General features: G+C 42.1%; 10 protein-coding genes, 2 long non-coding RNA genes and 1 other non-coding gene across 15 annotated transcripts; 7 read left to right on the forward strand and 6 right to left on the reverse strand.

Annotated features, from left to right (window-relative positions):
* Positions 1-35,141: 35,141 nt before the first annotated feature.
* On the reverse strand, positions 35,142-46,316 carry spata18 (spermatogenesis associated 18). Its single transcript, XM_072682670.1, has 12 exons — positions 46,203-46,316; positions 44,832-44,937; positions 43,856-43,971; positions 43,310-43,428; positions 43,090-43,185; positions 42,663-42,779; positions 41,362-41,596; positions 40,360-40,518; positions 39,789-39,964; positions 37,924-38,047; positions 37,678-37,743; positions 35,142-36,601 (listed from the first exon to the last, which is right to left on the reverse strand). Exons 1-12 carry the CDS (start codon positions 46,287-46,289, stop codon positions 36,545-36,547), a joined length of 1,458 nt encoding a protein of 485 aa, XP_072538771.1. The 5' UTR covers positions 46,290-46,316; the 3' UTR covers positions 35,142-36,544.
* A 1,221-nt stretch (positions 46,317-47,537) lies between these two features.
* On the forward strand, positions 47,538-54,025 carry sgcb (sarcoglycan, beta (dystrophin-associated glycoprotein)). Its single transcript, XM_072696244.1, has 6 exons — positions 47,538-47,578; positions 49,209-49,418; positions 49,585-49,770; positions 49,941-50,132; positions 50,961-51,092; positions 51,609-54,025. The coding sequence occupies exons 1-6, from the start codon at positions 47,564-47,566 to the stop codon at positions 51,813-51,815; spliced, it is 942 nt and encodes a 313-aa protein (XP_072552345.1). The 5' UTR covers positions 47,538-47,563; the 3' UTR covers positions 51,816-54,025.
* A 1,033-nt stretch (positions 54,026-55,058) lies between these two features.
* lrrc66 (leucine rich repeat containing 66) lies at positions 55,059-68,183 on the forward strand. Its single transcript, XM_072682672.1, has 5 exons — positions 55,059-55,204; positions 56,535-56,960; positions 58,816-58,985; positions 59,650-59,992; positions 60,142-68,183. The coding sequence occupies exons 2-5, from the start codon at positions 56,546-56,548 to the stop codon at positions 67,848-67,850; spliced, it is 8,637 nt and encodes a 2,878-aa protein (XP_072538773.1). The 5' UTR covers positions 55,059-55,204; positions 56,535-56,545; the 3' UTR covers positions 67,851-68,183.
* Positions 68,184-68,277: 94 nt separating this feature from the next.
* On the reverse strand, positions 68,278-82,672 carry dcun1d4 (DCN1, defective in cullin neddylation 1, domain containing 4 (S. cerevisiae)). 3 transcript variants are annotated; one of them, XM_072682676.1, is made up of 11 exons: positions 82,663-82,672; positions 79,376-79,446; positions 78,018-78,057; positions 77,824-77,911; positions 76,838-76,986; positions 76,284-76,354; positions 75,966-76,057; positions 75,610-75,718; positions 74,721-74,825; positions 73,908-74,010; positions 68,278-73,304 (listed from the first exon to the last, which is right to left on the reverse strand). In XM_072682676.1, the coding sequence occupies exons 4-11, from the start codon at positions 77,892-77,894 to the stop codon at positions 73,249-73,251; spliced, it is 756 nt and encodes a 251-aa protein (XP_072538777.1). In that variant the 5' UTR covers positions 77,895-77,911; positions 78,018-78,057; positions 79,376-79,446; positions 82,663-82,672; the 3' UTR covers positions 68,278-73,248. The 3 variants fall into 3 exon arrangements, with proteins under 3 accessions (XP_072538777.1, XP_072538775.1, XP_072538776.1); XM_072682674.1 differs by lacking the exon at positions 82,663-82,672 and adding an exon at positions 81,964-82,057 and having other exon boundaries at positions 76,838-76,926; XM_072682675.1 differs by lacking the exon at positions 82,663-82,672 and adding an exon at positions 81,964-82,052.
* A 2,341-nt stretch (positions 82,673-85,013) lies between these two features.
* On the reverse strand, positions 85,014-90,921 carry ociad2 (OCIA domain containing 2). The gene is made up of 7 exons (XM_072696256.1): positions 90,782-90,921; positions 89,791-89,875; positions 88,545-88,598; positions 87,306-87,353; positions 86,073-86,226; positions 85,255-85,340; positions 85,014-85,166 (listed from the first exon to the last, which is right to left on the reverse strand). Exons 1-6 carry the CDS (start codon positions 90,842-90,844, stop codon positions 85,262-85,264), a joined length of 483 nt encoding a protein of 160 aa, XP_072552357.1. The 5' UTR covers positions 90,845-90,921; the 3' UTR covers positions 85,014-85,166; positions 85,255-85,261.
* A 2,572-nt stretch (positions 90,922-93,493) lies between these two features.
* Positions 93,494-93,609, forward strand: LOC140538262 (U5 spliceosomal RNA). Its single transcript, XR_011977726.1, has one exon. It is a non-coding gene; the product is annotated as a U5 spliceosomal RNA (small nuclear RNA).
* Positions 93,610-96,569: 2,960 nt separating this feature from the next.
* ociad1 (OCIA domain containing 1) lies at positions 96,570-100,725 on the reverse strand. Its single transcript, XM_072696264.1, has 8 exons — positions 100,545-100,725; positions 99,380-99,464; positions 99,221-99,274; positions 99,075-99,122; positions 98,519-98,666; positions 98,120-98,343; positions 97,517-97,672; positions 96,570-97,283 (listed from the first exon to the last, which is right to left on the reverse strand). Exons 1-8 carry the CDS (start codon positions 100,599-100,601, stop codon positions 97,246-97,248), a joined length of 810 nt encoding a protein of 269 aa, XP_072552365.1. The 5' UTR covers positions 100,602-100,725; the 3' UTR covers positions 96,570-97,245.
* Positions 100,726-121,159: 20,434 nt separating this feature from the next.
* On the forward strand, positions 121,160-202,993 carry fryl (furry homolog, like). Its single transcript, XM_072682677.1, has 62 exons — positions 121,160-121,850; positions 148,062-148,276; positions 149,006-149,059; positions 151,429-151,568; positions 151,775-151,871; positions 152,057-152,136; positions 153,583-153,663; positions 155,468-155,636; positions 156,169-156,261; positions 157,698-157,796; positions 158,014-158,115; positions 161,100-161,144; positions 162,186-162,289; positions 162,517-162,625; positions 162,749-162,835; positions 163,398-163,569; positions 164,710-164,842; positions 165,830-165,937; positions 167,491-167,728; positions 168,083-168,259; positions 168,369-168,455; positions 168,590-168,858; positions 169,575-169,782; positions 170,281-170,405; positions 170,595-170,652; positions 170,831-170,922; positions 171,030-171,202; positions 171,359-171,519; positions 171,612-171,722; positions 171,919-172,073; positions 172,163-172,262; positions 172,444-172,612; positions 172,705-172,958; positions 173,149-173,289; positions 173,709-173,874; positions 174,506-174,590; positions 175,389-175,501; positions 175,635-175,785; positions 176,135-176,238; positions 176,467-176,649; positions 177,259-177,454; positions 178,302-178,423; positions 178,523-178,710; positions 178,874-178,968; positions 179,091-179,755; positions 180,626-180,894; positions 181,015-181,155; positions 181,826-182,026; positions 182,659-182,820; positions 182,939-183,013; positions 183,224-183,400; positions 184,442-184,642; positions 185,748-185,930; positions 189,275-189,612; positions 192,144-192,351; positions 193,341-193,490; positions 193,690-193,788; positions 195,521-195,589; positions 198,410-198,427; positions 199,214-199,324; positions 200,805-200,998; positions 201,520-202,993. The coding sequence occupies exons 1-62, from the start codon at positions 121,637-121,639 to the stop codon at positions 201,803-201,805; spliced, it is 9,570 nt and encodes a 3,189-aa protein (XP_072538778.1). The 5' UTR covers positions 121,160-121,636; the 3' UTR covers positions 201,806-202,993.
* Positions 202,994-204,983: 1,990 nt separating this feature from the next.
* On the reverse strand, positions 204,984-206,547 carry zar1 (zygote arrest 1). The gene is made up of 4 exons (XM_072682679.1): positions 205,822-206,547; positions 205,346-205,438; positions 205,203-205,277; positions 204,984-205,127 (listed from the first exon to the last, which is right to left on the reverse strand). Exons 1-4 carry the CDS (start codon positions 206,545-206,547, stop codon positions 204,984-204,986), a joined length of 1,038 nt encoding a protein of 345 aa, XP_072538780.1.
* A 2,660-nt stretch (positions 206,548-209,207) lies between these two features.
* slc10a4 (solute carrier family 10 member 4) lies at positions 209,208-214,290 on the reverse strand. The gene is made up of 3 exons (XM_072682678.1): positions 213,890-214,290; positions 212,944-213,154; positions 209,208-210,851 (listed from the first exon to the last, which is right to left on the reverse strand). The coding sequence occupies exons 1-3, from the start codon at positions 214,288-214,290 to the stop codon at positions 210,306-210,308; spliced, it is 1,158 nt and encodes a 385-aa protein (XP_072538779.1). The 3' UTR covers positions 209,208-210,305.
* A 6,904-nt stretch (positions 214,291-221,194) lies between these two features.
* On the forward strand, positions 221,195-223,196 carry LOC140549803 (cation channel sperm-associated targeting subunit tau-like). Its single transcript, XM_072673577.1, has 10 exons — positions 221,195-221,270; positions 221,438-221,489; positions 221,628-221,752; positions 221,935-222,066; positions 222,180-222,224; positions 222,316-222,384; positions 222,490-222,581; positions 222,707-222,817; positions 222,982-223,084; positions 223,182-223,196. Exons 3-10 carry the CDS (start codon positions 221,717-221,719, stop codon positions 223,194-223,196), a joined length of 603 nt encoding a protein of 200 aa, XP_072529678.1. The 5' UTR covers positions 221,195-221,270; positions 221,438-221,489; positions 221,628-221,716.
* A 20-nt stretch (positions 223,197-223,216) lies between these two features.
* Positions 223,217-224,740, forward strand: LOC140576726 (uncharacterized). Its single transcript, XR_011981752.1, has 3 exons — positions 223,217-223,604; positions 223,702-224,098; positions 224,192-224,740. It is a non-coding gene; the product is annotated as an uncharacterized lncRNA (long non-coding RNA).
* A 25,017-nt stretch (positions 224,741-249,757) lies between these two features.
* On the forward strand, positions 249,758-253,260 carry LOC140558346 (uncharacterized). Its single transcript, XR_011979871.1, has 2 exons — positions 249,758-250,024; positions 251,178-253,260. It is a non-coding gene; the product is annotated as an uncharacterized lncRNA (long non-coding RNA).
* Positions 253,261-288,358: the final 35,098 nt, after the last annotated feature.

Genomic DNA, 288,358 nt, shown 5'->3' on the forward strand with positions numbered 1-288,358 from the left:
AGCGGGGTCACCGAGTGCTGAGTTCAGAGCATAGTGCTTAGAAGTTTGACTCAACAACTGCAGAATTCAGAACCTGCTGTTAGAGCTGCAGAGGGGAACCATCTCTATATTAATGCTTATGGATTTAGAACGGGATGTCATTGAAGTGCCTGTAATTATAGCGTGTAGGTGTCCCAATACTTATATATACATAAATATCCCAATACCTTTGTTTGTGCGACTGGCCAAATAATAATCCCAAATAATAAAACAAATGATAATAATAATAATAATAATAATAATATAACATATAATGTAGAAATGAACATAGTCCACGTATTGTCCTCCTAAAATTGAGGAATTTTGCAGCAGTGCCATACTGATAGCAGGCTTCATCCAGAGCGAGTGGTTTGCGCACGAACACAAGGTCATTCCAGTAAAGAACTTGGCTCCGCCGCTGCTGTTTCCCAGAACTGTGCCGATGATGAGGACCCATTTGGCCTTGAGCATGAAAGCGCTGCTGTGTTGGGAGGCTCCAGCACTACATCACCTGATGCTGCCTTTAAAAGAAGCTTCGCTTGAAAGAAAACTCTTAATTAACATTCATTCATACAATCCGGCTTACTGGCTTCCTGTAAAACAGTGGTAAAGAGGGTGTTAAGGGTGTAGCATATCAGCCCTCAGTTTCCTCTCTTCTGTTATCCTATGTAGAAACACTACGCTGTGCTTTACATTGTGTGAACACTTGACCACGAGCGGACCAATAGAAATGGATTGCAGTAAAACCTATCTGAATTAACATACATTATAGTAATTACTGAGACAAATCCTTCTACTGCAATACACACTTCAAGACTGCTCATCCTGAAGTCCTTCTGGAGTTTGCCCCCTACTTTCCTGCAGGAACATCCTCTGATCTTCTGAATTGTACTGGATGTTGGAACACTGCTGTGAGGACCTGACTGTATTCAGCTATAGAAGTGGGGTGTTAGTGGGTTGAGGTACTGATGTTGGATGTAGCTCCATCACTCCAGAGAGTGCAGTTTCATCACTCTCTGGAGTGGGGGGGGGGCTTATACTTCTGCAGCTTACCCTTGGCACTGAGCATGATGACCTTAGGCTCATGTGTAGCTGCTCCAGAGCATCCCATTCTATGTGGAGATGTGTGGAGATTATGCAAACTGTCTATACCAGCAGTGAGGGTTCCTTAAAGTAGCTCCAGACTATCCAGATGGCAGAGTATCTTGCTGTCTTCAAACACAGACTGAAGACTCAGCTGTTTCAAGATGCAAGTGTAGTGTATGTTGAGAATGGTGTATCTAGGTCCACACTGAGTTGTGTATTTGGCAGCATCTAGCTTGACGTATCTTTTGGATTCTAGCCTATACAGACTTGCTGAGGATCATTTCTGAGTAAACAGCAAAGCTCTGGATAAGAGCATCTGCTAAATGCTTTAAAAGTAAATGTAAATCTAGCTGAATTGGTGAATTTTACATTGAAATTGACAATTGGAGAAATAAATACTCCAGGCTAAATTGTAGATTCTGCTACAGAGAAAAAGGCTACCTTTGTGCCCGTTGCAGACACTTTCTTTTCACAGTGTATCATTATTATTATGCAACTTCGTGCTGGACCTCAGATCACGTCTGTTGTGTTGTCGGTTTAGTACAAAAGGCTGATAATTACTGGACAGAGGAGAATGCAGAGACCCAGACTGTGTACCATTTTATATAATGTTGAATAATTTCATAACCAGCATCTTCTCCTTTTCTCTCTGGTTTATGGTGAACTTAGTATTCTGCACTAATTAGTTTGTAGTGTTTGTACAGTCACTCCCTATTTACAAGAAACTGGCCTCACGAAATCCTGAACATCTACCATAATTTTTTATAAAAGCCATTTAGCCAAATTAGGGTCACTTTGTCTGAAATCTGACCCCCAGCAGGGTAACTGCTGTATCCGGTATGTCTAGGGTGTAGTGGTCGTAATTAGTGTAGGGCATCTGTGCAGTCATCAGTGATCATTATGCTTTTCCGTTCTGAGGCATTACGTCTACTGAGGTAGTAGCTGTGTCTGGAAGGAATGTCTGGGAGGTTTTGTTCTGTTGTTCCTATAGAAAAACCAGTTGCGTAGCTATTTCTGTTGTAACGCATACACCCACCTGGGTGGGTGTGAATGCACTATGGGAGCGAGCGGTCTCCAGGTTTCTAGCAGTAAAAAAGCCATTAGTGTTGTCTGCTGTGTTGGAATGCCTGCTAGTCTGCATTATGGTTAGGGCGAAATGAATGCGTATGACTTCAAAAGCAAGATAAATATATGCATTTGATGTCTATCACCTTTTTGTTCCTTGTTGCTATTGGAACAAAACCACTTTTTGTGCATAATTACACTGGGCAAAAGTCAGGAATACCCCCTGGACAGGTCACCAGTCCATTGCAGGGTACCACATACATCTACTGACTCACCAGGAGGCTGCTTGTTACAATAGTGTATTCATCAACCCATCAATTCAGCATAGCCAATTTCCGTTAACCTGCCATGTGTGTTTATGGGAGGTGGGAGGAAAACAATTAGAGCAATCAGAGGAAACCCATGAGAATACACCATACTCCTCACAAAACAGAATGAGTATCGAATTTACAATGGCAGGCCCCTATATCTATGCTGCATTCAGCTAGAGATACACAGAGGGACATACAAGCTTTTGTGTTTACAAATGGGATAGTGTTTGTTTTAAGTCACTTGTGATATATTGCTTCTAATTTAGTTTGAACAGACATTAACCCAAAAGCTTATGAGGTCTGTTACCTTGCTATCCCCAAACCTCCGTCACTGCTGTCTGTCGTCCATTAGCCCTTAAGTTAGATTGACGTAATATCGGCATGAATTTCAATCTGGCGTTTTAGACTGAGTGGCATTACTGCGGGTCCAGTATGTATCTAGTAAGAACTGAAAGTGTCACCTGAAACTAATGTGCTGGAGCGTCATCCCTCCAGAGCACACAGTTCCACTACTCTACTGCTCAATGTGGAGGGCCTTTATACCCCTCTAGCCAATAAGATCATTGGTAAACTTAAGCTTATGTGCAGCTAGTCCAGAGCATCCCTATTAGCAATGCTTTTCTATGGAGATTACTCAAGCTGTCTATGCCAGCAATGAGGGTACCCTAAAGTAAGTGGACGTCTATCTAATGCTAAATGCTATGTGCTTCAGAGCATCTCAATCTACAATGGGCAAAGTAGCTCAAAGCACTACTTAGAAGGGGCACTTGAGCATGCGCATAATGGATGTTTTCCAAGCATTTATGTAAAATATTTTTAAATATGAGGAAGCAAAACTCTAACGGCTTATAATAGCTATATTAAAACTGCTTTTCACATTTTACAAATATCATTTTGCGTGTTTTTCGGAGTGCTTTAGAATGTAAGTGCAGCTCTGGCTTGAACTTCGTAACCCTGAAATAGTAATAGCCATTATAACTGAAGTCTTTTTTGGAAAGGATCTACAAAGTTTATAAAACGCTGTCTAGCCAAAATAAAAGCCATTTAGTCTGTCAGAGCTATTTTAAGGCATTTCTCCCTACTTTGTTGCATCCTGAGGGAGTGCTACATCATGGCTATCACTGTCGTAGGCGCTTATCTCCCCCTCTTCTTCTGGAATGCTTAGTCGGGAGCACTGAGGTACTGAATCATTGCTATTTCTGTGATATCTACTTGCATTTCCATACTTAGAGTTCAAGCAAGGCAGCGGTGGGTAAAAATAGCACATCTGTAACTACAAACTCCTTCAGACTTCCTCCGAATGCACCCAAATGCTACAGGCTGTTTACACGTAGGCCTCATTATTTCCAAAAGGTTAGAGCTGTGTGCAAATGCGAACATTTGCTGCTTTGATTTTGTTTGCAAGCAGACAGCCTCTGTAAGACACACACAGGGAGTCTGCCGAATCAACATCAACCACGTCTGGACATTCCCCATCTGATTTATAGAGGGAGAAATGCTCAAGAGAGCTTAATGCGCCAAGGTCTCAGCGCAGGGACAGACATTGTGACCCTGCAGCCGAGAAGGTTAAAGACCTTGCTCAGGTGAGCAATCGTGGCAGCTTAACAGATGTGGGTATCAAACCCACAACCCTGTGATCGATGACCCACTGCTCTGTAATGTAATGTCTGAAGAAAAACAAACAATTCTAAACTGTCTTTACAGGCCAAAATGGCAACAGGAGAAGGATTGGAGCATTTCTATTAGTAACCATGACATTTTGATATAACAGCCAAATTTACATTATGTAAAAAAAAATGGATACAAGGTTTTTGTCCAACAGCAATGATGTTCAACCTACAGCAGTTTTGGCTAAAACCGGAACTTTGTAAATAATGGACCCCTCGAGAATTTCATCAGTCCAAATGCTTATGAGGTCTGTTACCATGCTATCCCCAAACCTCCGTCACTGCTGTCTGTCGTCCATTAGCCCTTAAGTTAGATTGACGTAATACTGCGGGTCCAGTATGTATCCAGTAAGAAGTGTCACCTGAAGCTAACGTCATCCCTCCAGAGCACACAGTTCCACTACTCTACTGCTCAATGTGGAGGGCCTTTGTACCCCTCTAGCCAATAAGATCATTGGTAAACTTAAGCTTATGTGCAGCTAGTCCAGAGCATCCCTATTAGCAATGCTTTTCTATGGAGATTACTCAAGCTGTCTATGCCAGCAATGAGGGTACCCTAAAGTAAGTGGACGTCTATCTAATGCTAAAGTGACTATGTGCTTCAGAGCATCTCAATCTACAATGGGCAAAGTAGCTCAAAGCACTACTTAGAAGGGGCACTTGAGCATGCGCATAATGGATATGTTTTCCAAGCATTTATCGAGAATTTCATCAGTCTTACTGTGTGTGTTGTAGTTCACGTTGTTCCCGTGCTCAACAGCATTTAGCCCCACACAGTTTAGCCCCTCAACCCATTTATGCCGAAGTTATAAGGAGTGTTTCAGCCCCCAAGCTGCTTTTGAAATGAGATACAACACCAGGCAGCCAATCAGAACATATATCAGTCTTAAAAATATACAGTAACAACACAGATACAGATACAGTGTTTAGCCTGTATAAATGTAAAGGATTAAGAGAGGCTGGGAAACCGAAATCTTCCAACAGTGCAACTAATTCAAAGAGAGACACAAAAAGAAAGCAGAATGCAGTAGCTTAAGTGCATGTAGTGGAGATAAGTTCTGAGCATCAGGAGCAGAGAGTGGTAGAACAAGGGCTTTTATGTAAGTAAAGCTGTGCTCATCTGTACACTAGGTACAGACCACCCCCCCACCCCTCTCTGAACTGTGCATCCAATATTTCATCCCTGTTGCACAAAAACCTTGTATCTCCATTTTTGCTATTTTTTTCACTTTATGACATAATGTGCATCTGGGAGTTGTTCTTCACATTGTGTCCACGTTTCATGATGAACAGACCAATAGAAATGCTCCAAAGTGACTTGGAATAAAATCTTTTTTTTTACATGAGATTTGAAGTTTTTGCAGCACAGTGGCGAGCTGCTGTGTCTTGTACTTCCGTCCACTGCTGTCTGCCTCATTGTTATATTCCTGTTCTGTGTCCCCTCAGCAGTCCATGGTTTGTGCTTTTGGCTTTCTCTTACTCATTCTCCCTTTTATTCATTTCCTCTGCTCTCATTCATTCATTCTTTCATTCTTTCATTCTTTCTCTGACACACTGTCTCTCACTGTGCAGCTCTCCTCCTGCTCGGAGTTATTGAATGTGTATATGTGTGTGTGTGTGTGTGTATGTCTGACCTTGTACGTGAATGTATGTGAATGTAGAGTGTGTTGTGTAAGCAGGGACATTGTACATGTGAACTTGCTAACTGTGATGCGCACACACTCACACTGACCTCTAACCTCAGATCTGCCTCGCCTACACTGCCTCTCTCTCTCTATCTATCTCTCTCATTTGACAGGGCATCATCCCATCACAGGGTCATGTCAATCCCTTACTATTTTCACTTTCACTACATTACTTTGTTAATAAAAAGTTAGTAATTTGTGAATCATTTTTAGTAGTTACTGGATCATTGGTAGTAGTTACTGGATCATTTATAGTAGTTACTGGATCACTGGTAGTAGTTACTGGATCATTTATAGCACTTACTGAATCATTTATAGTAGCTCCTGGATCATTTATAACACTTACTGAATCATTTGTAGTAGTTACTGGATCATTTATAGCACTTACTGAATCATTTATAGTAGTTCCTGGATCATTTATAACACTTACTGAATCATTTGTAGTAGCTACTGGATCATTTATAGCACTTACTGAATCATTTGTAGTAGTTACTGGATCATTTATAGCACTTACTGAATCATTTATAGTAGTTCCTGGATCATTTATAACACTTACTGAATCATTTGTAGTAGCTACTGGATCATTTATAGCACTTACTGAATCATTTGTAGTAGTTACTGGATCATTTATAGCACTTACTGAATCATTTATAGTAGCTCCTGGATCACTTATAACACTTACTGAATCATTTGTAGTAGCTACTGGATCATTTATAACACTTACTGAATCATTTGTAGTAGTTACTGGATCATTTATAGCACTTACTGAATCATTTGTAGTAGTTACTGGATCATTTGTAGCACTTACTGAATCATTTGTAGTAGTTACTGGATCATTTATAGAGATTACTGAATAGTTTTAGAAGTTACTGAATCATTTAGAAAAGTTACTGAATCTTTTATGGAGATAAACGATTCATTTAATAGTTACTGAATCATTTCTAGAAGTTGTTAAAACATTTATAGAAGGTGTAAACTAATAATAATTGAATATTAAGTAACTTCACTGTTCAACCTTATATTTTCTCTTCTCTCTGTGCCGGATTCGTTACACCTCTCAGAAGCTGTGGCAGATCTTTTAGGTGAACCATAAATGAGCTGTCTGTCACAACGCTGGAGAACCATTCCTGGTTTTATTATCAACCTGTACTGCCCTCTGTTGGTTGTGAACAGTCATTGCAGTGCCTGCTTTTATACTTACTTGATGACGCTGATCCGTTTGAGATACAGTGCACTGTTTGCTCAAAAGTATGTAAACACTTGACCTTGGTATTTGACCTTAGTACATAATGCTCTTGTGGCAGAATTTGGATCTGCAAGGCTATTAGTAGGGAGTTTGTTGCAGTAACAGAATCTACTCTTCTGGAAAGGCTTGAGACTAGATGTTAGAACAACACTGTGATTGTGTTTGGCCGCAACAGCATAAGTGAGGGCAAGTACTGATGTTGAATGACTAGTTTTGGATCACAAACATATCCTCCAATATGTGAGCCTTGTGCCTGCTTTGTACATTCTGTTGGCAAAGCCTCTCTAAGCAAATGATACAAGCTGTGTGTGATTGGTAATGGATGCACCTTAAAGCAGCTGATTTTATATTATTTTAATATGATTTTATTTCATACACATAACAATTAACACTATTGCAAAACAAAAGAGTCATGGGTATCCAAAGCTCAATAATACAATCTATGAAGACCCCACTTTACAATTTACAGGACCTGCAGGATCTGATGCTAACGTCTTGGTGCCAGATATCACAGGTCTCTCTCTGTCCTCCTTTGTTAAGTATGTTTTTTTAGACATTATGATATCAATCCAGAGGTGCAATGTTGTTGAAATACTGCAGTAAGTAAGAGAGTGCAGTAACACAGTCTATTCCAGCACTGTTTTTACACAGATGCAGGGTTTGTAAATTGAATCAATTTTCGAGGCTTCATTTACTTGCTCGTCTTACAAACCTCATGAGACAGGGTGATTTCAGGGTGTCAATCCTGGAGTTGTCTAAGCTGGCAGCAAATCTGATGCGAAGTTGGGAGTCACAGAGACTGTGAAGAAGCACTCCTTAGTGAAGGGTGCTAATGGGCGTTGTGGAGTGTAAAATGGAGGAAATGGATATCCTCTCTCTGAGGCAGTCAAGCAGAGAAGGCTCTTGGCTGAATCCTCCTCATCTCTCAGCAACAGGAAATAGATGAAGTCCCAGGGCTGGCCTGACAAATTCGCTGGGAGCAATAAAACAGTATTAGGGATTGAAAGAAGGGGATTCGTATCTTATGAATGCCGTCATCTCTAACAGTGAGCCTGTGTGTGTGTGTGTGTGTGTGTGTGTGTGTTTGATATGAGAGTGTTTAAGAACAAAGACTCTACAAAAAGAAGATCAGTATCAGTGAAAGTTAGCCACCAGGCATTATACCGAACTCTGCACGAATGGCAGACATTTCTTTCGGCAGTTGCTATGCTGTCGCCGGGTTCTGCAGCTGCACAGATCTTCCTTACTAAAGCTCTTTCTACAGTACCTCTTACAGCGCCAGAGAAAGCAGCACCCCACCCTTCAGTGTCTTTGTTCAGGCACTGTGCCGGTCACTGCTCTGAGCGGCGGAAAGACGCCTTTCCACTCCAGAGATCTTTAAAGCAATACTCAGTCGGTTTTTCAGTCTAATCTGTGTCAGCTGTATCTGCAGCACAGGGTCAAAACACCTGCCCACTGACCTCTACTCCCAGTGTTTTGAGTAAAAGGGTTTTCTGTTCTTCTACTAATGGCGGGGAACTTACTGACTGTGGTAATGAGCAGTATAGTACAGATGCAGCAGATAGTGGTAGTAGGTTTGGAAAGTGTAAGATATTCACTCTCCATCCATCATCACAAGTATGCAGGTAAGTGTAGCTCAAATTCAGGCGGAGCGACTCCTTTTTCACTCAAATTCCTGATTCAACTCCCAGTAGATTTGGGAAGCAATGCTGAACAGATCGTTGTTTCTATAAAAACTACATAGAGTTATGTAGAAACCATATGCTCAGTTACAGACATGACCTCTGTTCAGTGTCTTATAAATGCCACATTTCAATATCGTAATGCATGTAATAAGACATCATATATATCAATTTACACTATATGGACAAAAGTACTGGGACACACCTCTTAATCATTGCATTCAGGTGGTTCGTTCAGCCCCATTGCCACATGAGTATAAAGTCAAGCACCTAGTCATGCAGTCTGCCTTTACACACATTCGTAAAAGAATGGGTGGAATTCTTGAGAGCTCACTGAATTCCAGCAACAGGATGCCAGCATAGCAACAACACGTCAGCTGGTGAAATTTCTTCCCTCCTAGATATTCCACCATCAACTGTGAGTGGTATTATTGAAAAGCAGGAGCGTTTAGGAACCACAGCCACTCAGCCACCAAGTGACAGACCATAGCGGGGTCACCGAGTGCTGAGCTCAGAGCAGAGTGCATAAAAGTCCCCAATGTTCTGCTGACTCAAAAACTGCAGAGCTCCAGACCTGCTGCTAGAACTGCATAGAATCATGCTGCATCTCCATATTAATGCTGAGATGGCTTTCTTATGGGTTTAGAATGGGATGTCATAAAAGCTCCAGCAGGTGTACTGTGTACATGTCCCGATACTCATATATGTTTATATATATATAAGTATATATAATATATAAGTACACTACACAGCATCTAGAGAAACCAAATGAGTTTTGAGAACAAGTGTTGTACAGGTATGTCTGGAGAAAACACCAACTGCATTTCATGTGATCAACATGGTTCCGTATTTAGGTTTTAGGGCACTAATGAGTATATAATGGCTATTTGTCTCTTAGTGTCCGAATCCTAAAGCGGAATTCGCACATGGTTTTGAGGGCACTACAATCTCCCACAATGCACTTGTAATTTTTAGTAAACATCATAGCTCACTACATGTGCTGAATGTGGACCAAAATGCACTGTGGGTCTTGTTGCTAAGCAACAGACAGTGGTATGAAATAGTTATTAACTTTATCAAATTATTAGTTAAGTGATAGTTAAGACCCACCGGACACTGTGAACGTCAGGTGTAGTTAGTTAATGGGAGGCTTAAGTTTACATTAACATTTACAATCAAGACATTCACTGTTTAATCAGAAAATTACCCCTAGCTAGAATCCAAGGCTAGAATCTGAAAGATACCTCAAGCTAGATGCTACCAAATACAAACGTCAGTATGGATACCTAGCTACTCAATACTATGTTGCTTAGTGTATTTCTAAGCAACATAGCAGTCAAAGATTATTCCATGAACAGCCCAATGCTTTCACTGCTTCAGAATTCAGGTGGTATGTGTGTATGGAGCTTTAAACTTGGTGAACTAAACAGCCTCTCTCTATTTAGCACAATACTAATGAGGGAGTAGGGATCCTTTTCGGTCACAGCTCTTGTGTTGTCCAAGTCTGGCTTTTGTTTTAGGGTCGGTCGCTAACAAGTTGCCTTGGCTTTGATTGAAGCGCGTGACTCTCTGTAACACAGCCACCATGCTGAGCGTTCCCATTCATCATTTCATTTATCCAGTGAATTTCATTTATAATGTCTCTGAGAGAGAGAGAGAGAGAGAGAGAGAGAGAGAGAGAGAGAGAGAGAGATTGAATTTAAATGAATTAATATCCATTTTATTCATGTGGAACTAATAAGCATGTTTGTTCACTGTTTGCATCATGTTTTGCTTATTGCAGGAGACTCGAAGAAAACGATTACTGATGCCTACAGATTTACACATATTTTTGCAGCTAGACATTCATGCAGATATGACATACATCCTGAAATACACAGGCTTTAAAAAAAGCCACATGTTGTTGCCCCTATGGATATCAGCACACACACACACACACACACACACACACACACACATACAGGCAAACACACATGGACCCATGCACAAAACAGCCATGGAAACATTTTACACAGCTGAACATATATTCCTGCTGGACAAGTCATTCATCTTAATGACACACATACACACAAACACACACGTCTCTCCAGCAGCTATGCAAACACAGGCAACATGTCTCTGTCTGTCTGTCTTTGTCAACGTTTCTTAGTGTTTTCACATGTGTGCATTCTTTATGGTGAATGAATTTAATACAACTGGCTTAAGAAGCTCCGCTTGGACACCAAGTTCAGACATAGGCACCAACCCAGACAGCCCTAACAATCCCAGGCAAATAATCTAGAGCTGAACTACCGACCCAGCTGTATACAAACATATAAACACACACTGTAGGTCTGCTATATTTTTATGTAGTCCGTCTGGACTTACTGAACCCTAACATATATTTACTTTAACAAATTTGTCCTCACAATGCTCCACCCATCACCTATACTCAACTTTTAAAACACTCCAGTGTTTGTATAGATTCATCATATAACATTGCATTCTAACATACAAGTCCAACTGAGCTACAATGTTGCTAATCCAAACTAGGTAGGTTGGTGGGGTTTTTCTCTTCTCTCATCTCCAGCAACATTTCTGAAAATCACTCCGACCACCAGAAAACACAAAAACGCTCTTGTGAGCATGCCAGCCTGATACCTGTCAGAAAATCCTTAAGAAGCAAGCATAATGACCAAAATAGACCTAAGATATAAGCAGATTTCTAAAATTGGCTAATCTTTTTTTTTTTACTGTGTACAGTATCCTTAATCCAGTCTCCTACACAGATGTAAAACTCACTTGCCCTCTCTGCTTCTTTCAGATGCTGACTTTTTATTTGTCCTTCCTCCCCACCCCCACCAGTTTAGTCCCACCCTGTTACTGGAGGGTACTGCCACCAAACAATGTCAGAATCTGCATAATCCAGATAATGCCAAACCTGAGCCAACCTAGACATTAGTTGACAACAACCATGCACAACCTGTGTCCAGTCACCTGAATGTCGTTTGTGTGTAGGCGGGAAGCCGTAATGAAGAAAAAAGCTACATTTTAAAAATATCTAGATTCATGTTGATGGAGCCGTAGTTATGGTGACTTCCACTATAACTATCAGAGTTGGCGCTTGCTTCCTCCAGGTCCCATGAGATGCCACAGCGTATTTTCTGCCAATGTCACATCATGGAACAGCTCAACACACTTGGAGGAGATGGCTACCTGCTAATGTTGACATATCAGCTAACAGAAGCCCATGTTGGCCCATGCTAGCATTGTGTGAACTAATGTAGGAGAAGGATGACCATCCTACCCTCTCAGAGAGTGAGGCTGTGGACTCCCAGCCATGGATTGTTGTAGCATCACCCGGGAACAAACAGACAATTTACCACCACTAGCATAAGCACTTAGACAATTGTGCCACTCGGACACCCACCCACACATTAGAAAATTTGCCTCTGTGCAAAATTGACAAAAAACATGTAAAATGCTGTCCACAGTTAGTTTTTATGTTGATTGGGATCCAAACCTTGTAACAGTAACTATGAAAGTAGGTGGAGCATAACAGGATCAAGTCCATCCTCACTGAACACTGACACCTGTGCACAAACACAGGCAACATTCTGTAGTTTCACACAGCTTTTATTCCAACCCACCTGGACACACAACGCCGCCAAGACCTTAAACCTAATCCTTCTTCATGGGTATAACTACCAAGGTAGCCCCAGGCTACCAGTGAGAAGGTTCAATGATATGTACACAAGGCTGTGACCACTGACCTTGTCTACTGGCCGTGACTGTTGAATGCTGGGGCTGTCTGAGTCAGAGGATGTCAAGCAGAAGCCCCCCCCCCCACACACACACACACACCGGCCGAGAGAGCTGCTGGCGGCCCTGTAGGGGAGTGCACTGATATGCTACACTGAGCGGATACTTGCAGTTTGCATGTGTCCTTTCAGGCTCCTCATTTGTTTTTGTGACAAGTGCCAGTGTGTATTCATTTCTGCTTGTGTCCATGTCCATGATGATTATTGACAGAGAATTTTTTAATAGAATAGAATAGAATTGTATCGCCCAAAACTTCTGGAAATTTGCCTTACAACAAACAAATGTAAAGCATCAATTCTGACCAGCTTTAAGAAGTTAAGAATGGTTTTAATTGCTGGTTCTTCATTTTTCTTATTTATTTAAGGATTACAGTGCCGTCAGGTTACAGCACAAAGTCATTGTGAAGAGGATGGCTTGGGTCTATATTGGGTTACACTATTGCAAGAGTTAATGGCAGCCCTATACTCTATACCTATTCTTGTCCTATTTTCTACTGCCCACTAATAAGCTTGACAGTCATTCCAATGACCCAGACAAGCTTGTCTGTATCTCTACAGTGTCAGGTCAATGAGGTGGTTTACATATAAAAATAAGAATAACAAATTGGTATAGGCCTTGTGTAGTAGATTTGTACTGGTTCCAAAATTAATCTAAACCATTGAATTCTGATTAGCTCACTGAATATTGTTTAAGATAAAAATAAACTGATCTTGGGCTCCTAAACTGTCTCAGGTTGTCTGTCTGCTCTGTCTTTGGACTCATTCCTCCTGATATCAAAACTAAGGCTGATTGTCTCCGTTCCTGTTGCCCCAGCTGCTGCTGCCTCCATTGAATCCATCCATTTGGCCAGCATACTATCTGGCTGCCTGCTTTGCTTTGCTGCTCTTGGACAGTCCCCTGAGCTTTCTAGCTCACACTCTCATCCTGCTAATCTCTAGTTTACTCCATATGTTTCAAGAAAGCTTTAGAAAGCTGTTAAAAAGCATGGACATTTGTTAATTTGGGAGCATTGCCAAAACACACTATGATAAAGCCCTGGGAGAAGGTTGATCCAGAAAGAGATTCGCGCAGAGGTGGAAGAGAAATGCAGGGGGCTTGGGACCAAGAAGTTTTGTCACATGATCACTTGGTCAGACCTTTGGAAGTCACAAACAACAAGACTCAAGTTCCTGATTCATTCGGTGTACGCTGTACTGTAAAAGCCCAGCTAACCTGCATTGCTGGGGTCTAGTCAACATCCCATCATGATGACATTGGCTAACACCATTTGCAGAGTTAGAAGCAATCACCAGCAAGGCACAACATCCCAATTGTTGCGGCGTGAGAAAAAACACGACCAGAGCTCAGAGCCCCCATGGACTGCTGGCCACAGCTTGTGACTGGAAGCTGAAGGTGTGACCTAGGGAAGCAAAGCACACTGTAACATCAAGCCCACTGAGCCATATTTTGGTCTTAACATCTGAGTCATCTAAACAAGTGGATGTGCAGGAGCTCCCAGCCCAGCTTAATGAATAAAGAAGGCCCATGAACGCAAGAAAGCGAAAGATCTTGTACTGGTAACTGAGTGCAAAGGCAAGGGATGGAAGGCCCACTGTGAGAACATTGAGGTGGGTTTCAGAGGCCAATCGCTCCCTCAGGCACTGAGGCTTCTAGGAATTCTAGAAACAGAGTAACAGCACAGAAAAAGCCCCAAAGACATCAGAGAAGTTGCAGAAAGAGCATTGAGTGGCTGTGGATTAAAAGGGGTCGATTTATGGGGTAACATGTTGCTTGGACACTTAAGTACTGACCAACCCTGGCTGAGTTGTTCGGGTAAGGGGGGGTTTGATGATTTAAGACCAACTACATCACATGACCCAGAATTCAGTACTGATGATGTGTGATGTTATTGTGATGTTATTGTGATGATTATATATATTATTTGCAATCTCTGTATGCTAACAACCTTGTGTTAGCTTAAGACATTCAACATATCATGTGCCAGACATGGCTTCCTACCATGACATACTGCTCCAGTAAACAGACACTACCCATTCCTAAACACAGAATATTCATTAAACTGTCAGGGAAATGGTCGAGGTTGCAAAAAAAAACTGTTCTGCTTTGACAGTGCCAATATAATCGTATATATTCAGCCATATAGTAGATTTGTTGAGCCATGGGCTATATTTATGGCTGTGGTCTGGTACAATGCTGTATGGGAAACCTGCTGACTGTCTGGGAGAAGAGGTGCAGAAACCTAGCTGATCTATGACCAGTTTTCCATTTTCCCAAAATCCTAGCTGTAGCCACGGAGCTGACCACAAAGACCTGATCTCGGATCCGTGGATGAAAGTCGTTCAGGCCGAACGCAGAGATCTGCAGAGTGTGTGGAGATCAAAGGGACAGGTTTATGAGTGTGGTCGGGAGGGGTTAGAGGTGCTAGCCTCTGCAGACATTAATATTTCTGGAGTTTGATGGCAGCTGTGCTCAGCGTCCTGCTAGCAGCCCAAGCACTGAAATTAATTTAGCAGAGGGAGGGGAACCAACGTGTGCTCCAGAGCAATGTTCCCCAGTGCATTCTGAAAAAGAGCATACACCAGGCAAGGATTTATAGTCCCTGTCCTGCTGGACTCAGACCCCCAGATGTGAAGTGTGTACGTGTCTATAGGAGTGTATAGGCATGCGTAGTCTATCAGTGTGCTTCAGCAAACTTTTCATCTATTTCATTTATTTTACCAACCTGTCTCTTAATACATAATATAACCAGCATGAGTTGAAATTACTGCAGTTATTGTTAATAAAATGCACTATATGTCCAAAAGTAGGGTATTCATAAGGACTTTGCCCTCCCATTTGCTGCAGTAACAGCCTCTACTCTTCTAGGAATGGTTTACACCAGATGTTGGAACATTGCAGTGGGATATTTTTCCACTGGCTCCCTTTTACAACAACAAAACAGTGATAAAAAGGGCTCTGAGTGGCTCAGCGGTCTACTGTGCCACCACTATGGCCCGGGGGTCATGAGTATGAATCTCGAGCCATGCTGCTGTGCCATCAGCATCCAGAGTCTGAATAAGCACAATTGGTTATGCTCTTATCGGATGGTTAGATGGTGATATCTCCCCTTATCGCTCTTAAGTGGCCAGTACAGGTGTCTGTCAGCTAGAGAGGTGGAGCAGGGGACGCACTGGCGATGGCTGGATTTGCATGTATCTGAGGAGACATGTGCTAAGTCTTTACTCTCCTAGTGTCTGAAGCATTGCTGGGGTGTGGGGGGGGGGGTGAACAAGATTAACAAAGAGGACAGCATTGAGGTCAGTGTTGCATCTGATTGGTTCCAGGCACAGAACATAGACGTCTTTACACTACAAGATGCGACACACTCTAAGGCCTGCACAGATGGTGTAAGAGTAAAATCCAGTGTTTACACCCAGACGTCAGGAAGACTTCATCGTCACTGGCTATGATAAGACCAAGCAGCTAATAAAGTAAACACTCTCTGTAATCAATTTAAGCCTTCAGTTCAGGAAGCCACACAGCTCTCCAGTTTAGTCAGGTGCTGTTATTGTGCTTGCCAGGAAATGACATCAGGAAAGTGCTCCTCAGGCACTGCTCGCTGAGACATTAGCAGCATTTAATATGTCAATAGGTGGAAGGCTGAATGCTTGAATGTGTTTCAGAGCCCTTTTCTCATCAAAAGACATGATAAACATCCGGTTGCCTGCTGCAAATGGTGTGCTTGCGCCATGCTCTTGTGTGTGTGTTTGGATATATATAATTGAATATGAGAGTTTGGGGGATAGGGTAATGAAGTGCTGCTGCAGTTAGTTGGAGTGGAGTGCAAGAGTGGTGAGGGGAGTAGCAAGGACATGAGAGGAAGCGGGGGAATCGTTAAATTAATATTTTAAGAGGTGTGTCAATGTGTTTGGAACTCTTTATGAGAGCCAAATATGACATGATATTTTTAATGATATGGGGAAGTTTGAACTCAACTCAATTTTACTCAAGTTTTACTTTACTTTTACTCTGGTTTTTCTTAGTTTTATTGTGCCATTTCTTGTGTAATTATGTCATCTAAACCACCAGTTACATGTATATCATTGTGATGGTACAATCAATCAGTCATTACATCACTATGAACTACAAGAAATAACAGAAAGCTCTCTTTGCTCTGTGCCTTCAACATATAGAATCTACTGACTCATTTATAGCAGTTACTGACTCATTTATATAAGTTACTGACTCATTTATAGTAGTTACTGACTCATTTATAGAAGTTACTGACTCATTTATAGTAGTTATTGACTCATGTATGTAAGTTACTGACTCATTTATAGTAGTTACTGACTCATTTATAGAAGTTACTGACTCATTTATAGAAGTTACTGACTCATTTATAGTAGTTACTGACTCATTTATATAAGTTACTGACTCATTTATAGAAGTTACTGACTCATGTATGTAAGTTACTGACTCATTTATAGTAGTTACTGACTCATTTATAGAAGTTACTGACTCATTTATAGTAGTAACTGACTCATTTATAGAAGTTACTGACTCATTTATAGTAGTTACTGACTCATTTATAGTAGTAACTGACTCATTTATAGAAGTTACTGACTCATTTATAGTAGTTATTGACTCATGTATATAAGTTACTGACTCATTTATAGAAGTTACTGACTCATTTATAGAAATTAGCGATTCATTTATAGCAGTTACTGACTCATTTATAGTAGTTACTGACTCATTTATAGAAGTTACTGAGTTTTTTGTAGAAATTACCATTACTGACTCATTTCTAGAGGTTACAGACTCATTTATAGAAGTTACTGACTCATTTAAAGTAGCTACTGACTCATTTATAGATGTTACGAACTCTTTTGTTAAATTAGTGACTGACTCATTTATAGTGCCGACAACCGACTTTAAAGTCTTCATTTGAGTTGAGAGACATTTGAGTCACTTTATATGCTCACATACGGCAGCACTCAGTATGTGTGTGTCTGTGAACACATGTGTACTCTGACTACACCTGCTTTCTACCAGTTCTGGGAGAATCTTCTGAGGTGTGAAATAAATACAGACAGCGTCATGGAGTAAGACTGCCATCAAGAGGCAGTGTGTGGAACGACATCTACAACCTTGAGAGAGCCTTCAACGTGCAACAGATGACCAGTGTATTCTCCAGACCCGGAGAGAGGAAGCGTATCCATAACGTCCTGCTTGTGCTCCCCAAACGCACCCCAACACTCCACTGTGGAACATAAATAACCTTGCAGATGGGCTCCCAGCTCCGCTGTGAGGAAATGCCTTTAGCATCAGAAAACTGTGTGTATCTGTGTCTCTTTGCGGACGGCCCTTATCCAACAAACAACAAATGCAGATCCAGCACAATGGGTTTTATTCTCACACATCGGGATGGAGCAGTGGGAAAAGCCGGAGCCGGGACAGTCGACCCAACCACAGGCCCTAAAATTAGCCTCCTCCACCACAACATGGAGCTCACAGCTCAGCTCATTGTTTAGCCATAAAGCTTTCAAGTGTTTGGATCTGTCATTTCCAACAGCAAATTAAACAGATCCATGTGAGCTTTGTCGAGATTGCTGCAATAACGTTATCATGGAGGGTTTCATGTGGACATCAAAACAAAACCAAGGGTTAGAAGTGGAGATGCCGCAGAACGAGTTCTTTTTTTCACCAAAGCAACCACTTAACAGCATTCTTTTTCTGAGCCTTTTATGAGAGCTGATTAAGTGCTGGTTGCACTGTGTGCTTTTTCAATGACTTTTCCGCTTTCCCTTTGTTATTTCTGCAGTTCTTTGTCTCCAGCTAGCTTGTCATTTGATCTCTTTGCTCTTTTATTGAATCATGTTGCAACTGCTTCAGCTTTGGCTCCCATGCTCACTTTCTAAAAGTGCAGCTTTGCAGGACTCCAATACTGTGGCAACTGCTAAGATTGATTAGTTCAACTTTATTGGTGGGATTTCTGACCTGCGAGGTTCAGCAAGGCATAAACTACGCATGTACTGTCAGCGTGTTGCCAGAACACTGTAAGTCTGTTCTGATGAACTGAGCACCCTTGTCATCTTTCGCTCCAGATATCTCCCTCTGTTTGATGTACGTGCTGCAGAATGGAGGATTTTATAAACCCTGCAGCATGCACCCATGTTTGCAGCAGCTAAGGAATTCGAAGATGTGCTCTCGTGCTTTTAAACGCCAGACGTGCTGCCCTAGGTCAGCGGTCAAGCAGTATGACATATTCTGAAGTATACACACATGGGAAGCAGAGAGGCTTCCAAGTTTGAGGAAGAGCTGGATCCTATAAAGGCATGTTTAACATGGAGATGAGGAGGAGTCTATGATGTTTTGGAGTGGTTTTGTGCAGAATAGAGGCAAGGAAAATGCAGTTATATATATATATATATATATGTGTGTGTGTGTATGTGTGTGTGTGTGTGTGTGTGTGCACTTTTGTTTTTTCAGCACTTTGTGAGGACCACATATCTTCACTTCTAGGAAAACATGACAGGTTTGTAGGAGTAATAAAAATAGTATGTGTGTTTAACACTTTTAGGGCCAAATGACAATCCTCATGATACAAAAACATGGCATTTCATACATGTGAGGCCCATGTTGCAGGCCCTAACAAGAAAACATGCTGTTTTTATCACAAAAGAAACTTGTTTGGAAGTTAGAGAGTGGAGCATGGCTATCCCGAGGAGGCTCAGAGTAGAATCGCTGCTGAGGTGGTTCAGGCATTTGATAAGAATGCCCCCAGGTCGCCTCCCACTGGAGATGTACCGGGCATACCAAACTGGAAGGAGACACAGGTGAAGGCCCAGGAACCACTGTAGGGATTATATCTCTTGGCTGGCCTGGGAGTGCTTGTGGATCCCCTAGCAAGAGCTGGTAGAAATTGCTGGGGACAGGGAAGCCTGGGCCTCTATTGCCACCGCAACCAAAGATGATTGGAAGTCACAGTCACATTTTGGGGAAAATATGCTATATTTTTCTATAGAAGGATATACAAGGTGTTCCTTGTGTTATGTTTACTCTTGATAGTAAAAGTGCTACAAATGAGTTATTCGAGTGATGAGAATCATATTTGGAACTTAAATGGCTTAATTATCTTTTGATGTAAAGGATATTTACCTGTTTAAATATTCCTCACAGTCTTAAGATCTCAAGTGTGGCACCTTATTGAATAGACAGTGGTTCTTCTATGATATCGCCCACAGAATCATCTGAAGTACCTTTATTTTTATTAGTGTGTTTTATATTGTGGATCCAAAAAAATTTATCTGTGGATCTATGAAAGTAATAATAATAATAATAATAATAATAATAATAATAATAAATAAATAAAAAAAAAAAATAAATAAATAAATAAATAAATAAATAAATAAATAATGGGAATAAAAATGACAACAGATTTTTTAGCTTAGGGGTAAGTATAAGCAAAGCACTGCTTAGCTACACAAATCAATGGCAGTACTCACTAACAGCAAAACCAGCAAGTGTGTGTGCGCCTGAGTGCTTTTGCAGCTGCTCTGTAAACTCCTGCTGTTGGAAGTCTCGCTGTGGACCCTGGGAGGGCAGGATTAGGGCACAGCTTTGGGAAAGGGTGTATTTATTAAATGTGACAAGGCCCATATTTCCATCTCCCCATCTATTCTCCTCTATTCCCCTCCCTTGGCCAAACTCAGAGGCCTAATGGTGTTCTAATCTGAGCAACGCTTTGGTTTCCAGTCACCGCTTTCCGTGCGAGGATCAAATCAGGCCGTTTAATAGCAGGTCTCAGGGGCGTTGTGAGGCAGAGAGAGACTCACACCTGGACAGCCAACCCTCTCCTATTCTTAAAGCTAGACTCGTACACTAATGCTGTGCTGCTTTTCCCATTACTCTTAATTGGCCATGTGTTTCTTATAAGAGGCTCATTTATATATATCAGCAGCCATGCTGAACACTTTTGGCTTACATGGTTTTGGATTGGCCAATATTAGGAATTCAAGTCTATGCTCGATTTCTGTTTTCTGTAGAGAACTTTTGAAAAATCCCATTTCCCCATTCCTATAAAGGCCCAATTCCCCATTACTAGACTAACAAGGGGGCGTGGCTACAGAAGAGGCACAGGTGGAGACACTAATGAACAGGATGGGCTGTTGTGATACTATTCCATTGAAATATGTATTCAGTTGAAGCATCTTTGGCAGTGATTACAACCTCCAGTATAATGCCACAAGGACTGCACACCTGAATTTGGGATTTTCTACCATTATTTTCTGCAGATCCTCTCAAGCTCTGTCAGGTTGGATGGGGACTGTCAATTGACAGCTGTTTTCAGGCCTGTTCAGAGTTGTCCGATTGTCAAGTCAGGGCTCTGGCTGGGCAACTGGGATATTCACAGGCCTGTCCCTAAGCTAGTCCTGTGCTTATCTTGGCTGTGTGCTTAGGGTCATTGTCTTGTTGGAAGGAGTACCCTTGGCCCAGTCTGAGGTCCTCATTGCTCTGGATCAGGTTTTCATTAAGAATATCTCTGTACTCCATTAAGTTTTCCCCTCAACCCTGACCAGTCTCCCTTTCCCAGTCACTGAAAAACACCCCCACAGCATGATGCTGTTCCCACCATGCTTCACTGTAGAGTAGATGTTGGGCAGATTTCCTCCACCAATAATGTTTAGAATTGAGACCAAAAAATTAAATCTTGGTTTCATTGGACCAGTGAATCTTGCTTCTCACAGAGAAACTCTTTAGGGGCTGACCACTCTGCCATGAAGCCCATGTTGGTGGAGCGCTGCCGTGATTGTTGAGCTTCTGGAAGTTTCTCCTATCTGCACACAGGATCTTTGGAGCTCAGCCAGAGTGGCCAGTGGGTTCTTGGTCACCTCCCTTACCAATGCCATTCTTTTTCGATTACCTAGTTTGGTTGGGTGGCCAGACTTAGAAATATGGAGGCCACTGTGCTCTTGGGAAACTTTCAGTGCAGCAGATTTTTTTTCTCCAGATCTCAAGGTATGTGCCTCCACGTAATCCTGTCTCTGAGCTCTACAGGCAGTTCTTTCCTCTACAGGTAGACTCCAGACAAGGAGTACCTATATATATATACCCCACCCTTTGTCTTCACCTCTTTGAGCTCAAATGTTCTTCTGCATTTGCTATTTCTATTTGTAGTCCTCTCTGCCTTCAATCACCTTCACTCTACTTTTCATTCTTTTTAAACCATACAGCTTTTTTCCCTCCCTGAAACAAAGCAGCATGGCTGTAATGTTTTCCAGGGTCCTGAGGGTAATTAAAACTGAAAGCAAACCAAATGACCTTCATCACTGACTGAAAATAAATAAAACACTCCATTCAGCTCACCTCAGCTTACTCAGTGAACCATGAATATGCAATATCAGATTTCTTACCTAGCAGTGTTTTACCATTTTGTCGTTCTTTCTTCCCTTTTTCATTTTTTACGAGGTGCAAACGGCAGCCTATGAACTAAGCCATCATTCCCTGATGCCTCATGCTGCCATTAGCGTGAGCTCATTTTTTACACGCAAATGTTTATTTTAGTCTTCGTCACTTTTCTGTAGAGAAAAAAAGATTTCCTGTAGTGTTCTAAAGGACTTTTTTATTGCAGCACTGGCAGTTTGGTAAATGACCAGTCATTTGTCCAGCTCGTTACAGGCTAATGTCTAGGTCAGTCTTGTCACCCCTAACATCTCCATTGGGGAGAAACTGGCCATGCTGAGGCCTGACACATGGAAAGTGGAAATGTTCCTGTGAACATCGTGTCTGAGTGACTTCTCAAGCGGCTCAGTTCAGTTTTACAGAGATTGGTCAAAAACTATATATAGTTGCTCTGCCAAAAATGACAAAAGGCTCTAAATTTGGGTAAGCTAGACATATAAAACTATAAAATTCCCTGAAGAAAATTTTCAGGACAGTAATCTCAAATCTCAGTTGAAGAAATTAAACAGATGAATAATTAATTTAATGATGGAATCTGACAATCTGTCAATCAAACCATAGTATTTCATCCAGAGTCATATTTTAGCATAAGTGGTAGCAGACATCCAGACAGAGACATTTTAAATGAGGAGGCCAGACACTGGTTGAATTTGAAATGGAAGTTCATGTAACACTCAACATTGACCTTCAGTTAAGAATATTTGGGTCTCTCCCCATTTATAGATATGGAAGCCTGGTCTTGTATGACTGGAAATGCCCAGCGGTGTTGCAAAGATGGCCGCCAAGTGAACAGACTTGGCTGTAATGACCTTGAGCCACCAGGGTTCCCTGTGAGTGCGTAGTTTAATATTTGTTTGCTTGTTTGGATCACTCCCTAAACACATGGTTGCACTATAAGATATCGTAGGATGGGAGAGAGCTCAGAAAAAAATATTTAGAGATCTGGATGCTATCTGATTTCACCTAGAAGGTTAGCCCCCAGTTGTCAGTTGTATTATAAACTACATAAAACAGCAGCTAACCAGCTACTTTAAGTTAAACCCATTGCTGACACAGATGTGCAAATGCACACACACAGCTTGTCTAGTCTACTGCCAATAGAAAAGGACTCTCTGCAGCAGATAAACATGATGCTATAGGCACCATAACTGGTACCAGGTGTGTGCTAGAGGGGGGAAAGGATGATGCTCCACCCAATACTTTTGGGATAAGTTGGGGAGCTATATTTATTTAATATCCTTGGAATCGAGTAGGGGCCCCAGATGAGATGACAGTTATGGCCCAAATATGTTCAGAAGCAGGACTGAATTCACCACAAGCCAGGAGGCAGAAACAGGGTAAAATGTGAGAGAGCTAGTGAAACTAAAGTACTGAAATGATGCTTAATTACACTGAAAAATCCATGTCTGTTTCTCTTTTTTTTTCTTTTTCATGGTTCCAAACCATAACTTGCTCTCTTCCTCTCTCTCTCGCTCGGCCAGTCTCAGTCTCCTAGGCATTGTAAAATCTAACTGAACGGTCACTCTACAACTTTCTGCTCCAGATGTGTTTCATTAGCCCCCAGAGAGGCAGACGGCCATGTATGTGTGTATGAGTAGCCTATGTGTGAGACAGAGTCAGAATCTCAAATGACTCCCTGCTCCCTATATAGTGCTTTACATAGGTCATGAAATAATAGCCTCTGCATCCAAATAACGCATTGTATGTCCAGTAGGGAGCCATTTGGCACTGTCAGGAGTCCAGTTAGGCATTACCTCAGTAAAGATTAGTGTGGGCCCGGACACACTCACCACACCCAGGAGCCTCTATCCACCCATAAACACCAGCCTCAGCGCTGTTCCATGAATCAGTGATCATGTTACATTGTGAGACTGTGTATTTGCGTGTCTGCCAGCGAGAAAGGGGAACGCACGCTGGGAACTCGTCAACAGTAGTGTGGCTACCTGTTTGCCTTGAGCTTGTTAAAAGTAATTCACCTTTAGATTAGTCGCTGTCAGCACTGTCATATACAATTTACATGTGCTTCCTCACTAATCTACCAGCAGAATCCCAACAATCAAGTGCAGCTGAGTAGTTTAAATGCTGTAGGCCTAATGTGGAATATGGGCCTAAAGTGTATTACAGTTATGGCTCTAACTAATAAACAAGTGCCAACCAGGCCTACAGGGTACTTGGCCACTAACCAGCACCCTCAAACAGCACAGATGTATATTAGTCTAGCCATTACACTTTCTTGGCAAGCTAATAAAAATACATGTAAATGCATTCATGCAAATGGCTTAGAAGGGTTGTCTGGATATCTTTGACATAAAGTCTAACTGTCCATGGCTGGTCAGTCCCACTGGACTTTGAACATCTATTACACATTTCTATTATTGTAGATGATAGTGTGCCTAAAAGTGCTAACAGGGAAAACCACAGGGCATGAAAGTGAGCTGTGCTTGATCTCCTTTGCATAATAGCTGACCTTGTTAGTATTCATTCACTGTTAGCCACACTGTTTTTTTCCTTGATATCCTTCCACTTCTGGCGTCTTCCCTTCCTCTGAACGTATAATGCTTCACAGTTGAAAGTCTATTGACTATTCTTCTAATTAGGAGCACCAACAGTATTTCTTGCTTTCTTCATCCCTTTCCAGTTCTCCTGTTTTTTCTTCCTTGGTGTCTTCCTATTTTTTCCTCCCTTCTACCCTCCCATCGTTTTCATATGGTGGTTGATTTATGTGGTGCACTACAGTCACCCGTAACCATGTCATCGGGGTGGGTGATTTAGTAGAATGCTGAGGCTGGACCGCAGGATTTGGGCCAGGTCTCTGGGCCTCGTCTGGAGGGGGAAACCGCTAAGAGCAAGCCAGAAGAAACTCACTCAGAAACAGCTCCTCCACAATATGGGGACACATCAAAGAGCGAGGGAGGGAGAGAGAGAGAGAGGGAGAGCATGAATATTCATTTATAGCCAATATGGTTCTACACTGCATTGAAAAAGTGTTATTTGACTCGTAACAGTCCTTTAAAAGGATGATCATCAAGGGTTCTTTAGTAAAGGCAATGATTCTAAATAGAACAATGAAAACCCAAACAACCATTCAATGCTTATATGGATTGTCTCTATGCTGGAAATCTTGTATATGAATCTTTTGCCAAATGGTACTCAGGTAAAAAGGTTTTTTCTAACCCTTTTGGTTAGAGCATATAAAACCATATACAGAAGTTTGTCCATGACAGGAAATGACCCCCCTTGAAGAACCCACTTATTTAAGGGTGTACTTAAGTGAAAATCAAAAATGACCTACAATGGGGTCCAAAGGTCTGAGACTACTTTCAAAATGTGTATTTTTTTTCTTTTGGATAGAAGTACAAATAAAATGTAAGTATTTTTTGCCTAGGGCAGAATGCTGGAGGAACACAGAGGGAGAGATGGCCAAGGAAGAACATGCTATGCCCCAAGTGTGCCCAAAGTGATCTCCAAGATCGTTCACTCATGAGGTTTCTCATGCAGTCCAGTGAATCTGGTCTCATTAGCAAGTTGAGGCTGGTTTCTCACTCTGAAACAGGGTCAGCAAAGTTCTCTTGATCCCCTTACAATTACACTGCACCTGACGGCACCATTAAGGCCTGGTCGCTAAGACTGAGTATGTTCTGGTGACACAGAGACCACTTTAAAGGCAGGAAGTGTGACTATTTCGTCCATTAGGCTGGATTTGAGGAGCCATAAAGAACTCTTGTAGATTTCTGACACTTTGATGGGCCTAATGCTAAAGCAGGCCTCGGCCATGAATGGGTTTATCACATGCTGAATCACTAGAGAGCTGAAAAAAGAACTCTTGACCTCAGAGCTTCAGTCTTCAACCAGTTTTCATGGTACTCCCCTGCAACTGAGACAATACATCACTGGTCACCTGAGATTAAGAGCAATAGATCGTAGCGACCTCTTACTGTGACAACAGATCAAACCCATGTCTGTTACCAAGTAAATGCTGTAGATCTTCGATGACCCATTGTAACCATTTTTGCTGGTCCACTCTCTGAGCTGTTGGTTTTTTTTTTTATATAAAACTATTTCTTGTCAAAGCTCACCACTGACGTTTAAGCCTTTTACAGAACAGAAAGCCAAAGAGAGGGCATAAAAATATCTCACTTTTCACCCATCATTTATCCAATAATCATTCTCTTTTCAACCATCTCCTATTTTTCATTCTCTCTCTCTTTCCCCTCTATTCCTTTAAAACAGCTGGTCCTACATGAGCAAAGCATAGTGTTTCAGTGCCTTAACAAACAGTGGCTGGTACATTACTTTAAAGGCTGGGATGGCGGCGTTCCTCTGAGCTGTCACAGGAAAACCCAAGAGCAAAGAGGATCAGTGGAATTAGTATGCCATAACGGAAGGAATGGCAAAGTGAAGGGCCCCTCGTTTACATAATAGTCAAAAGACATCCTTCATTCATTTCATTTGTCAAGAATTTTTTTTTGCATAATTCAGCTACTGAGATGTATTTTTTATGTATTTACTTTTCTTTTTGATTCTTTTGGCAGTGATAGGAACCAGACGTTCAGATGTCTACAGCTAATTTAGTAATTTTATTTACTATCCAAAACCAGAAAGCCTACATGTGAGTTTTATATGTTTCTATGTTTAATGTCGATAATAGGAAAATCTTTTTTTTTTTTTTAACAACTTTATAGTAATTTTAGTAATTTTATATTATATTTTTTATTATTTAAAAAAAAATATATATATATAGTAATTTTATAGTAATTGAATATAGTAATTTTATTTACTATCCAAAACCAGAGAGCCTATATGTGAGTTTTATGTTTCTATGTTTAATGTCGATAATAGGAAAATCTTCTTTTTTTTTTAAACAACTTTATAGTAATTTTAGTAATTTTATATAATATTTTTTATATTTTTTATTATTAAAAAAAAAAAAAATATATATATATATATATATATATATATATATATATATATATATATATATATATATATATATATATATATAGTAATTTTTATATGGTAATTTTATAGTAATTGAATATAGTAATTTTATTTACTATCCAAAACCAGAGAGCCTATATGTGAGTTTTATATGTTTCTATGTTTAATGTTGATAATAGGAAAATCTTTTTTTTTTAAATCGTAAATATAAAAAAAAGGCGGAGAGGTACTTTACTTTGTGTTACTGTTTTGTTGACTGACCTCAACAGTCCAGACCTCAACATTATTGAGTCTGTCTGGGATTACTTGGATGGTGAGTAGCTGAAAACTGAAGGAGTGGAAAGATCTCCAGGCAGATTTGTTTAAAAAAAAAAATAATAATAATAATGGAAGCTGTAGTACAAAAGAATAGTTGACAAACCCCCGATTCCAAAACAGCTGCCATTACATTTCGTTGTTGAGGCTCCTATGTAATTGTCTGTGTCCTGACTCTGAAAAATGAACTTGTCCTCAATGACAGTCTTAACTGGAAATTCTACAAAAATGAAGGGTGGTCTCTGACTTCGTCCCCTTGCACTACACTCCTTCAGGACCAAGTGTGTGGTGAGTTTGGAGTTTTCATGGAGATGTTCTTCAGAGAACTGGAAGGAGGTCCATGTAGGAGTGCCCTCCCCCAGCTCCAACCACACAACACCTGTGTAAACATTTCTCTGTTGGGGCTGAAAGCCACAGCCTCTGTTGGACCTGGTCAGCTCTGGCCGGGCCCCACTGACCCAAACTGTGCCTCACCAAGCTGTAGCGCCTGACCCCAGGGCCTGGGATCTCACTCTGCCCAGACCAGAGCCACACTCGGGTGTGGGAAGGCTATGGGAATATTCCATCCTGCTGTTTCCATCACTAGAAGCACAGAAAGCTCTTCTTGGCCAAATGCTTTTTTTCCATATGTGCCCCCAAGGAGTTAGCAGGAGCACAAGCAGAAGGCTTACAAAGGAATGTTTTGACCAGTCTGCTAATGAGGTGGAAAGCAGCTCCCTGCATGTAAGGGACACCACTTACCTGAGCAGCAAACAGATTGAAGGGATAAATCTGATGAGAGAAGAGTGGTTTTCATGTGGATTCTTTTCATATATACCATAGGTGAACCATGACCATTAGAGCTAGACCTTCAGCTGGTCAACAACGTGCGGCCAGGTTTTCACAACGTAGAGAGAGAGAGCCTTACAACCCAGAGTTCAAAATCCATGTAGCAGGAGGGACATATTTCAGTTAGATTCACCATAAAACGCCAGTAAAGGATTGTCAAACCATTTGTGGTAAACCACCTCTGACTTCCAAGGTAAATGGAGCGCAGCATAAGTACAGAGTAATTGGTTTATTCCACTGTGGATTCCCTAATTTTGTTGGAAGGCCCTCAGTTGGTTGTGAAGGCCTAACCAATGGGAGAGCTCATTTTCAACCAAAATCTATTAATGTAATTAGAATATTAGATAACACTGTGTTCCAATACAACAAGCATGATGATACTATTCAAAAAATATAGTACAAATAATCAAAAAATGAATAAAATTGTATTCATCCATTTATCCTCTGAATATCCCATATTTTATAGCTAATGCTAGTATCAGTATGATGAGCTGACCTGCAGTCCTTTAGTTAAAATAGACCTACTGATTAAACAGAAAACCTTACACAAAACACTGTGACTTTGGTACATAGGCAGACCATACCTTTATTGCCCAGACATACCTTCTTTACTACACAAATTGAGCTAGTATTTTTAATTAGCACATATTTTTGGATTTGACTATGTCCACTCATCCCTGCATTTCCTGTATCTACGTATCTATGTTCTCTTGTGTGCATACAGGCCCAGACAGTCTTCTTAATTGGATGCACATAACATATAACATAACTCTCTCTCTCTCTCTCTCTCTCTCTCTCTCTCTGTTATTTCTCCACTGGTCACTCGTCCTGCTGTGTCCTTTTCCCCCTCTGTCCACCTCTCTCTTTCTGTCCCTCTTGCGCCCGCTCTCGCTCTGTGAAGAGGCTTGCTAAGGGCCAAGGTTTGGGTCATTATACTGAGCAGAGCTAATTAGTGCATTTTTAATTAGTCAGTTTTAACAATTCTCTGCTCATTAATGTGTCTCAATGAGCTGGTGTTGATTAGCAGTAGCAAGCACAGCAGCGTGACCGGCGCTGGCATAACCAGGGGTTTTAATGAGTTCAGGGAAGTGTGTAAACAATGATCGTCTGCCGAATACATATGCACCCTCAATAGCAAGCTAACAAGCTCATTTGGTTATTGTCCACACAGGGTTATTAAATACATTTGGCTGAATGTTATGTATTTTCTTTATATAGCCCCTCTCTCTCGGACTGAGGATGAGCCTCAAACTTAAATTACACGGCTCACAAACTCTGCTGTAGGAAACCGATGCTCACTAACGCTCAACAGCTGACAAACAAACCTCAAACTTCCTGTCCGTGTCCTCACTCTCCCTTTCTATCCAACTACACACCCTGTTATTTCTAACAGCTAAGCTCAAAGGCTTATTTTCAGCATAAACAAACTCCCCTACTCTGTCCTGACCTTCTGCCACCCTCTGGCCAGTAGAGCAAGAGCGCCACCCAATGGCCGTGTCTGATTTGCCAAGGAGAAATGTGGGAACCCTACCAAACCAGAAACCAGAAACCCAAACCTGCCAAAACCAAAATTGACCCTAACTGCTGCACTGCAGTCAACATCAAAAGAGGCCAGTGACACTTTTCTCCACTCTCATTTAATGCCAGGTCCCTTCTTCTCTCTCAGCAAGCTCTTTTTTATTTTGAGGTTTAACCGTGTGTGTTTCTTCTGTCGCCCATTTTTTGGATCCAAGGGCCAGTGGCCTGATCTCAATGAGTATCCAGCCTCCTGCAGAGTGACTCAACTCTCAAAAATAAAGCGTCCTAAATGGTTTTTCACTTGGATGGACGATAAAGGAAAACAAAAACCTTCAGCACAGTCTGCTGAACACTCAATTCAGTCCATGAGTTTGGTGTCCAAATGTTGCTTCTTTAGTTGTGCAACTGAGCTAACATTGCTAACAAGGCCGATGTTGCTACTAGAGGTCAGTTGTCACCCAAATGTTTTTGGTAAATATATGCCCACATCTTTCTCTTAGTCTGCTTTAACCACATCCAGGTCTTAATAAAGGTTCCACAGACTTGCAAATGTGGTTTTTGGACTATGAGCTATTTAATAAAAATATAAAGAAAAATTGCTAGCCAAAATGGCTAGCAAACAGGATTTCACAGTAATTCACCTTCAGTACTACACCCTAAACCATATCAGCAAGTTTGTGCAATCCTAATGGAGACCTGCATGCAATCTGATCAGGTTCAGATATGTTTTAGGCTAGTATTTACAGAAACCACTTGGGTGACTATTGACTTCTCGTGTTTGTCAGCTATATTAGCCTCATATCTCAGGCGCAAAACTAAAGAACCTAACATGTCTTGTCTAATGGACTACATCTAGGACAAGTGGAATTGTCTAAATTAGATTTTTGACCATTTCTTCAAATGTTACAAATGTTCTTCACACTCGCACACCTTATTTACAAAGAAGGTTATTCGGGCAATCAAAGGCGGGTCTTCTGTAGCACTGCTTCATAGAGCACTTTTATATTTAAGACTGAATGGTTCCTCCATCCTTTCCTAAACGGCCCAATGCGGATGTAGCTAAACAAGCGTTTTATGAGGCTGAGTGACTAGTTTAGCTCTCTGTTGGATTAAGGTTAGGATTTGCACAGTGAGCATTATCATATCCAGTATCAGAACAAAAGCAGAACTTCTAAACTAAGAGTTTCTCAGAATGCATTGCACTGATTACTAATAGCTGGTAGATTCAATATCACTAAGTAGGTACAGCAGTCCCTAAAAGCTACAGTGCTTTTGGGACATCCCCTGATTAATAGCCTAGGTTACACCAGGCTTCAGAGGCCTAAACCACTTGGAGGACTTGGAGTTCTTCCTCAGTCACTAAGGCTGGAGAGAACACAAATAGCCAGTTGAGTTCAGACAGCAACAGCACTAAAAATATCCTTCAGCCAGGGTATTTCAAGGGCTCTGGACAAAATATAGCTGCCTATTCAGTTCAGAAAATGATTTGTTTAAAAAAAGAGAGGGCTCTGTGTGAGCTTGTGCTGTGTCCGCTGTATTACTGGCCTGTGCTTTATAATTTGCCGCTCTGATTCGGCCTTGAGCTGTTCTGCAATTACATCGCAGCAGCCTCCCTTCTGGCTTTCTGTTTGGCAGCAGGAGGTTATGTGATGCTGCGGCAACCATTAAGTGATGGTTTTATTTGCTTCCTCTTTGAAAGGGATGTTTCTGGCCATGTGTGTCTGCCTCAGCGGCCACTGTTTGGTTCAGTGTTTGTGAGTGCTCTGGAAACGAAGTGATTATATGATAACACCAAAGGCCCTCACTTGTAATTATGTGCGGGCCCTGAATAGCCTAGGCTGCTTGATTTACTCCACAGTGGAACATGTTACTCGTGTTTCTCATGAGTTTGTATTTGACTCATATCTGGTGCTGTTTCCATCCATGTTGTGTCTGGGGCTATTTGCATGGCCGTTGCATTTAGCAAGCAAATCAGCATTACAAACAAGTTGCTCTCCAATTCCATGTGGAAATGTAGGCTTGAAGGGCACCAAACAGTTCTGATATTATGTATTATATAAACAAACAGACTTACCCAGACAACCTGTTGATTTCTACAGGACTAACAGAAAAGCATTGCATTGCCAAATTTGGGTTTTTCTTACAATTGTTACAGTTGCAGAATAAACACACTATAAAATAAACACTCTATAAGTAAGAGAAAAAATAAAAATAAAAATTGAGAAACTTGAAATGTAAATTTATATGAAGTATATGCATTTAGTACAGTGGCATATTGGTAATAACTGTGATAATAAGTATGAAAAGTTATTGCACACATATTAAATTAAGGTACAGTACTATTATTATTATTGCACATATGAACAGTATAACTTGAGTATTGCACAGATGAACATTAGTGCACACACTGAGGGAGGAGTTATAGAGTTTAATGGCCACAGGTAGGAATGACCTCCTGTGGCGCTCTGTGGTGCATTTCGGTGAAATGAGTCTTGCACTGAATGTGAAGAAAAAAAAATGTTGAAGAGCAGGTGGGAGCCATTATCCATAATGGCATGCAGCTTAGACAGCATCCTTCTCTCCGACACTGCCATCAGATAATTGCAGTTGCAGAACTTTCTAAACCTTTTCTGAACCCACTGCTTGTGTTGTTCATGAGGAGCTATGAATAGCTGAGAATTCTACAGGAGTGTCGTGGGGTGTGAGTGACCCCTAGTGGAGAATGCTGGATTCTTCTGTAAGGAGTCAGTCAAACTAGATACAGTTAGAGCAACTCAGGTTTAAACTCCAGCCACTTCACATCTGATCAGTTCCTCCAGCAGCTCACGAGAATGAATTTACTGATGGATTGAATGTAATGAGGCATTTACATACTTCAACCCTGCTATAAGAACCCCTCTGTGAAGGGTATCTAACTGTAGAAAGACTGTCATTGTTAAAAGTCTGATCATATTCACCTCTGTAGACTTTTTTAGGCCTCAAGTCAGGACTTTGACTAGGCCGCTCCAAAACCTTCATTTTGTTGTATTTTCAGGCATTCAGAGTGGGTGTCATATAATTGTCTTCCTGTCTAATCCAATTGTGCCTGAGCTTCAGATCACAGACTGCTGATCAGATAATCACATTCATATTATCTACTATAAAGCAGTATTCATGGATTTGTCAATTATGGTGAGCTGCCCAAGTCCTAAAGCAGCAAAGAACACCATCACAGTACCACCGCCATGTTTGACTGTTAACACAATGTTCTTAATGTGGAATGCTGTGATTTAATTTCAGATTTAACAGGACTTCTAATTTCCAAAAGGAACTCAACAGAACATTGTTCCAAAAGGCTTCAGGCTCATCAGGGTGTGTATTGACCCTCTAGTGGTGGAATATGGGTTCTGAGTCCAGGAAAAGTGCTCTTGGAGGAGTTCTGGTAGGCCAGCAACTTCCGGGAAGATTCGATTTTTTCCATTTAAAAATAAATGGCTCTCGTTGTGGTTCATTGCGGTTCTGATCTGCACACCTCTTCAGACCAAAACATTTCATTAACTTTCTTTATTTTGATCGTGGCATACTGTTTTGCTGTCTAGGCCATTTAGCCTACTACAGTATTCACTATTTGTAAGGCTCCATCTAGATTCCTTTTGCGATTATTTCTCATAAGGTTCCTAGTGGACATTTTCAACAAGACACAGCTACCCTTTGATGTGCAGGAGTTTGTTCAGAAAGAAAAAGAATGGGGACAGCTAGGTGTTTAGTGTTTGGTGCTGAAGAGAGCTCACCTAGTGGCTATTAACAATGTCTATGTTACAATTAGCATGAGCCAAGACTAAAAACATGTGATAATATTAAACATGGTTGATTTTATTGTAGGGTCAAGAATAGAAAAAAATTAGTACACACAACTATCTTGACCACCTTACACCAAATGATTGGGATGATGGGAGCATGCTGGAACTCTAGCAAAACTCTGATGTGTAAAATTTGTCTGCGAAATTTTTAGGAAAGTCATTTGGAGTAAAGCCAACATTAAATGTTAAAAGATCTGGAACTAATATGTGTGAGAAATATCTAAATGGAATCAAACTTTTATTAAGATCAGTGCAATACAACTTCAAAGCAAAAGATATCATCTGCTATTTTGAAAACACCAAAAGTTGTTTGTTTGCATTTATTCTGAGCTAATTTCCAAAAGAATGTTTGTTTAGGTGTATTTGCTTAGATCTGTGCACTGGGCATGTCTCAGAATTATGAAAATAATCTTTCCTCAAAAAGTACTTTATACTCCCAGGGTTCTCTGATATTATTTATTCTGAACAGACTTACCTAGACAACCTGATGATTTCCACAGGACTGACAGAAAGGCATTGCATTGCCAAATGTGGGTTCTTCTTACAGTTGCAACCGTTTGTGTAAGAATAAACACACTATAAAATAAACACTCTATAAATAAACACTCTATAAAATACGTTAAATAAAGGTAGAACAAAGAGAGAAAAAAAATAATTAAAATTGAGAAACTTCAAAAGTAAATATATATAAATTATATGAATTTAGTACAGTGGCATAGTGGTAATAACTGTGATAATAAATATTGCACACATATTAAATTAAGGTACAGTACTATTATTATTATTGCACATATGAACAGTATAACTTGAGTATTGTACAGATGAACATCAGTGCACACACTGAGGGAGGAGTTATAGAGTTTAATGGCCACAGGTAGGAATGACCTCCTGTGGCGCTCTGTGGTGCATTTCGGTGAAATGAGTCTTGCACTGAATGTGCTCCTGTGTCTCATCACCGTGTTGAAGAGCGGGTGGGAGCCATTATCCATAATGAAATGCAGCTTAGACAGCATCCTTCTCTCCGACACTGCCATCAGATAATTGCAGTTGCTTTCTGAACCTTTTCTGAACCCACTGCTTGTGTTGTTCATGAGGAGCTATAGGCGAGAAGCAGACTAGGACAGTGGCCCTTCATCCTTCATCCATTTGTTCTGGTACTGTTCTGATGTACAGCAATTCTAGGGCCAGGTGACTGAGGTCACCTCTAATCTTATTTACACCCAGATTGCTCTGGATCCAGTCATAATTTTATTAAATGCTAATCCTGGTTGTCAGATAACAGTAAAGACTTTTTTTTAAACTATTGTTTTATAGTTTATAAGACAGCAGCTAAAAAACTACTAGTCCAAAAATGACTCCCACCACACAGTCTCTCGGTCAAACAGTGGCTGCTGTGCCTTCTAGATATTGTTTATTTGGAACGATCTTCTGCCAGAGTAAACAGAGCCAAGGCCTCCACCCTGCAGATGTGGTCGAAGGCCATCTCAGTGATTAAAGACCTAATGAAATAAGCAATCACCTGATTTTGGATATTGTATGAGAAGCTTGTGAATGAGGGTGGGGGTAAAGGAGTTTTCAAAAGCCTGCATTACTCAACCTCTTTTTGTTTTATACAATTGCAATAAAAGCAAAAGTAAATTACAAATAAAGAATGTCACATTTTTAGTTTTCAGAAAAAAAAACAATAATATTACACTCAGGTTTGATTTATTAGTCATTGGTTAACTTACATCATTTGAAAGTAATACTATTGTATTTTGTTTTACCTTAATAATAATAATAATCTTGTAATTACCTTGTTAAAGACTGTGTTAATAAACTCTACAGTGTCTTACAAAATCATTTTCTTTTCATCACAGAGTAAACAAACAGAAATACAAAGCTGAGCACCTTGCTGATGTAAAAACTAGACAACGTGATTGTCTGTTTTGACCACAATGATGGTGTTTCTGAGAAGAAGTAAACTCATTACTTTAGCACCAGTGGAAAGTGTGATCTTCACATTGCCAACATAATCGTCTGGCAAAAGTATAAAGTGTCAAAGCACACAGAAAATACAGTAATGTATTAACCATACACATTCCACTCCACTCATGCAAACACCGTGGGGAGACTCTATTATTAAGCTTGTTAAGTACCTCTGGGCTTTAAACAGTCATACTGAGGCTTGAGAAACAGCGAAGATCATGAAATGTAATATCTGCCAAGCTTGTGTTGTATATGTCATAGTGTTGACTGCACCTTATCAATAAAGTATAAAAATATTAAAATAATCCAATGAATGCATGGTTTCTATATTTCAATCAACTAGATTTAACCCACAGTTGTTTGTTTGTAGTTTGAGTGGTTTAACTGGAAGAAAACTAGCAGTGATACTATAAAACAATATATATGAGATTAAGAGTTCTACAGATCACACTCATTTACATTATAATCAGAAAGAGGTCTTCCACCTGAAAGTCAGAAAAGTGCTACTGTGCAGGCATTAAGATTGGTAGGCTACAGAGCAGCTACCCTACTGTAAAACACAATGACTAGTCCAACTGATTTGAAAACTGACATTTTTAAAAACACAGCACACATAGCACACCCACACAGTTAGAAAAGGCTGAAACTGTAGCACCTTTTATAGGTTTGTCCAGCTCTTTACCAGACAGCAAAAGCACCTTATCCATAGTGGCAGGCCACAGATTGGGGAGCTTTTCCCTCTAAAAGAGGCAAAGCAGTGAGGCTCCTTTGTAATCTACTAGCACCCAGGCTCTCCAAATGCTCCTGATTTATTTCATGCATTTTCCTGGTACTCATCGGAAGCCCTGGCCTTTGGCTTTGTGCAATGAGAGGTGTTCCAAATGTAATACGAGCTTCAGTTCATATCCTAAAGGTTGGTAAACTTGTCCCCATCTTTTAAGAAATAAGACGTTATATTTATACAACTACAAGCTAACAAGACATTTGTATAAAATTATATATTCACTCTAAAACAGATGTAAAAGGAGATGATTATTAAAAGGAGATGATTATTAGAGGTAATGATGATTCTACTGAAATGACAAAAGTTTTAGAATAATAGCCAAAGCCAAAAGGGTGGATTACAAAGGCTAAATTTACAGTCGGCTGGTTGAGAGACGTCCAGGGGATGGACTTCGACTACGACTGGACATCTGACAGAGAGAGAAAGAGAGAGAGAGAGAGAGAGAGAGAGAGAGAGAGAGAGAGAGAGAGAGCGCGAGAGAGAGAGAGAGAGAGAGAGAGAGAGAGAGAGAGAGAGAGAGAGAATGAGAAATGCATCATGGGAGGATGTCTACAATGCTTAGATTTTCATCTAATCACTAAATGTATATATAGAGAACCCAATTAAACAAATTATACCAAAACATTGTATTTATACATTATTTATGTAGAAATGTATTTAATGAAGGAACTAAAATTGGTGTTTTGGTCAAGAAGATGGCAATCAGCTGTGAGTTTAGCAGGCTTTCCCACTTCATCATCATTATCATTGTCTGCTCTTCATTACACATTTGTCTACACATAAACTGTTGTCTGTCTGAAGTTAGCTCAATAGCACATAGATAGACCAGAAGCCTATTTAAAGAATGTTCTGTGAACAGATAATTCCAAAATATAAGTTTGCTAGTTCAGATCATCCCTTCAGCTTATGATGATTTACAAGAAGACTTTAAAGGTTGGGGGCCTCAGAGGACTCTGGGCTAAAGTTCTGGTGGCTTCTGCTTTGTGGTAGAAGTCAGTCCCCCCCTCCTCTGATAAGTGGAACTAGGAATGATAGATGACAGGGCTAAAAGGGGGGTGATGGGGTGATGGAGGCTTGGGAAGACTTGTCGTAGACACTTGAACAAGGTAGAGGAGGAATTTATAGAACGTTCAGTTTTGGGGGAGAGGTTTTAGATGTTCCTCCTCTCAAAATTCAGTTCTTTTATAACTCGAAGCGAGTAACAAAGCAAGAACTGGGTTCCCTTTATCTAGTTTTAGGTCAAATGTAAATGGTTTATGAACTTTGTAGCACTGTATAGCATCAGTTTTAATCTGGAGTATAGTTATGTACTCACCCTCAGACTAAGAATGCTTGTGCATAAGAAATACAAAACTTAACATAGAGACTAACAAACATCTTCACAAAATGCATCAGAAGATCACCAGTCCAGAAAAGAATGTGAATGCACCATCAACTCTGACTGGCAGAAGCATCTGTGGGTCATCAGTCATCACAGAAACTTACAAGAGTGCGGGTTGGGCTTCCTGAGCGAGAGCGAATGGGACTGGAGCTGCGGCTTCTGCTTCTCCACTGAAACACAGAAAGCAGAAATTACTACACTTTAACTATGCTTAGTGGCCACTTTATTGGAAACATTTCTAGTGTATTCTGTTCACTGACCACTGTATGACTTACTCTTCCTTATATGCCACTATTAAAGTGTACAGTTAGAGTATGCATCTTAAACTGTGTGTGTGAGTGTGTTCATACCAGAGCCCCTCTCCTGGTCACAGCCTCTCCCTTCACTATTACACTGTCTCCCTCCATCAGTGCAGGCCACACATGGTACGCCACCAGTGGAGCAGTAAACTCAGAGTCATAGCTCCGCCTGTACCTGAGAGAAAACAAAGAGGTGGAGAAAGTAAGCTTTTTGGAATAGACAAATGGATGAATGGACAACTGGATATACGGATGGAAAGAAGCTGATTAATGTCAGAAGCTCTGGCAAGAGTGAAGGGTCTAATAGCTCCTGTCAGGAATGACCATCTTGTATAGCTCCTTTACAAACCAGAGTTGAATAAATGTGTTGCTTAAGGTACTCTCTTTAGCTTTTGTACCATGTTGTGCAGGGGGTGGGAGGTATTGCCCAGAATCACACTTTTACCACTTCCTTATAAGGTGGACATCTGCCACTTACAAAATCTGTGTTTGTAATGTTAGTTTGGTCCAAATTAAATGTATTGTTGCTTCAGGACAGGAGTTGAGTTCAGATTTTAATTTTGTATTAATGTGTGTGTGTGTCACATGAGGCACTCATCCTGCCTCCAGAGGTCACCATAACAAAGTCAGTGAAACTATGGCTGACTTTGGCCACCTGTTTCTGTTTGTTTACTGAATGTCTAGTCTATGCACATGTCTGAAGTCATTCCTTATTCACTATTCAGTGCACGTTTGGGAGTCTATGTGTGTAGAATATCAAGTATGAATATGAAATAAATGGTGCTCCATCCAATACATTTGAGATAAGTTGGAGAGTTGAGACTTGATGAGGTGCGGTGTTGATCAGCCAACCGGCCCCGGCCTCACTAATGCTCTTGGACATGAATGCAGTCAAATCCTCACAGCAATGGGACGGTAGACACAGTAACATCAACAAAAACAAGATAAACTCTTTTTAATTCCCTTGATTTCAGAAGAAATAATGATTGAGCAGGTGTCTCAATACTTTTGTCCATGTAGTGTATATATGTATACACAATCTTTAGCAAGTATTCGGTTCTGTGTAAGATGTATTAAACATGAGAGGGCATGTGATAATCCCATGACCTTGAGGGTTCTATTGCTTATATACTAATATAATGTAAAGAATAACGAAATTAAGTCCTGACTTTGGATAAAATGTTTTAATATCAGCAATTAATATTGCTAAATTGTAGCTCCTTAACAAGTAGCTTGTTGCAATATTGCCGTATATACTGCAGTTACTGTACAGTATGCAGATTTTCTGCTTTGCTTTAACATCCAGCTAAGCTGTTGCTTAGCAATTAAGTTTAGAGGAGTGTTGATTATGCAAAGACAATCATTATGCAAAGCCAATCTGCCAATCAAAGTCACAAATTCTCACACATTTATTAATTATATGCAAAATTACTTAAAGCTTCAAAATTTCTCATCATCTGTTTTCCTTTTTTCTTGTTTTTTTAAAGTAGAAGAATGTATTACAATCAAAAAAATCAATTAACTAATAAATCAATGAATTAGGGCAGAATGATGCTGGACGCAGTGATAGAAGGTCCCATAGCTGGAGCATGCTGACAGTGTAGAGATGTTTAATGCTGTTAGAAAACGAGTGCAGTTGTCTGCATGTCAACCACATATATAACTGTGTGACTCAGTTTGCGACATGAGCCATATTTCTGTATTTTGAGCATTTTTTTTGCTAAGGTTTATTTACAATTTGGACAACAATAGGCATCTGCTATTTGGATGGTTCTTATGCCTGTGTGTTTGGTGCGCACATATGTGAAAATGCAGAATAGAGAACAGTCCTGGAATCTACCCAAGAGCCCTTGGGTTACATCCTCTGAGTGTGTTTGTTTGCAAAAAAACATGAATGAGATTGTGTATCCTCTCACTTTATGTCACTGTAGAGTTCTCCGTCTGAGCTGAAGGCGAGGTCTAGAGAGGGATCCAGTGTCTGCATGGCGAAGGCGATTCTACACATCTCTCTGATGAAGCTACTGATGAGCACAAAGTCCACTTCTGGAGGAAAGGAGATACGCGGGTTCACGTTCATTGAATTGATCACGTCCTGCAACAAGGTAAAAGTACCAGTGTTACTGTCACTGTTACGTTCCTTTACAGACTTGGTAACCTACTAAGTCTACAGTGTGAGCATACAGTGGTTTAATAATGTTTCAGATGACCATGATATTCATCTACGTTATTCATGTTTTTTGCATGGCTGGTTTTAATCCGCAGATTAGGCAGAATTTTGACCTGATGTGTTTCATTTTTGTAATTTTTTTTCCTATATGCAGCACAGTAATACAGATGGCTATGGACAACAATAAACATGTATTTAGAAAAAAGCAAGAATACATTTTTAAACCACCACTAGACTGATGGATTGATCACATCTTCCCCCAACATGCCTGAAAATATCTTTATACACAAGCTGTATAGACTCCATGGCAGAAAACATACATTAACACTTGTTTGGACATCATAGAGGTCAAGATTTCGGACGATGTAATCCACTACTGCGTCCTCCAGGCTCTCTGGACCCACATGTGTAGGGGACAGGGTCTTCCTTACACGTAGCTTAAACTGCCGATAGGCCAGTTTAGCAGCCTGGAATGACTCCTGTTGGGCAAGTTAGAATTTAAAGTGAAAGAGTAATTAAGGTGAAAATTTCATGTACCACTCAATGCAGCACTTTACTATAGTAAAAAGAATAATTTCTTTCATATTGTATCAAAGGGGAAACAATTGGACAGATATACTTATATAGATATATGCTAATACAGTTCATACAGTTTATAATAGAATGTGAAACTACATTCATATGCAAAAGGCTGGTTAAAATAATTGTCATTTTTGAATTGAAAAGTAGTAAACACACCTACTGTCACCTAATCAAACATAACACTCACAAAATACCAGCGAAACCTGGATACAAGTGTCAAACCATCTGTTAAATCTGAAGAGGATGGCTTCTGTAACAGGGGAAATGATCCAAAATATACCTCAAAACCTTTAATTACTATATGAAGAGACACAAACTGAATTTCTTGGAATGACCTTTAGGTTTCCTGACATAAATATCATAGAAAAGTTGTGAATAGACATTTAACAAGTTGTGTCTGCAATACAATCTAGCAATATCTCAGAACTTGATGCCTTCTGTTTATAAAAGTAAAGAAAGAACTACAAAAAAACTACAATAACAGAAATACCTTTAGCTACAACAAGCATTTAAGGCTGTGATTTCTAACTGACTCTGTAAGGCGCTCAATCTATTGCAAAGGCCACACTGACGATTTTACTATATAGATTTTTCTTATGAAAGACAGCCTACAAAGGCTGTGTTAACTACTTTCCGGTTAAAAACAACAAAATATGTCAGTTGGCCTTTTAAACGTTTAAACTTGATAATGTCACATAATGCCCTAGTAGCCATCATAAACATTCATAGGCACTTCATACCACAGCAGCGATGAAAATTATCCTCTGCACTGTCTCCAAGTCATCGATGTAGCGGCGGAGAAGGCTCTGAGCCTCCAGCCTCTCAGTTGCATAGAGATCAGAGAAGCGGGACACAAGCCGTGCATGGCGGGATGAGTTGGTCAGTTGGGCACGAGTGGGAGACTCACTTCTCACAGGGCTGCTATTTCGACTCCTTCGAGGCGGAAGAGGACTGGGTGAGCGACTCCTCACCAGCCTTCAGAGACAGAGGAAGAGGTTCATCAACAACTGCCCTGGGCCTAGTTTCTGGTAGAGAGAGTGTTCAGTGAACACACAATGCAGCTTTCAAATGATCATTTATAAATGATTTATTCAAAACGTGTTCCAAAAGTCCCATCTTGGACTCATCAGTGCACAGAATATTATCCCAAACGTCTTTGGGCTCATCAAGATGTTTTTTTCTGGTGATGCAGTGGTTTGCACCCTGCAACTCTCCCATGAATGCCATTTTTGCCCTCTGTTTACCCAGTGTTCTTCTTACTGTGGAATTGTGTACATTAGGCTTTACTGAGGCACTTGAGGCCTGTAGTTGACAATGTGGTCTTGGTGGAATTTCGAAAGAATTTTCAGCCACTCCTGAGAAGGTTCACCACTGATCCAAGTTTTCTCCATATGTGGGTAATGGCTCTCACTGCGGGTCACTGAAGTCTTATAGCCTTAGCCATGACTTTGTAACCCTTTCCTAACCTAATTTCAATGATGTTGGTTCGTATCTGTATTTAAATCTTTACAATATGGCACTAGGTGCTGCTTTTTGAGACCTTCTGGCATGCAGCACATTGCCAGACAAGAACTCTTTTAGTGATGTTTAGATTCAGCAGGTCTGACAGTAATCATGTCTGGATGTGGGTAGTAAAACTAAACCCAGTTGTCAACTAAAATGGTTAAACAGTAGATCTAGTATCTAAGGGGCTTATTAGTTTTTCACGTGTGAGATCAATGTTTTGAATAAATTATTGAGGAATAATAATTTAAAAGGCACACTGGTTGTTTACCCATGTTGTCTTTACCTCATATTAAAATTAGTTGGATGATCTGAAACATTTAAATGTGACAAATACACAAAAAGTAAAGCAAATACTATTTCACAGCTCTGCATATTCTCAGCAGTGTGTGATTCTGGAAACAAATAGCCTGTTTGCCTGTGTATATTTAAGGTTGGAGTTTCATGGTGCGAAGTGTTAAATCTCCAAGGACAAGGATGGCACCCTGGTCTAATGTGTATGTGTGTGTGTGTGTGCATGCGCATGTTTGTAACCCACCTTTCCTGTAACATGGTTTTCTCTGCATCTCTCAGTAACCTGACCTGCCTCTCGTAGTCCTCCAGCACGTCCAGCTTCCTCTTGTACACGTCCATCTGTTCATAGGCTGCCCGCAACCTGCACCAAGACACATCACTTTAATCATGCATCTCAGCTCTGGCAGCAGTAAACACAGGCTGGATAGCATCCAGAGTTATCAGGAGAAGGAGTTTCTGTATATGTGTAAGTAAAATTACTGAAGAAACTTTGAGGATAATATAGCTGCATTTGTATCAAATAAGCTAACTAAACACTGGGTGTAGAAAGTACACTAAGTAGTCTTATAATACTATATAATATTCTATATCTATCTGCCTTTACTGGGGTTTGTACAGTCACTGTGCACAGTATTTTGCATAGCCAGTTTGGAAAAAGGCTTCTAACTCACTCTGCTTTGAGGTGCAGTATTTCATCCTCTGTGGCAAGTAGAGTAGTGGCTGATTTATTTTTGGTGGAGTCCAGTTCAATCTTAGCTTCAGTTAACCTGAAAACACCGACCCAACAGTATTACACAACATTACACAGTACAACTGGCACCACCATTTAGGGATGAGTACTGATCGCTGAAGTGCAGTCCTTTCTGCTGTGTAAACGGAACTGGTACTGACTCCTGTTTGATGGAGCTCAGCTCTATACGTGTGGAGCTCAGCTGGTCCTCAATCTTCTGCATGTCACTCTCATGAGACAATGACAGCTCTCGGATCTTTCGCTCCTTTTCCACATTGTCCTAATCAACACACAAATACAATGAGACTGTGTTTAAACCAGCCACCAATGTCAGTCAAGACGGTGCATCTACATCTTTAGTTGTTTGCAAGCTCCAATTTGAGCAAACCTTCTAACGTCCAATAAACAGTACAGGTGTAAATCTACAACATCACAGTTGATCCAAAACATAAAATCTCAGATTCAAGCTTGATTTCAGTTGATCATTTTGGTCAAATTTAGAATTGAAAAACTGAGTTCTGTCTATATTTAAAAAAAATCACATTCAAAATAATTATTTTGCACATTTTGAGAATAATGGGAATAGTTCAACATTTATTGCCTTTGTCTGACACTCTTATCCAGAGTGATTTACATTTGGATCATGTTACACATCTAGGCCAATAAAGCTTAGGGCTTGACCAAGGACTCTTTTTGGTGTGATTGACCTGAATGAGGTTGAGGCTGGTGTCTGGGGAAACCGAGGAGGATGCCATGGTGAAGCAAGTACCAAGCCATGGCAATAGGCGAGATTTAAGAGTGTCCACACCTGCATAGTGACCACCTGAGGAAGAGAGAAGTCTCAGAGCCAGACACTCACTCAAAACAATACAGTCAGTGGATCATTGAAGTAGTCACACAAGTGTCAGACTAAGTGGAAATTTTTGTCTGTCACTGGTTTAAGAAGAAAGGGTAAGTATCGAGGAATAGAAAACACATCAGTAATTTCCTCCCATATACTTTTGAAAAGCAAAGCCTGGGACATTTGCCCCTGCTTTATGCCTAAATAGCTTTGGAAGGTAAAACAGAGGTAGAATAAGAAAGAGAAGGTGGAATATACACTATATTATTTATTCTTCCCATATTAAAGAGTTCATCCTGCTTTTGTTGGAGTAGCTGTCTCTCTACTAGGAAGGCTTTCTACTAGATTTTGGAGCATTGCTGTGATATAGTGAGAATGTTAGTGGGGTCGGGATATTGGATGATCACCAGCCCACCTCATTTCCACCCCATCCCAAAAGTATTGGTTGGAGCACCATCCATCATTCGAGAGAACACAGTTCCACAGCTCCACAGCTCAATGCTGGGGGGCTTTATACCCCTCTAGCTCATGCCTGACATTAGACATGGGGACAAAATGTTCAAATATATCTGCTCTAGAGAGACCTAGATCTATTGGTGATACCTCTCTACAATGACTAGACAAGCTGTGTGTGTGTGTGTGTGCATTTGCAGATGCATTTTTGTCAATTTAAAGTAGCTGAACACATTCATTAAAAGGGGTGTCCACAAACATTTGGACATATAGTGTAGACAGAGTGGCAGACATGGTACAAAGGGAAAGGGATGAAGAAATCAAATCAAATATGGATGAGAGACATCTTATTGTGGCAGACAGAATGTGTTTCACTTCAGCATTTGTACCTTCTTGTGCAGTGAGGTTGAGTATCGAGAACAGCTGCCCTTGGATCTTAGAGGTGAGCTCCACCAACTCACAGCAGCGGTTCAGGTTCTGGTCACATGAGATGACCTGCGGTCACATGAGATCAATGATATGACCCAGAGTTCATCTGAGATGTTTACCACTTTTCAGTCAGTTAAGATCATTAGAGGCTAAAAAAAAAGCTGTGCTGTTCCAGAATACTGAAGATGTGCTGGTAGTAACAACAAAACATGTCGATACAGCGTCAGCTAACGTGGTGTCAGCTGACCTAGTGAGAAACGGTGTTCGTCTATTGTATGTTTCACCTTGATTTTCTGATTTACAAGGCTGTCCATTGTCCAGTCTGGGTGTGACTGCAGGTTTTCACTCGAAACAAGCAGGAGCCCACCTAATCAACTGCATGAAGACTGAGACTATCCGATAAAACATCCAGATTTAGCTTGTTACTCTGTAGGTCAAGGCTCTTCTCTGGTCCAGCACAACTAGATGGTTCCCCTTCAAGGGTTTGTAGATGCATTTAAGCAGGGCAATCACCAAACTGTGCTTGACACTGACATTATCTTGCAGCAGTAAAACGCTGGGGACTGTGCATGCACAGCAGAGATTTTACAAGTCCAGGGACGGTATTCACAGAGCAGCACGGAGTCTCAGGTTGGAGGACAGATCTCAGATCAGATTACTGCAGGTTTATGATGAAGGTCACTGTAAGAGAAACTGGTTCTCGATCAGTGCTACTGCTCCGGAGGTGCTTTGTGAATACGGGCCCGGCAAGACCATTCAGACTGTATGGGGGCGAGCACGGTCGCGAGCACGGTCGCTCTGACGCCACGAGGAAGCTCAGGAATGGGTCCATCGTTGTCATGGCAACTGGCGTCCATAGCAACCAAACTCTGCCGGAGAATCATGGCAGCGAAAACAAACATTCCGTTGAACACAGCGGCCTTCCCGGAGAGCTGCCTCCCAGCTGCTAGGTTCAGGGTTATTCACCGGGGTGGAGAGATAAAATCTAGAGAGTGAAAATCTACAAGCTATTATAAATATAAATGGTGGTGGAATTTTGTTTTGAGTATCTGCAAGGATAAATAACCCAAATGGCGAGGCCTGTTAATCTCTCTCTGTGAGCCAGTTTAATTAAGAAACTTCCCTTTTCACTATTATTATAACTTACACACTTTTCAAAAAAATAAAACAAATAAATAAACCAGTCGTGTCAGTCAGGTAGGGACCTGAAACCAGCACACCCCCCCCCCCTACAGTAGACCAGGTTTACACGTGCTGAACTAGCCACCGCCACAGTGATTAGCTAGCTACCCTCCCTCGGCAGGGTCAGTTGTGAAAGCCGGGGGACTTACATGATAGTCTTTGTACCAGGCCTCCAGTTTCTGCTGCAGGACGCTGTATGATGATGTGTTGACCAGCCTCCGCAGCGTGTCTGCCATGTCTGCAGTTTAGCCTGCACCCTTAATCCTGCTAGGACGTCCCAGTGCAACCGCGGGACTTAATCTGGAGTGAGGGCGCTCCCTATTTATACCCCCTTTGTGAAGAAGACCGACACACACACACACACACAGTTCGTGTCCGTGACGTTGGATACTACGGACGCGCTTTAGTTGTAGCAACGGTGCTGCTGTGCTTCATGCCTCCAGACCCCGAGTAAATGTTCTTGAGTAAACCTGTCCTCCTCCTCCTCCTCCTCTCAGAGTTTTACTCTCCATTGAAAACACCAGGCAGGGCGCGTGCCCGCGTGCTCCCTGTGCGCGAGTGAACCGTTCCGGTGTTTTGTGATGTAATGAGATGCTGAAATGGCACACTGTCATCACACACACACACACACACACACACACACACACGTCGGGTGTTAGATGTCAAACGGAGATTATTTACACAGATTCAGTAAAGTCTGTTGATGGATTGCAGAGAATAGGCCACATGAAGAAGGACATTATTAACATGCAGTCCTGTACAAAATTATTTCAAGTCATTGAAAATTATTTTTTTTCAAGTCATTACGGCAATTAACACGGAATTTAACTACAGTCGAGTGTTTAGGGGAATAAAAAAAACGCTTTAGAAAATAACACATGTAGCTAATATTCTCATTGGCCAATGAATGTGTTAAATACAAATCGTCCTATACATTTACTACATTTTAACGTTAAAATAAACTTATAACAAAAGCAATGTAGTAATGGCCTGTTAACTAATAATCAATATTCGGTATATCATTGTATACAAAAGTAAAAAAAAAAAAAAATTAAAAATTGTTTTTTAAAAATCCTCTAATTGTCCTCAATAAAGAGAACATTTCAGTGATTGGTATTTTTATCAGTAATAAATCATGTCCTGAGAGGTCTGGGACAGCAGCCTGTGGGACCCTCTGGCTGTGTGTCTGTCTGAATGGCTGCGCTTTATTTGGGTTTGCCTTTTCGGGAGCGCGCTTCATCACCATTGGCCTCCACAGACAGGGAGCAGACCATCTGCGGCTGGCCGGGGTTTATAGCTACATATTTACCAGACTGTCCAGTGACTCTCTTTTATTATGTGGCACCGCTGGCTTATTTTCGAGCAGTGCTGAGCTCCAGGGTCGGTACAGTTCCTGGTGAATGTGTGTAAGTGTGTGTGAGATGGGTTCACGTCACCCGGGTGTGTGAGTGGTACTGTCCCGTGGGCGCTCGGTGCTGCTCCAAACGCAGCACAGGGAGGGAGGGTCAACATGGCGTCCGAGCAGGTCTGTTTTCAAACCCAAAGACATTACTGCCTTATTACATATCTGCCTTTCGGTACGGCGTCAGTGGTGGGAATATAGCAGGCGTCTACTCGAGGTCTCTCAGAGGATGAACTGTTTAGTGTGTGCGGCTCCTGTCTGCGTGCCACGCGCGCCTTTCTGCTCGGGTCGTGTCTAACACGTTTATGGAAAAAATGACTTCATGTTGAAGTGTTTCAGCTTTGTTGTCGTTTTGATTCGGCTAGTGTTGCTGAAGCTAATTCTGGTGAGCGTAAGCGGTTACGGCTTTAATGCGATGCGTTATACAGTCTACGACTGAAAATCTGGGAGTGTTCTTTATTTTTAGTCCGTTACTCCTGCTTGTGGAAAGACATTACTGGGAGAGAGAGAGAGCGAGAGAGCGAGCGAGCGCCCCCCGGTGTCCTCTTTTAAAGCATTGCGCGTTCTTCACATTCACAGCACGCTTCTCACCGAAGCGGGGGTCCTGGAGTGCCCCCTGTCCTGCACAGTTTAGTGTTCTACCTCTTTCCAACACACTTGATCCTTAACTAATAGGATCTGTTACAGTAAAAGCTGGTAAATCAGAGCTGAAAAACACTAAAATGTGGAGGACAAGTGGTGTAAACAACAGGCATATATATATATATATTTACTTATTTATTTTTGTATATATATATATATTTTTTGGGGGGGGGTATTTATTTATTTATTTTTATATAATAGTTTCCGTATGTCTTTTTGGTACCGCTTGTAAAAATATTTCTTATAGGGTATTTTAGATCTCGTACTTTTAAGTATTTTCCACCTATCCGCCTCTTAATAAATTAAAATGTGAATGGCAAGTATTTGTTGTTTCAATTCTTCAACATATATGTGTATAGCAAGTCTAGCTCTAGCCTCCAGTCAGGCCTATTCACTCATTTCTAATTGCAATGTGTTGGAAGTTGAACATGGAGGATGGCACTGTTCTCGTCATTCATTTTTTGGAATCCTCTTTTCTGCTGTCTTTATGGGTATCACATCTTTGGTTTCCTCTAGATTTTGTTCTAGTACTCTACATAGCATATTTAGTACTGCAGACTTTATCATTTATTCAATATAAGCGTGTATGATACATATAGTACAACACCTGTAAGAACATATGTTACATATGTTGAAAAAGGAATAAAGGAATAGCTTTTTTTTTTTTTTACTTTGTTGTTATTATACTTATAGGCATGCAATATATCTACCCTATACTGGGTAGACATGCAAACTATTATGCAAATGTATTAAACCTCCATTATCATGATATTATGATATTCCGTGGTCTCATTAGGATAGAGGATTGTGGAAAAAGCACATAACATTTTAGGTGTTTAATTGTTGACATAAGTGTAGCAACAGTCCCAGAGAGGTGTGGGCTATAGAGGCAAAGGTAAATTGGATTTAAAGTTTTAACAAGTATTGTTTTAGTCTACTTCTTACAAAAACTGTACATTTTTATCAAGACTAGCAATGTAACTTTAGATGCCCAAGGATAATATTTAACATGGCACATCCATCTGCTGTACCAAAATTCAGAAATCCAGTGATGACAGAGAATGTTTTATTGGTCTTGCCATAATTAACTTTTAATATGTCCTACCTGCAGGAAAGCTCAAATGGGCCAGTGAAGAGGTCAATGCGGGAGAAGGCCATTGAGCGGAGGACTGCTAATAAAGAGCACAACAGTAACTTCAAGGCTGGATATGTTCCCATAGAAGAGGAAAGACTGCACAAGACAGGACTGAGGGGTCGCAAGGGCAACATTGCTGTGTGTGTCATCGTCCTGCTCTTCCTGCTCGCTCTCATCAACCTCATTGTGAGTGAAGCTGCAGTGCATTAAGCATGAGACTTGTATCCAGTCATTTTTGGTAAAAGTCATGTTATTATCCTCAGGTGTCACTGTACGTGACATGTGGATGCACCTATATAGACGAACCTCAATGTCTCCCTTCATACTCTCTGTCTTTCTAACTCTGTGTCAGATTACTCTGGTGATCTGGACAGTGATTCGAATAGGCCCCAATGGCTGCGACAGCATGGAGTTCCATGAGAGTGGTCTGCTGCGCTTCAAACAGAAGGCTGATATGGGGGTGGTCCACCCACTACACAAGAGTACTGTGGGAGGGAGGAAGGACCAGGACCTTGTCATTACTGGCAACAACAATCCAGTGAGTCTGGAAGAAGCGTACACATGTGTAGTCTTTTGGCTTTACACTTTAGTCAGTGGTGGATTCACCTAGAAATGGAATAATAGTCATACTCAAACGTGAATGTTACTTGGTATTGTGTTACTCAATTGTGTGTTTTGTGTGTGTGTGTGTGTGTGTGTATTATGTAGGTAGTGTTCCAGCAGGGCAACACCAAGCTCAGTGTTGAGAAAGACAAGACATCCATCACCAGTGATTTAGGCGTTTCATTCACAGACCCGCGCACCCAAACTACATTCTTTAGCACAGACTTTGACAACCACGAGTTCCATCTGCCCAAACAGGTCAAGGTTCTCAACGTGAAGAAAGCCTCCACAGAAAGGGTGAGCACCTGCACAGCATAAACATAGTGGGAAAATGCAAACACACCTGCAGCTTTTTTATTGTTGCAAACCTAATGGCCTACTTTTAGATTCTCATGTTAAGCAGCTTGTTTTAAAGCTTAGTAGTTTTAAAGATTAATTATGGAGTGTGGTTTTCAGATGATACTTAAGAGCTCAGTATTAGTTTTTGTAAAGAAAAAAATGTATTTCATTCGAACTTGTTGTAACACATCATATTAAGCAATTGTACCAAGGTTTGTTTGTTTTTTTTAATCTAACTAAACCTGCTAAGTGTGAACACACCCAAATATGGACCCCAAAAAAGGAACTGCTGGCCTAGACAGGCACACATGCTAATGGATAATTTCTTACATCTTAGAAAAACTGTTGAATGAGCAGTGTCTACAAACATTAGGACATTGAGGTCCGGCTTCCCAGACTTTCTTAAGCCTAACCTTGGACTATTCTGAATAGAGATTCTTTGTTGAAAGGACTTGTAATTCCCATCTGGGAGACCAATCCATTTTATAAACAAAAGTTAAGAAAGAAATAATTGATTTAGGGTGTGCATTCCATGGGGTGTGTCATAAAAACTGTCCATAAATCTAACCTGGGCATAGTTTCCCAAAAGCATCTTCATGTTAATATATCTTAGCTGGGAGAGAGAGTGCTCAGTGAGATGCTTGTTTCACCATTTAAGCAGCATCTTTGTGCTACCAAATATGTGTTTGGGACTCAGACTCAGTCCTGATGGACAGAAGTATTGCATTTCAACTCCTCAAGTTTCTCAAGTTCAAGTTTCAACACATACATTTTGTGCTTTTATAGATCACAAGCAACGCATCCTCTGACCTCACGATCAAAGGAGACGGCAAGGCCATCATCAGAGGCAATGAGGGCGTCTTCATCATGGGCAAGACAGTAGAGTTCAGGATGGGTGGTGATATTGAGCTCAAAGCTGTGAGTACTTAACTTATTTACAGTGAAGCTTCTCTGGAGACAGATTATGTTGAGAAAGGCACACATTCGTTTGACTGATTTTCAAAAAGAACGGAAATGCATCATTGTGTATTATCAGCATAGCTGTGAAAAATATATTATATAATAATATATAATATGTATCCTAATGACATTACATAGGGGTACATAGAGGTACAAAGAGAACAGCAAAGGGCCTAACATCAAATTTTGAGGGACTCCACAAGAAATCTGAATTACAACTAAAATCTGGATAGGAATAACTTAGATAATTAATGTTAATGCAAGTTTAATGCAAGACAGCCTTTTCTACAGTTTTGCTTATAAAGAGAAGGGTTGAAATAGAACTAAAATTGCTTAGTACAGCGGGATGTATGCTACTCTTCACCAGTCTATAAAACAGTAGATAAAACTTCACAGTGCACACAGTCAAAAAACTAGTTAATTCGAAGATGCTGAGAGATTTAACATTGGTCCACGTTACCCCTTCATTTACAGGAGAACAATATTATCCTGAACGGCTCTGTGATGTTCAGTCCATCCCGTATTCCAAACACCTCTCTGGGGAGTGAGCTGTACTTCGACGAGGGCCTGGAGAGATACAAGCTGTGTATGTGTGCAGACGGGACCCTGTTCAGAGTTCAGGTCAAATACTCCAACATGGGCTGCCAAACCTCAAACAACCCCTGTGGAGCAGCACACTGAGAGATGTGATGGGGAATACCACTGGAAATTTACATACACTCACTCACACACACTCCTGTCAATGCTGTAGAAAATATGAAGACAGTGCAGGAGATTTGGGCTGTCAGTGTCAGTTATGTCTTGAATTAATGAGCCAAAACATTATGACTATATATATTACTGAGATTTGTCCCACAGTAAAACTTTTGTCGGTTTGGCCAAAATGGAAGAGCCTTGGGTGGCTTGGTGTTTGTCTAACCTCAGTCTGACCATACCAATTTGGTCTTAGATCTTCATGCCTGCCCATTTATCCCACATTCAACTCGTCAACTATGAGAACCGACTTTTCAGTTAGTATGTAACATACATCCCAGATCTGGACATGTGCCATTGTTACAAGACGGACAGCATTATTTGCTTACTTTGCGTGGGGTTGTAATGTTTTGGCTTAGAATAAATGGACTAAACTGAACAATATTAAAGTATGCATTGCTCTACAAAAAATCCAGAACACTTGAATTGGAAAAAGGCAAATGTAACAATTGAACAATTAATTCTGTAAAAAACATAAAACACTAGGTGCCAAAATATGAGTATAAATGGGTGTGTCCTGTTGACTGTTATTGTAAAAGTGAGCAGGAGGAGGTTTTAACATCTTAATTATCATGAAAAGTGCTGTGTTTACTGAGAAGGTACATTTTAATCAGTGATTTCTGATAATTGTGTAATCAAATTTAATCAGAGTAATCATGAACACCCTACAGGATGCAGTTGTGTATCCCACCACATACTCTCTCACATACTCAGCCTTGCTTTCATAGAGTTCCATCCACAGACAGAATTCTATAAAAACACACATGCATACTGACAGACTTTTGCGCCTTATGGTGTTGTGTTTTATTCACACACCCAGTTATGCTGTTTCTCAAACTGGCACATACACATGTTCATTTTATAATCACTCATAACCATAAACCTCGTCATACACAAACACTCCTCTTTTTATTATGTAATAATTTGGCCAAAGAGCTCTTTGTGTTTTATCATTTAAAGTTATCGTTGCTGGTGCAAAAGTCAGAAGACATTTTAGAGGTGGACTACATTGCCACAAAGCCACTACATTGTGATGGGAGAAGACATGAATTTGATCTTTTTTTAAATAATAACTTGCTATATCATGCTTAATATGACCAGCTAACATTGTCGTTATAAAGGTCAACATGTTTTTACAGATTTTGAGTGTCTTGTCCTTTAGCCTTCACTCTGTAACTACATGCAGAATGTTGTTATTGTTGTTTTTAAATGAAGGATACATGATATTTATAAGCAGCTTGGGCAGTATTATAGTGGTTTTAACTGAGCAGTTTATTTTTTCACACTTTATTTTAGTTTATTTTCTCAAGGACCCTCTTAAAAACCTGAAATCTGAAAACTTGTGGGATGCCGGATTTGCAATATCGCTTAAATCTGCACTGTTTTCTACAATATGCAAGAATGAAAGTGTGGAAGCTGTAATGGATGTATTCTAGACTGGATTATAGTATTCTAAATGGTCTTGTTACCACTTTGGAGATTTTTAACGCATTTATTGCAACATCCTTCACAAACCTGTTTGTGTCGTCATCCTTTGCTACATGTGCCAAATATGTTTTTCAATTTTTCCACAGTGAACTGTCAGAAGTATAGCTAAGCATCTTCGGCCTAAACCTGTTGGAGATTTGCACCAGATCTAAGGTCAATGGCCAATGGCTCTTTCATTTATATCAATAGTGTCTTGAGTTAAAAGTGCCCAGTTGACTTGAAGTGTTTCAGATCGCCATATATGGTTTTCAATGATCTTTTGGTGCTGCAAAATCGAGCGTGAATGCTCTTCAGCTTAATGATGAAGTGGTTTTTGTCAGCTGATATGAAGGTGTGTTGTGATTTTGAGTTGTTTGTTCTTGCGTGCAATATAATGTCTAACCATTCATATGAGTTTCAGTGTTCATGTGTGGTATTTATTTCATTCTTTTTTTTTTATCTTGTTTTGAAGTCCAGAGTGTTCAAATGATGACCATACTGCATTTTAACTAACGGTCATTAAATCTGCATCATCTTTGAATCTTTTGCTTCATCTTCTTCTGAAATGGATACGTGTGGTCTGGTGGACGAGGTAGTGTTTGTCTGATCTTGTATATGTACAGACAGGCAGTTTGAAAGGGAAATTAAATAAAAATACAAAATTAAAGGCATGGAAGGCCCTTGAGTGTTTTGTTTTTCACTGCATCAGGAAGATTTGCTCTTTATGTTTAATTTGTTTATTTAAAGACTTCATATAGTGTCACTGTGCAATGTGAATATGTCTCCAACATATTCAGACGTAATTTTGTACCGTTATTACTGGTCTATTTTTTTTTTACCTACTTTTATTTTTTCCACAGTACAGATCCAAGAAGCAGCCAATCCACATAAAGTCATGTATTAACGTCATACTAATGTACTTCTCATTATAGTTATATATAAATGCAAACTTGCTTGGTAAAGAATTACTGTTTTGAGTGGTAAACACACCATTCATGTGAACCATGTAGTTTTTAATTTTGGAAATGTAAATTTTGCCCTTAGAGATTTCTGAGGCAGAATCACAGTTCACATTGTTATTCAGTGAACCCATAGATACAGCATTTCTTTTTTTAGGCAGATCAGAACATAAATTATGATATTTTCACATATTTTGATATTTGATATATTAGTAATTTTCTAATGATAGTCAAGGCAGGGTTTGTGTAAAGGATTCTTGTTAGCAACCAAAACAAGCAGCTGATATTTAGTTTTCTTCTGAAATAGATGCACAATATATTGGTTTCTATGAACTATTGTAACCTATGTGAAAATGAACTGGTCTTTACATTGCAAGTGGCAACCATCGGGGACCAAGCACCAATCTCCATTAAAGAACCTGTAGAGCACTAATGATTGACAATGTTTTAGACTATTCTTATTCATAATAGAGGTGGATTTTCTTGCATTTGTGTTGTAATTTGTAGGTTTCTGAACGTCTTGCCTTTTTCGCTGTGAGTTTACATGAGTTTACATGTCTGTAAAGCTGAAAGAATCATTTTCACATTACTTTTACTCTCCCATGTGATGCCTGTTTTTATGAAAGTGCTGAGGAGGAGGAACACCAGAGTAAGATATTAACTTAGATTTGTGAATGATTGTTCTAAGGCATTCACAATTGTGTGTGTGTCTATGTGTGTGTGTGTCATCATGTGTGTCTCAGCTGCAGCAATACTGTGCAGACTTTGATCGTTGGCGAGTTCGAGTCAAAGTCAAAGATTTCTCCAGTTGCCCCTCAGTGTTTTGATGAGAATTACTGAGTAAGGAGCGCAGAATTCCCTCTGATCTGACAGCTGTGAACACTGAGAGAGGTAAGCATAAATGTTTCCCTTCAAACTCTGATGAACCTAAATGGAAAATCTCAGTTTCATGATGGGAGTTTTTTAATGGTGTTAGATCTTAGTGACTGTGTACAACCGTTCCTGTTGGTGTAAACAGATCTACAGATCTTTTTACATTGTAATGATTTAAAGTTTTTTAAAGAGTACATTCAGCGATTTATTCCTGCGTCTAAGGGGGGTGGTATATCAACACTGATGGTGTCGCTATGGGCCTGATATTGGCAGAGGGTGAAAAGTAATGAAGCTAATCCAGCTCTATAACAAAAACTCTAGCCTGGAACAGCACACACTTACTCTGTGTAATGTTAGTTTTGTTTTACTTCCTGTCATTGTTTAAGTAGTTTTTTTGTGGTTTTTAAAGAAGAAATATTGTTTCAATGTCAGTACCCGTATCAGTACCAGTATTACAGAACATAGTGTGGCACTTTTAATATGTCCATTTTTGACATTATAGTATGTGAAGTGTTAACATGTTTCTACGTCTTCAAAGCATTCCTTTATTAAAGTTAAACCTACAGAAAAGTCACATTTAGAAATTCAAAATGCCCTTTAAAAATTTTAATGTTCCATAAATGGAAAAGCTTTTTTAAATCATAGAAAAGCATTCTGTTAAAATGTATAGACAAGATTTGTCAAAAAAAAAAAGGAAAAGTGTTTGGATATACAAACAACAATGTCTGATTTAGTAATTACATATCATTTAAATTGCTTAATCCTCTCACAAGTACAGTCCCACCCCTGGGATTCAAAAGTTCAGCTTTCAATGTGACACAACAATCAGATTCCTCAAGTCCATCCACTCATTAGTCTTTCCACAACATACAGCGCATCCCAAAAATTCAGGAATTTTCTGTTTCAGCTTCAAGGGTGCAAAAGTTACAAAAAGTTACAGAACTGCAGCAGTGATCATGTGAAAGGAACTGTTAAAAAAGTCACCCTGGGTGGAGTGTTACAGGTATCTAGAACTTACTTGTGAAATGGCAGTTGATTTTAATTGATATGTAATGTTTTTCATCCTAAATGATCAAATTCTCATTCCTTTTTTCAGTTGATTTTTATCTGTAAGATTTTTTTTTTTACTTGTGATTAATTCTAAAATTAACTCTAATTCTATATATATATATATATATAGAATTAGATATATATATATAATATAACACTCGAGTGATGATTATAATACTTCAAGTAACGTATGGTTTCGTGGCAGGTTTGTGGTAATATTAAAAAGTCTGAATTATGTGTTTATTCTGTATTGTTTATTACATCTTCATTGTTTACCCCATGTCTTTACATTGCATAGGGCCTGCTGTGATGTCAGCGTCCAGCTTAGTGCCCTTTATCGCCATCCTGCTCCTCCAGCTGTGGGGAGCACAAACATTCTCCCATACAGTCTTCTGTCCAACTCCCTGTCTATGTCAAAAGACTCTCCTAAACTGCTCCTCATCTGGCCTCTCTGAGGTCCCGTCACATATCCCAGCAACTGCCACGGCCCTGGACCTGTCCCATAATGCCTTACACTCTCTGGTCCCTCTTGGTCACATACGTTTGAAAGGGCTTCAGCATTTCTGGGTGGGAGATAATGCTCTGGAGAGTCTGTCGATGTGTTTGGGGAAAGGTGCAGAGAGGACTAAAATCCTTCGCAGAAGAAAAGAGTGGTGTGTTTCCTGGGCACCTGATCTTCAGCTGCTGTCTGCTGAGAGAAACCAGCTAAAACGTCTACCAAGTGGTGAGAACATCAGTTATTCACACACACATAAGTCCACAACAGCATAGAGGGAAATTCACAGTGATAGTCATTGTATCGGTGGACGAAACACACTGGCCAGCAATGATGATATCAGTGCATACAGTGTGTGCATTTATCACAGTTTCTACGCTGTAGTAAATCACCCTTTAACATGGCAATCACTAGACCTTTGCTCTATATCACTATGGACACTCCTGAATCACTAGTGTCCTTTAGCCAATCCGATGGCCCACTCTAGAGTAAAAGGGCTGGGCACAGGCATTCCAGTGCATCATTAGGGGTTATAAAAGAAGGCACGGCTGTGTCTAAAGATCTCAACACATTCCAAAGTTATCATGCTTATTGTAATGCTCTAAGTATGATGGCATGTTTTAGATTGGGCTATTTTTAAGTTTTAATGCTTTAAAAAAATCACAGTATTTCCATTGAAACACACATCTAAAAATGATCAAAATGAAAAATCAGGATATTTGTAAAGTGGGTAGCAATCCTGCCTTCCTGCACTGGGGTGCAATTCCCCAGCAGGGGTAACCACCACCCTGTAACATGGTTCATATTTTCTAATGAAAATCATCTGTCTCCAAAATGGGGACTGTACAGGAGAGGGCAGAACTATTCTTAACTCTGAATGGAAGTTGTGTTAATTAAAGTCAAGGGGCTTTGGTTCCTCTCCGTCCGTACTGGCATGACCAGCATTAGCTTTCACAGCCCACTTCGATCCTCTACAACCTCGAGGTCCAGGCATTGTTTCCTCAAAAGCAGCATCAACAATTATCACAGGACATTGAAGTGAATATCTGAAAACTGTCAGCCTCCCTGTGCTGGCCCTCAATAAGACATCAGGGACATAACGTCTCTGTTCTCAGAGGCAGTGTGATGAAGCTATGAGAGTGTGCAGATTATATTGTATGTTTATTACAACTGAAGAGACACTGTTTTATCACAGTGTCGCACAGCCATTGCTTTGGAAGTGGATATAATCAGAGGAAGCCGACCCCTGAGTCTGTGTGAGTTAGTGAAATGTGGGCTATTAAGGTAGGCTCGGACACCACACAGATGACAGCGTCTCTCAGCTGTTTGTGAGTCAGTGCACAGCCTCTCTTCCCCAACGAATGCCTGACCAGCAGGCCGTCAATTCTGCTCAGCAGTCAATACAGCACTCAGAATAGAAGAAGCAGGCATCTTGATTTCTCTCCTTCTTTCTCCTGCTCCATCAGATCATTAATATTAAGGTCTGAATACTGCAGTATCAGCAACCAGCTCATAATGTAAATATATACAGTGCTGAGGGGGCAGCTGTGGCCCACAGTATGTCCTATGATCTGAAAAGGTCTTTTCCATGAATGTCTGCTTTTTCGCGTAACATAATGATTAGGTCCCTGTAGCTGTTTAATCTATTGTAACTGTAAATTGAATCATTAAAATAATTTTAAATATTAATGTTACTTTCATTCAATAAAGAAAACCATATATTTTTGCCACTACTGCTCCATTTTACAGCACTTTGAAATCCCTCTTAAGCAAAAGCTTTTGAGGACCATTTCAATGCTACATTCAATCATTGTCACTGATTGCTGAACTAATCACCTAATTAAAAACCTTTCAGAGGTTTCAGAACAATGTACAGGGCAGGAGGTACTCCAGTATCGGGGTGAACCTGTGAGCTAGATTAAGGACACAGTGATAACAGCCATCAAGTCAAATACATGATTAAAAAAAACTGAAACAGTGGGAAGGTGTTGGTATGAGGTAACCATAGCAAACAAGACATCTATTGATCTCTACGTATTACACCCTTTTCTAATGTAACAGCGGTTATCTCCTTCCTCCACAGGACTCGGCAGTATAAAACCCCTGCAGGTGCTTCACTTTGCTCATAACAAGATCTCTGCGCTTGGTTCTGCTGACCTGGTTGGGTGTATGAACCTGAGAGAAGTGCACCTCCAGCATAACCTCATAAACACTATCCATCCACAGGCCTTTAAAGACCTGCCAAATCTCCAGGTAACGGACCTCAAAGTGTAAACATTGGAAAAGAAAAACTGGTGGTGCTTTACATTTACTCGACTCCAATAGGTACATCAAAACCACACGTATTACTTCCGAGTACATTCAAAGCAACGTGTGGTTTGGTTAAACCTGGTTAACCCTTTCGTGAGTGAGTTCTGGCCACACGCCCAGACAGAAGCCAACTCTTTAGCCTCCATGAGATAATTAAGAAGCATGGCAGGCAAAGTGGAACATTAAAAATAGTTTTTAGCAAGTTATGTCACTGAGGGAAAGACCTTAAGAGTGCATTTTAAATGCAGTTCTTTAAAACACATGCTCAAACATGCATGGCAGCCACACACTGCCGGTATGAGTGGCTAACGTACATGAATTAACACAGACTGCAGGTTTTAGCAGTGTATTAGGATGCGCTGTATGTTGTGGGAAACCTGTATGTTGTGATTAACCAGTAAAAATTAAGAAAACCAAGAATCGGGCATAGCAAATCCTACCAGTGGGCTGAAATTAATAATACCAGAAATTAATAATAATAAAAACATGTTAACCCCATAACCTATTTATCATTCCAGTGTACTATGTATAACTTATTAATTGCTAACTAATTGTACACATGTTGTCATTGTAGTTTAACAGTTTATTTATGCATCATACCATTTAGGTCCTTGACCTAAGCAATAACCTGCTGACCATCATACCACTGCCAGCCTACCTGTCTCTGCGGAACTTGAACGCTTTGGTGCCCATTTCTGGAAATAGGTGGAGGTGTGATTGTAACTTGAAGACAATAAGAAGATGGCTCAACTTTGACAATGAACTGGGCAATCCAACATGGAAAGTAGACTGTTTTTCTCCTTCTCATCACGCTGGAAAGGATCTGGCGTATCTGGGGGAGTCTGATCTTACATGTCCACCACCTGTTGATAGCACACCAGGGTTCCATAAGGAGCTTACTGTAGATGAGGGGACTGAATTATTGCTTTCCTGTGGAGCGGCCAGCAAAGGTACATATTATAGAGTTTCAGTCTTTTATCTCAGCAGAAAGAATCATTTTTGTATGCATGTTTTTATATATATATATATATATATATATATATATAACCCTCAAAATGTGTGTGTTAGAACATAAAATCCTGTTGTCCTTCTTTTTCAGGACTCCTGCAGACCCGCTGGTGGACACCTCAAGGCCATGTCTCTGAGAATCAACAGGTCCTTCTTCTCAGCAACATCACAGAGCAGCATGCCGGACATTATGTCTGTATCTCAGGAGTCCAGTATGCCCATGTATCAATATTCAATCTACATGTTCGTAAAAAAGTTTATGACACAAGGCAGCGGCGAGAAGCCCGAAGTGCTTTGGATGAGCTAACTGGGGAAGAAAACATGAACATGGAGAGGAATGTGCGAGCTGTAGGCCAACCTGATTTTGTGTTAGCTGTCTGCCTTTCCGTCTTCATTACTTTCATTGTGGCCTTTGTCCTTGGAGTTCTTTTAAGGCCGCTTCTGGACAAATTATGCCAAAAGATTCGAACTAAGAGAGATTCCGCATCATCATCATCTACAAATTCTAGGACTTCCTCAGCTCGACCAAGGGCATATGAGAACGAAGGATTTTCAGAATCAGAAGAACAAGTGCAAGAGGTGCGAGTGGGATCAAGAGTGACGTTTGGTGGGGTAACGGAAGTTAAAGACTATGGGGGAAACGTTCCTTACTATGTCACAGTTGAAGATGCCAAATCAGACGGCTCATCTGAGAGCAATACAGATGTTGAAGTGACAGATGAGAATGCCCAGGGCCAAGAATCCCTGACCAATAATGTTACAACTCATGTTGAGATGGAGGAATTAAGGAGCAAGGAAAGCAGCAATCCTACAAGCTCAAAACAAGTGAGCAAAGAAGTACCTTTGCGAGAAGAGAACCCAAAAGTAAGTGTGGAGGTTGTGGAGTATGAACCCATTCCAGACCCAGAGGACACCCCAGAGTTAGAGGAGAGGAGGATTTCAACTGTCTCCTTTCAATCCGAAGTGCCTCAAGAACAGCAGTCCGTTTATGAAGTAAATGAGTCAGCTGAGCAGAGTGTAGATTCCTTTATAGTCATCACACATGGCGATGAGGAAGGTAACACAGGTCATGAGGCAACAAGTTTGACTGACCCATTTTCAGAGAGCCTGTCTGGTCTAAAGGAAGAGAATGTGGACGATCTGGATAAAGATTCATGGAATGACAGCGGGGAGAGTTTTTCTTTCCCTGACGACTCAAGATCAAGCAGCCGAATTACACAAAGTGCCGTTCTTGATTATCCACTTTTTGAGGAGGAACTGTCTGTGGATAAACAATCTGATCATCTAAGTTCGTGCAACTCAAGTGAAAGTGGTCTTACTGAGGGAGAACAAACAGAATACACTGTAAACCCAGAGGAAGATGAAGAATCAGAGACCGCTAACGATCCACACTCAAGATTCTCCACTCCGGAACAAGATGCTTTAACTGATGAGCCGATCACAGGTGCTCGTTTCAGACAAGACACTATTACACTGGACCCATCAGATGTACATATAGCTCGAGTGGACAGTTTTGATGATGAGCCATTTACAGTCCAGAGCGAGTTCTCTGATAATAATTTCAATGGCTATTTTAATGCGGAACAACTTCCACAATACCATGTGCACCCTGTTTATAGGATCGGGCAAAAAACTACCAGTGTTGTTGGGATAGATGAAGCAGGCGCCAGTGTCTCCAGTGAAGATGAAGAGACAGAAGCAGAAAATGAGTGCTTTCCTCAAAAACTTGAGATAAAAATACAACCTGAGGTTAATAGTGAGTGTGTTATTCCGGTTAAAGAACCAAGCAGCACTGTTGATATTAACTTTGACAACTCTTCAAGCAGCACAGATATGGATGAAAAGTTTAACAGAACTGGTGCTGAAACAGTTAAGGAGGCTGTTCAACCTTCATCCAAAACATCCTTCTCTGATGAAAGTTTCTTTGGGAAATTTGATGTGACTTTGGATTTAGTACCAAAAGTTAAGAGATATCTTCACTTCTCTCACTCTGAGCCTCAACATTCAGTGCAGTCTCCATCCACATCTTTAAAGACAGAAACTCTTACACCAGTGTTAGGGACTGATTCTTCATCTGAGGATGGAGATGGTTTCTTTACGCAAACAGGTACATCTTTTGAGAGAGTGCCTAAAGTAAAGAGATACATTCAGTTCACACCATCGCAGCTCCAATCATCAACTCTGTCTCCATCCACATCTTTAAAGACAGAAACAATCACACCAACACTGGCACCAAAAGCACAGTCTGGGAAACAGGATTCACTGTTTAAGGATAACCACAGCCCGACCACAAATGAGGAGAATTTCTTTGAGCAAATAGGTGCATCTCTTGATGAAGTACCAAAGGTACAGAGATACATTCAGTTTACACCATCTGAAGTTCAACCATCAACACTGTCCCCATCAACATCTTTAAAGACAGACCAGCTCACACCAGTGTTAGGGACTAAAACACAGTCGATTAAATCTGATTGTCCATCTGAGGATGGAGACGGTTTCTTTGGACAAATAGATGTGTCTACTGAAGGAGTGCCTAAAGTGAAGAGATACATTCAGTTTACACCATTGGAGCCCCAATCATCAACTCTGTCTCCATCCACATCTTTAAAGACAGAAACAATCACACCAACACTGGCACCAAAAGCACAGTCTGGGAAACAGGATTCACTGTTTAAGGATAACCACAGTCCGACCACAAAGGAACAGAATTTCTTTGAGCAAATAGGTGCATCTCTTGATGAAGTACCAAAGGTACAAAGATACATTCAGTTTACATCATCTGAAGTTCAACCATCAACACTGTCCCCATCAACATCTTTAAAGACAGAAACACTCACACCAGTGTTAGGGACTAAAACACAACCTGTGGGATCTGATTCTGAGGATGGAGACGGTTTCTTTGGGCAAATAGATGTGTCTACTGAAGGAGTGCCTAAAGTGAAGAGATACATTCAGTTTACACCATCGGAGCCTCAATCTTCAACTCAGTCCCCATCCACATCTTTAAGGACAGAAAAGCTCACACCAGTGTTAGGGGCTACAACACAATCTATAAAGTCATATTTTTCATCTGAGGATGGAGACGGTTTCTTTAAGCAAACAGGTACACCTTTTGAAGGAGTGCCTAAAGTGAAGAGATACATTCAGTTCACACCAACAGAGCCCCAACCATCAACTCAGTCTCCATCCACATCTTTAAACACAGAAACAATCACACCAACACTGGCGCCAAAAGCACAGTCTAAGGATAACCACAGCCCGACCACAAATGAGGAGAATTTCTTTGAGCAAATAGGTGCATCTCTTGATGAAGTACCAAAGGTACAGAGATACATTCAGTTTACACCATCTGAAGTTCAACCATCAACACTGTCCCCATCAACATCTTTAAAGACAGACCAGCTCACACCAGTGTTAGGGACTAAAACACAGTCGATTAAATCTGATTGTCCATCTGAGGATGGAGACGGTTTCTTTGGACAAATAGATGTGTCTACTGAAGGAGTGCCTAAAGTGAAGAGATACATTCAGTTTACACCATTGGAGCCCCAACCATCAACTCAGTCCCCATCCACATCATTAAGGTCAGAAAAGCTCACACCAGTGTTAGGGACAACACCACCACCTGTGGGATCTGATTCTTTATCTGAGGATGGAGACGGTTTCTTTACGCAAGTAGGTACATCTTTTGATGGAGTGCCTAAAGTGAAGAGATATATTCAGTTCACATCATCAGAGCCCCAACCATTGTCTCCATCCACATCTTTAAAGACAGAAACAATCACACCAACACTGGCGCCAAAAGCACAGTCTGGGAAACAGGATTCACTGTTTAAGGATAACCACAGCCCGACCACAAATGAGAAGAATTTCTTTGAGCAAATAGGTGCATCTCTTGATGAAGTACCAAAGGTACAGAGATACATTCAGTTTACACCATCTGAAGTTCAACCATCAACACTGTCCCCATCAACATCTGAAAAGATTCCACCAACGTTTATTACAACACAGTCTGGGAGATCTGATCCTCCATCCGAAGACAGACTCAGTCCAACCACTGAGGGAGACGGTTTCTTTGAGCAAGTTTGTAAATCTATTGATGGAGTGCCAAAAGTGAAGAGATACATTCAGTTCTCACAATCTGAGCCTCAACCATCAACTCAGTCCCCATCCACATCTTTCAGGTCAGAACTGCTCACACCAGTGTTAGGGACAACACCACAACCTGTGGGATCTGATTCTTTATCTGAGGATGGAGACGGTTTCTTTAGACAAACAGGTACATCTTTTGAAGGAGTGCCTAAAGTGAAGAGATACATTCAGTTCACACCATCGGAGCTTCAACCATCAACTCTGTCTCCATCCACATCTTTAAACACAGAAACAATCACACCAACACTGGCACCAAAAGCACAGTCTGGGAAACAGGATTCACTGTTTAAGGATAACCACAGTCCGACCACAAAGGAACAGAATTTCTTTGAGCAAATAGGTGCATCTCTTGATGAAGTACCAAAGGTACAAAGATACATTCAGTTTACATCATCTGAAGTTCAACCATCAACACTGTCCCCATCAACATCTTTAAAGACAGAAACACTCACACCAGTGTTAGGGACTAAAACACAACCTGTGGGATCTGATTCTGAGGATGGAGACGGTTTCTTTGGGCAAATAGATGTGTCTACTGAAGGAGTGCCTAAAGTGAAGAGATACATTCAGTTTACACCATCGGAGCCTCAATCTTCAACTCAGTCCCCATCCACATCTTTAAGGACAGAAAAGCTCACACCAGTGTTAGGGGCTACAACACAATCTATAAAGTCATATTTTTCATCTGAGGATGGAGACGGTTTCTTTAAGCAAACAGGTACACCTTTTGAAGGAGTGCCTAAAGTGAAGAGATACATTCAGTTCACACCAACAGAGCCCCAACCATCAACTCAGTCTCCATCCACATCTTTAAACACAGAAACAATCACACCAACACTGGCGCCAAAAGCACAGTCTAAGGATAACCACAGCCCGACCACAAATGAGGAGAATTTCTTTGAGCAAATAGGTGCATCTCTTGATGAAGTACCAAAGGTACAGAGATACATTCAGTTTACACCATCTGAAGTTCAACCATCAACACTGTCCCCATCAACATCTTTAAAGACAGACCAGCTCACACCAGTGTTAGGGACTAAAACACAGTCGATTAAATCTGATTGTCCATCTGAGGATGGAGACGGTTTCTTTGGACAAATAGATGTGTCTACTGAAGGAGTGCCTAAAGTGAAGAGATACATTCAGTTTACACCATTGGAGCCCCAACCATCAACTCAGTCCCCATCCACATCATTAAGGTCAGAAAAGCTCACACCAGTGTTAGGGACAACACCACCACCTGTGGGATCTGATTCTTTATCTGAGGATGGAGACGGTTTCTTTACGCAAGTAGGTACATCTTTTGATGGAGTGCCTAAAGTGAAGAGATATATTCAGTTCACATCATCAGAGCCCCAACCATTGTCTCCATCCACATCTTTAAAGACAGAAACAATCACACCAACACTGGCGCCAAAAGCACAGTCTGGGAAACAGGATTCACTGTTTAAGGATAACCACAGCCCGACCACAAATGAGAAGAATTTCTTTGAGCAAATAGGTGCATCTCTTGATGAAGTACCAAAGGTACAGAGATACATTCAGTTTACACCATCTGAAGTTCAACCATCAACACTGTCCCCATCAACATCTTTAAGGTCAGAACAGCTTGCACCAGTGTTAGGGACAACACCACCACCTGTGGGATCTGATTCTTTATCTGAGGATGGAGATGGTTTCTTTACGCAAACAGGTACATCTTTTGAAGGAGTGCCTAAAGTAAAGAGATACATTCAGTTCACACCATCGCAGCTCCAACCATCAACTCTGTCTCCATCCACATCTTTAAACACAGAAACAATCACACCAACACTGGCACCAAAAGCACAGTCTGGGAAACAGGATTCATTGTTTAAGGATAACCACAGCCCGACCACAAATGAGGAGAATTTCTTTGAGCAAATAGGTGCATCTTTTGATGAAGTACCAAAGGTACAGGGATACATTCAGTTTACACCATCTGAAGTTCAACCATCAACATCTGAAAAGATCCCACCAACATTTATTACAACACAGTCTGGGAGATCTGATCCTCCATCCGAAGACAGACTCAGTCCAACCACTGAGGGGGACAGTTTCTTTGAGCAAGTTTGTAAATCTATTGATGGAGTGCCAAAAGTGAAGAGATACATTCAGTTCTCACAATCTGAGCCTCAACCATCAACTCAGTCCCCATCCACATCTTTCAGGTCAGAACAGCTCGCACCAGTGTTAGGGACAACACCACAACCTGTGGGATCTGATTCTGAGGATGGAGACGGTTTCTTTGGACAAATAAGTATGTCTGTTGATGAAGTGCCAAAAGTGAACAGATACATTCAGTTCACACCATCTGAGCCTCTTTCTCAAACTCTGCCAACACGTACATCCATAAAGGGCACAGGAGCAATAATACATACAGGCACAGAAGATGGTGTTGAACCAGCTGCCGAAGAACACAGTTTTTTTGGGCCAATTGAAGGAATACCAAAAGTTAAGAAATACATTCAATTTACATATCCTGAATCTCAACATTCAGCTCAGTCTCCAACCCAGTTTCTGACAGAAACAGAATTAAAGAAATCCTTTTCTTCGCCTGAGAATGTCAAACCAAATGAGGAGAATTTCTTTGCGGAAACAGACACTTCTCTTTATGACATCCCAAAGTTAAAAAGGTACATTCAGTTCACAGCTGAATCTCCTCCTTCAGGCATCTTACCTGATGATAAAACAAAGCCAAGCAGCAACAAAGACAATTTCATGGGAGGAATATGTTTAACTACTGATAATATACCAACAATAAAGAGATCTCTTCAGTTCACACAATCTGAACCTCAACACGCAATGCCGTTACTATCCCCACCCTTGAACAAAGACGAGCTCATTACTGAGTTAGTGACAAAAAGGGAATCAACTAGTTCCAGTTATTCACCTGACAAAAATGTCAAACCCAACAACCATGACAACCTGTTTGGGCAACTGAATTCATCTCTTGATGGAGTGCCAAAGATCAACAGATACATTCAATTTTCCCAAACTGAATCAAGTAGATCTGAGGATGATAGCAAACCAGGCTCACGACAACAAAACCAGATACAGAGTCTTTCATCAACAAAAGATTCAGCATTTGACATGAAAGTGGCCACAGAAACAAGTATGCTAGACCAAATGTCCAGGCCTAAGAGGACTCTCTTCTTCTCCTCAAATTCGGATCCTTATGGGCAGTCTGACCAATCATTCACTTCACCACAAGCTCGATTAAGGCAGAGAATCTCACATTCCCAATTTGTTGATGAGGAAGATTCAAATGCACAAGATTCATCCCCAGCATCCTCCGAAACGGAAGCTGCCAGAGAGTACCTTAGAGACAGCTCTCAAGCCCGTCAAAAGCAGGAACGGAGAAGATTACTGTTCCAGCAGAAAAGGAGAGCCATGGATGGGTTCAATTTGACCTCCCACTCCTCCATATTACAAGAAAGGGATAAGCAGGGAAGCTCGTCAGACCGTAATGAAGAGACGATCCCATTCTACTCAAGGCACATTTTCCGCAGTGTTTCTACAGGAACAGCAGCCACTGCAAGCCACGAGCATGTAAATGTTGCAGGATCTGAAGGCTTAAGTGCCAAGAGTATCTCCTCCCTCAGATACAAATCTCGCAGTGATGTTTGAAAGTAGTTTGATTTTGCTTTTTTAACCTTTGATATGTATATGTATGCACATTTGTAAAATTTGTATAATTACCATATATTTAAGAAATGAATTCTGCTTAAAAATACTGCTATTCCAGGACTTAATTTAAAAGCTTAAATGGTCTCATTTTATTTACTTAATGTGCTACACTTTCTTAATGGTGTAAATTATCTTACGCATTTATTTATCCAATACTTTTTCTGAAATGTTTAACTTGTTCACAAGACCTACGCAAGAAATGACTGTAGAGTTACCAATGAAACCCTACATGAGTAGAACAGCCATCATTAAAATCCAAAAACCCATTTAAAAGTGCTCTTGTTTACTTAACAGCGTTCAGATTGTTTGAGACGGCTGCAGTGTAAAACGTTACTGAAACGTATGACGAGTAAAGTGTCACAACAGCTCGTTAATAAACCCCTTTATATACTGAACGTAGAGATAGGTTACAGTGAAAACAAACACATATACACACATCCATACATATATACAGTCAGATGAGATTGTTCAGCCCCCTGCATTAGCCAACGTTCCCACCAAAAACAGTCATGACAAAGAGATCTGCTTCTTTTCAGATCGCCATGCTTTCAAAGCAGACCCTTCTTCATTCAGAGGCACAGACAGCTATATGAAAGAACCTACAAAAAGTGTCTATGGCAATGTTAGACTGTATGGTCTCTAACTAGCATGCACATCACAGTGGGTTTGTTGCCATATCACGTCAAATTTGGTAATATATTGTACCTAACTCTAGTATAAACATTGAACTCTTCCTTAACAGGTCACAAATTTGGGGTCGCCACCTGATATCCTATCCCTCAGTTGACTTAAGTCCCTGTCAAAGAAATAGTTTGGCCAAAAAAATAAAAAATAAATAAAAGAAAAGAATCAAACGAACATGATTGATCACTGAACCTAGATGCAGTCGAGGAGCCAAAACACGTTTGGTATCTGAAGTTTGCTTCTTTAGCTCTGAGCGGCGGACGCTAGGCCAATACTGCTAACAAAACACTGGACTCAGACGGTCACCAGTCTCAGTAGAAAACTCTACTGCAAAAATGCTACATACAGTGGAAAACAAAATGACATAGCACAGCAAGTGAAATAGCTGCCAAGCTAATTCAGCTATACGGAAAAGCTTGCGTTTTTATAGTCTACGAAAATCCGTATACTAAAATACATGGACACGTCTGTTCCAAACAAATTCATTTCTGGACATTTTGGGTGTGTATTTACAGAGAAGAAATTGACAACAGTCTTTTTTAGCAACATTAGCCTAGTAGCTCCCAAAACTAAAGAACTACAGATGCAAACGTCAGCCATCAAACATGTCTTGAATAATCCACTGGCTCTAGGGGCAAGTAGGAAGTTAATATAAAAATTTCACCAAACTATTCCTTTAACTCAAATGTTGCAAGCATCAACAACCATAAAACACCATAAACCCAAATAGGTTATACCTCTAGAGGTGTACAGAGGTCATACATGTTGTTCAGCATTTTTATACATGTACAATTTAATACATGAAAAGAAAAACATTGAATGGTGAAGTTATTCCAGGCATAAAATGTTGAAGACACCTCAGCATTACCACAATTAATAGCATAGCAGAAAACTTTAATCATCGCATCACATCACATTTTCCCCCAGTCTGATTATCCAATAGTCTACTGTGCACTTGTCATTACAATTCCAAAAAACAGCAGACAACAGACCTTTGTTTCTCAGATTTTGAAGTACAATAATGTTCTCAAGTCACTACACTGCGAGGAAGGCTCGTAATCATCAGCCATTTCTGTAACACGTTCTAACTGACATTTGAACTGTTGTCCATTTATTTGCATTGTATTTGTATTTGTCTTTATTGCCTTTATGTATTTCAGACTGACACGGCCATCATAGAGAATGAGATTTTGGTCTCAACAGAATTTGTGCAACTTAGTTTTAAACTAAATAAAGAAAAATAAAATAAATATAAAAAATATATATTTAGGAACCAAGGAGGGGATAGTATATAATCTAAAAAAAAACATTTTAAATGGGACATAATGGAGAGCAAACAGCCATTGGGCATTCCCATTGGTCATTATTAGGTGTTTTGAGCAGAACTTGAACGTGACATAAGCTGTAGATAGACTTGAATGACTTCTTGCAGTTGGAGTTCAGCACTTGGTGAAAATGGTGGGCCAGTAAAGTAATGCAAAGAGGAACATCTCAGCAGATGAGGTTACAAGTGTGTTTAAGCTCTAAATACCATCACACAACCATGTTTTTTTTTATAAAGCATTAAGACTGCATGACTGGAAACAAAAATAAGCACAAGTTCACAAATAGCTGTACAAAAAAAAAAAAATGAAATTTACAAAAAAAAAATAATAATAATAATAAAATAAGTAATTCATTCACAGACAGCTCTGATGGGAGTGGAGCATGCATGCACACTTTTTTCCACTCCAATGACAAGTTAGCTTCACATCACAGCCAGAGACAAAAGTGAACATTTTAACAAATGTAACTAGAGTGTTAAGTGGTTGCTATGCAACAGTCACTATGGGTTTAAGGTCTTTGCTGTGGAAGCTTATTTCACTTTAAGAGACTGTCTCCATACGCTGTTTTACCTCCAAAGAACACTTGTTTGGAATAACAGGAAGAGAAAGTGGAATGGCCTCATACACTTGCAACTGTAAGATTTTGTGGGAGATCTAGCAAATTGAGTTGGCCAACTGGAGTCTGCGCCCTCACAGACTCCAACTGGATGGCATAAACTCAAGTCTAAGGGCACAGCAGCGTCTACAATCTACAGTCCATTCAAAGCTCAATAAAACGGTCATACACACCTGGGCCTAGAAAAAAATAAAAAATAAAACTCCCCGTAGTGAAAGCAGCATGAGGACTAAGTGATAAAAAGAAACTAGAGAGCCCCAGGATGGCCAGAGAAGGATCCTTACTTTTGGCAAATCTTTTTTTTGCCTTTAAATGTCAGCAATTCATTTACCTCCATCGCACTCGCGTCTCCAAACACTAGCTGCAGTAAAAAGAACGATAAGTGCAGAGTTTTCCAAAACAATCTTAGCATGAAGATATCTCTTACAAGCTTACACACTCACTCTCTACCAGTTAAGATGATCTTACCACTAAGAAGTGTTGGAGCCAAGAATGATAATTTACTGAAGGGTAGCATTCATGAGGCTACCTTAAGCCTTTCATGACACATTCATAAAAGCATGTTCCTTCAAGCATCAATTGTAATAACATTTCGAGGTAATTTCACCTCAGAAAGTGTTACGATGACAGACAACTCATTGGAATAAGCCTTTACAAACATTTATACAGGTTGACTTCAGTGGCCATGAAACACTTACTATAGGTCGTGTAGCCTTGCGGATGCAGCCCTTATGGAAAGTGTTACCAGAAGTACTGGGTTTTAACATGCTGTTTAAGGAATGGAGTCATTTGCTAGAGTATTTCTCTAATGGGAAATGCAAACATTCCCCATGTGAATACTGAATACAACATAAAGTAGGCCTTAAATCCGAAGAAGAATGGCAACTTAATTATTACTTATTATAAACAATCATTACTTCTTATAGTTGGCACTTCTAAGTCTCCGTCACACAGCTCAGCTGAAATTCACTTTGCCTCATGCCTACTAATCCTTGCAAGTCAACTGAATTCAGATCCTGGTATGATTAACAGCATCAACAGACCCAATTAATTTAATCAGCTATCAAAAACGAAGGAAGAACATAAAACGTCTTTAAAGTGTTCAACAGGCATTTTTAGGCATGCCTACTGCCAGGTGCTAACAAGGTACAGAAGCAATCTGGTGTATAGAGAGAGACTCAAGACTCAGGATCGTCCCTGCACGTGGTGCGTCCTGAACACAGTGACACACTGTATACCAGGGGTGGGGAACTCCAGTCCTGGAGGGCTGGATCTGTGCTCAAGCACACCTGATTCGACTCACCTGTTAATTGCCAGGTTTGGTAGGTGTGCTGGAGCAGGGAAATCAGCAAACTGTGCTGGACTCCGGCCCTCGGTTCCCCACCCCCGCTGCATGTAATGGTAATTTGTTGTGGCATTGTTCCTCCAGTGTGGAGACCACCATAAGCAATGTTGGAAGCATGACAGCCAGTGATAACACACATAGGTAAATGTGCTATGTGCTATTCATAACTGAAGAAAAGGAAGAATGCAAGAAAACCTCAAACCAGCTGAATGCACAGATACCTGTGATCTGTTCTTTCCAGAGCATGGGCCTCATTTATCAAATTTGTGCAAAACAAATGATTCTATATAACAAATCTATTAGGTTCCATTTATATTAACTATATATATATAACTCTTAATTACCCTGTAGAAGTGATGGGCTTAAAGTCATATGTACAAACTTACAAAATATAAAAAGCTCCTCTTTTTAGGAACTCCTAACTCCCAATTTAGTAAACGTTGTAATCCAGTGTAACTGGGTTTAAAAGGACATATTCCTACAAGCAAAGGCAGCAATTTGATGTGGTTTCACCTCAGAAAGTGTTATGATAACAGACAACTCGTTGGAATAAGCCTTTATAACATTTATAAAGGTTTATTTGAGGGGTCATAACAGACTTACTAGGTATTGTGTTGCCTTGTGGACGCAGCCCTTATAAGAAGTGTTACCACAATACGTACATCTGGACTTTAACATGCTGTTAAAGGGGTGGAGGCATTTACTTTACTGTACAAGCAGTTTTCCCATGTGAATAGGGGACCATGCTTTGTTTTGGCTACTGTAATCCCTTACAGTACTGAAAATCATCAGCAACAGTGGACTCTTTTTTGTATTTGATAAATGAGGCCCTGTGCGCTCATGCCACCACATCATGTAAAATCACTAAAGATAAAAGAAAAGGGGTGGGGCATGTTTTCAGTTACCCTGCCATGTGGAGTATCTGACCCCTCTTAAACACCCATCGAAACATTCACAGTAAAATGACACGTCACAGTAGGGTGGGAGGGAGCGGCACTGAGGTTGGCTGTGTGCTTTCCCAATGATGCACTGCATGTTGGGGAGGACATCAGGTGGGGATTTAGGGCTGAGGTGCTGTTTGTCCTACATTTCACCAGTGGTGGCCCTCACATAAGAATGGTGAGAAGGGCAACGTGTGAACTGGTGTGTTACAGAACACTCACTCACTCTCTCATTTGCAAACACACACACACACACACTCGTTACTCGTCACTGGCAGGACACCTACAGTTTGCCCCAGCCGGTTCAGGTTTATGCTTTGATTCTTTGTGGACCTTTGTTTCTATGCCATTTCTGTCATTGTCGCCATGGTGCTTGTTGCCGATTGATTTCTAGTTTTCGGTGGTGTCAGAGGCAAGGAAACTGTTGCTATGACATCTCTCTGTCTTTGTACCATTCCACAAATTCATCCAGCAACACTGGCCCTACAGAAAAATGAAAAAAGGAGTAAATTTGTGTTGTTAAACAGTGGTATGCAATTGTTTAGGCAACCCAGACAATTTCTGTTACTGTAAATAGTGAGTAGAAGATGAACTGATCTCCAAAGTTATGAACTGATTAAAGATAAAACATTCTTTTCAACATTTTGAGCAAGACTAGAGTTTTAGTTTTGTTTTGACCACTTTACAGTAAAAAAAAAAGAAAAGGAACACTATGCAAAGGTTTGGGCACTCCAATTGCCTTGAGCTTGTCCTAAAACCTTAATTAGCTTATCAGCACTATGGCTTGTTCATAATCATTATAAGGGAAGTCCAGGAAATGTGAATTTCTAAAATTGACAAATACTCTATGCAAACCCAACAATCAGTAGCCACTAGAACATCTAAGCAGCTGCCTAGCACTCTAAAAATTTAAATAATTGATGCTCACAATACAGGAAAATGATGCATGAAGATAGCAATGTAAACTAGGAACAACTTACAGGGAACAGCGCTTAGGACTGCAAAAAAAGTATTCATTTGTTGTACCCAGACTTTTGCATATCGCTGTACACAAATACATCAGGGTGATATATGAGATTTACTTACAGGCCCCATCCTCATCGTAGTTGCTGAGATCTAAGTTGATGGTCCTACTGAATTCTAGAACATTGCACCACTGGTCTTTATTTACTACTTTGTACTTGGATTGCTGAAAAAGAAAGAGACAAATGCAGATTGTGGACACACAAGGAACCACTGATGAGTGCGAAACAATGTACCAGTGTAATTCTGGACTAGGAAAAACAAATCAAACTAAAACACTTAACCAAAACATTTAAACAGCAATAAGCAGCTAACTTTTTTCCATCATTAAGTAAATGGGATACAACTGAGCTTAGTTGTGAACCTATAATAGCAAAAATATCTTAATTGTTGTATTTGATCATATTCATTACATACTAAATAATAGAAACTGTAGAATAGAAAACAGTAGCCATGATGGCAAAAATAGCTTTGATTTAACTCATATTAGTTCATATTAGGACATTTAAATCTTGACTATTGGTCAGATCAAATATTTGATGTCAATATATTTGTGTCTAAACTAGAGACACACTGATACAGGAATTGCAGGAAAGCCAATGCATAGACATTTATAAAAACAAAATAGGTCTAGGTCAACTTTAATTTTTTTAATTAGCATACAATGAAAATGTATTTATTTATTTATGTTACAAATGCAGTGAAAATAATTAAATGCATACATTTTTAGCACAGTAGGTCACTGTTACCTGAACATTATGCTCTTCTGGAGTTCAATAAATGCATCATCACAAATACACATCTTTTGAAATGTCAATCAAATCTAATCATCTGTCTGATTCTCTGTGCATCAACTCTGACGGTCAAAAGCTGTACCTCTAGAAACTGGTTAAACACAGGAAACAGTGGCCAGGTCTTCCCCAACAGAAGCCCCAGCATGCACTTGGCGGTATTTAAATCTAAACTCCTCTGATCCTTCTCCTGCAAATTAACACAGACCAAGAGATCACAAGTTAGAGGTCATATATTACTTGCTCAAAACAAGTGAAGGCCTGTGAGGATTTGACTGCATTCAGCCAAAAGAGCATTAGTGAAGTCAGGTACTGACACTGGATGATTGTTCTGGACCACAAACACCACTGTAACTCATTCCAAAGGTAACTAATGAAGCTCCATTTGAGGAACTCTGGCTGCTCCATAGCATCCCATTCTATTAGCAGTGCTTTTCTATGGAGATTATACAAGCTGTGTGCACGCACAGTTAAACACTTGCATACAGTGAATACCTTTAAATAGCTGAGCTCAAATGAAACATGGTTGTAAATAAAAATGCTTATCATTACTGTCTATGTCCTTCAAAGCTGTTCTATCGAAACAAGGAATTCCTGAACAGAGCTGAAACTGCACTGTTTTCAGTGACATAGCTAACACTCAATACGGCTCATTCACAGGCACATTTTTCCAAGGCCTCAAACTGTTCATTTGGCATTTTTCATGTTTTGTCTGGTTGCTCAGATCTGTCTGGTGTGCTGCTGTGAAGCTGTTTTTAGTAGGTTTCAGGCTGGATAACAAGATTTTACCTGTAGGAGAGCCATTACAGGCAAAACAGACAAAGCACCACAGTCTTCCACAGTGTTGTTTTGTGGTCTGCCTATGACAAGTTCTTGGACAGCTGCAATGATCCTTTTTGCTGCATTATGAAATAACTAGACAGGAAACGGTGATTCAAAGATGAAGATACTGAGATGGATCTGCATTCACTCACCCGGGCAAAGTCAAAGGCGTATCGGTAAATGAGCTTGAAACTGGTGGCATCGTTGAGGATAGACCTCAGGTAGTCTAGAGAGTTCCTGAGTTTTTCCGTTGAGTCACATCTGGAGGAGGACAGAGAGAGAGAAAAATGGGCATAAATCAAGCTCTGTAGGATGCTTAAGTAGCAGTATTCTCTATTCCTGGGTCAGTATGATGTTTGCATAGACAGCAACACCTCAATAAAATTCCCTTCTAATAAATTATAGTCATAGATATCAGATAAGGTGGGATTTGCTGCTTAATTTTTGATGCAAAAAAGAAGTGGTATAGGATATACAATAAACAGTCAAAAGTATCAGTTTGTCTTACTGCAAGGAGCCCATCCCCTTGAGCCACTCCTGAAGGGTGAAGTAGCCCATACTCTGGGCATTCAGCTTCCAGGCCAACACCAGCATCACCACCTGTATATACACACACGTATTCACACACACACACACACACACAGACGAACACTCTCAGTCTAACCATGTTGTAATTACAAGCCACATAGATATTACAGATACTGAATAATGGCAATGGTAACCTTTACACTCTGAGTGAGCTTAGTAATTCTACTTGTGACTAGCTACAGCTAATACAGTGGAGCAAATATGCATATAATATTTAGTATGATCAATAGTGTCATACGTTCTCCGGTTCCACTCCGATATCTTCACAGAATTTCTCCATTCCTTCTGGTCCAACCACCTCATCACAACCTGACAAACAAATGCGCACACGCACATACAAACTTACACAACTAAACTACACTGTTTTTCCTTATGTTATAGAGATAAGAGCAGATATCAAACATACACCCAAATAATGTGCCTTTCCAAACTAGAGTCGGCTCATAGTAGGAATACACAATCAGTTTTGTGTCAAGATGTTTTTAGGAAACCCAGCCAAGAGGACTACATTTACTCATTCTGCTGCACATCTGCTCTCTCACTCTCTTCAGAGTTGCATATGTATTAGTAATTTTATTTCCTAAACCACAAACCTGCAACACTCTTTGTTTGTGTGTGAGTGTGTGTGTGTGTGTGTGTGTGTGTTAAACTTTAATGTGAGCTAGCTGTAGCCCATTATCAGGACATGATCACGTGCCATGTTCTGACTGGCATTTGAAAAAGCGCCGTATGTTTCCATGGAAACAGACTGTACACACAGCCATGGCTTCTTCTCTACTAAGCAGAACGTACCTGCGTACTCATAAAACCACTCCAGACATCTCTTATTGGAGAAAGCCTCTGTCTCCTGAATGTGTGACGGCTCCTGTTTTCTGTAAACACTGAAACCCACAGACAGGTCTAATGAAATCAGCACACACACAGAGGCACACATACACACCCTTACAGAGAGATCAATGGTTTATAAATATATGCATCCTAAACATAGAGCAATTATATTATTTCATTTGTGGCATTTAGCTGACGCTCTTATCCAGAGTGACTTACAAGGTAACTCGTATTACAGAGGTAGGCCAGTGTAGTGTTAGGAGTCTTATTGGTGTAGCGCAGCATAGTCACCCAGACTGGGAATCGAACCCCAGTCCCCCACATGGTGTGGTAGCTCAGTGGCAGGTAGTGGTGTTATCTGTTGCGCCACACCAATTACCTGCTTACTAACAGGGTCAACATGAAACATCACAGTTACCAATTTTAAGGAGATCACCACAGAGATAATAAACAATTCCACTGATCTCATTGTAACTTGTCAACTGATTGTGTTTTTAACACAATGCTAAAGTTAAAAGAATGAATTTACACCTGGCATTAACAGCGTTTCTGTTGATTGGATCATATTCGCATTTCACATGTCCACATGAAAAGCCAGGTGTTCACACCCCAAGACACATTGTGACCCCATCCACATTTAATACAAGGGTAAACTAAATAAATTGTTCACAATCCCCCGAAGCAGGACAGTTTGGATGAGAAACGTTGTTTACAGTAGGTAAAATGGGAACGATGTATAGGTTGGCCTGGTTTTTGCACAAGAAAGTAAAACTGGAGCCGCATTTTAATGACAGGTGTAAACAGAATCCGCTCAAAGTAGATGCAGTACAAAGCGCGAGTTAATGGCAGGTGTAAAGAGAGTCCTGAAGAGTCCTAAGAGTGAGTAAATTAACAAATGAGTAAACAGGTGAAACATGGACAACTGAAAAGGTTTGAAGGCTGAGGTTTACTTGTCCTGGCGGCTCTTCTTGGCGGACAGGTCATCTCCTGCTGTGGGCCTCCTCTTTTTCCTGGGGGGCATGGCTCTGGAGCAGCAGGCTAGGGAAGAGAATGGCAGAGAGAGAGAGACAAATGACAGATTCAGTCAATGGGAACTCTCTGCCTGTGGAAAGATGAGATTTGGTCAAAGAGATGACATCATTACCTGTGGCGTGAGTGTCTGGCCCAACGTCCTCGGTCAGATTCTAAACGGGTAAAGAAACACCGTCATACACTCACACTCTCTTCCGCGCTCTCTCTCTCTCTCTCTCACACACACACACACACACACACACACACACACACACACACACACACACACACACAGATACAGTGCAGCAAAGCCTGTCAACTGCATTAGCATACTGCCGTGCAAGGAAAGTGTGTGTGTGTGTGTGTGTGTGTGAGGAAAGTAGGAGGCAGCCTCTCTCTTTTTCTCAAATCTCTAACCTTTACAGATGCTTCTTGCTTTCTCCCTTCAAACAGAGTCTCAAGGGCAGGAAATAAAAATAACACAATAGCCCATGAGCCGACCGCAAATCATGCAACAAATAATGTCCTTAAGAGCTGAAATATCTCATCTTCTGTCACTGAGCCACAGCAGGAGTGGCATATCTGACTAAACTGAACCTTCTAACGTGCTTTCAGTGGAATTTGAAAGCTCATCACATTACGCAGCAATAATGCATGAAATAACTCCACTCCACTAGTCATAGGCTCCCTTACAGTCGTCTACATCCTTGATAACTGTCGCTTTATGCTCTTCCAGAATAGTCAGTCACAAGCATGCAAACCCATATATACCAAAGATCTTTCACATCCTCTGATATCATTAAAAAGTTAGCAGACCCACACCACTCCATTATAATAACTGAAGGAAAAAAAAAATCACAAAAATAGGACAAAAATATGTGCTTTTGAAACAGCTTTTAATTTTCCTAGGTAAATATAAAACCATTGGTCTGCTAAAACAACTCATTTATTTCATGCTTTTTACAATAAACAATATACATCATATGTAATTCTGACTGAGCTCAATGGGTCTCATTCACTAATATCTTCCTATGACTTTTCTTAAATTTGTTTCTTAAATCTCATAATACATTTTTGTGCCAAAATGCTTTTGGGGAAACCCAGCCCAGTTTGTCAGTCTTATGTTACCTAAGTATTGACAACATGCACAATATGCTCAGAATAACATACTGTGATGTAATTTATCACAATAACCATTAATATATTAATATACTGCCCACTCCTTACTCTGCTGGTTGGTTGGCTTGACTTTATATCGTGTTGCAAAACAAAGAAATCACCTAGTTCAGTTCAGTGGCGTGGCTTCTAAGCCGAAGCAGAGACTGGCTGGTCTGGAAATCACCTTACTACTACAGAGAATGCCTCTTATGCCATGACAACCTGGAGTGAAGTGCAGCTTAGGCCTGTGTTCACACAAAGTGCGCCCTATAGCTCAGTACAATAACCTTTGAGACAACACTCATGTAGAAGTCAAGGAGGATGGGTATTTACCAGCCTGTGCAGTGTGTGGTAGATCTTGTGGATGCTGGCCAGTGTGGACAAGTGGGAGTTCAGCTGAAAATCTGCGAGGGAGAAGTGGAGGATCAGGCATAGTGCAAATGTCAGTCACCTTTTGCTCACCTGCACACACTCATCTAATGAACCGATATGGACGGCAACTTATGTAGGTCATGGCTTGTGCATGCTCGCTGGCCTGGGTCCGCACACGCGTGTGTGCGTGCCTTCAACACAGCATACATAGTGTGGAAGCAAGCCATCTGCTCCAGTGCAGTTGCCTTAAACCGCCCCTGCCAGCCAATAGGGAATCATCCATGAGTCAGAAATGAGCTCTATCTATATATATATATATATAAATAAAGGAGCAGTTCATGGGCATGCAACGCATTGTTGGTTTAATTATAGGTGACATGTCAGCATTGAGTGGTATTGACATGGGGCAGATATCAGCAGTGAATGCTGGATAGGATGTTGCTGGAACTCGCATTGTGTATTGTCTCATTGCTAGATGTGTGTGTTTCTTCCTGTGGAGTAGTTGAGTGCTTGAGTAGTCTGAGCATGGCGGCCTACTTTAGAAACAGCTCATTTCAAAGCTTAGTTAGTTTTAAAAGACCCTTATCTGCTTTTTCCTGGCTCGGGTCACAGTGGGTCCTGGAAAGCAGGAACACCCCCTGGCCAGGGCTTCAGGGAAACCACACACACACACACACACACAGCCAGCATGTGTTTTTAGGAGGTGGGAGCAAACTGAAGAACCCAGAGACAGTAAGAACACACCAAACTCCAGAGCGACAGAGACAGCAAATGAAGCGAGGATCAAACCCACAACCCCAGTCCCCTGGAGCAGTGTGGTGAAATGCTGAAGTAAACCTTGCACTCACACTCACACTCACACACACACACACATTCACACCGCATTAAGAAGATACACACAATACACGTGTAAGGCCAGATTTCCACGCAGTGGTAATAGGCCTAGTCCTGGACTACACAGCATCCAGAAAATGTAGTCCAGGTAATCCCTGTCTGGAAAACTGGCCCATAGTCTGGAAATGTTTGATCATGGAGGTGTTCCGCAAAAAGAGATGCCAATAACTTTCAAAACAAAGCAAGGACAAAGGTGTAGGAGGTCCTTTGCGTCTCCTTATTGAACAGCCTTGACATTTCACTTAGTTATCTGGCTAACTGTGCACTCCTGTTTAGGGAAACCGTTCCCATGTCAGGTTTAATTTGAGGCAGGGAAACACCAAGACAATGATGGCCGCCCGTCTAACACACACTGAACTCAGGCTTGATGTGGTATTGCACATGAGAATGGGATCCTTGTGCCTCACTGTTTATACCACAGGACAGGCTTTTTTTTCTTTCAAATTTTGGAAGAGACAAGATGCCAGACAGCGCATCAAACGGTGTGTATCCGTAACGTTTCACAGTGACGTGCAAACTACACACATTTAGTCTGCGACCCTGTGACGCAGTCGCGAGAAACAGAGGTAGATAAATATATACTGCTCCACGTATGTGTCCGTTTCCAGACCCTTGGCTCGTGCGCGCGCACGCACACACACACACACAGTAAATCACTGATGCCGTAACGGAGCACTACACACACTAATGCACAAACTAAGCCCAGCACACACTCGGCCCGAATGCCACCGAACTGACCACATACCTAGCATAACAGCACACACGCGCGCGCACAACTTGCAACGAGTTTACAAAGTATCTCTGCGCGAAAGGGCTTCTGGGGGATGTAGTTCCAATGACGTAGCCCGACTCTCTTTCCTCAACGCTCCAGGCCGGCTAAGCGAACAACACTTCCCAGAGTGCCCGAGTGAAATCATTTTATTCGGCACCCCTCTCCTGACACTCACCCCAACTGATGAATGCAATCCAAATGCCACATAAAAACGTCTCGTTTTCTAACCGAAAAAGTCCCTTATCGGTGCGTTTAGTCACTCTGCGAGGGGCTTTGGAAGACCGTGCTCGCGCTTGTGCAGCAGACGCGCGCAGGCGCTGCAACATTTTTACACAACTGCGTCACAATTTTCACCCCCTGTAATTTTCCGCAGTTTTCCCCAAAAACTGACCTATTTACCGTTAATACAGCGGTGTTACACCATTTTCCTGCAGCGTGCTCGCCGCGACCGAGTGAGCTGAGGCGAAGCGGAGCTCGAAGATCCCTGAGGTATTACGGGTAATTAGACTTACAAGTGCATTGTCTAAATAGGCTCTGATACAGTCGTGCCCAGATTGCTTTCTCAGAGTAAACACTTGAGCACGAAAAAGGGACGAACGCGATGCTTACGAGGTTAGCCGAGGCAGTGCCTTTGTCGCTGCCAGCCCCCACGACAGCGCAGGCAGAGAAATACAAAGAGGCTTGCGAGCTTTAGTCTCTCCCTGATTTGCAGGCTATTATTGCTCGGGTATCGGCTAGTTTAACATCACAAAATGCGTCAAACGCCACCGGAGCGGCTCCGTGAAAACAAGTCGAAACGCTTCGTCGTGCAACAAGTTTGCACTTGGCAGCCCGTGTCGGCAACGATGGAAAAAGCACACTATTAAGACACTATTGTACTTACTTGTCGCATCTGAGTGCATTTTTATGAAACGCTCAACTGTATTTGTGTGAAGCTGCAGACCGGCCAGTGGGCGGGATATGTCACCGTTCCCCATGCCCACGGATGATTTAGGTGGACGACGGATTTTGTGGACACGCCCACGCCTTGCATCGATTGGCTACGAGAGGTGCCGATCTCTGGCGGTACACACAAAGACGTGAGGCCCTCCCAGGACGCAATGTGATATGCTAAAGCTTCACTAAAGCCCAGCCTCTCGAAGCAGCCCATTGGCTGAAGGTCATCTCCGGACAAATCAGCTACGACTGTTTCCTCGTGCAGATGAGAAAACCGCCCCACGGTGACAGCTCATAGGCTACTGTGCGCTCGAGTCCCGCCTTCAGCTCTACCGCCAGTGGTCGGAGCTCACGTCAATCAACCCAGATTCGACTTGTCGCACACGCTGATTGGTCGGTGCGCCCAGTTTTGTTTACTGTAGGGCGTGAGCGTCCATTTCCTCACAGATATTTTTGTAGAAAGTTGCCACACAGCGTGTTACTCCCTACGGGATTCACAATAAAAGCTAAACTGCGTTGAAATGCATCCAGCACTGACTAGAGACTATTCTGGGGGAAGCTGACGGGCTGCTGTAACGCTGCACGCTTTTCACGACTGCTCCTGAGGTGTCCACGGCGCGCATAAATATTCATTTCCTTTGTTTACCATCGTCTCGTAGTGTGTTCTTGGACTTTTGCAGTTCACACAAGCGCCTTCTTCGTCGACCCAGGCCCCCCCAAAACGTCCTGGCTTAAGACACTGACGGAATAGGCTGTTTTCCCCTCAAACTGTAACTGTATTCCTCAACTACACAGTGGGAGGGGACTCTACAGGGCTAGACCTGCCACGCATGAAGATGTACCCCACTGATGGAAGTGGTGTCTTATCAGCATGCAGCCTCGAATATAGCTATAGCTCTGCTGGCAAGTGAGACGAGAGCTAACGTGCCATATTGATTGACTGATTAGGCTCCAGCAAAACATCAGTGACCCCAACACGACAGCACAGCAGCTTCACACACCAGCTTAACCTTCACATGCTCTGGATTTCCCTTTGGCCAGCCATACCCAGGCCCAAGCTGGCTGTCAAGCTTGTTGTTCATATTGGTTGACTAAGTCTGTTCAAGCTGGGCATGCTGGTGGACCAGCTTGGTCATGTTGGGCTACAAGTTCATGCTCATTCTGTTTGACTTGGTCAGTTGGTCATTACAGCAGCTAAACCATCAAACTCAGACAAAACCATATGGGAATGATGCTGGTCAGTTGATAAACAGATCAACCAGCTTGACCAGTTTGAGTTGGCTAGGGTTATTAAATAATTAAATAATCAGGATCCATTTAGTTCTGACTGGGCTCTTTGTCAACAAGTCTATCTGAAATGGCTGTCATTGTTATGGCTTCTTCTAAAGTCACCCAACGCCTAGATATTATTATAGCTTGTATAGCTTTATTCAACATATATGCAGTTTGGATATACAGTATACAAATCCACAGTTCGGGACCCGAATAACTGAAGGCAGGCACTGTTTCTTGCTCAAACACAGCATATAAACCTGCTTATTAATCAGTTTGAGCAGTAAAATCACCAAACTGCAAACTTTAGGTCTAAAGAAGCAGAATTAATCAAATCTGTTGTTCTTTAAGCTGTTCAATACCTTCCCAATTGACAATCTTCACAATAAATAACATGCATCTGTCTTTTGTTGTTTTTGTGTCAGCTAAGGTGAGATTTGGGTAAGAGTTGGCAGAAGAGTACAACTCTAGCAGTCTGCTGAACAGGTTAGGCCCCATGAGAAACCACCAGTATACAAGGATCTCGTTAATTAGTTGTATACTTGAGTCAAATCTGCTTTGTGGAAGAATTTGTAAAAATGGGCAGAATGTGGGGTCCCCAAGACTGACTTTGGGAACCTCTAAACTCAGCACTGTTGACTGTAGCAATCCTGAGGGAGAGGCTTAGTGTGCTTTGTGTCTTGTGTAAGGGAATAGTCCACTGTTTTATTGTTCTAGACCAGCCTAACTAGTTCATCTTATTGAAATGGCTAATGTCGTTGTTAATGTAGTTAATGTACCACCCTAGAGAGTTTAGATCCCCCGGCAGGCCTTCTATACCTGAATCCCATGTGTTAAATCAGGGTCAGGGCTAAATTTTACCAGGTGGTGGATTAACAGGACAAGGATTGGGCACCCCCTGAAGTAGTTATTACTGTGTTGTTCATATGCTGCTTAATATGTAATATTTTACATATAGGCCTACCATCCTGTTATGCTACATTCGCCTGGGTCTGTACGTGAACCCCATTACAACATAACCCATTCTTAATGCATATTTTAATGAAGTCATTAGACATGATGCCAATAGGCCCATGTTTATCTGAGTCCTATTGGCAGAACTTGTACTTGTACATTTGCACATCTATATCAGTAATGGTTGCAGCGTAAAGTAGCTGCCAGCGTTAATTAGAAGGGATGTCCACAAACATTTGGACATGACATGTATGCTGCAGAAAAAAATGTCCACATCCTTTAGGTTTCAGGTCTGTGTTTTGTTTTGTTTTTGCTGCAAGGTATAACAGTTTGAATGGGATAAGACTTTGGACTTCTTCTGGAGATCACACAGCGGGTGGGGAGAGACATAGAAGGTAGTGCATTCAACAGTTTCAGGGGCCCAGTCATGTCTGTGGGGGTCTGGTTATAACACTTTTTTTTATTTTTGTGTTGTTTATTATCAAATACATGTATACAGATACTTTATTAGATCCCAGGTGCAGCTTGTTTGTATTTATATCATATCATATTTTTTTTAAAACATGGAGACTTTGTGCTGAGAAAATGATTTGATATGATGAGGGACCTACCCTCATGGTAAATGCTACTCAGAGTGTGTTTGCTCAATGAATGGGTCTGGAGTAAAATAGTGTGTATACAGGATATAGCTGATAAGCATGTAGTGTCAAGACTTCTATTTTTGCATTTTATAGTACTGAACAATCATACAAATGACACCATATATTTATTGTTGTTTTTAATGGCATTTTAATGTTTTTTTCTTACAAAATATTAGCTATTGGATAATTATTATAAGTTCCTCTTTCACTTTGGCTCCCTCTTGTGGTGAGGCTTACTTTGGTGATAGAAGACACATAACATTCTGCGTAGCTGCCTGGTGCCCTGTAATTGAAAACATACAAGTATTATGGCATGAGTACAGTAGCAAGCTCCTAGCGAGAGTATGTGTGTGAGATGACTGCACATGTACCTCAGCTTTAACTGGGTGTTGCTGGAGCTTCTCCTGCTACTTGTTTTTCTCCTTTCTGACACTCTTGACATACATGAGTGCAGTGTCTGCAGAATGAGAAACAATGGAAAGAGAGACTCAGGCTTCAGTGTTAGCTATGCTTTTTTTATGACATACTGTTGCTCATTGTATGAGTAAGAGTACAGTACACTTGACGACATGGTTGATGCCTTGAATTTAGGCATGTAATTTGGTATGAGCGTCTACCATTTGTTACACTGTGAAAAATGTACCTGTAAAACTACAGTGATTAGCAGTGTCAATGAGCAATCAACATAGTAGCGGTACTTAAGAGTATACTTAGAGACCACATTAATAGACACACCTATCTTGTTGGTACACCTTGCACACTGTAGCTCATGTGCACAATCGTCTGTGCACAGTTTGTATTATTAGTGCTCAACTCTGGTCATGAGAGATGCCTGCACATTTTGTGCTTTTCCTGTCAAAATTACAGGTGTAAAAATGCCACCACTTTGTTGGTATCATTGTTATACTGGGAATGATCCCCCACCTAAATAATTTCTGTGGAAATATGTTTTTATGGTGGTATTCTTCCAGTGTTTGACAGGACAGATATGGCTGATACAGCTAGATTACAATCAACGCCTACATAGTGCACCTATGGCCAGTGTGTAGGTGTACCTAATAAAGGGTACACACAATGGTCAAACTGCGGGTGCTTACAGAAAACTGACGTCTTTCAAGCAGTAGAAAAAGTGAAATGGGAAAGAATGGTTCAAAAATAAATATATTTTGGACTCCACATTTTTGCTCACCTATGGCCTGGGCCTCTAAAGCCAGGAGGGCCAAAGCCTGGACCCCAGCCTGGGCCAAAGCCTTTACTGAACTCCGGTCCCAGCTTCTGAAACTTTGCTCGACATGTTCCGATGTAAGAAGCTTTCCCAACGGCATAACCGAGAACACCAGCCACTAAAGTAAAACAGAGATAGGTCATTTATGCTTCAGTGCTGGTCAAAGTGCAATAATCATTAAGCCATATCACCACTGCTCCACAACCACAGCCTGCTATTCACTAATAACCGTCTAAGAATGAAAGAGCCCATGTCATGGATAACTTAATTCTCCTTGCTGTTTTAAATAAAAAAACATCTGCTGTAGTAAACAAACACTACAATTATAAACACACGATTATCCACCTAGTACTTACAGTCAATATATATGAAAACTATATATAACTATAACTAACTGTTTTAACTCATTTACATCTATCAGTTGTAGTAAAAGCTCAGTGACAATACAGCCTGTACACACAACACACAAACATTATCGATGGACCTCAGGACAAGAAAAATGAAGTGTTTAAAAACACAACTAGTTGTTTTGATGTTAAAAGTGGATTTCACCTGTTTCTGCATAATTAAAAGTAGACCGGTTTGTATGAAATGAGCCATTCTAACAAAAACAGCATTGTCAGGACTGTTCACAGTGGTGGTGAAAACAACCACACATCCAAAATCTTTAGTGCCTCTAAAGGCTACATCTTGCATTTTGTAATACACTACAAGGACAAAAGTCTTGGGACACCTGCTCCTTCATTGTTCTTGCTGAAATCAAGGGAAACATTATTAATCTCTTGTGCCTTTGTTAATATTAGATATCAAATCAGAAGATGTTTGTAGCTATAATGGTGGCCCTAGATAGTAAATAAAATTACTATATGTTGGTAATTTTCTTTGTATTAAACCATTTTACATCATTCAGTCATTTATAACTTAACAACCGAATTTTTGTCCAAAACCTTGTGTGTCCATTTTTTGCAGACATTTTCCATGATGAACAGACAACATAAGCCAAACTTACTTGAAAATAAATCTTGATACATTGGCTTCAAGGGATTTTTTTTTTGCTTCTCTGTACAGTTACTATTGTGGAGACACAAGGTTTTGTTCCAACAGCATAAACATATATTCAAACTGCACACATGAAATTAAGGTAATAATGACTAGAATCATAACAATTACAGCTCCGTGGTTTATTAAGGGACTTACGTGCTAGCTTAGGGATTGGTCCCAGACGCTTTGATTGTTTCCAAACACCTGTTGTGAACAAATATACAGCGCAGATAAGAGTCAGTATCATAAGATACCAAAATTCCCCTGTGAAATACGTGATAGGTGTGTGTGTGTTTTTTCCTTTTATGTCCTGCTCTTATTGCTGTGTTCTATGAGCTGCTGGTATTTCTTTGCCCGCATTTCTTGCATGGTCATCCCTATAGTCAAAGCTGGTGGCTCATGTCAGAACCTTCTGCCACAGCAAACTTGTTTAATTGTGCAGATTAAAAAGTATAAAATGAAGACTTTGTTGGAAGTCTTTGTTCAGATGAGTTCCAATAGCAATTCTGTGCTCAGAAACTGACTGAGCTAGAGGATGGATGGTTAATGCAAATTGTGCATCAACAGATGAGCTATAGTCTTTACCTGTACACTCAATAGGTGGATATATCTATTCTACGGTGAGTGTGCATAAAAGGTTCCTATAAGGTTCTAATAGCTTCTATGTTCAGTCAGAGAGTGAGTATATTTATTTTTCTAACCCATGGACTTACGTTAAGAACTGATAAATGATGAAAGAGTGAAGCACCAGCACTGTGGCAATAGTGACAGTTGCTACTATAGCAATGCTACTATTGATCAACAGAGGTCAAGGTGGGGTGGGGTGGGGGGGGTTACGATCTACTGTACTGTGCAAAAGTTTATGTATAAACCCTTTACTCTATACAATGTGTGTTTTTGCTAGTAAATACCAAAAGTACTACAATAATGCTTTAAATAAAATGAATTTTAGTGGGAAACGTGTGGGCGCTCCTGGTCAAATGGCTCATTTTATTGATTGTCTAAGCGTTTAAAATAATCCTGCATTTTTTCCCCCTGCATTTCTGCAATTTATATATATTTTCTGATTTTAACTGGTTGGAAATGAATGTGCCATTTATTTATTGTGCCATAACTTTTGCACATGCCACATTTGATGTTTTTCTGGAACATGTGAAATTAAGATAAACAGTACCAAACAGTAAACAAACCTTAGAATGTGCAGAACTGTGTCTCAGGAGAGGATGTGGACGTATTTACACATGGAAATCAAATACACAAAAAAAAAAAACATGGAATTTGACCAGGGGTGCCCAAACTTTTGAATAAGACTTCTCTTTGACCTCGTCAGCCACTGAATGAATGTGCATGAAAGTCAGATGTGCAATAGCTCTGAAACTGCAGAGCAGTATTTACCATTATAGATTAGCCCCCCAGTGACAGCCATGCTTCCAAGAGCAAGAGGAAGAGCTGTGGAGAAAAACATTTTTTTTGTTAGATTTATGAAGTGTATTGTAATTTTAGATGGCAATCTTGAAAATAATTAATACTAAAATAATAGATAATAGTTAAAAGCAGGTTGTCGTTATTGTAGAAATACAATGTTGGTTTTGCTACATTGTTATAAGCTATTACTGACCCTTTTTACATTTCTGTACATTCTGTCCAAGTCCAACAACAAGAGCTTTTGCTGAGTAGGCCTACTCAAGTATTTAATCTTAAAACACCCTTACTTTAGTTTCTTAATTTTCCCAGCTGACAATGAGCATAGAAAAATGGCCAAAGGAAAAAAAACATGCATATCTTAAGGTGGCAAGTTTACCAGTCCTACATTAAAGCAGCTTTATGCAAGAATTGGCTTTTTTGGCACAGGTCTCCCCTTACTGTTGTAACTTACCTTTACACCACTGCTGTGGTGTAACTGCTCACACATTGAGCTTGTCCTCATGGACGGCTGTAAGGAGGAAGCATGTGGACTGAGGCGGTAATATAACAGATTTTACACAAATATGACTCGGATTACACCGCGTTACTCTGTTCTCGCGAGAGGTCAGCTCCACCAGAGGTGCATAGTGCAGTAGCAGATGTTTCAGGCCCAGAATCGTAATGATAGAGACTCCATTCTTCCTATAACCAGTCAGCGTACCATCAACATGAGTTGGTTGGATGGTGTTATGTTAAGGTACAGTTGCTACATGATGTTGCTTTAAAGTGTCCATGGTTTGGCAGAGTTAAATAATGCACATCTATTCTCCTACAAACCAAACAACATGTCTGTGCAGCTGCCTGCCAGGGGGTGTGACTCAAATGTGCGTGCACACAAACACACACACACACACACACACACACACACACACAAAAGGAAAGGGCTAATGTGAAAATAATTCCACCCGAAAGCCAAATGTAAACACAGGACAGATTAGTGACTGATTAGGCCAAGTTTACGTTTTTAGCAAGAGGCCACTTTGCACAAAAAGCCTACTAACTAATTCACCACATATACTGGATTATGTGTTTACACTATTATAATGATAGCATTTACAATATATCTACACATGAAACTAGAATACAGCCCAGCAGACTGAAGAAATAATTAACCGATGCCTATTTTAATTGTCATTGTGCAGAGATTAGAAGTTGTGTAAATGTGTGGTTTTTGTACCTCTGTACCAGAAGCTCTCCTCTTGGCATTCTTTCCAGATCTGCCTCACCTCTTCCCTGTGAATGTGCTTGTCTGCCACTGGACACTGTAGGTAATGGGACAACAGGTTAGCAGAGAGCTCTAATATGTCCCATCATTTGCTCATGAAGAATCACCTATCATCACAGCGGTCTGTATATTAAAGTATAGAGTATGTTACTATAGTGTTCTGTTAAGCTGGCTATAATATATCATATTCTACTGGATCAAGCCTGCCCATTACCCTTTCCTGCAATTTACCTGGAATTACCTGATTTTATGATGCTTAAAGTATTTTTATTGTTTTAAAAATGACAGAAAAAAACTAAAGAACACTGTTTTCTATGATGCTGACATTGAGTATTAGACCCTTTTAATCTTTACAATATATGTGACAGATAATGAGCAGAAATTGATACAATTGTGAAATAATACATTGTTTTTAGGTTAAGTTCACTTGAATGAATGAGAGAAAATAAGCACTTTGAATCCCAGAAATATAGTATTGTTTCTTTCTGGAAATCACATGCCATGTTTATTAAAAATATAAATGAAAAAAATAATAATAAATAAAAAAAATAAATTATATATATATATATAGACAAAAGAACTCAGAGTCAAAGTGGCTCTCTTGTGAAGTCTCATTCATGCAAAACAGAAATACCTAGTGACATCAAATCCTTCAAATAGAATTGTGGAACTTATTTTTGATGTTATGCATTATTGACCATTTTTTTGTTTATGTTATTCCTTATTACAATGTATAGTTTAAAGCTTTATAGTCACTCTGACCAATCGTATTCCTTACTGTACATTTCAGAATAAAAACAAACATACAAAAATTAAGACCTCTGTAAGAAATTCCATCACTGCCCAACACTATGAGAGTCACTGAACAAGCTAAAGCGCTCAGCAACCAGTTGCTTATCTTCCTCAGACATAGTCTGAGCCCTCATTTTCTCACAGCACTCACCGCCCAGCCTGCTTTTGGTTTTGCCTGCGCTCCTTCTGTATTCTCCGTGGCTTCAGTGCTCATGTTTTCTCCGGGTCTCGCAGGACATGCAGTTGATTAAGTCTCTCTCTTAGCCACTTCCTCTGGTGGTCCTCCCCTTTCTCAACCTGTGTTTGGGGCCCTTTTTTAAACCTCTGCCTGAAAAACATGTCAGACTCCTCCCTCCTTCAGTAAACAGGCCCCTCCCAGAAAGGGAGCCATGCAATCTCTTGAAATGCTGAATTGCTGACACAATACCCCCTGTACTGAATGTAACATCCGCCTTCAGGCCGATTGTATGAACCCCTCCTGTAGCTATACACATTTACCACCCTTCATACTATGCAGAAAGGTTGTTCTGCTTTTTTCCTGGTCTGGAGTCTGCCTGGAATCATTGGGCACAAGGCATGAATACCCCACTGAAGAGGGCGCCAGTCCGGCACAGGGTATCACGCGCACTCATATACTCACACTTAGGGGACAGCCACCTTGCTAGCCACCTTGCTACCCCAATAAGTGAATAGTTGCCTTTTTCTACTGAGGTTATTATCTCTTCTTCGCGATCCACATTATTCCTCTTCACTATTCCAGTTCTGCTGCTATTATGCCGTGCAAATTTGGGAAAGTCATTGCTGAAAGCTACCACCAGGCTACTACAGATATTAGTATAATCATAAATATCACACTTCTCGTAACATCTTTAGCCAGTCAGGGTCTTAAATAAACACATTTATCACAATGCATGCACGTCTGAAACATTCTGCTCTCTTTTCTGCTGCACTTTTACCCCCATTCCTGACAAACCACTCCCTATTACAGAGGTGTGGGAGAGTCCACAGCTCCATTCTAACTGAAGCTAAGATCGCAACTGTGATCAGAGGTCACACTGCTTTTCACTGAATTCATTTTGGCATCACACCACCAAGTAATGTTATCACCTGTGCATGTACAACATTTATTCAAACCTGCTTAAAAACATTGTCAACTTCATAAATTTGAAATTAATGTAAATGAAATTATCTGAAAAGAAAAAGTCCTAAAAATGACATGTCTTTATTTTAATGTAGAAAATTTAGTGAAACTTACTTTAAGACTTGTGAAGTCTCATTCAAGCAAAACAGAAATACCTAGTGACATTAAGTCCTTCAAATAGAATTGTGGAACTTATTTTTGATGTTATGCATTATTGACCATTTTTTTGTTTATGTTATTCCTTATTACAATGTATAGTTTAAACTTTATAGTCACTCTGACCAATCGTATTTCTTACTGTACATTTCAGAATAAAAACAAACTGAAATTCCATCATTTATTCAAACCTGCTTAAAAACATTGTCAACTTCATAAATTTGAAATTAATGTAAATGAAATTATCTGAAAAGAAAAAGTCCTAAAAATGACAGTTTATTTTAATGTAGAAAATTTAGTGAAACTTACTTTAAGACTTTGTCAGTTTTATACATTTGAAACTTACTTACAAACTTTTCCACTTTATAAATTTGAAATGTACTCAAAAACATTGACATTTGTTTTATCTGAAATGTGATCAGATTTGTATCACAAGGCCTAAAACTAGATAACAAGAGCCCATCTGAACAAAAAGTATTTACATAATAAAAAGATGGTGAACAAATTTGGTAAATAATAAAAAATAAACATTGTCTGTTCAATTGGTTTCTTGTTGTCTAGTTTTAGGGCCTTGTGACATAAATCTGATCACGATTCAGATAACAAAGTTAGATGTTTTTGAGTAAATTTCAAATGTATAAAGTGTAAAAGCTTTTGATTACGTTTCAAATGTAAAAAGTCTTTTGACAAAGTTTCTTTAAATGTTTCTAAATTTGAGTAAATTTACCTCCTAGGAGTGTGACTGATGCAAACCATAGCTAAACATGAGTGAGTGAGTGAGTGAGTGAGTATGTCACCATATATAGTGTAAAATAGATTACACAGTATATCCCCACATATTTCATTTGCACAGTCCATGTATTCACTAATGTATGAAAAGTACTGAATAATCATTATACTGTAAAGTGTATCTGCAATACATATGTAAATATGTAGCTCACTGTTTCTTACTCAGTGGCCAAGACAGAGAGAGGGCAACCATTTGATGCTGCACCTAAAACATCAGCCTACTAGTAGGGGGATTCTGTCAGTGCTTTGCTCGGTGTAGATGACATTGTAATAGCATTGGACACATCCTGCATACTGAGGCTTACATGGTAACCAACACTGTTAGGGCACTGGGCTTTTTTAACCTCAGTAAACGTGTGGAGTCATGGTGCATCAGAGGACAGGGGTGTACTGACTGTGTGTAGGACAAACTGCGATTACAGCATTAAGCTCTGTATTAACAATAAACTCAGCTCATCCTGCGCAGGTGCTATTTTGTAGACAGTGCCCTGAAGGGCAGCGTGATATTATGGCTACTGAAACCACGTAGCCCAACCGGGAAGTAGAAATCGCAGGATGATTATGCGTCCCATAATGCATCGCGCGAGACCGTTTCGGCTTTTAAATCCGTTTTATCTCCGTTTCGGTCGTAGATCAAACTGACATAATGACATATGTGTGATCAATATATTTTTCTGGGTGATCTGACGTGTTTTATGGTGTTCACGTTTTAGCTCCCATGGACGAGAGTGTTATTCCTGTCGGTGTGGTAATGAGGCGCGAGCTCTGCTCCTCAGTACACTCTTGTTTCTCTTCAGATCGTATAAATCTTTCGCCTTTTACTAAAGATTTCCGTGGGGAGGAACATTATGAGTATCAACTAATTTTTTGATGCCCTGCCTCACGGCGGGGCTCCTATACTGGTCAAAGTCAGAACGCTCGAGCGCTGCGGCGCAATGCTTCAGCTCTTAGGGGAGAGCTCGCTCACTCACTCCCTCTGCTGGTGTCCATAGTGCACGAGCAGCTTGAGGACGATGAACCGAACAGACTGAGTCGACACTTCAGTTCATATGATGTCAGTCCAGGGACCCTGTACCGCTAGCTGGTGATACCAGTCCAGTCCGACATATCAAAAAAACATCGTCGCTGTCACGCAAACAGCTTGTATCTCCCAAAGGTCAGCTTTACAGGAGAAGACAATGCAGAAAGATGGCATTTCAAATCATTTTGAAGCGTTTCTATTGATCAAATATCGACACAACGTGACAGAAAGTAAAAAATAAATAAATAAAAAAATGGAGATGCAGGGTTTCTGCGTGAGAGTAAAGATATATCTTAGAAATCCAATAATTTTTTTTTTTTAATTGAACCGACTTGGAAACAGCAGGTATGGCGGAGATGTAAAGGTGAGGTGAGGCCGGGAGCGCGGTGATTCTGCACTGAGCGCCGCTGAGGTTTACGCTTTCTGTCTGCACGCCTGTCCGCTGCTGGTCTAACGCTACTACGTAAAAAGCGCAAGTTGCGCAGCTTTTGCCGAGCGAGGGCGCAGAGAGCGGTTAGCAGGTGTTCAGTGGGCAGGGCAGGGTCTGAGAGCGTGTCTGAGAGGGAAGGGGTTTCACACGACTACAGGGAGGTAAAGGGACACGGCTCGTGATTGTTTGACTGGTGGAGCTTTAGTTTTAGACAGGGGTCACTATAACAGCCTCGCCTCTAGGGGGCGCTACCCAAACTAGGTCAAATGAGCTGTAGCTGTGGAGAAAATAATGCTTTTATTGACAGGGTTTCTCAGGGCTTTTAAATGTATGCAGAAGCCCATATAGAGAGGGGGTACAGATTGAAAGGGGGGCAGCATTACTACCCCTTTACGGATACTGTGTGTGCACCTCTATCTGAAAGTCAGCATGGGTGGAAAATCAGGCATTTCAGTCCACAACCTTTTAATTTGAGGTGGCAGGAGGGGAAGACGACAGTATTATTATTATTATTATTATTATTATTATGTAAAGTACATGTATAGTGGAGGGTAATGTGTATATATTCAGTATTTCTATTTGTGAATATATTGTTTATTAATATTTATTGTTTTTTAACTACCGTGAGGGACTATACCTAAGTTTATAACTCATCTTCACACCTCTGATTAATAATAATAATAATAATAATAATAATAATAATAATAATAATATCTGCTTGTTTTAGAGTCTGCTGAAAATGCTTAGTGACCAGGCACATGAACTAACACGATAAAGGTGAAATTTAGTCTGAGCCAAATCTTAGGCCTAAAATCTAAGGCATAAAAAAGATTTAATCAAATAAATAAAAAATGTCGTTTCACACTTCAACCTCCTCCTAAAATTGATGCTTTTCAGTTGAAGAGAAACCCAGGATCATTGAACCGCCGCGGCAATGATGCAGTACCGGTTTATGGCCACTAGATGTCCCTCGTGTTGCACAGCTAACAGTGACCACGCGCACGCTGTATATTAACAGATGACTCCTGGAGCCGCTGCTGACCAGCCGCAGATCACCACAAGATCATCAGATCGACCCAGTTGTAGGAAGGTTTTACTGTAGAATTCACAAAGGGGGTGAAATAGTGAAGAAGAAGGCTACCATGCACACAACTGGTGGTTTGAACCGGACAGGACAGTGACCCAGGACAGGCACTCATGAAAGGTGTTTGTGGAAGGGATAATAAAAGATCAAAGGGATAATAAGTCTTCCTAAAGTCCTGACCTCAGGCCTATCAATAGTCTAAGTGGACTGTGCGTAAAAGTTGGGTCTGTGCCAGGAAACCAGCAGATTGAATTAAAGTTACAGTGGTCTGCCTGATGCTTGCTGATGGTCTCCCACCCCCCCCTTCACATACACACACCCATCCACTCCCACACCAAATTAAGGAAGTGTCTTGTATAATCATTCAGCTCTAGAGAAAGAACAGTTCAGAGTAATCACTGAAAGCTTAATATTGCTGTGATCTTCATGTGTCTACAGCAGGGGTTAGCAGTCCCACCCGCAAAGGGTCAGTGTGGTTTTCCGCTGCAGGTTTTCAGTTTAACCAAGCAGGGGCTTTAACTAATTCTTTTTTTTTTCTTTCTTTTGGCTGTGCACTGAAAACATGGCCTTTTTTTGTGGCATTTTGAGGTAAGCAAAAAAGAAAAGAAAAGAAAAGAAACATCATGTTAATGTAGATTAAATGACACTTCATATTTGGTTACATATATGAAGTGTCTCCTCTTTGAGGTGAAATGCATGGTCAACTGGTCGGGCCTTTTTCCCTGATGAAGGACAGAATGTTACTGTAGACGCCTAAAATCATTCCGCTTTTACCATCATAATTTACATCACTGTAAAAGATCAGAGAGCCTATTCTAGAAGCAGCCACGCAAGCCCAAGACATGACACTACCTCCACCATGTTTGACTGATGATTTTGATAAATGCTAATCTGAGCCTAATCAGTCTCCACAATTTTTGGTACAGCTTTCACAGTGTTTCAGTCATGAAGCGCTGTTGTTTTCCCTGGCCGGCCTGTTCGATGTCTGTTTTTTCATACACCAGCGGTTTCTGTCTCTTTTCAGGACAAAGTTGTTGAACACATCTAATAAGCAATAAGTATATAAAAGCTGAGTCATCTTAAAAGTCTCCTTAATCTTAAACCTAGAAGGCATCAGTGTATAGAAAGTAAACAAAAGAATTGATCTAGCAACTTCATTTCTTTCAGATGAGATGAGGCCCAATTGGGATTTTAAGAGGCCTTATACGCTACGGGCATTAGTGTGACACCCCCCCCCTCCCTCCAGTAGTTATGACCATGTAATGGTCAGAAAGACATTACTGTACCCAGTCAGTGCAGGAATAAGTTGGAATGCAGATTTAGTTTCTTTGCAAATATAGAATTTAATCTGTATTGATCACAAGGCATAGAAAGCAAACCACCCATGTATCTTTAAGAAACCAATTTACTTTAAGTGTGTTGGTTGCTTAAGTAACCAATGTATGATTATTATACAAGCAATATTTTTAACTGTTGTTAAAACACTCAATTCTCAGTTTTTACATTCAGCACTGCACACAGAGCTGAACACACTTAATACTGCCCCCTTTCAGTAAAAACAGGTCATCTGTTTGTCAGAACACTCTACAAATAAACTGTACTGTAAATTATAGTTTGGGGGAAAAAAACTTTTTTATAGCTTATTCCCCAGGTAAGCAAATCATGACTTTTTTGAGACATTTTTCCGTTTTATTTCCATGAATAGGAAAAAGAAATTAGATCACACACACAGGTCTGACAAAAATAAAGGACATTACATTCAAATGTTATTACTATTAAATGAAGCACACATATCTGTGCTCACTGTTCACTGCAAAAAGCAAAAAAGTCCATCAATATTGATATTTATTTTTCTGTCAGAAATGCTTCGGCTTTAGTGAGATTAAAGTGGCGTAGGGATCTTCTACAATGGCTGCACTGCACCACACTCGGTAAATCGCTGACTTCACACGCAACGGATCTGTAGGGCAGTTGGTCGGAGCTCCAGCGCTGTCTTAATCATCCACAACATCCCCATACTTGTTCCTATGAACTGATGAGACAAAAGAAAAAGATCTTAAAACAATGCTAAAACACTTATAATGTGGGTCTGGGTCTAAAGGGCTGTCTCTTCATACTTACGTTCTACAAAAACACAGCAATCCAGTGCATCCAACTGACATCACTATGATATGTATTTGCAAACGCTGCCCCTGACACAAAGGTGTTTTTTTTTTTGGTAGCTAAAACATTTGCCTATCATTGACTATAAATAACCAAGCTCACCTGGTTGCTTTGGTGCCACCACCTTAGCCTGTGGTTTCAGAAGACTTTCAGTCTTCTGTGCGAGAAGGACCTCATAGTTCTCCCGGTTTTTATTACGCAGCTCCTCATACAGTACCGTCTTTTTCTTTGGAACGTCCTCATCCTCATCCTGTGGAGCTGCAGGGTTATAAAGGTAGTAAAACATTAGCTGGAACATATAACTGTAAGAGAGCTCAGGATTCTCTAAAGAATATTAGAAATTGTTTTTTTATTTATTTATTAGCATCACTGAGGCTATTGTAGAATTTCAGTTTAGGTGATAACAGTGGACAGGTCTTTTCCCTTTGTCCTGAGTGCCTTGGTTTATCATCAACTACATGGGGGCAGAAGGAACCATCACTTTAAGGCAGGGGTGGAGAATTGAGGGCCAGAGTCCACTACAGTTTGTTGATTTCTCTGCTCTAGCACTCCAAGTACATCCAGTATTTAGCTACTTAGCTAGAAGTTGAATCAGGTGTGCTTAAGCAAGAAAACCCCCCAAACCGTACAGTATTCCAGTCCTTCCCGGCCCCCCTGCTTTAAGGGCAATTAATCACAACAAACCAAATGATTTAGCCGTTTTACCTTGAGGTGCATAATCATCTCTCGGACTAAACACTGCAGATTCACTTTGTACTGAGTTGAATGAAGTCGAATCGTATGAGGATGAAGGACTGTGATGAGGATAGTCACTGGTACTGCTGTTGGGATATAACTGAGAGTCCTCTACAGGCTGGAATGCAACATCAGCCTCCAACTCTGACTCCGACTCCTGAGAAACTGCTGAATGTGGACGGAAATATTCCAGCCTGATTCACCAGAAGAATAAGCACATATTACCATGTCAGCTTTAGTTCTATACAGTAAAGCTCAACATTAAATGAATGCTTGGCTTTCTTAAATAGACATGATCACAGATATGAACCGTCGACTCTATAATTAAATGAATAAATATGAAAGGCTGAGTGTTAGCCCGGTCCTTACTCATGTAACAGCAAACGGTGGTGTATATAGCCAATGTTTCCTTGCTGGATCGCCTGCTGGAGGGCGGAGTTCTTCAAGTTTTCAAATTTTTTCCCACATTTCCTGACATAGGATAGCTTTCCTGTGATGTATCCTAACAAACCAGCAGCTGCACACAAATACATCAACTGAAAATGCTGCAATGAACTGTATTAAAAGCAGTGGTTACTAATCCTTGTCTGTGAGTACTCTAGATATTCTGGACCACAGCATCCGTAAAAAGCTAGAAACCATCTAATTTACCCTGTTTCTGACCAAGCATGTACAATGTTTGGTTGGGAATATCAGATTTTTATCCTCTGACATTTTCTAATTTATCTAGTTCATCAGGAGCTTTAAAATATGGCAGCACAAATGGCCAATCAGTTTACCATGACAAAAGTACAGACTCGTTTTATTTTATTCTTCTTGTTGTTCGGTAAGTTGTTAATGCTAGTTATGAAGATAAGAGCAGCCTTCAGACACCGTTAGTCCAGTGCTACTTCAGAACCAGAGCCACTGTAAAAGATCTACTTACAAGCAAGTTTCCGTAGGGAGTCAAACCCTGAGGATGGCATTATTACTTCTGAAAAAAAGGAGACCAAAACTACATTAATAAAACATCCAGCAAGACGACGTACAGCAACACAGTAATGAGAACTGGAGAAAACGGCCGCTGCTCACTTTTAGTTATCAGTGCCCGGGTGACTGCAATTGCTAAAACAGACAATGGCAGGGCTGGGAAAGAAACAGAAGAAAAATACAGAGTGTGATTCACACAGAGCAGCAACACACACAGCTGTATAACACCATGTAACATCACAGGAGCTGCGAACCACTCACATCGGTACCAGAAGCACTCGTGATAACATTCTTGAAGAACACACGTCTCAGCTTCAGTGGGAACGTAGTCCGATTTTACAGGATTCTGGATGCAAGACAGGGGACACATCAAACAAGTAAGCAAGAAACAGATATCTATATCTACTTCTTAATTTACACCCTGTAACTTGATTACAATGACATGGAAAGCAGTAGAATGAATGAATGAATGAATGAATACATAAATAAATACAAATTGTAAGCAAGTAAGTAAAAGTATGCTAGTTCTAAAGGTTTTATATTTACATTTTTACCCAGCTCATCAAATGAAAGGGGGGGGGGGGGGGGGGGGCAATGACTTATCAATTGTTTTATGCAATAACAAGATTGCAAGTATACAACTTTATGTACTTGTTTATTTCAATGATTTTGTTGTAAATGTTGTAACTGAGACTTGGAGGTCTCTGAATCCTGTTGCCGTCTATAGGAGACCACCGGATGTTTCCTTTGTCTGTCGTTGATTGTGTCTTGACTGATGACTGTATAATAGTCAATATTCATTTATCAACACTACAGCTAGGTTCTCGGTACGAAACAAGACCATGGCATTGCCATGGGCAGAGTTATTTAGCTAGGTGTTTTCTGGAGACAGAGATTGAGGAGTCTCATTAGAGGAGTCTGGATTGCTCTCTGACAGGACAGATTAAACTCAGGCCAGTCTAAAATCCTCCTGTAGACTGGATGGACTGGTGGTCTGGTAGTCTAGACAGACTAATACAGACCACACTGAGTGTGTCAGTTAGTACAGGTAGAGCTACAGTTACAGTAACACTGCAGGAGTTTCCCCAGTACTGGAGCTAATGGATGCTGCCTTGTTCGTTTTGAAGCTTTTTTTTTTTTTTTTGCAATAATAATAATAATAATAATAATAATAATAATAATAAAAACAGTCTAATACTAAAAAAAAATCAAAAATCAAAATCAAATTTTATTTGTCACATACATAGTCATACACAGTATAACTTGCAGTGAAATGTTTTTATGACAGTCTGCCCACATCAAGCTATACAGTAAAGATCTACATTTAAACTTAATTAAACCTTAACTTAATGAAGTAAAGTGCAAAAGTGCAAAATAAAAAAAAATAAAAAAAATACTATTGCTTATAGTGTTGTCAGTCACTTGCCTTAGGTTCCCGCTCTGAGTATGCAACCAGTTCAATTCCCGACATGGCTACACTCATAAGACAGCCACTACATCCACACACCAGGCCACCGTTTCAGAGAGTCCTGCGGCTCTCACTGATTATCCACATTCACACACTCAGACTCAGACACAGCACTGCATAACACGACCTCCACAGACCAGCCAGCTACAGGAAGTGAACGCTGCCTCTCGTTCGTCAGGGTTTCCAGCCCGATCATCAACACAGGGCGTGTTTACCGCCACCTACCTCCTCCAACCGCCACTGCAGAGGAAACCCCACTGCTGAGTGTGTCTGCAGACCCCCCTGCTCCAGCTTCACCCCAAACAGCACGACCACCAGCTCCACAAGTGTGGACATATTTTAAATACGTCTGCAGCATTTAGATTTTATAGTATGTTTATCATTACATTTATGTCAAAGAGAAAGATTTGAGAGAAAGATTCCAGGGCTTTACAGTGTAATCTTGCCTTCGGGGGCAGTGGTGGCTCAGGGGCTAGAGCACCAGGCCATTGCTCACAAGGTTGTGGGTTCGATACCCAGGCTCAGCTATCGAGCAAGGCCCTTCTTCCTGGGTGCCCTGCAGCAACGGCTGCCCATCACCTGCTGTGACTGTGTGTGTTTGCTCACTAGTGTGTGTGTGTGTGTGTGTTCACTGCATGAATGGGTTAAAGGGGGAGGCCAAATTCCCAAAATTCCTAAACCTGTGTCCAACACTAATGGTGAATACGGGTGCCCTGTCTCGTCTCTAGTGTTCTTCAGCCCAATCAGTGCACATTATACATAGAAAATATGAAGTGTTTTAAATGGTTTAGTGTTTAATAGTTTATCTTTGATATTTAATCATCATGAACACATTACAGATGTATCAGAGGTTTCAATCCACAGGTTCCACCCAGCCAAGACCTTTTCTCACAAGATATCATAACCTGGATGTCCAGTCTGACTCTGACTGCTCTTTTGTAGACTTTTTTATTTTGTAGTGCTTCAGCTTCACCCAGTCACCCAGTCTCATTTCACTGCCCCATGTGGAGTCTCACAATACAGCGAACAGCCTGCAGTGCACTTACTCAGAGAGCCCCAGTGCTCTTCATCCTAATCTCTGTAGCTGTTGTCTCCATTAGGTCATTTGAGTTGTTCTCTACTTCGTCTGCACTGTCAAGACACCAGACCCCCTTCTGGAGCTACCAGCCCCCCCCCCCCCCCAAAGTTTTGTGTGCTAACAACCAATGGGGGTCCGGCTCCTGAGCTGCGGGCTTTGATTTACGCACCGTTGAACAAATGGGGAGCCAATGGCGAGGCGTAGAGGGCGGGTGTGAGCGCCGCGCTCCTGACAGCGCTCTTCTCCTATCAGAGAGGAGCACTGCTGATGCCGTTAGCTCGAGCTGCTCCAATCTGACGGACAGGGAGGTGGGCACGCTCGTCGTCCGTCGAGTTTTTTTTTTTTAGCTCTTTTAAACGACGGGAACATTACGATATAGCAGCAGCAAAACCAATCAACATGGATCGGAAATCACTGAAGATAGAGATGGCGTTCGCAGTCGCATAACAGTTGGGAAACAGCCCGGGGTTAGAGCTAGTCGACCAGCAGGCGAGTAGGCTAAGCTAAAGTGGCCAGGAAAAAGCACAGCGACTCAAAAAAAAAAAACAACAAAAAAAAAAGGTAAGGACGGCCGATTTTGGAGAACCTCTCGCGCACGGTTGGCTCTAAACACTGAGCAGACACCTTCTGAGACGGGCACATTCACTTGCTTTCGGCCTCGGTGTTGGCTGTATAGGTGTGAGGTGAGGCTACTAGATAAATCTGATTTGATGGACCCGTGTGTCTTTTTTTCTCCAAGTCGACCAGCCTGTCTCTCTGTCTCCCTTTCTGATCAGTGAGGCTGCTGCGCTCCTATCGCCCCCTCCAGAGTCTCCGCTGCTGTCGCCAAAGTCTAGTCTCCAGTTGGGTAGCTAGCTAGCTAGCAAGCTAGCTGCATTCAGCACCGACCTCGGGATATTGGCCGTGCCGGTGTGAGAATCAGCTGTGGAGGCTTGTGTGCTTTCATTTAGCTACTTTCTCACACTTAACGTCAGTTGGACGGATAGATAGATAGCTAGCTAGCTAACGTTGGCTGTGTGTTATAGCCAGCCAGCCAGCCAGCCAGCCAGCTAGCTAGCTAGCCTAACCAGTGCTATTAACAAATGAGAAGCTATCTAGCTAACTGTATCTACAGTTATTTAGCTAGGTGAAGTTAGCTAGCTATGCTAGTTATCTAATTACCAAGCCTTTTCTCTAGCCTGGAAGTCAGTTAGCTAACTAGCATAGCTAGCTAGCTAGCTAATCATCTAGGCTAGTCAGAGAGCCCTCGTTGCTGTTTATCAGTTGCTTTAGGGAGCGATGCTACACTAACCGGACCTGCTCGCTGGACGTTAGGATATATTTAGCTAGCTGGGCTCTAGCAACTTGTGCTTTGGCTGCACTGCTGCTGTGATTATGCTCACTGAGCTCATTGCCGCAGTCTTGCTCTTCAATAGCTGCTATATTACAGAGTCTCTGAGAGTCGACCGACCACAACCTTCCTGCTTGGTGTGCATCAGAAAAAAGAAAGGAAAAAAAAAGAAGTGCATGCGCTCATGTGGTGCCTTAGGTTGTCATCGTTGGCTTTTTTTTTTTTTGTTGTTGTTGTTGCTGTTTATGTTTCGTGCAGCCAAGCTGAAATCTGACAAGCAGTCCGAAACGTAGCATAGCTCGCTCGCTTGCTGCTGTGACAGTTAGCAGCAGCAGCAGCAGCAGCAGCTAAAGCAGCCATAAACTGGGCAGTGCGGCGCGAGAAGCCACGCACCTTTTTAAGAAAAGCCCCGAGGCTTGTTTAAGTAGACCCATTAGACTCGTGGCAGTGAATGAGCTGGAGCGATGCAAACACGACGTGCCGGCTGCATCGCTGGAGTTATATCTGTAGGTGTTTGCATTTGGCCTAAGTGTGTTTATACACGCCCCGGGGCTAAATGTGCAATCTAGGTCGTAACCGCTGGCTTTAGCTGAGCTGATTTCCTCCACTCACGGCTGCTCAGGCCAGAGCCTCTCTCTCTCTCTCTCTCTCTCTCTCTCTCTCTCTCTCATTTATTTATGTATCTATTTCATGCTTGTGTGATTAAACTACTGAACTGAACTGACCAGCCCTACCTCCTCTCAGAAAGAGCATCAAGCAGCCCTGCCTCCCTTATTGGTCACTAAGGATAAAGGATAAAGGTGCACGTATTCGTCACTGTACAGTGTGGACTGTACAGCGAAATGTGTCCTCTGCATTTAACCCATCTGGTAGTGAACACACACTCACACACACACACACGTGTTAGGGGCAGTGAGTACACACACACACCCAGAGCGGTGGGCAGCCAACTCCAGCGCCCGGGGAGCAGAGAGGGTAAAGGGCCTTGCTCAAGGGCCCAACAGTGGCAGCTTGCCGAGCCCGGGAATCGAACCCACAACCCTGTTATCGATATCCCGGCGCTCTAACCGCTGAGCCACCACTGCCCCAGAAGTTTGAGACCACTAAAAGTGGAGCAACCAGGTGGATCGTGATTGCTGAATGCACGTGTGTGTGTGTGTGTGTTTTACCTTGGCTTTCTAAACACTTGCTTTCTTAAGGAAATCATCATCATCATCATCATCAGTGTGGTGCAAAAAGTCACAGACGCTTTCTTGCAAGCTGAACGTCGTGACCTGACCTCCACGCTTACGTGGTTATCGCCCCTTTGAACTCTAATGCCTTTAGAGTGTCGCTCACTTTGCATACTTATCTGCTAGTACAGATGAATGACTCCTGCCCGTCCCCACCCAGCTCCCTAAATAAAGCCCAGCACAACACAACGCACTGTACCCTGTAATTGCTCCATTTAGACAAATGTTGTTTCACAGTAGGTAATTTCCCCCATGTCAGCGAGCCCAACACCTGCAGGTGATTCCTCACGAATGAACGAAGGATCCAGTGCAGTATGGTAATCGTCTCGTGGGAACATTGTCATTAAGGAGTGCAGGAGAGAGAGAGAGAGAGAGAGAGAGAGAGAGAGAGAGAGAGAGGGTGCGCGAGAGAGGGGGGTTGGCCCCTTTTCTAATGTATTTCACTGCATGTCTGACTGGATCTCCTCCCACCCTTTTATTTTCAGTAATCGTACATAGTTATCTTATAAGCTGAGCTTTAGGGCTGTCTCCGTTGATTATATTAGGCACGTTATGTGCTTATTATTTTAATCAACTTATTAGGCTTATAAAAAAAGTCAAGCAGTAAGAATGGACTTGACTGACCAATAGCTTTTCATGTCTTTTCTTGAGCACATCATGTAAACATCCACAGTGCAGGCTAGAAAAAGTAAGTGAAGTTGAAGCTTCCCCGATACCAGCGGTCACCTCCACCAAATGCTTCCTGTAGCTGCAAATACGATTTCCACTCCTCCTCGCCAATGTGTTTCAGTGTATCAGTAAGTCTGGGATGCCTTGCATGTACAGCCCTCTTCAGCCATGCCATTGCATCTCAGTAAGACCATTCTTTAGTTGAGTTACTTGTGTGCGCTTCTGGCCTCTGTCTTGTTGCATCACATTATGTTGCTTCAGCAAGGCTTTCAAACCCTGAGGCAGCAAGGTAGCCCCAAACCATGATGCTCCCTCCACCGTGCTTTACAGTTAGTATGAGGTATTGGTGTGCAGTGTTGATTTCTTTTCCCTCTAAACACAGCAACATGCATTAGTGTATAGAGCATTTTCACAGAAGCACTATAAAAACATCTAGGTGATCTTGGGTAAACTTTGCACAGCAGCGCCTTCCTTTGCTGCATGGTTTGGTCATACAGTACAAGGCTGATGTAAGGAAGTAAGTTAAGCTTCTGATACTACATTTCATCAGTCTGATTACATCACTCCGGGTCTGTGCTCGTATTGTAATTGAACATGGTCTGTTAACGATGTGTTTTTCATTGGAACTCGTATTGCAGAATCAAGAACAGTGCAACTTTCATTGGTGTTCTATTAATTGCTATGTGCTGATTAGTTTGGAAAGGTATATCTCAAAGTAATCAAGTGGAAATGATTAGTCTGATCTGTTGAGTATTTAATGCATTTTTGCCGTCCATCTGTGCACGTTCCCTGCTGTTCAGAACGGGCCGCCCATGGGAGTGGAACTGACCACGTGCTTAACCCAACACGCTAGACTGTACAGGCGAAACAGTCTCTCTGTCTCCCTCTCTGTCTCCCTCTCTGTCTCCCTCTCTGTCTCCCTCTCGCTCAGCTTCTTGTGAAAGGATTTCTTCATTTCTTCCTCTCAAGTCCACAGAGAATCTCGTCTTTGCCTGGGTGTGAGGGGACGAAAAAGGAGGGGGGGGGGTGTGTGTGCTGGAAGAGGCTCATACAACGAGGGCTTTTTGTTTTTGTGTCGTCTGGTGTCTGGTGTTGGGCAAAAGACACTTGGAGCCATGAAGCTAGTGTAGGTGCACATGTGGGCCTAATGGAACTCAGCCTTACAAAGCCTTTTTTTATACCAGTGAACACAGTTGTGTGCAGCTCTTTTCTAAAACCTGAATAATCGGGTGCTGTTCAGCCCTTCTGCGAGTTGTCTAATTTCACATTTGTTTAGTGACGTAAGACAAGTCTGAGTGTGAATGAGAGGCTATGCACATCAGCCTATTTTCATATGTCATCTTTGATGGAAGTTGGCTACTGAGCCAGGAGCCGTTGAGGCCCAGCTTCTGTATGTTCTGCTTGCTTGGCTTGCCAAAGAAACAAAAACAACAACAACAACAAAACACAAACATATTGTAGCGTCAGCTTGTGCATCAGCAGCTCTGGAGAGGAGATGATTATGCTTTGAAATGGTGATTATAATGCCTGTCCCTTTCAGAAAATCAGTATAATTTAACCAGCAAATCCTTGCTACTAATGGCTGGGATAAGCTGCTAATGGCTGCTACTGTACAGATGTGTGTTTGTGATCGCATGTGGACATTGTGGATCTGTATATTTCATCAAATGGGGTTGTAAAGTGAATCCCCTTCCATTTTTGGCCCCTATATTTAGTGATGTGATGGGTAGCGCTATACAGGGGTCATGATTTGATATAATGTAATTATACTGCCTTGCTTACAGTATCACCATATGCTGTTTTTTTTTATTTTTTATTTCATAATACTTCGATAAGTCAATACACTCATGATCTATAGATGCTTATCTTAGTGAAGTGAGTGAATAAAAACAAACAAAACTAGAAAAAAAAACTAGACTAAAAATGAATGGGCCCCCGGGTGTCCAGCGGACTAAGGCGCTGTCACTATGATCAGAGGATTGCTGGTTCGAATCCCGATCATGCTGCTAGCCATCGGCAGCTGAGGCCCGGACAGAGCACACCGTGGGTAAAAAAAACAAACAAAAAACAACAGCAGCAGACTGGTCCATTGGAGCCGGGTATGTGGTGTTTTCCTCCAGGCGTGTTGGTTGCATGGCAATGTTGCTTTGGTAGCAGTTTGACAAATGAGCGGCTTGACTGCACACGCGTCGGAGGGAGCATGTGCTAGTCCGCCTTCACTGGTGTCGGGGGCATCACCTTCTAAGGGGGCGGAGATTGGCAGTCCAAATTGGGGAGGAAAAGGATGAACTGGAGGGAGTTGAACCATCTCTACTGACATTTAGGCCTACTAGCACATGCATGTTTACAAGTTTGATATGGGATCAGAATGGTAGTGGAAGGTTACTGAGCTTCCCCATGCAATGTTTTGTCAGTTTGAGGTACAAGGAGACCTAACCTATCTCTTTCTTAGGTTGTTCAGTTCTCTCCAAAGCTCTCCAACCAACACGACAGTGTCGCAATGCTGTGCGCTCATTTTCCAAAATAGGCTCCAAGTTATGCCCACTGTTGTGTATGTGTATGTGCATGTGTGTGTCTCTCTCTCTCTCTCTCTCTCTCTCTCTCTCTCTCTCTCTCTCTCTCTCTCTCTCTCTCTCTCTCTCTCTCTCTCTGCGGTGTGTAATCAGACCTGATGCTGAATGCATTCTCCCTGGGGTCTCTCCCGAGCAGGACGAGCACTGCAGTGCTGCCTCCAAGTCCACTCAGCTCTAAACTGAAATTCTATCAATCTGCACTGGAACACAGTGCATTATTAATGCGGTGGCGGGTAGGTGGGGAGGGGGCATGGCTCATCCTCACTGGTGGCTCAGTTCAGGTCACTACCTCTTTGGCCTCAGCTTCTCATTGGCCAACTAGTGAAAACGCATATTTAGAATGGCCTGGTTGTCCTTTATTTCTGTGTGATTTAACTTTGTAAAGTTTTTCATATCAAGAATGCAAATGGATGAGCACAGGAACTTGGCAACGAGGTCACGTTAGGTCGCATTGAGTGCACAGTTGAGCACACCTGAAATTGTCGCTCTAGTTTGAGTGAATAATTTTTGTACCACAGCACATTTGTGATGTTTAACAAAGGCTGATTGGGGCTTGACATGGTTTGATGGACCTGTTTTTTTGTGTTGAGCCTGGCTGTTGCGTAGAGCATTAGGAACATTTCTTTTGAGGAACGGCTTTTGCGTACCATTCGGACATTGTGGTCGCATTCTACAGTATTATGCAAAATTTGGCACACTTGCCTAAATGGCACAGTTTGTCCTTTATCTTATTCAAAAACTAGTACACAGTGTGGCCTGTGTGTTTAGGGGCCTCCGTAACTGTCAGATGAATCAAATATCCAATATCTATCCAAATATCCATCTTCTTTGACTCTTCAGTGACTGTGTACCAATGCTCATCAACCACAGGGGTCTTTATTCAACTGTGTATAAAATGTCTGACTGTCTGAAAAAGGACGTAATTGATGCCCACAAGTCAAAGGAAGGCTGTACGCAGAACGCCTTATCATTTTCAGCTTGCGAGTTTCAACATTGCAGACTTTTTTATGAAGAAATTATAGTTCAGGGAAACTGTGAAGGTCGCGATGAGGTTGTATGCTGGATAGTGAAAATGAAAGTTATCTGAATGAAGAGGGTGGTGCACTGTTTCACTGTGCAGTGTTGCTTGCACAAACCTAATCTTCATGGAAGAGTCATAAGAAGGAAACCTGCCACTATCCGTGAAGGTAAAACCAAAAAACTGCTTATCGTGAAATAATGACCTTGCCAACTGTGAAGCATAGGGGTGGTTCAGTCATGCTTTGGGGTTGCCAGCAACATTGGCACTGTTGCACAGGTGGCAGGAAGGATGAAAAACACACAAGTCCTGGAGGAAAATGCTTGGAGGCTGAAAACAGGATGGCTTCAATAACAAGTTCATCATCCGAAACTCACAACCTAAATCTCATAGACTGTGGATCTAAGACAAAGAAGGGAAGTCTTAGACCCCGTTTACACCTGGTCACTTCGTCGATCTTGAGTATTAAACACACCCAAGCCTCATTTAAACCAGATACAAATCCCATCACTCAAACAACTTCAGATGGTGGCATGAGCCACATCTGAGCCACGTTCTAGCAGTGTAAACGCACCACTTTCTCAAAAACACATTGGACGACCAAAACACACTGGAAAACATCAGTGTAAATGCATGTGGCTAAATCTCATCAGGATACAATCCAGATACTAGTCTCATGAAGTGACCAGATGTAAACGGGGTCTTAGAACTAAAGGCCTTCTGCAAAGTAGAGTGGGAAGAATCCCACCTAGACGAACTGAAAGACTTTTAGCGATTAAAAAAAAAACGTTTTTCCAAGTACTGACTCTGTAAGGTTCCCAAACTTTTGCACAGGCCGCAATGCTGGCTTAATTTTTTAAAATAGTTTTTGTTATGAAAGACTGTATACTGAGTAGCTGTGTGTTTTTAATGTCTGCTATTTAACTACTTCTAAAATAAATGAAGTATGGTCAACCTTATTCAGAAGACTGTAGGCCAACGTTTACTGCTGTCTGACCACTCTTGGTTTTGACTTCCTGCCATCTGCAACATTTAATTTCACCCACTCGTGGGAAACACTTGCTCAGTCTTGTATTTCCTCTTCTGTTTCTGTTACGCCACACTCTTTCGACTTCGTTCTTGTCGGTTTGGACGGCAGGTGCTTTGTGTTTGATCTTTGAAACCCCCCACCCCCCCGCCAGTTTTACGGGTCCGGGAGTCCATTACTGCTGGTTAAATATCAAACCAAATTCTGATCCGTTTCAGTTTGCATAGATGGTGTTTAGAGAAAGCCAGCTGTTGATTGGGAAAGGCTAGACTGTTAAAGCATCACTCAGCTTCCTTCAGCCTTACCTGACCTGCTGGGGGTGTGCACAGTTTGTTTACTGTTTTGCAATCAGTTAGGTGGGATCTGATATTTGTATTTTCATGGATAAAACATGACCCTCCTTGTGAATTGAGTAGGGATGCCCAAGAAATCCCGCACATGTGGGAGCACTGTAAATTGTGTGACTATTACTGAGGAGGCACAGCTATGTTTGTAGAGCTTGCAGGCTGCATGTCTTGCATGTCCTGCATGTTTTGTTAGACCGGTGAGAATCAGGCAGAAAGTGTTTATGTTCACGGCTAATTTCAGTTCATTCTTGCTATCACTGGTATGCGCAGTTAATACGCTGTCGCTGGATGTATTCTGAGCTGCAGTAACGAACGGATTTAAAATGATGGTTATTTCTTAGTGTTCTTGGGTTGGTTTTGAGAGTGATTGAGTATTTGGGGTCAGCTCTGCACATCCACTTGCCCATCTGACCTGTCTTTGTTGTTGCATTAACGCAGGGCTGGGCGAAAGGGTGAAAGTATTAGCACGATATTTAAAGATTTTTTTTCCAATCCACAGTATTTATCATATAAAAACTACTATTCAAATACTCCCCCATACTGAGTACGGTCACTTTTATTTCAAATTTTCAGCACTTCATCCAGTTAAACAGGGCATGACATGCAGAGACATGCAGCTGACCAGTGTTCTTCAAGCACTGACGATATCGTCAATTTGCTTAGAATCATGGTACGATAAAATATCGTCATATTACCCACCCCTACCTAAATACATGTCATTGTATGCCATTGATTTGCTACCAGCTTCCAGTATAGATTCTTTTGGCTTTAATCAGCACCCAAACAAACAGCAAATATGCATTTTCTTTCCTACCATACAGGATTATCCTGGGTTCTAGTGGAATACTAAGGTGAACGCTCTGCCCTAAACCTCACAGTCCCTTAAAATCTCTGTTTTAGGTCACGGCAGGTGTGCAGGCGAACACAGTGGAGGAAAGACTGTATTGTGTAGGCCTTAGTAGGCCTGTATTCTGTGGGACACCTCAGCAGCCCAAAAACCTGGGCTGTTTCACCAAATCATTGGTATGATGAGACTGATAAACAGAAAAACGCATGCATACACACATCCTTTAACCTTTTAAAGAAGGCAGACATGGGTGATTTTGGTGGTCAGAACGATATCATACATGAGTCATGGTTTTCAGTGCATGCCATGCACCCACTAATAACGGAGGTGGGAAATGTGGATTGATGATCAGCGTTCATCAGACAGATTTATACCAATAAATGGAAGAACTTGATTACTGAATTACTGATGTTATATTCATGCTGTCTTTATATATAATAGTAGGGAGGCACAACAATATCAGGGTCGAGTTTTGACCCCCCCGTTCAACAGGAGCCCCACTGCTGTTACAATAAGACTCCCTGAGAGTCCCTGACATTTCTTCATGTTCCACTCCCCTGCCATAGTACAGTTTACCACTGCGAAAGACGCTGACCAAGCACCAACAATAAAGGACCTCTTCAGCCAAACCAAAGCTGGAGCACTGATCAAGTTCCTGTCATTTACAGGACTAAATGCACGGATCTGCCAGGGAAATGGCCTATGAGCTGTCCTGGCATTAAACCCCCATTAACTAACTAACCATTGCTCTCAAGTCTCTCTGGATCTGAATGCCTGCTAAATGTGTCAGTGTTTACAACAGCAGTCGTGACCTGTTGGAAATAGCTGTGTCGTGCTTATGTAAATTGAATCAGTGGTTCATCTTTAATCTCTCAGTTGTAGCCTGTTTGCGCTGATTATTGGTTATTGCACGATGTTTTAATCAAGATCAGCCAAATCAAGTTTTTACTTGAGTTAGCCTAGGACTCCCATACTGGTTTAGCTATGATCTAAACTTTTTAAAATCCGTGTGTTCTTCCCTCACTCCTTACAGTAAGAGTAAGAGTATGAGCGAGCATGTGAGAATTAGCCACAGCCAGGGCAACTTTAAATAGTCTTATTTAACTTGGCCTTGACTGATTACCCTTGGCCCAGGCAAAGTCAGTCTTTGGTCCCTGATTTCTACAAATAATAATAATAATAATAAGCAGAATAATAAGAAAATTAAAAACACTCTTCCCTTCTTGTTAAGAAAGTGCTCAGTGTCTGGTGTGTTTGCACTAATCTTACATTGGAAGAGAGCTGAATTCCACACCTGAGGTTTTCTTTTTTTCCTCTCATAGCAGGATTTCTCAGTTAGCCGAGAGGTGAGGACTTTCCAGTAGAAATGTCCCTCAGCTTTTTTGCTCTTGAGAAGGCTTGACTCAGGGCTCAAGTTATCTGGCTGACTGAGAAATCTTGCTTTGGAAACCACCCCTGGCTTTCTGTGTGTGTCTGTGTGTGTGTCTGTGTGTGTGTCTGTGTGTGTGTCTGTGTGTGTGTCTGTGTGTGTGTCTGTGTGTGTGTCTGTGCCGATTGTACATGTGATTGGACAGGATGGTTATCGCAGCTTGTCGTTGGAGCTCTGCACTTCAGTCATAGATGATAGCTGCACAACTGATTGATACTGCTGTGTGTTCCTCCTCACTTTGTTCAGCATAGATCTTAATCTGGCCTGATATTTTGGCCCAATCCTGAATATTAGTGTAAGAGAATTCTGTCTAAATCAGACCTCAGTCTGGCTTGACCTGGCCTCACCTGACTCTCAGTACCAAATTGAGTCAGAACATGAACACCATTAACCCTTGGCTGAATGATGCATTCGTTCTAAACGAGTTGAGAAACTCAAAAAGTATCTAAAAAGAAACCCCCCCCCAAAGCACCTTACTGTTCAGATCGTCTTAAGTGGTAAGCAGAAAAACTGGATCGGGACATTCCTACTCACAGGTACTCGGCTCTGCTTTGAATGAGGCAAATGACCCTGACCTGATTTTTTTTTTTTTTTATATATCTTTTTTTTATTATTTTTTTATTGGTAGCGGTCTGATACTGTCTACCGATTGTGTAACAAAAAACCCCTGAAGCTTTCTAAAATCGTGCAGTCCGTCACTTGTCTTCTAAAATATGACCTCCTGATAGTGTTGAGCTGTTTCTCCGTGTGTCTTACCGTTTGTGTGGTTTCTGCGCATGAGAGAAACCGAAAGACTTGCGTGTGTGATGGTGTGCTAGATGTGGAGAATGTGAAACGCATCCATGTCTCTCGTTGGTTTGATTTTTTTTCTTAGTGCGTCAGTTGATTTATTTCTTTCTTTTTTTTTAGGTGATTAGTTTCAGACTCTTCTCTGAGCTGCGGAGCTGTAACAGGAAGTCAGATGTGTTGCTTTGTATGTCCCCGGTGTTTTGGGGAGGCAGACTGTGGTTGTGAATGTGGCGGTGCCTATTCAGCTAAAGGCGTACTGGTGAATGTTATCAGTGTCTTTTTTTTTTTTAAACTGCTGGTCTGTGTGTAAGCTCAGTAAATTACAGCCTGAGAGGGGAAATTCTGTCGTGAACATTGTTTTGGGTGATTGATGTGACTGTTAGTCCCACGAGTGTGCGTCGGTGTGAGCTACAGCCGCCGTGTAGCGCGTGCTGGGACTTTCCCAAGGGCCGTAAAATCCTTTTTCTGCTGCTTCTCTCAAAGGTCTCAAAAGGCCTCAGTTGGTTGATTTGGTTCACAACCCCCCCCTGTTGAACATTGTGGAAAAAAAGGTTGTATGAGACAAGTTGATCTCAGAAACTCAGTCTAACTGTTGTCTTTTGCCACTAGAATTTCATGTGTCATTACATAATATGAACAAACACACGCTAGTTAGCTGGGTGTATGTCAGGGTTAATATTGTAGGGATATAAATATATTGACACAACAGTTTTTGTGTTTCCAGGGTTTTGGAACTGGCCCGTTCTATAGTTGTACAATTTTGGTTATGACTGATTTATTTTTTTTCTTTTCTGTGAAGAGACCACAGTGTTTTGAGGTTCGCTATGTGTTCACTTCCATTTACTGCACTCCTGTTATTAAACTACACCAAGATGAATGCAGTTTTCCATCCTAGGGCCCATTAAAAAAAACCTGCGGTATTTAAATGCTCGCAGAAGAAGCATTAGTAGTGGCAAATGTTAGAAACTGCTGGCTAAATGCATGCTGACGATATCCACAGTTCTCAGTGTATCATGTGTGGGGATAAAAATATGATGCGATCTAAACATTGCATTTTGAGTAGTGACTCAAAACCCAATGCTGTAGTGCGTCTGTAATGATGATGGCAGACAGCACAGGATAGAGCTGCTGCAATGCTGGTTAGTTCTGGTTAATATACGGGTCTTTCAAATCTGATATTTGATTTCTCCCTCAAGTGTGTTTTATTGAGATTATGCCACAGTTCTGTTTTCACTGCTTATAAGAACAAAATTAGTTTAGCAAGCTTCCGCCAGGTAAATTAGTGCCTTTCTGTCATTCACCCCTCACTGCTCAAACAACATGGTCAGACCACATCCTTCAGCTGAGGAACAGCTCATCATTTCCCGATGATCAGGGTTGCAAGCATTAGGCCAATGCCTTAGGCACTGTTTACAGGTTGTATTAACCCCATGGGTACACACACTGCCACACACACACACTGCCAAATCTGTTAAATATTAAGAGCTTACTTTTATACGAAGCTGAACTTTGTGTTGTGCTCTGTACTTGAATTATCCGTTCTACCTCGAACGATTCAGCAGATTATACTCCCTCTGATTGGCTGATCTCATTCCGTGTCTCAAACCACACCATGTACCCTACCTTTTTTTTTTTTTTTTTTTTTTTTTATGTATCTTTTTGTTCGAACATTATGTGGCTTTACCTAAACTTGACCAGCCTATATGTTTGTGCGCTAGCTGCGGGTATTTGCTCTTATTCGCTTTCCACTAATTCTCAGGATCCGTGTGTTTTACGGCCTGGCGGAATATAGTCCACCATAGAGTTCACACAGGATGTTGTGGTACTTGAATATGACAACGAGTAACGTTTGAAGAGCTAATTTGCATTTAATCAATGAATCATAATAAATGTTTTTGTTGTTTTTTTACTTTTGGGATTTGTTATGAATATTTGAATACTCCGACCCCTCCCTACCAGTAGACGTTTTAGTAAAAGGTTTCACAAGGAACTGGATGTTGACTGTAATGAACAGGCTCGTCTCTGTTTCTCTTTCCATCCCTTTCCTATCTTTATCCCTAACCTCTTCTGACCCCTGGTTTGCTCATCAGCGTCACCGGCTTTGTGCCTCTGTGTTGGCTCAGTTGATGATGATGTTGTTGTTGTTGGGCATGTTGTGCATGGGAGCTGTGAGGATAAACACACGCACCATTAGCTGACCCTGGAACAGTGCTGCAATGTCACAGAGCTCTGTGGGTGTGGGCAGAAGTAATTACAGCTAATGAGATGTAGAGATACTGCCTAATGCTTGCTGTTGCTATAAATAAGGCTCTGGCGGCGACGGCTGTGCTGTTTTTGGAGGCCTGTTTTGCGCGCACGCATGTGTATGCAGACTTATGTAACCGGGACTGCTTTTGGACCGTGGGCTGGTTGTCTGGGTGGAGGCAGGGTGTAATCTGCAGATTAACGCCCGGCAAGATCACTCTAATCCCAACCATTGTGGCTCTTCCTCCCCAGCTGCAGTGATGTCTTCAAAAAAAAAATAATTGACCCAGTGCCTGCACCTGAACTAAACCCCTAATTACTGGCTACTCACATTTTGCCATAATATTTAAGTGTGCCAAGGTTATTGTTTACCGAACGGTTGTGGTGAGAAAATGAAAGGGAAACAAAAGGGAGACAATCGTGGGGTCAGCATTGGCAAAAGTGCAGGGAGATGTGTGTTGCTAATTAGTTAGGATTCTGAGTAAGTGGGCAGTTGGTAGACCTGCAGGTCAATTATGTGATGTATTGAGGTTTGATTATTTGGAGAAGGCCCTATGCATCATGCAATCCAATCGGTCAATATCAAGACTCTTGTTACTCTGTAATTTTTGAAGTCAGATACTGTATTGGTTCTTAAAAACATTGGCATTGAGATTAGTGGGAGACAGTAGTTCCCATTGAGTTGTGTTTAAGCCCAGACTACAGTGTTGTACCCCCACTGTTAATATTTGATGATAATATGCAATCGCCTTGCTTACAGTATCACAATACATGACCTCCGTACCAAAAGTATATAACCGAAACCATAGCATGCTTCTCCTCTCTCTCCCACCCCACCGGTTATTGAGGAAAACCCCCCCCTATTATCACCACCTTCCCGGTTGCAGCTCCTCGCACAGTGATAATAGTAGTGCAAACCTACAAAATCTGAATATGCGCCGCCAACCAGCTAGTGGTGTGGATCCCCGTCCTTCAGTCGGCGCATTAAGCATATTGTTACAGTAAAACAAGCTATAATTCAATACGTTTTGATATAGTTCAATTCAAGCTGCACTCGACTCTGTAAGGAGCAGCAATTTCAGAGCTTTTCTTCACGACCTGTGTTTTGGCTGAGATTAGTGTTAATTGGACTGGCATATTTAGAAGCCCTGAAGACCTTCATTAGCTGTGCTAAATTGGGGTTGGTGGATTTACATTTGTGGCATCTGTCTGACTCTCATTCACGCTGACCTACATTTGAATCAAGCTTCCCAGCTAGGTGAATGTAGTGTTAGGAGTTGTGGCAAAGGACTCTTCTTGGTGTGCTTGAGTCCCCAGTCTGATACAGGGGAGGTGATGGTGGTGGTGGTGGTGGTGGTGGTGGCGGTGTTACCCGCTGTTACCCGCTAAGCTACATCAACCACCTTTCCAGGGCTGGACGCCTCTGTTTTAAATGACTGAGCATGTCCAGGGTTACTTTTTCTCAGATGCCTTCATCGTTGTCCTTTTGTTTTCATTTCCCCCAGGTTTAGAAGAACCAAGACTGCTGGACTGCTGGTCTGACCCACCTTCTCCACTGCTGCTCTATGGCCCACAGGTACATTTGTCATGCCTCTTGCAGTTGCAGTGTGGGTGAGTTTTGGTGAAGCTGTGTGAGTGAAGTGCTTGCAAGGCCCTGTGGGAGTGAAACTTGTGTTAATCTGGGCCTTCATCTTTCTCTGGTCTAACACGGAAGTGGTGGTGAGATCACACCTGCAGAGACTCATCAGACTGCAGGCTAATTAATTTAGAGTGGATGAAGTGAAGGGAGTTTACGGCTCCGTGACCCAGAAGCTCTCAGATGGAGAGTCGACAGTTGACCACATCAAAGCTGGGCTTAGCTGGTTAATGGCTGCTCAGGCTTGTTTACTGTGTGTGTATGTGTATGTGTGTGTGTGTGTGTGTGCTTTATAAGTGTCAGGGTGAATAAATCACATGCCCTCTCTGTGGGAGTCCGGAGGTCTTGTGCTCTAACAGCCATGTGTCGCTCCGGCCAGCCCTGTTATCAGTCAAGTTCGCTTCATTGTCTGGGTGCTGAGTAGTTTTCCTGTTTTCCCCATGTGGAGCTGTGTGTGTGTGTTGGTGTGAGTGCTATGTTGTGGGAGGGTGCACTGCTGAGTATTGTTCCTGCTGCTTCCTCCCTGACATTCCTGGTCAGATTGGGATCGCAGGGGAGAGGGGTGTCCGTCTTGCCTCCACAGAGCTATTGTTCGCCACTGTCAGCGTGCCTGGCCAGGCCACGCTTGCCCAGCAGAGCCCAAACACACAGGTGCTAGCACTTCATCCACCGCACCACTCACCTTGTACTACTCTAGCATAGACTTTGATCACAGCCTCCCTGTTCCAAAGGCAGGAAATGCCCCCATCATTAACATTTAACCAATCCGTCCTTGAAGAATTTTTAGAACTGTGAAGTCGATATCAGGCCCGCTGGATCTGCTGGACGCTAAGTGAGGGTTCCTCATTCGTGAAATTGATCGAGTGTGTACTGATGGAGTCCTGTTTGACTTGGAATTCATTTGAAGAGTCATAGATGATCAGATACTGTTGGGCAAGCCTATAACTTTGTTTCCTCCTTTTTGTTTTTGAGTTTGATAAAGTTGTTCCTCTTTTTTTTTTTTTTCTCAAGCGCACTGCTATTCGCCGGCCTTATCAGCCGTGCCTTTCTGTCTCGCAGCTGCTTCTCTGCATTGCCTTCTCGTCTTGATGAGAGGGTTGAACACAGTCCCACACAATCTGAACCTAACTGTAGAGAGTGCTGGTAAATAGCAGCCTCGTCTGTTTTGACGCATGATTCTCTTATCAGTGACTGGAGAAACGGCTGTTCCCATCATGACGCTGCTTTTCTGAAATCCCTAAAAAATGGCTCTGCACTGCTCTCCCAGAACCAGCTGCTGTGTTTGCGCTCCCAAGAGGTAAGGTGGACATTGTTGGGAGGGTAGCGTGGAGATTTCAGCCCTCATTAGGTGGGTTATGGCCTCTGGTCTCTCTGAACTGCCACCAGCAGCCATAAAGAGATTTGCAAATGACTGTAAAGGTGATTTTGCTAAAGGCAAAGGCCTGAGTTCAGTCTCTCCCTTCTGATTGTTTAGATGCCCAGTCCAGCTGTAGTGGACTGCACACTCTGCCTGGAATCCCTCGGCCTCTACCTTTTGTTCCCTCTTGTTCTCTCTGCCTCCCTTTGTCCCTCTCTTGTGCTTTCTGCCTCTTGTGCTCTCTGCCTCTTTCTCTGCCTCTCTAATGCGCTTATACTCTCTGCCTCCCTTTTGTTCTGTCTTTGTCCCTCTCTTGTACTTTCTGCCTCTTGCTCTCTGCCTCTTTTCTTTCTCTGCCTCTTTCTCTGCCTCTCTTATGCGCTTTGCCTGCCCTTTTTTGTCTCTCTGACTCATACTCTCTGCCTCTCTCTCTCTCTCTCTCTCTCTCTCTCTCTCTCTCTCTCTCTTTCTCTTTCTCTTTCTCTTTCTCTCTCTCTCTCTCTCTCTCTCTCTCTCTCTCTCTCTCTCTCTCTCTCTGCCTCCCCTTCTTTTCACCCTTTCTTGAAATACCCTTTAAGCAGTCTGGCTTTTCTGAAAGGGGAGGGAGAAGACTTATAGATTTTGGCCTGAAGCCCATGTGGGGCAGTGCCCTTAGCTGTTGCTAGAGGGCAGACTTGTTCGGAGATCAGTGACACATACTTTGTCTGCTCCTTCATGTTGTGCTTCTTAAGGCTTATGTAACATTGTTACTTTTGGGGACTCTTAAGATATTGTTATACAAAAAAAATGCAGAACAGAGCTTAGAGTTTAAGGTTTTACAGACCACTCAAAGAGTGCTGTGTGTGTGTGTGTGTGTTGTCACACATTGAAGGATGGAACTGAAGCCGTTACATCATCGGACTGACATTTTCACACGCTACAGAGGGTGTGAGCGTTTCCTGTGAGAGCCTTCTTACACACATACGGACACAGTCTCCGTCTCTCTCTCTCTCTCTCTCTCTCTCTCTCTCTCTCTCTCTCTCTCGCTCTCTCTCTCTCACACATACACAGTCATTCACTCCCCGCATTGTTTCAGCTGCTCCCTGCATCACCCCGTTCCCGAGTCACTGCGTTTACTGTATGTTGCTCAAGTAGACTGTTTGTATAGATGCAGACGCGGTCACAGGCTCATACTGCTTCACTCTGTCCTGCAGGTGGCGATGTAGCACACAAGTATTTTGCTGTGTCAGGTATTCCCAACTCTGTACTGCAGCTGTACTCTGCATCTTCTGACTTGGCAGACTGTAGACTGTGCCTTAATAAAGGCACGTTCACTGCCTTCAAATCCAGAGAATAAAGGCTGCTTTAATGAAGAATGCTTCAAAGCGCTTGGGCTAATGTTTCAGTTTTCAGAGGGAAAGTTTCCCGGGCTGCTCACCAATGTCCCACCTGCTACTGTACGGGTGTAAATCCCTAACTATTCAGAGGAGTTTGTGCGTGCGGCATTGTGTAGCCAGCCGGTGCTGTATTGTTTTGAATGGGGGGGCTGGTGCAGACAGAGTGTTGGTGGCATTATAGCGATGTACATTGTCAGCGAAAGCAGAGACTCATTTGAATGTGTAGCAGTGAGTCAGCACATTCGGCCCCCTGCCTTTATGTAAAGTGGCTCCCAGGACGGACCCTGTCATTGATTTAACTAAAATGGAACTTTTCCTGCATTACCTAAACACTTTCCAGCAGCACCCGAGCTGAGCTGCGTCTGCTTTCGCCTGCAGAAGTTTAGAGACCTCAGTCACGGTGGCGTGGGGCTGACGTCACAATAATGATTTTGAAGTCTGGCTCTGCTTTGCTTGCAGAATGAATTGGGACCTGTACATATTTCTTGCGCACTCTGTGTGTCCTTGTAAGTTTGCAGAGACCTCCTCTAGAGTTACTTCTGAAGTCAAAGGGTTCCCTCTCAAAGGCCTCCTAAATGTTTGAAGTGTTGCGGTCAGAATTCGTCAGCGTTCGGCCATGGGAGCATTAGTGAGGTCAGGTACTGATGATGGATGTTGAGTTAGTAGATCAAAAAAAGCCACTCCGGCTTAGCCCAGAGGTTTTGGCTGTAGCGCCAGCACTCTACAGAAGTAGTGAGGGCAGAAAGTGGATGAGAAGTGGCTCAAACACAGTCAAAGCTGTAGAATCACTGATAGTAGATTTTTCTAAGATATAAACTCACTGCTGCGGCCTCTGACTAGTGTCCATCAGAGGCACCTAGGGTTGCTGCTGTTTACCATTTATGGTATGTTTACCAAGTATGTTATACTTGTTTCTTACTATTTTCAGAGATTAAAACCCAAACAATCAACTGATTCATGGAGAAAATGATCAACAGATTAATCAATACTGAAAATAATCATTAGCTGGAAAAAGAGATGCACCTCAACTGCAGCATTTATTTGTAGTGATAATAATAATGATAATAATAATAATAATATTATTATTATTATGGGAACCTAGAGGATGTCTTGTTCGACTATGGCTACAAAATCGAAACTAGATCGGAGGTCAAACAAGACGAGTCGGTTTGTGTACAATGTGTGTGCTCTGTATTGTATACACTTCTAATCCTCTGGGTTATCAGTGTATGTGCAGGCACACTGAAGAGGCCACGCCCTCCTGCTTTGCACTGATGAGTGTGCTCTTTCTTTGGCTCTCCCTCGCTTTCTTTCTTTTCTCTCTCTCTCTCTCTCTCTCTCTCTCTCTCTCTCTCTCTCTCTCTCTCTCTCTCTCTCTCTCTCTCTTTCGCTCCTCATCCCCCTAGAGAAGGCAGGACTGGGGCGGGGCTGGTAGCTTGTGCACTTTTATTGGCTATGGGCCCAGACATGCGTTATCTTCTGTTGAACATGTTCTGACCCCGCCCAGATAGTGCCTGGCACCCGACCTTGTGCCACTCCGCCCACCACCACCACTACATCATCGCTGAAGAGAAAGAGGAAGACCTGCCGATCTCTTCCCACTTGTTTTATTTATTGTCTTGTCCTCAGGTAGTAAGGCTGGGCTCTAGAGCAAGGCTGCACAGGTGAGTGTGACTCACTCTATAGGGGCTGGCACCTCTGGATAGCAGGATGTGTGACTCGTCAAGTGTCCCAGTGCCGACAGAACTGCCTTACCTGCCTGCACTTGAGGTTCCTGTGGATATGAGTGCTCATGGATTCTGCTTTCCGATCTTCTGGCTTTATGGATGTCACTGAACGAACTCAAATCACCAATGCTAGAAGGAAAGCGGTGAACTTTTCCTATCTGTTTGTGTAAAAAGATTTTTACTGCCTTCTCTGGACGGAGCGCGAAGTCTCTCGGAAAGGTTTTGACCTGGATCGAGTTCTGTGGTAGAGCGGCGGTCATCTGTCTGTCTGTCTGTCCGGTTACAGACGGTTCACTTCCTGACAGAACATGGTGGGTCGTGGCACAGAGGCCGTGCATCTGGAGTGAAAGTGCACACACTTGCGCACACCCATGGAGTTTCTCAAGAGCCTAGTCCCCACTGTCATCTCCGGGGACGGTGGCGGGCTGGTGGAGCCCGGGGGGCTGTTGCCACGGGAGACGGGCCCTCGCTTGCTGAGGATAAAGCGCCTGAGCCTGATGTCAATGGGACAAACCATAGAGGAAGACTCGGAGGGGTCGGGCCAACCTACCCGACCGCCCCGTCTGACCCGACATTACGCCAAAGGTACAGATAAGCGGGCAGAGAGTTTAGAGCTCAAAAACAAAACCTTGAACCTCCCTTTTCCTTTTTTTTAGTGTTGGTGTGAGTAATGTTCCAAGCTATTACCTGAAACTAATGGGGGGGGCTCTTTTAGTCCTGGCCTAAAAGAGCAGTTCCACACAATCCACAGTAAACGTCTTTGCAGCGTATTGGTCGGTGGCTCGAGATGAAAGGTTGAGGCTTTACTGTTTGCGTTAGATAACACTAATCTTTCAGTTCTGCGTTGATAAAGAAAGCACACATTACCTCATATTGGACAGATCTGCGTTAGTAGTTGTCTTTTGTTGCTTTCTGTCTTTAGTTTTTCCTGTTCGTCTGATTAATGCTGAAGGCGATTCTAAATCCAATAGCTCTGGGTAGTGGGAGTTACCAGTTGCATGAGTTTACACTCAACACTAATGGCAGGAGCTCTCTGCTTGAGTTGGCTTTGAACCAGATAGGGGTTGTTGTGTAATGGGGCCATGTTATTGTGACTTGATCTGCAGTCGTTAGCATCACCGCTAACTGCTTCCCATTCGGAAACTGAATTCAGACCCAGTGTGTGTCTGGCTTTCAGCCTCGTTTCTGAGGAAACGCTACATACAAGGGCTGCGTTCGCCGCGTAGATGTTAAGTGCTGCGATTTTGCTATTTTGCTAGCTGCATGTTAGCATAGAGGTTGGGGATGTTGTAAGGAGGGGTGCTTTATGCAACAGGCAGCTAGCCCTGTAGAGAGTTTGGTCAGAGCCACATGCAGCATAGCTGAAAGACTATCTATATGACTGTCTTATATGCATGCAGGCGCATAGAGGACAAGTGCTGAGGGCTGAGCTCACACTGTTTGTTTACCAATCCAGAGACTTTCCCATAACAGCGGATGATGTTAGTGCTGGTGTAGGTGACAGAGTGTACAACACAAGTATGGCCTTCTTATTTACTGTCCAAACTGAGCTGGGAACCTACATTAGCCAGACATGTATTTGTATTCGTGTCCATTTCCTGTAGTAACTGTACCCTGGGGTGATGCCCTCGAGGGTATGTCTTCTGTACTCTTTAGTTTAGGGAACATAACTGTGTCACAGCTTTAGTGTATTCCTCTACAATAGTGTTTTTTATTTTTGTTTTTTTGTTTTTTTAAGTTGCACTGCCCTCAAATCACACAGTCTGACCCCCAGGCTTTTTGTTTCATATGTCTTTATTTAAATATAAATCCTAAAAAGGTACAAATGTGCTTCTTTCTCCTGGGAAAGTGAATGTAGTGAACCTGTCAGGAGCATAATTGGACCTTAAGGACCATGTTGTACCTCAGTGGGTACATTTGTAGTGTTTGTACCTGCAGTACCTTTTTTTCTGAAACTGTAGCTGTTTGGACATCTGGTACCTATCGGCATCAGCGTAAACAAGTCTGACTTATTTGTGGAGTTTCTTTAGAGCAGGCATTAGAGCCTAAACCATTTTATTTTGCAGAGAATTTTGGAAAAAAAATTGTGGAACCTTTAACTTCCAAGAGTTTGCACCACTTAAGACTAAATGAATGCCAGTTCTGTAGTTTTAGGGAGTAACGACAAGAGTAGCTTGAAATTATAGAGTGTATATTTGGCTTCGACCGTGTAATTAAATTGGCTAATGCAGGTGCTTCCAGCTCTTGTAAACAGGTCTCAACCCATAAATAGGTCAAATGTATTGGGATTGCATGACAAGTGCACACTTGCGTTCAGTGCACAGAACATCGGCTTGTAATTTATCAGCTGAGTGTGCAAGAAAAAGAATATTACGAGTCTGAGCAGCCTAAAATATGAATTTCAATTATTTCTACCAGTAAAAATAAGACTGTTCTCTTTTATACATTAGACGGGCAACATTTGGGCAGCACTGGTCAGAATTTGTTGCTGTGAATGGTCTATCCATACACTCTTGATGATATTTATAGTCATAGGACTGTCAAAACCTTTAGCTTGCAACTTTACCAGAATATGATGGGAGTCCATTCTTGCCACTATTACTGGCTGCAACACAAGCACAAAGCATGATCGGTCCACTCCATACTTAACAGTACTAGAGGTTACTCCCTGTGGCCAAAGCGTTATATCGGTCCAGTCCACAGTGCCTGCTTCCAAAATGCAACAGGCTTTTTTTAGATGTTCCTTTAAAAACCTCTGATTTCTTGCAGATCCTAACCTGCAGTTCTCTCTAGATAAGTTCTTGGTCTTCCAGACCTCAACTTTTGCTCACTCAAATGTTCACAGTAATAGAATCTTTTGGTCAGGGGTGTCCAAACTTTTGCACTCCAGTGTATGTAAGCCATTCTGGATGCATTGTTGTTTTAAAAGGTAAGTGCAAGCCTTTGAACAGGACTCTGACCAGGTGAGCTGTCTAAGTGCGTGCAGGCCTGAGTGGGTGAAAATTGATGAGTCGCCATTGTGTGATAGTCTTCGTGTGTTCGCGTGCCTGCCGGGGCATGCAAACGGCTCTGGCTGCGTCTTTGTGCGTGCGCTCATCTCTAAAGCATTACTCCACTCCCTCTCCACTCCCAGAACTGTGGCTGTACCCCACCTTTCCTCCGTGCGACCTGCAGAAGTAGACGGAACGGATCCTGATCTACAGGCTTCTTAAAGCCGCCTGGCATCTTTCATATAACCAGGCTTGCTCTGGGGCTTGTGTTCAGTTGAGTCCTGAAACAATTACTTACTGTTTCGAGGTAGTTCCTGAAGGTGATGTTACGTGATTGAACCGCAAACTGAAGTCTCCTCACCCTCACGATGTGCGGCCTATTCAAACATTCATTACCAGTATTTAGGGCTATCTTGACCGTTGCACTGTCATCTGTTCTTGGCTGTCACTCTAACGGTTCAGATGTGGTGGACCAGCAGCCCATTTAATGACCACAGCAAATAGTCCTGATGGGCTGTAATGCAAAATGCACTCCAGCTAGGTCATCACTTATTAATGACGTCTGTGTCCATCACCATGTTCTTTCCCTTTGGCCAATACCCACCTACCCACCTAATCCAAGTGTAAAAACCTTGCATTGACAACACAGCTTATGTGTAACAGGCAGTTGCGGCCTGTTTTTAGCCTTAAAATTTTGCCTGCAGTGTGAATAAGGCTAGAGAAGCTATATAGGACTATATTATCATGTAGTGCTTATTGAGTAGTAAGCTTTCATCATTTTGTAAACATGAAAGCTCGCCTATTAGCACGTGAGCGTCTGCGGCTATAGATATAACAGTGACCAGCAACATATTCATGGACACGTGATTCAGATCACATGCATCTGGGTAACCTCATCTCCTTGGCATTTAACAGCTTTACAACACAAAGCAGTGCTGGATGTTGTAAATATCACACTCTTAAGACATGAATGCAAACGGCTCTGGCTGCGTCTTTGTGCGTGCGCTCATCTCTAAAGCATTACTCCACTCCCTCTCCACTCCCAGAACTGTGGCTGTACCCCACCTTTCCTCCGTGCGACCTGCAGAAGTAGACGGAACGGATCCTGATCTACAGGCTTCTTAAAGCCGCCTGGCATCTTTCATATAACCAGGCTTGCTCTGGGGCTTGTGTTCAGTTGAGTCCTGAAACAATTACTTACTGTTTCGAGGTAGTTCCTGAAGGTGATGTTACGTGATTGAACCGCAAACTGAAGTCTCCTCACCCTCACGATGTGCGGCCTATTCAAACATTCATTACCAGTATTTAGGGCTATCTTGACCGTTGCACTGTCATCTGTTCTTGGCTGTCACTCTAACGGTTCAGATGTGGTGGACCAGCAGCCCATTTAATGACCACAGCAAATAGTCCTGATGGGCTGTAATGCAAAATGCACTCCAGCTAGGTCATCACTTATTAATGACGTCTGTGTCCATCACCATGTTCTTTCCCTTTGGCCAATACCCACCTACCCACCTAATCCAAGTGTAAAAACCTTGCATTGACAACACAGCTTATGTGTAACAGGCAGTTGCGGCCTGTTTTTAGCCTTAAAATTTTGCCTGCAGTGTGAATAAGGCTAGAGAAGCTATATAGGACTATATTATCATGTAGTGCTTATTGAGTAGTAAGCTTTCATCATTTTGTAAACATGAAAGCTCGCCTATTAGCACGTGAGCGTCTGCGGCTATAGATATAACAGTGACCAGCAACATATTCATGGACACGTGATTCAGATCACATGCATCTGGGTAACCTCATCTCCTTGGCATTTAACAGCTTTACAACACAAAGCAGTGCTGGATGTTGTAAATATCACACTCTTAAGACATGAATGCAGGGCATACACACCCTGCATAAGCCTAGATGTATACATTTGCTTAGAACAGCCAGAGCTCCTTAATTGCATTCCTGGAAGTTTAGTATCCATCACAGTTTGGCGATTTCATGGGATATAGAGCTGATATATGAATCATTATGGTATCAATCATTGCTAAGAATTGCTTTACAACTCGCACAGCGCTTAAATGTGGTCATTAACAGCTGGGTTGCGCCACTTATTCTTGAGCAGGGAAATTCCCAAACTGGGCCAGACCCCAGCCTCCAGGACCAGAATAGATGAAGCATGGTCTGGTTGTTCCTTTTCTCTCTGATGGTGACTGGCCCTCTCTAAACACTGTCATCTGAGAGGAACCTGGGTGTTTGGAGAGTTTGGGGTCTTACAGTTCACACCACGGCTTGGATGCATAGTGCTAGATTTCTTTTCATTGACTTTAAGCAGGTAGCGGCTGCATATAAAATGTAAGCAGTCTGTAGGTCATAATTTTATGTAGGGTCGATTAAAAAGGCAGCTGATCACAACTGAAAAGCACACTATTAAAGTGTTAAAAGAATTAAAAGAAACAAGAAAAAGCAAGCAGGTCTTCTAGCTTCAGTCTCATCTGCACTCGCCATAGTCGGACGCCAATCAGCTTGGAATCCTTGCACACAGGTTCTCTGTATGGCTTCATGCACCGAACTGTAATAGTTCGGAATGAATATACATACTGTTACATCCTTAGCAAGAGTTGCATGTAAGTCCAGTTGCCATGGTACATGGTATAAGTACATTGTCCAGATTGAAACAGTGGCTTATATGCGGTGTGATGCAATGCCAGTCAACATATGCATGGAAAAACGCAGATACTGGAATCTGAATTTATCAGTGTGATTAAACCATAGGTTCTTGAGTCTCTAATGTTCTCAGAGGAGAAGGGAGAAAAACACCGGCATGGCTGATCCAGACTGAAGTATAATCAGAGGAGACGTTTCGATGGGTTCTTTAATAAAGCACATGGTTCTTTGTAGAACCACAACAGTTGTGATTGGTTTCTTTGTAAGGTTTGTTTGTTATAAACATAAAAAGCTTCTATATAGCCTCAAAAAGGGTTCCACTCGAACTTTTTTTTTCAGTACTAGAACCATTTTTGCTTATAGTGTATGTCTATGGGTAGTCTGTAAATGCTAGCTGTGCTAGTATAAATGGATCACGTGAGTTTGACTAATTAGAAGAGTGACGTTCCTCTCGCTGTTCTGCGACTGAGCATTTGTTGCGAGCTGCAGTTCTGCTGTTCTTTGCTGAAAGTGTGAAAAACTTCCACACTGCTGACGTTTTAACTCCGCCGGGTCAGAGCATGGCTATAACTGTCAGTGCAAACGTGGAGTGCCTAGTTAGTGGTAGTAATTATGGGCTGAAATTCTGATAACACACCAGAGCGGTGAGAGTGTGTGTGTGTGTGTTTTAATGTTATTTATTTATTTATTTATTTTTGTAAGCGAATAATGCCTCAGTCCATATCCCATATCCATGATTCTGCGGTTTAGAGAATGTATGAAAGATTATTTGGAAATGGTGAATGTGCTCATATAGCTGCTGAAACCCCACTATAAAAGACTGCAGATCAGTAGTCTGTATGACAGGACTGCACTAGTAACATGTAAATTCCTAATGGCTTTTTTTTTTTCCTGCTGATGAAAGGGAGAACACACACACCCCTTTCCAAATAATTCCCCACCACACCTAAAACTGCTGCCTGGTGAGCTACAGTAGTTTTGTTTTTGTTCCCTCTCTCTCTCTCTCTCCCTCTTTTCCTTTCATTCGGTCTTTGTGTCCTTGCACTCTCGTTCTCTCGTTAGATTCTGTGTGTGTGTGTGTTTATGAACATTGTGATTCGTTGTGTGTATAAACAGCATGCAGCTCTTTCCTGTACCAATGACATGACTTAATGCATCATTTGCATAGAAAGCTTTGGAGGTTTCATTTCTATTAAAAATGAATGTTGACGTAAGGTGTGTGTGTGTGTGTGTGTGTGTGTGTGTGTGTGTGTGTGTGTGTGTGTGTGTGTGTGTGTGTTTGCATGTCTGCAAGCGTACTGGAACGCTTTTGCATAGGTGCATGTTTGAGTTTGGTTGCAGGTATGGACTCTTTAGTATCTGTGAGCATCCGTGCAGCATGGGGCCTGCTAAAGGAAGCCCAAATTAGTGTTTCAGGGCCAGAATGAGTGACCACTCGCATCTTTAATAGAGGCCAAAAATGTACATGCAGTTATTATTAATGTAGTGGACACAGTCTCTTAACTTCCTGTTAGTGATCATGATTGACTACTGCAGGTATCTATTGTGTCCGCATAAAAAAGGGGTTGTTTAACAGAACTGGATTAACCAACACACAGTACTGCAGATCTAATAAAGGAGAAACCTAGATTTACCATAGATTAACACTCTGTCTGACATTTCTAATCTGTAACAATGGACATAAACAAACACCTTCAAGCTCAACTACAGTTTGCAGCTGTAAAACGCCTTCCTTTTCTTGTGTGGTCAGATGAGAGAATGATTGAGCTGTTTGGCCATAAATACCAGGGGAATATGTGGGAGAGGAAGGGTCAGGGATTTATTCCCAGGATCACTGTGGCAGCTGTTAAGCTTGGTGGCGGTAGCATCATGCTCTGGGGCTGTTGAATGGAATAATGAAGAAGCAGGACTACCTCAGAATTCTTCAGTATGACCTCAAACCTTCAGCTAGAAACTTGGTTGGAACTTGAACCAATTTGGTGTTTAACTAGGACAGACCTCCACCTCAGCGAAAATATGTGGGCTGTGCTAACCAGAACGTCAGGTCCATGCCATTGAACCAGGAAAAAAAAGTGCTATTGGAGCTGGGCAGTAAGACTATGCTTAATCATATTACAATGATTTTTTAATTGTGATACACATTATGATTTTCAGAGCATATTGAGGATGCTATAAAGGATAGGATACTATAAACACTGAACGGCTGGGGGTTTCAGTGCTAACATTGTAATTAGACTGGTTTAATTAAATGAAGTGCAGCAGATGTTGAATATAAAGCCCTGTATTCAGTACAGGAGAGAATCTGAATAGTAGAATCTGTCGCTACTGATGTTTTTTGTACTGATATGTATTGGAAAAAAAAAGTCTAAATATTGTGATGTTGTATTTTTACCATATCGCCCACCTCTAGGTGTGTATGTACATCACAAGACTTTTGGCCCTGTGTTGATTTCAGGTTTCTTGTGTAGTTCATGTCTGTGATGAATGTGTAAACGCCCGACCACAACTGTGCCCCCCCCCACTTTCCTTCCTTGTTCCTCAGTACTCCCATCCCTCTTCCTCTCTTCAGAATGACTATCTGACGTTCAAAGTCGTGGAGAAGGAACTGGAGCACAAACGGTTGGAGCTTGAGAGCACTAGTGAGCGAGAACGTCAGGCGCTGTGTAGGAAGTGGTAGCAAATAATGGGTGTGTCTTCACTGTGTAGATGCTGACATTACCAGCGCTTCCTCTACGAGATGTAGCTGTACCCATTGCACAGGGTTTGTTTCTTTCTCACACGCCCCAAACTGCTACCAGCTACTTTCCTCCTCACTCTTGTCTCAGCGTTTGTCCTGTCGCACATGCACATGCACATGCGAGGGAAGAGGAGGTCGTTTTCACTCGTTACACCATGACGATGACTGCGGCCTTTCTGTAGCTCTGAAGCCAACCAGGATCATGAAGGGAAGGAGCGGCATGACTGGGACATGGTGTACATACCTGTTATTGTGAGTAGTCATTGTACTGTTATTGTACTTTGTCTCCCAAAGTACTGAAGAAAAAGTATTTATTTCATACTATTATGGTAACTTTCTACAAATTACTGTGCATACTGCCGAAGCAGATATGTACGTGGAAGGTATCGGCCCACAGCTGCAATACAACTGCAAGCTTAGTAATTGTGAAAAATGGAAAATGGAACCCTTTGGCAAGCCTGGGAGGAAGACCACATAATTGACATGTCTCTGACTGTTTGGTGTCGGACGTGTGTGTCTGTGTGTGTCTGTGTGTGTCTGTGTGTGTCTGTGTGTGTCTGTGTGTGTCTGTGTGTGTCTGTGTGTGTGTGTGTGCTCCTGCGCTGCTGACAGGTGCGCTTGTTTCCTGCAAGGTGTGCAGTGTCTTGCAGCCCATGGTTTGCTCAGCTCAGGCTGCTGAGATCATCACAGCTCCTGTGCAGCTGAGCACCACTATGTGAATTTTGTTTAGTTGTATTCTCAATGGCTGTTCGTTTGTCTGCCTGTTTTTTTTTTTTTTTTTTTTTTTTTTTTTTTCCTTCCAGATTTATTTATTTATTTTTTGCCCGTTTTCTACCAAATTTAGACCGCCAGTTACCAAACCCGTACGTATTCTCTTCCCACCCCCCCCCCTCCCCATCCCACGCAACACCCCCCACACCAGAGAGGGCGACACCAACACGCCCCCTCCGACACCAGCGCAGTCAGCCACACCCCTTTTTCGACCTGCCGTCGATGCGATGTCATCAGGCATCCAACGCGCCTAGAGGGAAGCACCATATACCCAGCTCTGGCGCACCGGCCAGCAGACGCCAATCACGGCCAGCGCCGCACTACAGTGATGTGGGGGTGGGGGAGGGGGGAGGGAGGATGCCATCTACCCAGCTTAGAGAGAGCAAGGCCAATTGCGCTCTCTCGAGGCCCCGACTGCCGATGGCTAGCAGCGAACTGTTCTTAACATACTGTGAACCTGTTGACGTGAGATCTGAATGTGATTGTTTGAAAAGTTGAGGCATTCAATAAGAGCAAGTAGATGTGGTTTCTGACCTTTCTGACCTTAGGCAAACGTCTGGATTGAGAGTCTGTATGTAGCTCATAGAGGTAGACAGAGGTTAAACAAGGTTAGACGAGAGCACAGACTGTTAAAGGGCGTCTTTGCTGTGTAGTAGGGGAGTGGTGTCTTAGATTTGCATTATCATTTTGGTGCTGCTCTGTCCTCTGTAAATCTAAAAAGGGACTTGGGGATAGAATTACCATTCGTATTGAATATTGCTCATATTGATCCTTGCTGTGCTAGACTTTTAGGTGGCTGCTCTCTCGCCCTCTCTCTGTCTATGGCTCTCTTTCTCTCTCCCTCTGCGAGTGCAGAAATGCTCTGTCCAGGAAATGCACTCTTGCTATGGCCTCATGGGGAGAAGGGAAAAAACCTTTTCACAGACGGTTTGGAGGCCGGAGAGTCAGCTGTCAATAGATGCTTTCGCCCACCACACAAACTTGTTAGATTGCTGCATGGCCTTTGCCAATGGAGGTACAAGCAAAAACTACTGCAGTGTGACTGTCATTTTTATAGCACAATGGAGGTCAGTAAACACTCTGTTGTCATTTGCCTGTTAATTGTGGGAAAAGGGGGGGGGAGGAGTCCCAACAATAATGTGCATCGCCACATCAGAAAAGCGTCTGATCCCCGGCTCTGTTGCACCAGCGAACAGACGCTTGTCCCAGCCAAAATCGCTTAAGAGTAATGAGAGGCGAGCACTGCCAATTGTGCTCCCTCTGACTCTGGCCGCTGATGGCGAAGTGCAGTGGCTCAGGATTCTAACTTGTGACCCTTGGGCCATAGTGATAACGTGTTAGACTGCTGAGCCCCTCTAAGTCCCAGTCTGTAGGTTTTTGTGTTGGATAAGTAACGAATGCTGCCTCTACAGTTGAGGTCATAACCTAAGATTACTGTCCAATACAGTACTGAATGCTGATGAGGACTTGCTGTCTTCACACAAGATGTTTTCCGCTCGGTGAATGATGTGCCAACATTGTTCGCTTGTCGGAAAATATATATTTTGAGTGATTCTGAACCCATATTGCATCAGCTAGAGTAGTTACACCTCGATCACATCCTTAGCAAAACGTCTTTGGCAGTTTGCTTAAGGCCCTAGTGTTTTGGATTTTGACTTATGAGCAAATATGAGCAAGCTTTTCAAATTCTACAGGGATGTTTGCCCTGTATTTTACTATAGTCGGTCCATGACCAAACATAATGAAAACCCATCCTAGTGGTTTCAGTACTGTACTACTGCTACCACTTTTGTTGGAGTACTCGTTGAGGACTCCTGCACATCCCTAGTGCACATTCAAGTGAAAAGAAAGCCGCGTTCAGAATGTGGAAAATGTATATTCAGATGTTGAAAGCTGCCTTTGCAGTTGCCACATAAATTCAAAGGCTTATTTTAGTCTTAATCTGAATTTGGTATTTAAATATGTAGGAATGCTTTCAAACATTCTTTTTCATGCGAGCCAACACTCCGAAATGCACTGATCTGTAGCTTAATAAGCTAATAATTGCACAGTGTTTATACACACACAAGCTGCAAGTTCAGAAATGTTCAGAAAATCCTATTGTACTGGATAGTTTGGCTAAGCAGAACTTCAGGGCTTCAGTATGCAGTATTGTGCACCAGCCGTTCACGGTTTCCTATGAAAAAATGAAAAAATGACCTAATGCCATCTCACGGCCGTAGACGTTGTGCACCCCCACACAGCAAACCCTGCGATTGGTCAGTGCTGTATAGGCAGTTATTTACAGGGTGTAATTTACTGATCCTTTATCAGTAGTCAACGAAATTACCATAAAATGTCATAGCATGACAGCTAAAAATAGACCACTGAGAGAGAGTACGTGTGCTTTTGTGGATGTGGAAGTGGATGTGGATGTTCAGCTTATTGCAACCTTTAAAGAAGTCCCTTTCGCTGAAGGTATACAGGCGCCTACAGACTGCTACCACCTTTGCTACTTTCAGATGTCCTATGGCTTGACCTGTGCACACTCGTGCTTTCATTTCCACAACTCCTCATTTTGTCACAGAGTTGGACAGCAACATCACTGAACATGACATTTCTTTAAATGGCTGAATCTCACTCGCTGCCCATTTTATCAGCTTCACTTTCCATATAGGAGCACTCTGTAGTTCTATAGTTACACTTCAGTCCACCCGATTCTCTGCATTCTTCGCTAGCCTCCGTTCACCCTGTTCTTTAATGGTCAGGAGCCCACAGGACCACCACAGAGCAGGTGTTATTTGGGTGATGAGTCATTCTCAGCACTGCAGGGACCCTGACAGACATGGTACGTGTGTTTTGCGTGTGTTGGATCAGAGACTGCAGTGCTTCGGGAGTTTTTGAACACCTCAGCGTGAGAACAGTCTACCAACCCCTGTGGGCAGCGTCCTGGGGGCTGCGTCCTGTGGGCAGCGTCCTGTGACCTCTGATAAAGGTCTAGAGGATGACAAACACAAGCTGGGCAGCAAAAGATGAGCTTCTGTCTCTGACTTTCATCTACAAGGTGGACCAACAGCTAGGTAGGAGTGGCCAGTGAGTGGACACAGTTGTTTAAACACTCCAGCAGCCCTGCTGTGTCTGATCCGCTCAAGCCAGCGCAACACACACACTAACATGCCCACTACCACCATGTCAGTCAGGGTCCCTGCAGTGCTGAGAATGACCCACTACTGACCCATTTACTACCTGCTTCGTGGGGTCCTGAGCATTGAAGAACAGGGTGAAAGGAGGCTAACATGGTATGCAGAGAAACCGATGGACTCCAGTCTGTAATTATAGAACTACACAGTGCTCCTATATGGAGAGTGAAGCAGATCTAGTGGACAGTGAGTCTAGAAACAAGGAGGTGGTGTTAATGCTATGCATTAGTGTGAGCTTGCTGTTGATCTCTGGCAGTTCATTCAATGGTGTCTGTGTTAAAGCTATCTTTTAATCATGGCTTTTTACAGCGTCTCTTAATGCACAGCGTCCTTTGTTTAATCCTTTACTATGCAAAAACGGATGTACAGATCAGGGCTTGGTTCTTTAAAAGCCTTTGCACGGAAAGGTTTCGATTATTCTAATGAAATCAACTTATTTGATTTCATGTGCCGGGTGTATCGTATCATAAGTCATAAGCCTCGCATGCTCTTAAATACAAATGTCTCTCTATCTCCTGCTGTGCCCTCTTAATAGTCTAAGCCTATTGACAGAAGAGCACCATTTCAGGATCTGTGAGCAGGATCTTGGTGTTTACTCCAAGCACTGAGAAGAACTGCAGAGGTGTGTGTGTGTGTGTGTGTGTGTGTGTGTGTGTGTGTGTGTGTGTGTGTGTGTGTGTGTGTGTGTGTGCCAGCGTTTTTGTGTAAGAGAGCTGTGGATGATGGACAGCAGGTGTGACCTTAGCAATATTACTTAGATTACATAAAAGGGTGAGGCCACCTGCACCTGCTGAGGCCCATATCTCACGTAGCTCTGCTCTGGATACAGTGTCACCAAGGGCATGCAGTTTAAGCTAGGAGACTTTAAAAGAGCTCTGATTAATCGGGGCCTTTTTTTTTCTCTCACTCCAGACGTTTTTATTTTTATTATTTTTTTTTTTTTAAGCAATTAAATATTTATTTATTTATCATGCTTCCACAATTTGCCCTCGCCAGTATTTTTGTTTCCGGTTCGCTAGGACAGCAGAGACGGGCGACACTGACATTTTACAGGCAGTGTTTACCATAGACACAAGCTAAGCATTTCCCTTAAGTGCACTGTTTGATTTGTGAACGGAGCTACTTTTGTAATCTGTTTAGGACACTATATAGGGAGTGGATGGGCCATTTGGGACATGATCTGATCAAACACAGCAACAAGTTAGAAAGCAGGAGAAAGCAGGTGTTTAAAGCAGGGCAGTATGCCTCCACGACCAGGGTTTGTTGGGGGGGTGGGGGGGCTCATGGCAGTTTGGTGATTTTTCTCATAACATGACTGCTAAACATGTGAAACCACCAAATCGTGCATGACTTAAGCCCTCCATGACTGTGAGCGAAAGTGTCGTTGCATCGTAACCCCAGTACCTGCAGCACTATGTTCAGTAGCACGTATCGATTGGTAGCACAATTCTGCAGAACACTGCTCCCGCTCAACCTTGGAGAAAAAATGAAACCTCTCTACTGAATTATATATACTCTTCATGCCTCAGGGGGAAAAAGAAAAATCACAGAGAATAAACAGACATTCAAATTCAGTGCCCACTAAACTCTTTACAGATGCTGTTAAAATAGCAGCTAAAAACCTAGGCAGCGAGTACTGGTGCCAGTATAACTCAAAACGAACATGCGTCACAGCTTCTCATGCACAGAGCCAATTCCCACCGACTGCTTGCAATTAGAGTTGGGCAATATGACGATATTTTATCGTATCGCCAAAAAAAAGTCTTTAAATGTGGTGATGTAGTATTTTTGCCATATCGCCCAGCCCTACTTGCAATGCTACCAGTGCTGCTAAGGCTGCTGAGGCGCTTGTGCTTCTGCCTCATCACAGGCTGCTTTTCATCTTTTCAAACGGCTGCTAACTAAACTGTAATTGTAATTTTTATTTATTTATTTACTTACTTACTTACTTTGTGTGAGTATGTGTGGACCAGTCCTTTAGTAACTTCTTCAGCCACTTCAGGTCATTCTGAATAACCGTATTGAGTCAGGACTCCACGTCTTGACCCATTTCTGTGTTGTGTGTATGTGTATGTGAGAGTGTTCGGTGAAGGCCCAGTTCCTCTGTGTCGCTGTGCTGCAGCACTCGGCCACAATGCAGGCCTTTGTGCAGCATGTTTGTTTACAATGCTGCCCTCCTGCTTTGCATAACTCCAGCAGGGAGGGACGATCATGTGATGGAGAGAATGTTAGGAGAGAGAGAGAGAGAGACGGAGAGAAAGAGGAGAAAGAAAACCACGTTATTTAATCGGCTCGTGGGCTATCAGTGCGATCTGTGTTGGGACCATTTTATCTTGTCCCGGGCCTCAAGTCAGATGATGTCATGTGCTAATGTCTTTGGCATTAGAGAAGGGCACCAGAGACACTGGAAAACCATCCCAGTGTTGTCTAAGGCTGCTCTGAACGTTCTCTAGATGGTTGAGCAGTCTGCCATTAGCCTGCCAGTCTGCAATAATGTAATTCAGGTACACAGTGGTGGTGATGAATGGATTCTTACCGGTCCGTCCTTGCTCCGCCCACAAATCTATTAGTTCTAAGTAACTGCTGTGAAGTTGGGCAAGCTTTATAGAAAGTTAGAACAAATAAATTCATTAATTATATATATCTGTGTATGTTTGTATGTGTGTTTTTAGTTTTTCCCATGGTTTGAACCCTGTAGCTGCTTGGTCCACTGTTTGAATAATTCTGAATGAACAGACCAATGGAAAAGCCCTAAATTACTTTCAATAAACTCGTATTTACATTGACTTGTATTCAAAATTAAGGACATTTTTGCCTTCTCCTATAAAATCGAAATTTTGAAGCCTGGTTTTCATTGAACAGCGGCGATATATGAATTTCTTACTGCATATGCTGGCATTTCGCTGGTAATTACAAAACACCAGGGCCGTGAGATGCCAGTGGAGCCAGAGACGCTATAAACGATCAGACCGGCCACTGTTTGAAATATGTGTGTGTGTGTATGTATGTATGTATATATGTGTGTGTGTGTGTGTGTATGTATGTAATATATATATATATGTGCAAAGAAAATCAGAACAGGAAACATTAAAACAGTTGCTGTGAAAGATTACATTTGTGGGTCACGCATGACTAGGTCAGTTGCTTTTTGACTATTATCTTAGCAGGTCATTGTGTCATGTGGGGTGGGGGTTAAGTGTGTGTTTATATACTTTCTTCATTGATAAACAGTTCGTCAGGTCATAAAACCGAGGGATCATAAAACTTCACTCCAACTTTTCACTCTGTCATTGTTCAACTGGCTGTTTGTGCCACACCTTCTGCCTCACACACGCCACTTAGATCATAGGTCAGGCAGGTGTGTGCATCTAACACATCTAACACTCAGACGTATTACACCTGTTGTACTGTATGTGTGTGTGTGTGTGTGTCTGTGTGCGCCAGTTTCCGTAAGTGTGCAAAAAGTGTGCTGCTTGGTTTTATGGTGTGGGAAAATGTGTATTTTTAGACAACTGACATCCTGTTTGGAGTGGAAAAACCGTATAATGGTGTGTGTGTGTGTGTGTGTGTGTGTGTGTGTGTGTGTGTGTGTGTGTGTGTGTGTGTGTGTGTGTGAGAGAGCAAGTGAGTGTGTAGGTGTTATTGAGAGGGGAGCGTTTTGGTTTGGGTGCTGAACTGTAGTATCTTGGTGTGCGCAGGGGCATACACTAGTGCTGTTTGATGCCTTCTGCACCAAGATGCAGAAAAACCTTGTCCTCGGAGAACAGCTCCTTATTTGCGCTGTTCTTTGTATTCAAGGAAAATAAGGAAAATGAATAAACTGATGAACCGATGTGCAAAACTGCGCACAGAAAAAAAGTGATATTTAAAATTGATATTTAAAGAGTCCCTCCTTCAAACGAGCCCAGAATCTGCCTGTGTATTCCGTACAAGTGTGAAAACACTTAAAAAGTATTATGATAATACTTATTTCTGCCTAACCCGCTCCTATTAAACATGGTCCTATTTTACAACCCCTGCTGATTCCCACAGTCTTGATAGCTGACTGACCCATGAGCCATTACTGACGCTCAGAGGCTGGTCAGAGGCTGATCTCCTGATACACCCGATCATGACTCCCATTCGTTAAAACCACAGCAGACTGTGTGTGTGTGTGTGTGTGTGTGTGTGTGTGTGTGTGTGTGTGTGTGTGTGTGTGTGTGTATTTCTGGATATTTCCGTGTCTCTATGTGAAATCTGTGTATCTTCATTCTCACCTTTCTGTTCATGCTCTCTGCCTCACAGAGCTCGTACGTTTCTAGAGAAGTGGGAGTTTATTCATTTTAATAGTGTGTGTGTGTGTGTGTGTGTGTGTGTGTGTGTGGCTTTCTTGCGTCATTCTTTTTCATTCTCTCTCTCTCTCTCTCTCTCTCTCTCTCAGCCCATCGCACTGCAGTCAGGGATGACACATCAGCATCACCGTTGCGAGTACAGGATGTGGGGCTAGTGTGGAGTGAGGGAGAGGTAGAGCGAGGGCGAGAGAGAGAGTGGAAAGAATAGCCAGCCGAGCGGGAGAAGGGCAGTAGCAGTTGTGTTTGAAAGGCTGGAAGTGAGCCAGGGAGCGTTCGCAGCACGCTGATGACATCATCCTCCCACCCCTCCCCAACCCCTCCCCTCCTCTCTGCCATTGAAACAAACGCTTCTCTTTACAGGCCCAGAGAGCAAGTGCTAGCAAGCATCACTATGGGGAGGGGCTGGCTTTGAGCGATTGGACAGGGAGGGAGAGCACTGTGTGTGTGTGTGTGTGTGTGTGTGTATGGGAGTGTGTGAGCGCGCCAGTGCTTTTGCGCACACAGGAAGAGGAGGAGAGGAAAGGGGGAACATCGCGGCTCTCTGCTGGGATTCTATTCTCACCATTCCCTTTTCTCTCTCTCGCTCGCACACACTCGCTCTGTCTCAAACACACACACACGCACTCAGGCACGCGGGCGGGCGAACGGGTGGGTGCGTGCGCTCCCCTAACAAACTTTCCCCGCACCGCTCTTCCCTGATCAAGCATGCCAGCTGCAGAGGGTCGAGCAGCATTCGGAATTGGACGGGCCGGCTTTGGAATTCCTCTCTGAGGACTGCGGTGGCTCCTGTTTCCTGCGCTCAGCATCCCTCGTGGGTTCCCTTTCTTGCTTTCTTTCCCGTTTTTTTTGCTCTTCGTTGAACGAACGTCGCTTCGTCATGGGCCTCTCTCAGCCCTGCAGCTGAACTGTGTGTTTGTGTGTGTTTGTTTAGAAGCATGCACTCCCTCATGGTCGCCAGCGGAGGCTGAAACTTTACCCAGGTGTTGGAGTGTGTATGTGTGGGTGTGACGGTGGAAAAAGGACTGCCAGCAGGACTGGCCAGTGATTTTTGAGCATTTTGGATTTTTTGCTGTTTTTTTTGTTGTTGATTTTGAATCCTCAACACCGTGGTTGCGTCATGCTGAGTCTGCAAGATTCTGTCTTCTTTGAGATCAGCATCAAGTCTCTGCTCAAGTCATGGAGTGGGAACTGTGAGTACCTGAGAAGATGTCAGCATGCGCACACACAGACACACACACTCTCTCTCTTACACTGATTGCACTTCATTCTTCTTCCTAGACTCTGTAGTCGAGGCATGGTGCTATAGAACCTGGTGATTAAAAAAAAACTAAAATTTGAATGTTTACATGGTTCTTCAGATTGCACTTAGAAATTGGTTGTAGATGTAGGTAGTACACTTTTAGCAGCGTAAAGGCATCCTCTGTTATTGCTGGTCCTTTTTCAGGATTACGTAGAACTGTCTCAGTACTTCTAGAAGTAGTTTGTGTTTGGAGGGTTGTACCCCTCTTTACGTGAAGGAGTGGGTTCAGGACTGTGGTCGGTCAGATGACCAGCCTCACAAACGGAACACACGCTGACCAAACACACATTAGGAAGTGTGTGGATAGCAGTACACCATGTGTAAGAAGTAGTGTACGTTTAGAGAACACTGACGTACATGACTGAGCAATTACCAACTACAGAGACACCCTTTGCTGTCTTGTTGGCTTTTTGACACGGTGTTCACACACTTCTCTTGTCAGTCAAGGTTCCTTATCCAGTGTAACTTGTCATACACGCCAATAATGCTCTGACACCTGGCACACAAGGGACCAGCCTGCTACAATTGCAAATACACATTCCACAATAGCACTGCCCTGTACGTTACACAGCCTACACCTTCATAAGATAACGTTGCGTTTGCCTGATAAACGGCACACGGCCTGTGCATGCACAGGTTTGTGAAAGGCGGAACCTGTAGTCTTAACTTTCCCAACTCTCGAAGAGCAGTATTATAAAGGAAAAGCAGCGTTTCATCGGCGTCCTAAAAAAAAAAAATGACTTAACCATAATATAGTTACGCTGCCAACGGTTATCTGAAAAATAATTCCGTTTATACACATTGTGGCTCCTGTCAGTACTTGACACAAGGCAGGTTGGGTCCATGGGTTCATGCTGTTGGCACCAGATTGGCCACCTATCATCGGTTTGCCTCAGCTGAAGTCCAGACTCCTAAGGCCAGGCTGTGTGTGTTGTTTTTGGGAAGCCTGTATTCACCTGCAGCCTCAGCTTTCTGTTCTTGACTGACAGAAGTGGAGCCTCAGTTCTACAGAACACCACAACTGTACAGAGTGGTTATCTGACTTACTGTAGCTTTCAGGCTAGGGTTAGGACCTGAAATTCTAGAGCCTTTCAGCTCCAACCAGTTAGGCCATTCTCCATCGACCTCGATCAGTAAGACTGTTCTGTCCGCAGTATTGAAAATATAATTATTTCAGAAGAAGTGTTATTAAAATGAAATGTGTAACTTTTACTTAATTATATTTTAAAGAGAAGAAAATGCACGTAAAAGTTCATCCACCATCTTTTCCTACAGTTTTTCTCTGTACCAGTCAGAGTTCCATTGAAACATCCATCCAAATTCACATCAATATAAAATAAACCTGCCCGCAAATATGCAAATTTATCTTTGTGTGAGGATCAGTTCTGCCCATTAGTCACTGCATCACACACCACCACATTAGCATGGAAACATGTATTTTGACACACTACCTGTACTTTTGTACACAGTTTCTGTGTAGCTTTGGACTGCTGCCAAATAAGCTTATATATATGTTTGCTCCAGCTGTAGGTTCGTTCTTCCAGCGAGTCATGCAGCTAAACCGACGTGACTCAGATAGATGGACAGAGGAGTGCCACGCTGCCCAGAACAGATTTCTCCTTGCTCTGCTCCTTGGTCAAATTGCAACAGAGAGACGTCATTGTGTGTGTGTGTGTGTGTGTGTGTGTGTGTGTGTGTGTGTGTGTGTGTGTGTGTGTGTGTGTGTGTGTGTGTGTGTGTGTTATAATGGGGGACCGATCAATGAAGGGAAACATTAGCAATCCCAGTGGATCTTTTAGAAATACACTCTCGGATGCACTCTTGCTCACTTCCGTTGCCTGAGTGCTGAGTGGAAGGAGAGGGATTTGTGGAACAGGGGGCCAGAGGTGACCTGGCTGTCTTGTAGGTCAGACGTCGTCCGTCTGAGATTTGATCCTCTGGGCGGTCAGTTTCACTCAAGGCATTGACACACTCTTGATACTAATCGTCTCAGAATACATATCACAAGAAGGACATAAGACAATATATATGTTATTGGGTGGGGGAGTGTGGTCCTCTCCAAATCGTGGCTATGATTGCGTCGGCAGGCAAGCAAGTGCCTGGCTTCTAGCTTTTGTGTTTTTAAATGGAGAGGTTTGGCTGCAGTTGATAACTGCCTTGGTGCTGTACCCTGTTTAGACCCTTGGCATAAACACTGGTTACAAGTAGCTAAACGGCCCTTTTTGGAAACTGTGCTGAAGTTTTGAAAGGCTGGTACCTTCACTGTTGGTGAAACTTCACCTGCCCATGGTTTTTGAACACATGAGGTTTTAGTCTCTATGGATAATATTCATTACTATTAATGTTTGGGCACTTTCTGTAGGGCTGTTAAGTCACTTGTGCCTTTGGTGTTGCTTGATGGTTGCTATGGAGTTGCTTGGAGGTTGCTATGTTATTCCAGGTGGGTACAATGGTTTTGCTATAGTGATTCCATGGAGTTGCTTAGAGGTTGGGAAGATGCTTAGTGGTTTGGTAGAATGTTGCTAAGTGGTTGCCATGGTATCCCAGGTGGTTGCTGTGGTATTTCTTGGTTCCTCCTAAGGTTTCTTCTTGCAGCTCTGATGGAGTTTTCCTTGCTGCTGTGGCCTTTGGCTGCTCACTAGGGGTGTTTATGTTGTTGATTTCTTGCCTTTTTACAGTTGACTGATTCTGTAAAGCTGCTTTGTGACACCAGTTGTAAACACCAGTTGCTATGGCATTGCAAGGCAGTTGATATGGTATCCCAAGATATTGCTGTTGTGTTGCGAGGAAGTTGCAATGGTGTATCACGTGGTTGATGAGGGGTTGCTGTGGTATCCCAGGTGGTTGGTCAGGTGTTACTAGTGTATATGTGCAAGCCATTCATTCCTGTAGGATGGGGGTGCAAAATCTGCTGCTACGCAGAACTGTCCAATCAAAACCCAGCTATAAAATTGACCATATTCTAACAGTTCTCTTGATCACTGGGGAACTGTTACCCAGTCGTAGTTGCTAACGTTTGCCTGTAAGATCTCCTCCTTGTATGCTGGATGTTGCAGACCAACGCTCTGAGCAGTGTAACCAAGATGCTGATCAGCTTTGAGGGAGGATTCTGGCACAGTCATCCAACAACACTTTCATTTCAAGCTTGATTTTCCAGCAGCCTCTGCTGACTCCGCAGTGATGTGCATTAAACAGCTGCTCAACAACGTGAGGAACGAGATGCGGACCGCTCTGTAAGGAAAGGTTTCCCGGGTTTGGAGAGAACTCCCATCTCGTCCTGAGCCGAGTTCAGTTATGCAACAGTAAACAGCCGTACGAGCAGCCAGTACAGTCAGGCCAGCGGTCACTTCTTCAGGCCGGCTTGCCAGCATGTCTCAGACACACAACTCCCGCTCTTTCTCCCTCCTTTCCTCTCCTGCTGTTTGTTGTTGCCAGCTCTTTTCTTTGGGCTGCTCTATTCGAACAATGAGGAGTGAGGCCTAATTTCAGTGGCTGTAAACACGTGACACTGCCCGGTAACTCGGTCTGAGTACACATACATGAGTTTACTCATGCATTTATAAAAATGGAAAGCTTTTTTGTTGTTGTTGTTGTTGATGTTTTTTTTTTCTTTCCAAATATATGGACATACAAATTCTCCATACTCGCATTGTCCAGAACATGCAAACTTCAGACACCTCTGGTTTAATTTTTTTTTTAATTTTTTTTTTTTACAAATTTCAGTAAAAATATGGTCAGTATTTAGTAATGCCCCCTTTGGCAAGGAGCAGCTAAGAGTCTTTCAGTTCTTGTTTGGGGGATTTTCACCCATTGAGGTCAATCCACCAGGTGTTTGATGATGTTTAGGTCAGGGGACTGTGAAGGCTGTAGCAAAGCCTTTAGCTTGTACCTCTTGTGAAAGTCCTTTGTGGATTTTAAGCTGTGTGTGTGTGTGTAGGATCATTATTCTGCTGTAGAAGACCTCCTCTTTCCATCGTTGGCATTTTTACAGACAGTGTGATGTTTGCTTTCAGAACTTGCTGATACCTAATTGATTCCACAATCCAAAGCACAATCTCTACCCGCCCTCCCTTTTTTTTTTTTTCCTTAAATTCTGCACGTTTTTCCCTCAGTGCGGCCAAAACGTTCTATTTTGACGGCATCAGGCCACAGGGCTTCTTTCCATAATTCATCAGGCTTGTTTAAATGTTCCTCTGGAAATGGCTGGAGCTGAGATTGGGATGAGAGAATTCCGGAGGTTTGCACAGGAGTGAAGGTCAAATCTGTGAAGGTATCGCTGCACAGTAGAACAGTGCACCACCTCTCCAGAGTCTGTAAATGTTCCTGAACATCTTTTGCAGTCAAGCAGGGATTTTTATGTGCCTTTCTAGCAGTCCTATGAGCAGTCCCCTTAAAGCTTTCTTGGTCTTCCAGGTTTTAACCTGGACTTCCGTCATTGCTTTAAACTACGTACTTTACGTACTGGGAAATCTACCTGAAAATGCTTTGCCTGTGGACATGAAAGATGCCTAGAGGAGCCCATGGCTGATTGGTTGAGGAGGCAGAGTATTTAATTTTGTGTTCAGGGGTGCTCAAACCAAAAATGGTACTTTTACTGCCAGCTTTTTACACAAAAATACAAAGAGCAAGACCAGAAACATTGGAATCTGTGCATGAGGAGACGCTATATTCATAGTGTTGACACTTTACTCATTTACATCTTTAATTTCTATCTCTCCCAGTCCTACACCGTAGACCTGATGTCAGCCTATTTAGTCTGAAGCGGGTGGTAGATGAATCTGACTTCAGTAAATCTGAATCGAAACTACAGCCAGTAGGGTTTTGTTATTGTCCATGCCCTATCCTGAAATTGTTTTTCTTCCTCCTTCATAGCTGGAGCATGTCTTCACAGGTTCTGCAAGTGTGTACATAACGATCTAGCAATTTGTAGTTCATGTAGATCAACCTTCATGGACCTTGATGACACTCCTAGAGCTTTTGTTACATCTCAAATACACTCCATAACAATAAGATCATTTGGTTACTGGTAATGCTAACTTGAGCATCACAGCGATTATGCTTCTTGTGTCCCGCTTGATCTTTCAGCAGAAACAAACTCTGCATCATCAAGCACAAGCGAAGTTCTCCGTAACACACTGTCCTAAGCCAGGCGAATGCTATTGGCGGTGAATATAACAAGATCACATTTCTTACTCTTAGAGTTTGCCTTTGTGTGCATGTATGCTCTACTTTCCTAAACCTCTTGTTGTATTCCTTTGTAGGTGGTGAAGCTTGAAGTAATGCACCCAGCCCCCCCCCCCATCCCACTGCTTTGTCAGCAGCTGCACTGAAGCCACTTCACACAAGCAGAGAGACGCTATAATGCTGTGCTTAAGTCGCTTTTTTTCATATAGAGATCAGCTAGCGATTGCACTGCCTCCTCCTATCCAGTATCTGTCTCGGAGTCGGTCTTTAAATAGACGAGTGTAATGAGAGATGATAATGGGACTGGTGTGTTTTGATCTCGCCGCACGCCCAGTCTGAACGAAGGCCTGTACCTTTCCGCTGTTCCATACAGGACTGCAGCTCTGCTAAAGACGTAGAGTAGTGGGTTCAGTGACCTTTTCATTTGCAGTTTTTACCTTTTTTTGTTGGTTTCTTTACCCTTGAAAAGGATGCAGTGAATTGCGCTTTGATTTGAAAAACAAACAGATGTAAAACTGGACTGTTTCTGCAGATGAAAATTTTTATTACAATTAAGCAAGAAACAGCCATAGGTCTGTTTGTATGGGAGCTGCAGCTAGACTGTCTATAAGCTGAAGCTCTGTTGTCTGTGAGCTGAAGCTCTGTCAGAGGCCGCGAGTGTCTATAAGCTGAAGCTCTGTCAGAGGCCGAGAGTGTCTATAAGCTGAAGCTCTGTTGTCTGTGAGCTGAAGCTCTGTCAGAGGCCGAGAGTGTCTATGAGCTGAAGCTCTGTCAGAGGCCGAGAGTGTCTATAAGCTGAAGCTCTGTTGTCTGTGAGCTGAAGCTCTGTCAGAGGCCGAGAGTGTCTATAAGCTGAAGCTCTGTCAGAGGCCGAGAGTGTCTATAAGCTGAAGCTCTGTTGTCTGTGAGCTGAAGCTCTGTCAGAGGCCGCGAGTGTCTATAAGCTGAAGCTCGGTCAGAGGCAGAGAGTGTCTATAAGCTGAAGCTCTGTTGTCGGTGTGCTGCAGCTCTGTCAGAGACCTAGACTGTCTATAAGCTGAAGCTCTGTTGTCGGTGAGGTAAAGCTTGGGTTGTAGCTCTCTCATCGGTGTCGAGTAGTGGTTGCGGCTCTGGATGACTCTCTCTCTTTTTTTTATTTATTTATTTATTATTCTTTTTTTTCTGTTATATTTTCTCTCTCTCTCTCTCTGTCTTGAGTGGAAAAGTACAATGTGAGTTTTTCTCCACAGCATGTCAGCCAGCTGTGCCAGTAGACAGCCGATGAAGGGCAAGAGGGCTCATTCGATTGGCCGCCCTGGGCTGGCTATGTGACATCATATGGGTGGGGGAGGCTGCTGGTGCTCAGTAAACAAAGAATGAGTGTTCTTCTGACCAGCTGATAAACACGCTCAGTCACCAGGGTTACACAATTAATAGTCTATTAACCGTCCCGATTTCACCCTCTGCAAGGTGCTAATAGCAGACGGCTGCGCTTGATGCGACCCTGTTTGTAGCGCATCAGAGGGGGTTGGGGGGGGGTTAGCGTTCACGGTTAAAATAGGAACGGTTCTGCAGATGGACGCACTTGCGTGACAAACACATTAGCACAGAGCATGCTCAGTGTGCCGGCTGCTGGAGGCCTGACCAGCCGCGGGTGTGTTTGTGTTCTGGAGTTTGCGTGTGTGATGTTATTATGCGCGAGTTGCTGGGCGTGATTCCTTCTGCTTTCCTCTTCTGAAAAACTCTTAAACCTTTTTTTTTTTTTTTTTTTGGTCTTCTTTAGCCTCCTCTCATTGTTTGCTCTTTTCTGGGCTTATCGCGATTTCCCCAGCAACCGAGAGGAGAAGAGGACAGGGATTTCCTGAATTAAACGCACTGTTAGACATGTGACGCTCGTTCTCTCGCTCCTTGCGCTCTCTCTCTAGGTCTTTCACACACGCCTTCAGAGCCTGGATGCTTTCGAGATTCTGATCTCATCTGGTTCACCTCCTCAGAGAGTCACTTTGGGGTTCATTCCCATTGAAATGGGACTGCAGAATGAGACCGACCGACAGAGAGAGAGAGAGAGAGAGAGAGAGAGAGATAAGCTAAACGGGGTGAAACGGTGAATGCAAGAAAGAGGATTACTGCATTTTTGTCTTTGGGAACATTTTGTGACCCAGAGGTTGTAGAACGGCTTCATTAGGACTCGGAGAGAGAGTTTGTCATGATCCCCTCTGATTGACGGGTTGCTCCACCTATTTGTGTGTGTGTGTGTGTGTGTGTGTGTGTGTGTGTGTGTGTGTGTGTGTGTGTGTGTGTGTGTGTGTGTGTGTGTGTGTGTGTGCTCGTACACTTAGGAAGCAGGAAATAGAGCAAGCCTGAAATAATGTCTTTTGGAGAGAGAGCGAGTTTTTGTCCTGTTTCTATGGAAGCAAACAAAGCAGAACAACAGTCAGCTCAACACGCATGCACACACAGATGTACAGTATTGGCATGAGGAGGAATATCTTCCTGGAAGTAATGGGAGTAAATCTGCAGGGCTGACAGGCTGTGTGAGGGCTTGTGGATTTGTGGTAATGTCCCGATCCTGTCCGGTTTCCCATGCGCAAGGCTACGAGGCTGTGAGCTGCCGGGATTTTTACCTGCTGATTGTATTTTGACCTGTGCATGCTGCTGCTCCTGCTGCTCCTGCTGCTGCTGCTGCTTTTGCACCGGTCTGATCTTTTCTGCAGGTGCTGCTGTTCTACAGTCATCCCAAATGATCTTACCTTTGCTCCTTCGCTATGTCATGCTAACATTTTAATGCAGACACCTGCCTCCACATGTCCAGTCCTCCCCCTGTGTGTGTGTGTGTGTGTGTGTGTGTGTGTGTGTGTGTGTGTGTGTGTGTGTGTGTGTGTGTGTGTGTATATATATACACTCATATTTCATTGTGCAGAATGGCAGTTATAAATCTAATTCTTGTTTGTTTTTTTAACGTTTAAAGTGCCTTCATGGTTTCGCATCTCCTGAGTGGTGCAACCATCTAGGTATTGGGCCCCGAAATTGGGAATCCAATCCTCTGCAACATCTCATCTGTCAGTGGCTTCAAGAGTAAAGATCAATGCAAGCTTTAACTCATTCAGACATGAAAACTGAGAGTTCAAGGATGTGCTGCTAAGTCAGGGGTGGGAAGCGGGGGGGGCGAAGTCCTGCACAGGGTGCCGGTTTCTCTGGTCTTACAGACCGACCAATCCTGAGTAGGAAAAGCACAAATCTGCGCAGCAGTAATGTTAAGCAAGGCTTGGTATAAACCTATCATGTATTTGATTTTAGGGGTGGGACAATACCACTTTTTCATGTCCAATACGGATCCTGCAACGCTGAGCATCTGCCGATACCGCTAGCTCTCTCTTAACCCTTAGACCTCTAGGCCAATTATGCATGATTTTTGACAGTTTTACTTTATTTGCCTAGAAACAATTATAAGAGACAGTCACGCATGCCATGATATTTTATTGGAGGCTCTTGGCTGCTTACTTTTACCTATATGTAAAAATTAACGAATACCGATACTAAGTATGGCGCACCTCCGATCCAATACTTAGAGCACAGCACTACCAGATCCAGGATCAGCTCTTGACTCATCTGCAGAACAGCATTCATTAACAGAACAGTAACTGACCCCGTCTCTCATTCTTTCTCTGTGCAGCCTCTGTCCCGGTGAGCAGCAGCAGTGTGAATAGACGTCGTGCAGCCCCGTCAGCCCCGCTCAGCTGGGAGAAGCGCAGCGCCCAGGCCGCAGCCATGTCCAGCATCACCATCGACCCCGAGGCCAAACCTGGCGAGTTTGTCATCAAGAGCCTCTTCGCCGAGTTCGCCGTGCTCGCCGAGAAGAAGATTGAGGTGGTCATGGCCGAGCCTCTGGTCAGTACAACTCTAGATAATTGTGTGATTTTGGGGATGTGTGCTGTGGTTGAATCATGCTTAGATCTGCTGTAAAATGCTCGGCATGCATCTGTGTAAAATTGACCAACTAATCTGCTTAGTTGATCAGATTCACTTAAAATGAGAAGACCATATTGAATCATATCTTCACTGGACAGATATATGACCTCAGATCAGTATCATGATTCATTTTACCTCAATTTAAGTTGATGAACAATTATATAAGCTGCTTAGGTAGCTCAGATGGTTTGAGTTCTCCTTCATGTTGCTCCTATGTTGCAGACTGGACGGGGTAGAGTCAGGTGATTAATAGGGGTCGTTAAGGGGACAGTACATGAACACACAGCAGGAAAAGTGCATCTACATGAGCAGGATTACGTCCTTTAGAGGTTCCGAATGTCAGTTTTGGTTAATGTTTAATGAGTTACCCAGTTGTGCTGGGCGACAGCTAAAATCCTATTTCTATGTATATCCTAACTTCTACACTTCATGCATGTTTAGGCATTGGTATGTGCATTGGCATATTGGGATATTGAATATCGGCCCAAAATTCCCATATCTGTGCATCCCTGACTGTCACTGTGTATGTAGTAGCTCTTGGGAGTATTATCCCATGCCCTGTAGCAATGTATGGGTGTTCAGTCTGTTCGAACTTGAGTCTCACTTTTTCTCTCCCTCTCTCTCTCTCTCCCCATTTCCTCTCTCTAGGAGAAGCCTTTATCCAGATCTCTGCAGAGAGGGGAAGATTCACAGTTTGATCAGGTAAGGATATGCATATGTGTGCGTTTGCAAAGGGCTATGAATTAAAGCTCTCTCGCTCACTCTCACTCTTTCACACTACAGTGTGTCTGTGTGTATGTAGTATATCTGCAGAGGGTCTGTGTAGTTGAGCTGCAGTTTAAACTGTGTGTGCTTTCATGTCGTCAGTAGCTGATAGAGAGAGAGAGCGAGCGTCCAAGCAGTTATTTGCATAGAGGAAACCACATTGATGTGTGTGTTGTGTTAAAGTCTGTAGTCATCGACTATGAGATTTGGTATCTAGAGGGACTGTGTGTGCTTGGGGGATGAGGGAGGGGTGGGGTGGAGTGGGGGTGTGCTGGAATCGCTGTGTCATCCTCAGCAGTATATCAGCGCAGGGTGTTGGAGTGTGTCGGCCCGGCGCGAGTAGGGCAGAGAGAGCAGTTACATAACTCTCCTCAGCAGCATTCATCACTCTGCCACACACTCGCACGCACTCATACACTCAGTCACACTCTACACATACTCTCTCTCTCTCTCTCTCTCCATACATATATATATATATATATATATATATATATATATATATATATATATATATATATATATATATATATATATATATATATATTTATTGATATGCATACATTCACACACTCCACTGTCCCGTAGCTGCCACCTCATCACACATACTGATGCAAATATGAACACCTATAAATGCCCCTGTATCTGAATGCATCTGGAATATGAAAAACATGCTGTAACAACACCAGCTGGCTTTTACATTGTCTACTCATTAGGGGTGCACGGGTCATCCACACTCACCCGTTTCGTACTTACTGGGATCAGTACTGACACTCGGATCTCGGAATCTGTGTTAATAGAGGGAGAGTTGTGATAATACCTTCTATAATCTGCATATGGAGTCATTTATATGCAAGAATTTGTCTGTTGTGGCTGAAGTACTCTGTGATCAGCCTGTGAATAGTGTGCGTGCAGATGAATCCAACACTACCAGCGGCTGTGTTTGTGGGAGTGTTTGTGTTGGGTGCTGGGTTACTGCGGAGATCTACATTCCCAATGGGGCAAGTCAGTAGCTCCTGCACTTAACTGCTCACTGTGACACTCCCCTATCACCAGAGTTATCATCTGTCTCATGCTTGGGCTCTGTCTCTCTTGCATGCTGGCTCTGTCTCTCTTACATGCTGTCTCTGGCTCGGTCTCTCGCTTTCTCTTGCAATCTGTGCCTCACACTCTGTCTCCCCTTGATCTGTGTCTCTCGCCCTCTGTCTTGCTTGCATGCTTGTCCTGTGTCTCTCGCCCGCTTGTCCTGTGTCTCTCGCTTTCTCTTGCAATCTGTGCCTCAAACTCTGTCTCCCCTTGCCCTGTCTCTCTCGCCCGCTTGCCCTGTCTCTCTCGCCCGCTTGCCCTGTCTCTCGCTTTTTCTTGCCCTATGTGCCTCACACACTGTTTCCTCTTGCTCTGTCTCTCACCCTCTTGCAGTCTGTGCTTCACACACTCTCCCCCTTGATCTGTGTCTCTTGCCCTCTGTCTCGCTTGCATGCTTGCCCTGTCTCTCTCGCCCACTTGCTCGGTGTCTCTCGCTTTCTCTTGGCCTATGTGCCTCACACACTGTTTCCCCTTGCTCTGTCTCTCTTGCCCTGTGTCTCTCGCCCGCTTGTCCTGTGTCTCTAGCTTTCTCTTGCCCTATGTGCCTCACACACTGTCTCCCCTTGCCCTGTCACTGTCTCCCCTTGCCCTGTCTCTCTCGCCCGCTTGCCCTGTCTCTCTCGCCCTCTTGCCCTGTCTCTCTCGCCCTCTTGCCCTGTCTCTCGCTTTCTCTTGCCCTATGTGCCTCACACACTGTTTCCCCTTGCTCTGTCTCTTGCCCTCTTTCCCTGTCTCTCTTGCCCGCTTGCCCTGTCTCTTTGCCCGCTTGCTCTGTCTCTCGCTTTCTCTTGCCCTATGTACCTCACACTCCGTCTCCCCTTGATCTCGGGGTCTCTTGCCCTCTGTGTCTCTCGCTTTTGCTCTGTCTCTCTTGCACGCTTCCTCTGTGTCTCTCACGCTCTCTTGGAATCTGTGCCTCACATTCTGTCTCCTGCGCTCTGTCTCTCTCTCTCTCTAGCACTCTGTAGCAAAGCTTCTTGGCTGCTATAGTTGACCCCAGTATGTTAGATGTCTTGTGTATGCTTGTGTATTTGTTAGAGCTGAGGATCTTCATGTATGGTAACATGTGAAAACACTCTTTGGGCTGGCTTTGTTTTGTACTAGGGTCTTTTGAGTCAATGTAGGACTCCCAGTTTAAATATATAATTGTGTGTGTGTGTGTGTGTGTGTGTGTGTGTGTGTGTGTGTGTGTGTGTGTGTGTGTGTGTGTGTGTGTGTTGTAGTTACTAAGCTCTATGAGCTCGATAGCAGAACACTGTTTGCCCTCGCTGTTGCGGACACTGTTTGACTGGTACCGGAGACAGAGCGGCACTGAGGACGAGTCCTACGGGTACCGACCCAGATCCAGCACCAAGTCCAAAGGGTGAGTGCGTCCACGTAGAGACACACAAAGTCTCTTTATCTTAAAATGTTATGTCTTGCTTTCTATTTATCTCTCTCATGCTTTCTTTTGCTCTGTCTTTTTTAAACTAAATTAGCTAAACGAAATTTGTCATAATGTCACTGTTTTAAAATACGGTAAATAATTTACTGCCTAGTTTCGACTAATTGTACTTATTTCCCATCCAGGGATGAACAGCATCGGGATAAAGACTACCTACTGGAGAGGAGGGACTTAGCCATAGACTTCATTTTTTGTTTAGTTTCAGTAGAAGTTTTAAAACAGGTGCGTATGATGTGTACACGTGTATTCTAAGAAACCTTGTATTTTCAAAATGGTACCAGCAGACAGAAAACACCACATCAACTTTTTTTAAATGTAAGATAATGCAACAGCTTGGGTTTCTGTGACTGATGGTTGAGCTTTTATTTGTTTTTGTTGTGTTTTTTTGTTTTTTTTCCTCCATCTAGATTCCTCTTCATCCTGTGCCAGATGCATTAGTCCATGAGGTCCTTAACCTGGCATTTAAGCACTTTAAACACAAAGAGGGGTAAGTGGGATCACAGACATGCACACCACACACATCTGTGACCCCTTTGCATTTACGTGCTGGTATATTTTCCAGTTAGATGTACTGTACTGAGTAGTACAGACTACATATGAAGTAACTACATCCCATAAGGTTCATTGCCCATCATGTCCAAGGACTGCTTACTTAAACAGGAAGAAGGTGAGCTTTAAGTGGCATAAAAGGTGACCAGCCATCGACCGTTATTTTCTTAAGACGTTTAGCAGCAGGCGATTGCTAAAATACACATGGAACAATTCTGGTTGACTAAAGGGTTCACTGACCGCCAATCTCTTGCTGCAAACGTACAGGTGCATGTCAAAGTTTAGGATCTATGTTGGTCATTAACGTTTTTTCGGGTGTTGGATGCAAGAAAAATGGTCTGGCATGAAGACCTGAATGATAAATAAAATACAACAAGGTGGTGGATGTTCAAGGCTCATCAGTGTGTGAGGGAAAACAAAGGCTATACTGTCTGGGCAACTGTGGTGCAGTTTTTCGTGATCGCTGCGGAAGGAATCCCTCACAACACACAGAGCATCACATCCTGCTGTACTGCTGCAGACCAGCCAGAGTGCCAATTCTAACTCCTGTCTACCCTCAAAAAAGTGCCTACAATGGATACACAAGCATGTGCACTGGGCCTCAGAGACCTGGTAGAAGGTCACCTGGGCTGATCAGTCCTTTTCTCTTTTACGCTTCTCTTTTATTCATGTCAGCTCCTAAGCAGATCCACCTGACAACTGACAGGGTTTAAGGGACCTGTCTTGGTGCCCATATGACTGTGACTATCAGCAGATTAGGTGTTTTATTAGTGTCAAGATAAAGCAAGCTGTTATTTGTAGTTATCACTAGGGATGCACCGATCCTACTTTTTCTGTTCCAGTACCAATACCGATAAATAAACTTTGCGTGTTAGCCAATACCCAATAACTATCTGATACTACTGTTGAATTAATATACCAGATACTCACCATGTAGGAGAGACTTGAGGTATCAGGAAACACCCTTCTCAGTTCTCCTTATATGAAAGACCAGCTGAGGCAGTGACATTATCCCCTATCCCTCACTTTCGGCTGTCCTCAGGTTATCCTGATCACGAGTTATAAAGCCTAGAATACCGTCGATGCGGGAATGTGATTCAGCAAATGAATCCGATGCCTGATCCAGCTAATTTTGTCAGTATTGGGATCGATATCTGATCCTAGAATTGGATCGGTGCATCCCTAGTTATCACTAGTACCAGGTTTGGTAAGGGAGACCGGGGGAGTTGCTGATTGATTGATTGATTGATTTATTTATTTAAATTTTAATGCAAGATAACATTAGCTTAGCTACGTTTTACCCAGTACTGAAGATCTTAATCTTAATCACCTTGTATTGACATGTTTTGATTGATAAGAGTTTTTTTTTGGCTTGGTTTGACAGGTACTCTGGTCCCAACACTGGCAACGTGCACATCATTGCAGATCTGTACGCTGAGGTCATCGGAGTCCTCACCCAGTCCAAGTGAGTCAGGATTTCCGTCCCACTTCTCACGCGAACCTTTTTTATGCTTTCCTAGAAGAAACCCTGTCTTCTGTTGCTGTTTATGACCTCCCAGTCTGCATTTTATGCAAATGCTAACAGTAGTGGCTCCATTTATGCCTGAAGATGAGGAGAATTTACTGCTCATGCAGAGCAAACAAAACCGCCAGGCTTTACACTACCTTTCACACTGGTAAATCCATCGCACTGGTGGGCCGTTAGCGAAGCGCCGGGCCTTTAGTGATTTAGAGCAACTCCAGACACATTTACAGTTCCCATAATTCAGCCTGAATGCATACTCACGTTCCAGCACACAGATACACAGCCCAGCCTGTTCAAACCCTAATCTAATTTAACCTAGCGCTGTAATAGGCGTAGATAGAAACTGATTTACCAAACGAGTTCTCTCTCGCTGTCCGCTGAAAGTACTTCAGCATATGAGGGGTCCTGTATGTTATGTAATAATGGTAATGAGATTGCTTAAAGCGCCTGTTGTTTCTCGACAGGGTTTTATGTTTTATTGAATGATTCTAAGCTCCTTAAGGTCCTGAACTTGCTACTGAAACAGAGTATCAACTGAGACTAGATTTTTTTTTTTTCTTTAAACAAAAAAGGAAAAAGCTTTAAAACAAGCTGGTTTTAGGTGAAGCATAATTTTAAGTACCTTAAAAACTCAAAAGGAAGAAAGATGTAGCCAAACACACACACACGCACATCACTTATAGTAAAGATGTGTGAAATTAAACTAATTAAAAACAATAGAGCTGTAATTGCTATGTATGTACTATGTCTCTCTATCTAGCTACTACTTAGAGCTTGGCAATCTGATGATATTTTATTGTATTGTGATGCATTTTTTCATTATAATATTATTTTCAAAGCATATGGAGAATTACATATTGTGCTTAATAAACAGTGATCAGCTAATTTCATTGCTAATAGTGTAATTAGACTGGATTAATTAGATGAAGAGCAGCAGATGTTGAATATTAATTACTGTATTCAGTACGGGAGAGCGGGAGAGGATCTGAATAGTAGTTTATAAGAATATGTCGCTACTGATGTTTTAAGTCTGTGATTTACATTTATTGTGCTAAATATTGTGAATCACAAAAAAAAATGAATATGATTTTTTACCATATTATCTATCTATCTCTCTCTCTCTCTCTCTCTCTATATATATATATATATATATATATATATATATATATATATATAAAATTCATTTCTAGATATATACTATAAATATGTTTGTTTTTGTTTTTTTGTTTTTTTGCCTTCGATATATAGTCCATGCATTTCTGCTGATCTTGACCCCTCACCTATTCAGGGTGAAAGGTCTGTGCCACATTTCAGTGAACTACCAGTTATCACAGAAATATATGGTTCTTCAGATAATAATGACTTTATCTAGGTATGCACCAATATGGAATATCTAGGCCAGTAAATATACCAGCTAATAAATAGAAAGGTTTAACTCCCAAACTAATACATATATGTAGCTTTAGTGTTTAATGGGTTAAAACTTATAACACTGATCATTTGAATAATTAAGCATAACATTGACAGCTAAATTTAAAATATTTGATATTAAATGTTCATATTTTAGCACACTTATTTGGAACCATTCACATATGTGAAGGCAACACTGGGAGTCCTGCTCAAGGGTTCGATCGGTTTCAGTTGACCGGCCCCATGATGATTACATTTTCCTATTTTCTGCAAAACGTGTATAGCGACTGCCAATATATTGTATTCATAACTGTGTAATAATGCGTGTGTCCAGGTTCCAAGCAGTCCGTAAAAAGTTTAACACAGAGCTGAAGGAGCTGCGGCAGAAGGAGCAGAGTCCTCATGTGGTGCAGAGCATCATTAGCCTCATCATGGGCATGAAGTTCTTCAGAGTGAAAATGTATCCTGTGGAAGACTTTGAGGCTTCCTTCCAGTTCATGCAGGTTGGGACAAACACACATGTTTTTGTGTATGTTCAGTGTTCTCCAATTTGTAGACCATAACTAGATTCTCTGACGCTTTCTCAGTTTCTCAGTTAAACACAATCAATGAATTGGTTGCTTGTGTTATCAACAACATTGTTTGTCTGCAGTCTTTTAACCTGCACTCATAAAACTGTCTGAGTAAGTGTGTGCGTGCGTGCACTTGTGCTTGAGACACTGCCCACTCGGTGCCAAAAGCCCAGTGCAGAGTAATGCTTTTTCATTAAGGCTGATCCAGGCAGTAAAAATCCGCACTCAATATGTGCTGCATTTAACAAGCCCTGTAATTCTGAGCTTTTTATTGAGTCTGTTTTTACAGTGGGCTTTCTTTTGACACCTTTCCCTGTATGGGGGTGTGTGTGTGTGTGTGTGTGTGTGCATGATTATCTCTTGCTGTGGATGTTAGGTCGTGGAATGATATTACACGCTCCTCTATAAATTTTTAATTGAAATGTTGTTCATAATAAATGATATTTCCTTTTTGTTTGTGCAGGAATGTGCCCAGTACTTTCTGGAAGTGAAAGACAAGGATATAAAGCATGCGCTTGCTGGCCTATTTGTGGAGATCCTCATCCCTGTAGCTGCTGTAAGTTCAGACTTCAGAGCCTCTACGATGCATTACATGCATCAACACACCTGTTTACTTAAACGTGGTTCATCTGCCATTTAAAATGATGTACCTGGTCCTGTGTTCCACATGGAAATGTAGTTTGACTGCATACCATGCTGTTGACATAAACTGTTCAATATTGAGGGAGTCGCATTCCACAGTGGTACCACACAATTTTTGCTTATTAATGCCAGATGCAGATATGCAGCTTTATCTCAGTATTTCCACATCCTCACTTCTGAGTTCTATTGCTAGAATTGCTCAAGCAGCAGCTTAGCACTGAATATTTCATAACTGATGTCAGCCACAGTATAAACTAATAGCCTCTTTCTCATATACCCTTTTAAACAAGAAATTAATAATAAACAAGAAGAGGTTAAGTGGGAACACGATTAACCAGGGAACACAGATTCGGCCTCGTTAACCAATCGCTTTTAAGAAGGAGGGCTCATGTTATGTTACCGGGGAAGAAGTTCAGCTAATCTATCAGCTTCATGTTCACTTAGATGTTACATACCCCCTTTAGTCGGACTGATTGGCTAAACATTTTGCAACATAGCTGTGTTTATTAGCGAAAATTCGATTTTCTGCTCTAGTCAAATGCAGTTGGACTCCACAGCAATCAAGCCAAATTACCAAAAAAAACAGTTATCCATGTACTTCGATGTGTATCTAGGAAAGAATCACACGTTTAGAGGATGCAACCTCATATCTGACTGTCGAGTGAACGGTCTAAGGAATGTTTTTGACTTTTTGACGTTTTTCAGGCACATGTAGTAGACCGTTTCAGGTCTACGTCCAGGATTTGCTTGCTTTCCTTTTGATTCAAACTTCTTTCTTGCTAAATTTGCTTACAAATTGAACTACGATGGGCTTGTTTTTTCCCACCACCTGTTTTTAGAGTATTACTTTACCAAACGGTGAGCTCCCACGCGATTCAGTGCCTAGATTCCAGTTTTCTGTGAATTTCAGTGTGAGTTTCTCTTCTCTTCAGCTTTCAACAGTCTGTAAAAGGAGAGCTCTGAATCCTTGCTGAATCTGTTGGTACAGTCAGTCCCACAACAGCGCTTTCTTGTTTTGTGTTTTATAGAGTCATTCACACTGAACACTACCACAGCTACTCAATCTGCCTGTTTGCAGTTGGTCACTCTCGCCACCTGTGACGTCACAGGCATACCCTCTATTAAAAGATCTTTTGGCCAAGCTAACACTGGAGCGTTACCTCTATATTTTTCTTTTACCTGTACCAGGTTTTGGGTGTGACAGCACTGTGTGATGCTTATTAGGGGAATTACAGCCTGTCCTAAAGTTCAGTAGTGATCTGACCTGATCCTGATAGCGAAAATTTTTGTTGAAAATTACACTCTTTGCATGCGTGTGTGTGTGTGTGTGTGTTTGTGTACATGTTATAGGCGGTGAAGAATGAAGTGAATGTGCCCTGCCTGAAGAACTTTGTGGAGATGCTCTACCAGACTACATTTGACCTCAGCTCCAGAAAGAAGCACTCACTGGTAAAGCCCTCACTGCGTTTTTCTCTTTTGCACTCACTTCCTCAGAGGAACATCTCACTACTCATGTCAGTTCTTCTCTCCTACTCTACTGTTAGATATGGCTTTCCATTTGATTCCTGTTCTTGTTCAGTTACAAGACAATGATCAAAGTAAAACTTCTTCTTTTTGTTATTTGTATTGACTCAATTCTCCATTTTCTGTCTCTCTTTCTCCCCAGGCACTGTATCCTCTGGTCACATGTTTGCTGTGTGTCAGCCAGAAGCAGTTCTTCCTCAATAACTGGCACATCTTTCTTCAGAACTGCCTTTCGCACCTAAAGGTACAGCATAGCCAGTCAGCTCACAGTAGAATCACTGTCTCAGCTAGTTTGCCCACAGTGACATTCACACCTCAGCCCATTATAATGCATAACTGTATAGCCTGCAGAGCACAGTGGAAAAATGTTTTGTCTGTCTGCCCTATGGATACTGGGGTATATGACTGGCTTCTGCATGCAGATAAAAATGGAAACGAAATTGCTTGGCCTGTGTCCTGAAATCTGACCTTGGCGGAGTAGAATAGCTTGTTCGAATGTACAATAAAAGTTCAATCTCGGAGACCTGGAGTAAACTCTGTATTGCACTAAAATTGTTCATTTAATGGGTGCAGGTAAGCGTCTAATGGTGTAGGTTTTAAAAGATTGGAGAGTCATAACACTGCGTTAAATATATGTTCTTTATTATACGACTGATTCAGCAGAAAGAAATGTATAGCTTAATATTGTAATACTTTCCCAGTGATTTAATAATCCCAGCAATGTTACACAGTATTGCACTTAAAATTTAATAAACCCCAGTGATGGAAAAAGGTTTAAAATGATTAACCGGAAAAGGTAATAAATTCGCTCATAATGTAGTAAGGTATTACTGTTAAAATCTAATAATGTAATACAGGATTTTTTTTATTACATTTGACCAAGAGAAGTGTGCAATTCTGTTACATTTCTGGGTGTTATTGGCAAATTATTGCAATTTTAAGTTCTACATGGAGAGCTCTGTAACCTGTTATTCTGTGGCTCTCCGTAATTGGATTTTTTTGGACTGTTGGAGACCAGTATGGTAATGAAAGTAATCTAATAACATTGTGAGGCCCAAGCTTAAAAGACAGTAGGCTTATCCACACTTCAGAATTTTAGAACATCATCACCGTTCTCTCCTTTAAGTAACAGCACATTAGTCGTCTTTTGCATTCGTTCGTTCATGCATGTACGTGTTGAGTGTGAAGTATATTGAGCTTTTGGGGTTACAACATGAGTCCTCATTTTTGGTTATGGAGGGCCAGAATCCAGCACAGTTTCATGATTTCTCTGCTCAAAAGCACCTACTAGGCGTGTTGATGATAAACAGAATAGAAATGCCATGAAGCTCTGCTGGACACTCGCCCTCCAGGACTTAACAACACCTCAACAGAATATAGTATTAGTACATACCATGTCAATAATGTGATGAGAAGACTGCTTTTCGGGGCTATCTTGGTGCGATACAGCGTAAAAGCCAGAGTTTGTCTTACAGCGATGCTACAGATGTATTTGTGTAACTGTGTTATGACTTTCTGCATCATGTATCAGTCACTGTAATGGTATGTGTATGCATGTGTGGAGGTGTGTCGAAACAATTGGAGTCTTCCCTATGACTCCAGGCTGATTAATGACTGAACTGCTTAAAAGATATTTCATTTCCTGCAAGGGGTCGATTTGAAGTTGATCGTGTGAGTTACTGTGCTTGTGATTGCGTTCACTGCCGTTACACTGCAATTTGATTTTTGATGATTCCTGGTGGTAATTCGGTGCAATGAGCCAGTGATCCAAGCTTCTCCACCCCCTTGCTTTGCCACTCTGAGGCCTGTTTGAATCTGATTCAAACTGGTTCATTCAGATCCATGCTGCGTCTTGGTGGATGAAATCAATGTATTAATTGAGGGGTTAAGGTAGAGTTGGCATTAGTGGTTGGTAATGGTGTAGCTCAGTGGCTTAAGGGATTTGTAGTCCCAGTTCGGGATAATTCCTCTCCTAATTGATCCAAGGTCTCCTTCTTACCCTGCTTTCACACGTCACCTCTCCCCACCATGTCCTTTACAAAATACTAACCCTGCTTCTAGTCCTGTTCTTTCTTCACACACACACACACACACACACACACACACACACACACACACACACACACACACACACACACACACACACACAGTCTTTCTCCCTGACTCTGCTCCTCTTTGGGTAATCTGAGTATAGTGTTCTCCTAAGCTAATGTCTATCTAATGCATCTGGAAGCGTGTGTGTGTATGTTTATGTACATATATAATTTTATTTCCTTTTGTTCTTTTTCTTTTTACCTATTTTCCATAAATTTAGTAAACAAAAAGAACAATCATTTAAGTGAAAAGGAAAGTAATGGAAGAAGCTCATCCTTATTGACATCTGTCAAATGCCTTTTATGTGTAGACCTAGATACCAAGCGACTCTGCTGTTCTGCCGCCCAGAGGAAGTTTATTCCGCCACCTACGTGCCAGCACATCTTAAAGGATGGCGGGTCAAGCCAAGCCGTGCTTGAAACTGGAAGGGCTCTTGGTACAGATGGGCTTTTGACCTTTACTATCAAATACAGAGAGGCTGGTCCATTCTTGGCTTTGTAGGCCAGTGTCTGGTTTGGATTCAGGAAGCCAGTGACTGAAACGCAGCAGAGGAGTTGCATTGTATGGTTTAGCCACTCTGTTGTTTAAAAGTGTGCCTTATACGGAGTGCCCAGAACAGTTAGTTTGAAGTTGAACCTCGAGTATTCACAGTCATGTCCACTGCTAATTAACAGCACGTTCTCAGTGATTTTTAATTTCCCACGTACAAGAACGTTTGTTCTAAATGGAGTTCAGACCTACAGTACAGATGCAGCAGACAGACATTAGACTGAAAAGGATCCCTTTAACAGCAGCGGCTCTTACAGCTCATATGTGGACCACTAACATATATCTTGGGTCTCTTGTGGTCTGTCACTTCCTAGTATGGAATATAAAAAGACTTCTGACTAACTACACACACATCTCTCACGCACAGCTTTGCATGTCACTAGCAGGCTATCAGGTGTGTGTGTTTGTTTGTATGGGTTCTCACATGTTCTTTTAAGTTCTAGTTCTTGTCTCTTTTGTTTAACATGCATGTTTTCCTCCGCTCCCCATCACACTCCCTGTCTTTGTCTTCTTTTTTTTTTTTTTGTTCTTTTTTTTTTCTTCTTTTTTGTCTCTGTGTTTCTTTCACACATTCACCTGCTCCAGATGCCGTCAAACAACAGCATCCGTAAGCAGATTGAGACCCTCCAGGTGAGTTGCTGAGCTGACCGTCTGGGGTCCTGGCCTTGACTCTTGAAGGGATCATCTGATTGCCCTTAATCGTCTTCCTGGGCTTGTTTGACTGTTGCCTTTCTTCATGGATCAGCGCTCTAAGCCCGTACATTAGAGTGGACTACACATTAAGTCCTTTGAGTGTCTTCCCACAGATGCTGTAAATGAGCCATACATTATTGTTCATTTAGGCACGGCTCAGCTAAGTTGAGCTTTACAATAAGGGCACAGCCAGAAACCTGGGCCTTGCTCTGACTTGTGCTCTCTTTGTATAGCTTAGCTTAGCTTAGTTGTGGTTTGGTGTCTGTGTGCTGAGTGTTATGTATAGGCAATTTAAGCTGGGCAGATTCCCCTACTGACACACATGCACACAGCCGCTGTGTTTACACTCTGACATCTTTTGCCTGTTGGAGAGAGAGACTTATTTATTTGTTGGTCTGTTGGGCCAGACCTCATCATCAGTTGTGCTGACACATTGCCCCCTGTGGATAGTGTACGTCATTACAACTGTGCTGCTGAGAGCTCTTTGGTGCAGTGAAGGTCCTTTGCCGAAGACTTTGGTGAAGTGGTGTGTGTGTGCGCGTGTGTTTTTTTGACTCTAGTAGAATCTAGAAGCAAATACAGCTGCTTAGTCAGTGGCTGTGTTGTGCACAAGTGAAATGTGTTAATCATGGGCTCATTAGCTGAGGTTTTTATGATTCTCCTTCTCCAGTTCTCCAAGATGATTAATGAATCGTCTTCCTATGGGTCGATGCAGTTAGTGCTGAAACCATCAGCCGTATTGGCTCATAAAGCAATGTTTGTGAATCATAATCCTCGTTGGCTCTCTTCTGAATCAGTGAATGTGTGAGCTACGTTGATCGCTACTGAAAATTCTGAATCAGCAACTCTGTCTTGCATGAACTGAACATCTTAATTGATTCCTCTGATTCTGGTTGGTTCTAAATGAATCACTCATGTTTCATGCTGTGGGATAGTCGCATGGCTGATCGCTGATTGTTCATCTTCTTTTCCCTTCAGAACAAAGATCCTAAAATGTCTCGTGTAGCACTGGAGTCACTCTACAGGCTGTTGTGGGTCTATATCATCAGAATAAAGTGTGAGAGCAACACCACCACACAGAGGTAAGGCTCACGCTTCCAACAAAGATGCATAGAGTCGCTCAAAGAAATGATAACACAGTGCTGGTCTTGTGTATACTAAACATAATGCACAAGGCTGCACATCACGTGGATGCATAGCCATGCAAGTGCTAAATAGAGTTAATAATAGAAGCAGCATTGTCTTCTGAGTGGATGCTGTGTATATGTTTTATCGTTTACCAAGCTGTCCCCTTTGTTTCCTCTCCTAGTCGTCTCCTCAGTATTGTTTCAGCACTTTTCCCCAAGGGCTCGCGCAGTGTTGTGCCCAGGGACACACCACTCAACATCTTCGTCAAGATCATTCAGTTTATCGCTCAGGTAAAGCCAGCATTTGATTTTGAGGCCATGTGATGGGCTTGTCATGTTGAGAAAGCACATTAGTTGGACTTTTGGAGCTTGTTTGGGATTTCTGAAGGGGGTGTTCTTCTTCTTATTGTGCAGGAAAGGCTAGACTTTGCCATGAAAGAAATCATCTACGACCTGCTGTGTGTGGGCAAGTCTCACAAGACCTTCACCATCAACCCAGAGGTATGAGGACACGTACATACACACGCTACCTAACTGATAACCTCACGCCAGCCGGCGTTGTGTAATATTTTACCATTTATACTTCAGTAGTTTATATATTTAAAGCAGCATTGTGAGAGTTGTTTTTTTGTGCACCTGGGCTCCCCCTGCAGTTGTGGAGTGTGATTTCCTTTGACACCACTGCTGTAAATACAAAGCGTTCTCTAAAACCGTTTTGTGGACCGTTACAAACGTGCATTTGTTGACAAGCTAGGAAATACCGAATCGGTATCTGAAGTAAAAAGCATGTCAGCTGTTAAGGTACAGTGAAATTACAGAAATGTACACGTGTGACACACAAGTTTCATAGTGCAGTTAGCAGCGTTCCGCACCAAGAGTAGCAGTGACCGAGATGCCATTCTCCCTCTGACAAATCAGTGGAGCATTGACATGATTCTGAGGCTATTTTCGGCCAATCAAAATATATCAGTTGGTCTTAACCTTCATATGCTTTCCTTTTGATCTCACATTTCTTTTTTCTTTGTCCCTTTCTCTCTCTCTTTCTCGCTCTTTTGTCTCTCAGAGAATGAATATTGGTTTGCGGGCGTTCCTGGTGATAGCAGACAGTCTTCAGCAGAAGGATGGCGAACCACCTATGCCAACCACTGGAGTCATCTTGCCCTCCGGCAATACCTTACGGGTCAAAAAGATCTTCCTCAACACCACCCTTACAGACGAGGAGGCCAAGGTCATTGGTAGGTGATTCTTTAATTGCTAGTCCAAATATGTTCATAAAGGTTGCTTCAGTCAGGCTATGGTAGTGTACTTCAGTAGCCCTACAATCAACTGAACTGAAAAGTAGACTGGATGTAAATGTGATTTGCAGTCACTAAATTAGTTCTGCAGTCAAAACCTGTGTGACTTAGAGCGTTGTCCTGAAGTTTCCGTGAGCTACTCAGAACATTTCTTTTATTATTATTATTATTATTATTATTATTATTATTATTATTCTGAATTGGTGTTCGATAGTAGATGATATAAGTTAGCAACTGAAATAACATTCAGAGGTTTTGTGGAAGGCATCTTCCTTCCTTCCTCCTCCTTTTTTTTTTTTTTTTTTTTTTTTTTTTTTAAAGGTAGCGTCATACAGGCATTTAGAAAAATATTCACCACTGCAGAGAACAAGACTGTCAAGCCACAAAAATAATGTGAACAGTAATTAAACAATTACAGCTTTCGGGAATATGGGTTGCTCACTTTCTCACACAATTTTAAAATGCTGTCATTTCTATTGTGTCAGAATTTCAGGATGAATAGAAATGTTCCAAAATGACTGGAGAGTAAAATCTTTTTACATACATTTTTCCCCCCCTGCAGTTGCAGTTTTGGAGTTATGACGTTTTTCGTTCAGACCGAGTCCTTCGATAGGCCGCCCAGGATTCGGTTTCGGATTTCTTAAACATTTGTGGAGGCTTTGTGTTTTTTTTTTTTTTTTTTTTGGTTTTTTTTCAGCATGAGAATTTTTTTCTAGACTGCATTGTGATGAATTTAGAGTGAGCCATTTTTATCTACTGCTTTGTGTTAGTTGGCTTCTACTACGGCTAGACTGAACATAAATATTTCTGCAGGCAGTGAGCTTTGTTTTACATGGGTGGAATTGTTTTGGGTTGTTTTGTCTGCATTTCTGCCACCAAACGTCTTTCTATATTTGTATCTTCCCTTTGTTTTTTTTTCATATTTGAAGACAGGAATATTTTTGTAGCTCACTGTATGCCGTCTGACTGCTTGATGGCATTGCTTCACTTTCTTTTTGTTTTGGAGACCGAAGACATTTCTCTCTATATCTGCTTTAAGTGACTCTATCTGTCTGTGTGTGTCTGTGTGTGTCTGTGTAGGAATGTCTCTGTACTACCCTCAGGTGAGGAAGGCTCTGGATAACATCCTCAGGCACCTGGACAAAGAAGTGGGCCGCTCCATGAGCATGACCAATGTGCAGATGTCCAATAAAGAGCCAGAGGACATGATCACGTGAGTGTTTACTCTGGCTAAGGAAGTCTGCTGTCAGCCTAAATGAATTTTAGATGCTGTGTATTTGGAATCTGTTTTATGCTTTATTTATTCATGTTTAGCTTGTTTAAAGGCCTTACACTGAAGTTTAGTAGCTTTTTACATAGAGACATGTACCTGAATGTGAATGTTTTTTTTTGTTTAGATTAGGCTTCCCTATTTGCATATCAGTTGTGTGTAAATGCTGTTCTGTCAAGCTTTTTAAATCCTATTTGGAAAAAGATATATATAAAAAAAAAGTACAACCTTAAAAAAACTATTTGATATCAGTACTTGATATTGGCAGATGATTTGAAAATCTAGCATCAGAAAGGAAAAGTAATATTAGTGGATCCGTAAGTAATATTGAACAGTTTAAAGTTGATGGTTGGTCATATCAGTAATGTGAAGCACTTTTTAACTACCGTAGCTGACCTCTGTGTCCTTTTCAACCATATTAACGTGGTCTTGAACAATAATTGGGGTCCATTTAGGACTGGGCAATATGATAAAATATTATATCATTTTGTTTTGTTTAGTTTTTTTTGTATTCAGCATCTGCTACACTATATCTAATTAAGCTAGTCTAATTACACTGAATGAAACCTGACCAGCTGATGAAACCAAACCGCTGATCAGTGTTTATTAAGCACTAACAATATCCTCGATGTGCTTAGAAAAGCAAGTTGTGCATCACGATAACACAATTTATCACAATACGATTAAAATATTGTCATATTGCCCAGCTCTAGATCCACTTATGTTATAACTCGTATATCCGCATTAGAATGAAACATCCTAAAATGCCTTTTAAGACTGATATATGTAAATGTGCCAAGTTTCATGAAATGACAAAAACAATGAATTCATGGTTTCCTTTTCCATAATATGGAAACGTGATTTATTTTATTTTATTTTTTTAATCAATACATTTTGATGTGGCTCTGTGTTTGTATGTTGTATATGTAGCGGCGAACGGAAGCCGAAGATCGACTTGTTCCGGACATGTGTAGCAGCCATCCCCAGATTGATCCCTGACGGCATGAGCAGACAAGACCTCATTGAGCTTTTGGCCAAGTAATGACCTTGCACTACTGACGTTTCCTCACTGTAAAGCGGTTTTGAATGTTGGAGGTTTGACTAAAGACAGTGGGATGTTGTTGTTGTGTTTATTTAAAATAGTTTGCGGTGTGACTCACTGACAGCCTTTATGAAGGGTCTGCGTAGTTTGGCTGTGCTAAATGCAAAGCACCACTCTTGCATTACACCCCTGTTGTCATATATTCTATTAAGACTAGACTTAAGAGAGCTTTCAGTGTGTTCTCGGCTTATGTCTCACATGTGCCTAAACACACACTCACCACTAAAACAATATACAGTGGTCTTTGTGCAGACAGCCGGTGGATTCGTCACTGGAATGTTTACTTTAAAAGGAGCAACTGAAGAACCAGAGCCAGGCCCGACGAGCTTGCACAATGACTTCACCTTTTTATTTGATTGCACAGTACATTTTATTTGCTGAATGATTAAGTCTGACGCCGTATAATAGCTTTATTAATGTCTCTCTAAGAAGCAGCCTTTGCACTGGCTTTTCTGTTAGCCAGCTAGCAAGCCAGAAGCGGTGCTTTGAATCTACAACTACAGCAACAACTAGAACTGATGCTTTGCCATGCGTGTTTCTAAATACCAGTGAATTCATCACAAGTTCACTGCTCTACAGTACTGGCTTTGATGGCAGTCAGGTTACCAAGCCTGGCTAATCTAACAAAATTACCTCGTTTAAAGGAATAGTTCAGCGAAAATCACTTAGCCAGATGCGGTGTTGGACATGTTTGCCTCTCTAGTTCAGAACAGAAGATGCAAGGCTGGCATTGCTAACAACTCTGGACTTGAACTGTCCCCAATCTTTGTAAATACAAAAATGACTCTCAACCCACACTTTATGTGTCCAGATCTTTTTGGGCAGATAAATCGATGTGATTTCAAACATGGTGAAACTTACAGACTATAAAGAAATGAAACAGAAATGAACTTCTCCACAAAGCTGAGTAGTTAGAAAACCTTTACAGTTTTATCTTAAACGGTTTGGGCATATATTTAAGGAATTTGCAATTGGTGCCAGACTATGTCCAGTGTTGGTTAGCAACATTAGCCTATCAGTTCCCATTCTAAACTAAACTTCAGCCAACTTCAGATACTAAACATGTCTTGGATGATTGACTGCATGTGTGGGCTAAGGGATCATTCCTTTATGGTGATGGACTTCAGTGTGTGTGTGTGTGTATGTCTGGCGTGTCAGTTGATGGCCTTCCTGACTCAACAAGAACTCGCACACAATGAAAGTGCATGGGCAAACGGTATGGCAATGGCAGCCAGTGCAATATGAGCAAAGCACAAAAATGCAATAAAGAATGCAAGAGAATAGTGGTGGCGGTGCGGAAATGTATGTAGGCAATTTCCTCAAAAGTAAATATATAGAGAGAGGTGTATGAGGTGACTTTGTGGAGTTTTTCACATATAAGAATGTTGGGGGAATTGTCTTGTGGGCAGTAATTAAAAACCTGCGTTTATATTGCTCAAACCTGCACACTCAAATCTAAAACCTCTTAAATCTCTAATGTCTCCTACAGGTTGACCATCCACATGGATGAGGAGCTGCGTGGGCTGGCCTTTACCACTCTGCAGGCTCTGATGGTGGATTTCCCGGAGTGGAGGGAGGACGTGCTCTCAGGCTTTGTGTACTTCATTGTGCGGGAGGTGACGGACGTGCACCCCACCCTGCTGGACAATGCCGTCAAGATGCTGCTGCAGCTCATCATCCAGTGGAGACAGGCGGTGCAGAGCAGCAATCGCAGCCATGACTCACAGGTGTGGAGAACCTTCACACTAATGCCTCTCCAGCACGCTAAACAAATGAGAAGACAACCACTAGAAATGCATGCTCGCATCCGTGTCTACTCACAGACTCCTGTTTTGACTGTGTATTTCCACTGAGTGTGACGTAGGGTGACTACAAATAGACCCAGCTCTTTCTCTCTCTCTCCCCCTGTCCACCCTTTTCTGTCTTCACTTTGCTTTTTTTATGTCCTAGATATTATTATGTAATGTGGACAGTTATATGTAGATATTAAGTGTCTAGTGCTGTAAGTATTTAAGTTTGTATTTATGTGTGAAAGAGAGCTATAACCGTTTCTCTTCGGTGTCTTTGTCTCTCTTTATAAGGGCTCTAATGGCAGTGCTTGTCTGCCTCTGGAGCGTTCTCCTCTCTGGAGTGTTCTGCATGTGGTGGAGGGACTGGCACTGGTGGTGTTGTGTAGCTGCAGGCCGGCCACACGTCGCCTCGCCGTCAACGTGCTGAAAGAGGTCCGAGCACTGCACAACGCCCTCGGCATTGCTAAGGTAACCACCACAGCACACCTCCTCATCCTTGTCTTGACTGTTGGCATTAACTCAGTTATGCTCATGTTTCTTTTCTTTTTTCTCTTTTTTTTTTTCTTCCTATTTTCAGGGTGATGAGGAGTTGACCATAGATGTGATGGACAGAGTGAGCGCTTCAGTTCTAGAAAGTTTTATCCACCTCACTGGGGCTGACCAGGTACAAAACATGCACACATTCTCTGTAAACTTTTAGAATCTAAGCTCACTGTAATAAGTCTGTTGCCTCTTGTATGTCCATCTCTCTTTCACATTTTAATACTCGGTCGCCCCCGTCATCTTCTCTTGCTGCAGACTAACCTGCTGTACTGTCCCAGTGGAATAGACCTGCAGACTCTGGCTGAGTGGAGCTCTTCTCCTATCAGTCACCAGTTCGATGTGGTCAGTCCCTCGCACATCTGGGTGTTTGCTCACGTCACACAGGGTCAGGACCCATGGGTCATCAGCCTATCCAGTTACTTGCGGCAGGAGCACCTACCCAAGCACTGCCCCACCGCGCTGAGCTACGCCTGGCTCTTCGCATCTACGCGCCTCCAGCTGCTCTCTCCACAAGTTGACATCAAGTAGGAGAACGTTTCAGAAGACCCTGTTTCTGTGTGTATATGTGTGTTTGCTTGTGAATGAGGGGTTTGAGAGCTTTCATAACAAAACTGCGTAAAAATCAGGCTGACTTCGTTGTGGTCCGATCCCGGCATTGGGCAATGCTAGTTTGTTCTCATCAACTTGGTGTGTATGGGGCCCTGATGTAGTAAATATACTCAACTCAAGTAAGCAAACGCAGTGTCTGGATGATGCATTGCCAACACTCGGTCATGCTGTTCAAACAGCATTCTTGTGTCACTTGCAGTAGTCAAGGGGGTGATGGAGGACAGATCAGATTCCATTCCATATAACATTCAAAAAACCTAAACACATGGACAGTGGAGGAGTGTGTGCTGCCTATTCTGTTTATCCTCTTGAAAAGGCAAGACGAGGATGTATTGTGTTTATATGAGCAAACAAGTTCTGTGAGACTCCTCAAACTGCTGGTCTATGCAAGCAGCTTTAGCTGTTGCTGTTGCCCCCCCCCCTTGTTGCAATGGTGTGTTGTGAACTGTGTTAACCCAGCTTGCATGGTTTGGTGAACAGTTTCTGGCCTAAATCATAAAACATGTGACACTCTCAAGTAAAATAGACTAAAAGGTTTGTTTAGGGACCAGATATGTTTGTTTGTCTGCAATAAATAAATAATCACCCCTTCCTACTGCTTCCTACTGACCTACACCCTTTCCCTCCGCAGTAGCCCGATCAATGCTAAGAAGATGAACAGTTTGAGCAGTAGCACTGACTCCTACATCGGCCTGTGGAGGAACTACTTGATCCTCTGCTGCAGTTCTGCAACCTCCTCCTCGTCGTCCTCGTCGTCCTCAGCCCCCGGCTCAGTCCGCTGCTCCCCTCCTGAGACGCTGGCGTCCACCCCGGACAGCGGATACAGCTACGATTCAAAGGTCAGAGAGTCATCACATTTATTGGTGTACTTTTAAAAGTATGTCAAAGTGAAACATGGCGAAATAGGAGATACAAGGTTTTTGCGTGACAGACACCACAGCACAATTAAGCATATACACACAGGGTATGGCCAGAAGTTTGTGGATACCCTCTCACCCAGTCCTCTCACCTTGAATGTCAGGTGATGTAGTAAATAGATGCTGTGTCTTTAACTCCTAAACCCTATATATAGGTTTGCAGGTCTTTACCCTCATAATGCTTAACTCTGTTCTCAGTTTCATAAGCCCTATAATAGAACCTTGTGGGACCTTGTGTATATCCATACATTATATGGGTATAGGAAAACTGTTACCAAATAATACATGATAGTTTCTGCACTGGGTTTATTAATAGAATATTTAACCTAGGGGTTCACTAAGTAATAGAAGAATGTGTTAATTTAAATATATATTTTAAATTTGAGCTCTGGTCATTTGTTTGTGTGGTTGTGTGTGCAGATCATTGGCGTTCCGTCCCCCTCCTCCTTGTTCAAACATGTGGTTCCTATGATGCGCTCTGAGAGCATGGACATCACAGAGTCCCTCGTCCTGGGGCTTGGCCGGACCAACCCCATCGCCTTCAGGTATGCATTCGTCTGTGTGTGTATGTGCGTGCAATATGATTATTATACCATGACATCACCCCTGTCATCATGTTTGTGTCAGTAGGTGTGTGTATCTCGCTGCTCTAACCTCACGTTGCTGTATGTGTACTATGCATTTGTGTGCTGTGGCACTCCGCTTTAATGCTGGTGCTTTTGTGTGTCGATTAGAGAGCTTCTGGAGGAGCTGAATCCCATCATTAAAGAGGCTCTGGAAAGAAGGCCAGAGGTGAGAGGCCCTTTGCTGACCCTTTTTTTTGTTTTATTTTGTTATATGTAAACTAATAGCTTTAGCTACTGCTCAAATTGCAATATCCTTAAAAAGCAGGCATCATTCATTATTTCTGCCTTTTCTGTCTGTCTCTCTCTCTCTCTCTCGCTTGCTCTTTCTCATTCTCTTTGTGTAGAATATGAAGCGACGCCGGCGTCGTGACATTCTCAGAGTCCAGCTGGTCCGGATCTTTGAACTGCTAGCTGATTCAGGAGTCATCAGCCAGATGTGAGTCTCTTTGATGCTCTCTCTTGTTCTCGGCCTCTTGTTCTCATTGGATAATTGTGTGACTGACCATGCGGTTGTGTTGTCTGTCTGTCCGTGCATGCTTGCAGTGGAAGTGGAGGGTTAGATGGGGAAAGCCACTCTCTGAACAGCACTCTTCTTGAGTATGTGGATCTAACGCGGCAGCTTCTGGAGGCTGAGAACGACAAAGACTCGGACACTCTCCGAGACATCCGCTCCCACTTCAGCGCTCTGGTGGCCAACATCATCCAGAACGTGCCAGGTACACACATGCAGACATTCACTTCTACACACTCACTTCTAATTAAAATTCACCCAGCTAACATGACGCACTTCCCTTTTACGTTTAATGCTTATTCCACCCCACTCATTCTTCTTTGGCTTACAAACACTTCTATGTGTATGTGTGTATTTTCAGTACACCAGAGGAGGAGCATTTTCCCCCAGCAGTCGCTGAGACACAGTCTGTTTATGCTGTTCAGTCACTGGGCCGGACCCTTCAGCATCATGTTCACTCCTCTAGACCGCTACAGTGACCGTAACATGCAAATCAACAGACATCAGTACTGTGCTCTCAAGGTGAGACGCTTGCACACAGCACCAGTGCTTCACACACCTGGGAGACCCTGCAACATGCACAAGTACTGAAACCTCCACCCTCCTTTCTCCAGGCCATGTCTGCAGTGTTATGTTGTGGTCCAGTTGCTGATAACGTTGGTCTGTCGTCTGACGGATACCTCTACAAATGGTTAGACAACATCCTGGACTCACAGGACCGTAAGGTAATGGCACATTCCTTGTCAAATCTCACTGGACAATCTACAAAACACAGTTACATGAGAGGCAGTGCGTTACTATGATTTTACCACATTATTGGGTGTTCTTGAGTATAATTAGGGCTGGCCCAAACATCATGTCACAAGCAGTAATTTGGACCTTGAAGAATTTGAGCTATGAGTAGTGTTCGTGTTTGTGCAGGTGCACCAGCTGGGCTGTGAGGCGGTGATGCTACTGTTGGAGCTGAACCCAGATCAGAGTAATCTGATGTTTTGGGCTGTGGACCGCTGCTACACCGGCTCACGCAGGGTCGCCACCGGCTGCTTCCGAGCCATTGCCAACGTCTTTCACAACAGGTACTGCTCGTTCTCGTCTGTGCGTCTGGGTATGTACGCGTTACTTTGAGAACGGAGTGTGTTTACCCTGTATTGATCTTCTGTGGCAGGGATTATCAGTTTGACACGGTGGTGCTGCTGAACCTGATCCTATTTAAGGCTGCAGATTCCTCTAGAGATATCTATGAAGTGGCCATGCAGCTGCTTCAGGTAAAATATAAAAATACACACAAACACAAATAGAGGCAAACGCACACAACAGTTCTTATATAGCAAAAATATTGTATTTCTGAATACATATATTATTCATTTTTTTGTAGTTTGTTAATCTTGTGTTTTTTCAGACATGTCCAAGACTGATTTTCCACTTGTGTGTATGTGTGTGTGGTAGATCTTGGAGCCAAAGTTGTTCCGCTATGCCCATAAACTGGAGATCCAGCGTGCTGATGGGGTTTTGACTCCGCCCTCTCCGCTGCCTCATCTCTACTCAGTGTCCTACTACCAGCTCAGTGAAGAGCTAGCACGCACATACCCTGAGCTCACTTTGCCCATCTTCTCAGGTACAGGCACACACTCAGATTTGTTTATTGTTCAACACACACATGCTCTAATAGTCTTTCCATAAAGTGACCTCCTATCTCTGTCAATACAGAGGTAAGTCAGAGGATCCAGACCGCGCACCCTGGTGGTCGTCAGGTGATGCTGCACTACCTGCTGCCTTGGATGAATAACGTGGAGCTGGTGGACTTCAAGCCGTCGGCTCGGCGGCAGGAGGAGCCTGAGGAGGAAGAGGACGCACGAGAGATGATGATGGTGAACAGCCGCCGCTGGCTCAGAGGAGAGGGCTGGGGATCGCCACAGGCAACCACCATGATCCTAAACAACCTCATGTTCATGACTGCTAAGGTATATACAAGTCACTGTTGTCTTACTCATTTTCTTCATAAGCTGTAAAAAGCTAAACATAGTGCATATGCATGTGTGAAGGTTTTTCTGCATGTTAAACTGTGTGTGTGTGTGTGTGTCTGTGTGTGTCTGTGTGTGTCTGTGTGTGTCTGTGTGTGTCTGTGTGTGTGTGTGTGTTTTTTTTCTCTAGTATGGGGATGAGTTTGCATGGTCCGAGATTGAGAATGTCTGGACCACTTTGGCAGACAGCTGGCCCAAAAATCTCAAGATCATTCTGCACTTCCTTATCAGTATGTCTGGGGTCAACAGTGAACCAAGTCTCCTGCCTTACGTGAGTGGCAACTCTCTTATCCTTTCACTGTAGCTATGCAGCTAACATGAGCTTATAATGGAGAAAGGAGAGATATAAAGGACTGGGACCATAATTTTGCCATTCTGGCAACATATTAATTGTGATAAAAATATACTTCATTAAAAAGGCTACATATGAATGACGAATCATTGTGTTTACCTAGAGTTGCAGTGTGCCATGTGTCTGTGCACTCATACCCAGGCACACAGGTTGACTAAATGTGCTCACAGTGCTCATGCATAAATAATGAGTGGAAAAAAATATCCACTTATTGGTGCCATGGCCAATATCAGTACGTCCGTAGTTGGTCCTAGCCCTAAAGATCAGCCAGATCATGCAGATACAGCACAGTCAGGCATTACCTGAATTTATTTTAACATTAAGATTTGGTCCTGCAGGTAAAGCGTGTGGTGGTGTATCTGGGCCGAGATAAGACCATGCAGCTTCTGGAGGAGCTGATGTGTGAGCTGGAGCTGACAGACCCTGTGAGCTCAGCTGTCACTCATATGGATAACCCACCCTATTACCGGATCACTTCGTCTTACAAAATCCCCTCCGTCACAGGTACACATTATTAAACCCTGTGAGCTTATTCAGTTATTATTCAGTTATTCAGTTATGTTATTATTTTGATTTCGTTGGTGAAGTTTCCAACATTTTTATGACCACGCTTTTGTGTAATTTAAAAAGCAGAGAAGTGCTTTATTTGAGCATAACAGTAGCAATACATACAGCTATATATATTTAACAATTCTCAACAGCAAAGATTAGCTGGAGCTAGACGAGTGTATTTGTTTTTAAAAGGGGTGCTGTCCCTTTCAGCTCTTACAGCTCTTACAATTCTGCTGGCTTTCTAAGTGGAAAGATTACAAACAGCTCTCCAAGGTCAATGAACGGGATCTTTTGCCTAACAGTTTTCACAGAAAAATGCAATAAAATGAACAGAATGTCTTTATTAGTAGGTTATGGGAACATTTTTGATCTCCTGCATGAAATTAGAGATGGAAACATGTCCAACATTTGTATCAGTGAACCAAAAACATTTAAAGTCTTTTTTTTCTGGAAATGGCTTCATTGAATAAGGAGATTTTATTGTAAAAACTTTTTTTTTTTTTACACATTTTTATTTAATTACTGGTGAATTGCTGAGAAAGTCAGTGGAATTGTTGCTATTAAGTTTTTTGTCTGCCATCAGGCACTGCATCCAGCAGCAACACTATGGTTCCTGGTCCTGACGGGCATCACGACAACAAGCTCAAAGATCCCAACATGGATGACAAGTAAGGACTTGATTTATACACTGTATGATTAAAAATACGTGAAAAAATAAATACTTTAAAATGATTGAACTCTGGTGTTTCATTCAGCCCAATTGTCATAGTGTATAAAATCAAGCACCTGGCCACACAGTCTGCCTTTGCACACATTAGTGAAAGAATGGGCGATTTTAAAGAGCTCCCTGAATTACAGCGTGGTACTGCAATAGAAGGCCACTGTTGTAACAAGTCAGTTGGTGAAATTTCTTCCCTCCTAGATATTATCACCATCAGTGATTATTGAGAAGTGGGAGTGTTTAGGAACCACAGCAACCTCAACTACGGAGTGGCAGACCATGTAAAGTTATACAGCAGGGTCAAAGAGTGCTGAGGCACATAATGCAAGTCCCCAGAGCTCTGCAGAGCTCCAAACCTGCTGTTGGAGCTGCAAAGGAGGACCAACTCCATATTAATGCTTATGAGTGGGATGTCATAAATTTTTCAGTTTGTATAATGTGTAGGTGTCTCAGTACTTTTGTCCATGTAATGTCCCTCTTAGCACAACAACGGCATCCACTGTTTAATTATTCATAATTTCTTTATATATATATATATGTGTGTGTGTGTGTGTGTGTGTGTGTGTATGTATATGTATGTATGTATATATATATATATATATATATATATATATATATATATATATATATATATATATATATATATATATATATATATATATATATATATTATGTATGTATAATATGCATACCTATTTACATACAGATTGACATGTCACTAAGAACTGTTTCTTTGTCTGTGCAGTTATAGTCATTTAGACATCTACAGTGGGCTGAACAGCAATCTGAACAGACAGCACCACCGTCTGGAGTCCCGTTACAGCAGCAGCTCTGGAGGCTCTTATGAGGAGGAGAAGAGTAAGCACACATACACACACACACAGTGTTCATGCAGACCTAGCCTTCAGTTTTACATAGCAGCAACAAAATGTGTTAACTGTGTTTTGTATAAATTCGTCTGTAAGGTGGTATTCTATATCTCATTCACCAGGTGACTCTATGCCAGTCTATGCTAACTGGCGTTTGAAGGTCATGGATCATAATCGGCCCGAGCCCCTCCCCTTTCCTCCTACGGGAGGCTGCTGGTCTCCACTTGTTGATTATCTTCCAGAGACCACTACACCCGGAGTTTCCCTCCACAGGTTTGTCACACATCACACCCACAGGCATAACTATGTGCATGAATACTTAAAGAAATGATTAAGAGGAAAAACAACTACAGGCTATGGCAGAAGTTCTCTTCATTCACAGGTAAAGAAGCAAACCTCGCATATTAAACGTGTTCTAGCTGATCGGCTGTATTTGGAGTAAAAGGGCAAATGTGTATATACAGTGTGTGTGTGTGTGTGTGTGTGTGTGTGTGTGTATATATATATATATATATATATATATATATATATATATATATATATATATATATATATATATATATATTTAATCATACACAAAATTTATTTCCTTTTGTCTCTGTCCTTTGCTTACTCTCTGCAGGTGTAATATTGCTGTGATCCTGCTTACTGACCTTATTGTGGATCATGGAGTCAAAGTGGAATGGAGCTCTTACCTGCATCTTCTACTGCACGCCATCTTCATTGGTAAACAGGCTGTCCCATTAACAAAGACTCACACATAACCTCCACACAGATCAAGCTCTTGTTAGTGATGATAACCGATGCAGGCAGTGTGTAGGTTCTCCGTCTCTCAGTAGATACAGCATAAGATGCAAAGTTACAGTTCTTAGAGAATGTGTGCTTATGTTTACAGAGATATTCAGTGTTGCTTGTTTGTGTTTTGTTGTTAATAGTTACTGTTTTTCTCTGCAGGATTTGACCATCAGCATCCAGAGGTCTATGAGCACTGCAAGCGACTGCTGCTCCATCTACTGGTCGTTCACGGAACTAACTGCAGCGTCCAGTCGCTGGCGTCTGTGTTGCTCCGCAACCGGGAGTTCCACGAGCCCAGGGTTCTGACAGTTAAACCCATTCCACAGGAGTTCAACCTCACAGGTTCGTACAAGGACTACATAGTGCAGGAGTCAGGGACATGGATCATAGGAAAATGGGTCAGAATTAAGTAGTAACTAACAAAGTGCAGAAAAATAAACCTTTTACTATAATTCCAGTATTCATGTTAATGTAGCTGCTAATTCAATCATGTTAAATCAGCATTTATGCATCGAGCCACCCCAGAGGACATTTGAGGTACAGAACGTGAAAGGAGCATGTGAGCGGCCTCAAATATTACAGTCATCATAAACCTGGCATTGGTCATTGGACACACTGTCCATTTTTGGGCTTGCTATAAACCTCATAAAATTTCATACCATCCTGCAAGAGGAGAAATCAGTTCTGTTGGAACATCATGCACTTCACCAGTAAGATGCTACAAAAAAAAAGTAGGGGCTCCAATGATGGTGTGATTTTTATTGACGTGAGACAAGATGGCTCATATTGGTTGCTGACCCCTGTCGTAGTGTATGCTACCTGGGTGGTTTGTTTTAATTTCCACAAAAATGGTGGCATCAGTGGTGTCCAGCAGGTGGCGCAACTCTCTCACTTATATCAGCAGTGAATTATTTTTTTTATTTTTTATTTTTTTGGGTCTGTCCTCTTCAGGTGTGACGGAGCTGGTTCCAGACTACCAGCCATCCCCAATGACCGACTCTGGTTTAAGTTCAAGCTCCACATCCTCTAGCATCAGTCTGGGTGGCACAGCCCTGCCCCACCTCCCCAACACGCTACTTAATGAAATGGACCTGTCTGCTGAACAGGACGAGAAAGTGAAAAACCTCATTGAGTTCATAAGCTCCAGGTGAGTGCCTGTGCAGGCACTAATCCAACTGTGTGCATATGTTTGCGTTACTTTTTGTTTGTAATAAAGTATTTAATTTAAAATGCCTTATAAAAATGGAATGTTTGTAGTTAAATTGGATTTTTTTTGTAAATAGATCCTTCTAGTTGTTGGTGTTGGTGAAATCCAGGATAAGTAATATAATAGCCTTTTATTGGTAGATAATACATGATATATTGTACTTGTCCACCTCCATACTTTTAAAAAATCATCCTTATTTTTATTATTCATAATAATAATAATAATAATAATAATAAGATTAACTCACTTAAATACTTAAACCAGTTGTGACATATCTATGAACAGCAGTTTAAAACTGAAATTTGTTTTACCAGTTACTTTATGTGGACAGCATTAAAACTTAATATATCTCAGTTAAAATATTCCGATATTTAATTTCTAGTATGACACGATTGCATTTTTTTTCGGTATCACCCAGCCATCGTGAACCTTTATCAGCTGTTCACTATTTAACATACAGAATTGTCTGTGCTGAGGCTTTGTTGTCTTGTGTCCGCAGCTGTGTCTAACTGGAGAGGGTATTGTTTTGCTGCATGTGTGTGCGTCCAGCTTTTCTTGTGTGTCTCCTCTCTGTGTGTGTGTGTGTGTGTGTGTGTGTGTGTGTGTGTGTGTGTGTGTGTGTGTGTGTGTGTGTGTGTGTGTGTGGTGTTAAGAGTGCATTCACAAATTATGATATCATCATATGGTCATCTTTTAGCTACCCTCTTTTGTGTGTTGTCTTGAAAATGCTCCTCAGAGTCTCTTTCTGGCCCTTACCTATTGTCTCCTCTGATTGGCTGCCTCACAGGAAACGAGGTCCTCTATGGAACCATGAGGACATGTCGCCTAAAAACCCCAACATCAAGAGTGCTGAGCAGCTCAGCGTCTTCCTCAGACATGTCATCACCGTCTTCAAACAGACACATTCAGGTTAGTTTGCTTGTGTCCTTTCTTTTCAGTGGTTTGCTCGAAGTAACCGAACCATCAAGCTGTTCTATGATCTATATGCATTCCTGTGTATATGAGCAGGGTTCCAACTGGAGCAGCTGCTGAGTGAGGTGTCTCTGCAGACGGCACTGTCCTGCTCCTCTAGGCACTACGCTGGCCGCTCTTTCCAGATTTTCAGGGCTTTGAAACAGCCGCTTACGGCGTCCACGCTGTCAGACCTGCTCTCTCGCCTGGTGGAGACTGTTGGAGACCCGGGAGAAGAAGCACAGGTAACAGACATTTAACAGGCCTGCTTTCACTTATGCTTCAAATAGTATAAATGTGGGCTGGTGAGGGTGCTCTGTGGATTATGTCTGTATGGATATTAATACTGTATTCACTGTTATATGTTGTTTGCCTCACTCACCCTTTTCTCTCTTTCTGTGTTGTCAGGGCTTTGTGATAGAGTTGCTTTTGACTCTAGAGGCTGGTATAGATACTCTGGCTGATACCATGAAGAACTATGACCTGCTCACTGCACTTTCACAGTAAGAACCACTTTGACCACCATCTAATTAATTCAATTTAAGTTCAGTGCTGTACTACGTCTTGCAGCATGGTTGGAAGTGTCCAAATCCTGCTAAAACTGCACTTTCCAAATGTTCTTCAGGGCTTCCTCACACGATCCTTTGCTGGGCACCAAATTTGCCAATAACAGGAAGAGCACAGGACAGCTGAACTTAAGCAGCGGTGGACTTTTCCACATCCACTACAGCCACGCCCGCAGCAACTCCCTCCGCGCCAGCCTCATTGGAGAGTGCAAGGGCGACCGGCGTCGCAGCAACACTCTCGACGTAGCCGACCGCCTGGGCGGAAGCCACGGCAACCTGGCCCGCACGCGGAGCTTATCATCGTTGCGTGAGGGTGGAGTTCCGGGTGGCGGGGGAGGGGGCGGGGGAGGTGGTGGAGGGGGCGGTATGGTCGGAGGTGGATCCAGCCTGGGAGAAGCGGGGCCGCCAGCAGACCCCACTAACCTGCTGGCCACAGTGTTCTGGATCGCGGCTTCGCTGCTGGAGTCGGACTACGAGTTCGAGTACCTGCTGGCCCTCCGCCTCCTGAACCGACTGCTGGCCCAGTTGCCACTGGAGAAGGCAGACAGCCGAGAGCGACTGGAAAGGGTGCAGGCCAAGCTCCGCTGGTACAACTTTCCTGGCCTGCTGCAGCTCTTCCTGAAGGGCTTCACCTCAGCTGCTACGCAGGAGCTTACCATTCACCTGCTCAGCAAGCTCATCAGTGTGTCCAGACACACCCTCGTTGATCCTTCCCAGGTGGCAGGTCAGAATGCAAATGAAGAACCGTTTTTAATATTTATTCCAATACAACATTTTCACACCTTTAGCTCAAACCATGCTTTTTTGTGCCTGTGTGGTGTCATATGTGGAATAGGAAAAAAATTGTTTACATTTTTCATTAAGTTGTAAACATATTAGTCATTTAAACCCTACAGAGTTTTAAAACACACTTGTGGATTCCTGACCATTTTTAAATTAGAGTTATTTATCACAGGTTAAAGCCAATACATATTTCATTTTCATAAAAAAATGAAACCTCCAAAATGGGCTGGTTCTGCTGCCAGCAGAGATTTGTGGGAGAATCACCCCCTCCACCGAAAACAGCACAGCAGCTGCTCATGTCATTATTTGCTCAATCTCTTGATATATAATATTTAATAGGACCAATGATAAACACTTATAGCTCCATCATCTGGCTTCAAGTTACATAACAATTGGCAATCATTGTGGTCCAAGAACTGTGGGCTAGTCAACGTTCGTTAGTGGCTAGTCAGTGAGCTTTGTCAGTGCAGAAGAGTATTTTGTACTTGCTCACCAGAACCTATTGTTTTTTTTGGTGTTTTGTAGCTGTGTGAGAAATGGTTGTTCATCCAATGTCAGTGCCGAATAATTCTGCCAGAGCAGAATAAGAAAACTAGTTAATATTTAATAATAAGGTCAAATAAAAATTTGTGTCAATTTCCAGTGAGGAGCACCAGTGGCAAAAAGCTTATGGTAGAACCCCGTCAGGCTATGAACCACTTCGATAAAGCAATGTGACTAAAAGGCTAAACAGGTTTACCACAGGCCAAACTAAACATAATAAATGTAACATAAATGTATCCTCATGCTTTCCCTCTCCTCTTCCTTTCAGGGTTTCCTTTGAACATTCTGTGCCTGTTGCCTCACTTGATCCAGCACTTTGACAGTCCCACAGTGTTCTGCAAAGAGACTGCAGACCGCATCGCAAAGGTGTGTGCTGAAGAGAAGTCTGCTACTTTAGCCAACCTGGCCCACATGATGAGCCTGTACTCCACACACAGCTATTCACGAGACAGCACCAACTGGATCAACGTGGTTTGCCGATATTTGCATGATGCCTTCGCAGACATCACTTTTAACCTAGTGACTTACCTGGCTGAGGTGAGTGTCTTCGGATATTGCGATATTTATATAAAGGGAGAGTCATGAAGAAGAATTATGTAAAGCAGTATGTTTGGTGTATAGTAATCATCTCTCTTTCCACATTTTTCACATCTTTAGTTGCTAGAAAAGGGGCTACCCAGTATGCAGCAGTCTCTGCTGCAGATCATCTACAGCCTGCTGAGTCACATAGATCTGTCTGCTGCGCCTGTCAAGCAGTTTAACCTAGAGATCATGAAGATCATAGGCAAATATGTACAGGTAGGTTTGTGTTTTTGGGGGCTTGTCATAACTTTTTAAGTTTAATGGAATATAGACATTGCCGCTGATTTTGCAGTCACTTATTGTTTTTGTGACTAGATGCAATGGGTGTTTGGGGAGGGGTTCAGTTGTGCGTTGTAAAGTGAAAGGCTGTGTAAGCATGTGAGCTTGTGTGTGTGAGTACAGCTATTTGTGTGTGTGAAGTTAGATAGTAGAGCCTGGGGGCATGATGCTTTTTGATGCACTTTTGAAGAACTGCATTGAAACAGCACTGTTACGTTAATCTCCATTGAGCTTTCACCCTGCCATTGCCTCAGGGCAACACACTGAAAGAGGGGATGAAGTGAAGGAGGAGGTAGTGTAGGGTGGATAGAGGGCTACAGAGAGAACAGGAGATGGGAAGAAGAAATGGTGAATATCACAAGTAGTACTCCATTCTTTTTTTGTTTATATAACATAGAGGTAATGCTCCACTCCGCGGTTCCAGGAGGAGTTATTTATATGAGCAAATGAGCTTGAACATGTGTTTTCAAGTGGAAGCCCCAGTGACTCCCTTCTTGGTGTTTACATTCTGGTTGAGCCATTTTATAAACAGTTCCTGAACCGCCGAAACATTCAGTCTGTGTGTCTGTGTGTGTGTGTGTGCATGTTTTGTTTCTCTTTAATCCAGAGCCCGTATTGGAAGGAGGCACAGAACATTCTGAAGCTGGTGGTGTCTCGCTCGGCAAGTCTGGTGGTGCCTGACGAGATGCAGCGCTCCTACAGTGCAGAGTCCTCAGGCTCACCCGAAATCGCCTTCACTCGCATGTTTAACAACTCTTCCAAAGAGTTGCCTGGCAAAACGCTGGATTTCCACTTTGACATCTCTGAGGTATTTGCTGTTCTCCTTTTACTTTCTTCCCTTCTGTCTCTCTTAAGGAGCTCTGGTGTGCATTCAAAAGCGTGTTAATGTAAAAGAAAGGGCAAAAGAACTTACCAAGATTCAATTCTAGACTTAGAGATGAGATGAAAATTCACTTCTTCTAACATTTCTCCCACAATTGGTTTCCCTCAGGCTTAAAAACAAGCACTTATAACTGTATAAGATAAGATAAGATAGTCCTTTATTAGTCCCGCAGTGGGGAAATTCACAGTGTAACAGCAGAAAGGGATAGCAGGACACTCAATTACAAAAATATAGATAAATAATTTACACTATATACACAATATAAATAAGAATTAAAAAAGCAATAAACAATATTATCTACAGCAAAAGACTCTTAATTGCACATGGGGGTGGGATATTGCACATAGTATTCCCTGAACATGAACATGTGTGTGTAGTTAAGTGTGTGTGTATGTGGTCCGCTGGGAGCAGTGTTGGTTGTGTAGTCTGACGGCAGCAGGAAGGAAGGACCTGCGTATTCAACCTCTACATTTCATTTTTATACCTCAGCCTCACCCTCTTTAGCTCTACTGAGTCTGACTCGTAGCCTGTAACTAATCCTGTCTTTGACCTCTCAGACGCCCATCATAGGGCACAAGTATGGAGACCAAAGCAATGCAGCAGGTCGTAATGGAAAACCACAGGTCATCGCTGTGACTAGGAGCACATCCTCAACATCATCTGGGTCAAACTCCAACGGTCTGGTGCCAGTCAGCTGGAAGAGACCCCAGCTCTCTCAGGTGCAGTACAAATGCATAATTGCAAGACGCAAGGACCCAGGTCTCATTTTTCAGCAGAACCTTGATATGGCAAAAAATACCTTGTGTGTTTAACGGCTGCTTTGTTTTCTATTTCCAGAGGAGAACCAGGGAAAAGCTGATGAACGTCCTCTCCCTGTGTGGTCCAGAGACCGGCCTGCCCAAAAACCCCTCAGTAAGTTAAAGTTTTGACTAGGATTGTCCAAAAACCAAAATGTTTCATTTGATGACTATACAAACACTCACTACTGTCTGAACTCCAAGGACCAGTTTAAATCCAGTGTAGGAATAAATTACATTGTTGATGGTGAAACCCTGCTGGAAATGGCTGCAGGCTTTTCCACTTTTTTTACACACACAAACAAATTACCATGTTTTCCTGTAGGTGGTGTTCTCCTCAAATGAGGATCTGGATTCAGGTGACCAGCAGAACAGCCTAATTCCCACAGTAGAGGAAGTGACACGCGAGGAGGAGGTGCAGGCAGAGGATGCAGGAAGCGAACAGCAGTTTGGCGTGTTCAAAGATTTTGACTTCCTAGATGTGGAGCTGGAGGATGCAGAGGTGAGAACTGACCTACTGGTGGTACACTAGGAACCCTACTTGTCTTTATCTATGAATAGCTATCACTTTAAGCAGATTCGTGGTTGATTAGTTGTCCTCTGAATCACCCATGAAATCCATTGTGCAAAAGTGTTCTTTATGAAAAGGTTAGTGTAGTTTGTAACCTGAATTTCTGTTGTGGTTTCCAATGCAGGTGATGTTTAATTGTGTTTGTATGTGAGAGATGTATGGACACATCCTAACATCACTGAATGCAATGTCAAATTTGTGTTCTCCTAGTTTTCCTTTTTCTGTGTCTCTTAACTGTCTCTTAACTCTCTAACACTACCTTTGTCTTTACCCTTTAATCTTGCACTCAGGAGTTGCAGGTAAGTTTTTGTGTCAAGCTGTGGGTCATAGTTTTGTAATTTCCTGCTCCATCAGTGACCAGTGACATGTTTTTCACCCAAACAAAAGCTGTGATGCATGTCTAAATCACTGGTTTTGATCATGACTGGTTTGTGTGCATATCTGTTTTTAATTAGACTCTTGGCTTATCAGCTGTCAGAAGCCATCAGTAATTAACCGTAATTATTCTTACCTGCTCTCTAGTAGTTGGATTTAGTCCAAGGCTCTGTTAGTCAAAGATATGATCATGCTAATAGCCCGGGTTTCATTTACATGGTTCAGCTAAAGTATTATTTGGTCTTAAGCAAGTTCAAATGTGGCCCAGGCCAATGCTGGCTGAACTAATCATGCAGAGGTTTTGAAAATAGACATAAGATATTTATATATACCTGGATGTGCCATGGATATTAAAGGACTATGACTAGCCTATCATTAATGAAATTATTACTTTGCTATTGTAAGCAGTATCTCATTTGTAATTATGTAGTGTATTAGGCTTTTTCCTCTGTGTTGTGTCCCTTCCTTCCATGAGAATGTTTGTTTTATTTTCCCCTCATTTGGAAATCATTGTGTTACATAAAGCTCAGAGAGATAAAGGAATGAACCGCAAGCTGCATTTTTCTCTGACTAATTTGTTCCCCTACCAACCCTCAGGGGGAGAGCATGGACAACTTCAACTGGGGCGTGCGTCGCCGCTCTCTGGACAGCATGGACAAAGGCGACACCCCGTCGTTGCAGGAGTGCCAGTACACGGGCAGCACGCCCAGTCTAAACCTCACCAACCAGGAGGACACGGATGAGTCGTCTGAGGAGGAGGTACTGAGCGCTAGCCAGATTCTCACCCGCTCCAACCTCGTAAGTCCCCCCCCACTCCCCATGTGTCCAGGGCCCCCTCCTTACACGGGGCGCCGGCATGGTGTGTCTGTGCGCCAAGCTGGGCTTAGATGCTTCCACGTCCCACCTTGGGGTGGTTAGACGCTTGCTTTTACCTGTAACTTGCAACCCCGATCATCTTCAGACAAATACCCTGCTGCCCAGCCAAGCCTACCGCCCTACTTCAGCCTACCCATTTTTTTTTTATTATTATTATTTTTCTTCAATACGTTTTCTCACATATCTGCTGCTCCGTTTCATTTAAATACTCAATTTTGTTCTGTGGTGGTAAGTAACGTTCCAGGACATGGTTCTTTTTACCCCTCTTTTAGTGGTGACCTGTTTAGTTGGGGACTCAGCTCATTTTCTACCACCTAGGAATTACACTCTCACTTAACAGCATGATCTCAATTCAGGAAAACATCTGGAACTTATAGGTGCATGGTATAGTTTAAGCATGACTGTTTTGGGGAGTGGGGGGTGGTTGGGTGACATGGTGGTGGTGTGGGAGGGGTATTATAGTGGAGGGTTTTTGTTTGTTTTTTCTTTATATCTCCAAGCTTATTATAGAACTGCTCTAACCCACCTCTGCTTGCTCTGGTGCCCTTTTTGCAAAGCTTATATCAACAGAGTTCAGAAAGCATGCTGACAAATGAAACCCCTGATCCTCTCAGTGCTTTGAAATGGAAGCTTTCTTCCTCTGCCTTTCCCAACTCCTTGCTGCGCGCTGTGTGAGTGAGAATGAAGTATCTCTTCTGAGAAAAAAAAAAAGGTTTTGTACCTGGCCGTGCCTGGCTGGACCCTTATGGCATGCAGCATGTTGAATGAGAGAAATGAAGAACTTAAAAGATAGAAGGAAAACCACAAAGCTAGGTCATAGGTGCTTGTTCTCAAGTAACAACAAAGCCACAGAACGATGTTTAGCTTATGATACCAGTCCCTCACCTCTAGTTTATATCTAATACAACATCTATACAACAGCACTGTCTGGCAGGTCAGTTTGAGAATATTAACCTGGGCGAAACCTGTGTTCTGGTTTTGTTGAGAATGTCTTTTTAAAAGTTGACCCTTTTGTGCATTCATACAGCTCAACAGCGACTCTGCCACAGATGACGCTACGTCCAATCACATGGATTCTCTACAGCAATCCCAGGAGTCTTCCAGCAGTGTCCTCACCGAGGAAGCCACGGCCACCCCACCACTGCCCCGCCCAGACAGCCCTATCCATGAGACCACGCATTCCGACAGCAATATCAGCCAGCTGCCTGAGGTGGGATCAATTGGGAGTTTGAATAAATTCTGGTGTACGGGTGCTTTCTAGCCATTGCTTCTTTTTGTCTGCGCTGTTTTGCTGGTGTGTAGCTGGTGCTTCTTTGCTTACCCTTACAATTGAATATCAAAGGGTGTTTAGCACTTTTGACTCTCTTAACACATGCGATCAGGGGTGTTACGTAAAGCTGCAGTGGTCTCGTCATTGAACCCTGTGGAGCATCATTCCCTGTCAGCTGGTTTACCGTGTTGTAAACCTTAAACATGGAGAAAATCCTCTCTGCCCCCCCCCCCTCCTCCTGCTATCTTGATCATAATCTGATCATGTTTTTTATGTTGTGTTTGTGTTATCACTGCAGTAGGGGAAATTAATTGCTGCATGGGTGGGTCGGGCTTGCTTATCAGCTTGTTGGGTGATTTGGGGAAAGATTGCTTTCAGGGATGACATACACCTCAGGCCTGCTGTGCTAAGGCATCAAATTGGACTGAGCACTATTCCAAACACAGAAGTTAACTCACTGAGTCCTGTCGGAGACCTCTCATAGCCACTCATGGACCGGGAAGCATGGCGTGAGTATTTGGTGAAGCTTTACACTGTACATAGAAGGCGGGAGGGGACCTGCGGTTTCAATTTTACTACTAACAGGCTTTGCATTGCTGTTTTTTTGCATTTAACTAACTCCACATGACTAACTGGTGTTGAAACGTCTTTGTCAGTTTCTGTGTTCAGTCAAACAAGACCTTGCTCTCGCAGCTTGAAGTTTTCCCGATTCCCGAGCGCATTCATCGCTAGTGACTCCATCAATGAAAGTGGAAGCACATCATATTTCCTTTTGTAATTCATTGCAAAATGCTCCTCCCCTTTCCCATAGTAATACATATGAATGATCCTCATCTCTGAGTACCCGCCAAGTCCAGCCAAGCCCTGTTCAGTGCAGTCGTACCTCAAGATCAGCCCAAGGACATCTTCTCTTGTCATTCCCCGAGCTCTTAGTGTAATGAGTCCAGATAAAACCATCAATACTCTTACTCATCAACTCCTCCACCATAGCCATTCCCCTTAAAAGCTTTCCGTAATTCTGCTCCTGATTTGGCAGCTGGCCACCATCCTCTGTGTTGATGCCCTAGACTCTTAAACAGGCAGGAGGATGGAAGGAAATGTCAGGAGCTCGCTCACTTTGTGTTGTTTTCTTTTTTTTTTCCCAGCAGCACCTTTGTCAACGTCCGGATCGTGCTCCACGCTCTTCCAAAGCAGCTTTTTAGTATTGTTGTCACTCATTTGGGGAGGGGAGGGGAGGGGTGGTGGTAACGTGCCATTCATCTTTGGCCTCTTACATGACATCTCTTATGCTGCGCTTGCGTTGTGATGGTAGTCAAGATGCTAACCCCCCCCCCCTCCAAATCCAGGGGCAGGATGTAAACATAGTGGTGGTGTTCACTAGTTTGTTGAATATTTTGGTCGAATGTAACATCCTGGGTTTTTTTTATTATGGTGGGATTTTGTCTTAGAACTGAGGGAATGTCTTTGATAATTTATTAAAAAATACATTCCTTTATTTTATTAAAGTGTTTTACGGTTGTGAAGATCTGTTCATTGAGGTTCAGGTGAAAAACTCCATGTTAACCTTAAAGTTTCGTAGACCCCTTGCGTTTTAGCGAACTCTGTGTGAAAGTACCTCGTTAACAGTGTAGTCAGACGTCAGTGTGACCATGTGCCTTCTTTGTGATGGCTATGGTCTGGAGGTCACATTTTCATCATAAATGCCTAGAAATAAATTATCAACGGACTATTTATTGATTTCTTATGTTTGCTAATACGAGCAGTGTCTCTGGAATGGCGGATCCATTTTGCGAATTGCCATTTTTAAGTGCCTCATGGTAGTGTTCTAGATCTGACCTCTGGCTAATTGGCTTAAATGTTGTATTTCTCCAGCCGTAGACTGAAACAGCTCTCTGGAGACTTTTGGTATGACGTCAGAAGTGCTGCAGACAGCGGGGAAATGTGTGCCCTGCTAAATAGCTTTATTGAACCTTGCCAATTGGTGTGAGTTGGTGGATGAGTGTGCTCTTGTGACTGTGTATCTACTTGCAATGGGAAGATTTGTCTAGTATTAAAGGTACAACACGTCGAGTGCATCAGCTAATGTTTGGATATTTTAATTGTTAGGGCTAGAATTTTGAGCAGTTTTGTGAAAATTAACAATATATTCTCAATTATAGTTAATTATAGATAATTATATATAATCATCAAATACATGCTCTTTAATGTAACTGAATGTTTTTGACTGCTTCAGTGCTATCAGGCAAGATTTACACCACTTTACACCACCACTCTTGTGCAGTCAAGCAAGGTGAAGGGGGGCTGCAGACCTTCTGGCTTAACTATGCATTTTAGTCCTCCTAGCTGAACTCTATATACCTTCCAGTTAGAGGACTGTGTGCCTATTTTAGTATCTACCCTGCTGTTCTAGATTGAGGTCTGACGATTTTGTTGGATTATAAAGATGTCCCAGTGTCCCACCATGTCTGCTGATCCAGTCACTTGCAGATACCCTACAGCTGTACAGTTGGGCTTATTTAGTATTGTGGAACTGAACTTACTCTGAAATCTTTTCATATAGGAAAGAGGATTACGCAAGTATCCTAATCCGGTAAAATCTCCTAGTTTTGAATGACTCCAGTAGTGTCTCCCCTTCTGTTTCTACTGTTAGACATACTAGTGAGCGTAGAATGCTACTGCCTAGACACTATGCATAAAGACTGCAGTTTGAACAAATTCTGACCACTGCAGTTACGTTCAATCTGATGGAATTAGCTTTTGTAATATGAATTTGTGGGGATAAAAAAACTTGGAATTGGGACACTGGGTGTATTGATGATGTGTGGAAAGGTGATATGAATTAAACAGAGTGTCCAGAGAATGGTGTAATCCTTACCTGACCCTTTACTAAAAGGGTATTGACACTTTTAGTAAAGGCAAGGGGACAAGTGCTTGAGGTTGTGGGGGCAATGATACATGACTATTCCCACAGGTTTCAGAACATTACACGAAGCACAGGGGGAAATGAGGCTTCAATTATGTTATTGTACAGTGAAAGATGAAATTGCTTGTGACACAGACACAACTTTGAGTGATGGCTGCAGTAAAATAACTGGAGGCATATTTACTTAGAATAATTTATTTAGTGATAGTTTGTAGGTCAGTGATGGGTAGAAATGATCTTTAGTTGCTGATGTTTTTCAGAATGAAAACCCAAAAACACAATTAAATTCCCTGCAAGTACCAGTGAACCAGTGCTTGTTGTTTATCTTCAACTTCACTGTCCCGGCATTCTCCCCTTACAGGACACTAGCGTAACGGCAGCGGACGAGCTGAGCAGCAGCGTAAGCGAGGACACTGGTTTCTGCAGCGCCCCTCCTCTGTCCTCGGAACCCCCCGATCTGTGTGACCTGCCAGACTGCCCAGATCCTCAGGACCCTCCTGATGACCTGGATCCGGCTCCCCCTCCTCCGCCAGCTGTTGACAGCCCACCAGGGTCGCTGTGTGAGGACGAGACTATCTTGCCCCCCACCGCACCCGATAGCGCCCCAGACTCTGTGTGTGATGAGGATGTGACTCTGGCACTGAAGGAGCTGGACGAGAGATGTGAGGAAGAGGAGGCCGACTTCTCTGGGATGTCCAGGTAAGCCAGAGTGGTGGGGTTTCGCAGATTTTATAGAAGCCAAAAGCGAACAGTTTGTGGCCCCAAACATACATTTACATTTGTATTGTTTTTCCCCTTACCCCAGCATAGTCTGCCAAGAAATGTTTGCTGTTGTCTAAGCTTTGCTTATTTTATAGATAGCTGTATATGTGAGCATACCACGTTAGCTTAAGCTCCAGTGCAAAATTATATCCCCCTGAACACAAAACACTTACAATATGCCCAGTGTTTCTTCTCAAATTAAGGATAGTAATTAGGAGTTTGTTTTCCTTTAGCTGCATAATAGCCTCTACCTTTCCAAGCATATTTTACATTTTATAACATTGCTGTGGAGATCTGATTATATCCAGCCCCATCATTAGTGACATCCAGTATTGAAGTTGGATGATAAGTGTTTGACAAGTTTTCAAACACCACTCCAAGTCATCCCAGTGACATTGGATGGTGCAGCGTGTAAAAAAAAAAAATCCTATTGGCAAAAGATAAATTGTGCAAAATTGCTGTCAAATTACTTAGTTTTAAATGCAAATTTTAATTATGTCCATTGGTCTTACTGCAAGATAGTGAAGTTTAAAAAATAACAAAAAAGATGAATTGTCTTTACAGACGTCTGATTCCTTGAAGGCTATTTTAGATTTTATTTTTAAAAATTAAGCGAGAAACCCCACACACAGGCTTTGATGAGTAAAAAGTTCTTAACACTTTCCCATCTTGTAAACATGGGTCTTTATGGAACCAGAATTGGTTCTTCTACGGCATCACTCAAGAAAGCGCTTGAAGCACCTTTGGGTATGTATAGCATAGATTCAGTTCAGGGATAGATGATCTGGCTAGCCCAAATTTGATGTTTCTTGATGTTTCTCGAATACATTTGCGATGAGACAGCGCAGAATTACAGTTCAAGCGTTTACGCAGTCTGTAGAGACCGCCCTTTTGAAGATTGTATCTGACTTGCATACAAGTTACGAGGTTTCTGCCTGATTATATAAAGCATGTAGTATGGGGGTGTTTTGTTATATGCAAGTGCTTTTAAAGGTATGCAAAAAAATTAGAGAAAATGCCCTTGGACCCCAGGGGGTTAATATGTGTGGAACTGCAGTTTAGTGCCAGTGTTTATCTGAATCAGTTTCACTGTTTGTAAGCCAGATCTGCATTAGTCTGCACTGAGCAACTCTACTGAGAGCATTAAGAGCTCAAAGATTGATTTGAGTGCGTGAACTGATGGAGACACCGAGATCTCCTATATATCTCTGTACATGTCTTGCATACCCCCCTATTGTGAGGATATTTGCATAACTTAGATTAGAGCAGTGATGGCTGAGCTCATGTTTGGCTCTGGTCCTTGTTAGGCCTTGGCACCAGGACGTCGTCTTGAAGGTTGGCCAGCATTGGGCTCCTCGGCTGTGAGCAGCTAATAAGTAAATGTGAAGGTGGGCCAAACTGCAGTAAAGATGCCGAAGCAAGACTCTGAGATAGATACGATCAATTATCTGCTCTCTCCCAGGGGGACGGGGACACGCACACGCTGCAGAACCCTTTGTCATTGATTAGCAGAGTGGCTTGCAGTTCTGTATCTGAACTGCCACCTCGAAACGGGACGCTCACGTGTCCGTGCCTGTGTGCGGATGTTCACGTGCGCGCTACAGGAAGCGAGGGCCTATATTCTGCGCTCCCTTTGGTGCAGAAAGCAGCGGGGATTCATCTGACGGATCGAGAACTGCACCCGTGTGCGTTATGTATAAAGCGGGGGTGGGGGATGGGCTGGGGGATAATGAACACAGTTTGCTAATGCAGTGCAAACTCAGTGAGCGAGTGGGAGAGAGAGAGAGAGAGAGAGAGAGAGGAGGAGGAGGGGAGAGAGAGAAAGAGACTGAGAAAAATAACAAGAGGTGGTCAGACCATGTGAGGTGAAAGGAGAGAGAGAGACTAGAGTTTGAGCTAAGAGAGGCAGCAACTGTGAAGACCACGGAGAGAGAGAGAGAGAGGAGTGTAGAGCAGTAAAAGAGCGTATTTGGAGCAGAGAGCAGGCTGCTAGCGAGGATGAGGATGAAGACGAAGACTGTGTCTTTCACGACGCTCAGCAGCACAGGCTTCAGATACTTCTACTCCGTCTGTTTCATCAGGCTCTTCGGCCCCTCAGGCCTGTAAGTGTGTGTTTGTTCCAGAGGGAGAGAGAGAGGGAGAGATGCTTTTCTCTGCAGTAGATCTGGACTGAAACTACACTGCAGTGCAAAACATCTGCAGTAGGATAGAGTTAGGGGGGGGTTAGACAGAAGGGGGAGGGTTAAACAATGGGGGGACTGAAAGATGAAGAGAGAGAGAGAGAGAGAGGGAGAGAGAGAGTATGGAGTCAGATCTGAGAGAAACGGCGCATGCTCACAATTACGTGTTTTTACCTTTGTGTGACGTAACTTGTTTACATCCAGAACGGGGTGTGTGTGTGTGGGTGTGGGTGTGTGAGACAGAGACATGATCTAACTTGTGTTATGTTTGTGTGTGTTTGTTCGTAGTCAGGACGAGGGCGATGCAGACGGTTTTCCAGAGCTGCAGGGCTCTCCGCCCCCCTCGCCCTTTCTTTCCGCCATCCTGGCAGCGTTCCAGCCCATCGCTTATGACGACGAAGAGGATGCCTGGCGTTGCCATGTCAACCAGATGCTGTCCGACACAGATGGGTCCTGTGCTGTCTACACTTTCCACGTGTTCTCCCGCCTTTTCCAGGTGAAGCAGCAGCAGCAGCATGCCTGTTGAGGCTTTTCTAATGACCAGTACTGACCGATCTCACAAAAACAGGCATCAGTATCAATATTTCTGACCATATTAATCAGGTTATTCATGTGAGAATAATGCCGTAGTTCACGCCATACAGTGGCATGCAAATGTTTAAAAGCTTACAGATTTCGGCTGCTGGGAATAATTGATTGTGAAAGGATGAGCTGATTCCCAAAAGGCATAAAGTTAAATCTGAAACATTTCTTTCATATTTTAGGCAAAATTACTTTTTGTTTCAAAATAACAAAAGAAAAAACCCAGGTTTTTTAGTTCTTGTTTAAGGGATTTTTTTTCCTTGCTGGTTCTGTAAGATTCTTGGCCTGTCTTGTATGCACTGCCTTAATGAGGTTTCAGTGATGTTTAGGTCTGTGTACTATAAGGCCCATAGCGAAACCTTCTTGAGATAGTCTATTGTGGGTTTTGCAGTGTGTGTAGGATCATTATCCTGCTGTAGAAGCTATTTAGAAAGCAAGAGTTTTCAGTTTCAGATGCTTTGCTGTCTTCTCCTGCTTTGTGACTGTTAATTATTTCAAATGTTTTAGGCAGCTGCTTGGAGGATCATGAGGCTGCTGATTATTGGGACAGGGTTTGAGCCATTAGAGTATTTCTGAAGTTTTATTGGCATATTACTTTGCTGGTATATATATATACTATGTATATATATACTATGTGGACAAGCCATAGCCCTGACAAGCTTTTTAAGTTCCTTGATAAATGTTACGTCAGATCTCTTTTGGGTGCCTACATCCTTCTGTATGGTTCTCCTTTCCTTTTATCACTGTAAAATTATACAAAGCAAAAGTATATAATATCCTGATCTTGCTTAAAATCTGCTTTGAAAGACTCATGTTTAATGTTCATGTAATGTGGCCTGTCAGGCTTAGTTCTGCTAGGAGATGTATGTGCACAATACTTATCCTTATCCTGTTTGTGTACAGCACATCCAGAGGAAGTTTGACTCCATTACCCATGCCTCAGTGCGGTTCCTCGGTGAGGGGCTCCAGCGAATGGGAAACCAGTTCCTCAGCTCTCTGGAGGTCATGACTTCCTGCTCTCAGTGTCCTACAGTTCTACTGGATGCAGAGACTGTGAGTTTAGCTCTGTGCAAAGAAAATATTTGTTCACTTGATGGTAGAAGTTGCGGTTTCCCTTTTGAAGGTTATGTTTCTATGGTTACCATAAATGTAAATCCACTTTTCTGTTTTGACTTTCACTTACTGTGAAACTTCCTCCCTGCGGTGTGATGCCTACATTACGATGTGCTCACTTTGTCTCTGTGTTTTGCAGCTGGTTTCCTGCGGACTGTTGGAGACGTTAAAGTTCAGTGTGCTGGAGTTGCAGGAGCATCTGGACACCTACAATGGCAAAAGGGAGGCAGCAGAACAGGTAATTACAGCACATGCCCTCTTATTTGCTGTAAACCCCATCACACCATGTGCACCCGCTGTTCACAACTACCCATTTATGTCCCATTTCCCTAAACCTGCTGTAAAGCATCACACACACACACACACACACACACACACACACACACACACACACACACACCTGACAACTGCTCGTTATTCATCAAAATTCACCAAAGAAAAAGTATGACCTCCAACAATTCTTTGTCCTTTATAATGACTTCATTCAAGCAATATTAAAGGCATTTCAGTTTAATTCAGTTGGTGAGTTTTACAAAAGTCATCGAGTTTTATGTGAAATGATGCATCAAATTTTCTTTACAGTAGTTTTGTTGGGAACCAGAGGTCACTGTTTCACAATGCTGATAGACATTATTTGGCCCAAATAGGCATTTAGGCAAATAGTGATGATCAGAAATCATTTTCTTTGTATACTATGTGTATTTTGTGAAATATAGACCTCAAAGGACTCCTATCATGAAAAACTTATGATGTTTTTTTTTTGTTTTATTTTATTTTTTACAGCTTTATTATTTACAGCTTGCAGTAATATGGATATGTTCAATACTGTTCAAGCTTTAAAACATACCATTCACTCCCTAGTCCGTACAGTTCATACATGGAAACTAAGCTCCGAAAACAACCCACTTTGAAATCAGTGTTTCTCATGAGCATCAATTTATTTAGATAATCATCTTTGCCTATTTAGCCTACCATTTCAGCACTGCCCATTTCTGTTGCACTGTTCAGGAGTTTGGCACAATACAAGGCAGCCATGAAGGTGCAGTAACAAAAACAGCGTAGAAAATGAGCCATTTAAGCATTTTTGACATCTGATTCCTATTACCAGCTCTATAAAAGGCTTCTCTGCATCACGTTTGCAATACATTGTACATCAAACCGCTCTGCCAGACTTGACATATATATTTTTTTCTTTATTATGCAGAAATGTATAAAAATCAGGATAGTTTCCTGTACTGTGGTTCATTTTTTCCCCCCTCGTGGAGACAATGGCAGTCATGAAGAGACAAGTACAGGAAAGAAGGAGAGGAAGGCAGAATGATTGAGAGAATAAAGCTGACCATGCAGGCAGATAAATAGCACCCTGGCGTCTGTTACGGTCATAGTCGAGGGCAGCCATTAAATCATCTCGGGACGTGAGTAGATTTAGCCAGTGCTAGTTTCCGTTAGCGCCCACCCTGTGCTTGTGTTCAAGCACTAAGAATAGTCCCATGAAGCCCCTAAATCAGTTAGCTGGGTGGACACGCCACAGGGAAAAGGAGAGGGTGGAGTGGAGGGCAGAGGGGGGGGGGGGAAGGAGAGGAGGGGCTGATGAGATATTGGAGAATTGGGAGACATTAATTGGATAAGACATAGCCGCTGTCTCTGGAGAATTGAGCCCTGCCTGCCACTGCACTGAAACAGATCTGCTTTAATTTGCCTGATACTGCACTCTGATCAAATTTACCATACGCACATACACACGCAGTACCCATCCTTCAAAATACACTAGTCTTCAAACTCATGCACAGATTTTTTTTTTAGTTTTTTAGTACAGTCGTCTCTTCTGCGTGTGTCTGCATCATTACCGTGCACAGTAGAATGACTTGGCCCACTCGCTTCCTGACCTGGTCTCTTTCAGTTAACCTGAGACTCACCCTTTAATATCGGCCTCTTCCTCTATCCCTTGCTCTCTCTCTTCATCTTCATAGTGGCTGGAGAACTGCAGGAAGACTTTTGGTGATAAAGACAGCAGCCGTCGGCCCACCACTCAGGCTCAGGTATTACACATGCTCACACACACACATCCCTCAGTGTCACTGACCATATGTGGGTTATCTATGTATGTCAGTGTATGTGAAAGGATTTATTTATTTAGCATTTTGTGGAAAAATTATTTTGTCGGTATGAATGAAAACTGCTTACAAATGCAAACACACATTTTTATTTATTTATTCATTAAAAAAAAATTATATATATATATATATATATATATATATATATATATATATATATATATATATATATATATATATATATACACAAACCTCCTGCTTGCTTTCTGTTTCTCTGCCCAAAGTGTGGTGTTTTAGGATTATGTATGTTTGTAGTGAAGGAATTACATTTCCTTCCAGTTGACTGGATTAATAAGAATTTACATGACCAGCAGTTATTCAGTGTCCATGCATGCAGAAACTAAAACAGGACATTTAAATTTTCAGATATATACTGTAATTCCAACATTGGAATGATGATGACTAAATTAAAAAAATCCAAAACAATAGTATTTCATTTGCTGGTGTGTATTGCGACACCTACGTAACGTCACTCATTTCTTTAAATATTATATTTCTCCATGTTTCTCTGATCAGGTTTATTCTGTTTTGCTTTTGCCGTGTATGTTTGTATGCCATACAATATGTAATTGTCAAAACTACAAATAATTTTGCGAGATCCAGGAGTTTTAGGGTGTGTTTTATACTTGTACTTTGGTCCCTTGGTCCGGACCAAGCAAGAAAAAGTTTCATTGTTACGTTTTAGTCCTGGTTTGTGATAAGTGATGCACGCATGAAAGAAACCTGTAGGTTGAGGTCTGCATAAAGTGAGTGTGTCTGCGGGTCCTTCATGATAAATGTAATAAGTAGTGGGAGTTTTTTTTTTTTTTTTTTTTTTAGAGCCACCACACCACATAAACCACTTTTTCAATAACAAACATGTGGTAATTTGTTTACAGAACAGTGTATGTTGTAAAATGTAACGCTACTATGACTGCATCCCGACTCACTACACTACACTAACTACACTGATGAATGTGATGGAGGTTAGTTCTAAAACACGGTGTAGTGTGGTAGTGTGTGATTTTGGGCACAGCCCCGCTAAACTCAAGCGTCAGACAGAAGAAGTTAAAGCAAAGAAATGCGGCCAGATCAGCACAGAGACTTGCTGAATGAAGCAGAGATTGTGTGTAGAGTGACGAAGCAAGCAGATTGAGGCGGCATGACGTTGGTAGAGCAAGTGGGCAGAATTGATATAGATTTTGCAGGCAGAAGTGAGCCTGTGTCTGTGCACATGTCTGCATTTGATTTGTATTGAGTTCATACTTCAAGAGTCCGCTTAGAAATGGCGCAAGATCCACCTGCTCAGGCGCTGTCTGTCCACTTGTTTGGTGAGCGCAAAGAGTGCTAAAGGCGGCGTCACACTCACTCTAATGAACTGCACTAACAGAGCAGTACCACCAGGGTTCCAACCAATGTTGACGAGTAAAAACACACCCTAATTGTCAAAACAGGCAGTCACATGTACAATATTTTTTTTACTGTACTACTTACTGTACTGTGTGTCTATATGTGTGTGTGTATACATGTACAGTTGAAACCAGAAGTTTACATACACAATATAAAAAGACACATGCGTTTTTTTTCTCACTGTCTGACATGAAATCAGAATAAACTTTTGCTGTTTTAGGTCAGTTAGGATTACCAAAATTATTTCTATTTGCTAAATGCCAGCATTTTCAGCCAGCATCTTCACAAGGTCTTTTGCTTTCGTTCTTGGGTTGATTTGGGCACATTTCACGATTCAACAAAGCACATTCATCTCTGGTACACAGAACCTGTCTCCTTCCTGAGCGATATGATGGCTGGACATTCCCATCTTGTTTGTACTTGCGTATAATTGTTTGTCAGATGAACGAGACTCCTTCAGGCATCTGAAAATTGCACCCAAGGATGAGCCAGACTTGTGCAAGTCCACAATTCTCTTGGGGCACTGTGAAACACGGTGGTGGCAGCATCATGTTGTGGGGTTGTTTTGCTGCAGGAGGGACTGGTGCACTTCACAAAATAGACGGCATCATGAGGAAAGAACATTTATGTGAAAGTACTGAAGCAACATCTCAAGGCATCAACCAGGACGTTAAAGCTTGGGCACAAATGGGTCTTTCAAATGGACAATGACCCGAAGCAAACTGCCAAACTGCTTACAAAGTGGCTTAAGGAGAACAGAGTGACCATCACAAAGCCCTGATCTCAGTCCTATTGACAATTTATGGGCAAAGCTGAAAAGGCATGTGCGTGCAAGGCTAGGCCTACAGACATGGCTCAGTTACACCAGTTCTGTCAGGAGGAATGGGCCACAATTCCTGCCAACTGTTGTGAGAAGCTTGTGGAAGAATATCCAAAACGTTTGACCCAAGTCATACAGTTTAAGGGCAATGGTACCAAATCCTAATGAAATGTATTTAAACTTTTGACTTTGAAGAAAGTAATAAACATTACCTTAGAAATCTGCCATTTAGCAAATAGAAATAATGTTGGTAATACTAACTGACTGGACAATGTCGGACAATGAAGAAAACAATGCGTCTTTATATAGTGTATGTAAACTTCTGGTTTTGTGTGTGTATAGTGTAATTAAACTTGGTATTGGTACATTTATTTATTTATGTATTTGTTTAACCTCACATCACTTGTGATGGATCTACTGCCGTTTCTCTCTTTATTCTCTTGGTGGTTTGGGGCTGTCATGCATTAACTAATGTATCTTTCTCTCCGTCTCCTTTGTTTTGTTTGTTTTGGTGACCTGCTCTCTCACTTGCTTAGCAAATGGAAATTCTAGCAGTAAGTGGTTCTCGTATTCTTGACCTTTCCGTAATCATGTCGCCGTGGCAACACACACTGACCATTCCATCCATTCATCATAAACACAACCAGTCCTGCTAAACCAATCAGAGCCTGTCTCCGCCTCCTGTCTCTTAACACCACTACAGACTTCAGACAGAGTTGAATACATATGACATTGCTTCATTAATGCATCGCCTTAAGCGGGTACCGTTACTGGTACTCGTATGACCGTAACGTTGCTATGTCTGTGCTGATTTGCTAATCATTTAAAAGCCTGCACAAATCATATTAATGAACATGTTGTGATTATAGTGAATGGGGTGTGTCCATGGGTTACGGAAAGGAGGATGGCAAAAGGCGAGAAGCCATAATACCATTTTCCTCTCACTCTGCATGCTCTTCACTCCTATCTCGTTTCCCCCCTTCCTCACTCCTGATCCGGATGATCAGTTCATACTGGCTTCATGAAATGAGCTTCGGCTGGCGCAAGCAGAGAGGGGAAGTGTAACGATAGCATGCGTCTGTGGCGTTCACTAATCATTGTTAGTGTTGAAGATGAGGAGTGAGCCTGCTCCGTTCATGCTGTCTGGAAACCAGCTGCAGAACGCTGTCTCAGGGTTTAACTCTTTCATCCCCATCTCTAACCCAGGACTTTTGTCCATTCATTTGTTCATTCATCCATCCTTGCGTTCACGTGACCTCTCTGCTGATGCTAGTGAAGAAGATGACGGTGTTGCGCTAATGAAACTTGGTTCTCTTTCTCTTATCTCCTCTGTCTTGTAGGAGCTGGAGCTGTGCCGGAGGCTGTATAAGCTTCATTTTCAGCTGCTGCTGCTCTTTCAGGCCTACTGTAAACTCATCAACAGAGTGGACACCATAAAGAGAGAGGCCGAGGTGTGTGGGTTTGTGTAGTTCAAATGAGAATCAGCATTATCAGTTGAAATGCTTGTAGGTACCAAGTTGTAGCATCAGTGTTCAGTAAAAATCTATACTAATGGCCAAAAAGGGCTCAGCAATGAGGGAAATTTCGAGCACACCAACAAGAGACAAACTTGGGGCAACATGCTTACCCAAAGCTTGTATGTGGCGATATCCATATTCTCCCAACAACACATATTTAGAAAAACATACATGTGGTTTCAGAACATAGTAAGAAGGCTGCATGTCGGGTCATATTACTTTTAATGCACTTCTGTAAGATACTTTTTTATGTTCCTGGTGTTTGATTCACAGTGGTTTCCCATAAAATCAGACACACCTGAATCAGGGCTGCTCTTATCAACTGCCAGGACTGACATGATCAACTCTGTAAATTTGCCAATTTGCATTTTCATGGTTAATTTGTATGTGTACCATTGGCACATTCAACACACATAGGTGAAAGAAGCTGCTGTTGACTGAGATGCTGCTCCCAAGCCCTAGCATATTGTTTGTGGAGCTTCAAATTCATATTCATACCACCTTTCTTCAGAAATTTGGCAAGTAATGTGGTAGCGCCACCGAGAGGCCTGCTTAAACTGGAGAAAATAAACATGCTTGTGTTTATCAGTTCTGGTCAATTTTGCGTCAGTTCTGGTCTATCCTTGATGGTTTAAATAAATTGCTTTTATAAAATAAAACTACTAAAGCTTATGATGTTACATGCTTATCAGCTATATTAAATTGTATATATATTTTTTGTGTCAAAACTTTAGTGTAACTAACTTGTGTAACTTAAAAGTTGTTTAAAACTAGATTGTCCTGCAGCTTCTTTGTTTAAAAAATATATATAAATTGCTAGATTTCAGCTACTAAATAATTAGCAGCAACCCTAAAACAAATTAAATACAGTCAGGCACTTGACGTCTTTGAAGACGCCTAAAGTTTTTTGTTTTCTGTGGATGTCTCGTTAGGGGAACACTGTGATCTTGTAATGAAAAGCATAGATGTGCTGTAAGTTGATTTGCTGTAAAAACTAAAAGACGGCTAAATGAATTGAATGCAGGCCTGCACACAGGTTTGGGTACTAACTGCTCACATACATAATTTATTAGCTGTCTCGTATTGTTAGTGGAGTGTGCGGGGGTGGTGTGTTATATTTTATTTGTGCTCAGAGCTCTTACACTGCCGCTGTAACTAGATTAAGTCTCTGAGTGAGACTGATCTTCCACATGCACGTCAGAGCTTGGCCATTCTATCACAGATCAATATAAACACACTTACTGGCCTCTATAGACTACGCACAGATTGTGTGTATGATCAGTCGAAGGAACCAGTCCATGTTTTTTCTTGTTTCTGTTTGCTTCCATGTACACACACCATCTCAAAAGTTGACGTAAGCTTTTAAGAGATTACTGTTGTTGTGGGGAAATAAGAGATGTTTTTTTCTTTCTAGGTAACGAACATGTCAGAAGAGCTGGCCATCCTGGAGCACTGTCTGAAGGAGGCAGAGTCAGTGAGTGACGGACAGGAGGGAGTGAGCGTGTCTGAGGCAGTGCAATCTAGTACAGAGACTGCAATCCACTCGCTGATCGAGAGTCTGCGAGCACAAGACTTCAGTTCTGCCCTGGCACAGGTCAAAGCCTTCAGGTGAGCAGTCATGGACTTTGAAAGAGCCTTAGCACATAAACAAACTCTGCACACATTAAAAGCCTTTATGCTAACAAAGGCTCATTCACACAATTGCACACAAACACGGACAATTCAGACTCATGGGTCGGGCTGCTGGGGAGTCCTCTTTACTTTTAGATTGTGCCAGGAGTCAAAGTAATATTAAGACTGAAACAATAATCAAAATGATACTGTGGCCAAAACAATGGTCATTAAAAATAAACTCTATTTATTTATTTAATTCATATAATTAATTTAAATCATTCTAATTTTTTGTACGTAAACACGCAAATGTTATAAGTGAATTACAAGGGGAAAATGGTCCTTCTTTACAGTCCGATTAGTCACTCAAAAAGTGGAGAAATTTACCAAGTAAAGAAGAGTTCAAATCTTGTTGCTGATGAAACCAAAAGTCTTTAGCTCATAGCCTAACTGCATCTTTTTGCTCCACCCTTTCCCTCTGTTCTTTTCTATTCTCCTGCTCCCTCCTCCTCTCCCAGATGCTTGTGGCCTAACGACATTTTCGGCAGTGAGAAGGATGATGCGGTGCAGACCTTGCTGCATATCTACTTCCGACACCAGACGCTGGGCCAGACTGGCTGCCTGGCCGTGGTGGGACCAAGCAGGGATCTCTCTCAGGCCAGCGTCCGCCTCATGGAGCTTAACCTGCAGATCCGCGAGGCTTTACACCGGGCCCAGATGCCCCAGAGCCTCATCCACAACCAAACGCCCACTCCCCAGACCCAGATTGACACCCACAGCACAGTCCTCAGCACGGGGCTGTGATGGCCACAGGAGAGCGGAGGCCGCCAAATTCTCACCAGTTCCGAAAGGGGCAGGAGTGAGGTGTCTGTGAGATGTGAGGTGGGGAAGTGCCAGGGTTTGCGGGGGTAGGGGCATTTCTGGAGACTTCATCTTAAAGGGCTAAAGGATGTGTATGAGGATCATACTGACTAAAAAAACTGAATACACATTTCCATTTCCCCTCTCCCCTTTCCCCCAACTGTTTCTGCTCCTGTCGTTTTTTTCCTCTAAAACGATGCACCATCGCTGAATTTCAGCTAGCGCAGTAACAGACTGAGGGCCAGATTGGATCAAGGACTGTTTGTCGGATGGACACTGGGCAATGATGACGCTGAACTGAAAGCTTTTTGGCTGAATGACCTACGATATCTGGGGTGTCCGTATGAGGGGTTAAAAAAAAAAAAAAGGAAAAAAAGACCAATGGTTGATGTCTGCTCTGCTGGAGCGCTGGGATAGCGAAGGTTGTTGGGTCAGGTGGGCTCATAGCCACATAAACAGATTAAAGAGTGTGAAAACTGGCGAGAAGTCGATGGGGACTTCATTTCGCATTGTGCTCCTTAAACACAATTAAAAATAAGTTCATTATAAGAAACAACAAAAGCATGCTTGAAAGTGAAAAAGCACTGCAAGAAATATTTTTTTGAGAAATGTATTTTTATTAGAGCTAACAGTCCTAGGTTGTAAATGTTAGGATATTTAATGTATTATCGAGATGTGAGGGCCTGGCTCTCAGACCCTGTATAAAGAGAGGTTTATCTGGTTAACTTTATTGACCTGCAATGGGGAGAAACTTTAGCTTTCACTGGGTTGCTCTAACAAAACTCCTACTCTATAACCAAATAAGTAGCTGCCTGTAGACAACCATAGACTCATGTGTTGGTGTGTGATGAGGCACAGGGAGTGTGTCCCCGTGAGTGTGTGTGAGTGTATGAGTGTGTGTGTGTACGGCGTGCGCATGAGCGAGTGTGTTTTTACATATGCCGATATTTGCACACACATTCTCTCTCTCTCTCTCTCTCTCTCTCTCTCTCTCTCTCTCTCTCTCTCTCTCTCTCTCTCTCTCTCTCTCTCTCTGTCTCTTTCTCTGTCTCTCTCTCCCTCTCTCTTTCCCTCTCTCTGTCTATCTGTCTGTCTCTCTCTCTCTCTCTCTCTCTCACACATGCACATTAGCACATTAAAATGCACCCACAAAGTGCAACAACTGGCTGCAACTCATTATGGAAATATCAATAACTTATTGTACTCTGTATATATTTTAGAAGAAATGTATAGTGTAAAAGCAGTATTTTTCCCTTGTACATTTGTGTAATGCACTGTTTGACCAGAATAGAGAGTATGAAGCTAATGCAAAAAACAAAACAAAAAAAGGCAATTCCAGCTGTAATAGTCACTAACAGTCACTTTCCATCATTTATCCAAGTCCCTGATCTTCAGCCTTTTCTCTCTTAACAAGCAAGACTAGCTGGGAGCAGAGGGTGGGAGTCCTCCGTTTCCGTCTCTCTCTCTTTCTCTCTCTCTCTCTCTCTCTCTCTCATTCTCGCCTTTGCCCAGCTGCTCTTGACCATATGCATTCCTTAATTTCCACTGTGATCTTCATGTCGGCTCGCCTGAAAAGCCCCTGCGAGGGACCAGCGTTCGTCCATGTTGGCCCTGCGGTCATCCTCAGACTCAGGGCAGCACTGATGGAGCGGCGTCTCTGCCGCGCTTGTCGAAAGCCACTGTGCTTCGCTTCGCTCAACCGCAGGACGCAAAGCGCCGGGCCAGCGTCAGAAAGACGCCACAATGTCGCGGCACATTAACGATAAAAACAAACAAACAACAACAAAAAAAAGAATCACTGTATCCATTCCTCACAGAACTCTTCTGTTGCTTGTCTGGTACATTTTTGAATGCTGTTCTTAATTATTTAATGGATATATGGATATTATTTACCTGGAGAAAATCTAGTTTTTATTTAGAGGTGCATTATCCCATTTTTTTTTTTTTTTTTTTTTGTCATTGTTGGTTTTTCTCTCCCTCCTTTCACTTCTCATTTTCTTTCTTTTTGTTTGTTTGTTTTTCATCCACTCATTCCCCCTTCCCCTGTCCTAATTAAATAAAAACCTACTTAAAATCAACTTTCTCTGTTTGGAAGCCTGTGTATGTGTGTACACATGAGTACATGGTCTTGACTTAAATGTGGAAGAGCAATCAAGTCCCCCCCCCACCACTCTACTATTGTGCACAGCTTTTTTTGGTTGTTAAATATGTGCCCAATACAGACATGCCATCTTTAAGCATATCTCAGGCTCCTGCAAGGTCCAGTGTGTTGAGAGTTCCCACTTCCTTACTGTAAAGTTATGGGGGCCTCTCTGTTCTAGTAACGCTTGCTGAAGTCACTTATACATCTGAGGGAACACTTGAAAGTGGGAAGGAAGTCATTCAACTGTAGCTTTCACAAGCATGACCTGCACCTGCTGTGTTACCAGCAGGTGGCCAGCCTTCAGTGGATTTCAGTGGCTGAACACTTCTATGCACTGCAGTTCGCTTTAGAACAGGGCTGGAGTAAAATTTGTTGGCTCAGTCCCGTGTTTTGACAGACCTTTTGAACCTGGCAATTAACAAGTACTTGGAATCAGGTAAACCCAAGTGTCTGGTCCTGGAGGGCCAGTTTCATCAACAGTTGCCCATCCTGCTGTAGAACGTCCAGGACATTCTATGAAGTTATGCCTGACCAGAAGCTCATGAAGGTCATCTTTCATAGCTGATGCCTACAACACTGCCATCAACACAAACAGAGCATGAATACTTGGGTCATACCAAAAAGATGCTAGTAGAAATGGGCCCCCCAGGTTGGTCAATTTTCTTTCACCAAGAGTGCAACTTCATCTGGTTGGTTTTTAGGGAAGGCTAGAAAACCATTCCTCAGATTTCACCACATTAAACCTTAAGGAGGCAGAGAACTGGACCACAGAATTGCTGTAATTGCCATTTATTTCACTATTCTGAAGTGGTTCCTGCAAAACACTACTGATTAATGTGAACAAATCCCAGAGCTCAGGTCCTCGTCCTGGGTCTTTATGACCAGGACCAGCTTCAATGTGAGACTTGCTGCTGATGGTCAACATCCACACCCAAGCTGCGGGGCAAAACAGCAGTGCAGGAACCTCCACCGCAAGGGTTATATAATGTACTTGAAACTGAAAGTGCTGTCGCAGGAGAGCCGTTTGCCTTTACAGCGGCCGCACAGGTCCTGTCTGTGAGGTCTTTTGGGATCAACATGGCGTGCTGTTCCGGGGCAAGTGCAGCGCGCCTTCTTGCAGCTCTGCAAACAAAGACCATTAGAATGAAACTCAGATATAGGCCCAAAGCCACATTTTGCAAAGGAGGATCGGCTTACTTGACAGGTTATGTCCTCTACACGATACGGGTTGAACGCCTTCTGACACGTCCTGCAAAACTGCTTGAAGTAGACCTAGGGGAAGAAAGGGCATTGTGATTGTGGGACACAGCAAGTGTCCAAATAAGAAACCGTGCAGCTACCTTGTTTGTGCCCTGAACACACCACACGTATGCACTCTCCCAGCGCAGGTTGCAGTCTCTGCAGTGGTAGTAGCCGTACTTCTGTTCCAGAAACTAGTGGGACAACAGGTGGGAGTTAGTTGGTTAGTTCGCCACAGGTCAGCACTAGTTTATCCAACCCAGGGCTCGTTTTCGTGAGCTCATTTTCAGTCCTGCGGCCCATGTAGGGCCCCTAGATCTCAGAACTGATCATTCCTGCCCTAGAAAGTTAGGATCTAGCTCATCTGGTGCTTGTATTTAAGGCGTTGGATTGGGGGGAAAAAAGGCCCGGCCTGTTTAGAGAGGCTATAATTGGTTGGATTGGACCTGATGACGCAACAGACTGACCACTACACTGGAAATTGGCTTCAAGCTTCAGCATTTAAAGGCATCCATTGGCTTCTGCTATTCTGAGACACCTACTTTTTATGTTAGGATGTGCTTCAGCGACATCTCACCTGAAACCTCACTCGGCCTTTGGCTTTGGACTCCTCCTGCCCACTCTTCTCAACCTCTCCCTTACTTCCATCCACAGCTCCAGTCTGCTCACTTCCTTCCACACTTTTGTCGGGACTAAGCTCATCTTCGGCTTGTTTGTTGCTTTTGCGGTCTTCGCTCTCGCCAACCTCCTTCTGCTGCTTCTCCTCCTCCTCTTCTCCTCCTCCTCCTCCTCCTCCTCCTCCTGTCCCTCTTTGCTCCTTCTTCACCTGCTCCTCCTCATCCTCCTCCTCCTGAAGGAAGGATGCCAGTCCCCTGCTGGCGATGGGGGAGTACACTGCTTGAGTGCGCGGGAATCGAACCCCCCCTGTGCTGCTGATGGAACCAGGACTGCCGGGTGCTGGACCATCGAGCCTGCGCATGCGCGGACTGTCCCGCCTGCGCGCCTGAAGCAGCGTGCGCGGCCCCAACGAACACTGGACCGAGGCGTCCGCCTTCGGGTTCACCTGCACGGCCACGTCCCGGGTGTTGGCCTTCCTCAGGCGGGGCGTCAGGTTCGGGTTGATCTGGGACAGGATGGACTTGAGCTGCGCGCGGTGGTAGGTGTCCAAATAGCTCTCGCCGTCGCCATATGCCGTCAGGTAGCTCTTCTGCCTCCAGCCCTTGGGCTTGGGGCATCTGTAGGAGTAAGGGTTGTAGGAGGCGTAAAGATAGCTGTCAAGGGACTCATCTCCGTATGTAGCCATTTCTCTCTTTTCGCTTAGCCAACGGACGGCTCGGCCCGGGGGGGTTAAGTAGGAGGGCTGATTGGCTGCAGGTGTGCAGGCAATGCAGGCAATCAACACCAACGCTGCTGACGGAGGAGGCAAAGGAGGCAAACTCCACCAACTGCTGCTGCTGCTGCTGCTGCTGCTGCTGCTCACTTTTGCATCCACCTTTTCTGTCTGACTGACAATATCAGTGGATCCAGATGGTTTCCAGATCAGACAGAGAGGGGAAGGTAACTGCTGCAGGTATTCTGAAGTGGCAGAGCGAGCATCACACTGAACGCTCTCTCACTCCTCGTCATTTCAGATGGTCACTGGGACGCTTAGGGGCCCTCTGGTCGGCATTGCTTTGGTGCAGAGTTGTCTCCTTTAAAAAAATATATATATATATATATTTCTACATAGCTCTAAAGCTATGCAAGTTTACAAAAAAGTGTCATAAAGAAGCTAAAGTGTCCAGTCTTATATTACCGTAGCTTTATCCACACAGATATTCCTCATAAGGTTCAGCCTGGAGAGTGTTTTTAACTTGTGAGCTGTGTGTAAGTCACTGAATTTCATCGTATTAATTATAAATAATTATAAATGTTAAATGTATTGCAGTGAGTGTAATACAGCACCGTTTACTGTACATGTACTGTAGATTTATGTACATTTATTTCACGGTAACAGCAGAGGGAAGGGAGAGGGGGAGGGGGGGGTCACCAAACACAGTATCACTCCGCTGACCAGCTCTGCGCATGCGTGGACCCACACTGTTGTATTGTTTCATGCGTTTTTCATGATAGTTCAGTTTTTCTCGGGTACTTTCCTGCTAGCTGAGTGTATTGTTAACATGTGCCTGAGAGTTCAAAAAGTGTAAACTGTGATTATAAAAAAAATAATAAATAAAATACTGATACTGTGAACATTTTAGCCTGGTTTCCATAGACGGCTTTACCTGTAAATATGCACGCTTTAGGAACTCGAGAGCATAATTGAACCCAGCCGTACTAGAAATGCCCTGAGCAAAAGAAACCAAGAACGACCTCAAACTGACTAACTAACTAAAAGGACTACGACAAGAAAACACACTGGCAACAAAACTAACTGAAAACAGAAAAGCTGTGAGTGGGAAGCGGAGCTCAGTGTGCTGGTCTGTGTGAGGAGCTGTGTGAGGACAAGCTGCGTGTTAAGGAACTATAATTTGGCGGAAGGATATGCTGACATTAAAACATGCTAAATGCTACCTTCGTGTTTTAACATATTTCATTTCATTTTGATGTAATTATGCCGATAGCTCCCATATTTTGCATTGAAAAATACATTTACCATGTTTAACATTAATCTTTTACTATTCGTATTTGTTTGAAGTATTCCTGATAGCAAAAGGATAATGGACCACTGTTGGACCACTCTGACGGCAAAGCTGGTGGTCTACTGGCCATTTGCTCAGCCGACCGGTGGTTAAGCAGAGTGTTAGGCTATTCAATTGCTCTGTTTGTTTGTTTTTTACCTACGGTCCAATTTACTTTATTTTTCCTTTAATTTCATACTTTTGTTATCATTTCTAAATTGGTTTATTAAATTAGAATTTTTTAGTTTCAGCAACATTTTCAACAAAATTATTTTCTTGAAATATATTTTCTGTAAATGTTTTGGTAATATTTGTCTGAAATTATTTTGTAAAATAGTCTCAGTGCATTTCAAATCTGTTTGAGAAGATTAAAATCTAGTTAGGCCTTGTGACAGTTTTCAGGGTGTTTCAGCAGTGGCAAACAGTCATTGGGGTGCCGACCTTCTCAAGCCAGCAGGCCGATATACGCTTACTATCTGGGTAGTTGAATTCAGCTTGCTCTTATAGTTTTACCAGTCTTTAGTAACAAAATATCAAAACATTATGTTCATTTATTTGTTGTGCTTTTTGCCCTACTGCTTTGTGAACAGTCCTCTTACAAACCAAGAGTAATATACTCAAGTTTATTTACTTGTAGTTTAGGCTATTAAATTATTACGCTAATTTAAAAATGCAATTTTGAAGAAGCTTATTTTATTATTTTACACTAGTGCTTTTACTTATTAGTGGTTATACTTAGTGGTTATTACTTATTTTTAGACTATAGCTTTATGCTGCTAAGCATAAATCATCTTTTGCTGTTTAGGCTGTGGAAACCAAACGCAGTGTGCAGGTTTATTTAAGAGATTGGTTTTGTTCGACAGTAGGGACAGCTCCGGCAATAAGGGCCTGTAAGAGGATGTTGGCCACCTGACAGCCCACCCCCCGCATGACCCTGCTGTGTTATTCCCCAGTGAGCATTATGCATGGAAATATTTCCATACAGTGTAATTCCATTAACTCGCAAGTGAGCTGAATGAAACGTGCGACTGGAGGAATAAACTGTGCAGTGCCGGTGGGATACAGGGCTTGAGCTAGTAGACATGGAGCTGTTTCATTGAAAAAACGAACAAATTTGCACTGTACGTTTATTTATACCACTTGCTTAAAAGACTTTACATTCCAGTGATGGATGGAGACGCATGTATCATACATGTGACTGCGTTGAACTCAGTAGCTGGCTTTTTAAAATTTTTTATTTATTACTGTCCACAGTATTTAGTTGGCTCCCTCACTTCAAAAAACCGCGCAGCATTATTTCCAGTGGCTTTACACAGCTCTTTATTTTTATGTCTTGCATAAACTCTTACAGACATCTCATACAGATCCACAGCAGTATAACTGTGCATAGACCAACAATGAATACATTCGTGCCCACCAGGTATACGCCACTCATTAAAGTTCTGTAGGTGGTGAAATCAGATGTGGCAGGACGAGCTATTTGTCAGTGTACTGATCATGTGTGATACATATGTAGATTCTCAAGAAAGCAATTCCTTTTTTTCCAAACAGTGCCTTGCAAACGTCATCAAGCTAGAGCCTTCTGTGTAAACGTCATTTGTAATTCAGACTAATCTGATGACTAGTAAGATAGTTGGAAACTTTTGCAAGACACTGTAATTAGGTTTTTCTGATGGCAGTATTGTTCTACATTCAGCACATGTGATATTTCAGCTGATTGTGAACTGGAATAATGGGTGGGTGGTTATTTAACAGTTCAAAATACGTCCGAGCTCACCAACCATGTGGTAATGAACTGTACTTTTAATACTTCAGCAGCGAACAGTGGCATCAACAAATGCGGAATGTCTGTCATGTCCAGTGTTTGTCTGCGCTTAGCATCCCAAGCCTTGATCTCGTCTCCTGCATGGACGTGGGGTTTTCCACTCCCTCCCAAGTCATGGAAGGATAGTAGATTAGCCTGTGCTCAGGCTTTTATATGGACAGTGGCTTAGTTCCAAAACGTAAAACGGCACCCCACCCCATGCACCATTACATTTTAATGTTTTACCTCATTTCAGCATCAATGCTGCTGTTTTCATGCAATGACATGGAATGGATTCATTCATGTTAATCCTGTATGACCTCATACTGTCTATACTGACCACTGACCATGATTTCTGGGGAAACCCTCAGTAAAGAGCCCCTACACCTGCTTCCTACCACCCCCTTGCTCCAATTAATTGCAAATACAGAATCAATACAAAGTCATCATACATCAACATGAGACAATGGTTGATGGTTGAGACAAATGGATTGTTTTTTTTTTTTTCATGGACTGGTGTCAGTCTTTGGATTCTGCCAAGAATCATTGTCTGTCTCTTTTCTCTCCAAATTAGTGATATGTAATGAGAACATGGCCCTATACAGGTGTGGGGCTCCCCAGTGACTCCCCTCCCCGAGACTCCAGCATGATGGTGTTGGGGTCGCTTACGGTCACAGAGCCATAGGCCGCATCAAACGGCCCATCCTCCTCTTTCAGGGTCTTGTAGGTGATGTTGGTGTCATCGTCCCCCTCCGGCTCCAGGTCCTGCTTGCGCAGCACCTCTCTCCGGTATACTCTGTAGCCTAGAATGAAGATGCCAGCCTCAGCTGACTGAAAGAGTGCGTAGAGCAGTGGGAACATGTACATGCCACCCATCAGCTCGGGTGGAAAGGCCAGCTTCAGGATGGCAGTGCACAGTTGCACATTCTGGCATCCCGTCTCCAGGGAGACCGTGCGGCAGCTGTTGGGCGGCAGGGCAAAAAGCATGGCCAGGCCATAGCCGGCCACGTAACCAGTCAGAGGCATCAGCACAGCCACCACGTAGACAGCAGGGGGGATGGTGGCCAGCAGTTCAGGGCCCAACATAACACCGGTCATGATGAAGAGCATAATCAGCGTGATGAGCAGCAGCCACAACGACACCTGGTGGACAGATGGGAATACCAAGCAGGTCATTAAAGGCTTAGGATATGATAAAACTAATTAGAGCTTATTTTACAGTGGATGACCCACCTATACTGCTAGCTCATTTTTAAATGCCTGTGAAAAAGGATATTGGTTAAGGCCCATGACCTAAATGCTTTTATTAAATGCTAAATGCTTTTTATTAATTGTCTCTCACGTTACTCTTTCAGCACAGCTAATTTAACACTGCAAAAACAAAACAACTCTTGTACCAGTGAAAGAACAGTTCATCTAACTGTTAGAGGTTATGCGACTCTTAGTTAATACAGTGGGAGAACAGTTCATCTTAGGCTGCAAGAGTTAATGTGAAAACCCAGTAATCTCTTAGTAAACCCAGTGGAAGAACAGTTCATCTTAGACTGGAAGAGTTAATGTAAAAACCCAGTAATCTCTTAGTAAACCCAGTGGAAGAACAGTTCATCTACGACTGTAAGAGTTAATGCGACTCTTAGTAAACCCAGTGGAAGAACAGTTCATCCAAGACTGTAAGAGTTAATGCAACTCTTAGTAAACCCAGTGAAAGAACAGTTCATTTAAGACTGGAAGAGTTCATGAGACTCTTAGAAAACCCAGTGGAAGAACAGTTCATCTTAGACTGTAAGAGTTAATGTGAAACCCCAGTAATCTTTTAGAAAACCCAGTGGAAGAACAGTTCAAGACTGGAAAAGTTAATGCAACACTTGGAGAAGTGCAACAGAACATTTGAGGAATTGCTCAAAATTAGCTTTTCTATAATTAGTACATATTTCTATTTTTGTACTTTATTACATCAGAAAAGTAAAGAATCTGAACCAAAAGCAGTGTCCTGGTCTAATGCAGTAAGCTAATATGCTATACAAATACAAAAATGAAATGAAAAAGTTCATTCAACACGGTCTGAGTTTGTTCAGAGTTGTAGATGTTAATTTATCACAAGACAGAGGAAAATGCAGATTTCGATCAGAGCAGCGAGTAAAAAAAAAAAAGAAAAATTGCATGACAGATTTATTTTGAAACTGAAGCCTGAAATGAATGAGCGCCATGATGGAGAAGCTTAGACGTGTACTGACTGTGTGCCATATATCACAAGAGAAAAGAGCAAAGCCACCAGAGTGACAATGCGGCCTGCTTTTAGCCACTCTCCTTAATGTGCTCAACTCTCCTCCCCCATCACATCACTGCAAGACACACACACACACACATCTTCATACTCCTTTATCACTTTCTTCTTCCGTCCCTCCCTCTCTATCTTTCATTCACCATCCAGCCCCTCCCAATCTGCTGTTAGATAAGCCTAACTGAATAGGCGACCTTTTTAAAAGCACATAGGACATCATTCTTGCCTTAAGGGTCCATTCTCTTTGCAGTGGTCAGACCCTGGACATGGTGTTGCACCATAGATCTCAGTGTTTCTGAACTGTTGTTTGAAATGAAAGGTATGGCTGTGGGGTGTCAGGCAAGGTGTGGCTTACTTTTAGTTGCCAGAGCGCATAAAGGTCCATTGGACCTTCCTTTTTAAGATGATTTATCACTATCTTAGAATTATTCTGCCCAGTTGATATGTCTTGTAACAAAGTGGCTAAATAAAAGGACTAGACTGTCTGTAACAGTAATTCAGCAGATGATCTGAAGCTTCTTCAATAGAAAAAGGTCTGTAGTCACCTGCTCTTGAAACAATGTTGAAACAATGCTGTGAAGATTTGACTGCATTCAGCCACAAGAACATTAGTGAGGTCATCCTGAAGGTATTGGATGGAGCTCCACCACTCCATAGCCTGATGCAGAGGGACTTTATCTCCCTGTAAGCCAGAGTTTCCCAGCCTGAGCCGTGGGGACCCAGTGAAACACACATTTTTGTTATTCCTCATCTAGCACAGCACTGGAATTGGAAACCCCATGCTCTAGCCTTGGCATTGGGCGAGGTCACGTTAGGCTCACGTCTGGCTGCGTTCTATCTGCACCTGTGAACACCTGTCTCCGCGAGGAGTGCACCTAAAAGTGACTGATTAGCAATCCCCAATTAGAATGGGTGTCTGGATACTTTTGGACATACCGACTATGCCTTTCTCACCTTAAGCACTTTTTCGGCGACGCGCGGGTATCTGTAGCGGAGCGCGAGCCCGAGGCCGATGGGCACGAGCGTGCTGAAGAGGGTGAGCGTGATGGCGCCGAGAGGCAGCAGCTGCACGGCGGGAGCGCTGATCCACGCGCGGCTGTAGATCCACAGACAGAGCGGCGTGAAGACCAGCGCCAGCAGCGTGGAGGAGATGGTCATGATCACACTGCAGAACAGCACACTGAGTTCAGACAGCTTCAGGGTTCACCTGCTCTAACACACTCCCAGCAGTCAAACACAGTTAGTGCATTTAGTGAACTAGTGGTCGAGCTCGGCCTGCTCGGCCTGCTCGGCTATTGCTAGGCTAACCGTAAAGCACCACTATTAAAATGGCATCTTGACTGATTTGATCGCTTTGTGTGAATACTTTTGCATGTATCTAGTTTAAATCAAAATTCAGTTGTATTTATAAAGACTTTTCGCAAAGAATATAGTCTCTTTGAGTCCCTCAGATCAGAGGAGGAACCCTTGACCGGAACCAAAACTCCAGGGTGACTTAAAAGGACTACATGGCGCACAGTGGAAAAATAGACAATGGCGTAGTGAGTGTATGATTATAACTGCTGGATTAGCAAGATTACACTGGTAATTATTCAGAAACAGACCAGTTAGCCTGACCATGACTGTAGCTACCGTTAACCAATGCATGTCCCAATGTGGGATTTAACCGTGATTGAGCACAAATCTGAAGAAACCTTTACCGTTTATATCTCTTAAATGCTCATAATTCATTCACTTTTTAGGTCAGATTGGTTTAGTAATGTTAAAAAGATATAAACTCCACATTTGGTCGTGAATAAAAGTGTGGAAAAGTGGCCTTTGTGGACTAATATGGCATCATATAGAGAACCACTGGTTGAATGTAGCTACTCGTGTGTGTGTGTGTGTGTGTGTCTCGTACCTGAGGTTCATCTCTCCGTTGACCAGCAGGGTCATGATGTTGGACAGGTTGCCCCCCGGGCAGCAGCCGCACAGCAGCACCGCCACGGCCGCGCCGTCGTCCAGAGAGAAGGCGAGCGCGAGCGCGAAGGCCAGCATCGGCATGAGCGCGAACTGGCACAGTGCGGCCAGCAGCACGCCCACGGGCCGCCGCGCGTGCTCCCGCAGCTCGCGCACCTCCGCCGTGCAGCCCAGCCCCAGCATGGTGAAGCCCAGCGTTAAGGCCACGAACACGCTGATGCCGTGGCTGAGCGGCGAATCCCAAAAGGGCGCGGGCATCTCCGCGCGCGCCCCGGTGCCGCGCGCCAGCGCCGTGGAGTTCAGGAACGCAGCGCTGACGAGCGCAGCGCCCGGACTCTCCATCGCGACTAAACTGCACGAGCTCCTCAGACGCACTCGGCGCCTCGTGCCCCTCCTCTTCCTATTCTCCTACTCCTCCTTTATGTCACTCTGGTGGAGGGTGGCGCGCGCCAGAGCCAGAGCCATTGAGGTCGCGCGCAACTGGGAGTGACCCACCAAGGGGTCCCGTGTAGAAGCTTAAGACACCAACGGCCGTAGAGAGAGTCTCTGGATAATTTTGACAGATTTGACAGATAATGTTCACCAAGCTATTCCCGTGGTAAAAGATCAAGGAGATTTCTGGAGATCAATGAGGATGAAAAAGGCCTAAAAGGGGCTTAAAAGGGCGCGAGTGCTATATGAGGATGGCATGCACACCTAGAGCTGAATGGGAATGGGAGTGTTACTGTTTCTGGTCCCTGAAGCTTCATGTGTAAAACCACAGTGTGGAAAAAAGGCTAACCATACCTTTCAGGATACAAACACTGTCACTAGGGTGGGACCATCGAGTATCTTTAGACTGGGAAGAAACTGTACAATTTAGAAGTTAACAATCCACACCTCCAGAATGGCACAACTGTCTAACTGCCTGATTATTAGGCCATTGTGTCATCATGTGATAGGAGGAGCCTGAACCTGTAGATGGGACTGAGCACTGAAAGGCACATACATATGGATGTCTGGAGTTCCTATAGCCCACACACTGTGAAATAAGATTGGGACTGGCTCACCCTGGTTGTAAGCTGACAAGGTCTAAAAGCATGGGACTCAACAAGTCGTTCAAATTGGGCTTCCTACATCACGCACAGGGACAGGCACATTAGAATTGTACCATCCTCATCTGACTAGTATATTTACCGGTCAGTAAAACACAGCAGACCTTTTTTCCTATTAAAAAAAAAGGACCAATAAAAACTGTCCCTTGCTGGAAAAACACACCATGCTACACCAAAAATAGTGCTAGTGGGTAAGACTCCTGACACTACATTCACCTACTTACATCATGTTTGAGCAATTGTAGCTACAGCACATGATTTTTTTCCTGAGTAAGCCACACTTAAATCAATGTCCTAACTTAGAAGCAACACTATTTAAACTATGTGATTTAGGAACGTTTGAGTAAACTAAATGAACTTTAAAAAGATGCAAAACAATTTGTTGGTTCAATCCATCGACTGTGGAAAACATGGACAGCGCAATGTCTCTCAAATGTGAAGATGTGATGTTACAGTATGATGCGCAGCTCCACCCATGCCCATATGTTACATTGATTCAGTTCGTTTTCCTGTGCTAATATCGTCACATTTTCCTCCAGAAGTAATTTTTTGACCCATTCTGCTTTATTGTAAGAAGGCGCTCCTCCAAGACCATGGTGCAACACAACACAGTGCAGACAGAATAGTCAGTTAGGATTACCAAAATGATAAAATTTGCTAAATGGCAGATTTCTAAGGTAATGTTTATTACTTTCTTCAAAGTCAAAAGTTTAAATACATTTCATTAGGATTTGGTACCATTGCCCTTAAACTGTATGACTTGGGTCAAACGTTTTGGATATCCTTCCACAAGCTTCTCACAACAGTTGGCAGGAATTGTGGCCCATTCCTCCTGACAGAACTGGTGTAACTGAGCCATGTCTGTAGGCCTAGCCTTGCACTCACATGCCTTTTCAGCTTTGCCCATAATTTGTCAATAGAATTGAGATCAGGGCTTTGTGATGGTCACGCTGTTCACCTTAAGCCACTTTGTAAGCAGTTTGGCAGTTTGTTTCGGGATCATTGTCCATTCGGAAGACCCATTTGCGCCCAAGCTTTAACTTCCTGGCTGATGCCTTGAGATCATTTCGGACCAAAGCACGTTCTCTCTGAGACCCAAAACCTGTCTCCTTCCTCAGTGGTGTGATGGCTGGACATTCCCATCTTGTTTGTACTTGCGGATGCAGCGAGCGGTGTGAATGTCCATGATGGATGGGAGAGAGGCTCCAATGATCCTCTCAGCTGTCCTCACTATTTGCAGGAGGGTCCTGCGGTCAGAGGCGGTGCAGTTCCCAAACCAGCAGTGATGCAGCTGCTCAGGATGCTCTCTGTAGAAAATGGTGAGAATGGGTGGAGGAAGATGGGCTTTTCTCAGCTTACGGAGGAAGTAGAGATGCTGTTGGGCTTTCTTGGCTATAGAGCTGGTGTTCAGGGTCCAGGCTGCAAGTTGACAGCCTTGGCTGGGACAGGCCGCCTATGTCTGCAAGATTGTTTACGTAACACAACCTACTGACACACAGTAGTGATCTGAATTTTTGCATATAGGGAATAGTGAATAGGGCAGAGTTTTGGACAAAGCTCCTAGTTCCCTGTTACGACATCAAGCAACAGCAGGATGAGGTGGTTGAGTTATTTAGTGAGTGTGTTAAACCTGTGATTCTCAATTTCTAGAGTTCTAGAGTACCCTCTTTCCTCACATTTTAAAGTTGTCCTGGTCTAACATTCAGTCAGGAAGAGGTTCTTAATCTGGTTTGAAGTAAGAAGAGAGTACTCCAGGACTCGGAACCAGTATGTACTGCACACTCGGCAGAAAAGCACCTTGGTTGGGTGACCAAACACAATTAGGCGTCTTAGACACTATTGCTCTTCACTACAGAGCTGGGCGGAACACACTCTCTGTAGACAAGGCAGGCATGCAGAGTCATCAATCGTTCATGATCAGTAGACTTCACCACCCATGGTTTACCATCTGAAGTGTGTACGTGGATTTTATATAGGCTACTGGTAATGCTGAGGTCAAAATCATGTCTAAATCTGCACTAAAGTTAAAAATTGTAACTTTAATGGGTCGAGAAATGGAATTCATGCTTTGAGCCACCCCTTTAACCTTTAAAGGACACACTTTACACGTGTATTTCTGGACAAGCTAAGAGATACACATCAGGCATCTAAAGTGAAAGAAACATGTGGACTGAGGTGGTAGAGTCACTTTACAGGAATTTACACAAATATGACTTACTCAGCGTTATGCAGTTCTGGCAAGCGTTATCCTGCCTGCTTCACCAGTTACCTAGTGCAGTTAGCAGCGCACTTAGCCCAGAGTATGTATGATAGAGGTGCTATTCTCTCTACTACAAGTCCGTCGAGTATCAACATGATTCTGAAGCTGACATTTTAAGGTACAAATGCGACTAATGTTGCTTTAAAAGAAACCCAGACTTTTTTTGTAACCACTAACAACTTCTTTGGAATTACACTTATTTGGCATTACCTCTGGTGTCAAACACCAACAATCTTGTTGTATAAAATCGCTCTCTCAACTTTTTGAACCTTCTTTTTTCACAATCTACTCCTTCACTGGTCAGTCTTCCATGAATTGCAAAGCATTTAATAAAATATGTTATTAACCATGGCCTAATTCACAAACACCCCACCCTCTGTGGTGCCCGTTTCAAAGAGAGGAAAGAGAAAAGGAGCATCATATTCAGTCCTATCTATCGTCAGGGTCATGTAGATTACTTTAAAAGTGTAGTCCATTACAGATGACTGATTACCTATTCAAAAAATGTAGTTGCAGCATAATCCAATGGATTACTATAGGAAAGTAATGTAATCAGATTACATGCCTTCATAAAGACATATTCAAATAAAGTCAACAGAAAACTAATATTTATAAATTCACGAATCCGCCCTGTGTGTCTACAAAAAATACCAAACAATCCCATGTCCTCCTTAAACAGGCTTGTGTCTTCATGAACATCTTGTGTTGTAGTAAATTTTATTTCTCAACTCTGGTCCTGGGCACACCCTGCCCTGCACATTTTAGTGGATCCCCTGCTTAAACACAGCCCCTTACAACTCTGAAAGTGCTTGTCAATGAGCTGATTAGTTGAATCAGGTGTGTTTGGAGCAGTGTGCCTCCACGACCGGGTTTGAGAAGCAGTGATATATCACATCTCTGCTGGAACAAAACCTTTTCTCCAAAATGGGAATTTCACAGGGATCAGCAAAAAATATCATTCATTATCATAAGTTAATGTAACAAGACTGTACAATGTTCAAACATTTGACTGAAACAAACAGCTTAGACCAGCATGAGTTCCATCTTCATCTAAAAGGCTCTAAACTGGTTTATGCTGGTCTGATGCTGGTCTGGTTTGCTGGTGTGTCATTATGTCAGCAAGGATTTATGAGCTGTAGCTTGCATGTTGTTGTGAATAATACTGTTAGTACTTCATTACCGCACAGAAACACACCTGCAACCTCTTAGCAACAGAAAGAAAAACTGAGTGAGAATTGAGAGAGAGAACCCCAGCCCATGCCAATGCAGTGTGCTACATACAACAGAACAATATGGGGTTCAGAACCTCAGAGGCAAGATAGTGTATCTCACAGCATGACCAAAAATGAGTTATTAGTGAACCAATCAAATATTGACTGATCAGTTACTATTACAATTACAATATTACAAGTACCTTGGAGGGTTGATCATGTGAATGACCTAAAGGCATTGTGGCAATCAGTCCACCCTCACTGGGAATGTGAAATTGTTTAAAATTAAATACTTAAATTCTTCTTAAAAGTTAGAAAAGAGTCCTGTGTTATTTATGTGCTTTTAATAATTCTTTTAATAGACACACCTGGCATGCCTTGTAAGTGTTCAGTTAAAGACTATAGCTCATATTGATCAATTTAGGCATCCTCTATCCTTTCATCAGTGATCAGCAAAACCAAGAGCAGCTCTGTCTACTGCTAACACCACCAGTATTAATTAGCTAATGAAGCTGTCAGGGGTGTCGAGGTCATGAACCGCTGAAGATCAAATACAAACGACCGGTCCTGTTCTAGTCTTTCAGAATGGGTTTATGTTCTTTAGTCTAAAGATACTGAATGTGCTCTTCCTGCTCTCCCGAAGATCTGGACTCTACAGCCCTCTTCTGGCCGGTCTGGTCAATGCTGTTGTGTGCGGCTCTTCAGCACTTATCCAGAGTGACCAAGACTACATCAGTTTGAATAAACTCATCGTAATTTAGCTGTTTGGTCTGATCAGAGGGACAAACTCGGACAGAGAACTTGTGAGGAGAACTGCGCTTGCTGATGTCTTCCGGTTTGTTCAGACGCTAGAGGGCGCCTCAGAGCGAATCCTAAATGAATGGCTTCACATGGAGCTGTTGTTCAAAATCCTACTCTTAATCCAGACACCTGTGATCGTTTTCTGGAGACAGAGCTGTCTAAAACACTTCCGCACTGTTTCCGTGTTTCTGAACACTTTAAACTGCAGGACAACCAATGAGCTGCTCAGCTCGCCAGCCAATCGGGCGCCTTTCTGGCTGGATGTCGTCATAGAGAGACTCGTTCCATTGTGAAGAACACCGAACGCACACGTCACAGTTTCAGTCAGTTTCAAGGAGGTGACGTCACGTGATTCTCTGACAGTGGTGTTTTCACTCGAAGGAGAAACACTGAAAGGTAAGTGTGACTCTTCCCGTCTCTGCACTTCTGATTGTAGGAGGAAGATAAGCAGTTCAGCAGCTGTGTGTAGAAAGCCCATCTAGTGCAGTTCAGCTCTTGCTCAGTTCTGTGTTTTAATAAATGAATGAATAAAGTGAGGAGCTAGCTGTGCAGGAAGGAATCTTTTAACGTGCTTCATAATTAGCCTGAATTTATTCAGGAGCACAATGCTAATTCCTGCTAGCGGCCCATCTGTTTGAAAGTGGTTGTATACCAGTAGCTGTAAATTAGCTAGCCTGTTGGACTCTAGATTTGCTAACCTATGGTTTCCCCCACCAGCGCTTAAGGACTTTGAAGAAATCAACAGCTGTGAAGAAGATGAAGCAGGAGAGAGAGCTGCACCTCTCCCCCAGTCCCACAACCTGTGGGTGCTGGAGCTCCTGCTTTCCCAGATTCACCCTCTTCCGTAGGAGGGTTAGAGTCCAGGACAGCCAGAGAGAGGACGTGCAGCTTCAGTCAGAGAGGAGAGAGAGAACGACAGAAATGGAGCTGAAGGAGAAGAAGAAAAAGAGTAAGGAGGAAGAGAAGAAGAAGAAGAAAAAGGAAAAGAAGGAGAAGAAGAACAAGAAGAGAGTGGATAAAGATCAGAAATCCACTAAAAAGGTAAGGAACATGTCCTCACTCATCACACTGCTTCATTAGGCTTTAGCACGATTGGAGCTGCATTAGTTTTTCCGGAGGAGAATCACTTAATGACAACACTCAGTTCAGCCAGTTACAGAAGATCATTCACCCTGCAGTTAATGAACTAGCCCAAACTGCAGACATTGCAGTCAGTCTCTGGATTTTTTACAGCTCCCTTCAAACAGTGTTTCTCATTAATGCTGTTTATTGTGTGTTGGGACAGGAGTGTATGACAGAGAGTGGCACAGAGCTCCCCCGTGTAGATGAGATTCAGTGGGAGACAGAGCTGAGAGATCTGGAACAGGCAGTGAGAGACTTAGAGATGGAGATTAAGGGAGTCATAGAGAGAGAGGAAGAACTGAAAAGACAGGTGGAGGAAATAAAAGAGAGAATGGAAGAGATGGAAACACAGAGAGAGAGAGAGCAGAAAGAAGAGGAGCTCCTCCAGGAAATGGAGACGCTGAGAGAAGACCCTGAGGATGACGGCCCACGGCCTCAGGCTCTCAGTGAGGCAAAAGGAGAGCAGACCTCAATGTCTCCGACTCAAGTAGCTGAGGTTGGGATGGTGGAGACTGGCCATGATAGAGGCTCAGCAGTGGTCATCGAGATGGAGGAGGTGAGCTTCAGGAGAATTTAGGGGTGAAGAGTGGTCTGCTGAATTTGTGGATCCTCTTTGAGCCCTATTGCTCTATTACTGAGTAAGACCTGTTTTAGCCAGTTTAATGAAGCCAAGGCAACATCATTCAGTGATGCTCTGTATGTACTTGTGCTACACTTTCTGTCTCTACTCTGCAGATCTTAAAAAGCAGGTCGTCATCTCTGCATGGTTCAGAAGAGGAAAAACAGGAGGAGAGAACTTTCCCACCCCATCCACTGGTGCCACTCGGACGTCCGGTTTGTCTCATTGACTTTAAATCCTTCTCCCCCTCAGCATTCCACACTTAGCCTGTGTCCTTCTCCATATGGAGGAGGTTATCTGGTTATCTGATACAGCTATCTGATTAGTGGAAATATAAGAAAATGATGTCAATACAGGTCTTTGGTTCTTCTCCCTTTTACAGGCAGGGGTGCTGACAGTAACCCTCAAGAGCTGCAGAGACTTCCCTAAATTCAGTATCCTTGATGTGTGTGAAATCTAAGTGTTGCGAGACTAGTGGTTGGGTTTGTGTTTGTATGGATATCAGTTGCTTTTGTCTGCTTAGATCAATAGTGCTGGTTCCTTTTTGGCTGTTTTCCTGAGCCCTGCACCAGCTCATATTAAGAAAGGCACTCGAGGAACTGTGAGGGTCACTTTTGGGAAAGTAGTGAGGAGCACAAAGCTGCAGCCCTTCAATGATCCCATGTTGATCAATGAGAGGACTCACATCTCCGTCCAGGTAAGTATTACTATTCAGTGTTTCTCTTTGTGCAAAGCAGATGACTGGTAGAACATGACAAGGACAACACAAGACCTACATGAAGCCTACCTTACTGAATCTCAGCCAGGTACTGCATGGCCCAAATGAGGTCAACAAATGCCAAGGTATCTAAAATCCTGCTCCTGTGTTTGTGTTTGCAGATCAGTGAAACAGATGCTATTGGGCACGAGAACTCCAGTTGTCTGATGGTGGAGTTGATCTGCATTGATATTCATACAGGTGCCTCCACAATCATGGGCAGAGCCACCATCAAGCTGCTGGAAATCCTTAACGTGAGACCCACCTCCTTCACATAGCTGTATACAGTCTTCTTTTAAGTCAGTCATTGTCACCAGTCAATCACCAGTAATGAGAACGTCATCATTCTTTTGTTCTTTTTCCACAGAAAGCATCAAATTCTCACCAGTTTTATCTGAGGCTCAAAGATCAAGTAATGCTCACATTTGTACCATTGAAATCTTTTATTTTCTGCTCATGTGAAGGACAGACAGAGAGGTATGACTGCTTTCTTCTATTTTCAGAAAGTCTGCACGGTGGACGCAGATCTGGTGTTCAGCTATGGATTCCTGGGCTACGGATATTCTCACCAGGTTGGTGTTCAGAACAGATGAAGATCATACTGCTATCTGTAGAAGTGGAGTAGTGATAAAGATGAAGATGATGCTGAGTTTGTTGTGTTGTCTCTCTCTCTACAGATAAAACACGCTGGAAAAACAATGGCAAGTCTGGTGCAGAAATCCTGCTTTCTCCGCTGCTCTCCACCTGAGGACCAGAAAGATCCAGACAAGTGAGATATTCAGCCATATATTTTAATAATAATGAAAATGAAGCTTTTCTTCATGTTTGTCTTATAATTTCAACACTGACAAACTCACCAATCTCTCCATCTCCACCACCCTATTTCTTTCTCAGTAATGTGGTGACCCCTTCCACACTGCCCTCAGTAGACGTTGCCTCTCTCACAAGGCAAGACACTGACAGAGTTGCAGGCATAGTGGGATTCTCCATCAGGACGAGAGGCAGGTAAGTGTCTTAAGCTGAGAACAGCATGGAAAAGCCACACTGAACTTGGTCTAGACTTGGGTGATGCTGCATGTTCGTTAATACCACACAATGGACACACTCAGATCAGCCATTCTCAGTTTTCATTTGTACTGATTTTTACTGTGTGTGTGTGTGTTTGACAGGCTTTCACGACTACATAAAGCCTGGCAGGAGTTTAAGACCAGATCACACAGGCTGCAGTTTCTGGAGAATTTGATCCTGAAGAAGGTGTGCGGGATTGGTGATGTACATGCTTACATTTTTTACGTATTATAGTGCTCGTGTGGTGTTTCGTGGTGTCATGTGCTGTGTTTTAAGCAAGGTGATATATTGTATGTGACAGGGTCCGGCTAAATAAGAGGAAGAGGGGAGAAGAAAGAACACCAGAGAAAATGGAGAGGCAGTGCAACACCAAAAATGGAGAACGAAAAACATCCTGGCCGGGTTCAGAGCGCCACCATCCCAACCTGTCTACAGTAAACACTACACAGCTAAAAAGATGGTTGTTGTAGTTCAGTGGGTAATGACACTGTCCTCCCTGAGGACAAGAGTGTCAGCAAAATGCCATGAATTATTCCTGGAATATTTTTCAGGCAGCTCTTTGAAAATGGTGGAGCATCTAACTGTTCAACCACATTTTGGTAGAATCACTGTGTGGAAGACAATGAAGGAGATGTGTGACTTCTTCTGTTTTCAGAAGGTCTGAGTGTTGGAGGCAGATCTGGTGTTCAGCGATGGAATCCTGGACTATAGATATTATCAGCAGGTTGGTGTTTAGAAAAGATGAAAATCATACTGCTATCTGTTGAAGTGTTGTGATGATGATGATGATGTAGAGAGTGTTGTGTTTTCTCTCTCTACAGATACAACCTGCTGGGAGAATTGTAAAAAAAATGGGCTGGATAAATCCTGCTTCCTCCACTGCCCTCCACCCCAAGATCAAATAAATCCAGACTGCTTCATTCACCCATTCACTTCCATAATAATTTCGAAAACACTTTCTTTAATGTTTGACCTGGAAGATCAACATGGACACATTGACAAATCTCTCTGTCTCTCTGTCTCACAGAAATGTGGTGACCCCTTCCACACTGACCTCAGTGAACAATCATTCTCAGATGCGGCGAGACACAGACAGTGAGGACAGGACATCTGCTGGACTATCAGATGACTGCATGGAGAGAAGAGGCATGACTGAACTCGGTCTAGGCTTGGGTGAACCGTATGTCGATGTTGTACGTTCATTAATAGCACATGAAGGTACGTACACTTAGTTTTATGATATTATAAACTCAGCACTGCTTCCTTAGAAAAGTAGAACAGCTCTTTAGGTTGTACATGTGTGTTTGACAGGTTGTTGCTGCAAATTAAAGCCGTGGAGCAGTGCGAGACAAAAGATGAAGGAGAAAAGACAGACGGATGGAGAAGCAGAGGAAAGAGTGAAAACAGCAACATTAGTAGTAACCATACCAGCCTGGTTATCCATCCCCACCATCACAGCCTGTCTCCACTAAATAATAACTTATTTATTAAAACAAAACCAAGACAACATTTTACTTGTGGCTCTTTGAGGACACGGATCTGGATGTAGGATGAACTGTTGGGTAATGTATCCCAGCTAGACCAAGATTAAAACTGGAACCATAGGAAAAACATGCAGTTCTAATGAATGACAGTTTAAATCCCACAATGATCTCAACAGGTCAACACTTTCACATAACCACAGGGAGAGAGAGAGAGAAAAGCAAGGCGGGGGATGAGAGCATCTTTGGTCAATTTTACCTCAACATGAGTGATGTAGTGTCTAACATCTCGTTGTTTAGCTCAGATGACCATAAAAGGCTCCACTCTGGTGGCATTTATGTCTTGATTGCACATTAGCTACAGTGTAATTCACTATTATCCATTTTTATTCTTGTTGTTCTGTCATTTGTTGTGTTGTGTTGACTAGAGGAGAATGGGTTCCTTTTTTTGAGTCCTCTCAAGGTTTTTTCCTCGATCTGAGGGAGCTTTTCCATGCCACTGTCTTTTTTGGCTTGCTCAGAAAAGGCTCCGATTCAGATCTCTATAAAGCTGCTTTGTGACAACATTTTTGGTTAAAGTACTTAAAATAAAAAACAAAATTAAATATTTTTAATGAAAACCTGATTCAGACTGCTCTAGACCGAAGGTACACCTTCCAACAAAACAATGATGCCAGTAGTGCTTTAAATAAGTACTGAGTAAAGTGTCTGAATACTTCTGTCAATGTAATAAGTTCGTTTTTCCTTTACAGAAAATAAATTTGCAAACATTTCTAAAATTGTTTTCACTTTCTCATTATGGGGTCCTGAGTGCAGAATGAGTCAAAGTCTCCATAAGTCAAAGAATTGTGTCTTTAAATAAGTGGATGGAGAAAGCTCTCCTTGCCTGTATGTGGCTTGACACCGTGTACAACAGGCCTACGTAGACTGTACTGAAGAGAGGTTACTAGCACGTCACTCAGATAGCTTCTTGTCCCTTAGTTCATACTCTTACAACCTCACTTCTTCAGTTCTTCAGTTTAAGTTCTGCCCAACACAGCTAAAGTGTCCTGATAACAGCAGAACATCAGTCCCCTGATTTTTCAGTCCCCTGAAAAACATCAACACCATCCTCCAAACAATCTGTAAAGTCTGAACAGTCACTGTGACACAGCTGAAGAGTTTACTAATTAAACATCATGTGTCCCTGTAAATGACTAACTAATAACTGATTTTCTGACCTCGACACTAAAATAAACCACTGCATTTAACTAACACAGTCTCAGTCCCTCACTCACCTCGACACTAAAATAAACCACTGTATTTAACTAACACAGTCTCAGTCCCTCACTCACCTCAACACTAAAATAAACCACTGTATTTAACTAACACAGTCTCAGTCCCTCACTCACCTCAACACTAAAATAAACCACTGTATTTAACTAACACAGTCTCAGTCCCTCACTCACCTCAACACTAAAATAAACCACTGCATTTAACTAACACAGTCTCAGTCCCTCACTCACCTCGACACTAAAATAAACCACTGCATTTAACTAACACAGTCTCAGTCCCTCACTCACCTCGACACTAAAATAAACCACTGTATTTAACTAACACAGTCTCAGTCCCTCACTCACCTCGACACTAAAATAAACCACTGTATTTAACTAACACAGTCTCAGACCCTCACTCACTTCAACACTAAAATAAACCACTGCATTTAACTAACACAGTCTCAGTCCCTCACTCACCTCGACACTAAAATAAACCACTGTATTTAACTAACACAGTCTCAGTCCCTCACTCACTTCAACACTAAAATAAACCACTGTATTTAACTAACACAGTCTCAGTCCCTCACTCACCTCAACACTAAACTAAACCACTGCATTTAACTAACACGGTCTCAGTCCCTCACTCACCTAAACACTAAAATAAACCACTGTATTTAACTAACACGGTCTCAGTCCCTCACTCACTTCAACACTAAAATTAACCACTGTATTTAACTAACACAGTCTCAGTCCCTCACTCACCTCAACACTAAACTAAACCACTGTATTTAACTAACACAGTCTCAGTCCCTCACTCACCTTGACACTAAAATAAACCACTGTATTTAACTAACACAGTCTCAGTCCCTCACTCACCTCAACACTAAAATAAATCACTGCATTTAACTAACACAGTCTCAGTCCCTCACTCACCTCAACACTAAACTAAACCACTGCATTTAACTAACACGGTCTCAGTCCCTCACTCACTTCAACACTAAAATAAACCACTGCATTTAACTAACACAGTCTCAGTCCCTCACTCACCTCAACACTAAAATAAATCACTGCATTTAACTAACACAGTCTCAGTCCCTCACTCACCTCAACACTAAACTAAACCACTGCATTTAACTAACACGGTCTCAGTCCCTCACTCACCACAACACTAAAATAAACCACTGCATTTAACTAACACAGTCTCAGTCCCTCACTCACTTCAACACTAAAATTAACCACTGTATTTAACTAACACAGTCTCAGTCCCTCACTCACCTCAACACTAAACTAAACCACTGTATTTAACTAACACAGTCTCAGTCCCTCACTCACCTTGACACTAAAATAAACCACTGTATTTAACTAACACAGTCTCAGTCCCTCACTCACCTCAACACTAAAATAAATCACTGCATTTAACTAACACAGTCTCAGTCCCTCACTCACCTCAACACTAAACTAAACCACTGCATTTAACTAACACGGTCTCAGTCCCTCACTCACTTCAACACTAAAATAAACCACTGCATTTAACTAACACAGTCTCAGTCCCTCACTCACCTCAACACTAAAACTAAACCACTGCATTTAACTAACACAGTCTCAGTCCCTCACTCACTTCAACACTAAAATAAACCACTGCATTTAACTAACACAGTCTCAGTCCCTCACTCACCTCAACACTAAAACTAAACCACTGCATTTAACTAACACAGTCTCAGTCCCTCACTCACCTCAACACTAAAATAAACCACTGCATTTAACTAACACAGTCTCAGTCCCTCACTCACCTCAACACTAAAACTAAACCACTGCATTTAACTAACACAGTCTCAGTCCCTCACTCACTTCAACACTAAAATAAACCACTGTATTTAACTAACACAGTCTCAGTCCCTCACTCACCACAACACTAAAATAAACCACTGTATTTAACTAACACAGTCTCAGACCCTCACTCACCTCAACACTAAACTAAACCACTGCATTTAACTAACACAGTCTCAGACCCTCACTCACCTCAACACTAAACTAAACCACTGCATTTAACTAACACAGTCTCAGACCCTCACTCACCTAAACACTAAAATAAACCACTGTATTTAACTAACACAGTCTCAGTCCCTCACTCACCTCAACACTAAAATAAACCACTGCATTTAACTAACACAGTCTCAGTCCCTCACTCACCTAAACACTAAACTAAACCACTGCATTTAACTTCCACAGTCTCAGTCCCTCACTCACCTCAACACTAAACTAAACCACTGTATTTAACTAACACAGTCTCAGTCCCTCACTCACCTCAACACTAAAATAAACCACTGTATTTAACTAACACAGTCTCAGTCCCTCACTCACCTCCACACTAAAATAAACCACTGCATTTAACTAACACAGTCTCAGTCCCTCACTCACCTCAACACTAAACTAAACCACTGCATTTAACTAACACGGTCTCAGTCCCTCACTCACTTCAACACTAAAATAAACCACTGTATTTAACTAACACAGTCTCAGTCCCTCACTCACCTCAACACTAAAATAAACCACTGTATTTAACTAACACGGTCTCAGTCCCTCACTCACCTCGACACTAAAATAAACCACTGTATTTAACTAACACAGTCTCAGTCCCTCACTCACCTCAACACTAAAATAAACCACTGCATTTAACTAACACAGTCTCAGTCCCTCACTCACCTCGACACTAAAATAAATCACTGCATTTAACTAACACAGTCTCAGTCCCTCACTCACCTCAACACTAAAACTAAACCACTGCATTTAACTAACACAGTCTCAGTCCCTCACTCACCTCAACACTAAAACTAAACCACTGCATTTAACTAACACAGTCTCAGTCCCTCACTCACCTCAACACTAAAATAAACCACTGCATTTAACTAACACGGTCTCAGTCCCTCACTCACTTCAACACTAAAATAAACCACTGTATTTAACTAACACAGTCTCAGTCCCTTACTCACCCCAACACTAAAATAAACCACTGTATTTAACTAACACGGTCTCAGTCCCTCACTCACCCCAACACTAAAACTAAACCACTGCATTTAACTAACACGGTCTCAGTCCCTCACTCACCCCAACACTAAAACTAAACCACTGCATTTAACTAACACAGTCTCAGTCCCTCACTCACCTCGACACTAAACTAAACCACTGCATTTAACTAACACGGTCTCAGTCCCTCACTCACCTTGACACTAAAATAAACCACTGTATTTAACTAACACAGTCTCAGTCCCTCACTCACCTAAACACTAAAATAAACCACTGTATTTAACTAACACAGTCTCAGTCCCTCACTCACCTCAACACTAAACTAAACCACTGTATTTAACTAACACAGTCTCAGTCCCTCACTCACTTCAACACTAAAATAAACCACTGCATTTAACTAACACAGTCTCAGTCCCTCACTCACCTCAACACTAAAATAAACCACTGTATTTAACTAACACAGTCTCAGTCCCTCACTCACCTCGACACTAAAATAAACCACTGCATTTAACTAACACAGTCTCAGTCCCTCACTCACTTCAACACTAAAATAAACCACTGTATTTAACTAACACAGTCTCAGTCCCTTACTCACCCCAACACTAAAATAAACCACTGTATTTAACTAACACAGTCTCAGTCCCTCACTCACCCCAACACTAAAACTAAACCACTGCATTTAACTAACACAGTCTCAGTCCCTCACTCACCTCAACACTAAACTAAACCACTGCATTTAACTAACACGGTCTCAGTCCCTCACTCACCTTGACACTAAAATAAACCACTGTATTTAACTAACACAGTCTCAGTCCCTCACTCACCTCAACACTAAACTAAACCACTGTATTTAACTAACACAGTCTCAGTCCCTCACTCACCTCAACACTAAACTAAACCACTGTATTTAATTAACACAGTCTCAGTCCCTCACTCACCTCAACACTAAACTAAACCACTGCATTTAACTAACACAGTCTCAGTCCCTCACTCACCACAACACTAAAATAAACCACTGCATTTAACTAACACAGTCTCAGTCCCTCACTCACCTAAACACTAAAAATAGTTGTGCGTTTTTATGCATCTGGGGTGTATTTTATGCTTTTTGTGCATTTAGTTTCGGTCCGTTTTTTCACGTCAGGTACGTATTCTGCACTTTTTGTGCGTTTGTAACATTTGTTTTTGCCATTTCAGGGATGTGGTGCGTTTTTATGGGAGTTTTGTGCGTTTTAACCCTTTTTTGTGCGTTTTCAGATTTTTTGTTCACTTTTTCCACTTTTGTCGGATTACTGTGCATTTTCATGTTTTTTTGTCCATTTTATTCATTCATTCATCCACTTTTTACGGCAAGTTCACAACATGCACTTTTTGTGCGATTTTTTTTCAGTTTCATGAATGTGGTGCATTTTTACGCATCTGGGGTGCATTTTGGGCCTTTTGTGCATTTTAACCCTTTTTTTTAAACACTTTTCTGTTTTCGGTCCATTTTTTTTTCCGTCAGGTTCGTATTCTACACTTTTTGCAGGTTTTTAAGTGTTTTTTGCAATTTTATGCATGTGTTGCATTTTAATTGCATTTTTTTGTTTGTTTTAACCCTTTTTTGTGCGTTTTTAGCGTTTTTGTGCACTTTCATGTTTTCGGTTCTTTTTTCTGACGTCAGGAACGTATTCTACACTTTTTGCATGTTATTGTAGTCATTGTCTTATGTGTAATATTAAATATGTAACATATTTAAAGACTCTTTGTGGGTGGCTGTGATTGGTCAGTTCTTTCGGCAAATGTAAAACGACAACCATCTGGCCAATTACGTCCGACATTACTCTCCAGTTTCTTCGTCACTTAGGCTTTAGTTTCAGAAAATGCGATGTGATCGCATTGGCTAATCGTTTGTGGGACTTCTGCTGCTCAAGGTCTTTGGCTGCAGCCCCTAAAATCTATTATAACCATTTGTCCCTGGTAACTATATGGCATTGCCACAAAAATTGTAATATTTTCTGTAGCATTTTTCAGTATTTCAGAGGTTTTAGCTAACAAGTGTTTTTAACAGTGCTGAACGCAGCATATCCTGATTTGTAATATTCTGGTGCTGGCTGGTGTTTGAAATAGACTGGTTTGTGCTTGTTTGATGCTGCATGTTTGTCAGTCTGCTCAGCACATCGCATGCACAGTAGACAGAGGACTTTGCAGTATTGAATTACATGAACTTTGTTTAAAAATATATAATATTTGTTCACGTTCATTCAAAGCAAATCTGTCATGTACATGTAGAACCAGTCTAGGTTCCTGGGAACCTATCGTCACCACGATTGTGGAGACTATTTGTTTCCCAGCATATTAAAAGGCTTGTCGGTGGGGCGGGTGGTTATGCGTTTTAGGAGTTTTTCAACTTTGTCGAATTTCTGTGGATTTTCATGCTTTCAGACCGTTTTTTACGTCACGTACGCGTTCTACACTTTTTGCTTGTTTATCTTTTTTTTTTTTCCAATTTCAAGAATGTGCTGTGTTTTTGGGCATCTGGGGCATATTTTATGTTTTTGTGTTTTTACATGTTTATATATATATATGTAAAAACTGTAGAATACTTACCTGCAAAGAACATGGACCGGAAACATCCAGTAAGTATATATTTTTTTGCAATATCATGAGTGTTGTGCATTTTTATGCATACGGGGCGTATTTAATGCATTTGTTTTCTTTTTAGCCTTTTTTGTTTGTTTTTGTGCACTTTCATGTTTTTGGTGCATTTTTATGGTACCGGTATAGCCTGAGGTAGTATCTTTGGTGTTGCACCCTCTACTGGTCTTGACCAATATTATACATTGCTTGTTTTTGTAGTTAGTTGCCTACAAAAGTGCAGTTGCAGTTTTCTCGTTGAGTGTTGGTCCACATATGCCTCTAAGTATGCACATCCTAGGTTCTAATTGTGATATTCCATGTTCTAATGTCTTTGTAATCGAAACACAAACTTTTCTAGTTTATTGGATCAGTTCCTAAAGCTGTAAAATGTACACTGAGCTGTACAGTGTTACCTAATCGGTTCATGTTGTTTGTAGAAGCTAACGCGATAATCCTGAGGAGTTGAGACAGCATAGACGAAATAATTAACACAATGATGTATTGTCATTTGTTTATTTCAGTTTTACAGTAAAAGAGAGAAAAGAAAGGAAAACTCAAGAAAGTAAAACAAAACAACGGATAAAGGAGACCTTGAGTTTGAACTTCATCTCTGCTGTACGTTGCCTGTCTGGGTAGCTCCACCTAGTTGCATTTCCAGTGAGGACAGAACATTGAGATTTTTTGCACTTTTTCAACTTTTGTCAAATTCTTGTGAATTTTCATGTCTTCGGTCCGTTTTTTTTTTTTGCGTCAGGTGCGTATTCTACACTTTTTGTGCATTTTCAAAGTTTTTTTTTTTTAATTCCATGCAAAAGATGCATTTTAATGCATCTGGGTGTATTTTATGCTTTTTTAAGCCTTTCTTGTGTGCTTTTTTTTAGAATTGTTTGCACTTTTTCAACTTTTGTCAAATTTGGATGGATTTTCATTTTGTTGGTCTGTTTTTTCACGTCAGGTACGCAGTCTACACTTTTTGTGCATTTTTAATTTTCATGCAGTCGATGCATTTTGATGTGTCTGGGGTGTATTTTATGCTTTTTGTGCGCCTTTCTTTTGCGTTTTTAGACTTTATTGCACTTTTTCAACTTTTGTCGAATTTGGGTGGATTTTCATTTTTTCGGGCTGTTATTTTCATGTCAGCTATGCATTCTACACTTTTTGAATAATTTTAAAGTCTTCTTAAATTTTCATGCATGTGATGCGTCTGGGGCGTATTTTTGTGCGTTTTTACGAGTTTTTTGCACTTTCTTTAAACTTTTGTCGAATTTGGGAGGACCTGATCAAAGCTGCTCGCTCAGCATGATCAACCTGTTGCCATAAATACAGGCAGCGCTGAACCCAGTGTGGGAGAGTAAATTTACTGCTAGCTTGGCGCTAACATATCATGACGTCAACCACTGGATGGCTCTAGCAAAAGATGTTTTTTGACCATTTGTACTGGTCTGATGCTGGCATGGTGCTTGTTGAGCAGCGCAGCAGTGTTCAAAACGCAACCTACGCTGATTTACAATGGTGTGGTGCTGGCTGTCCAGCATAGCAGTGTTGGAAATGCAGTATAAACTGGTTTATGCATGTTGGCGCTGTATGTTTGTCGACCAGCACAGCACCACGCATGCGCGGCAGAGGGCGGAGGTCTCGTAAGTGAATGAGGGAGAGTTTGTTAATAACTTTCTTGTTTGGGCTCCCGTCCATGAAAAAAAAAAGAAATCTATCATGTCTCTGTAGTTGAATGTAATTTATTGGACTTGTCTTTGCACCCGAGAGGAAGAAAAAATGATTTTTTTGGACTCCTCACCATGATCGCGGTAAATAGTCATTTCGCTACCTATTTAAGAACTCGTCTCCAAGGCTTGTTTGTGATTGGTCAGAATCTTCCAAACACGTCAATGAGCACTCTGCTGCTTAAAGACGACAGCTCTCCTCTGACCACTTACTTCCGCCTCAACTAAGCTTCCTCTTCCCTCGCTAATACTTCAGGTTCAAAAACATGTTCGAAAACTTATGACAGTTCAACTTATAACGAACTCCACACTCGCTTTTTACACTGGTCACAGCTGTGTCTTCTACTAAACTAAATAAGACCCTCAGCCTAAAACAAGTCTGACGCTTTGACAGCACTTCTATAGGAGAAATACATCTAACCGAGCAGGTAGGGCAACAGCTAAAGTCCACGCAGCTTCAATCTAAGAACAAACGCACCTGAGAAATTGTTCACAATATCTCAACGCAAAACTCCAACTCCATCTGCAATACCAGCGTCAACCACCAAGTGTCCAACTGCACTACCCGCTGTACATTCCCATATACAGTCTATTATCACCACCTGGTGTCCAACGTTGTAATATTTTCTGGAACGTTTTTGAATATTTCAGAGCTTTTCACAAGTTTTAACTGCTCTCTCCTTGTAAATTTTCAAAGGGACCATGAAAGGAAATAATCTCAAAAGGTTGCAGTCTTGCAAAGAGGAACACTGCAAGATTCTCAGTCTACAACATTATAGTCTGTCACTGTGAGTAACAAAATGTTGTCTTTAGATGCAAGAGGGCATCAGACTTTAATCTTGTAAAGGTATTTTCAGAATTTTTTTTTATCTTGTAGTGTATGGTTAGCTATGGCCAACAGGCTAGTGAACTCCCTATCTAAAGTGTTTGTGTGACAGATCATATTAAATGTTAGTTGAAATCTGGTTAGTGCCACTAAATTATGTCAGAAAAAAGCATGCTCCTAGCTTCGTGGCAGATAGAGAGCTCATCTGTTGTTGCACATTTTGTGTTGGTCATGCATTAGTCCTTCATCGGCGGTCACAGGAGGCTGCCCACAGGACACCGTTGGCTGAATATTTCTGGTTGGTGCACTGCTGTCAGTGTTTGAACTCTCCTGAAGCACTGCCTTGTCTGATCCACTCATACCAGCGCACTGGGGAAGGAAACAGTGAGAACGATTCTAATGGCCTGTGAGCGACAGGGGCTCTAAAAATGTATTAACCGAGGATATAGTTGTGGAGCCCAGTGTAATATCTCTTCATGGGTCCCAAAATTCCTGGCAGCGCGCCTTTGCCAGCGCAGCACACACTGGCGCGCCACCACCGGGTCAGTGTCATCGCAGTGCTAAGAATGACCCCCACCCACATAATAACTGCTCTGTGGTGGTCCTGTGGCGTCCTGACCATTGGAGATCAGGGTGAAATAAGGCTAACAATGTATGCAGATCAACAGATGAACTACAACCTGTACCTGTAGAACTACAAAGTGCCCTTATATGATAAGCTGACAAAATGCACAACGAAGGTAGAGACAAGAAAGTGGTGTGAATGTCATGGCTGATCAGCGTGCATCCTCAAAAATCTGCACTGAAAAACGTTACCTGGAATTGTATCACTAGGACATAAAACGTTTCATAAGTGATCGAACAGATGAGCACGCTGGTTAACCAGCATAACCAACCTGGCAAAGCAGCTCGGTCAGCATGATCAACCTGTTGCCATAAATACAGGCAGCGCTGAACCCAGTGTGGGAGAGTAAATGTACTGCTAGCTTGGCGCTAACATATCATGACGTCAACCACTGGATGGCTCTAGCAAAAGATGTTTTTTGACCATTTGTACTGGTCTGATGCTGGCATGGTGCTTGTTGAGCAGCGCAGCAGTGTTCAAAACGCAACCTACGCTGATTTACAATGGTGTGGTGCTGGCAGTCCAGCATAGCAGTGTTGGAAATGCAGTATAAACTGGTTTATGCATGTTCGGCGCTGTATGTTTGTCGACCAGCACAGCACCACGCATGCGCGGCAGAGGGCGGAGGTCTCGTAAGTGAATGAGGGAGAGTTTGTTAATAACTTTCTTGTTTGGGCTCCCGTCCATGAAAAAAAAAGAAATCTATCATGTCTCTGTAGTTGAATGTAATTTATTGGACTTGTCTTTGCACCCGAGAGGAAGAAAAAATGATTTTTTTGGACTCCTCACCATGATCGCGGTAAATAGTCATTTCGCTACCTATTTAAGAACTCGTCTCCAAGGCTTGTTTGTGATTGGTCAGAATCTTCCAAACACGTCAATGAGCACTCTGCTGCTTAAAGACGACAGCTCTCCTCTGACCACTTACTTCCGCCTCAACTAAGCTTCCTCTTCCCTCGCTAATACTTCAGGTTCCAAAACATGTTCGAAAACTTATGACAGTTCAACTTATAACGAACTCCACACTCGCTTTTTACACTGGTCACAGCTGTGTCTTCTACTAAACTAAATAAGACCCTCAGCCTAAAACAAGTCTGACGCTCTGACAGCACTTCTATAGGAGAAATACATCTAACCGAGCAGGTAGGGCAACAGCTAAAGTCCACGCAGCTTCAATCTAAGAACAAACGCACCTGAGAAATTGTTCACAATATCTCAACGCAAAACTCCAACTCCATCTGCAATACCAGCGTCAACCACCAAGTGTCCAACTGCACTACCCGCTGTACATTCCCATATACAGTCTATTATCACCACCTGGTGTCCAACGTTGTAATATTTTCTGGAACGTTTTTGAATATTTCAGAGCTTTTCACAAGTTTTAACTGCTCTCTCCTTGTAAATTTTCAAAGGGACCATGAAAGGAAATAATCTCAAAAGGTTGCAGTCTTGCAAAGAGGAACACTGCAAGATTCTCAGTCTACAACATTATAGTCTGTCACTGTGAGTAACAAAATGTTGTCTTTAGATGCGAGAGGGCATCAGACTTTAATCTTGTAAAGGTATTTTCAGAATTTTTTTTTTATCTTGTAGTGTATGGTTAGCTATGGCCAACAGGCTAGTGAACTCCCTATCTAAAGTGTTTGTGTGACAGATCATATTAAATGTTAGTTGAAATCTGGTTAGTGCCACTAAATTATGTCAGAAAAAAGCATGCTCCTAGCTTCGTGGCAGATAGAGAGCTCATCTGTTGTTGCACATTTTGTTTTGGTCATGCATTAGTCCTTCATCGGCGGTCACAGGAGGCTGCCCACAGGACACCGTTGGCTGAATATTTCTGGTTGGTGCACTGCTGTCAGTGTTTGAACTCTCCTGAAGCACTGCCTTGTCTGATCCACTCATACCAGCGCACTGGGGAAGGAAACAGTGAGAACGATTCTAATGGCCTGTGAGCGACAGGGGCTCTAAAAATGTATTAACCGAGGATATAGTTGTGGAGCCCAGTGTAATATCTCTTCATGGGTCCCAAAATTTCTGGCAGCGCGCCTTCGCCAGTGCAGCACACACTGGCGCGCCTCCACCGGGTCAGTGTCATCGCAGTGCTGAGAATGACCCCCACCCACATAATAACTGCTCTGTGGTGGTCCTGTGGCGTCCTGACCATTGGAGATCAGGGTGAAATAAGGCTAACAATGTATGCAGATCAACAGATGAACTACAACCTGTACCTGTAGAACTACAAAGTGCCCTTATATGATAAGCTGACAAAATGCACAACGAAGGTAGAGACAAGAAAGTGGTGTCAATGTCATGGCTGATCAGCGTGCATCCTTAAAAATCTGCACTGAAAAACGTTACCTGGAATTGTATCACTGGGACATGAAATGTTTCATAAGTGATCGAACAGATGAGCACGCTGGTTAACCAGCATAACCAACCTGGCAAAGCAGCTCGGTCAGCATGATCAACCTGTTGCCATAAATACAGGCAGCGCTGAACCCAGTGTGGGAGAGTAAATGTACTGCTAGCTTGGCGCTAACATATCATGACGTCAACCACTGGATGGCTCTAGCAAAAGATGTTTTTTGACCATTTGTACTGGTCTGATGCTGGCATGGTGCTTGTTGAGCAGCGCAGCAGTGTTCAAAACGCAACCTACGCTGATTTACAATGGTGTGGTGCTGGCAGTCCAGCATAGCAGTGTTGGAAATGCAGTATAAACTGGTTTATGCATGTTGGCGCTGTATGTTTGTCGACCAGCACAGCACCACGCATGCGCGGCAGAGGGCGGAGTTCTCGTAAGTGAATGAGGGAGAGTTTGTTAATAACTTTCTTGTTTGGGCTCCCGTCCATGAAAAAAAAAGAAATCTATCATGTCTCTGTAGTTGAATGTAATTTATTGGACTTGTCTTTGCACCCGAGAGGAAGAAAAAAAGATTTTTTTGGACTCCTCACCATGATCGCGGTAAATAGTCATTTCGGAACCTATTTAAGAACTCGTCTCCAAGGCTTGTTTGTGATTGGTCAGAATCTTCCAAACACGTCAATGAGCACTCTGCTGCTTAAAGACGACAGCTCTCCTCCTCTGACCACTTACTTCCGCCTCAACTAAGCTTTCTCTCCATCGTCATGTCTTCATCGCTAATACTTCATGTTCCAAAACATGTTGGAAAACTTATGACAGTTCAACTTATAACGAACTCCACACTCGCTTTTTACACTGGTCACAGCTGTGTCTTCTACTAAACTAAATAAGACCCTCAGCCTAAAACAAGTCTGACGCTTTGACAGCACTTCTATAGGAGAAATACATCTAACCGAGCAGGTAGGGCAACAGCTAAAGTCCACGCAGCTTCAATCTAAGAACAAACGCACCTGAGAAATTGTTCACAATATCTCAACGCAAAACTCCAACTCCATCTGCAATACCAGCGTCAACCACCAAGTGTCCAACTGCACTACCCGCTGTACATTCCCATATACAGTCTATTATCACCACCTGGTGTCCAACGTTGTAATATTTTCTGGAACGTTTTTGAATATTTCAGAGCTTTTCACAAGTTTTAACTGCTCTCTCCTTGTAAATTTTCAAAGGGACCATGAAAGGAAATAATCTCAAAAGGTTGCAGTCTTGCAAAGAGGAACACTGCAAGATTCTCAGTCTACAACATTATAGTCTGTCACTGTAAGTAACAAAATGTTGTCTTTAGATGCGAGAGGGCATCAGACTTTAATCTTGTAAAGGTATTTTCAGAATTTTTTTTTATCTTGTAGTGTATGGTTAGCTATGGCCAACAGGCTAGTGAACTCCCTATCTAAAGTGTTTGTGTGACAGATCATATTAAATGTTAGTTGAAATCTGGTTAGTGCCACTAAATTATGTCAGAAAAAAGCATGCTCCTAGCTTCGTGGCAGATAGAGAGCTCATCTGTTGTTGCACATTTTGTTTTGGTCATGCATTAGTCCTTCATCAGCGGTCACAGGAGGCTGCCCACAGGACACCGTTGGCTGAATATTTCTGGTTGGTGCACTGCTGTCAGTGTTTGAACTCTCCTGAAGCACTGCCTTGTCTGATCCACTCATACCAGCGCACTGGGGAAGGAAACAGTGAGAACGATTCTAACGGCCTGTGAGCGACAGGGGCTCTAAAAATGTATTAACCGAGGATATAGTTGTGGAGCCCAGTGTAATATCTCTTCATGGGTCCCAAAATTCCTGGCAGCGCGCCTTTGCCAGCGCAGCACACACTGGCGCGCCACCACCGGGTCAGTGTCATCGCAGTGCTGAGAATGACCCCCACCCACATAATAACTGCTCTGTGGTGGTCCTGTGGCGTCCTGACCATTGGAGATCAGGGTGAAATGAGGCTAACAATGTATGCAGATCAACAGATCAACTACAACCTGTAACTGTAGAACTACAAAGTGCCCTTATATGATAAGCTGACAAAATGCACAACGAAGTTAGAGACAAGAAAGTGGTGTCAATGTCATGGCTGATCAGCGTGCATCCTTAAAAATCTGCACTGAAAAACGTTACCTGGAATTGTATCACTGGGACATAAAATGTTTCATAAGTGATCGAACAGATGAGCACGCTGGTTAACCAGCATAACCAACCTGGCAAAGCAGCTCGGTCAGCATGATCAACCTGTTGCCATAAATACAGGCAGCGCTGAACCCAGTGTGGGAGAGTAAATGTACTGCTAGCTTGGCGCTAACATATCATGACGTCAACCACTGGATGGCTCTAGCAAAAGATGTTTTTTGACCATTTGTAATGGTCTGATGCTGGCATGGTGCTTGTTGAGCAGCGCAGCAGTGTTCAAAACGCAACCTACGCTGATTTACAATGGTGTGGTGCTGGCAGTCCAGCATAGCAGTGTTGGAAACGCAGTATAAACTGGTTTATGCATGTTGGCGCTGTATGTTTGTCGACCAGCACAGCACCACGCATGCGCGGCAGAGGGCGGAGGTCTCGTAAGTGAATGAGGGAGAGTTTGTTAATAACTTTCTTGTTTGGGCTCCCGTCCATGAAAAAAAAAGAAATCTATCATGTCTCTGTAGTTGAATGTAATTTATTGGACTTGTCTTTGCACCCGAGAGGAAGAAAAAAAGATTTTTTTGGACTCCTCACCATGATCGCGGTAAATAGTCATTTCGCAACCTATTTAAGAACTCGTCTCCAAGGCTTGTTTGTGATTGGTCAGAATCTTCCAAACACGTCAATGAGCACTCTGCTGCTTAAAGACGACAGCTCTCCTCCTCTGACCACTTACTTCCGCCTCAACTAAGCTTTCTCTCCATCGTCATGTCTTCATCGCTAATACTTCATGTTCGAAAACATGTTGGAAAACTTATGACAGTTCAACTTATAACGAACTCCACACTCGCTTTTTACACTGGTCACAGCTGTGTCTTCTACTAAACTAAATAAGACCCTCAGCCTAAAACAAGTCTGACGCTTTGACAGCACTTCTATAGGAGAAATACATCTAACCGAGCAGGTAGGGCAACAGCTAAAGTCCACGCAGCTTCAATCTAAGAACAAACGCACCTGAGAAATTGTTCACAATATCTCAACGCAAAACTCCAACTCCATCTGCAATACCAGCGTCAACCACCAAGTGTCCAACTGCACTACCCGCTGTACATTCCCATATACAGTCTATTATCACCACCTGGTGTCCAACGTTGTAATATTTTCTGGAACGTTTTTGAATATTTCAGAGCTTTTCACAAGTTTTAACTGCTCTCTCCTTGTAAATTTTCAAAGGGACCATGAAAGGAAATAATCTCAAAAGGTTGCAGTCTTGCAAAGAGGAACACTGCAAGATTCTCAGTCTACAACATTATAGTCTGTCACTGTGAGTAACAAAATGTTGTCTTTAGATGCGAGAGGGCATCAGACTTTAATCTTGTAAAGGTATTTTCAGAATTTTTTTTTTATCTTGTAGTGTATGGTTAGCTATGGCCAACAGGCTAGTGAACTCCCTATCTAAAGTGTTTGTGTGACAGATCATATTAAATGTTAGTTGAAATCTGGTTAGTGCCACTAAATTATGTCAGAAAAAAGCATGCTCCTAGCTTCGTGGCAGATAGAGAGCTCATCTGTTGTTGCACATTTTGTTTTGGTCATGCATTAGTCCTTCATCAGCGGTCACAGGAGGCTGCCCACAGGACACCGTTGGCTGAATATTTCTGGTTGGTGCACTGCTGTCAGTGTTTGAACTCTCCTGAAGCACTGCCTTGTCTGATCCACTCATACCAGCGCACTGGGGAAGGAAACAGTGAGAACGATTCTAACGGCCTGTGAGCGACAGGGGCTCTAAAAATGTATTAACCGAGGATATAGTTGTGGAGCCCAGTGTAATATCTCTTCATGGGTCCCAAAATTTCTGGCAGCGCGCCTTCGCCAGCGCAGCACACATTGGCGCGCCACCACCGGGTCAGTGTCATCGCAGTGCTGAGAATGACCCCCACCCACATAATAACTGCTCTGTGGTGGTCCTGTGGCGTCCTGACCATTGGAGATCAGGGTGAAATAAGGCTAACAATGTATGCAGATCAACAGATGAACTACAACCTGTACCTGTAGAACTACAAAGTGCCCTTATATGATAAGCTGACAAAATGCACAACGAAGTTAGAGACAAGAAAGTGGTGTGAATGTCATGGCTGATCAGCGTGCATCCTTAAAAATCTGCACTGAAAAACGTTACCTGGAATTGTATCACTAGGACATAAAACGTTTCATAAGTGATCGAACAGATGAGCACGCTGGTTAACCAGCATAACCAACCTGGCAAAGCAGCTCGGTCAGCATGATCAACCTGTTGCCATAAATACAGGCAGCGCTGAACCCAGTGTGGGAGAGTAAATGTACTGCTAGCTTGGCGCTAACATATCATGACGTCAACCACTGGATGGCTCTAGCAAAAGATGTTTTTTGACCATTTGTACTGGTCTGATGCTGGCATGGTGCTTGTTGAGCAGCGCAGCAGTGTTCAAAACGCAACCTACGCTGATTTACAATGGTGTGGTGCTGGCAGTCCAGCATAGCAGTGTTGGAAATGCAGTATAAACTGGTTTATGCATGTTGGCGCTGTATGTTTGTCGACCAGCACAGCACCACGCATGCGCGGCAGAGGGCGGAGTTCTCGTAAGTGAATGAGGGAGAGTTTGTTAATAACTTTCTTGTTTGGGCTCCCGTCCATGAAAAAAAAAGAAATCTATCATGTCTCTGTAGTTGAATGTAATTTATTGGACTTGTCTTTGCACCCGAGAGGAAGAAAAAAAGATTTTTTTGGACTCCTCACCATGATCGCGGTAAATAGTCATTTCGCTACCTATTTAAAAACTCGTCTCCAAGGCTTGTTTGTGATTGGTCAGAATCTTCCAAACACGTCAATGAGCACTCTGCTGCTTAAAGACGACAGCTCTCCTCTGACCACTTACTTCCGCCTCAACTAAGCTTCCTCTTCCCTCGCTAATACTTCAGGTTCCAAAACATGTTCGAAAACTTATGACAGTTCAACTTATAACGAACTCCACACTCGCTTTTTACACTGGTCACAGCTGTGTCTTCTACTAAACTAAATAAGACCCTCAGCCTAAAACAAGTCTGACGCTTTGACAGCACTTCTATAGGAGAAATACATCTAACCGAGCAGGTAGGGCAACAGCTAAAGTCCACGCAGCTTCAATCTAAGAACAAACGCACCTGAGAAATTGTTCACAATATCTCAACGCAAAACTCCAACTCCATCTGCAATACCAGCGTCAACCACCAAGTGTCCAACTGCACTACCCGCTGTACATTCCCATATACAGTCTATTATCACCACCTGGTGTCCAACGTTGTAATATTTTCTGGAACGTTTTTGAATATTTCAGAGCTTTTCACAAGTTTTAACTGCTCTCTCCTTGTAAATTTTCAAAGGGACCATGAAAGGAAATAATCTCAAAAGGTTGCAGTCTTGCAAAGAGGAACACTGCAAGATTCTCAGTCTACAACATTATAGTCTGTCACTGTGAGTAACAAAATGTTGTCTTTAGATGCGAGAGGGCATCAGACTTTAATCTTGTAAAGGTATTTTCAGAATTTTTTTTTTATCTTGTAGTGTATGGTTAGCTATGGCCAACAGGCTAGTGAACTCCCTATCTAAAGTGTTTGTGTGACAGATCATATTAAATGTTAGTTGAAATCTGGTTAGTGCCACTAAATTATGTCAGAAAAAAGCATGCTCCTAGCTTCGTGGCAGATAGAGAGCTCATCTGTTGTTGCACATTTTGTTTTGGTCATGCATTAGTCCTTCATCAGCGGTCACAGGAGGCTGCCCACAGGACACCGTTGGCTGAATATTTCTGGTTGGTGCACTGCTGTCAGTGTTTGAACTCTCCTGAAGCACTGCCTTGTCTGATCCACTCATACCAGCGCACTGGGGAAGGAAACAGTGAGAACGATTCTAATGGCCTGTGAGCGACAGGGGCTCTAAAAATGTATTAACCGAGGATATAGTTGTGGAGCCCAGTGTAATATCTCTTCATGGGTCCCAAAATTTCTGGCAGCGCGCCTTCGCCAGCGCAGCACACACTGGCGCACCACCACCGGGTCAGTGTCATCGCAGTGCTGAGAATGACCCCCACCCACATAATAACTGCTCTGTGGTGGTCCTGTGGCGTCCTGACCATTGGAGATCAGGGTGAAATAAGGCTAACAATGTATGCAGATCAACAGATGAACTACAACCTGTAACTGTAGAACTACTAAGTGCCCTTATATGATAAGCTGACAAAATGCACAACGAAGGTAGAGACAAGAAAGTGGTGTCAATGTCATGGCTGATCAGCGTGCATCCTTAAAAATCTGCACTGAAAAACGTTACCTGGAATTGTATCACTGGGACATAAAATGTTTCATAAGTGATCGAACAGATGAGCACGCTGGTTAACCAGCATAACCAACCTGGCAAAGCAGCTCGGTCAGCATGATCAACCTTGTTGTAGTAAAATGTTTATTATACCTTGTGTTTGTTGACAAATTATCCTTAAATAATGATTGCTCAACTTAGTATTAACAACTACATAATCATTGTGTGAAACCTTGTATTTTATATGCATCTATACAAATGATTATCCGATACTTATATCATGTAGGCTTACACACATAGCTAACAATGTATAGCTTGTTTCTAACCCACATAATACCCACTTGTAACACGTATTGGTGTGCGACATATAGAGTCACTTTGCATGGCATATTACTCACCCACTTACTAACTTACATGATATTTACTCATAAGACATATTATAACCTTATTACATTGTATGGCCTACTAACTCACATGACATGGACTCCTGAGACACATTAACATGTAACATATGGAGTTCTATGGTAAAGGCGGGTGATTCACGCTTAAAGACATTTGCGTTGCTAGAACTATACATCAGCATGACAAGTGAGGCCACTCCATGTGTCTGAAGTCACTGTCATGGACCATCGTGTTGGCCCCAATTGGGACTGGTGTACTTTGTTTGAACTGAAGTGATATGGAGGGGATGCTGATAGGGTCGGACGGAGCGGCCTTCTCTCTGTGTGGGTAGAGGGGATGCTGATAGGGTCGGACAAAGCGGCCTTCTCTCTGTGTGGGTAACTCCCTAACCTGCAGCTGCCTCGCACACACGTGGAGAATGCTGCACTGTCCAGCTTTGAGAAAATACAGAACATAGTCAAGGTCAAGCATGATGGTGGAGTCAGACACGTGAATCTGAGTACTAACATGTGCCATCTTGCATATTCACATAGACTAATCTGTAGAAACGCCTCATCGGCAGGTTTCACGTCATTTGGGGTATAAACGTGGAGTCAGATGAGAACGGGGTCAGAACTTTGCTTTGGGATGGTTGATACACTGTCTTTAATGCATTTGTTCTCCTGGATCCAGCATTCTTAAATAAATACTTTGGTTTGCTTCTAACTTCACTCCACTCGTCTGCGACTCTTTCCACAAAACGAACACGCAAGGTGTTGCGCCCCGGAAGAGGGGTGGGGTACGGGCAACACTATGTAGACATTTTTCTACAAATTGGTGACCTCCGACGTGTGGGAAAGTTGTGACGAAAGACGGCATCCGGCACTGATCCACTCGCGCGCGCACCACAAAAAGGTAAGCAGAGCCTGTTAATCGAATTCTGCATATTGAATATCTGAAATTTGAGTGGTGAGGCGGTCCGAGTGCTGTCTGGAGGGGAGCAGGAAGCATATCAATTTATTTATGGTTAATGCCGATGGGTGATTCCGGCTAAAGGTAACTCCGACGGGTGATTCCGGAGTAGGGTTTTTCTATTTTATATGGTTAATGCCGATGGGTGATTCCGGCTAAAGGTAACTCCGACGGGTGATTCCGGAGCAAGGGTTAGGATTGGAAGCTGGCGTATCCCCCCGACATCTGACGAGGTGGTCGGATAATTGCCAGGTGTGAGACTCACCTCGAGATTGATCCACTCGCAAAGTAGTCATGGTTATTATTGTTGTGTATTTTTAATTGTATAAAGCAGAAGCGGTTCCTGCTAAAAGGGTTGTATTGTATGATTTTATTGTGATCTTGTGTATTAAAGCAGCTGTTTAATTTTGTTTCACTCGGATTGGCGACTCCGCAGGTATAGGTAATACCTGGAACATCGAACTACTATAACTAGGTTATAGTGGGACCGTGTGGGCGGCGCTTTGTCAGAGACAAGTAATTGGCCTGAATGTCTAGTTTAAAAGGAGTTCACATAAGTGCATGTGCGCACGGCGCTGTATGTCTCATATATGATATGTCCATATAAGTGCGTGCACACGGCGCTGTATGTAGTTTAAGTGTGAATGTTTAGTTTAAAAAGAGGCTGTATGGCCATATAAGTGCGTGTGAGCACGCCGCTGTGTGTTTCATATTTTGCCTAACTGTGTGAAAGGGGCGGAGGGCCCACAAGTGTGACTGGGTGCCAATTACAGGTACTTGCTTCTGTAAGCACGGCTCGGCCGGCTGGTCGGGGACCAGGCGTACCTAGCGTTGTGTAAAGGATACACACAAGAGCTTTTTCAGTGCGCCTGAGAGAGCCTTGACGAACACACGGTTGTGCTGTATATGATTATCAGACTGTGAACTTCTTCACTGAGCTGAAAGCTGAAATTTTTCCTCTTCTCTTTCCCTGTTATATACCGTCGAGGAGCGCGGAGCGCAGCGGCTGCTGCGGAGAAGCGCAGAGGGGGAGCCCTGGGAGGACACTGCTCGAAAAATCTCAATGCGTGAAACCCTGCGGTGTTAACGTAATCGCATTTGAGAGAGAAGTAGAGCGAAGACCCATTCAGGTGAGATCCATCCTTGATCAGCACCTTGCACACAGCATGGCTAGTAGTAGAAATTTGAGTAAAGAACTAAATGCCCTTTACGGCGTGGGAAACTGGGAATGGAAACTCTTTGAACTGCAAATAGAGAGGGTAGCCCAGGGGGTTAAAGAGGGTGTGATAAATCTGAAACAGCGAGATGAGGTGCAGAAAAGGGTGATCAGCAGGTTTGAAACATGGGGACAAAAACATACGGGAGAGAGAACATGTTTAATACACTGCATTAATCAGATGAAGAAAGAGTTAGAAGACAGATCAGGTCAGGCTGAAGCAGAAATGAAGCGGGCTGGTTTGTTCAAAAGAACAAAGGCTAAAAATAGCTTTAAAGCAGCACAGGAGGACTTAGCAGAGCTGAGAGCTATCACAACCGCATTTCTGAGCATGATACCCGATTTAGTCACACTGAAAATACAGGATCCGTCCCGGCCGAAGGCGAACGCACCATCTGCGGAGAAGGCGGAAGTGGACAGTGAGTATACAAAACACAAGGGGGAGGGGCCTGACGCCCTGCCTCTGCCATACAACCCAAGACACATCCCACCTGCAGATATTCTGTTGCCAGTCTTCACCATAGACACAGGGACAGTCAGAGTGTAGCAGCAGGAAAGGGGGGGCTCAGCCCGAGAGCACACACCACTAGCTGACACCACAGCTCACAGCAGAGAGCAGGCAGCAGATAGTTACGCACACACTGCAGATCCCTTTCTACTGCGCAGACAACATGAGACCCTTAATGACGACCAGACTGACACCCACTGTTATGACGATCTACATGCAAAGGGGACTAATAGAACTGAGGATAAACAGTGCCATCACTGTCAACAAACATTGGCCAAACCATCTATTAACCCATTACGCCAAAAAACAAAACCCACGGTCATTATTAAAGCAGCTTTAGAGGGACATGAGACAACTGATGACTCTGACGATCACGACTGCATACCAGCTGACGAGTGCAGGGTAGTGGGACATATAAGGGACAGAACAGTAGCTGACTTGAACCGTACCCTACATGACATGGAACAGATGATACTTGCAGAACAAAGAGACTTGGAATTACGCCAACAGGCCCTTGAGAGCGGCACACACAACCACAGACACAGCAGCCAAATGAGCAGACACCACAGATGATAACATCACCACAGCAACCACAAACATTCATGAACACACAAGCATACATGCCCACCCAGCCATGGCCAACACAATACCCACCATATAGTTATGGACCACGCCCATACTTCCCACAACGGCCCTACTCAAGGGGCAGGGGGCGGGGTGGTGGACGGTGGCGGGGCGGGCGCCAGCCTGGACCCGGTGCATGTCTGAGATGCGGGGCCATGGGCCACTGGGCAGCACAATGTACAGCACCACTCTCACCTGAGACGACATATCCGCACCAGGCACCACACCCACACGCGGCACCACAACCAGCCCCACGGCAGCATCCTGCTGGACAGTACAGCATGGAGCCATGGGGTGGACGCTGACGGGGCCCAGAGGAGCACCAGGACAGCAGGGCTAGGGCAGAACCCATGCTGTCATTGACTGTGGGGGCCTCCAAAATCCCTTTTCTGGTGGACACGGGAGCCACATGGTCAGTCATCACCACAGTATTACCAGCACACCTGATGAGTGAACAAACTGTGCAGGTTAGGGGCTTCTCGGGGAAACCTACATCACTGCCAAAAACAAGACAGTTACCAGTCAATACTGGTGTACAGACTGTGTCACATTCATTTTTGATTGCACCACACGCACCCTTGAACATTTGTGGTAGAGACTTATTGATGAAAATGGGGGTCACTATTTTATGTCAACCAGACGGAATTACTCTTACATGGCTAGATGGACATAACACTGTGGGTGTGATGGGGTACACGGATGGAATGTACCTGATACGGCCAGAACAGGATGAGTCAGTGGACATTTACTGGGGACTATTGTCTGAACTAACAGACCCAACACCACCACTAATTGACCTGTTTCAACAATGGTCGCCTTGGATTGGGGCTATGGCACCCTATATCCCGCCGCCCGACCCGTTCCATGTCACCCTGTTCTATGATGTAGGGGGAGATTTAACTTACTATGACACATTTCAGACAGAATTAGAGGGTACTCAGTGGTCTGTTGACACCACAGGGATTTATGTGGGTCCTGAAGGGGTGGCATCACCAGTCACACTGACACCACAACAACACTGTTGGTACAAAATGTCAGACACAGCAGCACCACACATTTCACTAGCTCTCCATCCGAAGCATGAGGCCAAGCAGTTGGGCCCTATGGTAAAAAGAGCAAACGAGGCCACGAATTGGGTCCGGACCCAGCTGCCCGGCGTCATGTTTTCACAGTCCACACAGACATACCACATCACTGATAACTCACCTATCTCAGTCACATTACAACATCAATTGCTACCTAGACACCATGGTTGTGAGGACTCTGATCACCCGCTAACAGAAGCATTATTGGCATCACTGCCTGACACACTGTGGTCCACAGGCCCAGACGATGTAGGATACATAGATCAGACACCAGTCTCATTTTCCATGGCCACTACAGAACCGATTTGGGTTCCCCAATATAGACACAAGCCAGATGCTGTTGAATCATTGGACAAAACGGTCCAGGCCTTGGTGGAGGCCGGAGTCCTGGAACCGTGCCAATCAGCATGGAACACACCGATTTTGCCGGTTCCAAAAAAGGAACCTGGCCAATATCGGATGGCCCATGATCTGAGAGCCATAAATGCAGCATTAGCTACGGCCACTGTTCCAGTTCCCAACCCATACACTGCCCTATCAGAGTTGGGTCCGGACATGAAGTGGTTCACCTGCATTGACTTAGCTAACACATTTTTCTGTGTGCCACTGGCAGAACACTGCAGAGATATTTGTGCATTCACACACAAAGGCACCCAATTCCGGTACAATAGGCTACCTCAGGGACTAGCCCTGTCTCCGGGCCTTTTTAATCAGGCTCTGAGGCAGAGTCTGGAATCATGCCAACTGCCAGAACACTCCCTTTTGACCCAGTACGTAGATGACGTCATTATTTCAGCCACGACACCGGAAATCTGCCTTGAGGCCACCAAGGTAGCGCTGGAATGTTTAGCAAAGGCTGGGTACAAAGTGTCCAAACAAAAGTTACAGTGCTGTAGATCTAGAGTTACTTTCCTGGGGAGGGTAGTAACACAGGGGTCGACAGGCTTGTCAGCCACACACAGGTCCGCTATACTGTCACACACAAGACCGGAGACTGTTAAAGACATGTTAGCATTCTTAGGACTGACAGGCTATAGTAGACAATACATTCCTGACTTTGTTGGACGAACACAACCTCTTAGGGACATGGTGAAAACCGTGGGGATGAGAAATTTGTCTGGTAACCTGACTTGGACGGTAGAAACAGAACAGGCATTTATAGATGTTAAACAGGCCTTATCTACTGCAGCTGACCTAGCCAGACCTAACTATTCACTACCTTTTTACCTGGATGTTTCTGAAACAGACACTTTGGTTAATGGTGTACTGTTTCAGAAAAAGGGGGAAGGTAGAGCAGTGCTAATGTACTTAAGTGTTCCATTGGACCTTATAGAGAGGAGACAACCACAGTGCACAAGACATGTAGCAGGACTGACCAAATTAGTCCAGAAAACAGCACATCTGGTAGCAGGATACCCATTGCACATACTAACCACACACGGAGTAGTGGCATACATAAACTCACAGATGTTTACACTCACTCCCTTGCGACAGAGACGCATTCACAAAGCACTGACTGCACCCAACATCACCTACACACATGAAGGAGTCAACATGGCAGAGGGGATGCTGGAAGGCCCACCACATGAGTGTGAGGAACAGGTAGAGAGGCAAGGAAAAGTAAGACCAGATTTACAGGCCACACCCATCCCAGGGTCATGGAATTTGTGGACAGATGGGTGTGGGTACAGAACAAACACAGGTGGAATCAGAGCAGGATACGCGGTAGTCCAGGAAGCAAGGGGGGAGGCACATGAGTTTTGGACAGTCATAGCAGAAGAAGTGAAACAAAATCCATCAGCACAGAAAGCAGAACTACTAGCAGTAATCGCAGCACTAGAACTGGCAGAAGGGAGAGACGTCACTATCTACAGCGACTCAGCATACGTAGTGACAGCAGCACATGTAGACATTCCACACTGGAAGCAAGCTGGGTATGTCACAAGCGCTGGGAAACCAGTCAAACATAAAACAGAATTAATGCGATTAGAAGCAGCCATACACAAACCGAGCAAAGTAGCAATTGTAAAGTGTAAAGGACACCAAAAGGGAGACACAATGATAAACAGAGGGAATGAAGCAGCAGATGGGGCAGCAAAAAGAGCAGCAGGCTACACGGAACCCAACACCATGTTTGTGTTGGACTCCAGTGTACCCTGGGAACCGATTCCCACAGGACAAGAGCTTAGACGCCTACAGGATGAGGCAAGTCCAGAGGAGAAGTCAACGTGGCTAGCAAAGGGGGCTAGTCCAGACGGCCAGGTGTGGATGTCACAAAGGGGACAAGCAGTGTTACCAATGTCACTAGCGAAAGCAGTTCTAGAAGAAGCACACACAGTAGCACACGTAGGGAGACAACAAACACTGGAAAATCTAAAACAATGGTGGCACCCATTCATATCAGCCTTAGTGGTAGATTACATCACCCAATGTCAGATTTGTAACACCCAGAACGTAGCAAAAGCACTTAAGCCAACACCTGGAAAGTTTCCATTGCCAGATTCCCACGGAGAAGAAATTCAGATTGACTATACTGACATGATTGACTCAGTAAGGAGATACAGGTATCTCCTGGTGGTAGTAGACCGATTTTCAGGGTGGGTGGAGGCAATTCCCACCATAAAAGAGGATGCCAGGTCTGTGTGCAAGATGTTGATCAATTGTTGGATACCACAACACGGGTTCCCCAGGAAGGTTCACTCAGATAATGGGAGTCATTTTACGAGCAAGACACTGCAGTGGGTGGAGCAGTCGTTGGGGCTGCGCCATAGCTATGGTTGTGTGTATCATCCTGCCTCACAGGGTCAGGTGGAGAGGATGAATCAAAATTTAAAATCCAAGCTAGCTAAGATTACACTGACCACGGGCATGAATTGGCTAGATGCCCTCCCAATGGCCCTGATCAGCATTCGGAACTCAATTAATAGAAGCACAGGCTTCTCCCCATTTGAACTGGTCAGAGGCATAGCATTTCCAGGCCCAAAAACAAGATTGAGCCCCGATACAGGCTCGCCTGGGATTACAACAGATACATATCGACAGCTGTTTTTGAAACTAAAATCAGTGTGTGAGGATTTATCTGTACAGGTACGGAGAAACAGAGGAGGAGACGAGGACCGCGAGATACCCCCGGAGGTGGCCGTGGCCCCATGGTTGTACCTGAGAGCCATTAAGCGAAAGTGGTCAGAGCCTCGCTGGACAGGTCCATTCCAGGTGACAGAGAGAACCAGCCACGCGGTACGACTCCAGAGCAAAGGCAGCTCGTGGTACCACCTATCTCAGTGCAAGCCAGCACTGCCACCCGGGGCCCAACAGGTGCAGAAGCAAGCATCCAATCAGCAACAAGTGCCATCTGAGCACGCCTTGAGAGAGAGATGCGCGACAAGAGCGCATCTACCTGACCAACTGACACCGAGCTGACGACAAGCGACATCCGAGCACCCCTGGGCCCGAGGGGAGCCACCGAGGAGCTGTCCAGCACTGACGGTGACCCAGAACAATAAAACATTTTTTCTTTACAGGTTGCTTTGAACTAAGAGATTGTAAAAAAAAAACAAAAAAAAACACACATTGTAACTTTAACACTTACACATATAGGGTTATAGACAATAGTTTACTAAGTAGAGGGAAACTTAGAGGGAAAACACATTTGTTGTTTAATAATGGCTTGGTACGGGAAAAGGGGGTGGCAAAGGGCAAAATACAGACACCATAACGAACCACCACTTCCTCCAGTTCTTCCAACATGGCTGCAGATAATAATAACAATTACTGATAATGATATGATATATATATAATGATCACAATACTGGCCATTGTCTCAAGTCAGGAACAACCAATAACGGTAGAAGGGACAGTTGTCAATATATACACGTATGATGGAGGGTAAAGACAGCAAACCACCATATATGTTACCTATTTTGGACTGTGAGGAAGAGCAGGAGGAACTGTTATAAAAAACCATTGTGGGGATAACTATATGGGAATAATGTCACTTCCTCCATTGACATGGGTAAAATTGGCCGCCTGGGGCAGAGGGGTTGTGAGAGAATTTTTCCTGTCAAAATTGGTTGGTTGGCTGCCGGACAGGTTTTCGCTCTCACAAATGTAAACCACATGTCAAACACATGTTTGGAGGAACTACAAGTGTGTTGACGTGTCTTCGAGGACACGTCAAAAGGGAGATTGTTGTAGTAAAATGTTTATTATACCTTGTGTTTGTTGACAAATTATCCTTAAATAATGATTGCTCAACTTAGTATTAACAACTACATAATCATTGTGTGAAACCTTGTATTTTATATGCATCTATACAAATGATTATCCGATACTTATATCATGTAGGCTTACACACATAGCTAACAATGTATAGCTTGTTTCTAACCCACATAATACCCACTTGTAACACGTATTGGTGTGCGACATATAGAGTCACTTTGCATGGCATATTACTCACCCACTTACTAACTTACATGATATTTACTCATAAGACATATTATAACCTTATTACATTGTATGGCCTACTAACTCACATGACATGGACTCCTGAGACACATTAACATGTAACATATGGAGTTCTATGGTAAAGGCGGGTGATTCACGCTTAAAGACATTTGCGTTGCTAGAACTATACATCAGCATGACAAGTGAGGCCACTCCATGTGTCTGAAGTCACTGTCATGGACCATCGTGTTGGCCCCAATTGGGACTGGTGTACTTTGTTTGAACTGAAGTGATATGGAGGGGATGCTGATAGGGTCGGACGGAGCGGCCTTCTCTCTGTGTGGGTAGAGGGGATGCTGATAGGGTCGGACAAAGCGGCCTTCTCTCTGTGTGGGTAACTCCCTAACCTGCAGCTGCCTCGCACACACGTGGAGAATGCTGCACTGTCCAGCTTTGAGAAAATACAGAACATAGTCAAGGTCAAGCATGATGGTGGAGTCAGACACGTGAATCTGAGTACTAACATGTGCCATCTTGCATATTCACATAGACTAATCTGTAGAAACGCCTCATCGGCAGGTTTCACGTCATTTGGGGTATAAACGTGGAGTCAGATGAGAACGGGGTCAGAACTTTGCTTTGGGATGGTTGATACACTGTCTTTAATGCATTTGTTCTCCTGGATCCAGCATTCTTAAATAAATACTTTGGTTTGCTTCTAACTTCACTCCACTCGTCTGCGACTCTTTCCACAAAACGAACACGCAAGGTGTTGCGCCCCGGAAGAGGGGTGGGGTACGGGCAACACTATGTAGACATTTTTCTACAACCTGTTGCCATAAATACAGGCAGCGCTGAACCCAGTGTGGGAGAGTAAATGTACTGCTAGCTTGGCGCTAACATATCATGACGTCAACCACTTGATGGCTCTAGCAAAAGATGTTTTTTGACCATTTGTACTGGTCTGATGCTGGCATGGTGCTTGTTGAGCAGCGCAGCAGTGTTCAAAACGCAACCTACGCTGATTTACAATGGTGTGGTGCTGGCAGTCCAGCATAGCAGTGTTGGAAATGCAGTATAAACTGGTTTATGCATGTTGGCGCTGTATGTTTGTCGACCAGCACAGCACCACGCATGCGCGGCAGAGGGCGGAGGTCTCGTAAGTGAATGAGGGAGAGTTTGTTAATAACTTTCTTGTTTGGGCTCCCGTCCATGAAAAAAAAAGAAATCTATCATGTCTCTGTAGTTGAATGTAATTTATTGGACTTGTCTTTGCACCCGAGAGGAAGAAAAAATGATTTTTTTGGACTCCTCACCATGATCGCGGTAAATAGTCATTTCGCAACCTATTTAAGAACTCGTCTCCAAGGCTTGTTTGTGATTGGTCAGAATCTTCCAAACACGTCAATGAGCACTCTGCTGCTTAAAGACGACAGCTCTCCTCTGACCACTTACTTCCGCCTCAACTAAGCTTTCTCTCCATCGTCATGTCTTCATCGCTAATACTTCAGGTTCCAAAACATGTTGGAAAACTTATGACAGTTCAACTTATAACGAACTCCACACTCGCTTTTTACACTGGTCACAGCTGTGTCTTCTACTAAACTAAATAAGACCCTCAGCCTAAAACAAGTCTGACGCTTTGACAGCACTTCTATAGGAGAAATACATCTAACCGAGCAGGTAGGGCAACAGCTAAAGTCCACGCAGCTTCAATCTAAGAACAAACGCACCTGAGAAATTGTTCACAATATCTCAACGCAAAACTCCAACTCCATCTGCAATACCAGCGTCAACCACCAAGTGTCCAACTGCACTACCCGCTGTACATTCCCATATACAGTCTATTATCACCACCTGGTGTCCAACGTTGTAATATTTTCTGGAACGTTTTTGAATATTTCAGAGCTTTTCACAAGTTTTAACTGCTCTCTCCTTGTAAATTTTCAAAGGGACCATGAAAGGAAATAATCTCAAAAGGTTGCAGTCTTGCAAAGAGGAACACTGCAAGATTCTCAGTCTACAACATTATAGTCTGTCACTGTGAGTAACAAAATGTTGTCTTTAGATGCGAGAGGGCATCAGACTTTAATCTTGTAAAGGTATTTTCAGAATTTTTTTTTATCTTGTAGTGTATGGTTAGCTATGGCCAACAGGCTAGTGAACTCCCTATCTAAAGTGTTTGTGTGACAGATCATATTAAATGTTAGTTGAAATCTGATTAGTGCCACTAAATTATGTCAGAAAAAAGCATGCTCCTAGCTTCGTGGCAGATAGAGAGCTCATCTGTTGTTGCACATTTTGTTTTGGTCATGCATTAGTCCTTCATCAGCGGTCACAGGAGGCTGCCCACAGGACACCGTTGGCTGAATATTTCTGGTTGGTGCACTGCTGTCAGTGTTTGAACTCTCCTGAAGCACTGCCTTGTCTGATCCACTCATACCAGCGCACTGGGGAAGGAAACAGTGAGAACGATTCTAACGGCCTGTGAGCGACAGGGGCTCTAAAAATGTATTAACCGAGGATATAGTTGTGGAGCCCAGTGTAATATCTCTTCATGGGTCCCAAAATTTCTGGCAGCGCGCCTTCGCCAGCGCAGCACACACTGGCGCGCCACCACCGGGTCAGTGTCATCGCAGTGCTGAGAATGACCCCCACCCACATAATAACTGCTCTGTGGTGGTCCTGTGGCGTCCTGACCATTGGAGATCAGGGTGAAATAAGGCTAACAATGTATGCAGATCAACAGATGAACTACAACCTGTACCTGTAGAACTACAAAGTGCCCTTATATGATAAGCTGACAAAATGCACAACGAAGGTAGAGACAAGAAAGTGGTGTCAATGTCATGGCTGATCAGCGTGCATCCTTAAAAATCTGCACTGAAAAACGTTACCTGGAATTGTATCACTAGGACATAAAACGTTTCATAAGTGATCAAACAGATGAGCACGCTGGTTAACCAGCATAACCAACCTGGCAAAGCAGCTCGGTCAGCATGATCAACCTGTTGCCATAAATACAGGCAGCGCTGAACCCAGTGTGGGAGAGTAAATGTACTGCTAGCTTGGCGCTAACATATCATGACGTCAACCACTGGATGGCTCTAGCAAAAGATGTTTTTTGAGCATTTGTACTGGTCTGATGCTGGCATGGTGCTTGTTGAGCAGCGCAGCAGTGTTCAAAACGCAACCTACGCTGATTTACAATGGTGTGGTGCTGGCTGTCCAGCATAGCAGTGTTGGAAATGCAGTATAAACTGGTTTATGCATGTTGGCGCTGTATGTTTGTCGACCAGCACAGCACCACGCATGCGCGGCAGAGGGCGGAGGTCTCGTAAGTGAATAAGGGAGAGTTTGTTAATAACTTTCTTGTTTGGGCTCCCGTCCATGAAAAAAAAAGAAATCTATCATGTCTCTGTAGTTGAATGTAATTTATTGGACTTGTCTTTGCTCCCGAGAGGAAGAAAAAAAGATTTTTTTGGACTCCTCACCATGATCGCGGTAAATAGTCATTTCGCAACCTATTTAAGAACTCGTCTCCAAGGCTTGTTTGTGATTGGTCAGAATCTTCCAAACACGTCAATGAGCACTCTGCTGCTTAAAGACGACAGCTCTCCTCTGACCACTTACTTCCGCCTCAACTAAGCTTTCTCTCCATCGTCATGTCTTCATCGCTAATACTTCAGGTTCCAAAACGTGTTGGAAAACTTATGACAGTTCAACTTATAACGAACTCCACACTCGCTTTTTACACTGGTCACAGCTGTGTCTTCTACTAAACTAAATAAGACCCTCAGCCTAAAACAAGTCTGACGCTTTGACAGCACTTCTATAGGAGAAATACATCTAACCGAGCAGGTAGGGCAACAGCTAAAGTCCACGCAGCTTCAATCTAAGAACAAACGCACCTGAGAAATTGTTCACAATATCTCAACGCAAAACTCCAACTCCATCTGCAATACCAGCGTCAACCACCAAGTGTCCAACTGCACTACCCGCTGTACATTCCCATATACAGTCTATTATCACCACCTGGTGTCCAACGTTGTAATATTTTCTGGAACGTTTTTGAATATTTCAGAGCTTTTCACAAGTTTTAACTGCTCTCTCCTTGTAAATTTTCAAAGGGACCATGAAAGGAAATAATCTCAAAAGGTTGCAGTCTTGCAAAGAGGAACACTGCAAGATTCTCAGTCTACAACATTATAGTCTGTCACTGTGAGTAACAAAATGTTGTCTTTAGATGCGAGAGGGCATCAGACTTTAATCTTGTAAAGGTATTTTCAGAATTTTTTTTTTATCTTGTAGTGTATGGTTAGCTACGGCCAACAGGCTAGTGAACTCCCTATCTAAAGTGTTTGTGTGACAGATCATATTAAATGTTAGTTGAAATCTGGTTAGTGCCACTAAATTATGTCAGAAAAAAGCATGCTCCTAGCTTCGTGGCAGATAGAGAGCTCATCTGTTGTTGCACATTTTGTTTTGGTCATGCATTAGTCCTTCATCAGCGGTCACAGGAGGCTGCCCACAGGACACCGTTGGCTGAATATTTCTGGTTGGTGCACTGCTGTCAGTGTTTGAACTCTCCTGAAGCACTGCCTTGTCTGATCCACTCATACCAGCGCACTGGGGAAGGAAACAGTGAGAACGATTCTAATGGCCTGTGAGCGACAGGGGCTCTAAAAATGTATTAACCGAGGATATAGTTGTGGAGCCCAGTGTAATATCTCTTCATGGGTCCCAAAATTCCTGGCAGCGCGCCTTTGCCAGCGCAGCACACACTGGCGCGCCACCACCGGGTCAGTGTCATCGCAGTGCTGAGAATGACCCCCACCCACATAATAACTGCTCTGTGGTGGTCCTGTGGCGTCCTGACCATTGGAGATCAGGGTGAAATGAGGCTAACAATGTATGCAGATCAACAGATCAACTACAACCTGTACCTGTAGAACTACAAAGTGCCCTTATATGATAAGCTGACAAAATGCACAACGAAGGTAGAGACAAGAAAGTGGTGTCAATGTCATGGCTGATCAGCGTGCATCCTTAAAAATCTGCACTGAAAAACGTTACCTGGAATTGTATCACTGGGACATAAAACGTTTCATAAGTGATCAAACAGATGAGCACGCTGGTTAACCAGCATAACCAACCTGGCAAAGCAGCTCGGTCAGCATGATCAACCTGTTGCCATAAATACAGGCAGCGCTGAACCCAGTGTGGGAGAGTAAATGTACTGCTAGCTTGGCGCTAACATATCATGACGTCAACCACTGGATGGCTCTAGCAAAAGATGTTTTTTGACCATTTGTAATGGTCTGATGCTGGCATGGTGCTTGTTGAGCAGCGCAGCAGTGTTCAAAACGCAACCTACGCTGATTTACAATGGTGTGGTGCTGGCTGTCCAGCATAGCAGTGTTGGAAATGCAGTATAAACTGGTTTATGCATGTTGGCGCTGTATGTTTGTCGACCAGCACAGCACCACGCATGCGCGGCAGAGGGCGGAGTTCTCGTAAGTGAATGAGGGAGAGTTTGTTAATAACTTTCTTGTTTGGGCTCCCGTCCATGAAAAAAAAAGAAATCTATCATGTCTCTGTAGTTGAATGTAATTTATTGGACTTGTCTTTGCACCCGAGAGGAAGAAAAAAAGATTTTTTTGGACTCCTCACCATGATCGCGGTAAATAGTCATTTCGCAACCTATTTAAGAACTCGTCTCCAAGGCTTGTTTGTGATTGGTCAGAATCTTCCAAACACGTCAATGAGCACTCTGCTGCTTAAAGACGACAGCTCTCCTCTGACCACTTACTTCCGCCTCAACTAAGCTTCCTCTTCATCGCTAATACTTCAGGTTCCAAAACATGTTGGAAAACTTATGACAGTTCAACTTATAACGAACTCCACACTCGCTTTTTACACTGGTCACAGCTGTGTCTTCTACTAAACTAAATAAGACCCTCAGCCTAAAACAAGTCTGACGCTTTGACAGCACTTCTATAGGAGAAATACATCTAACCGAGCAGGTAGGGCAACAGCTAAAGTCCACGCAGCTTCAATCTAAGAACAAACGCACCTGAGAAATTGTTCACAATATCTCAACGCAAAACTCCAACTCCATCTGCAATACCAGCGTCAACCACCAAGTGTCCAACTGCACTACCCGCTGTACATTCCCATATACAGTCTATTATCACCACCTGGTGTCCAACGTTGTAATATTTTCTGGAACGTTTTTGAATATTTCAGAGCTTTTCACAAGTTTTAACTGCTCTCTCCTTGTAAATTTTCAAAGGGACCATGAAAGGAAATAATCTCAAAAGGTTGCAGTCTTGCAAAGAGGAACACTGCAAGATTCTCAGTCTACAACATTATAGTCTGTCACTGTGAGTAACAAAATGTTGTCTTTAGATGCGAGAGGGCATCAGACTTTAATCTTGTAAAGGTATTTTCAGAATTTTTTTTTTATCTTGTAGTGTATGGTTAGCTATGGCCAACAGGCTAGTGAACTCCCTATCTAAAGTGTTTGTGTGACAGATCATATTAAATGTTAGTTGAAATCTGGTTAGTGCCACTAAATTATGTCAGAAAAAAGCATGCTCCTAGCTTTGTGGCAGATAGAGAGCTCATCTGTTGTTGCACATTTTGTTTTGGTCATGCATTAGTCCTTCATCAGCGGTCACAGGAGGCTGCCCACAGGACACCGTTGGCTGAATATTTCTGGTTGGTGCACTGCTGTCAGTGTTTGAACTCTCCTGAAGCACTGCCTTGTCTGATCCACTCATACCAGCGCACTGGGGAAGGAAACAGTGAGAACGATTCTAACGGCCTGTGAGCGACAGGGGCTCTAAAAATGTATTAACCGAGGATATAGTTGTGGAGCCCAGTGTAATATCTCTTCATGGGTCCCAAAATTTCTGGCAGCGCGCCTTCGCCAGCGCAGCACACACTGGCGCGCCACCACCGGGTCAGTGTCATCGCAGTGCTGAGAATGACCCCCACCCACATAATAACTGCTCTGTTGTGGTCCTGTGGCGTTCTGACCATTGGAGATCAGGGTGAAATAAGGCTAACAATGTATGCAGATCAACAGATGAACTACAACCTGTAACTGTAGAACTACAAAGTGCCCTTATATGATAAGCTGACAAAATGCACAACGAAGGTAGAGACAAGAAAGTGGTGTCAATGTCATGGCTGATCAGCGTGCATCCTTAAAAATCTGCACTGAAAAACGTTACCTGGAATTGTATCACTGGGACATAAAATGTTTCATAAGTGATCGAACAGATGAGCACGCTGGTTAACCAGCATAACCAACCTGGCAAAGCAGCTCGGTCAGCATGATCAACCTGTTGCCATAAATACAGGCAGCGCTGAACCCAGTGTGGGAGAGTAAATGTACTGCTAGCTTGGCGCTAACATATCATGACGTCAACCACTGGATGGCTCTAGCAAAAGATGTTTTTTGACCATTTGTACTGGTCTGATGCTGGCATGGTGCTTGTTGAGCAGCGCAGCAGTGTTCAAAACGCAACCTACGCTGATTTACAATGGTGTGGTGCTGGCAGTCCAGCATAGCAGTGTTGGAAATGCAGTATAAACTGGTTTATGCATGTTCGGCGCTGTATGTTTGTCGACCAGCACAGCACCACGCATGCGCGGCAGAGGGCGGAGTTCTCGTAAGTGAATGAGGGAGAGTTTGTTAATAACTTTCTTGTTTGGGCTCCCGTCCATGAAAAAAAAAGAAATCTATCATGTCTCTGTAGTTGAATGTAATTTATTGGACTTGTCTTTGCACCCGAGAGGAAGAAAAAAAGATTTTTTTGGACTCCTCACCATGATCGCGGTAAATAGTCATTTCGGAACCTATTTAAGAACTCGTCTCCAAGGCTTGTTTGTGATTGGTCAGAATCTTCCAAACACGTCAATGAGCACTCTGCTGCTTAAAGACGACAGCTCTCCTCCTCTGACCACTTACTTCCGCCTCAACTAAGCTTTCTCTCCATCGTCATGTCTTCATCGCTAATACTTCAGGTTCCAAAACATGTTGGAAAACTTATGACAGTTCAACTCATAACGAAATCCACACTCGCTTTTTACACTGGTCACAGCTGTGTCTTCTACTAAACTAAATAAGACCCTCAGCCTAAAACAAGTCTGACGCTTTGACAGCACTTCTATAGGAGAAATACATCTAACCGAGCAGGTAGGGCAACAGCTAAAGTCCACGCAGCTTCAATCTAAGAACAAACGCACCTGAGAAATTGTTCACAATATCTCAACGCAAAACTCCAACTCCATCTGCAATACCAGCGTCAACCACCAAGTGTCCAACTGCACTACCCGCTGTACATTCCCATATACAGTCTATTATCACCACCTGGTGTCCAACGTTGTAATATTTTCTGGAACGTTTTTGAATATTTCAGAGCTTTTCACAAGTTTTAACTGCTCTCTCCTTGTAAATTTTCAAAGGGACCATGAAAGGAAATAATCTCAAAAGGTTGCAGTCTTGCAAAGAGGAACACTGCAAGATTCTCAGTCTACAACATTATAGTCTGTCACTGTAAGTAACAAAATGTTGTCTTTAGATGCGAGAGGGCATCAGACTTTAATCTTGTAAAGGTATTTTCAGAATTTTTTTTTATCTTGTAGTGTATGGTTAGCTATGGCCAACAGGCTAGTGAACTCCCTATCTAAAGTGTTTGTGTGACAGATCATATTAAATGTTAGTTGAAATCTGGTTAGTGCCACTAAATTATGTCAGAAAAAAGCATGCTCCTTGCTTCGTGGCAGATAGAGAGCTCATCTGTTGTTGCACATTTTGTTTTGGTCATGCATTAGTCCTTCATCAGCGGTCACAGGAGGCTGCCCACAGGACACCGTTGGCTGAATATTTCTGGTTGGTGCACTGCTTTCAGTGTTTGAACTCTCCTGAAGCACTGCCTTGTCTGATCCACTCATACCAGCGCACTGGGGAAGGAAACAGTGAGAACGATTCTAACGGCCTGTGAGCGACAGGGGCTCTAAAAATGTATTAACCGAGGATATAGTTGTGGAGCCCAGTGTAATATCTCTTCATGGGTCCCAAAATTCCTGGCAGCGCGCCTTTGCCAGCGCAGCACACACTGGCGCGCCACCACCGGGTCAGTGTCATCGCAGTGCTGAGAATGACCCCCACCCACATAATAACTGCTCTGTGGTGGTCCTGTGGCGTCCTGACCATTGGAGATCAGGGTGAAATGAGGCTAACAATGTATGCAGATCAACAGATCAACTACAACCTGTACCTGTAGAACTACAAAGTGCCCTTATATGATAAGCTGACAAAATGCACAACGAAGGTAGAGACAAGAAAGTGGTGTCAATGTCATGGCTGATCAGCGTGCATCCTTAAAAATCTGCACTGAAAAACGTTACCTGGAATTGTATCACTAGGACATAAAATGTTTCATAAGTGATCGAACAGATGAGCACGCTGGTTAACCAGCATAACCAACCTGGCAAAGCAGCTCGGTCAGCATGATCAACCTGTTGCCATAAATACAGGCAGCGCTGAACCCAGTGTGGGAGAGTAAATGTACTGCTAGCTTGGCGCAAACATATCATGACGTCAACCACTGGAAGGCTCTAGCAAAAGATGTTTTTTGACCATTTGTAATGGTCTGATGCTGGCATGGTGCTTGTTGAGCAGCGCAGCAGTGTTCAAAACGCAACCTACGCTGATTTACAATGGTGTGGTGCTGGCTGTCCAGCATAGCAGTGTTGGAAATGCAGTATAAACTGGTTTATGCATGTTCGGCGCTGTATGTTTGTCGACCAGCACAGCACCACGCATGCGCGGCAGAGGGCGGAGTTCTCGTAAGTGAATGAGGGAGAGTTTGTTAATAACTTTCTTGTTTGGGCTCCCGTCCATGAAAAAAAAAGAAATCTATCATGTCTCTGTAGTTGAATGTAATTTATTGGACTTGTCTTTGCACCCGAGAGGAAGAAAAAAAGATTTTTTTGGACTCCTCACCATGATCGCGGTAAATAGTCATTTCGCAACCTATTTAAGAACTCGTCTCCAAGGCTTGTTTGTGATTGGTCAGAATCTTCCAAACACGTCAATGAGCACTCTGCTGCTTAAAGACGACAGCTCTCCTCTGACCACTTACTTCCGCCTCAACTAAGCTTCCTCTTCATCGCTAATACTTCAGGTTCCAAAACATGTTCGAAAACTTATGACAGTTCAACTTATAACGAACTCCACACTCGCTTTTTACACTGGTCACAGCTGTGTCTTCTACTAAACTAAATAAGACCCTCAGCCTAAAACAAGTCTGACGCTTTGACAGCACTTCTATAGGAGAAATACATCTAACCGAGCAGGTAGGGCAACAGCTAAAGTCCACGCAGCTTCAATCTAAGAACAAACGCACCTGAGAAATTGTTCACAATATCTCAACGCAAAACTCCAACTCCATCTGCAATACCAGCGTCAACCACCAAGTGTCCAACTGCACTACCCGCTGTACATTCCCATATACAGTCTATTATCACCACCTGGTGTCCAACGTTGTAATATTTTCTGGAACGTTTTTGAATATTTCAGAGCTTTTCACAAGTTTTAACTGCTCTCTCCTTGTAAATTTTCAAAGGGACCATGAAAGGAAATAATCTCAAAAGGTTGCAGTCTTGCAAAGAGGAACACTGCAAGATTCTCAGTCTACAACATTATAGTCTGTCACTGTGAGTAACAAAATGTTGTCTTTAGATGCGAGAGGGCATCAGACTTTAATCTTGTAAAGGTATTTTCAGAATTTTTTTTTTATCTTGTAGTGTATGGTTAGCTATGGCCAACAGGCTAGTGAACTCCCTATCTAAAGTGTTTGTGTGACAGATCATATTAAATGTTAGTTGAAATCTGGTTAGTGCCACTAAATTATGTCAGAAAAAAGCATGCTCCTAGCTTTGTGGCAGATAGAGAGCTCATCTGTTGTTGCACATTTTGTTTTGGTCATGCATTAGTCCTTCATCAGCGGTCACAGGAGGCTGCCCACAGGACACCGTTGGCTGAATATTTCTGGTTGGTGCACTGCTGTCAGTGTTTGAACTCTCCTGAAGCACTGCCTTGTCTGATCCACTCATACCAGCGCACTGGGGAAGGAAACAGTGAGAACGATTCTAACGGCCTGTGAGCGACAGGGGCTCTAAAAATGTATTAACCGAGGATATAGTTGTGGAGCCCAGTGTAATATCTCTTCATGGGTCCCAAAATTTCTGGCAGCGCGCCTTCGCCAGCGCAGCACACACTGGCGCGCCACCACCGGGTCAGTGTCATCGCAGTGCTGAGAATGACCCCCACCCACATAATAACTGCTCTGTGGTGGTCCTGTGGCGTCCTGACCATTGGAGATCAGGGTGAAATAAGGCTAACAATGTATGCAGATCAACAGATGAACTACAACCTGTACCTGTAGAACTACAAAGTGCCCTTATATGATAAGCTGACAAAATGCACAACGAAGGTAGAGACAAGAAAGTGGTGTGAATGTCATGGCTGATCAGCGTGCATCCTTAAAAATCTGCACTGAAAAACGTTACCTGGAATTGTATCACTAGGACATAAAACGTTTCATAAGTGATCGAACAGATGAGCACGCTGGTTAACCAGCATAACCAACCTGGCAAAGCAGCTCGGTCAGCATGATCAACCTGTTGCCATAAATACAGGCAGCGCTGAACCCAGTGTGGGAGAGTAAATGTACTGCTAGCTTGGCGCTAACATATCATGACGTCAACCACTGGATGGCTCTAGCAAAAGATGTTTTTTGACCATTTGTACTGGTCTGATGCTGGCATGGTGCTTGTTGAGCAGCGCAGCAGTGTTCAAAACGCAACCTACGCTGATTTACAATGGTGTGGTGCTGGCTGTCCAGCATAGCAGTGTTGGAAATGCAGTATAAACTGGTTTATGCATGTTCGGCGCTGTATGTTTGTCGACCAGCACAGCACCACGCATGCGCGGCAGAGGGCGGAGTTCTCGTAAGTGAATGAGGGAGAGTTTGTTAATAACTTTCTTGTTTGGGCTCCCGTCCATGAAAAAAAAAGAAATCTATCATGTCTCTGTAGTTGAATGTAATTTATTGGACTTGTCTTTGCACCCGAGAGGAAGAAAAAAAGATTTTTTTGGACTCCTCACCATGATCGCGGTAAATAGTCATTTCGCAACCTATTTAAGAACTCGTCTCCAAGGCTTGTTTGTGATTGGTCAGAATCTTCCAAACACGTCAATGAGCACTCTGCTGCTTAAAGACGACAGCTCTCCTCTGACCACTTACTTCCGCCTCAACTAAGCTTTCTCTCCATCGTCATGTCTTCATCGCTAATACTTCAGGTTCCAAAACGTGTTGGAAAACTTATGACAGTTCAACTTATAACGAACTCCACACTCGCTTTTTACACTGGTCACAGCTGTGTCTTCTACTAAACTAAATAAGACCCTCAGCCTAAAACAAGTCTGACGCTTTGACAGCACTTCTATAGGAGAAATACATCTAACCGAGCAGGTAGGGCAACAGCTAAAGTCCACGCAGCTTCAATCTAAGAACAAACGCACCTGAGAAATTGTTCACAATATCTCAACGCAAAACTCCAACTCCATCTGCAATACCAGCGTCAACCACCAAGTGTCCAACTGCACTACCCGCTGTACATTCCCATATACAGTCTATTATCACCACCTGGTGTCCAACGTTGTAATATTTTATGCTTTTTGAGCGTTTTACCCCTTTTTTTATGCGTTTTTAGAGTTTTTTGCACTTTTTCAACTTTTGTCGGATTTGGATGGATTTTCATTTTTTGGGTCATTTTTTTCACGTCAGGTCCGCGGTCTACACTGTGCGTTTTAAAAGTTTTTTCAAATGTTCACGCTTGTGATTCATTTGGATGCGTCTGGGGCGTATTTTATGCTTTTTGAGCGTTTTAACCCTTTTTAATGTGTTTTAAGAGTTTTTTGCACTTTTTCAACTTTTGTCGGATTTGGATGGATTTTAATTTTTTGGGTCATTTTTTTCACGTCAGGTCCGCGGTCTACACTTTTTGTGCGTTTTAAAAGTTTTTTCAATTGTTCATGCATGTGATGCATTTGGATGAGTCTGGGGCGTTTTTTTATGCTTTTTCAGCGTTTTAACCCTTTTTTGTGCGTTTTTAGAGTTTTTTGCACTTTTTAAACTTTTGTCGGATTTGGATGGATTTTCATTTTTTGGGTCTTTTTTTTCACGTCAGGTCCGCGGTCTACACTGTTTGTGCGTTTTAAAAGTTTTTTCAATTGTTCATGCTTGTGATGCATTTGGATACGTCTGGGGCGTATTTTATGCTTTTTGAGCGTTTTAACCCTTTTTTGTGCGTTTTTAGAGTTTTTTGCACTTTTTCAACTTTTGTCGGATTTGGATGTATTTTCATTTTTTGGGTCATTTTTTTCACGTCAGGTCCGCGGTCTACACTTTTTGTGCGTTTCTAAAGTTTTTTCAAATGTTCATGCATGTGATGCATTTGGATGCGTCTGGGGCGTATTTTATGCTTTTTGAGGGTTTTAACCCTTTTTTGTGCATTTTTAGAGTTTTTTGAACTTTTTCAACTTTTGTCGGATTTGGATGGATTTTCATTTTTTTGGGTCATTTTTTTCACGTCAGGTCCGCGGTCTACACTTTTTGTGCGTTTTAAATGTTTTTTCAAATGTTCATGCATGTGATGCATTTGGATGAGTCTGGGGCGTTTTTTATGCTTTTTGAGCGTTTTAACCCTTTTTTGTGCGTTTTTAGAGTTTCTTGCACTTTTTCAACTTTTGTCGGATTTGGATGGATTTTAATTTTTTGGGTCATTTTTTTCACGTCAGGTCCGCTGTCTACACTTTTTGTGCGTTTTAAAAGTTTTTTCAATTGTTCATGCTTGTGATGCATTTGGATTCGTCTGGGGCGTATTTTATGCTTTTTGAGCGTTTTAACCCTTTTTTGTTCGTTTTTAGAGTTTTTTGCACTTTTTCAACTTTTGTCGGATTTGGATGGATTTTCTTTTTTTGGGTCATTTTTTTTCACGTCAGGTCCGCGGTCTACACTTTTTGTTCGTTTTAAAAGTTTTTTCAATTGTTCATGCTTGTGATGCATTTGGATGCCTCTGGGGCGTATTTTATGCTTTTTGAGCGTTTTAACCCTTTTTTGTGCGTTTGTAGAGTTTTTTGCACTTTTTCAACTTTTGTCGGATTTGGATGGATTTTTCATTTTTTGGGTCATTTTTTTCACGTCAGGTCCGCGGTCTACACTTTTTGTGCGTTTCAAAAGTTTTTTCAAATGTTCATGCATGTGATGCATTTGGATGCGTCTTGGGCGTATTTTATGCTTTTTGAGCGTTTTAACCCTTTTTTGTGCGTTTTTAGAGTTTTTTGCACTTTTTCAACTTTTGTCGGATTTGGATGGATTTTCATTTTTTGGGTCATTTTTTTCACGTCAGGTCCGCGGTCTACACTTTTTGTGCGTTTTAAAAGTTTTTTCAATTGTTCATGCTTGTGATGCATTTGGATGCCTCTGGGGCGTATTTTATGCTTTTTGAGCGTTTTAACCCTTTTTTGTGCGTTTTTAGAGTTTTTTTGAACTTTTTCAACTTTTGTCGGATTTGGATGGATTTTCATTTTTTGGGTCATTTTTTTCACGTCAGGTCCGCGGTCTACACTTTTTGTTCGTTTTAAAAGTTTTTTCAATTGTTCATGCTTGTGATGCATTTGGATACCTCTGGGGCGTATTTTATGCTTTTTGAGCGTTTTAACCTTTTTTTGTGCGTTTTTAGAGTTTTTTGCACTCTTTCAACTTTTGTCGGATTTGGATGGATTTTTCATTTTTTGGGTCATTTTTTTCACGTCAGGTCCGCGGTCTACACTTTTTGTGCGTTTCAAAAGTTTTTTCAAATTGTCATGCATGTGATGCATTTGGATGAGTCTGGGGCGTTTTTTATGCTTTTTCAGCGTTTTAACCCTTTTTTGTGCGTTTTTAGAGTTTTTTGTACTTTTTCAACTGTTGTCGGATTTGGATGGATTTTCATTTTTTGGGTCATTTTTTTCACGTCAGGTCCGCGGTCTACACTTTTTGTGCGTTTTAAAAGTTTTTTCAATTGTTCATGCTTGTGATGCATTTGGATGCCTCTGGGGCGTATTTTATGCTTTTTGAGCGTTTTAACCCTTTTTTGTGCGTTTTTAGAGTTTTTTGCACTTTTTCAACTGTTGTCGGATTTGGATGGATTTTCATTTTTTGGGTCATTTTTTTCACGTCAGGTCCGCGGTCTACACTTTTTGTGCATTTTAAAAGTTTTTTCAATTGTTAATGCTTGTGATGCATGTGGATGCGTCTGGGGCGTATTTTATGCTTTTTGAGCGTTTTAACCCTTTTTTGTGCGTTTTTAGAGTTTTTTGTACTTTTTCAGCTTTTGTCGGATTTGGATGGATTTTCATTTTTTGGGTCATTTTTTTCACGTCAGGTCCGCGGTCTACACTTTTTGTGCGTTTTAAAAGTTTTTTCAATTGTTCATGCTTGTGATGCATTTGGATTCGTCTGGGGCGTATTTTATGCTTTTTGAGCGTTTTAACCCTTTTTTGTGCGTTTTTAGAGTTTTTTGCACTTTTTCATCTTTTGTCGGATTTGGATGGATTTTCATTTTTTGGGTCATTTTTTTCACGTCAGGTCCGCGGTCTACACTTTTTGTTCGTTTTAAAAGTTTTTTCAATTGTTCATGCTTGTGATGCATTTGGATGCCTCTGGGGCGTATTTTATGCTTTTTGAGCGTTTTAACCCTTTTTTGTGCGTTTTTAGAGTTTTTTGCACTTTTTCAACTTTTGTCGGATTTGGATGGATTTTTTATTTTTTGGGTCATTTTTTTCACGTCAGGTCCGCGGTCTACACTTCTTGTGCGTTTCAAAAGTTTTTTCAAATTTTCATGCATGTGATGCAGTTTGATGCATCTGGCGTGTATTTCATGCTTTGTGAGCGTTTTAACCCTTTTTTGTGCGTTTTTAGAGTTTTTTGCACTTTTTCAACTTTTGTCAGATTTGGGTGGATTTTCATTTTTTGGGTCTTTTTTTTCACGTCAGGTCCGCGGTCAACACTTTTTGTCCGTTTTAAATTTTTTTTCAAATTGTCATGCATGTGATGCAGTTTGATGCATCTGGGGTGTATTTCATGCTTTGTGAGCGTTTTAACCCTTTTTTGTGCGTTTTTAGAGTTTTTTGCACTTTTTCAACTTTTGTCAGATTTGGGTGGATTTTCATTTTTTGGGTCTTTTTTTTCACGTCAGGTCCGCGTTCAACACTTTTTGTCCGTTTTAAATTTTTTTTCAAATTGTCATGCATGTGATGCAGTTTGATGCATCTGGGGTGTATTTCATGCTTTGTGAGCGTTTTAACCCTTTTTTGTGCGTTTTTAGAGTTTTTTGCACTTTTTCAACTTTTGTCAGATTTGGGTGGATTTTCATTTTTTGGGTCTTTTTTTTCACGTCAGGTCCGCGGTCTACACTTTTTGTTCGTTTTAAAAGTTTTTTCAATTGTTCATGCTTGTGATGCATTTGGATGCCTCTGGGGCATATTTTATGCTTTTTGAGCGTTTTAACCCTTTTTTGTGCGTTTGTAGAGTTTTTTGCACTTTTTCAACTTTTGTCGGATTTGGATGGATTTTTCATTTTTTGGGTCATTTTTTTCACGTCAGGTCCGCGGTCTACACTTTTTGTGCGTTTCAAAAGTTTTTTCAAATGTTCATGCATGTGATGCATTTGGATGCGTCTGGGGCGTATTTTATGCTTTTTGAGCGTTTTAACCCTTTTTTGTGCGTTTTTAGAGTTTTTTGCACTTTTTCAACTTTTGTCGGATTTGGATGGATTTTCATTTTTTGGGTCATTTTTTTCACGTCAGGTCCGCGGTCTACACTTTTTGTGCGTTTTAAAAGTTTTTTCAATTGTTCATGCTTGTGATGCATTTGGATACCTCTGGGGCGTATTTTATGCTTTTTGAGCGTTTTAACCTTTTTTTGTGCGTTTTTAGAGTTTTTTGCACTCTTTCAACTTTTGTCGGATTTGGATGGATTTTTCATTTTTTGGGTCATTTTTTTCACGTCAGGTCCGCGGTCTACACTTTTTGTGCGTTTCAAAAGTTTTTTCAAATGTTCATGCATGTGATGCATTTGGATGAGTCTGGGGCGTATTTTATGCTTTTTGAGCGTTTTAACCCTTTTTTGTGCGTTTTTAGAGTTTTTTGCACTTTTTCAACTTTTGTCGGATTTGGATGGATTTTCATTTTTTGGGTCATTTTTTTCACGTCAGGTCCGCGGTCTACACTTTTTGTGCGTTTTAAAAGTTTTTTCAATTGTTCATGCTTGTGATGCATTTGGATGCCTCTGGGGCGTATTTTATGCTTTTTGAGCGTTTTAACCCTTTTTTTTGCGTTTTTAGAGTTTTTTTTTAACTTTTTCAACTTTTCTCGGATTTGGATGGATTTTCATTTTTTGTGTCATTTTTTTTACGTCAGGTCCGCGGTCTGCACTTTTTGTGCGTTTTAAAAGTTTTTTCAATTGTTCATGCTTGTGATGCATTTGGATGCCTCTGGGGCTTATTTTATGCTTTTTGAGCGTTTTAACCCTTTTTTGTGCGTTTTTAGAGTTTTTTGCACTTTTTCAACTGTTGTCGGATTTGGATGGATTTTCATTTTTTGGGTCATTTTTTTCACGTCAGGTCCGCGGTCTACACTTTTTGTGCATTTTAAAAGTTTTTTCAATTGTTCATGCTTGTGATGCATGTGGATGCGTCTGGGGCGTATTTTATGCTTTTTGAGCGTTTTAACCCTTTTTTGTGCGTTTTTAGAGTTTTTTGAACTTTTTCAGCTTTTGTCGGATTTGGATGGATTTTCATTTTTTGGGTCATTTTTTTCACGTCAGGTCCGCGGTCTACAGTTTTTGTGCGTTTTAAAAGTTTTTTCAATTGTTCATGCTTGTGATGCATTTGGATTCGTCTGGGGCGTATTTTATGCTTTTTGAGCGTTTTAACCCTTTTTTGTGCGTTTTTAGAGTTTTTTGCACTTTTTCAGCTTTTGTCGGATTTGGATGGATTTTCATTTTTTGGGTCATTTTTTTCACGTCAGGTCCGCGGTCTACACTTTTTGTTCGTTTTAAAAGTTTTTTCAATTGTTCATGCTTGTGATGCATTTGGATGCCTCTGGGGCGTATTTTATGCTTTTTGAGCGTTTTAACCCTTTTTTGTGCGTTTAAAGAGTTTTTTGCACTTTTCAACTTTTGTCGGATTTGGATGGATTTTCATTTTTTGGGTCTTTTTTTTCACGTCAGGTCCGCGGTCAACATTTTTTGTCCGTTTTAAATTTTTTTTCAAATTGTCATGCATGTGATGCAGTTTGATGCATCTGGGGTGTATTTCATGCTTTGTGAGCGTTTTAACCCTTTTTTGTGCGTTTTTAGAGTTTTTTGCACTTTTTCAACTTTTGTCAGATTTGGGTGGATTTTCATTTTTTGGGTCTTTTTTTTCACGTCAGGTCCGCGTTCAACACTTTTTGTCCGTTTTAAAAGTTTTTTCAAATTGTCATGCATGTGATGCAGTTTGATGCATCTGGGGTGTATTTAATGCTTTGTGAGCGTTTTAACCCTTTTTTGTGCGTTTTTAGAGTTTTTTGCACTTTTTCAACTTTTGTCAGATTTGGGTGGATTTTCATTTTTTGGGTCTTTTTTTTCACGTCAGGTCCGCGGTCAACACTTTTTGTCCGTTTTAAATTTTTTTTCAAATTGTCATGCATGTGATGCAGTTTGATGCATCTGGGGTGTATTTCATGCTTTGTGAGCGTTTTAACCCTTTTTTGTGCGTTTTTAGAGTTTTTTGCACTTTTTCAACTTTTGTCGGATTTGGATGGATTTTCATTTTTTGGGTCATTTTTTTCACGTCAGGTCCGCGGTCTACACTTTTTGTGCGTTTTAAAAGTTTTTTCAATTGTTCATGCTTGTGATGCATTTGGATTCGTCTGGGGCGTATTTTATGCTTTTTGAGCGTTTTAACCCTTTTTTGTTCGTTTTTAGAGTTTTTTGCACTTTTTCAGCTTTTGTCGGATTTGGATGGATTTTCATTTTTTGGGTCATTTTTTTCACGTCAGGTCCGCGGTCTACACTTTTTGTGCGTTTCAAAAGTTTTTTCAAATGTTCATGCATGTGATGCATTTGGATGCGTCTGGGGCGTATTTTATGCTTTTTGAGCGTTTTATCCCTTTTTTGTGCGTTTTTAGAGTTTTTTGCACTTTTTAAACTTTTGTCGGATTTGGATGGATTTTCATTTTTTGGGTTATTTTTTTCATGTCAGGTCCGCGGTCTACACTTTTTGTTCGTTTTAAAAGTTTTTTCAATTGTTCATGCTTGTGATGCATTTGGATGCCTCTGGGGCGTATTTTATGCTTTTTGAGCGTTTTAACCCTTTTTTGTGCGTTTTTAGAGTTTTTTGCACTTTTTCAACTTTTTTCAGATTTGGGTGGATTTTCATTTTTTGGGTCTTTTTTTTCACGTCAGGTCCGCGGTCAACACTTTTTGTCCGTTTTAAATTTTTTTTCAAATTGTCATGCATGTGATGCAGTTTGATGCATCTGGGGTGTATTTCATGCTTTGTGAGCGTTTTAACCCTTTTTTGTGCGTTTTTAGAGTTTTTTGCACTTTTTCAACTTTTGTCAGATTTGGGTGGATTTTCATTTTTTGGGTCTTTTTTTTCACGTCAGGTCCGCGTTCAACACTTTTTGTCCGTTTTAAAAGTTTTTTCAAATTGTCATGCATGTGATGCAGTTTGATGCATCTGGGGTGTATTTAATGCTTTGTGAGCGTTTTAACCCTTTTTTGCGCGTTTTTAGAGTTTTTTGCACTTTTTCAACTTTTGTCAGATTTGGGTGGATTTTCATTTTTTGGGTCTTTTTTTTCACGTCAGGTCCGCGGTCAACACGTTTTGTCCGTTTTAAAAGTTTTTTTAAATTTTCATGCATGTGATGCAGTTTGATGCATCTGGGGTGTATTTCATGCTTTGTGAGCGTTTTAACCCTTTTTTGTGCGTTTTTAGAGTTTTTTGCACTTTTTCAACTTTTGTCAGATTTGGGTGGATTTTCATGTTTTGGGTCTTTTTTTTCACGTCAGGTCCGCGGTCTACACTTTTTGTTCGTTTTAAAAGTTTTTTCAATTGTTCATGCTTGTGATGCATTGGAATGCCTCTGGGGCGTATTTTATGCTTTTTGAGCGTTTTAACCCTTTTTTTTTGCGTTTTTAGAGTTTTTTTTAACTTTTTCAACTTTTGTCGGATTTGGATGGATTTTCATTTTTTGGGTCATTTTTTTTACGTCAGGTCCGCGGTCTACACTTTTTTGTGCGTTTTAAAAGTTTTTTCAATTGTTCATGCTTTTGATGCATTTGGATGCCTCTGGGGCGTATTTTATGCTTTTTGAGCGTTTTAACTCTTTTTTGTGCGTTTTTAGAGTTTTTTGCACTTTTTCAACTTTTGTCAGATTTGGGTGGATTTTCATTTTTTGGGTCTTTTTTTTCACGTCAGGTCCGCGGTCAACACGTTTTGTCCGTTTTAAAAGTTTTTTTAAATTTTCATGCATGTGATGCAGTTTGATGCATCTGGGATGTATTTCATGCTTTGAGAGCGTTTTAACCCTTTTTTGTGCGTTTTTAGAGTTTTTTGCACTTTTTCAACTTTTGTCAGATTTGGGTGGATTTTCATTTTTTGGGTCTTTTTTTTCACGTCAGGTCCGCGGTCAACACTTTTTTTCCGTTTTAAAAGTTTTTTCAAATTGTCATGCATGTGATGCAGTTTGATGCATCTGGGGTGTATTTCATGCTTTGTGAGCGTTTTAACCCTTTTTTGTGCGTTTTTAGAGTTTTTTGCACTTTTTCAACTTTTGTCGGATTTGGATGGATTTTCATTTTTTGGGTCATTTTTTTTACGTCAGGTCCGCGGTCTACACTTTTTGTGCGTTTTAAAAGTTTTTTCAAATGTTCATGCTTGTGGTGCATTTGGATTCGTCTGGGGCGTATTTTATGCTTTTTGAGCGTTTTAACCCTTTTTTGTTCGTTTTTAGAGTTTTTTGCACTTTTTCAACTTTTGTCGGATTCGGATGGATTTTCATTTTTTGGGTCATTTTTTTCACGTCAGGTCCGCGGTCTACACTTTTTGTTCGTTTTAAAAGTTTTTTCAATTGTTCATGCTTGTGATGCATTTGGATGCCTCTGGGGCGTATTTTATGCTTTGTGAGCGTTTTAACCCTTTTTTGTGCGTTTGTAGAGTTTTTTGCACTTTTTCAACTTTTGTCGGATTTGGATGGATTTTTCATTTTTTGGGTCATTTTTTTCACGTCAGGTCCGCGGTCTACACTTTTTGTGCGTTTCAAAAGTTTTTTCAAATATTCATGCATGTGATGCATTTGGATGCGTCTGGGGCGTATTTTATGCTTTTTGAGCGTTTTAACCCTTTTTTGTGCGTTTTTAGAGTTTTTTGCACTTTTTCAACTTTTGTCGGATTTGGATGGATTTTCATTTTTTGGGTCTTTTTTTTCACGTCAGGTCCGCGGTCAACACTTTTTTTCCGTTTTAAAAGTTTTTTCAAATTGTCATGCATGTGATGCAGTTTGATGCATCTGGGGTGTATTTAATGCTTTGTGAGCCTTTTAACCCTTTTTTGTGCGTTTTTAGAGTTTTTTGCACTTTTTCAACTTTTGTCAGATTTGGGTGGATTTTCATTTTTTGGGTCATTTTTTTCACGTCAGGTCCGCGGTCAACACGTTTTGTCCTTTTTAAAAGTTTTTTCAAATTGTCATGCATGTGATGCAGTTTGATGCATCTGGGGTGTATTTCATGCTTTGTGAGCGTTTTAACCCTTTTTTGTGCGTTTTTAGAGTTTTTTGCACTTTTTCAACTTTTGTCAGATTTGGGTGGATTTTCATTTTTTGGGTCTTTTTTTTCACGTCAGGTCCGCGGTCAACACTTTTTGTTCGTTTTAAAAGTTTTTTCAATTGTTCATGCTTGTGATGCATTTGGATGCCTCTGGGGCGTATTTTATGCTTTTTGAGCGTTTTAACCCTTTTTTTTGCGTTTTTAGAGTTTTTTTTAACTTTTTCAACTTTTGTCGGATTTGGATGGATTTTCATTTTTTGGGTTATTTTTTTTACGTCAGGTCCGCGGTCTACACTTTTTGTGCGTTTTAAAAGTTTTTTCAATTGTTCATGCTTGTGATGCATTTGGATGCCTCTGGGGCGTATTTTATGCTTTTTGAGCGTTTTAACTCTTTTTTGTGCGTTTTTAGAGTTTTTTGCACTTTTTCAACTTTTTTCAGATTTGGGTGGATTTTCATTTTTTGGGTCTTTTTTTTCACGTCAGGTCCGCGGTCAACACTTTTTGTCCGTTTTTAATTTTTTTTCAAATTGTCATGCATGTGATGCAGTTTGATGCATCTGGGGTGTATTTAATGCTTTGTGAGCGTTTTAACCCTTTTTTGTGCGTTTTTAGAGTTTTTTGCACTTTTTCAACTTTTGTCAGATTTGGGTGGATTTTCATTTTTTGGGTCTTTTTTTTCACGTCAGGTCCGCGGTCAACACTTTTTTTCCGTTTTAAAAGTTTTTTCAAATTGTCATGCATGTGATGCAGTTTGATGCATCTGGGGTGTATTTCATGCTTTGTGAGCGTTTTAACCCTTTTTTGTGCGTTTTTAGAGTTTTTTGCCCTTTTTCAACTTTTGTCGGATTTGGATGGATTTTCATTTTTTGGGTAATTTTTTTTACGTCAGGTCCGCGGTCTACACTTTTTGTGCGTTTTAAAAGTTTTTCAAATGTTCATGCTTGTGGTGCATTTGGATTCGTCTGGGGCGTATTTTATGCTTTTTGAGCGTTTTAACCCTTTTTTGTTCGTTTTTAGAGTTTTTTGCACTTTTTCAACTTTTGTCGGATTTGGATGGATTTTCATTTTTTGGGTCATTTTTTTCACGTCAGGTCCGCGGTCTACACTTTTTGTTCGTTTTAAAAGTTTTTTCAATTGTTCATGCTTGTGATGCATTTGGATGCCTCTGGGGCGTATTTTATGCTTTTTGAGCGTTTTAACCCTTTTTTGTGCGTTTGTAGAGTTTTTTGCACTTTTTCAACTTTTGTCGGATTTGGATGGATTTTTCATTTTTTGGGTCATTTTTTTCACGTCAGGTCCGCGGTCTACACTTTTTGTGCGTTTCAAAAGTTTTTTCAAATATTCATGCATGTGATGCATTTGGATGCGTCTGGGGCGTATTTTATGCTTTTTGAGCGTTTTAACCCTTTTTTGTGCGTTTTTAGAGTTTTTTGCACTTTTTCAACTTTTGTCGGATTTGGATGGATTTTCATTTTTTGGGTCTTTTTTTTCACGTCAGGTCCGCGGTCAACACTTTTTTTCCGTTTTAAAAGTTTTTTCAAATTGTCATGCATGTGATGCAGTTTGATGCATCTGGGGTGTATTTCATGCTTTGTGAGCGTTTTAACTCTTTTTTGTGCGTTTTTAGAGTTTTTTGCACTTTTTCAACTTTTTTCAGATTTGGGTGGATTTTCATTTTTTGGGTCTTTTTTTTCACGTCAGGTCCGCGGTCAACACTTTTTGTCCGTTTTTAATTTTTTTTCAAATTGTCATGCATGTGATGCAGTTTGATGCATCTGGGGTGTATTTAATGCTTTGTGAGCGTTTTAACCCTTTTTTGTGCGTTTTTAGAGTTTTTTGCACTTTTTCAACTTTTGTCAGATTTGGGTGGATTTTCATTTTTTGGGTCTTTTTTTTCACGTCAGGTCCGCGGTCAACACTTTTTTTCCGTTTTAAAAGTTTTTTCAAATTGTCATGCATGTGATGCAGTTTGATGCATCTGGGGTGTATTTCATGCTTTGTGAGCGTTTTAACCCTTTTTTGTGCGTTTTTAGAGTTTTTTGCCCTTTTTCAACTTTTGTCGGATTTGGATGGATTTTCATTTTTTGGGTAATTTTTTTTACGTCAGGTCCGCGGTCTACACTTTTTGTGCGTTTTAAAAGTTTTTCAAATGTTCATGCTTGTGGTGCATTTGGATTCGTCTGGGGCGTATTTTATGCTTTTTGAGCGTTTTAACCCTTTTTTGTTCGTTTTTAGAGTTTTTTGCACTTTTTCAACTTTTGTCGGATTTGGATGGATTTTCATTTTTTGGGTCATTTTTTTCACGTCAGGTCCGCGGTCTACACTTTTTGTTCGTTTTAAAAGTTTTTTCAATTGTTCATGCTTGTGATGCATTTGGATGCCTCTGGGGCGTATTTTATGCTTTTTGAGCGTTTTAACCCTTTTTTGTGCGTTTGTAGAGTTTTTTGCACTTTTTCAACTTTTGTCGGATTTGGATGGATTTTTCATTTTTTGGGTCATTTTTTTCACGTCAGGTCCGCGGTCTACACTTTTTGTGCGTTTCAAAAGTTTTTTCAAATATCATGCATGTGATGCATTTGGATGCGTCTGGGGCGTATTTTATGCTTTTTGAGCGTTTTAACCCTTTTTTGTGCGTTTTTAGAGTTTTTTTGCACTTTTTCAACTTTTGTCGGATTTGGATGGATTTTCATTTTTTGGGTCTTTTTTTTCACGTCAGGTCCGCGGTCAACACTTTTTTTTCCGTTTTAAAAGTTTTTTCAAATTGTCATGCATGTGATGCAGTTTGATGCATCTGGGGTGTATTTCATGCTTTGTGAGCGTTTTTAACCCTTTTTTGTGCGTTTTTAGAGTTTTTTGCACTTTTTCAACTTTTGTTAGATTTGGGTGGGATTTTCATTTTTTGGGTCTTTTTTTTCACGTCAGGTCCGCGTTCAACACTTTTTGTCCGTTTTAAAAGTTTTTTCAAATTGTCATGCATGTGATGCAGTTTGATGCATCTGGGGTGTATTTAATGCTTTGTGAGCCTTTTAACCCTTTTTTGTGCGTTTTTAGAGTTTTTTGCACTTTTTCAACTTTTGTCAGATTTGGGTGGATTTTCATTTTTTGGGTCATTTTTTTCACGTCAGGTCCGCGGTCAACACGTTTTGTCCCTTTTTAAAAGTTTTTTCAAATTGTCATGCATGTGATGCAGTTTGATGCATCTGGGGTGTATTTCATGCTTTGTGAGCGTTTTAACCCTTTTTTGTGCGTTTTTTAGAGTTTTTTGCACTTTTTCAACTTTTTTCAGATTTGGGTGGATTTTCATTTTTTGGGTCTTTTTTTTCACGTCAGGTCCGCGGTCAACACTTTTTGTTCGTTTTAAAAGTTTTTTCAATTGTTCATGCTTGTGATGCATTTGGATGCCTCTGGGGCGTATTTTATGCTTTTTGAGCGTTTTAACCCTTTTTTTTTGCGTTTTTAGAGTTTTTTTTAACTTTTTCAACTTTTGTCGGATTTGGATGGGATTTTCATTTTTTGGGTCATTTTTTTTACGTCAGGTCCGCGGTCTACACTTTTTGTGCGTTTTAAAAGTTTTTTCAATTGTTCATGCTTGTGATGCATTTGGATGCCTCTGGGCGTATTTTATGCTTTTTGAGCGTTTTAACTCTTTTTTGTGCGTTTTTAGAGTTTTTTGCACTTTTTCAACTTTTTCAGATTTGGGTGGATTTTCATTTTTTGGGTCTTTTTTTTCACGTCAGGTCCGCGGTCAACACTTTTTGTCCGTTTTTAATTTTTTTTCAAATTGTCATGCATGTGATGCAGTTTGATGCATCTGGGGTGTATTTAATGCTTTGTGAGCGTTTTTAACCCTTTTTTTGTGCGTTTTTAGAGTTTTTGCACTTTTTCAACTTTTGTCAGATTTGGGTGGATTTTCATTTTTTGGATCTTTTTTTTCACGTCAGGTCCGCGGTCAACACGTTTTGTCCGTTTTAAAAGTTTTTTTAAATTTTCATGCATGTGATGCAGTTTGATGCATCTGGGGTGTATTTAATGCTTTGTGAGCGTTTTAACCCTTTTTTGTGCGTTTTTAGAGTTTTTTGCACTTTTTCAACTTTTGTCAGATTTGGGTGGATTTTCATTTTTTGGGTCTTTTTTTTCACGTCAGGTCCGCGGTCAACACGTTTTGTCCGTTTTAAAAGTTTTTTTAAATTTTCATGCATGTGATGCAGTTTGATGCATCTGGGGTGTATTTCATGCTTTGTGAGCGTTTTAACCCTTTTTTGTGCGTTTTTAGAGTTTTTTGCACTTTTTCAACTTTTGTCAGATTTGGGTGGATTTTCATTTTTTGGGTCTTTTTTTTCACGTCAGGTCCGCGGTCAACACTTTTTTTCCGTTTTAAAAGTTTTTTCAAATTGTCATGCATGTGATGCAGTTTGATGCATCTGGGGTGTATTTCATGCTTTGTGAGCGTTTTAACCCTTTTTTGTGCGTTTTTAGAGTTTTTTGCCCTTTTTCAACTTTTGTCGGATTTGGATGGATTTTCATTTTTTGGGTCATTTTTTTTACGTCAGGTCCGCGGTCTACACTTTTTGTGCGTTTTAAAAGTTTTTTCAAATGTTCATGCTTGTGGTGCATTTGGATTCGTCTGGGGCGTATTTTATGCTTTTTGAGCGTTTTAACCCTTTTTTGTTCGTTTTTAGAGTTTTTTGCACTTTTTCAACTTTTGTCGGATTTGGATGGATTTTCATTTTTTGGGTCATTTTTTTCACGTCAGGTCCGCGGTCTACACTTTTTGTTCGTTTTAAAAGTTTTTTCAATTGTTCATGCTTGTGATGCATTTGGATGCCTCTGGGGCGTATTTTATGCTTTTTGAGCGTTTTAACCCTTATTTTTGTGCGTTTGTAGAGTTTTTTGCACTTTTCAACTTTTGTCGGATTTGGATGGATTTTTCATTTTTTGGGTCATTTTTTTCCACGTCAGGTCCGCGGTCTACACTTTTTGTGCGTTTCAAAAGTTTTTTCAAATATTCATGCATGTGATGCATTTGGATGCGTCTGGGGCGTATTTTATGCTTTTTGAGCGTTTTAACCCTTTTTGTGCGTTTTTAGAGTTTTTTGCACTTTTTCAACTTTTGGTCAGATTTGGGTGGATTTTCATTTTTTGGGTCTTTTTTTTCACGTCAGGTCCGCGGTCAACACTTTTTGTTCGTTTTAAAAGTTTTTTCAATTGTTCATGCTTGTGATGCATTTGGATGCCTCTGGGGCGTATTTTATGCTTTTTGAGCGTTTTAACCCTTTTTTTTTGGCGTTTTTAGAGTTTTTTTTAACTTTTTCAACTTTTGTCGGATTTTGGATGGATTTTCATTTTTTGGGTCATTTTTTTTTACGTCAGGTCCGCGGTCTACACTTTTTGTGCGTTTTAAAGTTTTTTCAATTGTTCATGCTTGTGATGCATTTGGATGCCTCTGGGGCGTATTTTATGCTTTTTGAGCGTTTTAACTCTTTTTTGTGCGTTTTTAGAGTTTTTTGCACTTTTTCAACTTTTTTTCAGATTTTGGGTGGATTTTCATTTTTTGGGTCTTTTTTTTCACGTCAGGTCCGCGGTCAACAGTTTTTGTCCGTTTTTAATTTTTTTTCAAATTGTCATGCATGTGATGCAGTTTGATGCATCTGGGGTGTATTTAATGCTTTGTGAGCGTTTTAACCCTTTTTTGTGCGTTTTTAGAGTTTTTTGCACTTTTTCAACTTTTGTCAGATTTGGGTGGATTTTCATTTTTTGGATCTTTTTTTTCACGTCAGGTCCGCGGTCAACACGTTTTGTCCGTTTTAAAAGTTTTTTTAAATTTTCATGCATGTGATGCAGTTTGATGCATCTGGGGTGTATTTAATGCTTTGTGAGCGTTTTAACCCTTTTTTGTGCGTTTTTAGAGTTTTTTTGCCCTTTTTCAACTTTTGTCGGATTTTGATGGATTTTCATTTTTTGGGTCATTTTTTTTACGTCAGGTCCGCGGTCTACACTTTTTGTGCGTTTTAAAAGTTTTTTCAAATGTTCATGCTTGTGGTGCATTTGGATTCGTCTGGGGCGTATTTTATGCTTTTTGAGCGTTTTAACCCTTTTTTGTTCGTTTTTAGAGTTTTTTGCACTTTTCAACTTTTGTCGGATTTGGATGGATTTTCATTTTTTGGGTCATTTTTTTCACGTCAGGTCCGCGGTCTACACTTTTTGTGCGTTTTAAAAGTTTTTTCAATTGTTCATGCTTGTGATGCATTTGGATACCTCTGGGGCGTATTTTATGCTTTTTGAGCGTTTTAACCTTTTTTTGTGCGTTTTTAGAGTTTTTTGCACTCTTTCAACTTTTGTCGGATTTGGATGGATTTTTCATTTTTTGGGTCATTTTTTTCACGTCAGGTCCGCGGTCTACACTTTTTGTGCGTTTCAAAAGTTTTTTCAAATGTTCATGCATGTGATGCATTTGGATGAGTCTGGGGCGTATTTTATGCTTTTTGAGCGTTTTAACCCTTTTTTGTGCGTTTTTAGAGTTTTTTGCACTTTTTCAACTTTTGTCGGATTTGGATGGATTTTCATTTTTTTGGGTCATTTTTTTCACGTCAGGTCCGCGGTCTACACTTTTTGTGCGTTTTAAAAGTTTTTTCAATTGTTCATGCTTGTGATGCATTTTGGATGCCCTCTGGGGCGTATTTTATGCTTTTTGAGCGTTTTAACCCTTTTTTTTGCGTTTTTAGAGTTTTTTTTTAACTTTTTCAACTTTTCTCGGATTTGGATGGATTTTCATTTTTTGTGTCATTTTTTTTACGTCAGGTCCGCGGTCTGCACTTTTTGTGCGTTTTAAAAGTTTTTTCAATTGTTCATGCTTGTGATGCATTTGGATGCCTCTGGGGCTTATTTTATGCTTTTTGAGCGTTTTTAACCCTTTTTTGTGCGTTTTTAGAGTTTTTTGCACTTTTTCAACTGTTGTCGGATTTGGATGGATTTTCATTTTTTGGGTCATTTTTTTCACGTCAGGTCCGCGGTCTACACTTTTTGTGCATTTTAAAAGTTTTTTCAATTGTTCATGCTTGTGATGCATGTGGATGCGTCTGGGGCGTATTTTATGCTTTTTGAGCGTTTTAACCCTTTTTTGTGCGTTTTTAGAGTTTTTTGAACTTTTTCAGCTTTTGTCGGATTTGGATGGATTTTCATTTTTTGGGTCATTTTTTTCACGTCAGGTCCGCGGTCTACAGTTTTTGTGCGTTTTAAAAGTTTTTTCAATTGTTCATGCTTGTGATGCATTTGGATTCGTCTGGGGCGTATTTTATGCTTTTTGAGCGTTTTAACCCTTTTTTGTGCGTTTTTAGAGTTTTTTGCACTTTTTCAGCTTTTGTCGGATTTGGATGGATTTTCATTTTTTGGGTCATTTTTTTCACGTCAGGTCCGCGGTCTACACTTTTTGTTCGTTTTAAAAGTTTTTTTCAATTGTTCATGCTTGTGATGCATTTGGATGCCTCTGGGGCGTATTTTATGCTTTTTGAGCGTTTTAACCCTTTTTTGTGCGTTTAAAGAGTTTTTTGCACTTTTCAACTTTTGTCGGATTTGGATGGATTTTCATTTTTTGGGTCTTTTTTTTCACGTCAGGTCCGCGGTCAACATTTTTTTGTCCGTTTTAAATTTTTTTTCAAATTGTCATGCATGTGATGCAGTTTGATGCATCTGGGGTGTATTTCATGCTTTGTGAGCGTTTTAACCCTTTTTTGTGCGTTTTTTAGAGTTTTTTTGCACTTTTTCAACTTTTGTCAGATTTGGGTGGATTTTCATTTTTTGGGTCTTTTTTTTCACGTCAGGTCCGCGTTCAACACTTTTTGTCCGTTTTAAAAGTTTTTTCAAATTGTCATGCATGTGATGCAGTTTGATGCATCTGGGGTGTATTTAATGCTTTGTGAGCGTTTTTAACCCTTTTTTGTGCGTTTTGTAGAGTTTTTTTGCACTTTTTCAACTTTTGTCAGATTTGGGTGGATTTTCATTTTTTGGGTCTTTTTTTTCACGTCAGGTCCGCGGTCAACACTTTTTGTCCGTTTTAAATTTTTTTTCAAATTGTCATGCATGTGATGCAGTTTGATGCATCTGGGGTGTATTTCATGCTTTGTGAGCGTTTTAACCCTTTTTTGTGCGTTTTTTAGAGTTTTTTTGCACTTTTTCAACTTTTTGTCGGATTTGGATGGATTTTCATTTTTTGGGTCATTTTTTTCACGTCAGGTCCGCGGTCTACACTTTTTGTGCGTTTTAAAAGTTTTTTCAATTGTTCATGCTTGTGATGCATTTGGATTCGTCTGGGGCGTATTTTATGCTTTTTGAGCGTTTTAACCCTTTTTTGTTCGTTTTTAGAGTTTTTTGCACTTTTTCAGCTTTTGTCGGATTTGGATGGATTTTCATTTTTTGGGTCATTTTTTTCACGTCAGGTCCGCGGTCTACACTTTTTGTGCGTTTCAAAAGTTTTTTCAAATGTTCATGCATGTGATGCATTTGGATGCGTCTGGGGCGTATTTTATGCTTTTTGAGCGTTTTATCCCTTTTTTGTGCGTTTTTAGAGTTTTTTGCACTTTTTAAACTTTTGTCGGATTTGGATGGATTTTCATTTTTTGGGTCATTTTTTTCACGTCAGGTCCGCGGTCTACAGTTTTTGTGCGTTTTAAAAGTTTTTTTCAATTGTTCATGCTTGTGATGCATTTGGATTCGTCTGGGGCGTATTTTATGCTTTTTGAGCGTTTTAACCCTTTTTTGTGCGTTTTTAGAGTTTTTTGCACTTTTCAGCTTTTGTCGGATTTGGATGGATTTTCATTTTTTGGGTCATTTTTTTCACGTCAGGTCCGCGGTCTACACTTTTTGTTCGTTTTAAAAGTTTTTTCAATTGTTCATGCTTGTGATGCATTTGGATGCCTCTGGGGCGTATTTTATGCTTTTTGAGCGTTTTAACCCTTTTTTGTGCGTTTAAAGAGTTTTTTGCACTTTTCAACTTTTGTCGGATTTGGATGGATTTTCATTTTTTGGGTCTTTTTTTTCACGTCAGGTCCTGCGGGTCAAACATTTTTTGTCCCGTTTTAAATTTTTTTTTCAAATTGTCATGCATGTGATGCAGTTTGATGCATCTGGGGTGTATTTCATGCTTTGTGAGCGTTTAACCCTTTTTTGTGCGTTTTTAGAGTTTTTTTGCACTTTTTCAACTTTTGTCAGATTTGGGTGGATTTTCATTTTTTGGGTCTTTTTTTTCACGTCAGGTCCGCGTTCAACACTTTTTGTCCGTTTTAAAAGTTTTTTCAAATTGTCATGCATGTGATGCAGTTTGATGCATCTGGGGTGTATTTCATGCTTTGTGAGCGTTTTAACCCTTTTTTGTGCGTTTTTAGAGTTTTTTGCACTTTTTCAACTTTTGTCAGATTTGGGTGGATTTTCATTTTTTGGGTCTTTTTTTTTCACGTCAGGTCCGCGTTCAACACTTTTTGTCCGTTTTAAAAGTTTTTTCAAATTGTCATGCATGTGATGCAGTTTGATGCATCTGGGGTGTATTTAATGCTTTGTGAGCGTTTTAACCCTTTTTTGTGCGTTTTTAGAGTTTTTTGCACTTTTTCAACTTTTGTCAGATTTGGGTGGATTTTTCATTTTTTGGGTCTTTTTTTTCACGTCAGGTCCGCGGTCAACACGTTTTGTCCGTTTTAAAAGTTTTTTTAAATTTTCATGCATGTGATGCAGTTTGATGCATCTGGGGTGTATTTCATGCTTTGTGAGCGTTTTAACCCTTTTTTGTGCGTTTTTAGAGTTTTTTGCACTTTTTCACTTTTGTCAGATTTGGGTGGATTTTCATGTTTTGGGTCTTTTTTTTCACGTCAGGTCCGCGGTCTACACTTTTTGTTCGTTTTAAAAGTTTTTTCAATTGTTCATGCTTGTGATGCATTGGAATGCCTCTGGGGCGTATTTTATGCTTTTTGAGCGTTTTAACCCTTTTTTTTTTGCGTTTTTAGAGTTTTTTTTAACTTTTTCAACTTTTGTCGGATTTGGATGGATTTTCATTTTTTGGGTCATTTTTTTTACGTCAGGTCCGCGGTCTACACTTTTTGTGCGTTTTAAAAGTTTTTTCAATTGTTCATGCTTTTGATGCATTTGGATGCCTCTGGGGCGTATTTTATGCTTTTTGAGCGTTTTAACTCTTTTTTGTGCGTTTTTAGAGTTTTTTGCACTTTTTCAACTTTTGTCAGATTTGGGTGGATTTTCATTTTTTGGGTCTTTTTTTTCACGTCAGGTCCGCGGGTCAACACGTTTTGTCCGTTTTAAAAGTTTTTTTAAATTTTCATGCATGTGATGCAGTTTGATGCATCTGGGATGTATTTCATGCTTTGAGAGCGTTTTAACCCTTTTTTGTGCGTTTTTAGAGTTTTTTGCACTTTTTCAACTTTTGTCAGATTTGGGTGGATTTTCATTTTTTGGTCTTTTTTTTCACGTCAGGTCCGCGGTCAACACTTTTTTTCCGTTTTAAAAGTTTTTTCAAATTGTCATGCATGTGATGCAGTTTGATGCATCTGGGGTGTATTTCATGCTTTGTGAGCGTTTTAACCCTTTTTTGTAGCGTTTTTAGAGTTTTTTTGCACTTTTTCAACTTTTGTCGGATTTGGATGGATTTTCATTTTTTGGGTCATTTTTTTTACGTCAGGTCCGCGGTCTACACTTTTTGTGCGTTTTTAAAAGTTTTTTTCAAATGTTCATGCTTGTGGTGCATTTGGATTCGTCTGGGGCGTATTTTATGCTTTTTGAGCGTTTTAACCCTTTTTTGTTCGTTTTTAGAGTTTTTTGCACTTTTTCAACTTTTGTCGGATTCGGATGGATTTTCATTTTTTGGGTCATTTTTTTCACGTCAGGTCCGCGGTCTACACTTTTTGTTCGTTTTAAAAGTTTTTTTCAATTGTTCATGCTTGTGATGCATTTGGATGCCTCTGGGGCGTATTTTATGCTTTGTGAGCGTTTTAACCCTTTTTTGTGCGTTTGTAGAGTTTTTTGCACTTTTTCAACTTTTGTCGGATTTGGATGGATTTTTTCATTTTTTGGGTCATTTTTTTCACGTCAGGTCCGCGGTCTACACTTTTTTGTGCGTTTCAAAAGTTTTTTCAAATATTCATGCATGTGATGCATTTGGATGCGTCTGGGGCGTATTTTATGCTTTTTGAGCGTTTTAACCCTTTTTTGTGCGTTTTTAGAGTTTTTTGCACTTTTTCAACTTTTGTCAGATTTGGGTGGATTTTCATTTTTTGGGTCATTTTTTTCACGTCAGGTCCGCGGTCAACACGTTTTGTCCTTTTTAAAAGTTTTTTCAAATTGTCATGCATGTGATGCAGTTTGATGCATCTGGGGTGTATTTCATGCTTTGTGAGCGTTTTAACCCTTTTTTGTGCGTTTTTAGAGTTTTTTGCACTTTTTCAACTTTTTTTTGGGTCTTTTTTTTCACGTCAGGTTCCGCGGTCAACACTTTTTGTTCGTTTTAAAAGTTTTTTCAATTGTTCATGCTTGTGATGCATTTGGATGCCTCTGGGGCGTATTTTATGCTTTTTGAGCGTTTTAACCCTTTTTTTTGCGTTTTTAGAGTTTTTTTTAACTTTTTCAACTTTTGTCGGATTTGGATGGATTTTCATTTTTTGGGTCATTTTTTTTACGTCAGGTCCGCGGTCTACACTTTTTGTGCGTTTTAAAAAGTTTTTTCAATTGTTCATGCTTGTGATGCATTTGGATGCCTCTGGGGCGTATTTTTATGCTTTTTGAGCGTTTTAACTCTTTTTTGTGCGTTTTTAGAGTTTTTTGCACTTTTTTCAACTTTTTTCAGATTTGGGTGGATTTTCATTTTTTGGGTCTTTTTTTTCACGTCAGGGTCCGCGGGTCAACACTTTTTGTCCGTTTTTAATTTTTTTTAACCCTTTTTTTGTGCGTTTTTAGAGTTTTTTGCACTTTTTCAACTTTTGTCAGATTTGGGTGGATTTTCATTTTTTGGATCTTTTTTTTCACGTCAGGTCCGCGGTCAACACGTTTTTGTCCGTTTAAAAGTTTTTTTTAAATTTTCATGCATGTGATGCAGTTTGATGCATCTGGGGTGTATTTAAAGCTTTGTGAGCGTTTTTAACCCTTTTTTGTGCGTTTTTAGAGTTTTTTGCACTTTTTCAACTTTTGTCAGATTTGGGTGGATTTTCATTTTTTGGGTCTTTTTTTTCACGTCAGGTCCGCGGTCAACACTTTTTTTCCGTTTTAAAAGTTTTTTTCAAATTGTCATGCATGTGATGCAGTTTGATGCATCTGGGGGTGTATTTCATGCTTTGTGAGCGTTTTAACCCTTTTTTGTGCGTTTTTAGAGTTTTTTGCCCTTTTTCAACTTTTGTCGGATTTGGATGGATTTTCATTTTTTGGGTAATTTTTTTTTACGTCAGGTCCGCGGTCTACACTTTTTGTGCGTTTTAAAAGTTTTTCAAATGTTCATGCTTGTGGTGCATTTGGATTCGTCTGGGGCGTATTTTATGCTTTTTGAGCGTTTTAACCCTTTTTTGTTCGTTTTTTAGAGTTTTTTGCACTTTTTCAACTTTTGTCGGATTTGGATGGATTTTCATTTTTTGGGTCATTTTTTTTCACGTCAGGTCCGCGGTCTACACTTTTTGTTCGTTTTTAAAAGTTTTTTCAATTGTTCATGCTTGTGATGCATTTGGATGCCTCTGGGGCGTATTTTATGCTTTTTGAGCGTTTTAACCCTTTTTTGTGCGTTTGTAGAGTTTTTTGCACTTTTTCAACTTTTGTCGGATTTGGATGGATTTTTTCATTTTTTGGGTCATTTTTTTCACGTCAGGTCGCGGTCTACACTTTTTGTGCGTTTCAAAAGTTTTTTCAAATATCATGCATGTGATGCATTTGGATGCGTCTGGGGCGTATTTTATGCTTTTTGAGCGTTTTAACCCTTTTTTGTGCGTTTTTAGAGTTTTTTGCACTTTTTCAACTTTTGTCGGATTTGGATGGATTTTTCATTTTTTGGGTCTTTTTTTTCACGTCAGGTCCGCGGTCAACACTTTTTTTCCGTTTTAAAAGTTTTTTCAAATTGTCATGCATGTGATGCAGTTTGATGCATCTGGGGTGTATTTCATGCTTTGTGAGCGTTTTAACCCCTTTTTTGTGCGTTTTTAGAGTTTTTTTGCACTTTTTCAACTTTTGTTAGATTTGGGTGGATTTTCATTTTTTGGGTCTTTTTTTTCACGTCAGGTCCGCGTTCAACACTTTTTGTCCGTTTTAAAAGTTTTTTCAAATTGTCATGCATGTGATGCAGTTTGATGCATCTGGGGTGTATTTAATGCTTTGTGAGCCTTTTAACCCTTTTTTGTGCGTTTTTAGAGTTTTTTGCACTTTTTCAACTTTTGTCAGATTTGGGTGGGATTTTCATTTTTTGGGTCATTTTTTTCACGTCAGGTCCGCGGTCAACACGTTTTGTCCTTTTTAAAAGTTTTTTCAAATTGTCATGCATGTGATGCAGTTTGATGCATCTGGGGTGTATTTCATGCTTTGTGAGCGTTTTAACCCTTTTTTGTGCGTTTTTAGAGTTTTTTGCACTTTTTCAACTTTTGTCAGATTTGGGTGGATTTTCATTTTTTGGGTCTTTTTTTTCACGTCAGGTCCGCGGTCAACACTTTTTGTTCGTTTTAAAAGTTTTTTCAATTGTTCATGCTTGTGATGCATTTGGATGCCTCTGGGGCGTATTTTATGCTTTTTGAGCGTTTTAACCCTTTTTTTTGCGTTTTAGAGTTTTTTTTAACTTTTTCAACTTTTGTCGGATTTGGATGGATTTTCATTTTTGGGTCATTTTTTTTACGTCAGGTCCGCGGTCTACACTTTTTGTGCGTTTTA

This window comes from Salminus brasiliensis, chromosome 1 (assembly GCF_030463535.1).
Source record: "Salminus brasiliensis chromosome 1, fSalBra1.hap2, whole genome shotgun sequence".
Lineage (NCBI taxonomy): Eukaryota > Metazoa > Chordata > Actinopteri > Characiformes > Bryconidae > Salminus > Salminus brasiliensis.

Bases quoted from the DNA above. Each gene is read 5' to 3' on its own strand.
- spata18 (XM_072682670.1), bottom strand. From the start codon at position 46,289: ATGGCAGACACGCTGCGGAGGCTGGTCAACACATCATCATACAGCGTC. The intron at 43,429-43,855 runs GTCAATCACACC...TGTGTTGATTAG, and splicing joins CCAGCCTCAACCTCATTCAG to GACAATGTGGAAAAGGAGCG. The intron at 43,186-43,309 runs GTCAGTACCAGT...CGGTGTTTTCAG, and splicing joins CTGAGCTCCATCAAACAGGA to GTTAACTGAAGCTAAGATTG.
- LOC140549803 (XM_072673577.1), top strand. From the start codon at position 221,717: ATGTTGATCAATGAGAGGACTCACATCTCCGTCCAG. The intron at 221,753-221,934 runs GTAAGTATTACT...TTGTGTTTGCAG, and splicing joins GGACTCACATCTCCGTCCAG to ATCAGTGAAACAGATGCTAT. The intron at 222,067-222,179 runs GTGAGACCCACC...CTTTTTCCACAG, and splicing joins AGCTGCTGGAAATCCTTAAC to AAAGCATCAAATTCTCACCA.
- ociad2 (XM_072696256.1), bottom strand. From the start codon at position 90,844: ATGAGCACTGAAGCCACGGAGAATACAGAAGGAGCGCAGGCAAAACCA. The intron at 89,876-90,781 runs GTGAGTGCTGTG...CATTACCTACAG, and splicing joins AACCAAAAGCAGGCTGGGCG to TGTCCAGTGGCAGACAAGCA. The intron at 88,599-89,790 runs GTACAAAAACCA...TTTTCTCCACAG, and splicing joins GGAGAGCTTCTGGTACAGAG to CTCTTCCTCTTGCTCTTGGA.
- zar1 (XM_072682679.1), bottom strand. From the start codon at position 206,547: ATGGCTACATACGGAGATGAGTCCCTTGACAGCTATCTTTACGCCTCC. The intron at 205,278-205,345 runs GTAGCTGCACGG...TTCTTCCCCTAG, and splicing joins GTGTTCAGGGCACAAACAAG to GTCTACTTCAAGCAGTTTTG. The intron at 205,128-205,202 runs GTAAGCCGATCC...CTTTGTTTGCAG, and splicing joins TAGAGGACATAACCTGTCAA to AGCTGCAAGAAGGCGCGCTG.
- fryl (XM_072682677.1), top strand. From the start codon at position 121,637: ATGGAGTTTCTCAAGAGCCTAGTCCCCACTGTCATCTCCGGGGACGGT. The intron at 148,277-149,005 runs GTCAGTACAACT...TCCTCTCTCTAG, and splicing joins TGGTCATGGCCGAGCCTCTG to GAGAAGCCTTTATCCAGATC. The intron at 175,502-175,634 runs GTAAGCACACAT...CTCATTCACCAG, and splicing joins CTCTTATGAGGAGGAGAAGA to GTGACTCTATGCCAGTCTAT.
- lrrc66 (XM_072682672.1), top strand. From the start codon at position 56,546: ATGTCAGCGTCCAGCTTAGTGCCCTTTATCGCCATCCTGCTCCTCCAG. The intron at 56,961-58,815 runs GTGAGAACATCA...CTTCCTCCACAG, and splicing joins GCTAAAACGTCTACCAAGTG to GACTCGGCAGTATAAAACCC. The intron at 58,986-59,649 runs GTAACGGACCTC...CATACCATTTAG, and splicing joins AAGACCTGCCAAATCTCCAG to GTCCTTGACCTAAGCAATAA.
- sgcb (XM_072696244.1), top strand. The intron at 50,133-50,960 runs GTGAGCACCTGC...GTGCTTTTATAG, and splicing joins AGAAAGCCTCCACAGAAAGG to ATCACAAGCAACGCATCCTC. The intron at 51,093-51,608 runs GTGAGTACTTAA...CTTCATTTACAG, and splicing joins GTGATATTGAGCTCAAAGCT to GAGAACAATATTATCCTGAA.
- dcun1d4 (XM_072682674.1), bottom strand. From the start codon at position 82,057: ATGGGGAACGGTGACATATCCCGCCCACTGGCCGGTCTGCAGCTTCAC. The intron at 78,058-79,375 runs GTAAATACCCAT...TTACCCGTTTAG, and splicing joins ACCACACACTGCACAGGCTG to AATCTGACCGAGGACGTTGG. The intron at 75,719-75,965 runs GTAAGACAAACT...GTCCTCCTCCAG, and splicing joins AAGGGGATGGGCTCCTTGCA to ATGTGACTCAACGGAAAAAC.
- ociad1 (XM_072696264.1), bottom strand. From the start codon at position 100,601: ATGAGTGTAGCCATGTCGGGAATTGAACTGGTTGCATACTCAGAGCGG. The intron at 97,673-98,119 runs GTAAAACGGCTA...ATAACCCTGCAG, and splicing joins AGATGATTATGCACCTCAAG to CTCCACAGGATGAGGATGAG. The intron at 97,284-97,516 runs GTGAGCTTGGTT...TTGTCTCATCAG, and splicing joins GGTGGCACCAAAGCAACCAG to TTCATAGGAACAAGTATGGG.
- slc10a4 (XM_072682678.1), bottom strand. From the start codon at position 214,290: ATGGAGAGTCCGGGCGCTGCGCTCGTCAGCGCTGCGTTCCTGAACTCC. The intron at 213,155-213,889 runs GTACGAGACACA...GCTGTTCTGCAG, and splicing joins AACGGAGAGATGAACCTCAG to TGTGATCATGACCATCTCCT. The intron at 210,852-212,943 runs GTGAGAAAGGCA...TCTGTCCACCAG, and splicing joins TCGCCGAAAAAGTGCTTAAG to GTGTCGTTGTGGCTGCTGCT.